The 288358-nt window shown below is 43.9% G+C and overlaps 2 protein-coding genes and 1 long non-coding RNA gene across 7 annotated transcripts in view; 2 read left to right on the plus strand and 1 right to left on the minus strand.

Annotated features, from left to right (window-relative positions):
• Window positions 1–52760: 52760 nt before the first annotated feature.
• Window positions 52761–168887, minus strand: TANGO6 (transport and golgi organization 6 homolog). Of its 3 annotated transcripts, XM_073563439.1 has the most exons (19): window positions 168741–168887; window positions 162128–162789; window positions 148647–148763; window positions 148159–148309; window positions 146864–147000; window positions 140579–140741; window positions 134837–134910; window positions 133851–133963; window positions 107174–107218; window positions 98473–98649; window positions 97567–97693; window positions 97245–97430; window positions 97029–97160; window positions 91574–91927; window positions 91432–91489; window positions 75467–75619; window positions 56474–56625; window positions 55970–56083; window positions 52761–54626 (listed from the first exon to the last, which is right to left on the minus strand). In XM_073563439.1, exons 1-19 carry the CDS (start codon window positions 168802–168804, stop codon window positions 54450–54452), a joined length of 3156 nt encoding a protein of 1051 aa, XP_073419540.1. In that variant the 5' UTR covers window positions 168805–168887; the 3' UTR covers window positions 52761–54449. The 3 variants fall into 3 exon arrangements, with proteins under 3 accessions (XP_073419540.1, XP_073419547.1, XP_073419554.1); XM_073563446.1 differs by lacking the exon at window positions 107174–107218; XM_073563453.1 differs by lacking the exons at window positions 52761–54626; window positions 55970–56083; window positions 56474–56625; window positions 75467–75619 and adding an exon at window positions 86027–86311.
• An 81-nt stretch (window positions 168888–168968) lies between these two features.
• Window positions 168969–240287, plus strand: LOC141076139 (uncharacterized). Of its 2 annotated transcripts, none has more exons than XM_073563465.1 (6): window positions 168969–169100; window positions 171489–171616; window positions 214926–215038; window positions 224573–224781; window positions 237033–237080; window positions 238254–240287. In XM_073563465.1, the coding sequence occupies exons 1-6, from the start codon at window positions 168976–168978 to the stop codon at window positions 239185–239187; spliced, it is 1557 nt and encodes a 518-aa protein (XP_073419566.1). In that variant the 5' UTR covers window positions 168969–168975; the 3' UTR covers window positions 239188–240287. The 2 variants fall into 2 exon arrangements, with proteins under 2 accessions (XP_073419566.1, XP_073419574.1); XM_073563473.1 differs by lacking the exon at window positions 168969–169100 and adding an exon at window positions 169211–169380.
• A 45126-nt stretch (window positions 240288–285413) lies between these two features.
• Window positions 285414–288358, plus strand: part of LOC141074790 (uncharacterized) — a 13150-nt gene continuing 10205 nt past the window's right edge. Inside the window, exons 1-2 of one of the 2 annotated variants that reach the window (XR_012227208.1) lie at window positions 285414–285711; window positions 285784–285881. This is a non-coding gene — a long non-coding RNA (uncharacterized lncRNA). The remainder of the gene's footprint in view (window positions 285712–285783; window positions 285882–288358) is intronic. The other variant, XR_012227209.1, reaches the window with a different exon arrangement.

The raw sequence follows: 288358 nt of genomic DNA on the forward strand, positions 1-288358 counted from the left end.
CAGGTCCAGACCTGAACGTTTATTGCCACTCGTTTGTTTGTCACCACTTGGAGAACTCTTTCTGGGATTGACAACAGAGGCGTCCCCCTGTGTCACCACACTCACACCCCCGCACCTCACCAAGGGGTACACCACCCTCCAACCCCTTCCACCATGAGGTCTGCACCTCCCAGGGTTGGCCAATGGCGAAGGTTAAGACTTGCCCCTACTCTCCTGCAGCACATCTGCTGCCCTTACCGGAGAGGAAGGGGTCCGTTGAAGAGAGACGGCAGAGACAGTAGTTCCTCACACGAGTGCCCCCAGCTGACCACTTCCCTCGCCCGCCAATCTATTACCGGGTTGTGTCTCTTCAGCCAAGGGAGGCCCAAAACAATAGGTACTGGCATTCCCTCCAAGGCGTAGCATGACAAGGACTCCTCATGATGTCCTATACGCAGATGGATATTCTCTACGACCTTGGTCAAGCTCCCCTGGCTCAGTGGAGCAGAGTTTACGGCTCGGACGATTATAGGCTGGGCTAGCGTCCTACACCTCAGACCATGAGTCTGGACAAAGCGAGCATCCACCAGACTGACTCCTGCTCCGCTGTCCACAAACACTGGTATCACCTCCGGTACCCCGCCAGCCAAGACCTCAGCTGACATGGTACTTTGGGAGGGCAAAATGGAGGAAATGTATACTCCCTGGGTGCCTGCCTCCAAGCGACCAGGGGAATGTGGCTTCTCAGATGGCACAGATAATTTGGCGCGCAATGGGCAAGCCTTCAGGACATGACCAGTCTGCCCACAGTACAAACATGCTGACACCACTCCCGAACCGTAGGCAGCTCCAAAAACAAACTAGCTTCTCCTACTTCCATAAGTTTGACAGGAGACTTGGCATGAACTGGGCAGGCTCTCATAAAATGGCCAGGCTTCCCACAGGAAAAGCATACCCCCCCACCACGACGAGCCACAGACACCCCTTTTTTTGTATCAACAACACCGGGCTGTCTGGCTTCCTCCATCCGCACTGGTGGGTCCTCCTCCCTAGCGAGTACATCAGGGGGCACTTTTTGTATATGGGTTTCCCTAAGGCGTCTATCCACCCGGATGGCAAGGGACATGGTGGCCTCCAGGGACCTGGGGGCAGCGTACTGCACCAGAGTATCCTGCAACTTTGGAGACAAACCCTGCACAAATTGACTCCTAAGTGCAGGGTCATTCCACTGAGTATTAGTGGCCCATCTCCTAAACTCTGAGCAGTACTCCTCAGCGACCCGGGCTCCCTGTTTACACCTACGGATTCGAGATTCCGCCAGGGCGACGCCATCAGGATTCCCATACACAAGCGCCAAAGCCGCAAAGAACTCGTCTACGGACTCTAAAGATGGAGAATCGTCCGGTATGGAGAAGGCCCAGGATTGGGGATCCCCTTTAAGAAGGGACATAATGATTCCCACCCGTTGCTCTTCACTCCCTGATGAACGAGGGCGCAGCCTGAAATACAATTTACAGGCTTGTTGAAACACCAAGAATTGATCTCTCCCTCCAGAAAATCTGTCAGGGAGGGATATCATGGGTTCTGGCTGAGCCTGTTCCTGGACCTAGCCCCCAGAGCCCACCAACAGCCGCAGCTGCCGCACCAACCCTCCACGCAGCCCCCTAATCTCATTAGTAAGGGTCTGCAGCAATTGGGCAAAGGGCTGAACTGGGTCCATGGCTCAGCAGAAAAAAAAGTTGGGTTGGTGATAATGTCACGTGGACCCGTCCTGTGTGACGCGACCAGCAGGCCGGTAACTAGAATAACAGGATGCGGCACGTGATACTGTCCTGTGTGACACGGCTCGCAGGCCGGTAACTAAAACAACAAGACAAAGGGAAGGGAAACAGTTACAACGGTGGGCCCTGCGATAGGGAAAGGGGACGTGGAGACCTCCTGCACTCCCCTGAGTCAGTGTCCCTAATGCTCCTAACGTTCCCTATGCCGGTTCCGCACCGGGCGCCAATCAGGAACCTGTCGCCCTAGCACACCCTACACCTATCCCTTGCTAGGGAGCTGGGTGGCGCAGGCACTGGCCCCACCGCTGTACTAATACACACTAAGGAAAACACAAACATGGAAACACCACTTAGCTTTACTCTGTTGTACTTGCTCCTGGCAGCAGAGTCCACCACCAGCATGCAGCTCTCCTCTGAATCGCTGCCACCAAGCTCTGTCAGAGCTACAAGGAAATCCCTTATGACTCCTTTCACACCAGGGCTAAGACAGTGCTGCAAGGAACGCTCTCCCGCTCCTTCCTCCACCAAGGATGGTTGAAATGAACACTATCACCAACACTGATTGCAACATCTGTGACTCTTTTATAGTAGAGCCAGCAATCACACCTGCATTATAATCAAGTGCACTTAACTAAAGAAACTAGAGTGCAATGACGCTCACCACCACCGGGGGCAAACTTAGAACAAACGACACCACAGTGCAATAATCCTAATGGCCACCAGGGGCAAAAACCAACCTTAAGCACAGCTTAGAAAAAAACCTGTGCTTTTATGAGTCCTGATCCAGCATGGATCATGACACCTACAATCTACAGGATAGGTGGCTCACACGTGGTTCCACGCACAAATACAAATACAGTGTTCCATTCCCTCCCTTCTCCGTTTTTGTAGACTTTATACACGAACAAGTGACAATCAGAAATGATCCCAGCTTTGACTTTGCAATGTCATATGCCACACCACCACCAGCTGCAAACCCACGTAGAACATCTGTGGCAGTGCACAAGACTTATGTTTCTTCTCCAAGTTCCAATTACAGGTCTGGTGGCCGCTCTCAATTAGAGATAAAGGTACAGGACCCTGACAAGCAGTGCCCACTCCATCAGAAGCCTCATCCTCTCTTGAAATGCAGAGCCTTCAGAGGAAAATCTATGCTGGATCGCAGAAGCTTCCTGAAAGAGAACGGTATCTGCTACAAGTGCTGCTCATCCAACACTCATCTCGCCAAGGATTGTAAGGTTAGTGTAAAATGCACAGAATGTGGCACCACAGATCATAACACTGCCCTACACCCTGGCCCAGCTCCACGGAGTGCACAAAACACGCCAGTTGACAGTGAGCATGGCGGGGAGGAAAGGAACACTGATGCAGCTACGCCAGAGATCACTTCACAATGTACTGAAGTCTGTAAAGGGACAATAGACAGTAGGTCTTGTTCTAAAATATGCCTCGTCAGAGTGTACCCAAAGGGTCATAGAGACAAAGCTGTAAGACTGTATGCTATCTTGGATGATCAAAGTAATCAATCCCTGGCTAGATCAACATTCTTTGACCTATTCAACATCAAAGGACCAAGCACTCCTTACTCATTAAAGACATGTGCAGGTACTGTGACAACAGCGGGCAGGAAACCCACTGACTACCAAATTGAGTCCTTAGACTGACAATTCTGCCTACCACTACCTACAATCATCGAGTGTAATCAGATCCCACACAACAGATCTGAAATCCCTACACCAGATGTGGCAATCCATCATACTCACTTGAAGTGCATAGCACACCTTATACTGGAACTCGACCCTCAGGCACAGATAATACTGCTGTTGGGAAGAGATATCCTACAGGTCCATAAAGTGAGAAGTCATATCAGTGGACTCCACAATGCTCCCTATGCCCAAAAGCTAGACCTAGGATGGGTCATAATAGGAAATGTATGCTTGGGACATATGCACGCCCCATCTTCTGTGACAAGTATGCTAACAAATACATTGGAGAAAGGACGCCCATCTCTGTTTCAACTTTGCAACAACGAGTTCCATGTCAAGGAACTGCCACACAGCATCCAACTACCCAATCATTTCATAGACTTTACTCATGACAGCAGTATAGCGTCAGGAAGCTATGGTGATCAGTTGGGGTGCACAGTCTTCCAGAGTACTAAGCAAGACAACCAAGTAGCAATGTCGGTAGAGGACAAGTTGTTCTTAGAGGTAATGGACAAGGGACTCGTAAAAGATGAGACCAACAGCTGGGTCGCATCTCTCCCCTTCAGAACCCACAGACCACATCTACCAAACAACAGAAATCAGGCATTAAAATGTTTCTCCTCTCTTAGGCTGGTTTCACATTTGCGTTTTTTAGCGCTGGAAAAAAACGCATATGTGCGCATGCGTTTTTTCCCCTATATTTAACATGGGTGCGCATACCTGCGCGCTTGTAAGCGCATGTATGCGATTTTCATGCGCTGCGTTTTTTTGGGGTGTGCGTTTGTATTTTCCAGACGCAGCATGTTGCATTTTTTGGCCCTGCAAAAAAGCGCATGCGCACATATGCGCACGTTTTGCGCTAAAAATGGCCATTATAGCCTATGGATGCGCATATGTGCGCACTGGCATGCTCATGTATGCGTTTTTTTGCATATGCGGTTTTTTTTTTTAACCATGGAATTTAGGGGTTTGGGTTAGAGTTAGGGTTAGTTAAGGGGGTTTAGGGTTAGGGTCAGGGTCAGGGTTAGGGTTGGGGTTTGGGTCAGGGTTAGGGTTAAGTATGGTTTGGTTAAGGGTTAGGGTCAGGGTTAGGGTCAGGATTAGGGTTAAGTATGGTTTGGTTAAGGGTTAGGGTCAGGGTTAGGGTTAGGGTTAGGGTCAGGGTTAGGGTTAGGGTTAGGGTCAGGGTTAGGGTCAGGGTTAGGGTTAAGTATGGTTTTGTTAAGGGTTAGGGTCAGGGTTAGGGTCAGGATTAGGGTTAAGTATGGTTTGGTTAAGGGTTAGGGTCAGGGTTAGGGTTAGGGTCAGGGTTAGGGTTAGGGTCAGGGTTAGGGTTAGGGTCAGGGTTAGGGTTAAGTATGGTTTTGTTAAGGGTTAGGGTCAGGGTTAGGGTCAGGATTAGGGTTAAGTATGGTTTGGTTAAGGGTTAGGGTCAGGGTTAGGGTTAGGGTTAGGGTCAGGGTTAGGGTTAGGGTTATGGTCGGTTAGGGTTAGGGTCAGGGTTAGGGTTAAGTATGGTTTTGTTAAGGGTTAGGGTCAGGGTTAGGGTTAGGGTTAGGGTCAGGGTTAGGGTTAGGGTTAGGGTTAGGGTCAGGGTTAGGGTTAGGGTTAGGGTTAGTTAGGGTTTAGGGTTTGGGTTAGGGTTAAGTATGATTTGGTTAAGGGTTAGGGTCAGGGTTAGGGTTAGGGTTAGGGTCAGGGTTAGGGTTAGGGTTAGGGTCAGGGTTAGGGTTAGTAAAGTCATGGTTTGGGTTAGTGTGAGGGGCCACCTAATGTTGGAAAAAAACGCAAACGCGGTAAAAACGCACTAAAAACGCATACAAACGCATAAAAACGCTGCGTTTTTTTCATGCATGCTCATAAAAATGCTTGAAAAAAACGCAGCAGTTGTATGCTTTTGTATGCGTTTTTTCAATGCGTTTTTTTGCGTGAAAAACGCGCTGCAAAAAAAAGCAAGTGTGAAACTAGCCTAAAACATAATCTGCAGAAGAAACCAGAGATGAAAGATCACTTTTTCTCCTTCATGTCAAAGATGTTTGAGAACTGTCATGCAGAACTAGCTCCCACTCTCAAAGACTCTGAAGAATGCTGGTTCCTACCCATGTTTGTAGTATAGCATCCTAAGAAACCGGGCCAGATTAGAGTGGAGTTTTACTTCAGTGCTAAGTTTGATGATGTCTCCCTGAATGATGTTCTACTGACAGGACCAGACCTCAATAACAAATTGCTGGGAGTACTTATGCGCTTCCGTAAGGATTCCATTGCCTTCATCGCTGACATCCAGCAAATGTTCCATTGTTTCCTTGTGAGAGAGAGAGTAACAGGAACTTCCTAAAAGTCTTCTGGTACAGAGACAATGATCCTACTAAAGAGGTCACAGAGTATCGCATGAGAGTGCACATCTTTGGCAATAGTCCTTCACCTGCAGTCGCCATTTATGGACTCAAAAGGTCAGCTCAAGAAGGAGAAACAGAATAAGGATCAGATGTCAGACAATTCATAGAAAAAGACGTTTAAGTTGATGACTGTCTGAAAGCCATGTCTTCAAATGAGACTGCCATCAGTCTTCTCAGGAGAGCCCAAGAGATGCTTGCTTGCTCTAACCTCAGGCTTCACAAAATAGCCTCAAACAGCCAAGAACTCATGAAAGCATTCCCTTCACAAGACTTGTGTAACGGTCTCAGAGACCTGGACCTGGGGTCAGACCCCACACCAATGCAACGCAGCCTCGGGCTTCTCTGGAATCTACATTCAGACTCTTTCACCTTTCAGGCCAGCCAGGAAGAAAAGCCTTTCACACACAGAGGTGTCCTGTCTACCATCAACAGCCTGTATGATCCCTTGGGTTTTGCAGCTCCTGTTACAATACAAGGCAAAGCCATACTAAGAGACTTAACTAAGGAAACATCTGACTGGGATGCACCTCTGCCACCTGATAAGAGAATCCAGTGGGAAGTATGGAAGAACTCTTTAGCAGCCCTCTCCAACCTGAATGTGCCTAGGCCATACACCCCTGTGCCATCTACAGAGACAAAGACTGTATGCATTTCCAGATGCTTCTGTCAAAGCAATTGCTGCTGTTGCCTATCTCAAAACTGTAGACTCCAAATGTCAGAGCCACATTGGATTCGTTATGGGAAAGGCCAAACATGCTTCACAACCAGAGCACACTATACCAAGGTTAGAACTTTGTGCTGAAGTCTTAGCCGTCGAGTTAGCAGAGTTCATCGCATCCGAGATGGATATCGACCTGACACAAGCCAAGTTCTACTCAGACAGCAATGTATGTCAATAACAGAGTACTACGAATTAGGAGTTCATACAAAACAATGGCATTACATCCCCACGGACCAAAACCTTGCAGATCATGTAACTAGAGCAGTTGACGCAAGTCGACTAGAGAGCACAACATGGCTCTCAGGACCAAAACTATTGTACACTGAGGAACATTGTCCAGACACCTTTGAACTAGTAGGAGAGGACTCAGATGCTGAAATCCACCCTAAGGTGTCTACACTTCATACAATTACTTCTGCTGTCCAGCTTGGATCCCACAGATTTGACAAATTTTCAATTTGGAAGTCACTTACTCGAACCATTACCTGCCTGACTCATATAGCTCGTTCATTCAAGATCACCAGAGCTTGTGACACAGAAAAATGTAGAGGCTGGCATCGCTGTAAAAACGCCTATGTTGCCTCCGACTTGGAATCTTCCAGAAACCGCATCATCTCCACAGTTCAGAGAGAAACCTACTCTGTAGAAATCCAATGTCTCATTAACAAAGCTCCAATACCAGCGAGCAGTGCACTGAGAAAACTCGACCCATTCATCGACAACAACGGTCTGCTGAGAGTAGGAGGCCAACTCAAAGAAGCTAAAATGGAGTTTGAGGAGAAATTCCCTCTTATCATTCCCGGAAAATGTCATGTTGCCTACCTAATCGTACAACACTACCACAATCTGAGACACAACAAGAAAACAGATTTGCAAAAATACTCTGCAGTAAAATATATGACAGTAATCAGCAAGTGCTGGATAACAAATACAGGGTATTTAGTCGATACTTTTTTTGCAAAAGAAAATGTATACCAAGCTGCTTCACCGCGTCAAGGTAACCCGTATTGAAGCAGTCCCTAGCTAATGTATTTAAAACCTGAACATCTGAACAGTGTCTAAAATGAACAGGATTCGGACAGGCGCTTCTTAGTATGGGCTTGTGGTGCAAGACAGCTCTTTTGTACATGCCACACAAGAGAGGGGTGGGGTCTCTCAAACCATGCTAGGCAAGGAAAAAACAGATTAAAAACACATGTGACATGCACAAGTGTGAACAAGTCGGTAAGACAACGTTCACACCACCCACTAACTGAGACACAACAAGAAAACAGATTTGCAAAAATACTCTGCAGTAAAATATATGACAGAAATCAGCAAGTGCTGGATAACAAATACAGGGTATTTAGTCGATGCACTGAGAAAACTCGACCCATTCATCGACAACAACGGTCTGCTGAGAGTAGGAGGCCGACTCAAAGAAGCTAAAACGGAGTTTGAGGAGAAATTCCCTCTTACCATTCCCGGAAAATGTCATGTTGCCTACCTAATCGTACAACACTACCACAATCTGGTCAAACACCAAGGAAGACTATTTACAGAAGAAGCCATCAGTACTGCTGGCCTGTGGATTGTCGGTGCAAAGAAACTCATCAGTAGTGTCATCTACAAATGCATTACCTGCCTTAAGCTTCGTGGGTCCACTCAAACCCAAAAGATGGTTGACCTACCAGCAGATAGACTCAGCCCAGACCCTCCTTTCACCAGCATTGGTCTCGATGTGCTTGGGCCTTGGTCAGTTGTTACACGTCATACGAGAGGCAGACAAGCCAATAGTAAACGTTCTGCTGTCATGTTTACCTGTCTGTTAATCAGAGCTGTCCACATAGAGCTCATTGAGTCACCTGACACTTCAAGCTTCATCAATGCTTTGAGACGTTTCATTGCCATCCGTGGTCCTATCAAACATATACGTTCAGACAGAGGTACCAACTTCATTGGTGCAGCAAAGGAATTGGGCATACCTTCAAATCTAGACTATAAGACTCTCAAGAGGTTCCTCAGTGACCAAAGTTGCACATGGTCATTCAACCCACCTCACTCCTCACACATGGGTGGATCGTGGGAACGAATGATTGGTCTAGTACGGAAAATTCATGACTCTGCTCTTCTTCAAGAAGGAACAGCAAGACTTACCCATGAAAGCCTGACCACCTTGATGGGAGAAGTCGCATCTATAATCAACGCAAGACCCTTGGTTCCAGTCCCTAATGACCCCGATGAGCCCTTGTTATTGACTCCAGCTACTCTCCTCACCCAGAAAACAGGACTATCCAATGCCCCTCCAGGAGGATTCGATGCTAAGGACCTCTACAAGCGCCAATGGAAACAGGTACAAAGTCTTGCCAATACATTCTGGGACAGGTGGTGCAAACAGTATTTGTCTACCCTGCAGCCACGGACAAAGTGGAAATCTACCAGGCCTAATCTGAGGATTGGTGACCTCATCCTTGTGAAAGACTGTCAAGTCCACCGAAACCAGTGGCCACTTGGACTAGTGACTGCAACATTCACGAGTAAAGATGGCAATGTCAGCAAAGTCGAACTTAGGATGGCCAAAGGGGATGAACTTAAGACATTCTCCAGACCAGTAACTGAGCTGGTCTTATTGTTGTGTTCGGAGAATAAGAATGGTGGCATCCGTTTGATGCCAGACGGGGAGTGTTCTGTCTCTGACTTAATTCATGATCCTTGACTGTCTATTTGTTTATATATATATATATAATGATTTGCTGAATATCCAGAATATTCAGTTCAGCCATAGCTTTAATGTTTTCTGTATCTTTGGCTCCATCTACTGACCAAAGTCATAACTGCAGTGTTATTGTGTATCTTAGTTTCACTTTCTAATCTTCTCTTTCCCTCCAATCCACAATGTATTCTGGGTAAGTTTGCAAAGCTTTATGGATTAGTCCAGCCCATTTTTCCCTCCAGTTCGCCATTTTCTCTCAAGCCTGCTTTCTGTGAACATCTCATTCCTCTACTCCCCTTGTGTCAGCATCTGTGGTAGGTAATCACACTTCCCACTTCTAATTCCAGTCTTAGATCACCCTGCTTAGTTAGCTCTCCCCTGGTTAGCAATTATGTATGTTATGTATTCCTATGAACCCAGTACTGATCTCTGTATATGTTTTGTATTGTAGTTTCACCGCGCCAATATACCCTCCGTTCAATAAAATACAGATTCAACTACAGTCTCCTTTATTGGTCCCCCAGTATAGCAGTTTAGCTGCCTGTATAAGCTACATGAATACCAGTTCATTAGTGAGGACAGAACAGCCACATATCATGCTTCAAACATAAAGATACCAAATGTAAATTTTTGGTGAAGAATCAACAACAAGTGGGACACAATTGTGAAGTTGAACAAAATTTTTTGGTTATTTTAAATTTTTGTGGAAATACAAAAACTGAAAAGTGTGGCGTGCAATATTATTCGGCCCCTTAACTTTCAGTGCAGCAAACACACTCCAGAAGTTCATTGTGGATCTCTGAATGATCCAATGTTATCCTAAATGACTAATGATGATAAATATAATCCACCTGTGTGTAATTGTGGTAACGGCAAGTACACGGGATGCAGTGACGAGACGCGAGACGGATTAAACTTTAGGTAGTAACTTTTATAGATAGATGCAGGTAGGATCTGGCGTAGTCTTCGGGCGTTCCAACACCCAGACGAAGCAGGGGCACAACAGGTCCTAGAAGAGTTCTTTGGCGGAATGTCCCCCCAGCGGAGGCAGTGGGTTATCGCCTGGGAGTGGGAGAGTGAAGGCCGCAGCCCCCGGACAGGGGAGGGCAGCGGCGGTGCTGAGTGGCGGTTGGTAGGCCACCGATGCAGCTAGCGGCTGCACTAGGGGACCCACGGAGGGTGACGGCCCGGCCCCTACCATGGACTGGAGCGGGGCGGTAGCAGCTGCGGGCGGCAATGGACGAGCCACAGCTGCGGACGGGAGAGGAGAGGCAACGGCCACGGGTGGTTGCGGGCAGGCCACAGCCGCGGACTGTAGTGAGGCGGCAGCGGCCGTGGGTGGCTGCGGGCAGGCCGCAGCCACGAGCTGGAGCGAGGCAGCAACGGCCGTGGGTGGCTTCAGGCAGGCCAAAGCCGCGGACTGGAATGAGGTGGCAATGGCCGCGGGTGGCGGAGAGGCGGCGGTCTTCTGTCGGTCGGCTTGGCGCCGTCTCCCTGCGGTCCACCGAGAGTCTCCCTTCTGTCACTGTCCTCCTCTCTGGTTACTGCTGGAGGCTCTGGCTCCCTGGCATCCCCACGGTCTCCTGCTCCTTCTCTCCCGTTCTGCTGACTCACTCTGACTGGCGTTCTCCGCCCCTTTTATATAGGCTCCTCCCCAACTGTCCTGGAAGTCTCATCAGTCCATCTCTTAACTCTGCTCCCCGGAAACAGACCCCCTAGGAACCTAGATGACAGTCCCCTTGGTTCCGGCCCGGACACTCGGCGGGGGCCCCTCCTCCTACACTATCAAGTCTCCATATAAATGCATCTGCTCTGTGATAGTCTCAGGGTTCTGTTTGAAGCACAGAGAGCATCATGAAGACCAAGGAACACAGCAGGCAGGTTCCGTTATACTGTTGTGGAGAAGATTAAAGCTGGATTTGGATACAAAATGATTTCCAAAACTTTAAACATCCCAAGGAGCACTGTGCAAGCGATCATATTGAAATGGAAGGAGTATCATACCACTGCAAATCTACCAAGACCTGGCCATCCCTATAAACTTTCATCTCAAACAAGGAGAAGACTGATCAGAGATGCAGCCAAGAGGCCCATGATCACTCTGGATGAACTGTAGAGATCTACAGCTGAGGTGGGACAGTCTGTCCATAGGACAACAATCAGTCATACACTGCACAATTCTGGCCTTTATGGAAGAGTGGCAAGAAGAAAGCCATTTCTCAAAGATATCCCTAAAAAGTGTCATTTAAAGTTTGCAACAAGCCACCTGGGAGACACAGCAAATATGTGGAAGAAAGGTGCTTTGGTAGATGAAACCAAAATCGAACTTTTTGGCAACAATGCCAAACAATATGTTTGGCGTAAAGGCAACACAGCTCATCACTCTGAACACTCCATCCCCACTGTCAAACGTGGTGGCAGCATCATGGTTTGGGCCTACTTTTCTTCAGCAGGGACAGGGAAGATGGTTAAAATTGATGGGAAGATGGATGGAGCCAAATACAGGACCATTCTTGACAAAAACCTGTTGGAGTCTGCAAAAGACCTGAGACTGGGACGGAGATTTGGACAATGGAATGGTTCACAAATAAACATATCCAGGTGTTAGAATGACCAAGTCAAAGTCCAGACCTGAATCCAATTGAAAATCTGTGGAAAGAGCTGAAAACTGCTGGTCACAAGCGATCTCCATCCAACCTTACTGAGCTCGAGCTGTTTGCCAAGGAAGAATGAGCAAGAATTTCAGTCTCTCAATGTACAAAACTGATAGAGACATACCCCAAGCGACTTGCAGCTGTAATCGCAGCAAAAGGTGGCGCAGCAAAGTATTAAGTTGAAGGGACTGAATAATATTGCACGCCCCACTTTTCAGTTTTTGTATTTCCACAAAAATTTAAAATAACCAATAAATTTCGTTCAACTTCACAATTATGTCCCACTTGTTGATTCGTCATCGTCACCAAAAATTTACATTTGGTATCTTTATGTTTGAAGCATGATATGTGGTAAAAGGTTGAAAAGTTCCAGGGGGCGAATACTTTCGGATATACAGTACAGACCAAAAGTTTGGACACACCTCAATCAAAGAGTTTTCTTTATTTTCATGACTATGAAAATTGTAGATTCACTCTGAAGGCATCAAAACTGTGAATTAACACATGTGGAATTATAGAATTTACAAAAAAGTGTGAAACAACTGAAAATATGTCTTATATTCTAGCTTCTTCAAAGCAGCCACCTTTTGCTTTGATTACTGCTTTGCACACTCTTGGCATTCTCTTGATGCGCTTCAAGAGGTAGTCACCGGAAATGGTCTTCCAACCATCTTGAAGGAGTTCCCAGAGATGCTTAGCACTTATTGGCCTTTTTGCCTTCACTCTGCGGTCCAGCTCACCCCAAACTGTCATTTTCCCACGCTCAAGAGTTCACCGTGGGTCAGGCTGGGAGGCTGCGCTGACAATGAATTAAGGCTTGCAAGAGAAGTCAAAAGCAATAAAAAAGGATTTTGGGGAAATGTCAAAAGTCAGACTTAGCTAACTTACTAAAATCTTTTAAAAAAGGACTGAGGATGACAGGCTGAGGAGAGACACTCGAAAGGAATTGGGTATCCATAAAGAGGCCAGGCGTTTGAGCTTGTAGGCTACTGAATTAATCAGTTTTAGAACCTCAAAGAGACCGATGTTCTGCGTGTCTTTTTATCTGTTCAGAGAATTTCAATAGGTTGGTCTTGGTGTCCTCCCAGATCATGGGAAAATCTCTTGACAAGGGATTCGGAAGTAGGAATGTCAGAGGTAGTAGAAACCAAAACCGGAATATTAGAATACTGAACGTAGACCACAAAAAACGGAGATGTAGCAGAGGATTCACTAACATGGTTGTTGTATGGGAATTCAGCCCAAATCAGGAGTTCGGCCCTATCACTGTGGTGGGCATTGAGGAAGTGCCACAGAAAGTTAGTCAGGATCTGATTGACTTGCTCTACCTGGTCATTGGATTGAGGATAGTAGGCCGAAGTGAAATCCAAAGTGACATCAAGAAGTTTGCAAGCCACCTCTATCCGATACAATATGGAGCGGTAATCCATGGAGGTGGTACGTGCAAAGGAAGTAGCCAACTGGTTGGTAGCTGTTTTGGAGTTTTGTTCTGGGCACCAGAGGGACAGTCAAAGACTAAATCCGCAGCATCTTTGGGTAGGGTCGGCCACCAGTAATTTCGGGAAATGAGTAGAGCCATTTTCTTCTGTCCGGCATTGCCAGCTAACTTAGAGAAGTGACCCCACAGAAGAACCCACCTACTTTCTGGTTCGGCAACGTAAGCTTTTCTGGATGGGAGCTGCAACAGATCTAATGGTGCAACCGTGATTATGATGTATTGAGGCTTCTCCTGATCAGAAGACATAAAATCCTATATAATGTGTCCGCCTACACGTTCTTATCAGCTGGCCTGAAATGGAGAATAAAATTGAAGCGGGCGAAGAACAGAGACCACTTGGCTTGTCATGGATTCAACTGCTGTGCAGATTGCAGATAAGCTAAATTCTTGTGGTCAGTGTATATGACTACCAGGTGCATTGCTCCTTCCATCAAGAACCACCACTCCTCCAGAGCCAGTTTAATAGCTAACAGATCTCAATCACCTATAGAATAGTTGCGTTCTTGAGTAGAGATTTTAGAAAAAAAATCCACAGGTCACCATACAGCTGAATGGAGACTTCTTGGTTAGAACTAGTGATGAGCGAGTATAATCGTTACTATTCTCTATTCGCACGGATAGTATGGTATTCGGGTTTCTCGTTACATCCCGAGTATTTGTGTACTCGTCTCGCTATATTCAGATGTCCCGCCCAGCAATTTTGGCACCTCCTTTGCAGCCACTAAACATGCTGGGATTCTTAACCAATCACAGTAATGCAGCACACATCTAGGTTGTGGCATTACTGTGATTGGCTGGCCGCCCAGCGTCATAGGGTCTATTTAAGCCCATTGCATTTACAAGCATAGGGAGAGATCGCTCAGCTGCTAGGGAGAGTATTTAGGCCTCTTGATAACATAAAAGCCCTTTTCAGGGCTACCTGCAGTGTATACTAGGTCAGTGTATAGTAAGGAGAGAGAGATACTTGAGCAGGGACAGTTTAAAGGAGCCAGTCACTAGCTCCATAATACCACCAAAAAATAACTCTTTTCAGAGCTGAAGACACACGACAAAATCAGAGTACAGGGACGGAGAGAATGTGTGTTAGGTAGGGAGAGATTAAAGTGGTCTTCCAGTGTCCATCTTACAACAGCTCTTGTTAGAGGCAAAGCAATATTTTTTCAGCACAAAGTACTAGCATTTTGTACTGCCTTTTTTTTAAAAGCACTAGTCTATTTACCCCCCCTGTTTTGGGTTAATGTCCTTTGCAAAGCAGTAGTCCAAACATTTCCTACTGCCTGCTACCAGGCCATTTTCCCCGCTGTTTTTGTGGTCACAGCTTGCCTAACCACAACCTGCTAAAGACCTACCAAACTAATATTAGTCATTGGAGGCCCTTGTAACAGGTTGTCCCACATTGCGACTGAGATAGGGGATACATATTCAATAGAAATCTAGGTTTGGTAGTTTGCTACACTCATCAGGAGAGCTTTAAACTAGAACAATGTGGGAAGGGAAGCAAAAAGCCAGAAAAAGCCATACACCTGACAAATGCTATTGAGAACTCTGCTATTAGAAGTGGTAGGAAAGAACAAAAAATCTAAATAATAAAAATATTGAAGAAAGAGAAACCAGTCACAAACTAAAATGTTTCTATACTAATGCACAAAGCATGGGCAACAAACAAGGAGAATTGGAACTACTAACACAGGAAAAGAAATATGATGTCATTGGAATCACTGAAACTTGGTCGGACAATACACATGATTGGAATACAAGGCTAGAAGGATACAGCTTATTTGCAAGAAACAGATTTGATAAACGAGGAGGAGGTGTCGCATTGTATGTTAGAAACGCATATATTTGCACAGAGATTGAAGCTTCAGAGACTGGGAGTTCTGTGGAAACTGTTTGGGTAAGAACACAAGGACAGAACAATGGAACAATGGAAAGTACACCTGTTATGAATGGGTCACCGAGGAGGAAAAAACCTAAACAAGCCCAGAAAAACCAGAGAGGTTGGTAACTATGCAGATTGCAGATCCCTGATCCTACCACACAACTAGCAGCAGCCGTGGAGCGTGCCTACGATGAACCTAGACGCCTCGTCACGGCCGGAGGACTAAATAAGCCTAAAGCAAGAAAAGGGAAAACTAACTGCCCCAGAGCAGACACCAAAGGAATAGACAGCCCCCACACATGTATTGAGGGTGAGACAAGATGAAAACACAAACACAGGTAGGAAAATAGGCTGAGCAAACGATAGGGCCCAAACTAACTAAAAAGGAGAGGAAAGAAAAGACACTGTCTGCAATCTGCCCAAAACCCTACAAAATAATGTCCAACACTTATGATAACAAAATTAACCCTGAAGTCACTAGACTTCTCCCACTATATCAGCACTCTGAAATATTCTGAGACAGAGCCAATCTAATAAGGGACAAAAAGCAAATTGGCAAATACAGATAAATAAGAGTGGAAATTTAGCACAGCCCAAGCCGCGGCTGGCTGACCACACAAAAAACTGAATAGAACAACAAAATCAAGTGTGAACATTAGAAGAGAAACTTAGCTTGAGCTGACTGGAACAGAGCTGAGAACCAAGACCTGACAAGCAGAAGTAATCACCAGCACCAGAGTAGGGCGTCGACTGTCTTAAATCCAATCTGAGATTCCTGAGGTCCAATCGTCATCCTCATTATCAGGTGGCAGATCTCTACTGATTAAATCAGCCTCACTACCTCCTGTTACCACCAGAGGGAGCCTGACTGGTATACCAGAAAAAGAACTCACAACAGGTCCCCATAATGCCACTGTATATGCCTTACATACCGGGAGCAGCCTGGCTACCGCAGTATTCAGGGGAGTCACATACCCTGAGTGAATTTAAAGAGAGACTGTGCAGTTTGTTTGAGGTGTATCCTCTATCTGAAAGCCAGAAGGTGAACATCCTTATTGGGCAGCTAACTGGTGCAGCACAGAGATAAGTAAAACCCTGGCAGGACACAGACAAAGAGACTGTTAAAAAGATTTTGGCCAAGCTAAGAAGCACCTTTGACACCCGCACTGCAGCTGAAATTAAGATGAGGTTCTTTGGATATAAACAGAAAGTGCAGGACAATATAAGGGACTATGCTCTTAACCTGCAGGAGGCGCTGCGAGCCGTCAAGCAGATTGACCCTGACAGTGTGAAAGATGGAGACGGACTGCTAAAGGAGCAATTTATTGAAGGACTCCTATCCAGTACCCACAGAGTCCAGCTGCGCATCATAGCCCAGCAAAACCCTGACCTAGACTTTGCTGATTTCAAGGACAGGGCTATCCGGGTGCTGCAGGAACCAACTGTAAGCTGTCCAGCGCCCCTTAGGCGCACAGCGATCACCTACCACCAGGAAGCAACATCTTTCCCTTCCATCCCTGTGGAGGCTGATGCACAGACTCTGGATAAAGATCCAACTGAAGAACTGCGTCTTCAGGTCCAGGAGTTGACCAAAGGTATGGCTGAACTTATTAAAACTGTGCAGTCCCTGCAGGTGTCCTCCAAGGAGAAGATCCAGCTTGCTTCCAGTCCAGAGGATGTCCCGTGGCTACGGAAGAAGAGGACCCCGCCACTCCGAGGGAGAAACAACGATCGCTATGACCAGGACGGACGTCCCATCTGTCGTCACTGCCACAAGGCAGGCCACCTTGCAAGATTCTGTTATTTAAACGAGCAACCCCTGGGGCAGAGGGCAGAGGGCCAACCCCCAGGAGTAGGACCACAAGGCCCAAGGAACTGGCGAGTGAAGTATGTCAGAGGGAGACCAATCCTTCCAGTGGTGATTGACGGCATCCCCATGAACGCTTTGCTGGACACTGGCTCCCAGGTGACCACTATGCCCTATATCCTCTACAAATGGTATTGGGCTGACTCTGAACTCACCCGTGGCCCAAGTGATGAACTCACAGTGGTTGCCAGGAATGGTCAGTCATGATGACTCTTGGTACAAATGTAATTGAAAATTGTCTTTCCGAGGTTATTGTCTTGTTGCAACAGGTGGATGACACTGCTGGTTCCAGTGAACAACGAGTCCTGCAGAAGGAGATCAAGGCCCTGATGCAAAGACAGCAGGTAGAACTCTCTGGCGGAGAAATTGGCAGCGTCAGAGTGAGTGATGCTTTCCCCATTGCAATACCCCCCAGATGTGAAATGTTGATTTAGTGTTGGGCAGCCATAGGCCTCAGAGGAAAAGATTACCAGGCATTGGTAGAGCCAGTATACTCTGATAGCAGGCCCACTGTCCTGACAGCCAGAGGGGTAGTTGATGTACGTAAAGGGAGAGTACCTGTATGCCTTTTGAATTGTGGGGAGGAGGAGGCCACAATACCTCGTTATGCCACAGTTGCTAAGCTGCTCACTGTCAGTAACAATGCAAGGCAGGCAGCAGAGCCCTTGGTCTCTTCCGACCAGGTGGAGGACAATGGCTCTGTAAAGCAGCTGGAGGAGTGGTGCCAGCAACTGCAGGTGGGGACTGACTCCACCCCTTCATACCAAAAGAATGGGGTTTACAGAGTGACCCAGGAGTATGAGCGGGTATTCAGTAAACACACTCTAGATTTTGGGAAGGCAAAAGGGGTTCAGCATCATATCCCCACTGGAGATCATCCACCCATAAAAGAAAGGTACAGGCCTATACCTCCCACACAATATCAATGTGCCAAAAGTATGTTGAGAGAAATGAAGGAGGCTGGGGTGATCAGAGACAGTTGTAGCCCCTGGGCAGCTCCAATAGTTTTTGTAAAGAAAAAGGATGGTACCATGAGAATATGTGTTGATTACAGGAAAATTAACAGCTTTACACATAAAGATGCCTACCCATTACCTAGAATTGAGGAGTCATTAGCTGCACTTAAAACTACTAACTACTTTTCCACCTTGGATCTCACTAGTGGGTATTGGCAGGTTCCCGCGGCAGAGGCGGACAAGGAGAAAACAGCATTTACCACCCCAATGGGTCTCTGTGAGTTCAACTATATGCCATTCAGGCTCTGCACCGCCCCAGGAACATTTCAACGGCTGATGGAGTGCTGCCTGGGACAAAAGAACTTCGAGACAGTCTTGTTGTATCTAGATGATGTCATTGTTTTCTCCAAGACTTATGAAGACCATCTGGAGCACCTGGCTGAGGTGTTTGAAGCCTTGTCCAATTTTGGCCTGAAAGTGAAGCCCTCCAAATGCCACCTCCTGAAGCCCAAGGTACAGTACCTCGGTCATGTAGTCAGTGCAGCAGGTGTGACACCAGATCCTGACAAAGTCACAGTCATCCGGGACTGGCCAAAGCCCAGCAACCTCCATGAAGTACGCCAATCCCTCGGGCTGGTAGGCTACTACCGAAGATTCATCAAAGCCTTCACTGAAATAGCCACCCCTATGCAAAATCTTCTGGTGGGGCAGTCCAAGAAAGCCAAACAGAAAAGTTCCACATTTGAATGGAATGAGGAACTGGAGAGGTCCTTCACCCGACTGAAGATGGCTCTCACAGGAGATGAAGTTGTGGCCTACCCAGATATTGATAAACCATTTGTCTTGTATACTGATGCCAGCAACGTGGGACTTGGAGCAGTACTGTCACAGGTACAGAATGGCAAGGAAAGAGTGATCTCCAATGCCAGCAGGAAGCTTCGTCCCACTGAAAGGAACCCAGACAACTACAGTTCCTTCAAACTAGAGTTCCTGGCTATAATCTGGACTGTGACTGAAAGATTCAAGCATTACCTAGCTTCAGCCAAGTTTACCATCTTCATGGACAACAACCCGTTGACTCACTTGGAACCTGCAAAACTAGGTGCACTGGAGCAGCGATGGATGGCTCGGCTATCTAACTATGAATTCACCATCAAGTACCGAGCAGGGCACAAGAATGCCAATGCTGATGCGCTGTCCAGAATGCCCAATCTGCCAAATGCAGAAGACCCCGAGGCTCTTGAAGAGATAGAGTTACCTCCCTTCCACCGGCCAATGGCGGCCCAACGTGCTCAAGGAGTGAGAAACAGAAGGTCTGGCTTGAAAGAGGCCACCCTAAATCCATTGCCCCTTCATGACTGGGCAGAAATCCAGGATAGTGACCCCGCAGTCCGCCTGGTGAAGGAGCTACTGTCACAAGCTGACTCACGCCCAGAGTCAAATGCTCCTGAAGAAACCCAGCAGTTGTGGAAGGAAAGAGGTCTGCTGTTAATCTATGAAGGAAAGCTGTGTCGGAGGAGTATCAATGCTCGCACTCATGAGTTGGTCTGGCAAGTGGTAGTCCCAAAGAGAGAGGCATCAATGGTCTTAGAAGCATATCACAATGAAGCTGGACACTTCGGATGGAAGAAGTTGGAAGCCTTGCTCCGGGAGAGATTCTATTGGGCTGGTATGAGGAAAGCCATTGAAAATTGGTGCCGGGAGTGTGGACAATGCAACCTGCGCAGAAAGGATCGCAACAGCCAGCGAGCTCCTTTGCAGCCGATAATAACCAAACAGCCACTCGAGTTGGTAGCCCTGGACCATGTGAAGCTGGTTCCAAGCCGTTCAGGCTACATTTATGCTCTTACCATCGTTGACCACTACTCGAGATTCCTGGTAGTTGTGCCTGTCAAGGCTCAAACAGCCAGGACAGTAGCCAGAGCATTCCAACAGCACTTCTTTAGACCATATGGATATGCCGAAAGAGAGCTTACAGATCAAGGTCCAGCTTTTGAGGCAGAAGTGTTCCAGGAATTCTGTAACTTGTATGGTTGTAAGAAGTTCCGGACAACACCGTACCATCCACAGACCAATGGCATGTGTGAAAAGATGAACCAGGTGGTGATCGATTTACTGAAGACCTTGCCTTTGGAAGAGAGATATCTGTGGCCAGAGAAGTTGCCAGGTCTGGTAGACCTCTACAATCACATTCCTGTGAATTCCACCGACTGCACTCCAGCCTACCTAATGAGAGCGAGGCCTGGTAAGCTGCCTATTGATTTGGACATGGGAGTCCTTACACCTGATGTAACATCACCAGATGCTGACTGGGATACAGAGCGACAACAACAGTACCGTAGAGTACAGGAGTGTGTGGAGAAGAGTCTAGCTCAGGCAAGACAAAAACAAGAAAGGCACTACAACCAACATGCACCTGCAGTTCCCTTGTCACCAGGAGAACAAGTCCTCAAGAGGAAAAGAAGACTGCATAAATTGGATGACCAATGGGAAGCTGAACCCTACACCATTCTACCCTCAAACTTTGACAATACCAAGGTGTGCCTTATTAGTAAAGATGGAGGAGAAACCTCAGCAGCAATATCAAGGGATCATTTGAAATTATGCCCTGACCAGCTAAAGGAAAGAATGGAAGACCAAAATAACATCCAACCCATAGAAGAAAAGGTCAGCACTATACTTGGAGAATTCCCTGCAAATTGGACTAAAGTAAATAATGCCATAGTGGTGCCAGTGTTAACATTTCCCCAACTGGTAGTACAAGAAGACGTGACTCATGAGAACTCTGAAAATCAGGAAGTTCAAGCAGTGGAAGCCACACCAGTAGTGGAGCCAGAGAATCCTCGCCCTGCCAGTGGTGAATCCGTCATGCCCACAGTGAGTCTAGGAATTCGTAGAAGGATACTACCCAGTTTACCCACACCAGAGTTACGTAGATCTACCCGTACAACACAAGGTATACCGCCCATCAGATATCGTGTATAGATAAGTTCATGTAAATGTTGAAATTGTATGTATATATGCAACTGTTCAAGTTCTGTGCCTACAGATACTCTGTAAGAAATTTCCTTTTTGAGTTTTCCCATTTGTGTTATGGACATTTTGGCCACTGGACTAGGTGTGGTCACTAACTTTGTAAATAGTTCACCATTTGCCCAGGAATAGACCATGGACGTTGATGCATGGACTTACCATCACAGGATTATTTTTGGAGCTTTTGGTTTTTGTAATTTTTCATTTTTCTAAATCTTGTACATTTATATTGTTTATTTGTCTATATGTTGTATATGTTTTTCATCAGCCCAGGAGTGCTGAATTGCACTAGGGGGGAATGTGGAGCCCCAGGGGTATGGTAGCCACAGTGGCATTGCCTTCCTCCAGGGAGGGTGATGTCAAGCTTGGAAGCAATGAAGGGTCTCTCTAGCAGTTAACCATGTCATGCAACATGGTTCCCAATCCAGACCAGCAGAGGGAGCTCTGAACCAATACTATGGGGAGGAGTGCTCTCTGAGGGCCAGGAGGGGAAATTAGTCAGTTAGTGTGAGGAGGCCGAAGTGTGTAGACATGTGAAGAGAAGCTGGAGGTTGAGCTGAGGATAGAGAGCCTCCCAGTGATAGCGCATGATCTGGAGCCTGGTCTCCATGGTTGTATGGATACTGAAGGTCCTGCAACAGAAACCAGAGGAGTAGGAAGCTGTAAATGCTCTATTCCTACCTAAGACTCGGAGGCACAACAGCCACGGGTGAGCCAAGAGAGATAGAGGGCTACAACTGTCTGCCATACGAGGTGGTTCTAAGAGAAGATAAGAAGGAGGAATTTCAGTGTTACACAGTGCTGCATGTACCTCAACTAAGCGCTAGGAAGGAGACTACACAACCTATCTGCATAGAGAGATTCCTGAGTTGCTTCCAGGCTAGCCTGCTCCTGTGCCATCTGTAATCGGGACTCTGGACTGCATTTGCCATGTAAAGGTAAAGAAACTGCACCCTGTTGTGTCCTTTCCTTCTTCCTACAAACTCTCCGGCACTGCTACACCCTTGTGCCATACACTGCACCCTCGTCCCCAATACCTATCTACAATGCCCTGGGACCAACAGCCCTGCCTGTGGAGGGCTATAACATCACTGCTGCACCCCACCATCTGTCCCAGAGGATCTGTCTGCAGCGTCAGCTTAATATCTTCATTGCCGAACACAACAGGTAGCGTCATGAATCATTCATAAACTTTATTCAACCACTCAACCCCTTTACATGGGCGCCCAGGGCCACGGACTGGGTCACCGCTGCTGTGACATTCTCCTCTGAAGGACCGGCCTGGTACCGAGTACCCCACAGCCCTGGGAGGGCGACCCACCAGCCCAGCAAATTTCTTTCCTGGGCATGATTCTGGACACTTCCTGAGGGTTGGTAATTCTCCCTCGGAACAAAGTCTTATCCCTTCAGCAGGGAGACCCGGCGCTTTGTCAAACATCTCGTTCCATCCATTTCGGCATGAGGATCCTTGGGAAGATGGTAGCCGCAATGGAAACAATTCCGTTTGCGTAGCTGCATCTTCGCCCCTACAACATGCACTTTTGAATGCATGGGACAAGAGTTCCTTTTCTCTTCATCGACCGTGTCAAGCATGTGCTCCAGTGGTGGACGCTCCAGTCCTCCCTCCTTCAAGGGATGTCCTTCCTCCCGGTCCATTGGCTGGTAGTCACTACTGACGCCAGCCTACTCGGCTGGGGAGCTGTTTTCCATGGCCACACTGCCCAGGGAAGTCGGTTTCCTCAGGAATCATGTCTGCCCATCAATGTCCTGGAGATCCGAGCGATTCGTCTGTCCCTGTGGCGGTTCCATCGTCTCCTAGCAGGCCGCCCTGTCCGTATCCAGTCGGACAATGCCACAGCAGTGGCTTATATCAATCATCAAGGGGGCACTCGCAGCAAAGCTGCAATGTGGGAGGTGGAACACATCCTTCGCTGGGCCGAAAGGAACCATTCGGTGATCTCGGCCATTCACGTTGCAGTAATAGACAACTGGACTGCAGACTTCCTCAGCCGTCAAGGCCTGGCCTCAGGGGAGTGGTCTCTCCATCAGATTTTCCAGGAAATCTGGCTTCGCTGGGGAACTCTAGACGTGGACCTGATGGCATCCTGGTTCAACGTCAAGGTGCCCAAGTTTGTAGCCCGGTCCCGGGATCCAAGAGCCATTGGGGTGGACGCGCTGGTCCTTCCATGGAGTCACTTCCATCTTCCCTACCTGTTTCCCCCACTCCCCTTGCTTCCAAAGGTCATCAGGAAAATCAAGGCGGAGGGGGAACCGGTGATCCTAGTTGTTCCAGACTGGCCGCATCGAGTGTGGTACTCAGAGCTGATCCAACTGGTCGCAGACATTCCTTGGCGATTTCCAGATCGACCGGTTCTGCTTTCTCAATTTCCAATTTACCACCAGAACTCAGGGGCTCTGTGTTTGACGGCTTGGCCGTTGAATCCTGGGTTTTGACCCAAGCAGGTTTCTCCCGCGAGGTAGTTTCCACCATGATCAATGCTCGAAATCCGGTTTCAGGGCGCATCTACCATCAGATCTGGAAGATCTTTATCGAGTGGTGCAGAAGCAGAGGTCAGCCTCCGCTGGTTTTCAACATTCCCACCATTTTGGAATTCCTTCAAGCTGGTCTGGATCTGGGCATGGCGCCAAGCTGCCTCAAGGGGCAGGTCTCGGCCTTGTCCATCCTGTTCCAGCGTGAGATTGCCTCCAAACCTCAAGTAAGAACATTCTTTAAGGGAGGCTCCCATGTGGCTCCTCCCTCTAGACCGCCCCTAGATGCCTGGGACCTTAATCTGGTTCTACGTGTCTTACAAGAATTTCCCTTTGAGCCATTACAGGACACCTCTCTATCCTATCTCTCATAGAAGGTCGCCTTCCTAGTCGTGATTACTTCAATCAGAAGAGACTCGGAGTTAGCTGCTCTTTCCTGCTGAGCTCCCTTTTTGACTTTTCACCGAAACAAAGTAGTGCTTAGACAGTCTCCGCCTTTCCTTCCAAAGGAGGTGTCTTCATTCCACCTTAACGAAGATATTGTTCTACCCTCGTTTTGTCCAGCTCCAGTGCACAGTGTTGAGAAGACGCTTCACTCTTTGGATCTGGTCAGGGCCCTCAGAAGGTACGTGTCTAGGACAGCACTCTTTCACCAAACGGATGCCCTGTTCCTGCTCCTGGAGGGTCACTGGAAGAGATTGGCCACTTCCAAGTCCAAAATAGCCAGATGGATTTGTTCGGCTCTTCAAGAAGCCTACCGTGTCAGAGGCAAGCCTGTTCCAGCGGGGATCAAGGCACACTCAACTCAGTCGGTAGGTGCTTCGTGGGCCATTCAGCATCAAGCGTCGGCAGGACAGGTTTGCACAGCGGCAACCTGGTCTAGCCTACACACTTTCTCATAGCATTATAATGTCCATACCCAAGCATCAGCAGATGCGGGCCTGGGTAGGTGGATTTTGCAGGCAGCGGGAGCACACCTTAGACAGCAGGTGCTGGGAGTTTACTCTGTTATGTTGTTATTCCCACCCAAGGACTGCTTTTGGATGTCTCACGGTCCTGTGTCCCCCAATGTGGCGAAGGAGAAACAGGGATTTTTGTGTCCTCATCATAAAATCCTTTTCTCTGAGCCACTCATTGGGGGACACAGCACCCACCCTTTTCTGGGCCTATTGCCTATGATGGTTTTATAGTTTGACATGTTGTACCTACTGTTAATACTGTTAATAATGTTCGTCTCCTACTGCTTGGTCACTGAACTGGTTCGATTTGGAGCCAGTGGGTGGTGTCTACTGCAGAGGAGGAGCTAACCCATTTTTGTATTAACTTAGTGGCAGCCTCCTAGTGGCAGCAGCATACACCCACGGTCCTGTATCCCCCAATGAGTGGCTCGGCGAAAAGGATTTTACGGTGAGAACACAAACATCCCTGTTTTTCACATACAAGATTCAATTACATTTTTGTTTTGTTAGCACTTCCATTCTTTACTACACTGCTCAAAAAAAATAAAGGGAACACTTAAACAACAGAATATAACTCCAAGTAAATCAAACTTCTGTGAAATCAAACTGTCCACTTAAGAAGGAACACTGATTGACAATCAATTTCACATGCTGTTCTGCAAATGGAATAGGCAACAGATGGAAACTATTGGCAATTATCAAGACACCCTCAATAAAGGAGTGGTTCTGCAGGTGGGGACCACAGACCACATCTCAGTACTAAAGTTTTCTGGCTGATGTTTTGTTGGCTGTGCTTTCACACTCATGGTAGCATGAGAAGGACTCTACAGCCCACACAAGTGGCTCAGGTAGTGCAGCTCATCCAGGATGGCACATCAATGCGAGTTGTGGCAAGGTTTGCTGTGTCTGTCAGCGTAGTGTCCAGAGGCTGGAGGCGCTGCCAGGAGACAGGCCAGTACACTAGAAGTGGAGGGGGCCGTAGGAGGGCAACAACCCAGTAGCAGGACCGCTACCTCCGCCTTTGTGCAAGGAGGAACAGGAGGAGCACTGCCAGAGCCCTGCAAAATGACCTCCAGCAGGCCACAAAAGTGCATGTGTCTGCACAAACGGTTAGAAACTGACTCCATGAGGATGGTCTTAGTGTCAGACATCCACAGCTGGGGGTTGTGCTCACAGCCCAACACCGTGCAGGACGCTTGACATTTGCCATAGAACACATGGATTGGCAAATTCGCCACTGGCACCCTGTGCTCTTCACAGATGAAAGCAGGTTCACACTGAGCACATGTGACAGACGTGACAGAGTCTGGAGATGCTGTGCAGAGCGATCTGTTGCCTGCAACATCCTTCAGCATGACCGGTTTGGCAGTGGGTCAGTAATGGTGTGAGGTGGCATTTCTTTGGAGGGCCACACAGCCCTCCATGTGCTCGCCAGAGGTAGCCTGACTGCCATTAGTTATCGAGATGAGATCCTCAGACCCCTTGTGAGACCATATGCTGGTGCGGTTGGCCCTGGGTTCCTCCTAATGCAGGACAATGCCAGACCTCATGTGGCTGGAGTGTGTCAGCAGCTCCTGCAAGATGAAGGCATTGAAGTTATGGACTGTCCCACCTGTTCCCCAGACCTGAATCCGATTGAGCACATCTGGGACATCATGTCTCGCTCCATTCACCAATGTCACATTGCACCACAGACTGTCCAGGAGTTGGCAGATGCTTTAGTCCAGGGAAGAGATCCCTCAGGAGACCATCCACCGCCCCATCAGGAGCATGCCCAGGCATTATACAGTAGGGAAGTCATACAGGCATGTGGAGGCCACACACAATACTGAGCATCTTTTCCTTGTCATGACACATTTCCACTGGAGTTGGATCAGCCTGTAATTTGATTTTGCACTTTGATTTTGAGTATGAATCCAAATCCAGACCTCCATGGGATATTCATTTTGATTTACATTGATAATTATGTTTGATTGTTCTGAACACATTCCACTATGCAATGAATACAAATTTGCAACTGGAATATGGAATAATTCATTCAGAGATATCTAGGATGTGGTATTTTAGTGTTCCCTTTATTTTTTTGAGAAGTGTATATAACAACCAAAGCAAACATTCATTCTTGTTACTAACTATTGGGTTATGTATTCATCTCATAGTTCAATGGATTCTTTTCCAACAATCCCATTTTTTCAGTCCGATGCCAATCTATCAAGTTCACTAGTGGTGCACAGCTTTACACCACTATACCTGTGACTTCAGAAACTTGCTGAACACCAGTTTGCATCTCATATAGGAAACTACTGACTTAACTAAATAAAACCATTTATAAATATTTTATTTAATGGCAACAACTTTTCACTCATTTCACATACATTTTTATTCATTCCTTTACGTGACCTCATTTGCATACATTAAATAAAATGTACTTGTGAATTGTTTTTTGTTTTTTTCATTAACTATAGTTTATCTTTGTTTGACGGACTTTTTCATGAACTTTGATAATTCATGTGCTTTTGTTGGGAGGATCTGTGATCCTTCACGGTTGACCAAGTGATTCCCAAATTAACCCATAGGGTGTTGCTAGCAACTGAGAATGACCAGACGGAGATGGGTCTCTGTTTGGGATGATCAAGGCAGATCGCTAACCCCATTTATTATGTCACCTCTTTTATAGTATTCTGCTTAGTTATACAAAGCACACAGCTACCAATAGCATCGTAATATATTTACTTTATAAGCCAATAGTATTGCAAGAAAATCGGAATATGTCCCTAGCTACGTGGCATGGAAAAAAGTTACAGAACTTCATGTGCCAAGGCCACTACACAACAACCCCCTTTGTTCATACTGGTGTGAACTAGTCATAACAGCTAACAAAATTTATCTTGCAAACAACAAGATAGTTACAAGCACAAAAAATGAAGCCTTCAGCTTTGATTTTAGTTTAACTCTTAACAATCCTCCCTAGATAAATTTTGTTAACACATAGCAGACATAGCAGAGGTACTATCCCAAGCTATAAGCTCGAGGAGTACTGGTCTTCACATGGCTGGTGCCGTGTTATCAGTCATGACTTTTGCGGCGCACCCATCCCCCCTGTATGCTGCAATTTACAAATAACAATTTTTGATGACAGTGGTGGAGATCTTTTGAAGGTAGCCATGTGCTTGGCTTCAACATCTTCATCAAGTAACCTTTTGAGATCGGTGTAGAGAAGAGCAGGGGTGACAACGCCTTTGGTATCATCATTAGTTGTCCTAGTGCAGAATTTCCTAATACATACAGAAATACACCAAAGAACAAGTTTTAGTATCACATATACAACAAGGATACAGGCAGCAATATGTAGCAAGCTGTAAGATCCCAGCTATCCAGTCCCAATTCCCTACCCCTTCCTGACCCATGACGCCTACGTAGGCGTCATGCCCAAACCACCCATGACGCCTACGTAGGCGTCATGCTATAAATCTCCCTCCTGCGGGTCGGGTGACCGGGGTCACTGAAAGGTCACCCGAGCCGCACACAAAGGACCCTTTATGCTTCACCACAGGGGGGGTGGCTTAGCCCCCACGTGGCTACGATCGCTCTGATTGGCTGTTGAAAGTGAAACAGCCAATCAGAGCGATAGTAATATTTCATCAATGAAATTTGATATATTTGAAATGTTACAATCCAGCCATGGCCGATGCTACAATCCCTGCCACGGACTGACAGCAGCGATGGGCCGCTGCTGTCACGATCTACCCCCCCCCTCCCCTTCCCTCCGATCCCCCCCGCAGTTCGATCCCCCCTCTCACCCTCCCCGGTACCTGTCACGTCCTGCTCCGGCTCCCGGTGTCCCGCCGTCCCTCCTGGATGGGTGCCGCCATCTTTGAAAATGGCGGGCGCATGCGCAGTACGATTGTAATATTTCAACAATTAAATTTGTCGTCCGACTGACGACAGTGATCGTAGTAGAAGCAACAAGGCACTCTCACAAATAGGAGCATGTGCACAAGTAGGGTTTCCAGCCCACGTAGTAGAATAAAAAAACTTGGCACTCAGATGGCAAATGAAGTAAATCTTTTGTTTTATTTGCATCCAGATTATGCGTGTTAAATGTTTTCGATCAGATAAAGGATCTTAATCAGAACTTCTCTGAAGGAACGAACATGTATACAAAAATAGAAATGAATCTGTATTATTGAGTATCATGATATAGAGAAAATATCAAATCTTTCAATGCATAAGAGAGATATATACTTCAAAAAAAGTTAAACTATGTCAAGCAGTATAAAACTTGTCAAATAGTATCTTGAGGATGGATTTCAAGTGCCAGTGATCCGTGAGACGAGATATATAGGTCAATATTACGGAAATATCCGCCTTTAAATTCCTATAAAACAATCATGAGAAGTGAAATCATGATACAAGGATATTGTGGACTTCCGGTATCTAGGTGCCAACCAAAAAGTGAAGAGTGCTAATTATGCCTGGTGCGTGAATTATATCTTTCCTATAAGAGAGCAAAGAAACAGACATAAATTGCAGGTCCCTTAGAATAATAACATATACAGACAATATTGTCTTGTGCTCATTGATAGTGGTGTAGATGAGACGGTGCAGGATCACACTTAGAGTCAATAATAGCAAGTGCCTGTATTTTGGTATATGTAAAGGGGCAGTAATGCGCTTAGTATAGCGACCTAAGTCGCTTATTTTGTGCTGCTGGAATAAAGAAATAAACAGGATTGTTTAATATTTTTCAATATGAATCACCACAGCGATCGGACGCCGCAGTCATCATCAGGTCCCCTCCCCCTTCCCTCCGCTTCCCCCAGCCTTCCAATCCCCCCCACCGGCCCCGGTACCTCCTGTCCCTCTGGCCGTCCCGGTGTCCTGCGTCATGGGCGCCGCCATCTTGGAAAATGGCGGGCGCATGCGCAGTGCGCCGGCTGCAGATTCATTCATTTATTTTGATCACTGTGAGAAACTCTCACAGTGATCAAAATTTAAAAAAAGTAAATAAACCCCCCCTTTATCACCCCCATCAGTAGGGACATATAATAAAATAAAGAAAATATTTTTATTTTTCCATTAGGGTTAGAATTGGGGTTGGAATTAGGGTTAGGGTTGGAATTAGGGTTGTGATTAGGGTTAGGGTTGGAATTAGGGTTAAGATTAGGGTTAGGGGTGGGTTGGGGTTGGGATTAAGGTTAGGCTTCAGGGGGTCTCCAAACGCGACATGGCGCCACCATTTATTCCAGCCAATTTTGCGCTTAAAAAGTCAAGCAGTGGTCCCTCCATTCCGAGCCCCGACGTGTGCCCAAACAGTGGTTTACCCCCAGACATGGGGTATCAGCGTACTCTGGAAAAATTGTACAACTACTTTTGGGGTCTAACTTTTCCTGTTACCCTTGGGAAAATAAAAAATTGGGGGTTAAAATAATTATTTTTGTGGCTCTGCGTTATGAACTTCTGTGAAGCACTTGGGGGTTTGAAGTGCTCACCAAACATCTAGATAAGTTCCTTGGGGGGTCTAGTTTCCAAAATGGGGTCACTTGTGGGGGGTTTCTACTGTTTAGGCACATCAGGGGCTCTGCAAGCGTAACATGACGCCTGCAGACCATTCTATGAAGTCGGCATTTTAAAACGACATTACTTCCCTTCCGAGCCCCGACGTGTGCCCAAACAGTGATTCCCCCCCACATATGGGGTACCAGCGTACTCAGGACAAACTAGACAACAACTTTTGTGGTCCAATCTCTCCTGTTACCCTTGTGAAATCAAAAATTGTGGGCTAAAAAATCATTTTTTGAGGAAAAAAAATGTTTTTTATTTTCATGCCTTTGCGTTATAAACTTCTGTGAAGAACTTGGGGGTTCAAATTGCTCACCACACATCTAGATTAGCTCCTTGGGTGGTCTAGTTTCCAAAATGGGGTCACTTGTCAGGGGTTTCCACTGTTTAGGCGCATCAGGGGCTCTGCAAATGTAACATAACGCCCGTAGACCATTCCATCAAGTCGACATTTCAAAACGTCACTACTTCCCTTCCGAGCCCCAACGTGTGCCCAAACAGTGGTTCCCCCCCACATATGGGGTACCAGCGTACTCAGGAGAAACTGGACAACAACTTTAGGGGTCCAATTTCTCCTGTTACCATTGTGAAAATAAAAATTAGTGGGCTAAAAAATCATTTTTTGAGGAGAAAATATTTTTATTTTCACGGCTCTGCGTTATAAACTTCTGTGAAGCACCTGAGGGTTCAAAGTGCTCACTATGCATCTAGATAAGTTCCTTGGGGGGTCTAGTTTCCAAAATGGGGGCATTTGTGGGGGAGCTCCAAAGTTTAGGCACACAGGGGCTCTCCAAACACGACATGGTGTCCTCTAACGATTGGAGCTAATTTTTCATTCAAAAAGTCAAATGGCGCTCCTTCCCTTCTGAGCCCTGCCGTGCGCCCAAACAGTGGTTTACCCCCACATATGGGGTACCAGCATACTCAGGACAAACTGGATAACTTTTGGGGTCCAATTTCTCCTGTTAGCCTTGTGAATATAAAAAAATAGCGGGCTAAAAAATCATTTTTGAGGAAAAAAAATATTTTCGGTGTACTCAGGAGAAATTTCGCAACAAATTTTAGGATCCATTTTACCCTGTTGCCCATGTGAAAATGAAAAACCTGAGGCTAAAACAAAATTTTTGTGAAAAAAAGTACTTTTTTTTCTACGGATCAATTTGTGAAGCACCTGGGGGTTCAAAGTGTTCACTATGCATCTAGATAAGTTCCTTGGGGGGTCTAGTTTCCAAAATGGGGTCACTTGTGGGGGAGCTCCAATGTTTAGGCACACAGGGACTTTCCAAACGCAACATGGCAACCGATAAATATTCCAGCATATTTTCCATTCAAAAAGTCAAATGGCGCTCCTTCCCTTCAGAGCCCTGCCGTGTGCCCAAACAATGGTTTATGACCACATATGAGGTATCGGTGTACTCCGAAGAAATTGCCCAACAAATTTTAGGATCCATTTTATCCTGTTGCCCATGTGAAAATGAAAAAAATGATGCTAAAAGAAAATTTTTGTTGGAAAAATTAAAATGTCCATTTTTTCCTTCCATGTTGCTTTAGTCCCTGTGAAGTACCTGAAGGGTTAATAATCTTCTTGAATGTAGTTTTGAGTAGCTTGAGGGGTGCAGTTTTTAGAATGGTGTCACTTTTGGGTATTTTCTGCCATATAGACCCCTCAAAGTGACTTCAAATGTGAGGTGGTCCCTAAAAAAAATGGTTTTGTAAATTTTGTTGTAAAAATGAGAAATCGCTGGTCAACTTTTAACCCTTATAACTTCCTAACAAAAAAAAATTTTGTCTCCAAAATTGTGCTGATGTAAAGTAGACATGAGGGAAATGTTATTTAGTAACTATTTTGTGTCACATAACTCTCTGGTTTAACAGAATAAAAATTCAAAATATGAAAATTGTGAAATTTTCAAAATTTTCGCCATATTTCCATTTTTTTCACAAATAAACGCAAAAATTATCGACCTCAATTTATCACTAACATGAAGCCCAATATGTCACGAAAAAACAATCTCAGAATCGCTAGAATGCGTTGAAGCGTTCCTGGGTTATTACCTCTTAAAGGGACACTGGTCAGAAATGCAAAAAATGGCCAGGTCATTAAGGTCAAAATAGGCTGGGTCATGAAGGGGTTAATCCAATTGGCTGGATTGAGAAAGGAGAAGGTGTCTGACCACCAACTGTCCTAATTATGATCATTGTCTTTATCATATTGATCTCTGAGTCTTTGAATTTCTTCTAACTTTTACTTCATAGTACTGTTAGGATCTATATAATGACAGCAAGCGAGTCCAATAACCTGACACATACCACCTTGTGCTGCTAAGTAGTCCAGCACTATAGTATGTTGATTAGTGTAGTGACTATGATAAGTTGATTTTGGACAGCAACAATAGTATTAAGTATGTCCAGTATATCCCAAATTTGATCATCTAGATAGTCTGTGGCCCTAACCAATTTATCCCACATTTGTGTAATCATAGGGTAAATGAAAATAGAACTGACAATTTTATTGGCCACACTCATCTGCACTATATGTGGTCTCCCTGAAGGGCGGGGTGAATTGTCCGCAGCTCTTTTATATAATGTATGTTTGGGTACAGCCTGTGTATCCAACTGTTTGTTTGGAATAACAAAAGTGGCCGGGGTCAAGCGACCAAGAGTACAAGTACCTCTTACCCCTACTGGCAACCATTTATAAGCATTGTCTCCACATACCCAGAACATGTCATTAGGTAAATCCCATAGGGCTGAATGTTGCAGTACCAATCTATGAACTAAGTTTATGAATGCAGATGCATTCTGAAGCATGCACTAAGTTGGAGATTGTCCTAAAAGACTACAATAACCTACATCAGGATTTCCACAAGTGGGGGTTCCCGACACATATTCAGAGGACTCATTACAAGATATATTGCCAGGAATAATGGCACAGGTTTCATTAGAAACCTGTGGAAACAAATTCGAAAATTTCCATGACATATTATGTAACCTTCCAACAACGTTGGTTTGAAGGCATCAGTAGAGTGTGAAGTTACATTGAAACTGACTTGTAAACCATACGTTGGAACTTGCATTAGATTGGTTAGACTAGTCCTATTCTTAGGTACCCAAGCCCCTCCTTTATAGGCCAAATATTGAACGTGTACTGCTTCCTGAAAGGTTACCTTGCCACCAGGGGTATCCAACCCATCCCACAATAGGTATACCAACAGTAATATTCCATAACTTAGCATTATCTGTGGCATTATTAGCGAATGTGTCAGAACAGTTAGTCCAAGCAAATAACTCCACAAGTGGAACAGGGATAGCCAAAAAGGGGATGCTCGTGACTGACACTGGTGAATACGTCCAGATCCAACAGTCTGCCAGAGACTGGGAATTGTCCAACAAATCTCTCAGTAATTTTTCATGATGTTGTATAAACTTATTATTCAAGGACGTTGGGGAATTTAGGCTGTCCCATGCGGTTACCAATAATAATATGGAAAATGCGAAAAACCAAAACATTATGCCCCCTTATTTGCTATTGGCTTGTTTAACCAGCTTGCAGTGCGATGCGTGGATCCAAGTCGGTCTTCCTTCTAGTTTCACTGATGTAGGGGTGATGAGGAGGACTTGATAGGGACCGTCATACAAGGGTTCTAAGTCCGTGCTTTCTAACATGCCTTTTCACGACTACAAAATCACCAGGCTTCAGGTTATGATAAGTTTTGGTTTCTGCTGAATCTGGAAGAGAAGAAGAAACTAGAGCATGGGTGTTAGCAAGATTTCTACTAAGCTGAATAACATATTGAACAGCACGGTCAGTTTCTTCTGATAACTGCTGAGGCTGGAAATTTGCAACTGGGGGCCTGGCACCAAACAGTATCTCATATGGGGACAGGCCATGTTTTGCAATTGGGGTAGTACGAATGTGGTATAGTACAATGGGTAGGAGCTCTGGCCATGGAGCTGTAGTCTCCTGCATCATTTTGGTCAATTGTCTCTTCAGTGTGCCGTTCAGCCTCTCAACTTTCCCACTGGATTGTGGATGGTATGGAGTATGGAGGGCTACAGTGGATCCAAACATTGTCAGAACTTCTTGGTACACATGAGAAGAAAAGGCCGGACCTTGATCACTTTCAACAACTTCTGGAACCCCATATCTGCATATGACTTCCATCACCAGTTTCTTCGCTGTGGTTTTTGCAGTCATGTTGGCAACAGGGAATGCTTCCGGCCAACTGGAGAACATGTCAACAACAACCAAACAGTATTCATAGCTTCCAGACTTAGGTAACGTAATATGGTCCACCTGAAGCCTTTGGAAAGGATAGTCGGGCTTAGCAAGGTGCTTCGAGGGTACACATTGAAGTTGACCAGGATTGCAGGCCTGACAGATATTACAGGCACGATTGAGCGCTGTCAAAACTGTGGAAATTCCCGAGGCCCAGTAGAATTTTTGCACCAGTGCGAGGGCCTGATTCTATCCTCGATGTGTAGGCCCATGTGCCCATAGCAGGGTACATCCGCTTAGGGAGACACACGAGTTGGTCCTTTTTCCAGCGACCATTATCCATTCGTGCCCCATCAGTCTTCCATTTCTTCACCTCTTCCTTTGGAGACATTCTCTGCATCATCATTAAGCGGTCTTGCGGGGTCCGACAGAAAACTTCAGTCTGTCGTAGATCATCAGGTTCTTGTAGAGTCAGTACTTCTTGTAAATGTTTACGCTGAGAGCGTGTGGTCACCATAGTTGGTATGGTTGGTTTAACGGGTAAAAGAGCAGCAGCTTTTGCTTGCATATCCGCAAATGCGTTACCAACAGTCTGTCGACTGTTCCTAGGACTATGTGCCTTAACTTTGATAATGGCCACCTAAGTAGGTAATTTGATCGAATCCATGAGGGTTTTAACAGCTTCAGCATTTTTCACTGGGGTTCCGGCAGTAGTAATAAACCCTCGATTGGCCCATAGAGCCCCAAAATCGTGAGCAATACCAAATGCATACCGTGCGTCTGTGTATATATTAGCCCGCCTGTTCTTGGCCAAAGTACATGCAGTAGACAGAGCCTGAAGTTCTGCTTCTTGTGCTGACTGTGAGGGCAGGAGCGCAGCTGCGTGCACTACAGTGTCCTCTGTAGTAACAGCATATCCCGTGTGGAATCTACCCGACTCATCAGCATATCTTGAACCATCCGTATATAACGCCAGATCGGGATTCGGAAGTGGATTCTCACTGACATTTGGCGGAGTAGCTGTTTCTTCAGTCAGAAGTTGGGAACAATCATGTTGGAGATAATCCTCATCACTGCCATCTTTCTTGGGGACCGGCAGTAAAGTAGCGGGGTTGATTGTAGTACAGCGATGTAACTTGACTTAGGCAAAAGGAGTGAACACTGCAGCCATAAGTGTTTCTGCACAGTCAAATGTCTTGGTTGCTGAAGTGTTAGTATTGCTGCAATATCATGCGGGGCAAAAATGTGCATTTCATGTCCAAGTATTAGGTCTGCAGTCTTGTCAAGCAACGAGTGAGTGGCGTGAACTGTCCTCATGCAACTTGGTGATGCTCGGGCCACGGGGTCGAGGCGGGCCGAATAATAGCCCACTGGTCTTTGCCTATTGCCATGTGATTGTGTAAGTACTCCTGCTGTGTGTCCTTCATTCTCAGACACATGACCATTCCATTTGTGAGTATAGTCCGGGATGCCCAAAGCAGGGGCGGAAGCAATTTAAGCCGCTTTAATTCAGGGAAGACACGATAAAGGCTTTCCATACAAACCGGTGATCTTTCCTTATAGCTCATTAAGCCGTCTTTCAAGGCATTGTAAAGGGGTTGCATTTTGCGGGATGCATCCAGTATCCACTGACAACAATAAGTACATAGTCCAAGAAAACGCTGGAGTTCAGTTTCATTTTTTGGGAAAGGGGAAAGGAAGGGAGCTTACAGCTATTTTTCTTTCTTCTGTGAGGTGTCTGACACCCTGAAGGAGACAGTGGCCCAAGAATATCACTTGACCAAGGCAGAACTGAAGTTTTGAGGTCGAAATCCAACAGTTCAGATCTGCCAGATACTTGAGGAGACTAACATTGGCAGCAATGGCTTCCTGCTCCGTCCGTGCACACAACAAAAGGTCATCCACATACTGAAGCAGCGTGACCAGGGGGTGATCTAACTGCCAGGGCAAAAGACACTCGCTCATGTTTTTTGCAAACTGGTTGGGACTGTTTTGGGCCCCTTGTGGCATAACTGTCCATGTTAACTGTCGTTCCTGATAAGTAAATGCAGACGGAAACTGGCAATCTGGGTGTAATGGAATGCTAAAAAAGGCATTGGCAAGGTCGATGACTGTAAACCAAGCAGCATCTTGGGGTATTTGGGACAAAAGACTATGTGGATTAGGCACCACTGGAGTCTCCAGAACAGTAGCTGCATTAACTGCCCGTAGATCTTGTACCAGCCGGTAAACAGGGGGCTGGCCAGGCGGGGTCTTTTTCTTAACGGGAAACAAGGGCGTATTACATGGAGAAACACAGGGTACCAGAACACCATTATCAAGTAACGTTTGTATTTGTCCCTAGAGGCCCCGCTCCTGATCATGTTTCAAAGGGTATTGATGGACTTTGGGAAAAGGGGCACCAGGTTTGAGAAACACTTTTACTGGTTCTACAGGCATTTTCCCTATATCATTTGGCCCTTTTGACCAAAGTTTAGATGGTATCTCTGAGAGGTATGGGGTAAGTCGTTGATCCTCAGGCAATATTGGGGGTGGATCTGGGCCTATCAGGGCCATCATAACTGTGGGAGGGGCATGCAGAATACAAATTTCCTCACTGTCTTCATCTGCATAGGGATTATGTATTGTAAGGACCATCTGGCCATCATCTTGGAATTGTATTCTGGAACGAAACTGTGATAATAAATCTGCCCCTAGTAAATTTACTGGACACGTGGGAGAGATCATGAACTGAGCAGTAACCTCGGGGAAGGGTCCCACAGGGATGGGTTTTGTAAGAGTATGTTTATTGGGTCTGCCATCTACTCCTTTTAAAACAAGCTCTTGATCTGAGAATTGAATAGGGATATTTGTAGGTACATCTGATGACTTGATTATAGAATTGGCTGCCCCAGTGTCTACCATGAACTTAACAAGGGTGTCCCCTACAGGGAGCGTGACAGATGAGCATGCCCCAGGTTTGGTGGAGGACATTGTGATGACCCTGGTTGGCCACCCCTTCAGTATGGACAATTATCAGGATTTTGGGGCTGTCCGTAACTGAGGTATCCTGTAGGGTTCCCAGTATTTAGGTTATGATTGGAAGGGGGAACTTGAGGGTAGCATCTATCAGCGGGGGTGTGACAATCTCTCTGGAAGTGACCGAGTTGGCCACAGCGCCAGCACTGCAGGCGAGAATTGGCGAGGCGAATCTGGGGAGTAAGGTTCCCAGTCATAGGATTGGAAGAGATATTGGAGTAGGGAGCTGAATTTGTGTAAGGTTGGAGGGTAGAAGCTGGAGTCTGCTGTGTGGGCCACTGATAAGGAACTGTCATGATCCATGCTGGATCATGACAGATAAAAGCACTAGTAACCTTTTTTTTTCCTCATTGTGTGGTTTCAGTTCTAGTTTTGCCCCCGGTGGCCGTTAGGGTTATTGCACTTGATGTTTTTTTTGCTTTGCCTTTTGCCCCCGGTGGTCACTGGGGTTATAGCAGTTTTTGGCCCCTGATCATTTGACGATTTCCTATATAGGGTCACATGGTCTACGAGCAGGTGTTAGTGATAGCGTCTTTTTGGGATTACAACCACGGTGAAGGGAGCAGCTGGCTGAGGTGTGAAGCCACTGCAGAAACCTGGTGAAGTTAGCAGCTGGCTTGAAGGTTGGAGCCACTGCTGAAACTGGTGTTGAACTCTGGCTGCCCGGTGTCCGCAGCAGAGTAAGATGGTGAAGATGGCAGCTGGCTCTGAGGTGTCGAGCCACTGCGAAAAGTTATTCCGGTGATGCACTCTGCTGCCTGGTGCTGCAGCAGAGCAAGATAAGTCTTTTTGGTGTTTCCCCTGTTTGTATTTTTCCCTGGTGTGTATTAGTACAGCGGTGGGGCCAGTGCCTGCACCACCCAGCTCCCTAGCAAGGGATAGGTGTAGGGTGTGCTAGGGTGACAGGTATCCTGATCGGCGCCCGGTGCGGAACCGGCCTAGGGATCGTTAGGAGTGGAGGGACACTGACTCAGGGGAGTGCAGGAGGTCTCCACATCCCCGTTCCCTATCGCAGGTCCCACCGTTGTAACTGTTGCCCCTTTCCCCGTGTCTTGCTGTTTCAGTTACCGGCCTGCGGGTCGTGTCACACAGGACAGTTTACACGTGCCTTGTCTTGTTGTTTCAGTTACTGACCTGCGGGTCGTGTCACACAAGATGGGTTCACGTGACAGGAATGAGCTGTGTGCTTGCAGCTGGGGTGGGGGCTGTGGTGGGGGCTGAAACTGCTGCAGCTGCTAGTTTTTTTTTCCTGTTGATGCAGAGCGGGCTAAATTCTTCTGAAAACTTTTTATTACTTTTAATGCATCGTCCGGAGTGGAATTCTCGATGTCAGGTCTAACTGACATTATCGTCTCTTTCAATTCGGGTTTAAGGCTGGACATCAAAGCTGCCACAAAAAGGTGTATATGGGCTTTATCATACAATGAGAATCCCAGATCTTTAAATACCACCATAAGAACTTCTCAGCAGTCTCCCCTTTGTCCTGTGTGACATCTGTGAGAGGGGTAGCTTGATCCGCTAGTCTATCTTGTGCCCAAACCTTTAAAGCATTGAAGAAATCAACACCACTCTCATGGGTTTCCCGATCCAGGTTCACATTATATATTATGCCACCCTCAATAATTAGAAAATACCCCTCCCCAGCTTTTACTCGAAGTATGTGTAATAGATCTCTTCGGGGAGTGGAATAAATCTCTCGATTTGCTGCCATTTGCCTGTAGAAGGCCATGGGGGAAGTCTCTAGATCGGGTAATTGATTGCAATGGGTGTCTATTTGGGATGGGGTACAGGGGAGTATACTTTGGCCTGTCATGAGTATTTTCCACATCATCCTCTTCAAATTTGGATATTACTGACTCGGGGGCGGGAGGAGGTGGTGGTAGTACGGGCACAAGAGGCATCTGCTGAGGAAGTGGGACAGGAGGCTCTGTTACAGATATTGTATTGCCTGATGGGCCATTAGGTGGCTGTCGAGGACAAATCGGACCTCCTCCAATTTTATGGGGTTTTCCTGTATACACCGCTCTTGCTGATACTATGACCATGGCGGCATCCTTCCTGGGATATTGAGAGATACCAGCAGAGATTAATGGTATGGCCACTGTATGTTGAGGCATTGTACCGGGGGGGACAGAGGAGGCATACAGGATTGCGTTCTAGACAGCCTCAGTAAGCAATTGTTGGGACCTAGGAATGTTGGTAGGATTGTATCGTGGTCCCACTGCATGTATTACATATGTTATGGAAATATATATGTATATGTATTTCATATAGATCTCACTTGCCTGCTATAGGCTATATACTCCATATACTGCTATATACTTATGAACTCATATATTCTTATATGCACACAGATACATATTTACAGTTTGAACCTTATAACTAGTTGGTGGAAATAACCTGCTACCCAGTCATCTCATTGTCTTGTGACTTGAGAAATATCTAGCAGACATAGGGAATGAGGAACTCAGGCCAGGTGGTCCGGCCGATATTGGAGACTTGCTGACAAGTGCAAGACTCTGGACAGTAAATCACGTGGTGTCTAATTAACCCCAGGTCGGACACCCATATATGTTCATGCATTTAAACTGACCAATTAGCTAAGAAGTAAAGCCTTTATGTTAATGAGTAACCACTCCTTTATACGAACTGATAAAAGACCATGAATATGAATAAACTTCCAGAGTTCTGCTGGAATTAGTTGCTGCTAACTAAGTGTAGCTTCCTCTTTTCCTTTGAGCGCTCAATAAGACTCTGTCTAATCTGGACAGGTCACAGTATGCACAGGGGTAAAGTCACCCAACCAAAAAATCCACGTCAATTGACGCCCAACTCGAGGCCGTGGACGAAAACGCACGGGGATCCTGCTGACCGGAGAGGACAGAGGTGGCGGCCAAGGTCTTGGCTCATGGGAACGGAGATTTGCGCAACTCCATAAGTAAGGTAAGAAAATCTAGTTATCTTACCTGAATGTTCCCTGTGCCCAGTCCGGGTCAGCAACTCTAGCCGGTCAGTGTGGTCACCAAACCCAGGTAGTGTTAAAAAGTCCACGCGCAAATCCAAACCCTGGGATAAGCTAAGTGTCTACTCCCTTCCTGTGTGTCTGAGATCCGGGTGAGAGAGTTGGTGGAGACTGTGACTTGATTTGTGGCTGCTGAGACACCGATAACAAGACTGAGTATCTCTGACTGTCAAATCACGTCCACGCACCATGCGGAGGTTTTGACTTAGACGGGATATCACAGGTGAATTCCTCTGAAAAAGCTGTCACGGTCCCCGCACACATACACGGAGGTGTCAGCTTAAGGGAGGTATCACAGGTGAATCCCTTGGCTGTCACAGTCCCCGCACACTCGCGGATGCGGCAGACTGGGGGGATATCACAGACTCATCACGGGAGAAATTACGACGGTTCCCGGGTGCACACGGAGGGGTGATAATCTAGTGGGATATCACGGCTCCCGTCTCCCAGCAGACGCAGGGTGATACATCCCGGTGCTAACCAAAGCGCCATGGGTGATTGGCAGTTACCGGTTGTCAGCAGCTGTTGGACGTGTCACAGAAGGGCTTTCGATCTCTCTCCCCTGACATCTATATGTGAATTCATTGCAGGTTTCCGCAAAGATCTGAAGCAGAAAGAGTTTTGCCTTTTTGATTGTAAACTTCCTCTTTTGCCTGCAGGGTGTGCCCCTGATATATATATATTTTTCATATTGTTATATTTTGTACTCTGCTTTTCCCTATTTTATGTTTTATTTTGCATTTTTGGTAGTGGTTTTTGTTACTGTAGTATGAGAATTTTCGGGAAAGCTGGGTCATTTTGAGTATACTACCATAATCACAGTCTGTTTTTTTTTTTGGTTTTCCATTGTTCTCAGATTTTAGAGACGCAGGCATAAAAAGAGGAAGTTGGGTGCCTGCATTCTGCATTAACCCTTTTATTATTGGAAGTGTACTTGTATTTGTTTTTATTATTTTTCTAAGGCTAGTTTCACACTAGCGTTCAAACAACGCGCGCACGGCGCCGCTAAGCCACACCCCCTGCCGGCTCCCTGCCCGCCCCTTCCTGTCAGCGCCTCCTCCGAGCGCACAGGGCTGCATGCGTTATGCGCACCCTATCTTTAGCATAGGGTGCGCAGGCCGTGCGCAACTATGAATGTAGCATGCGCTGCGCATTTTTGAATGTGTGCCGTGCGCGCCAAAATGCAACATGCTGCGCATGGCGCACCTCCAAAAATGCGCAGCGCACGCTACATTAATAGTTGCGCACGGCCTGCGCACCCTATGCTAAAGATAGGGTGCGCATAACGCATGCAGCCCTGTGCGCTCGGAGGAGGCGCTGACAGGAAGGGGCGGGCAGGGAGCCGGCAGGGGGCGTGGCTTAGCGGCGCCGTGCGCGCGTCGTTTAAACGCTAGTGTGAAACTAGCCTAAGTGGTTTTTTTTTTAAAAAAAAAAGTTTATATACTTTTTCATTTTATCAATTGTTTGGGTTTCACCCTTTAAAAATCTTTTTAAGGAAAAAAAGAAAGAAAAATCATTTTTCCCCTTTTTATCTTTTTAGTTTTCTTCCACTTTTTGTGACATTTTATCAGTTTTTTAGGTTTAGTTTTCACTTCTTTCTTTGTTTTGTTAAAAAGAGAATTTTTACCTGCGTTGGGTTATTCACTAAATATTCTTGTTTTGTTCCCTTTTAAGCAGGTTAAAGGAGGTTGCAAAGTGTTTAAAGGTTTAATCACTCACTTTTTAAAGTTTTTGGAACAGACACAGTAGGTGTTATTCAGAAAGTTAAGCATGTCATTTTCTACGGGCAGCTCCGTATGCTGCAGCATGGTATGGAAATTCTTATCCTCTCTTGCTGACAACTTTATCTTCCAAAAGGTAGGGGAGAAAACAAGGGGAACAGCTACCTTGGATCTAATCCTTATAAACAGGGAGGAAATGGTTGAGGAGGTAAAAGTGGCTGGGACCTTAGGAGGTAGCGACCATGCTATTTTAGAATTTTGGATAACTAGAGGCGGAAGACCTGTGAAGACTCAGACGTCAAGGTTAGATTTCAGAAAGGCAGATTTTAAGGGATTCAGAAAGAGAATTGGAGGGATCCAATGGCTGGATATCCTTAAAGACAAAAATGTCCAGGAAGGATGGGGAATCTTGAAAAATGAAATTCTCAAAGCACAGTTGTTAACCATTCCGAAAAGAGGGAAGAATAGGAAGCATTTAAGGAAACCAGGATGGATGAACACAGAACTTAAGCACATGCTAAAAAGGAAGAAAGAAATGTTTATAAAATGGAAAGAGGGAGGCATATCTAAAGAAGAATATAATGCTGTCTGCAGAACCTGCAGGGCACAAATCAGATTATCTAAAGCTGAAAATGAATTGAGGCTTGCAAGAGATGTCAAAAGCAATAATAAAGGATTTTGGGGATATGTCAAAAGTAAAAGAAAAGTCAAAGATGCTATAGGATTTTTACAGGATGAAAATGATGAAATGGTAAGACAGGATGTTGAGAAGGCTGAACTTTTAAATTCCTATTTTGCATCTGTTTTCTCTCAGAAAGGAAATGTAACATCAACTGTTCTTCACTGTCCTATTAAGGGAATAGAAGAATCCAGGATATCTATAAACAGAAAGATAGTGAGGAAACACTTAGCTAACCTAAATGAATTCAAGTCTCCAGGTCGAGATGAATTACACCCCAGAGTACTGAAGGAGATAGCAGAAGAAATTTTTGAACCCCTCTCCATAATCTTTGAAAATTCTTGGAGAACAGGAGAAGTGCCAGAAGACTGGAGAAGAGCAAATGTTGTTCCTATCTTCAAAAAGGGGAAGAAGGTGGACCCAGGCAACTATAGGCCGGTGAGTGACTTCTATACCAGGAAAGATCTTTGAACAAATTATTAAACAACATGTATGTCAATACCTGGATAAGAATGAAGTGATTAAACAGAGTCAGCATGGGTTTGTAACTAATAAGTCTTGTCAGACTAACTTAATTTCCTTCTACGACGGTATCACTGATTGGGTGGATCAAGGAAATGCTGTAGATATAGTATATCTTGACTTCAGCAAAGCATTTGACAAAGTCTCTCATACAATCCTTATTGAAAAAATGACTAAGTATGGAATGGACAAGGCAACTGTTAGGTGGATTCATAACTGGCTTAGTGATCGGACCCAAAGAGTGGTCGTAAATGGCTGCACATCCAGTTGGAAGAATGTCTCAAGTGGGGTACCACAGGGCTCTGTCCTGGGCCCTGTATTGTTCAACATCTTTATCAACGATTTAGATGAAGGAATTGAGGGTAAACTGATTAAATTTGCTGATGACACTAAGCTAGGAGGGATAGCTAATACTAGAGAAGAGAGAGAGTGGATTCAAAAAGATTTAAATAAACTGGAGAAGTGGGCAGCAACTAACAGAATGGTTTTTAACAGGGAGAAATGCAAAGTACTACATCTGGGCAATAAAAATGAAAAAAGCATATACAGAATGGGAGGAATAGGGCTAAGTGACAGCACATGTGAAAAAGACTTGGGTATACTAATAGATCACAGACTGAATATGAGTCAACAGTGTGATGCAGCAGCAAAAAAGGCAAATGCAATTCTAGGATGTATTAACAGAAGCATACAGTCTAGATCACGTGAAGTCATTATTTCCCTCTACTCCTCTTTGGTCAGACCTCATCTGGAATATTGTGTCCAGTTTTGGGCACCACATTTTAAAAAAGACATCAACAAACTGGAGCAAGTTCAGAAAAGAGCGACCAGAATGGTGACCGGTCTGCAAACCCTGTCTTATGAGGAAAGGTTGCAGGATTTGGGAATGTTTAGTTTGCAAAAGAGAAGACTGAGAGGAGACTTAATAGCTGTCTACAAATATCTAAAGGGCTGTCACATTGTAGAAGGATCAACTTTATTCTCATTTGCACAAGGAAAGACTAGAAGCAATGGGATGAAACTGAATGGGAGGAGACACAGATTAGATATTAGAAAAAACTTTTTGACAGTTAGAGTGATCAATGAGTGGAACAGGCTGCCACGAGAAGTGGTGAGTTCTCCTTCAATGGAAGTCTTCAAACAGAGGCTGGACAGACATCTGACTGGGATGATTTAGCGAATCCTGCTTTGAGCAGGGGGTTGGACCAGATGGCCCAGGAGGTCCCTTCCAACTCTACGATTCTATGATTCTATGATGTACTGAAAGGAAAAAGGGAAGTAGCTAGTAATTGCCATCTGCATTTCTTAAAGTGACAGAGGATTTTAACATCGCAGAAGGTGATAGCAGATAGTGTGAACAAGAAAGGATTGTTTTTTTTACGTGTAGAAAAAGTGTTTTCAGCGGCATATTAATCTGTGCCGTCTGAGAAGGACCACAGGTCTAAGAATGCCTTCCATGATGGCGGGGGGGGGAAGCAGTCCGCCCCCCATCTCCTCTCTCCCCTCCTCCCATCTCTCTCCTCCCCTCTCTCATCTATCTCTCCTCCTATCCCTTCCCCTCCTCCTCCTTTTCTCTCTCCTATCTCTCCTCCCTCTCCATCACCAACGCCCACCTCTCATCCCTCTCCTCTTCCCTCCTCCTCCTCTTCACCATCTCCTCCCTTTTTGTCTCCTCCCCACTCTATCTCCGCTATTCTCACTTCTCCTATTTCAAATCTCTCCTCCACCCTTCCCTCTCTTTCTTTTTCTCACCCACCTCTCAGTTCATCGCCACCCGCTGGCCCAGTGCCAGATCCAGACAGTGAAGTGTCCCTAGTTCCACAGGGCACTCTCTCTAGAGACAGTTATAACACCGGGAGAAGAGAGTGAATCACTCCCCACACATGACAACACAGGTGCCCTCCCGATACAACAGATAGCAGAAGGGAGGTGTGGGCCATCAGACACTGCACTTGCTGAGACTGAAGATCCTATGTGCCACATGGAGCTCCAGTCTCGGGGGGGGGGGGGGGACTATGCACACACAGAAAGACAATCACACAGTGGCACAGTTCCTCCTCTGATGAACATGAAGAGGAGATTATGCTGCATAGTACTAGGGGCAGATAGAGCCAGAACTCTTACACTATGTGCCTTTCACCCCTAGTCAGGTGTTCAGTATTCTAAAATCATGAAGGAACACTTCAAGCTTCCATCAGAATTAGATGTGAATTCCTGGGAATCAGGATCAAAGCTAATTGAACAGCTTAGAGAGTGGGCCAACGCCAGACAAGCACTCAGCCTGCATAACATGACAAGCCGAGACAGAGTCTGTAGACAAGATTCATAGCAGAGTGAGGCAAGTATTCCAAATTTTAGGCTTCACTATTCATGATCAGATACACGGACAGATGTTGGCACAAGCCTTTGTGCATGGACTAAGAGAACCAATCAAGAAACTGCTGATAGTGGCCAGGTCTGAGTACAGGACAATAGCAGTAGATGTCCTGCTTACAGTACCCAGAAGAATTGAGTCCCTCCCAGGAGTACGGAGGACAGGCCCTCCCGTGATGGCCACTGACGTGGAGGAGCAACCACCCTGCAGAGATAGAAGACCTGTCAGGTGTTTCAACTGTGGCAACCTTGGCCATTTCCGGAACCGGTGCACAGCACCCCAGCAACCCAGGTCATCACGCAGAGGAGTAGGCCAAGAAATAAACACAGAAGACAATGAAGAGCCCTGTCCATAGGACAGAGGCAAACCAGGTCTGCCAGACGTCACGCCCCTGACATGTGACACCCCATCAGCGGACCCAATACCTCAAAGCACGGGGGGCTGTCATATCTTTCCTTGTGGACACTGGTGCAGTCTGAAGTAAAATTCCCCGACACCACCAGTCTATCAGAACACTCTGTGTCTTGTATGGGGATTAAAGGTCAAGACAGACGCTCCCCAGCTCGCAAGCCCCTGAGCATGTGGACACAGCCAGGACACGCCATCCTGTTCCAGTTTATGGTGGAGACCTGCCCACCCCACCTGATGAGCGCAGACCTACTGCAGGAACTGAAGGTGACCAAAGTGTCCCATGAAGATGTGACCTTGACCTCTTCTCAACCTCAGACCCAAGAAGAATCAATCATGCTGGAGGCCCTACAAGAGCCTCGCTCGAATAACCGGTGCAAGCCTACCCAAGGAGGTGCTGGACTTAGCACCCAGAAGCCTATGGCCCAAGGGAGACTTCAAGTTGCGCCAGTGCGGGTGTCACTCGAGTCTACAACCCCGGACGCTCCGAAGGCCCAGCATCCGCAGCTCATCACCCAGAGCTAAACTGCCTCTGACCAACTGGAGGTCTAAGTGGATCTGCTGTTCAAGAAACGGCCTAAGAACTTTGGCATGGGCCAGGAAAACTCTCAACCCAGAGGGACCACACTCGCTTCGTGAAATGGCTGCACTGCTTCCGGCTCCTGCGCCAGAGGATCATCTCGGACAAGATTCTGAAGGTGCTCCCTGAAGTTAATCCAGGCCCTGGACCAGAAGACAGCCACTCAGCTCCTCAAATTGGTTAACAAGATGCTGACCTGAAATCAAGCTAGGTGAAAGGAACTGCTGCTGGCTGGTAAAGAAGACGCCCCAGCAAAAAGACCCCCTGTGAGAGCAAGAAAGCTCAGCTGGACGTCATCTCTGACGAAGAGGACCCCAGCAAACGGCTGGTTTTCCTGCCAGCCCTGTGCCAGAAGATGGGAGTCACTCACGGCACTGTGAAGAGCAAGGCCAGTTTGAGCCGCCTCACCCACGGGAATCATCATGCGGTCTCAGCTTCTCTCGATCAAGAGGAAGACTGTGATAGGAGAACCAGACCAGATTGAATAGTGCATAACCTGAGGACTGTGAGCGAAGCAACCGTGTTTGAAACCCCAGTTGTGTTAGATCTGCACACTCTGCTGACAAACGTGCCAGCCACAGCAATGGTGCTCACGGCAATGGATCTGCCTGAAGCTCCCCTCAATGTTCCCCCTCACCTGCAAGACCAGTTCCTGAAAACGCAAAAGGGGGGTGCGGAACAAATGGACAGTGAGGCCCAAGAGGGCCCCGAACAGCCTTTCACAGCTCGCCAGAGCATTGTCCTCCATCCCCGACAACTGGATTGCGGAGCATGCAGAAGCCATCGACATCGCTACCTGCCCACGCTTTCCATGTCTCCTCTACTCTGCCTGGCGGAGCAGCAACGTAAGTTCTGCAAAACAGAGTCCAGTGGTGTCAAAAGCAAGTTCCTGAAGACACCGTATCGCCCACTGGACAAAACACTTGACAGATAATCGGAAGACCGCGGAGGAGAAAAAGGCTCCCTCAACAACTCCGAAGATGCAGGCCTTCCTTAGTCTAGTCTCATACTGCAGAACTTGGATTCCTGGTGCTCCAGACTTAATGCAGCCTCTGTAAAATTGCATCAACGCATTGAAACCTTCATCTGGTACAGGAAACTGAAAGACTTCATAGTCTCTGCGCCAACTCTAGGCCTCCCTGACTACGAGAAGCCATCCCGTCCTGACCAAAATGGAAAAAGAAGGACCAAGATGGAGAAGGTCATGCTACTGGCCAGGCTTAAAACAGACCCATAGAGGAAAACCAGAGGCCTCTAGACTACCTCTCAGCCGGCCTGGATCCAGTTGCAAGGGGGGGCCCTTCTGCATGAAAGCAATACCCGCAGCACACACCCTCCTGATAAGGCTGCTCTCCACCACTCTTCAGTGCTCTCAGTCGTTACCTGTCTCTACTCCCACTCCCAAGGGGGATGCGGATACCGACCCTCAGATGGAAAATCTGCAAGATACCGTAGATGGCTGCGGTTTTGCAGATGATGAAGGAAGATTCCACACGGGATGTGCAGTGACCAGCAATCAAGACATTCTATGGTCCAGAAGGTCGTCAGCCCAAGAGCCCAAGAAGCTGAGCTGATAGAGCTGACGAAAGACCTGCCAGATTGCGAAGAACAAAAACTTCCAGGTACTCGCATTACATGGCACCCGAATTCGGACCCATCTAGGCTGCAAGAAACTTCATCACAGCAAGCGGATCGACCGTGAAGCACCATGGAGCCATCAGAGACCTGCTGGACGCTCTTCAACTACTAAAAGTGGTGGAAGTGCTGAAGGCCAAGGCATACGGAAAACTGAACACAGTAGAGACACGGGGCATCAACAGCAGACGTGGCAGCCAAAGAAGCAGCCAGAGGAAGACAATATGGAAAATAGGAGAGGTCGCAGAGCCGGATGGCTATTACATGACGACTGAAGACGAGAAAACCTGGCAAACAGAAGTCAATGGGAAAACCGTTGAAGAGCCATCTCTGAATTGGACAGAAGTGCTGCCTCCTCTTCAACCAGCCAACAAGCTGAATCACTTTCAGGATGAAGACTCTGACGTGGATATAAATTCTGGGGCAGAAGAATGGTGCCCACCTTTACCAGAAAGGACGTATTTGATGGAGAACATTTCAGAAGATTGTCCTCCACCACCCTCTCGTGGGGAAGCTTCTTCTCCAGCACAGTCCTACGATTGGCAGTCCACGGCAACACTCCCCGAGACGAGCTGCATGAGTCCGAAGGCATCCCAAGGCTACAACAGTTTGACCTTCCCCCTCATCCCCGGAGAATGTCGGCTGGATCGGTACCAATGCAAAGAGTCCCAAGTCCTCCTCTGACACAGTCTAACCCGAGTCTTCATACAGAGAGAGGCGCGGACAGAGACGAAACCTCAGCTAAAATCCCACAATCAGCTCAGAGAATGTCAATTACAACAACCCAGTCAACTAAACCTGACAAAATGACTTCCTGAAACCTGTACAAGAAGTAACAGGATCAGACTCAGAAGGAGAAAGAAAGCTGGATGCTGAAGGCTAAAAGCACTGGGCTCCAAGAAACCGTCTACCTCAAGACAGACCCAGTCTATCTCAAAGTGTGTACCCTACAGTGGTTCAATGGGCACATGGCCCCCACACAGAATTGAAGACACAGATGAATGACCTGATTGGACTCAACTCACACCTCAACAGCGAAGATTCCCAGCAGCTGTTCGGCCATCGACAAATTTAACATCGGACTAGTGGGAAAAGTTCCCCCACATCATCTGGCCTGAAGACTTCCCAGTAAGGAACCAGTTGGCGAAGACTACTGCAAAGAAGCTACTCTCAAAAATAGTGTGCAGATATGGGGTTTCCAGAAGCAATAGCAAGTGATCAGGGACCCGCATACACAGCAAACCTAACACAAGAGACCTGATCAGCAGTAGGGTCAGACTTAGGCCTACACACTACTCACCATCCCACACCATAGACTAGGTGGGATACTTAAGAGCAGCATGCTAAAAAATTTGCCCAAGAGACAGACAAACCCTGGCATTAGACACTCCCGTAGGCTCAGAAAAAAACTGTCACCAATATGAGACTTTATTTGGGTAAAAAAAAAACCAGTTTAAGGGTATTCTTTACTTACCAGTTGACTATGCAATATGATACTTTGTCTGCATGTGTAATTGAATTTATCAAGAATCTTGCTAATATCCATTCTCGAGTTTTCTCCTTCATTGCCAGGTCCAGTTTCGGTGCCTGGTATGCACGTCCTGAAGTCAGGAGACTGCTGAGTGTTGGTGAAAAAAAAGAGTCCATAAAGAGAAGCGCTCAATCCCAGATCCGATGGCCCTTCTCCAAGTGCCGACGCCACCGACCTGGAGGGAAAACCCCACCTGGATCCACGCATCGCATTGCAGGAAAAGGCCTTCATACCAGAAGATACACCTGAGCTGGAATGATGCTGTGGATGACCTCCCTGACTGAATAAATTACCTACCTGACGGAGAATACACATGCACTGACTGCATAGACTGCTAAGAGACTTTGATTACATTGCACCACACCCCCTTTAGGGACAGATCTCCTGACTCCCCATTTGCGAAATTCTGTACAGAGGAGGATGTATGCACTAGGCATATGTCAGTCCACTGGCAGCATAAAAGTGTTGCAGCGCTTTGGGCCAGGAGCAGGATTTTAGGGCAAGTGATATTTAAGGGGGGATTGTTATGGAAATGTATATGTATTTCATATAGATCTCAGTTGCCTGCTATAGGCTATATACTCCATATACTGCTATATACTTATGAACTCATTCTTATATGCACACAGATACATATTTACAGTTTGAATCTTATAACTAGTTGGTGGAAATAACCTGCTACCCAGTCATCTCACTGTCTTGTGACTTGAGAAATATCTAGCAGACATAGGGAATGAGGAACTCAGGCCAGGTGGTCCGGCCGATATTGGAGACTTGCTGACAAGTGCAAGACTCCGGACAGTAAATCACGTGGTGTCTAAGTAACCCCAGGTCGGACACCCATATATGTTCATGCATTTAAACTGACCAATTAGCTAAGAAGTAAAGCCTTTATGTTAATGAGAAACTACTCCTTTATACGAACTGATAAAAGACCATGAATATGAATAAACTTCCAGAGTTCTGCTGGAATGAGTTGCTGCTAACTAAGTGTAGCTTCCTCTTTTCCTTTGAGCGCTCAATAAGACTCTGTCTAATCAGGACAGGTCACAGTATGCACAGGGGTAAAGTCACCCAACCAAAAAATCCACGTCACAAACTGACGCGGCAGCTGTCCTGCTCTGGTTGCTGCGACCTGTCCTGTTTCTACCTGGCAATACGTTTGTATATACGACTTAGATTCTTCCTGTATCATGGGTCTGCTTTTCTGTGAAATTATTGTGGCCAGTCCTCCAGCATGGCGGAGTTGATTATTCATGGCATTTACTATGGCCCCAACGTGCTGCTTTGTGAGATCCCCTGTCCCTATCCAAAAGAGCACATCATGATGGTGGGGTCCATGAATAACATTGGAATACATTTCCTGGAAATCTATCTCCTGTGTATCCTGTCTCTGACCGGGTGACTAAAGTAGGAGGGGGTGGATACTCATAACCACTAGCAATACTAGACATAGCAGGGACTGGTGCTGGTGGTGGCTGATAATAGGTACCATCAGCGTTTAGCAAAGGAAAGGCTGGGACTCCGACTCTGGGTCTCCTTGCTCCACAGTTGCAACAGACCTCTCTCCACTGAGGATTAGTAACTCCCCATACGTCACAAATCCACCCGGCAGGATCATAGGGTGGGTGCGCACTGGGTTTTGGCAGCTCAGGATATATTGGTGCCCTGGGGTTGAGGGGCACAGAGCTTACAGTCGGGAGGAGAGGCTTGATTCCTGGGGAGGGACCTTATTATCTAGCAGGGAGACCCCTTGTTCCAGATCATCAAGTTATTTCTCTTTCTGGCACATTACTCTCAATCACTTTCTCAGTTCCTTCTTGCACCACAAAACATTCCGTCCTTGTCATAGTAGTAGACAATTTTCCTTTCTCAACATAGCAATAACAGAAACAATCAGAATTCACTTCCTCCTCGGCTTCCATATAACCTTCATCACACAATTCATGTGCCAAGCCACGGAATTCTTCAGCATCTTTAAGCAATCCATCATCAGTCAACCTCCCTTTTTTCTTCCTAATACCTTCGTCCCATAGCGTAGGCTGTAGCCTCCTGCCATTAGGGAATCCCATAATCGAAAATATTTTTTCTGCATTCCTGACAGATTTCTTTCCCAGTCTTTGAATCATAAGACTAACAGTATCCGATCCATCACACAAATCCAAACTCTTCCTTTTCTTCCACGGAAACATGATTCTCTCCTTTAGAGCTAAATATTCTTACTTCAGTTGTGTACAGTACTGGAGCGGCCGTACAGCCTGTTCCACCGGGTCCATCCCTCTCTGGGATGCCAAAAATTCCAACGCGGTACTCACTGAAAGGAGGAGGGTGTCTCAAACTATCCCTCCGGACACCTCTGGTTACGTATCCTACCCAATCTTCGATCACCTCAGCACGCCTGATTCTAACAGTGATCAGGATTTCAGGATATTTTGACTATAAAGAGTCAAAATCACTGGTCAATCCAGGGTGTCCGTCCCTTATGAGGAACTTTTCGAACACTTGGCCCCCAACAGGACTGCACCTCTATATGATTCCACCCAAGAATCACCCCACCATCGGGGACAAACCTCAGATCCTCTTTGCAGCAACAAGCACAGGAAAACCACACCAAACGGTCAGCCTGAACAGTATGACTGCCAACTTACCATGGTTGTCGTGGGGGATGATCAGTCCCAATTTTCCAGCGCCTGTGTCCGGTCCAAGGGTCCTTTGTCTTGTTGTCCTCCAGGGGCAGAAGCGTCCCTATTTGGGGACCCCACGTTGGGCTGCCAGCTGTTGGGGGAGGATCTGTGACCCTTCACGGCTGACCAAGTGATTTTCAAATTAATCCACAGGGTGTTGCTAGCAACTGAGAATGACCAGACGGAGATGGGTCTCTGTTTGGGAGGATCAAGGCAGATCGCTAACCCCATTTATTATGTCACCTCTTTTATAGTATTCTGCTTAGTTATACAAAGTACACAGCTACCAATAGCATCTCATTACATTTACTTTATAAGCCAATAGTATTGCAAGAAAATCAGAATATGTCCTTAGCTACGTGACATGGAAAAAAGTTACAGAACTTCATGAGCCAAGGCCACTACACAACAACCCCCTTTGTTCATACTGGTGTGAACTAGTCATTACAGCTAACAAAATTTATCTCGTAAACAACAAGATTGTTACAAGCACAAAAAATGAAGCCTTCAGCTTTGATTTTAGTTTAACCCTTCACACTTTGTGTCTGTCATTTTTTTTTTTTTTTTAAAAAGACCGCATATAAAACGTTCCAAGCTTGACATGTTATCCGGCAGGTTTTGTGCTGAGGAAGAGGTCCTGTGTGACTTCGAAATGCATTGACTTTGAAAACTAATCAAGCGTGTTTTATAAACATTACATTTTTATTCTGTGGTGTTGTGACTTTTGACTCAGCCCCATATCATAAATGCCTTTTCTTATCTTATCATACATGCAGCTGTTTGTTATTGTAATATAGTTTGAGGAAAGTACTGGTTAAACGCCGAAACACATAGCGGATGACTGATCAAAGCTTTTACACCAGAAAACTGGCGTAAGATCTTTGAATATTCATACCTTTGTGCAACGGGAAGTTGCACAAATATTTAGCAACTTTTGGTGCTTTCACACCAGTTTGAATCGGTCACTTCATGAATCGGCCCCATAGACTGGTTTTATCCTGAATTAACCTGATATCAGTATTCGGCCTATCTTAAGTCAGCAGCCCCATTGGTTAAATTAAAATCTTGACAGTCCACAATGACTTATTCTTTATTACTGAAGGGGCCATATCAATGAAAATTATTTAAATTTATTTTTCTTCTTATTGCTCAAAAAGAATAGTAGTTTTCCATTACAGACATTTGTACAAAACTGTACCGGATCCAGTGACATTTAAACGGCGAGTGAATCCCAAAATTATTAATTGAAAGGTCTATCATTAGACGCTGCCTGATTACAATCATATGGGGACAGTGAGCAGTGAACATCAATCCTCACCTTCTCGAGAAGTTAAGAGAACAATTGTATTCCTCACTGCAAATTTTCAACATGTACACAGTAGAGTTCTTTGCATCTGAAACATTCATAATTCCCTCCTTATACAGCCATTATAAGCCTTAATGTATGTCAGCTTGCAGTTTTTTGCTTGAATGTCACCTTGCAGTTCTTAGGCTCAGTTCTAAGCTTAAATGTAGGCGACCTTGAGGTGCTTAGGTCCAGTTCCACGTCTGAATGCATGCCACTTTACAGTTCTTATGCTCTATTCATTTATATGTGTATACATCAGAGATTCCATAACATATGTCTCAAGTATAGATCTCTGCATATTATAGCCAAAAGTGGAATTTGTCAGTTATTAGTTACAATGCTAGATAAAGGTGACTCATTTGGCCTCCACTGGGTAATGATGGCCGATGCCTACATTTGCATGATGTGAACACAGCCATAGACATTGTTATGTCATGACATTAAATCATTCTCTAGTAGTGCAATAAGATCAGAGATTGGTTCCTTATAAAGCTCTTTATAGCATTTCCAAGTGCTTGAATGATGTATAAATGTTTTATGGCAAAACCACAATTTTCTTCTCCAGTTTCTGAGGAGGAAAGAGGAAAGCTCTCATGATGCCATCCAATTCCTCCAGTCCCAGCTGGGCATGAAGTACAGAAACTGAGTCCTTCTCACACTGCATTATATATTTCAACAAGCGGTAAAGCTCCAGAAGAACATCATGCAGCACCTGATGGAAAAAACAAGAAAATAAGAGTCACTAATGACAAGTGAACAGCTTTAAGAGAGCAAACGCGCGTTGAGGTGATAGACGCAGCATTCCCCTGCTCACCTACAAGGTAATGATTGCTTTCATGTGTTCCTTATGACTTCTATTGCTAGCCTTTTCTAAAGGTTTTTGATGCACTGAAGCACTTATGCAAAAAGTTACATATAGTGCAAAACCTTTTTATGGATTTGTTGAGGCTTGCTTCCACAGTAACTCTTATTGTGAGTATGATATAGGAATAGATGAAGACATTGGGTATCTACCAATTACTCACAGGCACAGAGACACCTTATGTATTGTGAGTATGATATAGGAATAGATGAGGATATTTGCTATTTACTAATCACGCACAGAGACACCTTATTAATTTTAAGTGAAGTCCTTTGTTAATGGATAAATGATATCTGATAATCAATCATGGTTGAGGGCTTCACTTGGAATATGAATGGAGATTTTCTCTAATGAGAGTAGTGATTATTTAAGGTACAATATTGTGTCTGTGATAGCATTCTCTGTATATGTTAATTGAGCAGTGGTGTGTTTTTAGTCTTTTTTGGACATGAGGCATTTTTGTTGTGTTTTGTAAATTTATGATTAATAAATGTAATTTTGAAATATACACTCCTTTGCTCTTCATTCTATTCGCGAAGGCATGGTAGTCTATTTAGGATACGGAGTGGTACCTCCTTTTGAAGGTGTTTTTCTGACTAATATGTTTGTGTATATATGAAAAAGCAATGATGTGAGATCAGGGCGCACAGATAACAGCAATCCATGACAAGCAGGCAGCTAGTGTCTATGGATTGAATTGATCTTCTTGCAGTGTAATAAGGATTTTATTTGTTGTGCTATTTGATTACTACAACGCACCCAGAATAGACGTGTTAATCCATGTGGAACAGATTATAGTTGCTGTTATGGAACGAAGCAGAAGCTTTAGCCCTGATGCCGCTGCGACCTGCTGTGCTACTATGACAACTGATCAGAAAATGTGGCTGCCAACTTCTATTCCAATGCCCCTACAGATAATGGCAGGAACCCGTCAACACAGACATTCTTGTGCAGGATTCTTTCTTAATGGGACTGCTGAAGAGCAGCAAAACCCTGTGCACCGATACCTTTGACAGTCAGAAAGAATGTGCAAAGCGAAGATCCACGTGATTGATCACCGCTCCATTCACATGGTTCTTGGAGGAAGTGGGGGTCTCAGTGGTCAGGAAATAATCACCTATCCTATGGATAAAGGGTAACTTCCAAACTTGGAACAACCCCTTAAAAACATTAATGTACTGTATGACATTTACCTCTGTTGCCCGCTCGCTGAGACCTCTAAGCAGTAGGACAATCACATGGATAGCTGCTCTTCTTACTTCGGCCTCTGGGTCAGTGTGAACCACAGCTGATAAACAGAAGGTCACCTTATAAGAAAAAAATGAAACAACCATTTGTAGGTGCTGGTGTTTGTTATAGGGCTGTCTAGAACTTAAAACGTTGGATTTGGGTTTTTGTTTTTTTTTAACCCAGAAACACCACCAACCAGGTCAATAGTCTTAGTCTGATACTGTAATTCAACCCCGTTTTAGTGTAAGAAGCTGAACTGCAATTCCAGCCATTCCAAGCAACTTCACACAACTTTTGACATGGCAGAGACATGCTGAGCGTTTCTGCTCTTCATTTTAGCTATCCGTGAGCTTAACCGCATACACCACCCAGATTGCTGTTACGGTATTTTAGACAAGTCTATGATAAGCCAAAAGTGGTAGAAAAGTGCAGTTTCACTTAAATTCTTTTTGAAGAATGTTATTTACTTCATGAATAACAGGACCCAGGGAAAATTGCAGCTGCTTGCACAATTCGCCCAGGTTGGAAAGGCTGCTAGCCCTTATCGATTTGTCTGGGTCCCGGCAACCTCTCAGAAAAGCATGAATCAATGAGTCTTTGTGTTGGAGAACCATGTCGCCTGCAAACAAAAAAAACTAAAGTTACATTCATGGTCAACATAACCAGTACAAATGTAGTATAAACAGACAAGTCTTAAAGGGATTGTCTCATCTTGGATACAGTATAAGCCATAAATGTCTGATTGGTGCAGATCCTACTGAAGACCAAATCTATTAGACATCTTTGCCATATCTTTTGAATATACCATATATGTCAGAGATTGGACAACCCTTTTAACACCTTCACGTCGTGGACAGTTTCCATTTTTTCAGCTTCAGTTTTTCCTCCCCTTATTCCAAGAGCCATAACTATTTTATGTTTCAGTCCACATGGCTGGTCTTGTTTTCCATAGGACATGTTGTACTTTTGAATGACATCACTCAATGTATCATGTGATGCACTAGAAAGCAGGAAAAAAAATCCAAGTCCAAAAAAATAGCTACATAGGTTGAATAAAAGACCCAGGTCCATCAAGTTCAACCTTTCTCCGCCAACTGTTCATTTTGTCACTAATTTAACTATAACCTGCAATGTTATGTGTATTGAGAAAATCATCCAGCCCTTTTTTTAAAAGCGGTTATAGTGTCTGCCATTACTACCTCTTGTGGTCGGGCATTCCATACTCTGACTGATCTAACCGTTAAGAATCCTTTCCTGTTTAGCTGTCAAAGTCGCCTTTTGTTCAACTGTAATGAGTGCCCCCTGGTCCTTAGCATGGTCTTTGGAAGGAATATGCCATGTTCCAGTCCTTTGTACTGACCACACACATATTTATACGTATAAATGTGATCCCCTCTGAGGCATCTCTTTTCTAAGCTAAACAAGCCCAACTTTTCCAACCTCTCATCATATGAGAAGCCTTCCATCCCTTGTAAAAATCTAGTTGCCTGCCTTTGATCTGACACTAATTTCTGATTTTATTTTATTTTTAAATGTGGAGCCCAAAACTGCATTCCACATTCTAGATGTGGCCTCACAAGTAATTTAAAAAGGGGTAACAATACATTTTAAATTTGAATGGCAGGATTTTCACTCTTTTTAAACACCTTAAAATCTTGTTTGCTTTTGCGGCTGCAGCTTGACATTGAGTACTGATGCTCAGCTTACTTGTAACCAGAATACCCAAGTCCTTCTGCTCTGTAATCCCATTATGCTCCCATTTAATGTACATGCAGTAATAGGATTACTCAGTCCTTAGGTTCATTAATTTACATTTATTTACATTAAACCTCATTTGCCAAGTGTTTTTCCATTCAGACATCTTATCCAAATTGTTTTGGAAAATTGTTAGGTCAAGGTCAGATTTTGGTATCTTACAAAGTTGAGAGAGGTAATTGTCCTGAATTGTCATAAGAACTTGCAGCTTTTAGTGCAACCAGAAGATTCTATGTCCCATTGAATGTCTGGTCAGACAGCTGAAAGGAAAAAAGCGCAATAGGGTCTTACCCGAGTAAAGATTGATATAAAGTCAAATCATTATACTCACCTTATGTAGGAGAGTTTCAGACATATAGGAACGGAAGGTCAGGCTGCTGCACATCCAAAGGGCCACTCCGTGACCACGAATCATCAGATTGTAAAGGAGAAAGTTTATGGATTAAACGTGCGCTGCTCGACAGATCACTCCTTCCAGATTATGTTAATTGTACTTTTATTTCCCAACGCGTTTCGAAGTTTACACTACTTCTTCAGGGGATGACAGGTACCTGTCATCCCCTGAAAAAGTGTAAACTTCGAAACGCGTTGGGAAATAAAAGTACAATTAACATAATCTGGAAGGAGTGATCTGTCGAGCAGCGCACGTTTAATCCATAAACTTTCTCCTTTACAATCCATTGAATGTCTGGACAGTTAAAATCCTCAACAAAAAAGACCCAATTATTATTTGCTGCCTTTTTAATTTGCTGCAGCATTTCCTCCTCTACCTGTTCAGCTATATTCGCAGTGTTTTTTTTTTTTTTATGTACCATGTTAACTATTCAATAAAACTAACCTTGGTTAGATACAGTGTTTGATAGCATTTTAATGTAATGTTGCGACGGACAAAAAAATGGAATTCTAGGGTCTTTTTTTATACTCTGTTTACCTATTGGATTACTTTACTTTATATTTTGATAGATAGTACTTTTATGAATGCAGGAATACGAAATGTGTATTTTTTACTGTTATTGCTTTATTTTTAATGGGGCAAAAGGGAGGCGATTTGAATTTGTGGGCTTTTTTTATTTTTAAAAACTTTTTTTTTACTTTTTACTCTATTTAATAGTCGCATTAGGGGACTTGAAGCTGCGATTGTCCGATCGCTTGTCCTATATTTAGAAGTGCTGAAGCCACAGGCACGTTGGTGGGCACATGGACTGGCGCTCCCCTCCTGCCAGTGTGTTACATGCTGTGCCACTCACAGCTGTTAAAGGCACATGATGGCTGATTAAATTAAACATCACCTGACGGGAAAAACGTGGGCTTGGCATGCAAGCCCGCATTAATTGCAAGAACATGTCATATGACGTACATGCAAGTCATATGTCAAGAAGGGGTTAAGTATACTGCAAGGTGGTTAGCCAGAAATAAATTGACCAAACGAGTGGGAGGATATCTTGGAGTCGCCAAGAAAGGTGTCGACTAATGTGACCCAAAGAAGATCTCAACTGTTTCTTCTACATAAGAGTCTATAGATCTTCAAAAGTACTACGCAAGATGGGTCTAAGAACAGAAGATGATTTCCATGGTGCAGGGAACAGGGAGTCGACTTGGTTCATACGTTTTGGTCAAGTTTTCATTTAGCTGGACTATGGGAAAATGTAGCCGGTCTAATTAAAGAGGTTTATAATATTCAAGTTCCCTTAAACTCTAAATCTTGTCTATTAGGTTGTGTAGGGAATATTGGAGGGATCACCCCAGTACAACTAACAATAGCCAAAATCTTTTACCAAAACAAGGAAGACTATTGCTAGACATCGACTGGCACATAGTTCTACCTCGATACAAGAGGTAATTTAATGTCAGAAAAATACTATTCAAATGTAATGGAAAAGAAGGTACCGTATATACTCGTGTATAAGCCAATCCGTGTATAAGCCGACCCCCCTAATTTTGCCACAAAAAAACTGGGAAAACTAATTGACTCGTGTATAAGCCTAGGGTGGAAAATGCAGCAGCTACTGGTAAATTTTAAAACTAAAAATAGATGCCAATAAAACTAAAATTAATTGAGACATCAGTAGGTTAAATGTTTCTGAATATCCATATTGAATCAGGAGCCCCATATAATGCTCCATACAGTTCATGATGGACCTGCACAAAGGTTAATAATGCCCCCATAAGATGCTCCATAGATTATTCCCCCATAATATGCTCCATAGATTATGCCCCCATAAGATGCTCCATAGATTATGCCCCCATAAGATGCTCCATAGATTATGCCCCCATAAGATGCTCCATAGATTATGCCCCATAAAATGCTCCACAGATTATGCCCCATATGCTGCTCCATAGAATATGCCCCGATATGCTGCTCCATAGAATATGCCCCGATATGCTGCTCCATAGAATATGCCCCGATATGCTGCTCCATAGAATATGCCCCGATATGCTGCTCCATAGAATATGCCCCGATATGATGCTCCATAGAATATGCCCCGATATGCTGCTCCATAGATTATGCCCCCATATGCTGCCCCTATATGCTGCCCCATAGAATATGCCCACATATGCTGCTCCATAGAACATGCCCCCATATGCTGCTCCATAGAATATGCCCCCATATGCTGTCCCATAGAGTATGCCCCCATATGCTGTCCCATAGAATATGCCCCCATATGCTGTCCCATAGAATATGCCCCCATATGCTGTCCCATAGAATATGCCCCCACATGCAGCCTCATAGAATATGCCCCCACATGCTGCTCCATAGACTATGCCCCCACATGCTGCTCCATAGACTATGCCCCCATATGATTCTCCATATATTATGCCCCCATAAGATGCTCCATAGATTATCCCCATATGCTGCTCCATAGAAGATGCCCCCATATGCTGCCCCATAGAATATGCCCTCATATGCTGCTCCATAGAATATTTCCCCAAATGCTGCCCCCATAAGATGCTCCATATATTATGCCTCCATATGCTGCTGCAAAAAAAATGCCATACTCACCTCTCCTGCTTAGGACCTGGCACCTGAGATATTCACCTGTCCCCCGGTCCATCGCTGCTCACCGCTGTCTGCCACGTCGTCTGTCAGTGACGTTCAGGCAGCAAAGGGCACGGCGCGCAATAACCACGTCACCGCGCCTTCTGCTGGCTAAACGTCACTGACACAGGACACAGCAGACAGCGGTAAGCAGCGATGGACCGGGGGACAGGTGAATATCGCTATACTTACCCTCTCCTGGCACGGTCTCTGCAGGCCCGCTTCTCCACGGTCTCCCTTCATGCCTTCAGCGGTCACGTGGTACCACTCATTGCACTCATGAATATGTACCACGTGACCACTGAAGGCAGGAAGGGAGACCATGGAGAAGCGGGGGGGCTGCAGAAACCGCGCCGGGGGGGTAAGTATCATCTGTGACACCCCCGTTCCCCCTCCCCAGCCAACCTCCAGGTATATGACTCGTGTATAAGCCGAGAGGGGGACTTTTAGCCCCCCAAAAATGGGCTGAAAATCTCGGCTTATACACGAGTATATACGGTATATAATGAGAGATCCAAATACTACATTTGGAAAACAATGGGGTGACTGGACTAGACGTCCTGTAGTTGTATCTGATGTCTTTATGAGGCATCCCCTACAGATAACAGGTCTACAAAAAAAAATAAGATTTTTTTTTCAGGTGTCAAATTTTTTTTTATGGATTTAGAGCATTTTGCTGGTGCAGAGTTCAAAAATCTCATTACTTTTGTTGAATAGGTTCTAGTTTTTGAGATAATTCATCCATGAATATAAAGCATTCGCAACAAATGCACTAGCTTTTGATCTTTTGACTCTTTAACAGTCTTTTCTAGTAATTCAATGTGCCATAAAATTATTTTGAACTTCAATTTGTAGGCTTACAATGCTATAAAAGTGACTTTCTGAAGCCAGAATTCTACTGTAATGATTAAATATCTCAGAAACTAGAGCCAATCTGGCAAAACTGAAGTCATTCTTAATCAGTACCATAAACTTTAACCCCTTCACGACATGCGCAGTACTAGTACTGCTCTGCGGGAGGTGCGTTCATGCAAACAGCAGTACTAGTACGGTGCACCGGTCGTGCGGCCTCAAGCTGAGTGCCGTGGCGATCGGGTGTCAGCTGTGACAGCTGACACCCCGCAGCAACGCCCACGATCGGTGCTAGCACCTATTACGGGCATTTAACCCCTCTGATGCTACTGTCAGTAGTGACAGCGGCATAGAGGGGCTCCCTGCGCGCTTCCATCAGCTGAATGTGATGCGATCGCATTGATCTGATGTCTCCATGAAGACACCTAGCACCAAGATGGCCACGGGGTCCTTCCGGTCCATCACATAAGGTGGCTTGTGAGCGCCTGCTGAGAGCAGGCACCGGCATGCCTCCTTCCCTGCCTGTCAGATCCTGATCTGATATTCTGCAGTGCAGAGCGTCAGATCAGCAGTCTGATGTTATATAGTAAAAAAGTTTAAAAAAAAAAAAAAAAAAAATTTAAAGTTAAAAAAAAAAATTAGAATATGTAAAAATATTTTTAAAAATCTCTAAAGAAAAAATAAATATTTTTCCAATAAATACATTTATGTAAATAAAAGTACATATATTTGGTGTCGCCGACCAGCTCTATAAAACTATCCCACTAGTTAACCCCTTCACGACCAATGACGCCACATAGGCGTCATGAAACCTGGTACAAATCTGACCAGTGACGCCTATGTGGCGTCATGACTTTAAAGCCTCCCTGCGGGTCAGGTGACCGGGGTCACTGAAAGGTCACCCGACCCGCAGATACAGGGGGCTTTGTAATTCACCACAGGGGGCGTGGCTTCGCCCCCACGTGGCTACGATCGCTCTGATTGGCTGTTAAAAGTGAAACAGCCAATCAGAGCGATAGTAATATTTCATCAATGAAAATTGATGAAATATTACAATCCAGCCATGTCCGACGCTGCTGTAGCATCGGACATGGCTGGAGACACCGATTCCACCCCCCCCTTACCGGCGCTCGCCCCCCCGCAACTGAGTGACAGCGGCGATCTGCCGCCGCTGTCATCATCTGCCCCCCTCCCATTCCCTCTGCTCCCCGCCAGCCTCCGATCCCCCCCTCACCCCCACCGGTACCTCCTGAGTCCCCCCGTCCCTCCCGGTGTCTCTCGGGTCCAGATGATGGGCGCCGCCATCTTGGAAAATAGCGGGCGCATGCGCAGTGCGCCCGCCCGAATCTGCCGGCTGCAGATTCCATTCTTTCAGTTTGATCACTCTCACAGTGATCAAAATGAAAGAAAAAGTAAATAAACCCCCCGATTATCACCCCCCATAGGTAGGCACAACTAATAAAATAAAGAAAATATTTTTATTTTTCCATTAGGGTTAGGGTTGGAAAGAGGGTTAGGGTTGGAAAGAGGGTTAGGGTTAGAATTAGGGTTAGACTTGTGGTTAGGGTTATGGATAGGGTTGGGATTAGGGTTACAGATAGGGTTAGGGGTATGTTGGGGTTAGGGTTATGGTTAGGGTTGGGATTAGGGATGTGTTGGGGTTAGGGCTGTGGTTAAGGGTGTGTTGCGGTTAGGGCTGGAGTTAGAATTGAGGGGTTTCCACTGTTTAGGCACATCAGGGGGTCTCCAAACGCGACATGGTGCAACCATTGATTCCAGCCAATTTTGCGTTCAAAAAGTTAAACGGCGTTTCCTCCCTTCCAAGCCCTGACGTGTGCCCAAACAGTGGTTTACCCCAACATATGGGGTATCAGCGTACTCAGGAAAAATTGCACAACAACTTTGGGGGTCTAATTTCTCCTGGTACCCTTGGGAAAATAAAAAATTGGGGGCTAAAAAAATATTTTTGTGGAAAATTTTTTTATTTTTATTTTCACGTCTCTGCGTTATAAACTTCTGTGAAGCAATTGGGGGTCCAAAGTGCTCACCAGGCATCTAGATAAGTTACTTGGGAGGTCTAGTTTCCAAAATGGGGTCACTTGTGGGGGGTTTCTATTGTTTAGGCACATCAGGGGCTCTGCAAACGTAACGACGACCGCAGACCATTCCATCAAAGTCTGCATTTCAAAACGCCACTACTTCCATTCCGAGCCCTTATGTGTGCCCAAACAATAGTCCCCCCCATATATGGGGCACCAGCGTACTCAGGACAAACTGTACAACAACTTTTGAGGTCCAATTTATCCTGCTACCCTTGTGAAAAAAAAAATTGCTGGCTAAAAATCATTTTTTTTTTGAGGAAAAAAAATATTTTTTATTTTCACGTCTCTGTGTTATAAACTTCTGTGACGCACTTGGGGGTTCAAGGTGCTCACCACATATCTAGATAAGTTCCTTGGGGGTCTAGTTTCCAAAATGGGGTCACTTGTGGGGGGGGTCCACAGTTTAGGTACATCAGGGGTTCTGCAAATGTAACATGATGCCCGCAGACCATTCCATCAAAGTCAGCATTTCATAATGTCACTACTTCCCTTCCGAGCCCCGACGTGTACCCAAACAGTGGTCCCCACCCACATATGAGGTATCAGCGTACTCAGGACAAACAGGACAACAACTTTTGGGGTCCAATTTATCCTGCTGCCCCTGTGAAAAAAAAAATTGCTGGCTAAAAATCATTTTTTTTTTAGGAAAAAAAAATATTTTTTATTTTCACGGCTCTGCGTTTTAAACTTCTGTGAAGCGCTTGGGGGTTCAAGGTGCTCACCACACATCTAGATAAGTTCCTTGGGGGGGGTCTAGTCTCCAAAATGGGGTCACTTGTGGGGGGTTCCACAGTTTAGGTACATCAGGGGCTCTGCAAATGCAACATGATGCCTGCAGACCATTCCATCAAAGTCAGCATTTCAAAATGTCACTACTTCCCTTCTGAGCCCCGACATGTGCCCAAACAGTGGTTCCCCCCCACATGTGGGGTACCAGCGTACTCAGGACAAACTGGACAACAAATTTTGGGGTCTAATTTATCCTGGTACGCTTGTGAAAATAAAAAATTGCGCACTAAAAAAATTTTTTGAGGGAAAAAATTTTTTTTTTTATTTTCACGGCTCTGCGTTACAAACTTTTGTGAAGCACTTGGGGGTTCAAGGTGCTCACTACACATCTAGATAAGTTCCTTAGGGGGTCTAGTTTCCAAAATGGGGTCATTTGTGGGGAGCTCCAATGTTTATGCACAGAGGGGCTCTCCAAACACGATATGGTGTCCGCTAACGATTAGAAGTAATTTGCATTTCAAAAAGTCAAATGGCGCTCCTTCCCTTCTGAGCCCTGCTGTGTGCCCAAACAGTGGTTCCCCCCCACATATGGGGTACCAGCGTACTCAGGACAAACTGGACAACAAGATTTGTGGTCCAATTTCTCCTGTTAGCCTTGTGAAAATTAAAAATAGTGTGCTAAAAATCATTTTTGAGGAAAAAAAATTATTTTTTATTTTCACTGCTCTGTGTTATAAACTTTTGTGAAGCACTTGGGGGTTCAAAGTGCTCACCACACATCTAGATAAATTCCTTAGGGGGTCTAGTTTCCAAAATGGGGTCATTTGTGTGGGAGCTCCAATGTTTAGGTGCACAGGGGTTCTCCAAACGCGACATGGTGTCCGATAGCGATTGGAGCTAATTTTCCATTCAAAAAGTCAAATGGTGCTCCTTGCCTTCCGGGCCCTACCGTGCACCCAAACAGTGGTTTATGACCACATATGAGGTATCTGTGCACTCAGGAGAAATTGCTCAACAAATTTTAGGATCTATTTTATCCTGTTCAAACAAGAAGTATTCAGCTCACCCCTCTTCACTCCTGATCACACCTCCGACGCACGGAAACACCCTGACCCGGGTGTATAGTGCATGCACAACATAAAGAAGGATTTTTCCAGCGTCTCCAGGAGATAAAATAATAATTGCTTTATTGAGAATATAAAATCTTCATACCATCAGGTAAAAAAATGACATAAAGAGGCGTATGGAGGGGAGCAATTTCCTACGCGTTTCACCCTAAGAGGGCTTAATCATTCCGATTAAGCCCTCTTAGGGTGAAACGCGTAGGAAATTGCTCCCCTCCATACGCCTCTTTATGTCATTTTTTTACCTGATGGTATGAAGATTTTATATTCTCAATAAAGCAATTATTATTTTATCTCCTGGAGACGCTGGAAAAATCCTTCTTTATGTTGTGCATTTTATCCTGTTGCCCATGTGAAAATGAAAAAACAGGCTAAAAGAAAATTTGTGAAAAAAAAGTATTTTTTTTACAGATCAATTTGTGAAGTACCTGGGGGTTCAAAGTGATCACTATGCATCTAGATAAGTTCCTTGGGGGGTCTAGTTTCCAAAATGGGGTCACTTGTGGAGGAGCTCCAATGTTTATGCACACAGGGGCTCTCCAAACTCGACATGGCAACCGCTAAATATTCCAGCATATTTTCCATTCAAAAAGTCAAATGGCGCTCCTTCCCTTCTGAGCCCTGCCGTGCGCCCAAACAGTGGTTTATGACCACATATGAGGTATCGTTGAACTCAGGAGAAATAGCCCAACAAATTTTAGGATCCATTTTATCCTGTTGCCCATGTGAAAATGAAAAAATTGATGCTAAAAGAAAATTTTTGTTGGAAAAATTAAAATGTCCATTTTTTCTTTCCACATTTCTTTAGTTCCTGTGAAACACCTGAAGGGTTAATAATCTTCTTGAATGTAGTTTTGAGTAGCTTGAGGGGTGCAGTTTTTAGAATGGTGTAACTTTTGGGTATTTTCTGCCATATAGACCCCTCAAAGTGACTTCAAATGTGAGGTGGTCCCTAAAAAAATGGTTTTGTAAATTTTATTGTAAAAATGAGAAATCGCTGGTCAACTTTTAACCCTTATAACTTCGTAACAAAAAAAATTTTGTTTCCAAAATTGTGCTGATGTAAAGTAGACATGTGGGAAATGTTATTTAGTAACTATTTTGTGTCACATAACTCTCTGGTTTAACAGAATAAAAATTCAAAGTTTGAAAATTGCAAAATTTCCTAAATTTTCGCCAAATTACTGATTTTTTGACAAATAAACGCAAAAATTATCAACCTAAATTTACCACTAACATGAAGCCCAATATGTCAGGAAAAAACAATCTCAGAATCGCTAGGATCCGTTGAAGCGTTCCTGAGTTATTACCTCATAAAGGGACACTGGTCAGAATTGCAAAAAATGGCCTGGTCATTAACGTCAAAATAGGCTTGTCATGAAGGGGTTAACCCCTTAAGTAAACACCATAAAAAAAATTAAAAACGAAGCAAAAAAAATGCTTTATTATCATATCGCCAACAAAAAGTACAATAAAACACGATCAAAAAGACAGATGTAAATAAAAATGGTACCGCTGAAAACGTCATCTTGTCCCGCAAAAAAAAAAAGCTGCCATATAGCTCCATCACCGGAAAAATAAAAAAGTTATAGCTCTCAGAATAAAGTAATGCAAAAATACAGGTGCTTCTCACAAAATTAGAACATAATAAACAAGTTAATTTCAGTTCTTCAATACAAAAAGTGAAACTCGTATATAGAGTCATTACAAACAGTGATCTATTCCAATTGTTTATTTCTGTTAATATTGATGATTATGGCTTACAGCCAATGAAAACCCAAAAGTCATTATCTCAGTAAATTAGAATACTTTATAACACCAGCTTGAAAAATGATTTTAATATAAGAAATGTTGACCTACTGAAATGTATGTTCAGTAAATGCACTCAATACTTGGTTGTGGCTCCTTTTGCATCAATTACTGCATCAATGCGGCCTGGCATGGAGGCGATCAGCCTGTGGCACTGCTGAGGTGTTATGGAAGCCCAGGTTGCTTTGATAGCAGCCTTCAGCTCATCTCAGTGGCGTAGCAACTGTTTGTGGCGCCCGGGGCGGTCGAAAAATTTGCCGCCCCTTTGGTCGTTGATAATTCGGAAGCATCCGAAGAGCCCACACTACACTCAAAGATCTAATTTTTAGTCTGCTACTAACTCTGCTATTATTTCTAAATTTCTAGACTTTCAACTTCTTGCAGTTCTCTATATATATGTATGTATTAGCTTGATGATGCTGGATGAAGACCTAATGGCTTTTTTTAATAATAATTTTTAATAATGTGACAGAAAAAAAACCAGAAAGTACAAATTATTTTGGCGGACAGGGGGCGGACACTGACAGCTTGGGGTCCCTGTGCAAGAAATGTGTCCGGGCCCCCCTCCTTTTATGGCGTCAAAGCTACGTGTGTGTGTGTGTATATATATATATATAGATAGATAGATTATTGATATTATATAGCCACACACACACATACAGGTATATATTACATAGTCTCCTTTATTATGTATATTGCTGTCCCATACACAGTGCCTTCTCTTGTTATGTACAGTTCTGTCCCTTACATATTGGATTATATAGAGCCCTGTTTTTTATTACATACCGTCCTGTCTTGTTAGCTGTATAATGCAATGATGGCTGATGGAGCATGGGAAAGCTTCCTTTCTAATGGAGGAGCTGATGGACTGGTCGTCTGGTCACCGGCTCCTCGATCAGCAGTCATTTTATATCTAACAAGAGAGGGGACCATGTAATAAAAGAGGGCGCTGTGAATAACAAAAATAACAAAAATACACTATGTAAGAGACAGCACTATACATAACAGCAGAGGAAGCTATATAATAAGGGACGGCACCATATATAACTAGAGAGGATGGTAGGTAATAAGGGGCGGTGTTATACATAATAAAAGAGGAAACTATGTAACTAAGGATGGTGTTATACAGAATTAGTGAGTACACTATATACTAAGGGACTGTGTTAGACATAATAAACGATAATGTCTTCCTCCACCTCCCCCTGTTCCTAAGGCCATTATAAGTCCCCCTTCCTCCCATCCCAATCCCCCACACCCCTCATTGTCCTCCTCCCCTCGCATCCCATTATTGTCCTCTCCCCCACCTCCATCATTTTCTTCTCCACCACTATCTTTGCTTTCTCCCCCACCACTCCCATCATTGCCCATTCCACCACCTCCATCATTTCCTCCTCCTCCACCACCCCCATTTATTGCCCTTTCCACCACCACCATCATTGCATTCTCACCCACCACCCCATCATTGCCCTCTCGACCATCACCCCATCATTGTCTTCTCCCCATCACTGCCTTCTCCATCACCCCATCACTGTGCCTTCTCCCCATCACTCCCATCATTGCCTGCTCCATCACCCCATCACTCCCATCATTGTCTGCTCCATCACCCCATCATTGCCTGCTTCATCACCCCCATCATTGCCTGCTCCATCACCCCATCACTGCCTTCTCCATCACCCCATCACTGCCTGCTTCATCACCCCATCACTCCCATCATTGTCTGCTCCATCACCCCATCACTGCCTGCTCCATCACTCCCATAATTGTCTGCTCCATCACCCCCATCATTGCCTGCTCCATCACCCCCATCACTCCCCTCATTGCCTGCTCCATCACCCCATCATTGCCTGCTCCATCACCCCCATCATTGCCTGCTCCATCACCCTATCACTGCCTTCTCCATCACCCCATCACTGCCTGCTCCATCACCCCCATCACTCCCCTCATTGCCTGCTCCATCACCCCATCATTGCCTGCTCCATCACCTCCATCATTGCCTGCTCCATCACCCCCATCACTCCCCTCATTGCCTGCTTCATCACCCCATCATTGCCTGCTCCATCACCCCATCACTGCCTGCTCCATCACCCCCATCACTCCCCTCATTGCCTGCTCCATCACCCCATCACTGCCTGCTCCATCACCCCCATCATTGTCTGCTCCATCACCCCCATCATTGTCTGCTCCATCACCCCATAATTGCCTGCTCCATCACCCCATCATTGTCTGCTCCATCACTCCCCTCATTGCCTGCTCCATCACCCCATCATTGCCTGCTCCATCACCCCATCATTGCCTGCTCCATCACCCCCATCATTGCCTGCTCCATCACCCCATCACTGCCTGCTCCATCACTGCCTGCTCCATCACCCCATCATTGCCAGCTCCATCACCCCATCATTGCCTGCTCCATCACCCCATCATTGCCTGCTCCATCACCCCATCATTGCCTGCTCCATCACCCCATCATTGTCTGCTCCATCACCCCATCATTGCCTTCTAGACCATCACTCCCATCATTGCCTGCTCCATCATACACACAGACACACACACACACACAGACATACATACATACATACACACAAGACACCACCTCTCTCCTCTCACCTGTCCGCAGCATCGCCCGCGCTTCCTCCCTCACACAGCAGCGGCCGCTGAATGATGACGTCACTCAGCGGCGCTCCTCTGTGTGAAACAGGAAGCGCGGCCTCCGGGCAGGAAGCAGGACGGACCATTGCCGCTCCGCTCCTGCTATTCACTCTTGCAGGCAGCGGAGCTGCCGTGATCGCATCGCTCCCTGCCCGCCGCTGCACTGAACTGCAGGGTGGAATTGCTGCTGCCGCGCCGCCCCCACACACATGCCGCCTGGGGCGGACCGCCCCCCCCGCCCCCCCCACGCTACGCCAGTGGCTCATCTGCATTGTTGGGTCTGGTGTCTCATCTTCCTCTTGACAATAACCCATAGATTCTCTATGGGGTTAAGGTCAGGCGAGTTTGCTGGCCAATCAAGTACAATGATACTATTGTTTTTAAACCAGGTATTAGGACCTGTCCACATTGCCAAAAGTACTAAGTCCTGCTGGAGAATGAAATTTCCATCTTCAAAAAGCTTGTCGGCAGAGGGAAGCATGAAGTGCTGTAAAATTTCCTGGTAGACTGCTGCACTGATTTTGGTCTTGATAAAACACAATGGACCTACACTAGCAGACGACATGCCTTGTCAAACCATCACTGATTGTGAAAACTTCACACTAGACCTCAAGCAGCTTGGAATGTGGCCTCTCCACTCTTCATCCAGACTCTGGGACCTTGATTTCCAAATGAAATGCAAAATTTACTTTTATCTAAAAACAATACCTTGGACCATTGAGCACCAGTTCAGTTCTTTTTCTCCTTGGCCCAGGTTAAGACGCTTCTGGCATTGTCTATTGGTCATGAGTGGCTTGACACAAGGGATGCGATACTTGTAGCCCATGTCCTGGATACGTCTATGTGTAGTGGCTCTTGAAGCAATGACTCCAGCAGCAGTCCACTTCTTGTGAATCTCCTCCAAATTTTTGAATGGCCTTTTCTTAAAAATCCTTTCAAGGCTGTGGTTATTCCGGTTGCTTGTGCACCTTTTTCTACCAAATGTTTTCCTTCCACTCAACTTTCCATTAATATGCTTGGATACAGCAGTCTGTGAACAGCCAGCTTCTTTAGCAATGACCTTTTGTAGCTTACCCTCCTTTTGGAGATAAGGACCTTTGGGTTTTCATTGGCTGTAAGCCATAATCATCAACTTTAACAGAAATAAACACTTGAAATAGATCACTCTGTTTGTAATGACGCTATATAATTTGAGTTTCACTTTTTGTATTGAACTGAAATAAATTAACTTATTGATGATATTCTAATTTTGTGAGAAGCACCTGTAATTATTTTTTCTATAAAATAGTTTTTATTGTGTAAAAGCGCCAAAACATAAAAAAACAATATATATGAGGTATCGCTGTAATCGTACTGACCCGAAGAATAAAGCTGCCTTACCAATTTTACCACACGCGGAACGGTATAAAAGAAAAAAAAAAAAAGCAGTTCCTGGATTGCTGGTTTTTGTTCATTCTGTCTCGCAAAAATCAGAACAGAAAGTGAACAAAATATGTCATGTGCCCGAAAATGGAACCAATAGAAACGTCAGTTCGTCCTGCAAAAAAAAAAAAAAAAAAAAGACTTCACATGACTGTCGGTCGAAATATGGAAAAATTATAGCTTTCAAAATATGGTGACGCAAAAACTAGTTTTCACAATAAAAAGTGTCTTTTAGTGTGTGACAGCTGCCAAACATAAAAACTCAATATAAATCTGGTATCGCTGTAATCGCACCGACCAAAAGAATAAAGTCGCCTAATCACTTATACAGCACAAGGAACAGTGTAAAAAATAAATAAAACCAATTCCTCACATGCTATTCATTTTTTGCTCTGCCTCCCAAAGATCTCAGTAAGACTTGGCGCACATTTATCCTGCGCTCTGAGCTGAGCACTCAACACCAGGGTTTCCATGTAAATTTCTGAAATACATGTTTCAGACAGAAACTCTGGTGGAAGATTCCCTATAATGAGGCAGATGGAGGCACTGTGGACACCGTCTCACCGGTGATCCAGCGGGGTTTACCTTTTTAGGATTGCATATTAGTGCCGGCGGCCACAGTTTTGTACACTTCTGAATAGGACACCGCTGAACAGAGGTCAGACGGAGTCCAGAGTAAATCTGCCTCATTATAGTAAATGGATCCCTCGGGGGTTTTATTTTTCACATCACTTGAAGATTTAGATGGAAACCCCAAAGTAAGTGCTCAGCGTAGAGCGCCAGAAAAATGTGATCCCAAACATTATGTAAAATGTTCCCAACAAAAGCTTTAACTCAATCCACAAAAAAAGCAAGTTCCCACTCAGGTCCGTCATCTGTTAACGGAAAAATAGAGGGCTTCCACGTTACTGGTAGCACAAAGGCTCTGGAAAAGCGAAATGGCTTGTAGCTCGCCAAAAGAAATTCAGCAAATTCTCCGCTCCCAAATTCAAATGCCCCTCTCCCTTCTGAGCCCCAGTGTGGTGCCTAAACATTTAGCGCCCACATGTGTGGAATTTCTGTAGTGATGAGAGCCTGCATAATTTACAGGTGTGTGTCTCCAGAAGCATGAGCTGGCCATAATATATTGGTGACTGCAACGTACTGGTCACTACAACGGCAGTTTGCAATTTTCACTTAGCAACATCCACTGCTGCCTGTTTCTGGAAAACACCTATGGAGTCAAAATCGTCACTACATCTGTAGATAAATTCCCAAAGGGTTATAATTTCCAAAATGGGGTCACTTGAGGGGGGATTCTGCTTTTCTAGCACTTATGGGGCTCTTTATATGGAATCCGCAAACTACCGTAATCTAGGAAAATCTGTGCTCCAGGAGGCAAATAGCGCTCCGTCCCTCCCGATTCTCTCCGTATGGCTAAGTAGTACTGTACAGCAACAGATGGGGTATTTCTACATTTAGCAGAAATTGTGGGACAAATTCTGGTGCCATTTTTACCCATTTCCCAGTGTGAAAATGTAAAACTAAATCTTGGTCGTAAAAATGGAAATTATTTTTTCTTCACTGCCAAATGGTATAAAAGTCTGTGACACACCTGTTGTGTCAATATAATCACTTCTCCCCTAGATGATTTCATTCAGAGGTTTAACTGGTAAAATAGAGTCACTTATTGGGGGTTCTGCTGTTCTGGCACCTCAGGGGCTTTGCCAATTTAACATGGCAACCTGAAAGTGCAGCAAAATCAGCACTGCAATATGGTGTTTCTTCCATTCTGAGCTTTGCACTGTCTCTCAAAAGTAGTTTTTGACCACATATGGGGTATCTGTGAACTCAGGAGAAATTGCACAACAAACTTTGGGGTCCAATTTCTCCTTTTGGCCCTTGTGAAAATACAAATTTGTAGCTAAAAAAAGATTTTTGTGGGAAAAATATATATTTTTATTTTCACAGTTTAACATTATAAACTTCTATCGAAGCACCTGGGTGTTCAAGGTGCTCAATACAAATCTAGAGGTCTAGTTTCCAAAATGGTTTCACTTGTGGGGTGTTTACACTGGTTAGGGCACATCAGGGGTTCTCCAAACGCGACCGCTAATTCTGCCAGTAAATTTTACATTCAAAAAGTGAAGTGGCGCTCCTTCCCTTCTGAGCCCTGTTGTGTGCCAAAACAGTAGATTTCCCCCACATATGGGGTATCAGCATGCTCAGGAGAAATTGCACAACAAAATGCATGGTCCATTTTCTCCTGTTACCCTTGTGAAAGTAAAAAAAAAATTTGGTGTAAAGGAAAAATTTTTGTGAAAGAAAAGTAAATGTTTATTTTTGTCTCCACATTCCAAAAATTCCGGTGAAGCACCTGAAGGGTTAATAAACTGCTTGAATGTGATTTTGAGTATCTTGAGGGGTGCAGTTATTAGAATGGTGTCATTTGTGGGTATTTTCTGTCTAAGTCACTTCAAATGTGAGGTGGTCCCTAAACAAAATGGTTTTGCAAATCTTATTGTAAAAATGAAAAATTGCTGGTCAACTTTTTACCTTTATAACTTCCTAACAAAAATGTTGCTTCCAAAATTGTGCTGATGTAAAGTAGACATGTAGGAAATGTTATTTATTAACTATTTTGTGTGATTTGATTCTCTAATTTATGGGCATAAAAATTAAGTTTGAAAATTGCAAAATATTCTAAATTTGTGTCAAATTTCCATTTTTTTTCCACAAATAAATGCAAGTCATAGCAAAGAAATTTTACCACTATCATAAAGTACAATATGTCACGAGAAAACAATGTCAGAATATCACCAGGATCCGTTGAAGCGATCTAGAGTTATTACATCATAAAGGGTAATAACTCTAGAATTGTAAAAATTGGCCTGGTCAGGAAGGTGAAAACAGGCTTTATTATTTTATCTGGACTGAACATTTATTTTAAGAAGGAGTTGTCTTAGTAGTGGAAAACCCCTTTAATGTAAAACTGTTCAAACACTGTTGGTACCAAAATCTCTGGATACCAGTGTAATGTATACCTTTATTGTCCTTGGTTTTAGTCCGACCTGTCTAATTTACACACTAAAAATTTAGGGGGGACAGTTTGGTGGGGGTAGTGGGAGGAGCTTGGGTTAAAATTGAGAATGTCAATTATACTCAAGAACATTGGTTGTATTTATCCTTTATTTATTTGGGTGCAACTCATGATACGGATATTCACACTTGTGCTTTCATATTTTGTTTCATATCTTGTTTCATAAAAATGGTTTAATTAAAAAGAAAGAAGTACAATGAAATATAGCCATGTTTTCTATGTTAGGAAATAAAAAGGTGACCCAGTATTTGGAGATCCACTTAAAATACTAGAGAGTAAGTAAAATGATTAGTTCACGGGACCTGACTTATAAGCAACAAATAAATGGAAAAAGTACACTCAACTATACAGGTATAATGTTTCTACATTCTTACACCCTTTGAATCTCTTGTACAATTATTTGAGGCAATACCAGATATTCAGTCTTTACAATAACTCCAGCACGTTGGCATAGCTAATGATGGCAGAGTGGCAATAAATAAAAAAGACTATAATTCAACATTATTGTGGCTTACAGTAAAACATTATATCCTGATTTTTTTTGCTGATCTCCAGTTTAACTATTATTCATCAATGGTAGTGAAGTGGAAGAAGTCACTTCTGCAATGATTATTTATCCCATTTGTTTCTTAATAAATGAATGGCAATGCAATACATAATATATTGCATTACAAAGTACAGGTCACTACATAAGAGCTGGTCCTCAACAGCCCTACGTATCATGACATTATCAGACACTTTATGCCTGTATTGTTTTCTAAGTACTAGAAACATATATTTTGTAGCAAGGGAAAAAATGATAAGAAGCTAGAGTCTGAATTTTGTGACTGTTTTTTCCAAGTTAGGTGGACAGTGCTTTATTTAAGCAACAGGACTCGCCAACATGAACTGCTCAGAATACTCACCCAGGGTCCGTGTGCACCTCATCAGTGCTTCTCCTACTTTCATCCTAGTCTCAGAAGATGGAGTTTTTCCCGCAAGTGAGACCGTCCTCTCATATTGTGATAGGAGGATAGGCAGGAGGCGCTCAGGGATGTCTCCGGATAATACAGCAATGCCTGGTTTTAAAAAGTAAGAGAAGGTAAGATTTTGCCTGTAGGTTATATGCGCAAAGACAACCGGTACAATATGAATTTTGTGTTAAAATTCGATGTACAATCAAAATGATATTGTGGTACAGGGTTAGTAAAAAAAAAAAAAAAAAAAAAAAAAGTTCAGGTAGGTTTTGTAAACCAGCCTAAAAAAGCGTCAGTGCTCTGAAAGGTATCACTCTGAGAATACTGGTGTAAACACTCAGTTACTCATTAAACTTTTAAATGCCCATGTCAAAAGCCATGTTATTATTAGAATATTTATATTTAATACTTTAGTATTGTATTATGTCATTATGTCATGTTTTTCAATAAATTAAAATCACACAACAAAAAGTAGGGTTGAAACACGGAGAGTTAGGGTCTGAGGCTGAGGTGGTGATAAAATATACTGACCACACAAATACACTATATTAGTATGTGTGTGAAATTGCAACTTCCACGTTGCAATTTCAAAGAAGAAATAGAATAAACAGCATGTGCAGCAATAAAGGAACCCCTAATTAATACTTGGTTGCACACTCTTTGTGGCATTGATGACAGCCTCAAAACATTTCTAATAGCCATCTTTAAGCTTCTTGCACTTCTCAGCAAGTATTTTCTCCCACTCTTCCTTTGCAGTTTTGCCCAAGCTCTTGAATGTTTGCAGGGTTCTTTTCCCAATAGCAGATTTCAGCACACCCCAAAGATTTTCAATGGGATGGAGTTCAGGACTCATTGACTGCCATTTTAAAAACAGTACACTTTTTTCTTTTTCAACCATTCCTGTGTGCTTTTGGATGTGTGCGTTGGGTCACTGTCTTGCTGGAGGACCCATGATCTTCGACTTAAACCAAGTTTTCTTACACTAGGTATCACTCCTGTGATACAGTCAAGGCTCTCCAGTACCAGATACAGCAAAGGAACCCCACAGCATTATGGATCCTCCACCATGCTTAGCTGTTGATAGTGTGTTTTCCTTATAAGCTTCATTGTGCCACCTGTAAACAAACTGTTGTTTCGCATTGCCAAAAAGCTCTATTTTGTTTCATCTGTCCACAGAATATTTCCCCAAAAAGATTGTGGTTTGTCAAGGTGTTCAATGACAAACATCAGTCATTCATTTTATTCAGCAATGGTTTCTTCCTTGGCCTTCGCTCTTAAAGCATATGATACTTCCTGAAACCTTGACCCCAGACTGTTCAAGGTTAGTCTGCCTGCAGGTGTTTTTTCTTCTTCAGTATGTACAGGTTCTCATTATGCAAACTAGGGGACAGGTCAGTGAGGGATCAGTGACCTGTCAGCAGTCTACATTATGAATACCTAATCAGAGCACCACATAAAGAACCTCCCTCCAGGCCCGCCCCGGGGCACGAGCATATAATTAACTAAAAACAGAAAATAAAGATTAAACAACAACCACAAGAAGGATTTCATCAACCAAGGTATCATTTTAATCAGTATAACGGCGCCAACCTGACATTGTGTGTGGGTTACCGTGCACAATCCTTCTGACAGGTTCCCTTTAAAGCATCATGGCTAAAAGTAGAATAGTTAATTTACCTTACAGCATCCCCATTATGTGTCTGCAAGGACAAGCTGCACAAAGAAATCTATACAGCTCCTATTTAGGCCAACTGAACTCTGGACGGATTTTTACACCTTAAAAAAGGTCCAAATTTTTCATGTTGAACTGGACAAAACATATAATAATGGCTGCAAAGTGGAATGAAACATTTTTTTTATTTTACTTCTCTGCTGCAGAGATATTAGCAATCCAAGTATCTGGCACCTAATGAGTTAACTTTTTTAATTCAAGTGGGTACTAGACAGTTTTCACTGTGGGCATGTAATACTTCTCACAGTATGATGCTGATCAATCATTAGCAAACAGCAACACACTAGAGAAAGAATAGAGCAGTGGCGGCGAACCTACGGCAGAGGGGGAGAAAGCAGAGCCCTTCCTGAGGTCATGCGCGCCATCGCCGTTCTGCATCAGAGGACCGGTGCCAGCGGTTGAGGAACCAGCTACGCCAGCCACTACTTCAGCTAGATGTCTGAGGACGCACGCACATTCAGCTGAAGGGTATTGCAAGGTCTGTGCACCACATGTATGTATTATGAGGCTCTGCAGCAGCTGAGGCTACTTTCACACTTGCGTTTTTTGCGCTGTGCACCGTGCGCAGTGCAAACGCACATAAATAACGCATCATGCGTTTGTGTGCGTTTTTTGCGGTTTTGGGTGCTTTTTTTGCACATTTATGCGCACCCATAGACTATAATGGGTGTTTTGCCGGAAAAAAAAACGCATTGCGTGCACATGCGTTTTTTGGGGGGCAAGTCGGACGCACAAAAAATGCAACAGGATGCATTTTGTGAGCCCAAGCACATACTACAAAAAAACGCATGCGCATACAAACGCATGTGTATGCGCACCTATGCGCACCCATGTAAAAGATAGGGGAAGAAACCGCATGCGTTTTTTTGCGCTAAAAAAAGCGCAAAAAACCGCAAGCGTGAAACCAGCCTGAGGTATGTATTATGAGGCTCTGCAGCAGCTGATGCATTATGAGGTTCTGCAGCAGCAGAGGTATGTATTATGAGGCTCTGCAGCAGCTGAGGTATGGATTATGAGGCTCTGCAGCAGCTGAGGTATGGATTATGAGGCTCTGCAGCAGCTGAGGTATGGATTATGAGGCTCTGCAGCACCTGAGGTGTGTGTTATGAGGCTCTGCAGCAGCTGAGGTGTGTGTTATGAGGCTCTGCAGAATCTAAGATGTGTTTTATGAGGTTTTTCACCAGCTGAGGTGTGTATTATGAGGTTCTGAAGAATCTCAGGTGTGTATCATGGGCAGCACAGTGGCTCAGTGGATAGCACTACAGATTAAAGATTATTATTCTTCAGCAGCAGAGGTGTGTATTATGATGTTCTGCAGAAGATCAGGTGTATTATGATGTTCTGCAGAAGATCAGGTGTATTATGATGTTCAGCAGAAGCTCAGGTGTTTATTAAGAGGTTCTGCAGCTGCGGAGGTGTGTATTATGAGGTTCTGCAGCTGTTGCACATTGCATATGTAGCTTGTGTTTTCAAGATGGCCCCTTACCCAGGAATGTGGTGCAGCGCCCCCTCTTCCCTCTCTCTGATGCAGGTTAAAAAGCAGACAGCAAATTTACCACAAAAACAGGGGGAGGAGGGAAGTCATTGCCTCCCCCATCCTAAGCTATGATGGGGCGTGTTCTCTCTCTAGTGTGTGGCTGCCTGCTTATGATTGGTCTGAATTATACTGGGAGAAGTACAAGCCCACAGTAAAAACTAGGATAACACCTAAAGTTAAATCATTAGATGCCAAATGATTGTCTACAGATCTCTTACCTGATCCAACATCATCATTGCTGGTAAAATGATTAGTGATAACAAATAGATTTTTATTTCAGTGTTTAAAGCACTTAAAAAACAGGAGTAGGTCCCGAGATGAATTTGGAGGCAAAACGGCTCAAAAAGTTATATTTTAGCAGCACAGGTACAATTTTTATCTATTCGGGTATGTTTCCACGGTCAGTAAACGCTGCGGATTGGACGCTGCGTACAGCCACAACGTCCAACTCGCAGCGGCCAGATGTTACAGCATAGTGGATGGGATTTTATGAAACCCCATCTCCACTATGCGTGAAGGGACATGACATCTGTCTGGACAGACATCTGACTGGGATGATTTAGCGAATCCTGCTATCAGCAGGGGGTTGGACCAGATGGCCCAGGAGGTCCCTTCCAACTCTACCATTCTATGATTCTATGTGGCGCGTCTTTACCGACCGCAGCATGTCTATTTATCTTGCGTCTCCACAAGATCAAGATCACCGTCCAATGTATTGGACGCAGTGATTCCGCATGGTTTAATGAACACATGCGGAATCACTGCGCGTACAAAAGTCGGCAGAGTTTTGGATGGAGCAGACATGGGCTGCGTCCAAAGCATTGCCAATACTGACCGTGGAAACATACCCTTATATTATTCCTTAGCTTGTATGAAAAAATATTTTTGTGAAAAAAAATACATGCTATCATAATCAGGTAAGAATGGATTCTAAGGATATAAGATTACCTGTTTCATCCAAAGCCACACAGAAAAAGCTGCTAATATTTCACATGGCCACTAGATGGCAACATCGCCCCAAAGTGTAAACTGCTGATGCTTGTAAAGAAAGTCATGAGACTTAAGTTTAAGTACATGGATTAAAGTTTGAGCTTGTTCAGTATGGTTACTATGAAAGGTATTTTCTCATCCACAATAGCTTACATATGACAAAGATTCAAAGTGCACAGGATAGAGCCAAGCATAATGAAGGCAAGTGGTAATGCACCTGTATAGTCAAACACAGGGGTTAAGTGAGAGGGAGCTCCTTCCTCCAGCCCCGAGGCGCTCGTATTGACCAGGTTCCTTGGGGCGGGGGCGCATGTCAAGGCAGAGGGCCTGCTGGTTAAAAAAAAATACCCAGCTCATCCAATGAAAAATACCCATACTGTGACGTCAGCTGTAGTTTTATATTCATATATATTTTTTAAATATAAAGATTACATCAGTTTTACTCCTTTTTAGCTATTGCACCATAACTCTTAATACATTGTCGATTTTGTCACCATCTGAATGGATATCATTTTTATCTTTTGTGATTTCACTTTTTTATTCATTGTTTTGAACCTACTCAATATACATTTCCTTTGATTGTCATTTCACCCATTCCATTCACTTAGACACATGCCCCAGCCTCACTTAAATCATATTGGTTGTAATACATTCATTTCCCCATTCAATGGTCATCCTATAATATGAACTAAGGTCATTTTATAGTCTCTTCATCTCATTTTCCGTGCTGGCCTGGAAGTGGGCATGTGTGGGCTGCCATGCCGACTATATTGTCAGTAATCTTAATGTGAAAGGCATGCCTTTCCCTGCCCCCTTGGGAGGCCGGGGATATCCAGTCATCGCTTGCATGACCCCTGCTTGGGAATCTTCGAGAAGATGTGTGACATAAGCTCGTGCATGCGCCTTACACATTCAGCACCAGCTGACGTCACAGTATGGGTATTTTTCATTGGATGAGCTGGATATTTAAACCAGCATGCCCACCGCCTTGACACGCCCCCCCCCCCCCCCCCCCCGAAGAAGCTGGGCGAAACGCACACATCAGGGCTGGAGGCAGGAGCTCCCACTCACTTTCACACAGCGGTTGACTATATAGGTTCACTACCACTTACCTTCGTTATGCTTAGCTCTATCTCTGCATTTTGATTGCTTGTCATTTATGGAAATATAAGCTATTGTGGATGAGCAAACACCTTTTATAGTAGCCATACTGAACAAGCCCAAACTTTTATCCACGTACTTCAATATACAAGTGCTTCTCACTAAATTAGAATATCAAAAAGTTAATAAACTTCAGTTCTTCACTACAAAATGAGAATCACATTATATAGTCATTACAGAGTGATCTATTTCAAGTGTTTATTTCTGTTAATGTTGATGATTATGGCTTACAGCCAATGAAAACCCAAATGTCATTATCTCAGTAAATTAGAATAATTAACAAAAAACACATGTAAAGGCTTCCTAAGCATTTAAAAAGGTCCCTTAGTCTGTTTCAGTAGGCTCCACAATCATGGGGAAGACTGCTGACTTGTAAGATGTCCAGAAGGCAATCATTCACACATTCCACAAGGAGGGTAAGCCACAAAAGGTCATTGCTAAAGAAGCTGGCTGTTCACAGAGTGCTGTATCCAAGCATATTAATGGAAAGTTGAGTGGAAGGAAAAAGTGTGGTAGAAAAAGGTGAACAAGCAACCGGGATAACCGCAGCCTTGAAAGGATTGTTGAGAAAAGGCCATTCAAAGATTTGGGGGAGATTCACATGAGTGGACTGCTGCTGGAGTCATTGCTTCAAGAGCCACCACACACAGACGTATCAGGACACGGATACAAGTGTCTCATTCCTTGTGTCAAGCCACTTGTGACCAACAGACAATAGACACCAGAAGCTTCTTACCTGAGCCAAAGAGAAAAAGAACTGGACTGTTGCTCAGTGGTCCAAGGTGTTGTTTTCAGATGAAAGTAAATTTTGCATTTCATTTGGAAATCAAGGTCCCAGAGTCTGGAGGAAGAGTGGAGAGACACACAATCCAAGATGTTTGAGGTCTAGTGTGAAGTTTCCACAATCAGTGATGGTTTGGGGAGCCATGTCATCTTCTGGTGTAGGTCCACTGTGTTTTATCAAGACCAAAGTCAGCACAGCCGTCTACCAAGAAATTTTAGAGCACTTCATGCTTTTTGGAGATGGAAATTTCATTCTCCAGCAGGACTTGATAATTTTGGCAGTGTGGACAGGTGCCAATACTTGGTTTAAAACCAACAGTATCACTGTGCTTGATTGGCCAGCAAACTCAGCTGACCTTAACCCCATAGAGAATCTATGGGGCATTGTCAAGAGGAAGATGAGAGACACCAGACTCAACAATGCAGATGAGCTGAAGGCTGCTATCAAAGCAACCTGGGCTTCCATGACCCCTCAGCAGTGCCATAGGCTGATCGCCTCCATACCACACTGCATTGATGCAGTAATTGATGCAAAAGGAGTCCCAACCAAGTATTGAGGGCATTTACTGAACATAGATTTCAGTAGGTCATCATTTCGGATTTTAAAATCATTTTTCAAGCTGGTGTTATAAAGTATTCTAATTTACTGAGATAATGACTTTTGGGTTTTCATTGGCTGTAAGCCATAATCATCAACATTAACAGAAATCAGCACTTAAGGGGGTGTGGCCTAGGCATCCAGCAGGACAGACGCGCACAGTATTCCAGAGAACTAAGCAAGACATCCAAGTAGCATTGTCGGTAGAGAACAAGTGGTTCTTAGAGGTAATGGACAAGGGACTTGTAAAAGATGGGACCAACAGCTGGGTCGCACCTCTTCCCTTCAGAACCCACAGATCACAACTACCGAACAACAGAAACCAAGCATAAAAACGTTTCTCCTCTCTCAAACAAAATCTGCAAAAGAAACCAGAGATGAAAGATCACTTTTTCTCCATGTCAAAGATTTTTGAGAACTGCCATGCAGAACTAGCTCCCACTCTCAAAGACTCTGAAGAATGCTGGTTCTTACCCATGTTTGGAGTATACCACCATAAGAAACCAGGCCAGATTAGAGTGGTGTTTTACTCCAGTGCTAAGTTTGATGATAATGTCTCCCTGAATGATGTTCTACTCACAGGACCAGACCTCAATAACAAACTACTGGGAGTACTTATGCGCTTCCGTAAGGATTCCATTGCTTTCATTGCTGACATCCAGCAAATGTTCCATTGTTTCCTTGTGAGAGAGAAAGACAGGAGCTTCCTAAGATTCTTCTGGTACAGAGACAATGATCCTACTAAAGAGGCCACAGAGTATCACATGAGAGTGCACATCTTTGGCAATAGACCTTCACCTGCAGTCGCCATTTATGGACTCAAAAGGTCGGCTCAAGAAGGAGAAACAGAATATGGATCAGATGTCAGACAATTCATAGAAAAAGACTTTTATGTTGATGACTGTCTAAAAGCCATGCCTTAAAATGAGACTGCCATCAGTCTTCTCAGATTCAAGGAAGGAATTTTTATGGATTAAACGTGCGCTACCAGACCATCACTCCTCACAAGTTGTGTAGTTAATACATTTCCTCTTTCGCGTTTCAAAGTTAAAAACTTCTTCCTCAGGGGATGATATGTACAGACAGGTATAGACAACGCCGGTTTTATACATACACAATTCAAAAATTGGCGCCAAGAGTCACATGTTGCGAGGGAGAAAAAAAAAAAAAAATCAGCGGTCATCAGTGTTACGATATCAAGGGATATTAAAAACTTATTCTTTTCAACAAATTAATTATTTTAATATATTTTCAGATGACTGTATAAAGGAAAAAGAAAGAAAGAAGAAAAAATTATGAACAAAAAAGGAAAAGAACCAGAAATAACGAGGTCCGAAAGAGAGCAAAAGTCAGTGCATAGACCACCACTCTGAATGAGACGATAACGTGTCACAAAGAAGAAAAGGGGGGGATGGATGGACATCTTTCTATAAAATATATAAATATTTATTGATGTTTATAAAATTAATAAAAAGGAATTTATCAAAAACTTTATTGCATGTAAAAAGAATAATTAAAATTATAAAAAGCATGTGTAAAATGTGAAAAAAAGTGTCTATTTGATAAACCCGCAGCAGAAGAAGTTTTGCATAAAAATTAGCACCTTTATGGTGACAAGAGTTAAAAATGCGTGTCTAAATCCAGAATAATTTGATTTTATTCAGGATATCAATAACAATATTTGGGGTTTAAACTTCTCAGCTATATATGATAAGGTAAATATTAATTTTTTGGATTTAACTATCTACATTGAGAATAATAGAATTTTAACGAAAACCTTTTTTAAAAATGTTGATACAAATAGTTATATCCCTTTCAGTAGTGGTCACTTCGGGAAATGGCTGAGTAACATTCCCAAAAACCAATATAGAAGAATAAGGAAAAACTGTACAGATAAGAAGGTTTTTGAAGATCAGGCAATAATACTAAGAAATAGGTTTATTGAGAAAAAATACCCTGATAATTTACTTACAAGCGCTTTCAATAATTGTATTAATTTATCTCAAGAAAGTCTCATCAATGGCACTAAAGTAGTTAAACCTAAAAATAATAAACTCATGACTAATTTTATTACACAATTTTGCTCTGAACATATAGAAATCAGGAAGATTTTGAGTAGTAATTGGTACATTTTATTGAATGATCCCGTATTGCAGAAATTTCTCCCAGGTAATCCTGGTATAACGTTCAGAAGAGCCCCCACCATTAAAAGTGTAGTGGCTCCTAGCCGCTTAAAAAATACAAAAAATAATAATGAATTTTTATCTGCGTATAAGACTCCCCCCAAGGGTATTTTTAAATGTGGCAAGAGGAACTGTCTATGCTGTACTTGTATAGCGCATAAAGATAAGAACTTTAAATCGACTAAAGGGGGTTTTACACTAAGCGATATCGCTAGCAATATCGCTAAAACGTCACTGGTTTTGTGACGTTATAGCGATATTGCTAGCGATATCGCTATGTGTGATACTTACCAACGACCGGCTCCCCCGCTGTCCATCGCTGATCGCGCGAGAATGTCCGGCTCCATTTCTCGTCGGGCGCTTCCTGCTGAGACTTCCTGCTGTGACGACGAGCGACGCTGGAGGCGGGCGGGAGGACGTCAGGATCGCTGTGTGTGAATGGTAAGTATCGTGCGCTGCGTCGCTGCTGCATCGCTGTGAGATCTTTCTGTATGAAAGCTCACTAGCGATCATTTAGCGATGCACCAGCGATCCTGACCGGGTCGGATCGCTGGTTGGATCGCTGGTGCATCGCTAAATGTAAAAGGGCCTTAACACTAACAAAGTTTTTCCTATCAAGGATTTTCTTAGCTGCACCACTGACTTCGTGATTTATCTGATCGAGTGTGAATGCGGTAAACAGTATGTGGGCAGGACAGTCCAACCACTACATCTAAGAATTAACTCCCACAGACACAATATCAAAAAAGGTTTTTTAAAGCATGGTCTGTCCAGACATTGTACAGTTGAACAAAATAAAAATTTCAATAATCTGAAAATCAGCCCCATAGAACATATCCCGGACACTATTACTGATAGAATAGGGTCTCTTAATAGGAAAGAGGTCTTCTGGATTTATAGTCTGAATACCTTAAGACCAGATGGTCTCAACGAAATCACTGAGGTTTTCCTGTGAAAGTAAATTAATACCTTCTTTTCCGTTTTGAATAATTATTTTGAGCTGATATCATGTCTGGTAGAATTGGTTTTCTTTTATCTCTTACCTACAATGTATTTTTATGTGTGCGACTTTATGTCTAATATCGGTCACCGCTGTCTTTATCTTGTTTAAAACTGTTCTGTTATGAGCAGCTTCATTGTTAAAAATACTATTCTCTACTGTATCATTTTATTCTCTCCATGACCAGCGCTGTCTGTTTTACTCTGCTAATATGTGAGATCTTTCCGTTCTTTATCTCTCCCTCCCCCATTTGGATGCGATCCTTCTCCTCTCGGCGTTCTGGGTGTCCGTCCGTCCAAGAATCTTTTCTCTCCTCTGCTGCCACGGACTTTTCTGGCTGCCTATGGAAACATTTTTCTCTAACGTTCTCCTTCCCCTTCACAATCTGTTACCAGACATACTCCATTATTCTGGATTTAGACACGCATTTTTAACTCTTGTCACCATAAAGGTGCCAATTTTTATGCAATACTTCTTCTGCTGCGGGTTTATCAAATAGACACTTTTTTTCACATTTTACACACATGCTTTTTATAATTTTAATTATTCTTTTTACATGCAATAAAGTTTTTGATAAATTCCTTTTTATTAATTTTATAAACTTCAATAAATATTTATATATTTTATAGAAAGATGTCCATCCATCCCCCCCTTTTCTTCTTTGTGACACGTTATCGTCTCATTCAGAGTGGTGGTCTATGCACTGACTTTTGCTCTCTTTCGGACCTCGTTATTTCTGGTTCTTTTCCTTTTTTGTTCATAATTTTTTCCTTTTTTCTTCTTTTTTTTCTTTTTCCTTTATACAGTCATCTGAAAATATATTAAAATAATTAATTTGTTGAAAAGAATAAGTTTTTAATATCCCTTGATATCGTAACACTGATGACCGCTGATTTTTTTTTTTTCTCCCTCGCAACATGTGACTCTTGGTGCCAATTTTTGAATTGTGTATGTATAAAACCGGCGTTGTCTATACCTGTCTGTACATATCATCCCCTGAGGAAGAAGTTTTTAACTTTTAAACGCGTAGGGAAATAAATGTATTAACTACACAACTTGTGAGGAGTGATGGTCTGGTAGCGCACGTTTAATCCATAAAAATTCCTTCCTTGAATCTGAAGATTTATGGCCACGGCGTGGTCATTTGGATGTGCAGCAAGCTGACCTTGTTCCTTTATGCCTGTTACTCTCCTGCAGAGGGTGAGTATAAACCATTGACTTATATCTGTGTTTTCTCGGGTAAGACCCTATTGCGCTCTTTTTCTTTCAGTTTCTACTATCAGTCTTCTCAGGAGAGCCCAAGAGATGCTTGCTTGTTCTAGCCTCAGGCTGCACAAAATAGCTTCAAACAGCCAAGAACTCATGAAAGCATTCCCTTCACAAGTCTTGTGTCATGGTCTCAGAGACCTGGACCTGGGGTCAGACCCCACACCAGTGCAACGCAGCCTCGGGCTTCTCTGGAATCTACATTCAGACTCTTTCACGTTTCAGGTCAGCCAGGAAGAAAAGCCTTTCACACGCAGAGGTGTCCTGTCTACCATCAACAGCCTGTATGCTCCCTAGGGTTTTGCAGTTCCTTTTACTAAACAAGGCAAAGCCATACTAAGATTCTTAACTAAGGAAACATCTGACTGGGATGCACCTCTACCACCTGATAAGAGAGTCCAAAGGGAAGTATGGAAGAACTCTTTAGCAGCCCTCTCCAACCTGAATGTTCCAAGACCATACATCCCTGTGCCGTCTACAGAAATACAAAGCCAAAAACTGTAAATATTTGCAGATGCTTCTGTCAAAGCAATTGCTGCTGTTGCCTATTTCAAAACCGTGGACTCCAATTGTCAGAGCCACACTGGATTCGTTATGGGGAAGGCTAAACCAAGGTTAGAGCTTTGTGCTGCAGTCTTAGCCGTTGAGCTAGCAGAGTTCATCACATCCGAGATGGATATTGACCTGACACAAGCCAAGTTCTACTCAGACAGCAAAGTAGTCCTTGGATACATCCACAATGACGATTCTACGTTTATGTCAACAGAGTGCTACGAATTAGGAGATCAGTTCATCCAAAACAGTAGCATTACATTCCCACGGATTAAAATCCTGCAGAACACGCAACTAGAGCAGTTGACGCAAGTCGACTAGGAAGCACAACATGGCTCTCAGGACCAAAACTATTGTACACTGAAGAACGTTGTCCAGACACCTTTGAACTAGTAGGAGAGGACTCAGATGCTGAAATCTGCCCTCAGGTGTCTACACTTCATACATTAACTCCAGCTACTCTCCTCACCCAGAAAACGTGACTATCCAGTGCCCCTGCAGGAGGATTCAACGTTAAGTACCTCTACAAGCATCAATGGAGACAGGTACAAAGTCTTGCAAACACATTCTGGGACAGGTGTCGCAATCAATATTTGTCTACCCTGCAGCTACGGACAAAGTGGCAATCTATCAGGCCTAATCTGAGGATTGGTGACCTCGTCCTTGTGAAAGACTGTCAAGCCCATCGGAACCAGTGGCCACTTGGTCTAGTGACCGCTACATTCCAGAGTAAGGATGGCAACGTCCGCAAAATCGAACTGAGGATGGCCAAAGGGAATGAACTTAAGACATTCTCCAGACCAGTAACTGAGCTGGACCTATTGTTGCCTTCGGAGAAAAAAAGAATAGTGACATCCGTTTGATGCCAAACGGGGAGTGTTCTGTCGCCGACATTTAATTCATAATCCCTGATTATCTGCTTATTAATCTTTACAGTGTTTTCTGGCTCCATCTAGTGACCAGAGTCATAACCGCAGTGTTAATGTGTGTTTTACTTTCACTTTACTATTTCCCTCCATTTGAAATGCATTCTGGTAAGGTTGCAATGCATCCTGGTGCCCTTTGCAAAGGATTATGGTTAGTTCATCCCCCATTTTCCCTCCAGTCCACCATTTTTCCTTCTGCATGCATTCAGGAAGCATCTCATTTCTCTTCTCCCCTTGTGACAGCATCGCTGGTATGTATTTATGTTTCCTGTATCCAATTCCGGTCTCATACTAGCCTGCTTAGTTAGTTCTCCCCTGGTTAGCTATTAGTGGAGATGATGTATTATCTATATATGAATCCCTGATGAACCCAGAATTGATTGTATGCATATATGGTTTTGTTTGTAGTTTCACCGCGCCAATATACCATCACGTTCAATAAAGCACAGATTCAACTACAGTCTCCTTATTGGACCCCGGAATAGCGGTTTAGCTTACTGTATAAGCTAAATGAATTCTGCTTCATTTAGTGAGGACAGAACAGAGAATAATGCTCTTTGCAATGTTTTTAACACACATATGCACTTTTTTCTCCCCCATGTACCTGTTTCCTTGATGTAAGATTTAAATAATTTTTTTTCAATTTTATATTACATTGGATCTGTTTGATCGCTTCTTCTTGCTCTCTTGAAAATTATAAAACAAGAAAACATGGACTACCACCATTATTTGTCGGCACAGCTAAACATCTGATAGCAGTTCATTGGAAGAAATTCACCCCTCCATTACTTGAAGAATGGATTGATAAAGTTCATTTTATCTATAGACTGGAGGAACTCTCAAGCTGGGAATTGCATGCTCACTTTTTTTTTTTTTTTTTTTAAAGATATGGGAACCATGGATAAGTAAAATTGGTAAAGGTTTAGACATGTAGGGGGGTCTTCAGTCTCTCTCAATATCTCTCTTAATCATCTAGAATCATGCTTAGTGTGTACTGATGCCACCGTGACCGCTCTACAACCTGTGCTGCAAAATCCATCATAGAATCCAAAATTAGGATATATGGAGTCTTTAGATCTGAGAGTCTCATTTGATTCAATTATCACCTGATTTCAACATCTGTTTTTTGTATTGTTTTGATTTGTTTTTGTCTTTAGGTTAAAAGGAATGTATGCTATGTACTAAAACTTTGTAATTTAATTGAAAAATATATTTTCCTGTTTATTATTGAGCACTCATAAATTAAAATAAAGAACTTAAAAAAATCATCAACTTGAACAGAAGTAATCATTTGAAATAGATCACTGTTTGTAATGACTCTATATTATGTATAGTTTCACTTTTTGTATTGAAGAACTGAAATAAATTAATTTTTGATGATATTCTAATTTTGTGAGAAGCACATGTATGTCCCATGACTTTCTTTACAAGCACCAGCACTTTACATTTTTGGGAGATGTTGTCATCTAGTGGCCATGTGAAATATTAGCAGCTTTTTTCAGTGTGGTATTGGATAAACCAGGTGATCATATATCCTTTGAATCCATTCGTTTTCACCTGATTATGATAGCATTTTTTTCATACACGCTAAGGAATAATATAATGGATGAAAATTGTACCTGTGCTGCTAAATTATAATTGAGCTCTTTTGCCTCCAAATTCATCTCAGTACCTACTACTGTTTTTTTATGTTTTTAAACATTGAAATAAAAACATTTTATCACTAATCATTTTAGTCTCTATTTTTTATAACAGCAATGATGTCGTTGGATCTGGTATAAGTTGTGTATGTGTACATCATTTTCTTTGAGAAGTGCAGCCCAAAGATATAGGGCATAATAATATAGTGGATAATTGTTGTATAATAAAGCATAGATTTCAAACTCTGTCACTTCCATACAGACACTGTCTGTGGCAGTTTCCCTTGCGCTATGTTGACACGTTGCATTATTTTTGCTGCTTTTTTATGGAAACTTTAAGCTGCTTTTTACAGTACCAGCAAAAGCTATGAGATTTCAGAAATATCATGCACGCACTTTTTTCCTGACAAATTTATAAAACTGCAGAATATCACTTCTTTAGCAGTGTTTTTCACCCATAAAAAGTAATGGGCAAGTGCAAAAACACAGCAAAAAACAAACAAACGCAGGCATCAGGTTTTACTTCATTTTTGGTACGAAAACTTTAAGGAAGCTGCATCATGATTTTTAAGGGTACTAAACTGTATCAGCATGCGCAAGAGACAACAAAAACACAGCAAAACCTGGTTTTTGTAAGCTGCTTCATTCTTGATAAGAGAGCGGGTTTTGCCTGTGGGAAAAACTGCATCAAAAATGCTAAGTGTGAACATAGCCTTACAGTCACACTCAGCGGTAGTGGATAGCCTCAAACGTCAAATGTGAAAGGTTGAGCAGGAGTCAATAGCATTATCTACGGAGTAAGCCCTGTAGGCAGATAAATTATGATGATTCAGTGCACATTAGAAAAGAATTTAACATTTGATCCATGAACTGCTCCAAGATAACAGATTACTAAAGCCCCCGTCACCCAAAGTTTTGTGATGCAACAGCGATCTCACCAGCGAGATCGCTGTGTGTGACAGCTATCAACGACCTGTCCCCCTACCGGGTATCGCTGATCGTTCATGAAAGGTTAGGACTTTTTTTGGGTCGTTGGTCTCCCGCTGGCCAGCACGCATGACTGCGTGTGACAGGCGGGAGAGCAACGACCAGCTAGCTGGTAACCAAGGTAAACGTCGGGTTTCTAAGCGGCGCGCGGTGCTTAGAAACCCGATGTGTACCTTAGTTACCAGCGCGCTGATGCAGGGAGCTGGTAACCAAGGTACACATCGGGTTTCTCAGTGCCGCGCGCCGCTTAGAAACCCGATGTGTACCTTGGTTACCAGTTCCCTGCATCAGCGCGCTGGTAACTAACGTACACAGCGACGCGCCCGCTTGGCGTCGCTGGTGCTGATCGCTGGACGCTGGTGAAGCTGCCTGTGAAGCTGACAGCTCACCAGCGATCATGTAGCGACACACCAGCGATCCTGACAAGTTCATATCGTTGTCGGGATCGCTGGTGAGTCGCTATGTGTGACGGGGCCCTCAGTTTTGTTAGCAATCACATGGTAGATTAAAAAAATGTCAGTATCTTCTTTCTGAAGGGTGAGTCTGTGTGATAGTTTACCTTGTATAGCTGATAGATACACAAACGGGTCTCCATGCTCTAAATTCCCCAAAAAGAGCTGAAAAAAAGTAAAAAAAAAAGTATTAGAGGAATTTTAATGCAGCGCCACCTAGTGGTTAATAACACATGGCTACCAGCATACCGGCATGACCTGCTCTCTCATTTCTAGCACTTGTGGATGCCTTTGCTCAAGGAGACGAGTGAGGGAGCGCAGGCCTGCTGCCCTGGTGGGCACATCAGAGTCTTGGGCTGAGTTTAGAATCCCCTGGATGTGCTGTAGATCACAATCTCTTTTTGGTCTTGGTTGTTTTGTGTCCCTTTTCTCAGTGTCACAGTCATTAGTTGTTCTGTTTGATAGGGGAACAGAACAATGCGTGGCAATGGTCACTCGCAGGTCACTAGCCAGCTCCTGAATTACAGCCTCTGGGTGGCTCTCCATTACTTTTTCCAGCACTGGAATCAACCTCTTCAAATGCCCAAACGCAGATGAACTCATCTATGTGGGAAACATGGCGGCAATAAATTAGCATAACGCAACATGCATTAGGATGACATGCTTTTAGATGGTAGATTATGGATATGTCAGCTGAATGCCGTAGAGCATTTAGAGTTCACATGTCAAAACTTATTTAAACCACTTGCTCATGAGGTAAAATGTTCCTTGTCTTTAGGGTACTGACTAGATTACATCTGTAGGAAATTATGAATATTACAGTTGTACACGTTGTCAGTTCATTGCACAGTTTCCACAGATTGACCTTTAAGTATCGCAGTGGAGACGCATAATCTTACTGAATTTCGGATTTTGGCACAGGAAGGATCTTCATGATAGGATGGAGCACAACAAAGCGATGTGCTCTTTGTGTTCCTCGTGTCATGCACCGCACCCTCTTCTTTAACCTCCTTACCTCAGAGGGTGGTTTGCATGCTAATGCCCGGGCCAATTTTTACAATTCTGACCACCGTCCCTTTATGAGGTAATAACTCGGGACCGCTTCAACGGATCCCAGTAATTCTGAGATAGTTTTCTCAGGACATATTGTACTTCACGATAGTGGTAAAATTTCTTTGATAGACATGCGTATATTTGTGAAAAAAAAATAGAAATTTGACGAAAATTTTGAAAATTTCACAATTTCCTAACTTTGAATTTTCATGCCTTTAAATCAAAGAAGTGACAGAGGGTCCTGTATGACAGCAAATACATAAACGTGACACCATTCAAAAACTGCCCCCCACAAGGTGCTCAAAACTACATTCAAGATTATTAACACCCTTCAGGTGCTTCACAGGAATTTTTGGAGCATGGAAAAAATTGAACATTTAACCTTTTTTCACAAAAAAATTTACTTCAAATCCAATGTTTATTTTAACAAGGGAAACAGGAAAAAATGGACCCCAAAATTTGTTGTGTAATTTTTCCTGAGCGTGCTGATACCCCATATGAGGGAGAAAACCACTGTTTGGGCGCACGGCAGGGCTCGGAAGGGAAGGAGCACCATTTGACTTTTTGAATGCAAAATTTGTTGAAACAATTGGCGGTCGCCATGTCGCGTTTGGAGAGACGCCCCTGATGTGCCTAAACATTGTAAATCCCCCACAAGTGACACCATTTTGGAGATTAGACCCCTGATCTAGATGTGTGGTGAGGACATTGAACCCTCAGGTGCTTCACAGATGTTTATAACGTTGAGCTGTAAAAATAAAATAAAATTATATTCTCACAAAAATGTCATTTTAGCCCCAAGTTTTTTATTTTCATTAGGGTAACAGGAGAAATCCCTCCATATAATCTGTTGAGCAATTTCTCCTGAGTTTGCCAATACCCCACATGTAGGGGAATACTACCTTTGAGGCACAGTGCAAAGCTCAGAAGGGAAGAGGCGCCATATTGGAGTTCAGATTTTGCTGAATGCATGTCACATTGGTAGAGCCCCTGAGGTGCCATAACAACAGAAACCCACCTATATGTAAACTCATTTTACAAACTACACTCCCCCCCAATGAACTCATCAAGGGGTGCACTGATCATATTGACACCACATGTATTAATCATATAAATGTATCTGCATTTTGCAGTGAGAAATAAGTATTTGATCCCCTACCAACCATTAAGAGTTCTGGCTCCTACAGTTAGATGCTCCTAATGAACTAGTTACCTGCATTAAAGAAGTCAGAATCACCTTTATAAAAGACTACTGTCCACAGACTCACTCAGACACAGTCAATCAATCAATCAGTCAGACTCAGACACAGTCAATCAATCAGTCAGACTCAATCAATCAGTCAGACTCAATCAATCAGTCAGACTCAATCAATCAGTCAGACTCAATCAATCAGTCAGACTCAATCAATCAGTCAGACTCAATCAATCAGTCAGACTCAATCAATCAGTCAGACTCAATCAATCAGTCAGACTCAATCAATCAGTCAGACTCAATCAATCAGTCAGACTCAATCAATCAGTCAGACTCAATCAATCAGTCAGACTCAATCAATCAGTCAGACTCAATCAATCAGTCAGACTCAATCAATCAGTCAGACTCAATCAATCAGTCAGACTCAATCAATCAGTCAGACTCAATCAATCAGTCAGACTCAATCAATCAGTCAGACTCAATCAATCAGTCAGACTCAATCAATCAGTCAGACTCAATTAATCAGTCAGACTAACCATTACAACATGGGCAGGACCAAAGAGCTTTCTAAGGATGTCAAGGACAAGATCATAGAGCTGCACAAAGCTGGAATGGGCTACAAAACCATACGTAAGGTGCTGGGTGAGAAGGAGATAACTGTTGGTGCAATAGTAAGAAAATGGAAGAAATCCAAAATGACTATCAATCAACATCTATCTGGGGTACCATGCAAAATCTCAACTCCTTGAGCATGAGGAAGGTGAGTTGTCAGCCTAAAACTACACGGGGGGAACTTGTTAATGATCTCAAGGCAGCTGGGAACACAGTCACCAAGAAAACCAATGGTAACACATTACGCCGTAAAGGTTTAAAATCCTGCACTGCCCACAAGGTCACCCTGCTCAAGAAGGCATATGTGCAGGCCCGTCTTAAGTTTACCAATGAACACCTGTATGATTCTGTGAGTGATTGGGAGAAAGTGCTGTGGTCAGAGGAGACAAAAATTGAGCTCTTTGGCATTAACTAAACTCGCCGTGTTTGGAGGAAGAGAAATGCTGCCTATGACCCAAAGAACACCATCCCCACTGTCAAGCATGGAGGTGGAAACATTATGGGTTTGGGGTTGTTTCTTTGCTAAAGGCACAGGACTACTTCACCCCATCAAAGGGAGAATGGATGGCACATTGTACTGTAAAATCCTGAGTGACAACCTCCTTGCCTCCGTCTGGACATTAAAAATGAGTCGTGGCTGGGTCTTCCAGCAAGGCAATGACCCAAAACATACAGCCAAGGCAAAAAAGGAGTGGCTCAAAAACAAGCACATTAAGGTCATGGAGTGGCTTAGCCAGTCACCAGACATTAATCCCATAGAAAACTTACAGAGGGAGTTGAAGCTCCGAGTTACCAAGAGACAGCCTCAAAATCTTAATGATTTAGAGATAATCTGCAAAAAGGAGTGGACCAAAATAACACCTGACATGTGCGCAAACCTCATCATCAAGTACAAATAGCCTCTGAATGCTGTGCTTGTCAACAAGGGTTTTGCCACCAAGTATAAAGTCTTGTTTGCCAGGGGATCAAATACTTATTTCTCACTGCAAAATGCGCATATTCATGAGTTTAATGAGCGGTACCACGTGACCGCTGAAGGCAGGAAGGGAGACCTTGGAGAAGCGAGGGGGCTGTAGAGACCGTGCCAGGGGGGTAATATTACCTGTGACACCCCCGCCGACCCCCAGGTATATGACTCGTGTATAAGCCGAGAGGGGACTTTCAGCTCAAAAAAATGGGCTGAAAATCTCGGTTTACGAGTATATACGGTACTTTTTTTTTTCGTTTTTTTTCCATTCAAAAATTTAATTTAGAGATATAATATCTTGATTTTTTTTATATTTTTACAATTTATTTATTTATTTTTTTTTTACTTTTTTCTAACTTTTTTACGTTGTCCCATAACTTTTTGCAGGCTGATTGCTTCTATAGCATGGAGATGACTATTACGGAGTCTGGCTATGGATACAAGTTCAAGAGTGGAAGCACCATAAGCCACCTCCTCCACATGGATGACATCAAGCAGTATGCGAAAAACGAACGAGACATCAATTCATTGATCCACCTGACAAGGATCTACAGTGAAGACATCGGGATGTCCTTCGGACTGGAGAAGTACGGCTGGTCGGTAATAAAGAGAGGCAAGGTAGTCAAGACCAGCAGGCCACGTAGCAGATGTACAGACATGCTGCAAGTACCTCGGCATCCCACAGGGATACGGTAACCATGATGAGGAGGCAAGGAAAGCAGCAACATCCAAATACCATCAAGGTGTAAGACAGGTGCTGAAGAGCCAGCTCAATTGGAAGAATAAAATCCGTGCCATCAATGCATATGCCCTGCCAGTTATCAGATAACCTGCTGGCATAGTGTGCTGGCCAAAAGAAGAGATGGAAGCTGCAGATGTGAACACAAGAAAGCTCCTCACAATGTATGGAGGTCTCCACCCGAAGTGTAGCACCCAAAGATTATATACTACCAACAGAAAGGAGGGTGGTTGCGTTACTGTGCGTGCTACTAAATAGCAATAAATACTCACTGCCCTCCACGCACATAGTCCCAGCATGTGGAGCAATGAGTATTCTGGCAGCTGTGCTGTGCTTGTAAGCAGCGCATCACATCACTGCCATGCGCTGCTTACAAGGATAAATTACCTGCTGGCACCGGAACAAAACGATGCGAGGGAGTGCAGGGATGGTAAAGTAGGGTGGTTTATTCATTTTTTTTTAATGTTGTTCTGATGGGGTCATGTATGCAAGGATATAGATGAGGAGCCATGCATACCATGATGGGGATAAGGAGCCATGCAGACCAGGATAGGGGGATGAGGAGCCATGCATACCAGGATAGGGGGATGAGGAGCCATGCATACCAGGATAGGGGGATGAGGAGCCATGCAGACCAGGATAGGGGGATGATAAGCTATGCAAACAAGGATGGGGCTGAGGAGCTATGCAAACAAGGATGGGGATGAGGAGCTATGCAAACAAGGATGGGGATGATAAGCCATGCAGACCAGCATGGGGATGAGGAGCCTTGCAGAGCAGGATGGGAATGAGGAGCCATACAGACCAGGAAAGGAACGAGGATCCATGCATACCAGAATAGGAACGAGGATCCATGCATACCAGTATAGGAATGAGGAGTCATGCATACCAGGATAGGAATGAGAGGACATTTCATACACGGCTTTGACTTGAGTCAATAAGTTTATACACACACATATAGCAAATCACAGGGGACCCATTTAAATGCTTCACACCTTTTTACTGTTACATGAAATAGATTTTCCTGGAAGTCTTCAGAGTCATGACTATTACAATGGGTCAGATGACCAAAAGTGACTGATATTTTGAGAGGTTATGCCTGTATAACTTGAACTTTCTATGTTTGGATTCCTGCACTTACCTCCACAGCTCCCAACATGGCAGCTATGAGCCCCATAGCCATACTAAGCGTTTGAGATGCCACTGTACCCCATTCCGAGGTGGCAAGGCTTGTACAGGCCCTCTCCAGAGTTATCAAAACAAACTCCACTACCTGTAACACAGACAAAGACACATTACATTTAAATAACAGAAATTTTGCATTTAGAGGAACTGTATCTTCTAAATCATTTCTCACCTGTTTGATGTCAGTAAAAATGGAGTCTGAGATCCTCTCACAGAGCACTGACAAAACCTGAAGAAGCTGAAGTGGTTTCTCATGAGACTGATAGCGGAGTGTAAGCTTATGCTCTATATCTAACAGACTGTCCTCTGGACTAGGACTGAGGTCTGGTTCTTCTCCTGTAGTAATGGTTGTCAGCCTCTAAGAAGGATCAGGAGATAAAGAAGGAAAGCAGGGAAGATTATAGTTGATTGTCACAAATAAAAATCCTATTTATGTCATTTAAGTAGTTTTCTCAAACTTTCCCTTTCTTGGTGGATGTGTTGCATAGAGTTACCTTAAGACAGTAGAGAAAGAAATCTGCTGCTAGCCCGGTGTGAGGATTAATGGAGAGTAAATCTATGAAACACTGCAACTTCCACTGCTCTGCAGTCACCCGCTCATACAGGGCATCATCATCATCACTGGAAAAGGCAGAAAAAAAGAACTGGTCACAAAGTGGCGTCCTACTGCTTGAGACATTTCACTTTTTAGAATGGAAAAGACAGAAACGTTGATACTGTCACAGCCCAAAGACAGATTTCTAAAATGGCACTTTCTGGCAATACTGTCACCTGTTTATGTGGAATTATGACATTGATCATCATGGGTCTGACTCGCTAAGGTCTTAATGAAGGGACCCCTGGAGTAAAATGCACCTGAATCACTGACAAGAGCACCACTTAATGAATGAGATGCATCTTACAAGTAGTGGGCACCTTCACCAAAACCGTTACTCCCAATTAAGCGCTAAAGGACATTTCTGGCGTAATTTACACCACTAAAAGGTGTACATTTTGATAACTCTACCAGGTCATAGCCAGACTTGACCAATCTCCGCTTACTATAGTAAACATATAGTACACATGGCCAAGATTGCATTAAAAATACCAAAAATATCACATTTTTTGTGCAACTTCAAGATTTTGTGATAATTTAAGGTGTTTTACTCTAAAATTCTGGAGTAAACACCTTGAGGCCTTATGCATCATCGTGAGGGTTCCCAAAAGGGTAAACCCCAAGACAATCATTATCTGATACTGAGCTCACCACTGCCATTCTTGCACATAGAAATGAATGTGTAATCTCTAATCTATCAGATTGATGATGTTATTAGCAGGTTATGGATGATTTCTTGACACAGAGCTGCTGATGCTTTAATAGAGTGGTCACCTATAGGAGTAGCAAGAACTACACCTCTCACCTCTTGCCCTCCCGTACAATGATCATTGCTCCTCCTTGACTTCCACACTTGATATGACTATAGTAAGGTAAGGACTGCAAAGACGATTCCATGCCACTCAGTTCTGCCAGTGCAGACACGGCTGCTTCTCTGTCCGACTTCTCTAGAAACCAGAGAAGGATATCCTGGCATGGGGCGCTGTGAAGAATGATGACTGATGGGTTACACGGCATTATCTTATATTTTGCTATACATTTTAAGATCATTACAACTTCACTGCTGGTAAACTTTGATTACTATATATTGGTATATATACTGATTAATATTAAGGGAATGTTTTACATGCATGATCACACCCATAACTTTAAATTACTGTTTCTTGTGACTACTTTCTAATTGTTAGGTGGTGTTACGTATTTTTTTGGATCCTCCTAGGACACTAAGCTCTTTGGGTTTAGTTTTTAGAGACAACTTGAACTCCTTAAGGGCCGGGCCTAATTTTTTCTTAATGTTCATACATTTTTGAAGGTCTTTTCATCGTCGCATCCAGGAGTCATAATTTTTTGCTTTATGTTTGCTTGTATGCTTGTTTTTTTACAGGATGAGTTGTTTTTGCCAGTGACAACATTTGGGGTACATACAACCTAATGCCTAACTTATTAACTTTTTATTGGAAGAAATAGAAAAAAACCCAGGAATTCTGCTGTTGCTCTTTGAAGTTTTAAATTTCACATTTGTCCTTCGTTGCTGAAATAAGGCGATAGCTTTATTCAATGGATCAGCTCGATAATGGCGTTACCAAATTTATATAGTTTTATCACTTTTGTACAATAAAAAAAAAAAAAAAAAAATAGTTTTGTGTTGCTGAATCATACCAAACATGGTGCATTCATGTTCACTGGTCACCTATTCCGGGACTTGACTTTTACATCACTTTTCATTCCAATTTTTTGGTAGAAGAGATAAAATAGAGAACAGCAATTCTGGCAATTTTTCACATTCACAGCGAGAAATAAATATCTTATGTTTTTTTTTATTCCTTTGTACTCAGAAGAAGTAAAAGGCTTTCTTGTGTAAGATTTGAATAGGAGTTGTTTCTTACAAAATGAGCTGTAGTTTTGATTAACATTTTGCAGTTAATACAACATTATGAACATTATCTCTGTGCTGTGATGAGCAAATATGGAAATTCAGGCATAGTTGGTTTTTTTGCTTTCACCGTGCTAGATAAATAATTATAAAGAGAAAGAAAAAATAGGATGGCACTCACCGTTCATGTGAATCAAATCACTTTATTTTACATACACAAGGCATCGGCATAGGCACGGGAGCAAGGTGCTGGAAGACGGACAACAGCCGTTTCGCGCTCAATACGCTTCAACAGGTTAATTCGTTGTAAAAAAAAATGTGTGGGCTCCCACGGTAATTTGTCAATGCGGGAGCCCACACTTTTTTTTACAACGAATTAACCCCTTAAATTAACAGCTACACCTCCCAAATTTTACACATCAACCCTCATCTAATTACTAATGAAAGACATACAAAACATGAAATGAAATGGTTTACTCTATGTAAACTATGTGTCATTTTATGTCGGCTTGGGGAATGATTTCACAAAAGCCGGCAATTGAATTAGCGGCTATTCTGCTATGAAGAACTCTGAAATATAAAATATATATATATATATATATATATATATATATATATATATATATATATATATATATATATATATATATATATATATATATATGTGTGTGTGTGTGTCTCAATGACATGTATGTATTATATGTGTCTATATCCTTTCGTTTGTGTTATTAAACCTGTCGGTGTGATTTTACTTTATCACACACTGAATTGCCGGCTTTTCTAAAGGACACTGTGTGCGTATTTCTCGCAGGTCACACGTGTGGTCCGTGTGTAATGCGTATTTTTAGCGCACCCATAGACTTGCATTGGCGTACTACGGTCGTAGTACGCTGACAATCGCAGCATGCTGCGATTGGCACGGACCGTAGAATACAGACGAGAAATATACGGCTGATGGGAGCTGCCCCATAGAGAATCATTGGTCCGTGTGTAATGCGTGCTTTTAACGCCTCTCACTCATCCGTATTCCTCGCCAGTGTGACCCCGGCCTTAATCTAAAATTCTTTGAACTGGTCACAGAAGAAGAGGTTTCTTCTCACCCTATTATCTGCACCAATGACCTGACCATATTACCTCTCACGTTCTCCAGGCGCTCTCCCCGGCTGTGACTACCTACTTAACATATTTAACCTCTCTCTTTCCCATGGTATCTTTCCCTCCAGCTTCAAACACGACAACATGAACCAGTTACTAAAATAACCAATCCTTGACCAGAACTGGTAACTAAAGTAACCTTTTATCTCTAAACTAGAACAGTTTACTCTTTTCTAATCAGCGGTTTCACACTCTTCTTGGGCCTTTACAATCCAGCTTCCGCTCTGTACACTCTAACGATCTACTAAGGGTAGTTTCTGTAGAGACTTTAATAACAGCAAAATCTAATGCCCACTACTCCCTGCTGATTCTCCTGGATATCTCTGCAGTATGTGACACTGTGAACCATCAGCTCCTCCTCACTATGCTCCGATGTATAGGCTTCAAGGACACCATCCTCTCTTGGTTCTCCTACAACTCTGACCACTCCTTCCTTGAACCTATTGCCAGCTCTTCTTGCTCTCCTCTTCCACTTCCTGTTTGGGTTTCACAGGGTTCAGTACTGCCTCCCCTCCGCTGTTTTGTGTATATAGCCCCTATTGGACACATCATTAGCAGATTGAATTTCAGTACCATTTTTATGCTGATGACACCCAATTATACACATCTTCTTCTAACATCAACCCTGCATTACTACAAAATACCAGTAACTGCCTTTCCGCTGTCTCCAACATCTCCCTCGGAAATTGAATCTGTCAAAAACAGAACTCCTTGAGTTTTCTCTCTCTATTAACCTACCTACACCTGAAATAGTCATTTGTTTGTGTAGTTCTATCATAACTTCCAAGCAGCATGATCAGTGTCTTGGGGTTATGTTTGATTCAGAGCTTTCATTAACTCCTTCACCCACAAGCCAGTTTCACCTTCATGACCAGTCCAAATTTTACAATTCTGACCACTGTCACTTTATAAAGTAATAACTCGGGAAAGCTTCAACGGATCCCACGGATTCTGAGATTGTTTTTCATGACATTGTACTTCATGATAGTGTTAACATATCTTTGATATGACTTGTCCATTTGTAAAAAAAAATTGGACATTTGGCAAAAGTTTTGCAATTTTCAAACTTAACTATTTTGTGGTTTAACAGCATAAAAAATTAACAACTTTTCTCACATGTCTACTTTACATCAGCACAATTTTTGAAAGAATTTTTTTGTTAGGAAGTTAGAAGGATTAAAAGTTGACCAGTAATTTCTAATTTTTACAACAAAATACACAAAACCATTTTATTTATTTTTTCAGGGAAATCACATTTGAAGTGACTTTGAGGAGTCTATATGACAGAAAATACCCAAAAGTGACACCATTCTAAAAACTGCACCCCTCAAGGTGCTCAAAACCACATTCAAGTTTATTAAAATAGACAACAAAATTTGTTGTGCTCTCTTGAGCACACCGATACTCCATATGTGGGGGGAAAACTACTGTTTGGGCTCACAACAGGGCTCAGAATGGAAGGAGTGATGTTTTGGAACACAGATTTTGATGGAATTATCTGCGGGTGTCCTGTTGCGTTTGGAGAGACCACAAGTTACCCCAATTTGGAATTATACCTCTCAAGCAATTTATCTACATGTGTGGTGAACACCTAGAACCTACAGGTGTTTCATAGAATTTTACATAGTTGAAATGTGAAACTGAGAAAAAAAAAAATTTTCCCACAAAAATGTTTTGGCCCCACTTTTTTTTTTTCATTTTCACCAGGGAGTTAACATTTTTGTGTGATGATGCTATGTCCCATTGGCAGAGCACCTGAGGTGACAACAGTAGAACCCCCCCATAAATTACCCCATATTACAAACTACAAATCTCAATGAATTCATTTAGGGGTTCAGGGATCATAATGACACCACAGGTGTATCACAGAATTTTATACCATTGGGCAGTGAAAGAAGAGCAATTACATTTTTACCACCAATAGTTTGTTTTACATTTTCACACTGGGAAATGGGGGAAAAAAAAAGAAACACCAAAATTTGTTCCACAATTCCTGCTGAATGTAGAAGTACACCATACGTGGCTGTACAGTACTGATTAGTCATATGGTGAGACTCAGGTGGGACAGAGTGCTATTTGCCTCCTGGAGTGCAGATTTTCCTAGAATAGTTTGCAGACTCCATATACAAAACCCCTTAGTGCTAAAAGAGCAGAATCTCATCTTAAGTGACCCACATTTTGGAAATTATACCCCTATGGAAATATATCTAGAGATGTAGTGATAATTTTGATTCCATGGGTGTTTTCCACAAACAAGCAGCAGCGGATGTTACGGAGTGGAAATTACTGTTTGTAGTTTCACCAGTACATTGTAGTGACCAGCACGTGGTAGTGCACAGCTCATGCTTCTCAAGACATGCACTCATAAATTAGTTGGGTTCTCATCGCTACAGAAATGCCAAACATGTGGACACTAAATGTGGTTAAGGCCTGTTTCACACTTAAGTTTTTCCTGTCAGTCCAAATCCGCCAAAATAGCGGAAAACGGATCCGCAGGCAGACTGACAGGAACGAGTGGCATCAGATCGGCGGATGTACGGATCAGACGAAGATGAAAAATTAAAGAAACCGCACCTGTGAAAAAAAAAAAATTAAAAATACCGGCGATGTAGCGCAGTCTGGGAGCGGGCATGGTGACGTGGGAGCTGTGGGCACGGCGGGATCATCAGCGGTGAAGTAGCGGGAGGAGCAGCGGAGTTCGTGGCATCAGTAGGTGTGCTGTCGTGGAGAAGGTGCCGTAAAGGGGCGGCGATGTGGAGGAGTATGTCGTGGAGGAGAGAGAGATCTCGCGGGACAGCAGCGGCGATGTGGAGGAGATCAGCAGCGCTGATGTGGAGGGGTATGTCGTGGAGGAGAGAGAGAATTTTATCCAGCAGCCAGATAGAAATGCGGGTTAATTTAGTAAATAGCGGATCCGGATGACAAAATAATGTTACATGCTCCGTCCGGCCCGCTGAGCGGACGCCAAAATCTTGGCGGATCCGTACAAAAGCAGATCGAACGGACGACCATCCGTCAAGATCCGCCGATAATGCAAGTCTATGAGGAAAAAAACGGATCCGCCAACTAAAATGGCGGATCCGTTTTTTTCAAATCGGCGGATCTTGACTGATGGTCACAAACGGAAGTGTGAAACAGGCCTAAGGCACACGGGCTCAAAAGGAAGAGGGGCATTTGGACTAGGGTGCGCAGAATTTGCTGACAGAGCCATATAAAGGCTTATTTTTTGTGGGGCGAGTTGACGTTTTTATTGGTACCGTTTTGGGTCACAAGACATGTTTTAATCACTTTCTATTCCAATTTTTGGGAGGCAGAATGAACAAAAACCAGCAACTCAGGAATTGTTTTCTTTACGCCTTTCCGCATGTGTTAAAATTGTAAAGGCAGCTTTGTTCTTCGGGTCAGTATGATTACAGCGATACAGCATTTTTTTCCTGTTTTGGCACTTTTACACAAACTGTTTTATAGAAAAAATATTTTTACATTGCTTTATTCTGAGAGCTATAACTTTTCTATTTTCCTTTGATGAAGCTGTGCGGTGGCTTATTTTTTGCAGGACAAGTTGAGGTTTTCAACTACACTATTTTTATTTAAATTTGTGTTTTTTGTCGCGTTTTATTCCACTTTGTTAAGTGGTATGATGATAAAGAATAATTTTTTTGCTTAGTTTTTTTAAAATCTTTTTAAGGTGTTCACTGAAAGGGTTAATTAGTGGGACAGTTTTATAGGTCGGGCCATTCTGGATGCGGCGATACCAAATATCTATACTTTTTTCATAAAAATATTCAGTTATATGTACAAGATTATATACACATCTAAATATATAAAACTCAAAATCTGTAGTAACCCGCTATAGGGCTAAGCAACAGCACATGTGAAAAAGACATGGGTATACTAATAGATCACAGACTGAATATGAGTCAACAGTGTGATGCAGCAGCAAAAAAGGCAAATGCAATTCTAGGATGTATTAACAGAAGCATACAGTCTAGATCACGTGAAGTCATTATTTCCCTCTACTCCTCTTTGGTCAGACCTCATCTGGAATATTGTGTCCAGTTTTGGGCACCACATTTTAAAAAAGACAGCAACAAACTGGAGCAAGTTCAGAAAAGAGCAACCAGAATGGTGACCGGTCTGCAAACTCTGTCTTATGAGGAAAGGTTGCAGGATTTGGGATTGTTTAGTTTGCAAAAGAGAAGACTGAGAGGAGACTTAATAGCTGTCTACAAATATCTAAAGGGCTGTCACATTGTAGAAGGATCAACTTTATTCTCATTTGCACAAGGAAAGACTAGAAGCAATGGGATGAAACTGAATGGGAGGAGACACAGATTAGATATTAGAAAAAACTTTTTTGACAGTTAGAGTGATCAATGAGTGGAACAAGCTGCCACGAGAAGTGGTGAGTTCTCCTTCAATGGAAGTCTTCAAACAGAGGCTGGACAGACATCTGACTGGGATGATTTAACGAATCCTGCTTTGAGCAAGGGGTTGGACCAGATGGCCCAGGAGGTCCCTTCCAACTCTACGATTCTATGATTCTATACAAATCCACAGTTCTTGCCCGATTTGGGTGAAATTTGGCACGCCCCCTCTCCACCCACAGGAGCAGAATACTGCGCACATTAAAGCTTGCTAGCAACCCCCCTCATGAGTTTGGGGCATCCGAAGTTAGACCCTATACATATAATGGAGAAGTGTGAAAGTAAAAGTGCTGAGGGAAAAAACAGTTGTGGCTGACAGGGACGGATTATAGCGATGGCGCCAAAGATTCGCTGCTAAAGGGGCTGCACCAACACACACAAACATTTCACAAACATCACACAGACAGCACACATACACCAATCCACAAGCAAAACACCACACAAACTCCAGACCACTCTAGACCCGCACAACACAAACACCACCCCACAAATACCACATGCACACCACACAACACGCACGCACGGACCACACACGCATGCAAACACACTCAGATGGATGCACCCTACGCACACGGACGAACATTACTGGGCAGCAATACTGGTCAGGCGACAAATGCCTCATAGTATGATTGTCATTATTGCTTACTATACAGGGAGCTTTCATCACTGAAGCTGCTGAGGTAAAGTGAAAGCTGAGCTCTGGTTGCTATGGGCAACTAGACAAGTCTGCCCCTTCAGGTCATAGTAATACTGTGTGAGGGCTGCTCTGTATTTAGTATTCATCCTATAATAATAATAATCTTTACTTTATTTTTTTTATTTCAACTGAAATGCCAAAACGACATGCAATAGAAATCGGCCCCCTTTTTGGGGTATAAATTAGATAGAATATAATAGAAGTGGTCACTTATGATGTGTAGAGAAGCCAGCACGCGTTTCTCCGCCTACAGCATCAAGCAGCATCATGGTTTCAGCTATGGACATCAATACTATCGGTTATTCCTCCCGATGAACTGCTGTAGGCAGAGAAACGCGTCAGTGCTTCTCTACACATAAGTGACCACTTCTATTATATTATATCTAATTTATACCCCAAAAAGGGGGCCGATTTCTATTGCATGTTGTTTTGGCATTTCAGTTGGTCATAATACATCATGGTGTGGATGTATCTTAGTTTTTAATATTTGTGTATTGTTTGCCTGGGATCCTGCACTAGTTGTAGGGCACTTTGAATTTTCATTACTGCACTGTTTGGTCATTGTTTTCCCTCCTGTCATATCAGGGACTGGTAGGGGAGTGAGGGACAGTCCTCGTTGAGTGGGGGCGCCAGTTTAGTTCTTCTAGGGTGCCAACCTCCACGGCTAGTAAGGGATCAGATAGCCTTATTATAGGGCTGTGCACTGTGCAGCATCTCAGATTAGGTCTTTATTCATTTGTGGCATTTGCCAGTGATTCACTGGGAAGGTGTGTTTTTAATGTATATTGAATAAATTTGTTTTTAAGGGGATTTGTATGTTCACTCCATTTCTGCTACACACAGGCGATCTGATCATAGCCTGTGTGTAGCAGAAGCGATCGAAATACTGCAGTTTCTAATCTCCCATGAAGACTATTGAAGCATGCTAAAAGTAATGAAAGTTTTTAAAAATATATATAAAAAAAAAGTTCAAATCACCCCCTTTCGCCCCATTCAAAATAAAATAAAATATTGACATATTTGCTACCGCTGCGTTCAGATGCGCCTAATCCATCAATATAAAACAAGAATTAACCCCACCGCTAAACGGCGTAACGAGAAAAAAAAAAATCAGAATTATGTTTTTTGGTAGCAGCTTCAATGCAATAAAATGCAGTACCAGGTGATCAAAAGATGGTATCTGCTGCACCAAAATGGTATCCATAAAAACGTCAGGTCAGCATGCAAAAAAAAAAAAAAAAACCCTCACCCACCCCCAGATCACAAAAAATTGAGACGCTACAAGTCTTGGAAAATAGGGACATTTTTATTTTTTCTCCTTTTTAACAAATTTTGGATTTTTTTCACCACTTACATAAAAATGAACCTACACGTTTGGTGGCTGTGAACTCGTAAAGACCTGAAGAATAACAAAAGCAGATTAGTTTTAGTATTTAGGGAACATGGTTAAAAAAAAAAAAAAACACAAGGGGAGCAAAAAAACTAATTAAAAAACTGAAATACCCCTGGGTCATTAAAGGGTTAATCAGTTCTACTTGCCCATTTAAATTGTAGGCTCATAGCCCAGGAGAGACGTGTTGGTCCATTTAACTGTAGGCTCATAGCCCAAGAGTGACCTGTACAGTAGGATAGGACCCAGAGAGCGGTCACCTTGCCATGGTTGATAGGCATATCTCTTGGCTCATACAGACTGCTGCTGTGTTTCCCTTTTAAATATAATTGCACCTATTCACACTTAAAATATATATACTTATATCTATATACACACATACAGTATATAATACATATATACACATATTGTAAGGTAGCGCTGTTATTCAAGTAGGGGATACTCGCTTAGCCGCCACAAAAACAGATCCGGCACGGGTTTTCCATAAACAATCATAGTCCATGCGGTTTAATTTAGCATCATAAACCCACAGCAGCAACATAAACTTCATAACATTAGCATAGCGTCCATGACAGAGTTCAGCTCTGTAATCCCTGTGGTCACACAGGTTATGCATACACAGGCTCTTCAGCCTCAGTTATCTCACCCACGTCAGGGTTTCCTCATGGTTCCTTCATCATGCTGCAGACGTCCATTCCCTCCAGGGAATTATCAGGCACGTGCAGCCATTCAACACAGCGTTCCTTTGCTGTCAGGCAGGCAGCCCCATCTCTCTCAGACGGGACCTTCCAAAACGAACCAACCGGGTCCCTGCATTCTCCTCATGTGACCTACCCTGGCTACCTTATATGGTCCGTAGCCATGCCCACCGGGTCACATGGCTATGACCTCATCACAGGTCCTTGAACCAGTCATACACTTTATACTAGCGTTCTAAAACACACCCCCTGGGTGGGTTTGTAGGTAACTAGCCCCTGACACATTGAACCAGCACCTCAGCAGTATCACTGCTGACTAACACACACAAACCTCCATCTCAAGGCCACCCACCTTGAGATACATAACGGTCATTCAGTATTTTGTCATTCATCCACTCTTCTGGGACATCCATACAGCGCAACCTGGAGGACACAGTGGTCACTACACCACTAAAATATATATATATATATATATATATATATATATATATATATATATATATATATATATATATATATATATATATATATATACACACACACACAGTATATATATTGTAGGGATTCGACTCGCTTAGGTGCAGTGGGAGACAATCATGAGGCAGGTTCTTCCCAAAGTTCATGGGGTTTATTTGCATCATAAACCCACAAGGGAGCACATTAACAAAATAGCCTCTAGATTAGGCAAAAGAACACAAATGTCCGTGGCTTCAGACTCGGACCGAGAGTCTCAGGACATGCTGGGAGCTGTAGTCCTCCCCATATACAACCTCTGTAGTGTCCCGCCTGGACACATGGAAGTCTGTCCACACTCAGACAGACTCCCTCACAGTCTCTCACATGTGCCAAACACCTCAATTACATAGCCCTGTAACCACACCCAAAGGGGATCACATGGCTATGACATCACTAAAGGTTGTATAGACACACACAGGCTTCCCTGACACAGTGTAACAGAAAGATCAGCAGTACCTCTGCTGATCAATACACCCTGGAGCCTGCATCCCAAGGCCACCCACCTTGAGACCCATAATGGTCATTTAGGACCCTGCTCCTGTTACCACACTGAATGTGCCTGTACACCCGTCCTGGGACACCCACACAGCGCCCCCTAGCTGACATAGTGGTAACTACACCACAATATATATACACATACACACTCATACATACATATATACATACACACACCCACAGCTCTGGCAAAAATTAAGAGACCACTGCAAAATTTTCAGCTAGTCTGATTTTTCTCTTTATAAGTATATTTCTGAGTTAAATGTAAATTGTTCTTTTATTCTATATACTGACATGTCTCCGACTTTCCAAGCAATAAATTATGTATTTTTTTTTTTCTAAGAATGAGAAATCGCAAAAATTAAATAAAAGAACCAGTGCTTTCAGATCTCAAATAAAGCAAAGAGAACAAGTTTATAACACTGCACAACAAATTTCAGGGAAGTTCTTGTACCCTGAAATTTTTTTATTGTATCTTAGATTTTGATATGCTGGACACGAATATGTGCTCCAAAAGTCTATATCACGTAAGGTTTTTAACCCCTTCATGACCAGAGCTTTTTAGATTTTCCGTTTTTTGCGCCTCTTCTTTCCAGGGCCAGAACTTTTTTATTTTTCTGTCAATATGGCCATGTGAGGGCTTATTTTTTGCAGGACGAGTTGTACTTTTGAACGACACCATTGGTTTTACCATTTCTTGAACTCAAAAACAGGAAAAAAAATTCCAAGTGCGGTGAAATTGCAAAAAAAGTGCAATCCCACACTTGTTTTTTGCTTGGCTTTTTTGCTAGGTTCACTAAATGCTAAAACTGACCTACCATTATGATTCTCCAGGTCATTATGAGTTCATAGACACCAAACATGTCTAGGCTCTCTTTTAGCTAAGTGGTGAAAAAAAATTCCAAAGTTTGCTGAAGAAAAAAAATTGCGCACTTTTCCGAGACACTTAGCGTTTTCATTTCTCGTGATCTCGGGTTGAGTATGAGCATATTTTTTGCGTGCCGAGCTGACGTTTTTAATTATACTAATTTTGAGCAGATACATTCTTTTGATTGCCCGTTATTTCATTTTAATGCAATGTTGTGGCGACCAAAAAAAAATGTAATTCTGGTGTTATTTTTTTTTATCGCTACACCGTTTAGCGATCAGGTTAATTATTTTTTTTATTGATAGATTGGGTGATTCTGAACGCAGCAATACCAAGAAAGTATTCCGCCCCCTTGAACTTTTCAACCTTTTCCCACATATCATGCTTCAAACATAAAGAAACCAAATGTACATTTTTGGTGAAGAATCAAAAACAAGTGGGACACAATTGTGAAGTTGAACGAAATTTATTGGTTATTTTTAATTTTTGTGGAAATTCAAAAACTGAAAAGTGTGGCATTCAATGTTATTCGGCCCCTTTACATTCAGTGCAGCAAATTCACTCCATAAGTTCATTGTGAATCTCTGAATGATTCAATGTTGTCCTAAATGACTAAGGATGATAAATATAATCCACCTGTGTGTAATCAAGTCTCCGTATAAATGCACCTGCTCTGTGATAGTCTCAGGGTTCCGTTTGACGCACAGAGAGCATCATGAAGACCAAGGAACACAACAGGCAGGTCTGTGATACTGTTGTGGAGAAGTTTAAAGCCAGATTTGGATACAAAATGATTTCCAAAACTTTAAACATCCCAAGGAGCACTGTGCAAGTGATCATATTGAAATGGAAGGCGTACCATACCACTGCAAATCTACCAAAACCTGGTCATCCCTCTAAACTTTCATCTCAAACAAGGAGAAGACTGATCAGAGATGCAGTCAAGAGGCCCATGATCACTCTGGATGAACTGCAGACATCTACAGCTGAGGTGGGACAGTCTGTCCATAGGACAACAGAATATTTAGAATTGAGAGTCCTCAGTGGTTTGTACCTTTTAATGGCTAACTGAAAAGATGGTAACAAATTTCAAGCTTTCGAGACTACTCAGGTCTCTTCATCAGACAAGACTAATGCAAGAGCCACCAAAATATCTAGGAATTACCTGCTACATTACAAAGCTAAAGAAAATAACCGGGTGCCTCTAGTGGTCACCTACAATCCAAATCTGGTGCTAAGGGGAGCTGCATGGAAATTACAACCTTTAATACAAAAAGCTGCCCGATTAAAATGTAAAACCTGTCCATTTTTAATGACCACGGACAAGATAAAGATCCCCAACTCACATCAGGACTTCAAGATCCCAGGAACTTTCAGCTGCATCACATCTAATGTGGTGTACTCAATTATTTGTACTAAATGTCCAACTGGGGGTCTGTATGTGGGGGAGACAGGGCAAAAACTGAGAACAAGGATGAACTCTTCTCGTCACACAATAAGATAAAAAAAAAGGATGGATCTACCTGTGGCAAAACATTTTTGTATCCCTGGTCATAGCATGATGGACATTAAATTACTTGTATTAAAAGGTAACTTCAAGTCTCAGAGAGAGAGAAGAGTCTCAGTAGGGACTCTGAGTACAAATTCATGAAAACTTTAGACACATTCAGTGCAGGAATGAATGTGTCGCATGGATTTATGTCTTTTTACATCAATTAAGGAATTTGCTCTTCAGACCTTCTGGGGTTATCACAACACAGAACTAGAACCCAATCAGAGGACAATAAAACTTTCAGGCTCCTTATCTGTGAACTGCTCCAATATTTATGTTTAGCCCTATCCCATAATGACAATTCTGCTTCACATCACTTGTCTTATTTTTTGCGTTATTTCTGTGCTGTCTTGTATATAAATGTGATTTTTCAGATGTTGTATTAGTCTAGCTTGATGAAGAGACCCGAGTAGTCTCAAAAGCTTGCAATTTGTTACCATCTTTTCAGTTAGCCATTAAAAGGTATCAACCACTGAGGACTCTCAATTCTAAATATTCTTCTATCTACTCGCTAACACGGTACAAAGATATACATCTTTCCTCTATCATAGGACAACAATCAGTTGTACACTGCACAAATCTGGCCTTTATGGAAGAGTGGAAAGAAGAAAGCCATTTCTCAAAGATATCCATAAAAAGTGTTGTTTAAAGTTTGCAACAAGCCACCTGGGAGACACACCAAACATGTGGAAGAAGGTGCTCTGGTCAGATGAAACCAAAATCGAACTTTTTGACAACAATGCCAAACGATATGTTTGGCGTAAAGGCAACACACCTCATCACCCTGAACACACCATCCCTACTGTCAAACATGGTGGTGGCAGCATCATGGTTTGGGCCTGCTTTTCTTCAGCAGGGACAGGGAAGATGGTTAAAATTGATGATACGATGGATGGAGCCAAATACAGGACCATTCTTGAAAAAAACATATTGGAGTCTGGAAAAGAGCTGAGACTGGGACGGAGATTTGTCTTCCAACAAGACAATGATCCCAAACAAAGCAGAATCTACAATGGAATGTATCACAAATAAATGTATCCAGGTTTTAGAATGGCCAAGTCAAAGTTCAGACCTGAATCCAACGAAGAATCTGTGGAAAGAGGTGAAAACTGCTGTTCACAAACGATCTCCATCAAACCTCACTGAGCTCGAGCTGTTTGCCAAGGAAGAATGGGCAAGAATTTCAGTCTCTTGATGTACAAAACTGATAGAGATATACCCCAAGCGCAAAAGGTGGTGCAACAAAGTTAAGTTAAAGGGACCGAATAATATTGCACGCTACACTTTTCAGTTTTTGAATTTCCACAAAAATTTAAAATAACCAATAAATTTCATTCAACTTCACAATTGTGTTCCACTTGTTGTTGATTCTTCACCAAAAATTTACATTTCGTATCTTTATGTTTGAAGCATGTTATGTGGGAAAAGGTTGAAAAATTCAAGGGGGCCAAATACTTTCGCAAGGCACTATATGTGTAGGTTTGACCAGCACCTCTTATGTTTATGTTTTTGTGATTTTTTGTAACATTTTTACAATTTTTTTTTTTAGTTTCTCTATGGGACCATCACTTTTTTAATTTTGGTTCTTATCGCTTAACCCCTTCATGACCCAGCCTACTTTGACCCTCTCTCTTCTATTTCAATTTTATTTCAACTTTATTTTTCCTTTTCACCTGGTTCTCCTCTCTCAATATTGTGATATTTATTGTGATATATATTTCTCTGTATACAATGCGGATACCACTATATGATTATATCACCTGTGATTTACATCAAGATTATTAATCAATATGTTTGTACAACATTGCATATTATTTTTATGAGGACCCATTATGATTTTCTTCTGTATATATTTTGTACCTTTATATAGCAGACTGAGGAAGGCAGATAATAGGCCGAAACGTTTACAGGACTGCAATAAATTATAAAATAAATCTAATTTGCAAAGGATTATTCAGTTGAGTGCCAAGTTACTTTATTATTTACTTTGACCTTAATGACCTGGCCATTTTTTGCAATTCTGACCAGTGTCCCTTTATGAGGTAATAACTCAGGAACACTTCAACGCATCCTAGAGATTCTGAGACTGTTTTTTCGTGACATATTGGGCTTCATGTTAGTGGTAAATTTAGGTCGATAATTTTTGCGCTTATTTGTGAAAAAAATGGAAATTTGGCGAAAATGCTGAAAATTTCGCAATTTTCAAATTTTGAATTTTTATTCTGTTAAACCAGAGAGATATGTTACACAACCTAGTTAATAAATAGCATTTCCCACATGTCTACTTTACACCAGCACAATTTTGGAAACAAATGTTTTTTTTCATTAGGAAGTTATAGGGGTTAAAAGTTGACCAGCAATTTCTCATTTTTACAACGAAATTTACAAAACCATTTTTTTTTTTTTTTTTTTTTTGTTTTAGGGACCACCTCACATTTGAAGTCACTTTGAGGGGTCTACATGGCAGAAAATACCCAAAAGTGACACCATTCTAAAAACTGCACCCCTCAAGCTACTCAAAACTACATACAAGATTATTAACCCTTCAGGTGCTTCACAGGAACTAAAGAAACATGGAAGGAAAAAAATGGACATTTTAATTTTTCCAACAAAAATTTTCTTTCAGCATCAATTTTTTCATTTTCACATGGGTAACAGGATAAAGTGCATCCTAAAATTTGTTGGCCAATTTCTCCTAAGTACATCGATACCTCATATGAGGTCATAAACCACTGTTTGGGAACACTAATATAATGAGACTAGGAAACAAAAGAGCGCAATAGGGTCTTATCTGGTGATAAATGGAATAGATATGAAAAAAGTCTACTCACCCTTTCCAGGAGAGGTATAAGCATATAGACTCGCCGTCAGCTTGCTGCACGCCCGAAGGTCCACTGCGTGACCTCCAATGCAAATCCTTAAGGATAAAGTTATGCTCGGGCTTACTGTGCGCTGCTTGACCGGAATGAAATCACCACAATGTGAGAAATTTGACCATTTAATTCCCTACGCGTTTCAAAGTGTGAACCACTTCTTCAGGGGTTCAACCCATGGCTCAGAAGGGAATGAGCACCATTTGACTTTTTGAATGGAAAATATGACTGGAATATTTAGCGGTTGCCATGTCGCGTTTGGAGAGTCCCCGTGTGCCTAAAACATTGGAGCTCCCCCACAAGTGACCCCATTTTGGAAACTAGACCCCCTAAGGAACTTATCTAGATGCATAGTAAGCACTTTGAACCCCCAGGTGCCTCACAAATTGATCCGTAAAAAAAAAAAAATACTTTTTTTTTCACAAAAATTTTCTTTTAGCCTCAGTTTTTTCAATTTCACATGGGCCACAGGGTAAAATGGATCATAAAATTTGTTGGGCAATTTCTCCTGAGTACACAGATACCTCATATGTGGTCATAAACCACTGTTTGGGAACAAGGCAGGGCTCAGAATGGAAGGAGCTCCATTTGACTTTTTGAATGGAAAATATGCTGGAATATTTAGCGGACACCATGTCGCGTTTGGAGAGTCCCTGTGTGCCTAAACTTTGGAGCTCCCCCACAAGTGACCCCATTTTGGAAACTAGACCCCCTAAGGAACTTATCTAGATGCATAGTGAGCACTTTGAACCTTCAGGTGCTTCACAGAAGTTTATAACGCAGAGCTTTGAAAATAAAAATAATTTTTTTTTCTCAAAAAATGATTTTTTTAGCCCGCTAATTTTTATTTTCACAATGGTAACAGGGGAAATTGGACCCCAAAAGTTGTTGTCCAGTTTGTCCTGAGTATGCTGGTACCCCATATGTGGGGCTGAACCACTGACTGGACACACGTCGGGGCTCGGAAGGGAGGTAGTGACGTTTTGAAATGCCAACTTGATGGCATGGTCTGCGGGCGGTCATGTTACATTTGCAGAGCCCCTGATGTGCCTAAACCGTAGAAACCCCCAAGTGACCCCATTGTGGAAACTAGACCCCCAAGGAACTTATCTAGATGTGTAATGAGCACTTTGAACCCCCAAGTGCTTCACAGAAGTTTATAACGCAGAGCCATGAAAATAAAAAATCATTTTTTCCTCAAAAAATGATTTTTAGCCCACAATTTTTTATTTTCACAAGGGTAACAGGATAAATTGGACCATAAAAGTTGTTGTCCAGTTTGTCCTGAGTACACTGGTACCCCATATGTGGGGGGAACCACTGTTTGGGCACACGTCGAGGCTTGGAAGGGAAGTAGTGACGTTTTGAAATACCAACTTGATGGAATGGTCTGCGGGCGTCATGTTACGTTTGCAAAGCCCCTGATGAGCCTAAACAGAGGAAGCCCCCTGCAAGTGACCCCATTTTGGAAACTAGACCACCCAAAGAACTAATCTAGATGTGTGGTAAGCACTTTGAACCCCCAAGTTCTTCACAGAAGTTTATAGCGCAGAGCTGTGAAAATAAAAAATATTTTTTCCCCTCAAAAAATGATTTTTATTTTCACAAGGCTAACAGGAGAAATTCAACCCCAAAAGTTGTTGTCCAGTTTGTCCAGAGTACGACGGTACCCCATATGTGGGGGTAAACCACCTTTTGGGCACACGTCAGGGCTCGGAAGGGAAGTAGTGACGTTTTGAAATGCCGACTTGATGGAATGGTCTGCAGGTATCATGTTACGTTTGCAGAGCCTCTGATGTGCCTAAACAGTGGAAACCCCCACAAGTGACCCCATTTTGGAAACTAGACCAAAATAAAAAAAAAAAAAAAAAAAAAAAATCACTTTTTTTTTTTCTCTTCACAAAAATAATTTTTTGGCTCCCAAATTTTTATTTTCCCAAGGGTAAAAGAAGAAATTAGTCCCCCAAAGTTGTTCTGCAATTTTTCCTGAGTACGCCGATACCCCATATGTGGGGGTAAACCATTGTTTGGGCACACGCCGGGGCTCGGAATGGAGGGAGCACTGTTTGACTTTTTGAATGCAAAATTGGCTGGAATAAATGGTGGCGCCATGTCGCGTTTGGAGACCCCCTGATGTGCCTAAACAGTGGAAACCCCTCAATTCTAACTACAATCCTAACCCCAACACACCCCTAACCACAACCCTAATCATAACCCTAGCCACAACCCTAATCCCAACTCTAACCCCAATCCCAACTCTAACCCTAATCCCAACCCACCCCTAACCCTAATCCTAACTCTATTTCCAACCCTAAGGGTATGTGCACACGTTGCAGAAAATTTCTGCACAAAAACCTGAATCCCTTCCCAGAAACCGCACCTATTTTTCCGCGCTGGTTTTTGTGCGTTTTTTACCGCAGCGGTTTCTAAAAGCATGGGAGAAGCCTAAACCGCGGAAAAAAACGCAATGTGCACACAAAGTGCAAAATGCATAGAAATGACTGTGCAGCTTATTTTTAGCGGTTTTATAGTGAAAACTGCGGTAAAAACCGCTAAAAAAAACGCTGTGTGTGAACACAGCCTTACCCTAGTTAAAACCCTAACCCCAACCCTAATTCCAACCCTAACCCTAATTCTAACCCTAGCCCTAAATGGAAAAATAAAAATATTTTCTTTATTTTATTATATGTGCCTGCCTATGGGGGTGATAAGGGGGCGGTGATTTACTTTTTTCTATTTTGATCACTGTGACAGTTTATCATGCAGGAGGGAAGTCTGGACACCGGGAGCCAGAGCGGGACATAGCAGGTACCGGGGAGGGTGAGGGGGGATCAAACTGCAGGGGTGGAGCGAAGGGAAGGAGGGGGGCAGATCGTGACAGCAACGTCCGATCAATGCCGTCAGTCCGTGGCGGGGGCAATCGGTAGTGTCTCCAGCCATGTCCGATGCTACTGCAGCATCAGCCATGGCTGGATTGTAATATTTCACCATATTTCATTGATAAAATATTACAATCATACTGCGCATGCGTCCGCCATTTTCAAGATGGCGGCGCCCATGCAGGAGGGACGGCAGGCCCCGGGACAGCCAGAGGGACATAGCAAGTTCCAGGGAGGGTGAAGGGGAGGATCGGACTGCGGGGGGAGCGGAGGGAAGGGGGGAAGCAGATCATGATGGCAGTGTCCGATCGCTGCCTTCAGTCCGTGGCGGGGCCGATCGCCCCCGCCAGCCAGTGTGTGGGGGGGGGGGGGGGTCGGGTTAGGGTCTCCAGCCATGTCCGATGCTACTGCAGCATCAGCCATAGTTGGATTGTAATATTTCATCAAACTTCATTGATGAAATATTACTATCGCTCTGATTGGCAGTTTCACTTTTAACAGCCAATCAGAGCGATCATAGCCATGTGGGGGATAAGCCACGCCCCCTGTGGTGAAGCACAAAGCCTTCTGTGTTTGCGGGTCAGGTGACCTTTCAGTGACCCCGGTCACCCGACCAGCAGGAGGGTGATTTATACCATGACGCCTACGTAGGCGTCATGGGTCGTTTAGGCACGGCTTTTCATAACGCCTACGTAGGCGTCATGGGTCGGGAAGGGGTTAAAAAGCATAGCAATGGAACAGAATTGCTATGCTTTATAAACAGTCAGTGCTGCACTGACACACACTCTTGATATACCATACTTGGAGCATGGTGTAACAAAGTTTGCTAGTTCTGGTGTCTCATATGTCGATATCGGGTCACTATGGCAACGATCGGCCCCTCACGATGACGTCGTGGGGCCCTGATTGGGGAGGGTTTCCTCCCTCTGCCTGCTTTCTAAATGTTTCAATCGGTATCGACCAACCCGCTATGCGCTGCAAACTGAAGGGAGTGATGTGGGCACCGCTCCTGGCAGTGAGTGCCAGGCATCAGCTGGAATAGATACAATAAGCAATTGCCTCCAATTAGAAATTATGTATAGTTCCTTGGATTCGCCAAGTCGCTTTCCCCATGCAGGGCATTGCAGTAGCTTAGGTATCCATGGTTGCAACAACTCAGTGGCAGTTACCGTATTTTTTGGACTATAAGACGCACTTTTCTCCTCCCAAATTTTGGAGGAAAGTGGTGAGTGCGTCTTATAGTCAGAATGCACCTTATCTTATAGTCAGGCTGTGGATGGGTGGGTGGGGTCTCAGGAGGTAGGTGCTAAAAAAAAAAAAAAAGCAGCAAAAGAAAAATTAATATAAACTGCTCCCTACGCCCATAGTCCCTTCCAACTCTGTGCACTGAAGCAGCTTCCAAGAGAATTAATGTTATGAATGGGTCACCGAGGAGGAGAGCAAGATCAAGCTAAGCCACAGAAAACCAGAGAGGTTGGACACTAAGCAGATTGCAGACTCCTGATCCTATCCACACAACTAGCAGTAGCCGTGGAGCATACCTACGATGATCCTAGACACCTCGACACAGCAGCCGGAGAACTAAATAAGCCTAAAGCAAGAAAGGGGAAATCTAAAATGCCCCAGAGCAGACCCCAAAGGAATAGATAGCCCCCAAACATATTGTCGGTGAGACAAGATGAAAACACAAACGCAGGTAGGAAAATAGACTGAGCAAACGATGGGGCCCACGCTAACTAGACAGGACAGGAAAGACGCTGTCTGCAATCACGCAAAAAACCCTGCAAAATATGTCCAACACGTCTGATAGAAAAATACTGAAGTCACACGACTTCGCCCACTATATTAACACTCTGGTATATTCTGAAAGCAGAGCAAAAAGAGGCCAATCTGATAAGGGACAAAAACAAACTAGCACAAGCAGTAACATAAGGATGGAAATTCAGCACAGCCCAGCCGGAGCTGGCTGACCACACAAAACTGAAATAGACAAAACCAGATCAAATGTGAACAATAGCAAAAAAACACTTAGCTGAGCATGCAGGGACTGAGCTGGAAACTAAGACCTCAGGAGGCAGGAAAAAAATCACCAGCAGGGATAGAGGGAGTCGGCTGTCTTAAATCCAGTCAGAAACTCCAGATCTCCAATCGTCCTCCTCATTATCAGGTGGCAGGCCTCTGTTAGATTAGCTCCATTACCTCCAGTAACCACCAGAGGGAGCCCAGAAAGAGAACTTGCGACCCCTCTGTCAATATAACCAGCTCCACTACCTTCACTAGTAACCAGAGGTAGGCCAGAAAGCAAATTCACAACAGTTTAAGCTACTGTGGGCATGTGGAACAACGAATATTCATTTTGTTTAATAGCGGGCACACTGTTAGCCACATCCGCTTCCTGCAGCGGCTGGGAGATTTCGTATGCCCATTGTTAGAGAATGAATATTCACTGCTCTCCACACTCATGGGAAGCCGACGGCTGCGGCTAACAGTATTCCCGCTATTAAAATGAATATTCACTGCTCCCCAGTCCCATAGTTCTGGGCATGGGGAGCAGTAAATATTCCAGCAACTGATCTTGGCATTTGAAGGCGCATGGCAGATTGCCAAAACGCGCATTGGGGAGGGTGCTTGTCCAGGAGATCAGGAGCCATTATCTTGTAAGTCACGTCATTACAATTGGGATATATATCATTCTAACTACTATGTTTACTTACTCATTGGTCATATATTACATGATGTGGATATACTGACACCTGTTGGTGTCTCATGCACATAGCACTTTGATTTCTATTTAATCAGTATATCACTGTATGTTGCACATTGCACTTTGATTCAATCACTTTTTGTTGATCAGAACACATATACTGATCTTAGTTATCTTTTTTTGCACTATTTGCACACTAATTGGCATACTTTGCATTTTGCCCATATGCACAATTTTGTGGACACGTTTTTAAATTTTTTTTTTTTTTAGTGAAGGCTTGTTGTGATATCCACATTAATATTTCCATGTATAATTGGACAATTGCATCCTTTTATTAAGTATACTGCCATAATGGATAATATATCGGACATTGATTTAAAAAAAATTTTTTAACTTGTGATACCGATAAAACAATATCATATGGACTGTATATCTGGGTTTTTTTCTTGGTTTATCTGATATTTTGTTTCCTATTGTCCAATAGTTCACACTGTCCTTTGGTTCAGAGCACATTCTCACCTATTGAGAAATATATTGTTTCTACTATTCACTACATTATTATAATTATATCTGTGCACTGTTACTGGGTCCACTTCTCTCAGTTTTGTTCTCCTTCATACAGTCATGGCCAAAAGTTTTGAGAATGACACAAATATTAAATTTTCACATGATCTGCTGCCCTCTGGTTTTTATGTGTGTTTGTCAGATGTTTTTATCACATACAGAAATGTAATTGCAATCATATTATGAGTAACAAAAGGTTATATTGACAGAATGAGTTAATGCAACAAGTCAATATTTGCAGTGTTGACCCTTCTTCAGGACCTCAGCAATTCTCCCTGGCATGCTCTCAATCAACTTCTGGATCAAATCCTGACTGATAGCAGTCCATTCTTGCAAAATCAATGCTTTTATTTTGTCTGAATTTGAAGGTTTTTGTTTGTCCACCCGTCTCTTGATGATTGACCACAAGTTCTCAATGGGATTAAGATCTGGGGAGTTTCCAAGCCATGGTCCCAAAATCTCTATGTTTTGTTCCCTGAGCCATTTAGTTATCACCTTTGCTTTATGGCAAGGTGCTCCATCATGTTGAAAAAGGCATTGTTGATCGCCAAACTGCTCTTGGACGGTTGGGAGAAGTTGCTCTCGGAGGACATTCTGGTACCATTCTTTATTCATGGCTGTGTTTTTAAGCAAGACAGAGAGAGAGCCCATTCCCTTAGCTGAGAAACAACCCCACACATGAATGGTTTCAGGATGCTTGACAGTTGGCATGAGACAAGACTGGTGGTAGCGCTCACCTGGTCTTCTTCGAATAAGCAGTTTTCCCAAACAATCGAAAAGGGGATTCATCAGAGAAAATGACTTTACCCCAGTTCTCAGCAGTCCACTCCCTGTACCTCTTGCAGAATATCAGTCTGTCCATGATGTTTTTTCTGGAGAGAAGTGGCTTCTTTGCTGCCCTCCTTGAGACCAGGCCTTGCTCCAAGAGTCTCCGCCTCACAGTGCGTGCAGATGCACTCACACCTACTTGCTGCCATTCCTGAGCAAGCTCTGCACTGCTGGTAGCCCGATCCCGCAGCTGAAACACTTTTAAGAGATGGTCCTGGCGCTTGCTGGTCTTTCTTGGGCGCCCTGGAGCCTTTTTGGCAACAAGGGAACCTCTCTCCTTGAAGTTCTTGATGATACGATAGATTGTTGACTGAGGTGCAATCTTTCTAGCTGCGATACTCTTCCCTGTTAGGCCATTTTTGTGCAGTGCAATGATGACTGCACGTGCTTCTTTAGAGATAACCATGGTTGACAGAAGAGAAACAATGATGCCAAGCACCAGCCTCCTTTTAAAGCGTCCAGTGGTGTCATTCTTACTTAATCATGACAGATTGATCTCCAGCCCTGTCCTCATCAACACCCACACCTGTGTTAATGGAGCAATCACTGAAACGATGTTAGCTGGTCCTTTTAAGGCAGGGCTGCAATGATGTTGAAATGTCTTTTGGGGGATAAAGTTAATTTTCTAGGCAAATATTGGCTTTGCAAGTAATTGCTGTTAAGCTGATCACTCTTTATAACATTCTGGAGTATATGCAAATTGCCATTAGAAAAAATGAAGCAGTAGACTTGGTAAAAAATTAATATTTGTGTCACTCTCAAAACTTTTGGCCATGACTGTAGATGACCTCAAATCTGACCTAATTATTTTAAGGCTAGAGAACAACCTCTTTTCACCACATGGGCAACATCTCTAAGAATTTCAGGGTATAAAGAAATTGCCTCATGCACAGTCAGTTTTGATGAATGATTGAACTCTTCTACTTGAGAGCAAGTGCAACATTTTGCTGAAATATGGTCAGTTTTCTATGGGGGTGGAATCTTTTTCCCTGCGGCAACACTTTGCCTGCTCAGTGTCGTCAAAACACTTGTCGAAATCAAACTCTTCATCTGATGAGTCTGAGGAAACGGCAGAAGCAGGACTGGCAGGACCCAAGTCCTCTTGCTCTTGGCCATCCTGTAGCCCACTCATCCTAGCTGCTACCTCAATCAGAGCTTCTTTTCCTTTAGTAAGCGGTTGATCATCCAGCAATATACGATGACTCTGGTCCACAGAAACAGCTGCCAGAAGAGTTTTATTTTCTAATAGCAGTGTCTCTCTGTTTCTTTGAAGCAGCAATGCAATCTGCGATTAAACCCTCCTCTTTTGGACAGGCAAAACAATATTCTTCCACTCCTTTATAAAAATGCCAGGCGTTAAATCCTCAAGTTGTAACATTTTAGTCACTGTAAATGGGTGATGAAGCAATTCCTTCAATTCAGCCACCTGTGTCAATTGATCATCATGAGGGTTGGCTATATCTACAAAGGAAGAGTTTCAGCTCAAGCAATCACTTAATCATTAAATAGGTGCTGCCCCACCGAGTGGCTTGATTCACAATTGCCCCTTTTCCAGCACGTCTCTTCAAGTGGAATCAATTTTAGGGGTTCTGGCAGCAATAGCCAATTTCCTCACTTTGCTAATCAGAGTTCCAGCATATCCCTCTTGCAGACTATATCTTACTGCCAGCTGCAGCGTGTGCACAACACAGCACATGTGATGAATAGGAAAGAAGCGTGAAGCAGCTTCAATAAGATTATCCAATTGTAAAAAATCATTTTGCTTTTCTTTTGTAGTAAAATCTGTTTGTTCCTCGGTGATGGGAACAAGGACTGTGGCCTTTCATCTCCAACATACTGAATATGAAATGTTCTTCTAGCAGCTGTTCACCTTCATTATTCTCATTCATCAGTTTAATTGTACTTCTGTTTGAAGCATCATCAGTTACAATAGCAAGAATCTGTTCTTTTATTTAGTTCATAATCTTGCAGAACTTTTTCCACTAAGGTCTGGAGAAACTGGCTGCTGCAATGAGCTTTAGTATCTTTTACTACCAGCGTCTAAGTAACAATTTTTTTGTTGTCACAAACATATCAAACGTTGATAGCAAAATTCACTCTGTGAAGGGTGCAGGCATCCATTTTAAGAAACACAATGCGTCTCTTGAGTCTTTTTAAGATCTTCCTTTTGGTTAAGGGCTTCTTCAATCACTAATTTTCTAATAATTTCTCTTTCCAGAGAAACACCAAGTTTGCGGGCCATTTCTTCATTAAGAGCAGTAAAAGCTGGTCGTGCAAATAATAATGGTACACTGTCCTTCACAACAAGCTCGATGAGCTGTCTTTCAAACACATCTGCTGTCATTGTTACAGTAACTTTGTCACTTACAAAATATCTTGTAACTTTTGTTTGAGATGCTCTTTCCTCCTCCTTTGCCTGGCGAGAAGTGCTGGTCTCTGGTTTCTTGGTGGTGCTGTGATCTTTTTCAGTCACAGCTTTGTAAACTTCTGGGTGGCAGCGTTGTAAATATCTTTTTAGATCGGAAGCTCTTGAAGGAGCATTTTTTTTTTATTACTGCCTGAATATGCACCGATTTTGGCATCACAACATTTCTTTTAATCTGGGTCATTTATACACTGACACAAAATGTTTTTTTTATCTTGAGTCACTGTGAAATGCTGAAATACAGCTGACTTCATAACATGCTTCTTAGACATTGTAATTATGTAAATTTCCTCTCAAAACAATTTTGTCCTGTAAATAAAAAAAAAAGGGTATATTGTAATCCTTGCAAGAATAGGGAATCTGTATAATTTAGGATAGAAATAAAACATTTTTTGCATAAGTCAATAGGACAGATAAGTATAAAGTTTATAAAACATGTTGTTAGATCGCTATGTGTGACGGCGCCCTAAAGCTATCTCGCTAGCGAGATCGCTGCTGAGTCACAAGTTTTGTGACACAACTGCGATCTCACCAGCGAGATCGCTGTGTGTGACAGCAATCACCGATACCGGCCCCCCCTGCCGGTATCGCTGATCGCAGTAGGAAAGCCCAGGACTTTTCTTTGGTCGCTGGTCTCCCGCTGGCCAGCACGCATTGCTGCGTGTGACAGGCGGGAGACCAGCGATCAACTGGTGTACGTTAGTTACCAGCTCCCTGCATCAGCGCGCTGGTAACTAACGAACACAGCGACGCCGCGCGCTTGGCGTCGCTGTGCTGATTGCTGGTGAAGCTGTCTGTTTGACAGCTCACCAGCGATCACGTAGCGACTTACCAGCGATCCTGACACGTTGATATCGTTGTCGGGATCGCTGGCGAGTCGTTATGTGTGACGGGGCCCTTACTCTGAACTTTCAATGTCAGGTACAGCTCACATGTAATGATACGACGAATATGCTCACATTCAAGGTACCTTTCTAGAACTTTTCACACACTGAGCTCTGCTACATCCATAGCATCCATAGCTGCAGAGATACAAGCTTCCCCTTCCCCCTGTCACGGCTGCAGCTCTATCTCCCCCTCCTCTCTCCCTCTGCCTGCGTGTGCGCGCGCGCGCGTGTGTAATACAAAACCCCTCCTACCTCTCCTTCAGGAATGTGGCAATTAGCAGAAACCAGTCCTTTGGCTGAAACATGTGCTCTAGGAGTTGATTTAAGATCCAAATATTAGGGCATGTCTTGATCCCAGTTGGTTTTATAGATATGAAAATTACATATTTGGGATGTGCTTTGATAGAGCTACCCACTCTGTAGTTTTCCAGACTCCAGCTTCAGCAGAATCCAAGAAATGGATTCATACATCAGCGGGTCATCCAGGCACCTCGAGTTTGAGCTTAAATGAACCCCAACGTCATGCTGAGTAAGATGATACTTTGTTTGCTGCTACACGAGGTTCCCTCTCTGAGCTATGTAATCAAGAAGTTTTCAACTCTAAGAAAAGAGGAGGTTTCCATAACTCAGCTCCTTCAGTGATGTCACGACCAGGGGGTATAAGGTAGTGTCAGCCCAGTCTGCGGTAGCTTTTGCCTGGGAAACCTGAAGACAGGGAGGATCTGTGATGCACTGTGATGTATCACCCTTCCCCCAGCCCACATGGTCTGCCTGAAATGACTTACGCAAATGTAAGTGCTTCTCTTCCTTTAATCCCTTTTATTTTGTAATTGTCTGTACATATTTTCGATTGTCTTCCTTTGTAATATCTTTTATACCTCTTGTAAACTCTGCCTACCTTTTGGAGTAAAATATATAAAATTGCTAGTTATGTTTCTCCTTGCTCTATAAAGTATCTGCATGTCCTCTGAAGTGAATTACGCTACTAAATTGGGTCAGCTCCGGACCCGTTATAAATTTAGAATTGAAGCTGGTGGCAGCGAAGTGTGTTCTGGGCTTGTTGGGTAAAGCTGGCAGTGACAGAATGGGTTTTATAAGTGTAATTGGCTGGGGCTGGGAGTAGTTATATCTCCCTCACTGCAGCTTGCCTAAAAGCCAATACACGTCCAGGCGGCCGTCTGGTTATTACTTATCCAAGGTGCAGTTCCCTGACTGACCTGAGGGAAGGAGGCGCCGGAGAGCTGCGAGTTCCAACCCGGAAATGGAAAGCGGGATATACATAAATCCCTGCAGTTGGTGACATAGTGGTGGCAGAGGTGGGATAACTAAAATAAGCCCCCCCTGCGATAGATATAGAGTAATAGAGTATATGCTGGTTTTCGTCACATCACTAAATGCTTCATATCATATTTCTTCACAGTCTATGAAGAGGGGAGGAAGGAGGGAGCATGTTTGTGCTGAATCATATTCCAGAACACTCAAAAATATATATGTCCTCATTGATCTTGTTACTTTCCGAATTTGAGATGTTAGAAAACAGTTTTTCCCCTAAGAGGAAAAACAAACTAAAACATCAAGCATACAGAGACAACATACAATTAAAGTATTCAGACTCCTTTAAATTTTTCACTCTGTTTCATTGCAGCCATATGGTAAATTCAAAAAAAGTTCATTTTTTTCATTAATGTATACTGAGCACCACATCTTGACAGAAAAAAACAAATCTAGAAATCTATACAAATTTATGAAAAAACAAAAAACGAAATATCACATGGTCAAAAGTATTCAGACCCTTTGCTCAGACACTCATATTTAAGTCACATGCTGTCCATTTCCTTGTGATCCTCCTTGATATGGTTTTACTCCTTCATTGGAGTCCAGTTGTGTTTAATTAAACTGATAGGACTTGATTTGTAAAGGCACACACCTGTCTATATAAGACCTCACAGCTCAAAGTGCATGTCAGACCAAATGAGAATCATGAGGTCAAAGGAACTGGCCAAGGAGCTCAAAGACAGAATTGTGGCAAGGCACAGATCTGGCCAAGGTTACAAAAGAATTTCTGCAGTACTCAAGGTTCCTAAGAGCACAGTGACATCCATAATCCTTATATGGAAGATTGGGACCTCCAGAAGTCTTCGTAGACCTGGCCGTCCAGCCAAACTGAGCAATCGTGGGAGAAGAGCCATGGTGAGAGAGGTAAAGAACCCAAGATCACTGTGGCTGAGCTCTACAGATGCAGTAGGGAGATGGGAGAAAGTTCCACAAAGTCAACTATCACTGCAGCCCTCCACCAGTTGGGGCTTTATGGCAGAGTGGCCCGATGGAAGCCTCTCCTCAGTGCAAGACATGTGAAAGCCTTTTTGCTATAAAAAACATGAAGGACACTCAGACTATGTGAACTAAGATTCGACGAAGATAGTCCTTTTTGGTGAGAATTCTAAGCGGTATGTGTGGAGAAAACCAGGCACTGCTCATCAGCTGCCCAATACAATCCCAAGGGTGAAACATGGTGGTGGCAGCATCATGCTATGGGGGTGTTTTGCAGGGACAGGATGTCTGGTTGCCATTGAAGCAAACATGAATACGGCCAAGTACAGAGATATCCTGGATGAAAACCTCTTCCAGAGTGCTCTGGACCTCAACACTTGGCCAAAGGCTCACCTTACAACAAGACAATGACCCCAAGCACACAGATAAAATAACAAAGGAGTGGCTTTGGAACAACTTTGCAACCATTCTTGACTGGCCCAGCCAAAGCCCTGACCTAAACCCAATTCAGCATCTCTGGAGAGACCTGAAAATGGCTGTCCACCAACCTGATGGAACTGGAGAAGATCTGCAAGGAAGAATAGCAGAGGATCCCCAAATCCAGGTGTGAAAAACTTGTTGCATCATTCCAAAGACGACTCACGGCTGTACTAGCTTAAAAGTGTGCTTCTACTCAATACTGAGCAAAGGGTCTGAATACTTATGACCATGTGATATTTCAGATTTTCTTTTCTAATAAATTTGCAAAAATTTCTACATTTGTTTTTTTTCCGTCAAAATGGGCGGCAGAATGTACATTAAAGAGAAAAAATGAACTTTTTTGACTTTACCAAATGGCTGCAATGAAATAAAGAGTAAAAAATTTAAGGGTCATTCCATATCAAGTGATCCAAATATGAATTTTTTTTTACCTGACGTCTTTAGATTTTATTTTTTTTATGAAGTACAACTTTAATTACTAAGTTTTGAATTTTTTCTTCATCAGTTAATTTTTTACAGACTTATAAAGTTTTGAAAAAGCGTGAATTTTGGCCTGGTATGGCTTTACATTTTTTATCATATCTCAGGCTAGAATTAAGATAAAGAGGTGGGAGAGGCATCATTTTTCTTGTTCTTGTTTATATTTGTACAGGGATTCAACTTGGAACCTATCAAATTTATATATTTTTTTTAAGCCTTGAATCATCTGATTTTATGTTTGTGAGTTTCTTCCTTTTTTCTTTTCAAATTACACCTTATTGAATTCAACATTTATATGCAATAATGAAACACAAAAAACAAATACAGTAAGTGCCAGAATAAATACATCTTAATCACACAAATTGCTCAGCATTTTCAACTTGAATGCATTGAACAAAACAAAAGGAAAAAGGTGATCATATCCTCAAGTGTGATTTTCTAAATAGTCTCACCCTAAAAAACAAGATTAACAGAACCAATATTTTTACCACCTATTTATACATGTAACATTTTTTTTTCAATTACATCACTAAACATGTCATTTATGAAACGTTTAAGAAGATTAGTTCAGTAGTTAAATCCTCGTTCTATAAAATATGAACTAATCAAACAATTAAAAGTACGTTTTTAAACAGGCCTTCTATCATCAATTTGTCCCTTCTACACGGTGTTCCAAATTATTATGCAAATGATATTTTTCTATGATTTTCCTAAATAGTCGGTACAAATGACAGTCAGTCTAATAAAAGTCATCACCTGTTAGAGTATACATCAAATTTTTTTGAAGAAACCTCCCAATGATAACATTATAATCTCGAAAATGAATAAAAACTCAAATTGCACTGTTCCAAATTATTATGCACAGTAGAATTTCTAAGCATTTGATATGTTTTAAAGAACTGAAAATGTTCATTTGTGGAATTTGCAGCATTAGGAGGTCACATTCACTGAACAAAAAAAGATATTTAACTCCAAAACATCCTAACAGGTCAAGTTATATGTTAACATAGGAACCCTTCTTTGATATCACCTTCACAATTCTTGCATCCATTGAACTTGTGAGTTTTTGGAGAGTTTCTGCTTGTATTTCTTTGCATGAAGTCAGAATAGCCTCCCAGAGCTTCTGTTTTGATGCGAACTGCCTCCCACCCTCATAGATCTTTTGCTTGATGATACTCCAAAGGTTCTCTATAGGGTTGAGGTCAGGGGAAAGATGGTGGCCACACCATGAGTTTATCTCCTTTTATGCCCATAGCAGTCAATGACTCAGAGGTATTCTTTGCAGCATGAGATGGTGCATTGTCATGCATGAAAATGATTTTGCTCCTGAAGGCACATTTCTGCTTTATATACCATGGAAGACAGCTGTCAGTCAGAAACTCGATATACTTTGCAGAGGTCATTTTGACACCTTCAGGAACCTTAAAGAGCCCTACCAGCTGTTTCCCCATGATTCCGGCACAAAACATGACTCTTCCACCACCTTGCTGATGTCGCAGCCTTGTTGGGACATAGTGGCCATCCACCAACCATCCACTACTCCATCCATCTGGACCATCCAGGGTTGCTCGACACTCATCAGTAAACAAGACTGTATGAAAATTAGTCTTCATGTGTGTCTGGGCTCTCTGCTACCATTTCTGCTTGTGAACACTGTTTAGGGGTGGCTGAATAGTAGGTTTATGCACCACAGCAAGCCTTTGAAGGATCCTACACCCTGAGGGTCAAGGGACTCCAGAGGCACCAGCAGCTTTAAATATCTGTTTGCTGGTTTGTAATGGCTTTTTAGCAGCCGCTCTCTTAATCCGATGAACTTGCCTGGCAGAAACCTTCCTCATTCTGCCTTTATCAGCACAAACATGTCTGTGCTCAGAATCAACCACAAATCTCTTAACAGTACAATGATCACGTTTAAATTTTGGGGAAATATCTAATGTTTTCATCTCTTGACCAAGGCATTGCACTATTTGATGCTTTTCAGCAGCAGAGAGATCCTTTTTCTTTCCTAAATTCCTTGAAACCTGTGCCCTGCTTAATAATGTGGAACATCATTCTTAGGCCTGTTTCACACTTCCGTTTTTGTGTCCGCCAAACGGATCCGTTTCCGTTTTTTTGACGGAAACTGATGCAAACGGATCCGTTTTTTTAAAAACGGATCCGTTTTTTTGACGGATCCGCGGTAACCGTAATTGAAGTCTATGGGACAAAAAAAACGGATCCTGCAAAAAATGGCGGATCCGTTTTTTTACGGAAAACAACGGATTTTGACGGATTTGAAAAAACGGAAGTGTGAAACAGGCCTTAAGTACTTTTCCTTTAATTGGGCTCACCTGGTAAACTAATTATCACAGGCATTTGAGATTGATTTCAGTGATCCAAAGAGCCCTGATACACAATACCATCTATGAGTTTATTTGAAAAACAAAAAATTACATCTTTATGACACTTAAATCCAATTTGCATAATAATTTGGAACACAGTGAAGTGGGTGAAATGTACCGCATTTTCCGGCGTATAAGACGACTTTTTAACCCCTGAAAATCTGCTTAAAAGTCGGGGGTCGTCTTATACGCGAGTGCATATGGGGAAGTGGTCCCGATGAACATGGGAGGGTGTAAATGGTGTTATCATCCCCCTTTTACCTCATTGGTGGGAGCGGTGCGGCGGCTCCTCCTTCAGCAGTGTGGCAGCTCTGTGCTGGGGGTCGTCGGCGGCTCCTCTTTGTTCAGCGTGGGGGCGCTGTGCTAGGGGGCGGCTGCGGAGGCTCTCTGTCCAGCATCGGGGCTCCTCCAGCATTTCCCCAAAGCCGCCCAAAGGAAAATGGCCGCCGGAGCCCATGCATGCTCAGATTCAGATCTCGTCCAGAGATCTCGGGAGACGAGATCTGAATCTGAGCAACAAAGAAATAGTTCTCTGAAAAGTCTAAGCTTATTACTGCCTCATATTGTTTGATGCTTTCTTTGAGGTGATTGTAGTAGTCTGTAGACTGTTGGTGAGCTATAAATGAGTGTTTCTTAAGGACTATCAGCTGTTCACAAAAACATTCTACAAAAAGTTCTGCACTTTTACAGTGTCAAAAGTAATCTGTCAACAGATATCCACTGTTTATAAGTTATATTATTCTACCATAGCCTCTTCAAAATAATTTAATATTTTTTCTTTGAGAGCCAATACTGAAGGACATTTTTTGCAAATATTGAGGTAACAACTCCAACTCTTTTCTAGACAAAATATTTGAGACAGACATACTTTGTAATCGCCAAGGTTGGACTCGCCAATCTGAATATCTTTCAGCTTACCCCCCTTCAATCATGAGCTTAGTGTTCTGGTGTATTGTACATACGCATACGGAGTGTGTACCACTACCACCAGCCAGGAGCGTGTACCACTACCACCAGCCAGGACACAATTCTTCGGTCGCAGGTCAGCAAATTTTGAAAATCCTATTTTGGCAGAAGTGGAATTTTTTTCTTTAAAAATTTCATAGGTTTCTTTCAAATTGGTAAGAACCAGCCTCTTCTGGACATGAGTGTTCTTACCATTCAATTTCATAGACACACAATCTTTCCTGCCAGGCATAATTTGGCTCACTTCATCACCATTGCAAAAATCTTTCACTTTACCCACTATAGCGTCATCTAATGTTTTCCCTGGTTTAGGATCAGGACAAGACATGAAACCTTTTTGTTCAACTAGAGATTTGGCTTTTCTAGCCATTCTATTGCCAACATAAATTCATTTTTTATTCTTTTGCATGTCCAACTCTTCAGTAGTGTAGTCAGTATCATGAACTGTTCACTTCTGCTGTGGGTGGATTTAAATTTATCTCTAAGCTGCAGAATGATCTCTGAATCAGTGTCATTTTTTCCTTCACCTTCTACTGTTTCACCTACCAGCTCAAGGGTCAATTTTTTTTGTGAGTTTTTCTAATTTTTTTGGCAATAACCTGGATAATGGATTCTTTTTTTGCAATGGGCGATTCTTCGATGTTAGAAAGTGATTTATTCAAATACTCTATTGTTAAATCAGGATTTATAAAATCCTCTGTGTTGGAAGTTACAGGTTCTTCAAAATTTTCTGCCTGCAGAGTATATTTCTCTATTGCAAGTTGCTTTCTACAATGGTCACAAATTTTCATGCCTGCATTGATTGATGGATTTATATAAACATCCAATCTTGTACCAGCCTAAGATTTTTTTCTTGTCTGTCCAGTTTTTTCAAAAAGATTGCAACTGCATATATTATAAAATTCTGTTCCTTGATAAGTAACAGCCATTGCTGTGTGAGAAAAATACAGTTCATATTAAGGAAGATGGGTAATAAAAATAAAGATTTACAGTACACTTTAGATATAACTGTTACTATAAAGTGAGTATTAGGGCTAGGGCCTGCGGATAAACGATGCAGTTTTGGCAGCATTTTTCTACCGAATTTTCACTATCTGCATTACTTTTTTTAATCGCTAGTGAAAACAATGGCAGCTTTTTTTATATAAATAGTGATAAATGCTGCGTTCATTGCAACGATCAAAAAGTAGTGCAAGCTGTGATTTACTCAAAAACACTACATGTGTTTAACCCCATTGAATTCAATGGGGGGGCGTTTTTCTGAATGATGATCACTCAGAATAGAGCTGTGTGTGTATTAGCCCTTAAGAAAAGCATTAACTATTAATATAAATTTACTCAAACTTTAAACACACTCACCAATATTGGAGCACACCGATTCCCTTGATGCCTATTTACACACTATTGGTTGTTCAAGAGTGAACATGTCCAGGCATGTCAGGACATGAAAGCTCGGAAGCTCTGTCTTACTTCCTGACTCTGCGGTGGGCAGATACTTAACATGACTGACAGAGCTGCTGGCCTATCATCTGCTCTACATTCAGTGTCTACCCCTGTTCATTCTCAGGTTGAGCTCTAACAAAGCTTTCTCCTCTGTCCTCTCCTACTTCTAAGCTGTAAAATAATACAGTAATATCTAAAAATCATGGATTATTTGGTAAATATAGACCCCACACTTTTAGACCACAGGCTGAACAGATCTGAATCCGAAGATTTTCGAATTGACACTGAAATAGATATATTTTTAAATATGATCCCATTGTGATCCCAACTTGAATTTAGGTACAGATGTGGCCAGGAGCATAGCAGGCACATGTGCATTTTTTTACATTTTTAAATTAAACGTTTTTTCGAAAATGCGTTTTAAAATTTTGCATGTGCATTGGTAAAATATTAACAAAGATACTCTTGTGACATATCTGGTGAAAGCCTGTAGAGTTCTGAGTAGAATGGTGTTTATTTTGTTTATCTATTTTCTATCCTGAGTTATGAAGAGAAATGTAAAGGCAGGCCACACCGAAATTCGCACTTTTTCCGAACTTTGAAATTCAATTAAAAAATAAAAATCTAGAATTTTTTTTCTTCACATTTTGCATTCTCTGACACACTATTACCAAATAACAAAATCTCAAAAGAATTAAAAATAGAGGTAAAAATCATTGGTTCACTTGACATGGAATGATCCTTAAAGGGGTCTGAATACTTTCCGTATCCACTGTATACTGGACTACTGATTTATACACAGTTTATTGAAAGTTTAGATGTGCTTTAAGAAGAACTTACCATCCTTAATCCTGCTTTCCTGTTCACTCCAGAAGTTCTGAGATGAATGCAGGCTTTCCTTCCCTTTGTGTGTTATTTTTTCCCCTTTTCTGTAGAGGAGGAGCTTTACTACTTTTGAACATAAACTGCAGCACAGATTCATCTCAGCTAAAAGTATAGACCTTAAATCAGGAATAGGACAGACATTTATACATTTCATAACTTTCCCAAATTCTTATGAAACAAATATTCCCCACAAACTGCATTACACTACTGTACCCAATTTATTATATATCTTGGGAGTCGGTTCATTTTATACCGACTCCACCAAAATGGGCTCCGCCTCTGACTCCACGACTCCAACTCCACAGCCCTGAAATGAATGTCGTCAAACTCTGTTGAATCATATCTATGCACAACATAAAATACCAACACAGATAATTTTCAATATATTTTTATTACAGCTTGCAAACATCTGGACAGTTCAATATATTGTGCCTTTTGTGTCTTACCGTACATGGGATGCATTCTGTCTGGCAAAACAGTATAAGGAGAAGATGACCAAGAGAATTTGTTTGCTGTAATTCAATATGGCAGCTGTGGGATCATTACCCACTACAAAAACCTGCAGACCATACCAAAGACATTTAAAAACTTGCATTTAGTATACTGTACACTAAAGCAATAAATACGTTCGAAGGGCTTATGTGTTAGTTAGGCTAGTTTCACACTAGAGCGCAGCGCCGGCCTGCGCACGGCCGCCGCTAAGCCCCGCCTCCGCCGGTAGCTCCGCCTACCGGCGCATGACGCTGCATGCGTCCTGCGTCCCCTATCTTTATCACTGGGGGCGCAGGCCGTGCGCAAAATGCGTTTGGCGGCGCATGCGCTTTTTTGACGGTGCGCCGAGCGCAACCAAACTGCAGCAGGTTGCGTTTGGCGCAGGTCGGCGCACCGTCAAAAGGACGCATGCGCTGCCAAACGCATATTGCGCACGGCCTGCGCCCCCAGTGATAAAGATAGGGGACGCATGCAGCGTCATGCGCCGGTAGGCGGAGCTACCGCCGGAGGCGTGGCAGGGGCGGGGCTTAGCAGCGGCTGTGCGCAGGCCGTCGCTGCGCTCAAAAGCACTAGTGTGAAACTAGCCTTAAATGTGCTTTTCTGCAATATTCATAGAGCCTTCACCCTCACCCCAGGTCTTATTTATTTGTTGGGTCATCAGTGCCTGATACTGTAAATTAATACATGGATCACATTCGCTTTTAAGTCTCCTGCCCTGATCTACCAAAATCACCATTTACTTTAACATATATATACTAACTAAAGAACAAAATTCATGTTAGACAGAGATGGCATATCAAACACACTTAAAGTGTGACAATATTCACAGAAACGATAGACTAAATTAAAATCATTTAAAGAGAATCTGCCACCGCTACTCCATTTGATAGCAGCAGGATGAGCAGCAGACTAAAAGTATATAATAATGGCTACTGCTCACCTTAACAATGTCCTCAATACACTGTGACAGAACAGATTCAGACAGCAGGATCCCTCCAGGGACTGGACACGTCTCTGAAATTAGATTAAAAGGCAAGGGAAATCACAACAAAGTCCAATTCTCACTTAAACCATTCATCTGCTTTAGCCAACCCCATTCCACATGATAAATTAGTGCACATGCGCCAAATAGAGACACACAGATTGGGACCACTGTACATTATCAAGAATACAGAGATGAAAAGCTCTCCATGTATACAAGAAAATCTGTCACTCACTCATTTTGGTCATAGGAGTCAAGATAGAAATACATTTTTACTGTTACTCTAAGACTAGCAAATGATATTTTGTTAGTCTTGAGGATCAGTATGGACTATGGGTGTTATATAGAAAATGTGCAATGGAGAGGTCCTCAATAATGAAAAAAAATTAAAAGTTGCTCATTAATGTGTCCAGCATGTTAAGATATGAAAGCTTGCAATTCACTTCATTTGGCAATTTGGCTCTTTTCCCATTTAAAAATCTGATCAAAGTGGCCTCCAATCGCAAGGCTTTCTCAAGGCTTCGGCATCTTCATAATTGCTATACAGTCTGTCTGCAGAGGTGGAGAGATGCCACAAGAGAGGAGCGCTGTACAAACCGGAGTTGAGCTCCCCTCTTGTTATGCTAGCATCTCTCACTCATAATGCAATGCCAAAAGGCAGATCACAGCTAACAGCAAAGTGCTGAGATGAGAACATAAGTTAGAGCATTACCTTGCTTGGGAGCAAGACCCCTCTACTCTTGAGATGCTGCCTGTCACGTACCCCCTTCTCAGCACGTGACTTGGGGTTTTGCCTGCAAGGGTAAATTTATCTCCCCTCACTCAATCCAGCATTCAACCTCTGTCCTATGCTGCACTGGCAGCATAAATCACACCCCGACACAAACCACGCACCCCGCTTCACACACGCTGCCACCACTCACCAAACATATGGGCGATGAGTCACGGAAATAGAGTACCTGCTTCTTGGCTCGTGGGGTGGGCCAGGCTGTAATGGCATCTATCTTCCCTGGTTCAGGTATTAGCAGCCCTCCCCCCACCCGATGTCCAAGGTATTGTACTTCCCGCATGGCTACCTGACACTTCCCAGGCTTAACAGTAAGATCTGCAGTGTTAAACCTCTGCAACACCAGAGAAAGATGTACAAGGTGTTCCTCCCAAGAATTACTAACAATGGCATTGTCATCGAGGTAAGCAACGGCAAAACCATCAAATCCTTACAATAACTGATTAACCTACCTCTGGTAGGTGGCAGGGGCATTTTTCATACCAAATGGCATCAAAAGAAACAGAAACAGATAAAGGCAGACCTCTACTGAGCTTGTTTGGTCATGGGTATTGTCATGACCCAGCTCGCGGTAGGACTCCTATTTGCCCTTTTTCCCAGTCTGGTCATGTAGGGGTTAACCTTTCTCAGCCTCAGTCTGGGATCATGTTTGTTGTTTTATTGTTGCAGCTTTCTGCAGGCTATTTTGGTTATAGTTTTGCCTAGGGCTGCTGTAGCTGACCCTGATTGCTGATTTGTCCTCCTGCATTTGCTGTCTGAACCTGTGTCTGTTTTTCCCCTTTCCCGTTTCAACTCCGTGTTCCCCTTTAGTGTACTGACCTCCCGGTTCTGACTTGGCTTGTATCCTGACCTGCTTCTGTCTTTTGGCTTATCCGCTCCTGAGTGCTAATGACCTTCTCGGCTTGCCTCTGACCCCGAATTTGTTTTTTCCGCTTTGTACCGTGCTACAGTGTGTTGCTTGACTCTGCCTGTCTGACTAATCTGCTGCCACCTGTGGTAGCATGGCTGCTGCACTGCAAGCCTGCTCTGTTTGGGTGCAGTTCTGTGTCCACTCTACTGTCATCTAGTGGAGTCTGCACCCATCTGAACTGCAGCAGCCCTGACAGGTATCTGCCAATCTCCCCTACTTAAGTCCATAATGGTGAGGTGCGATGCATTAGCTAGCTGCTCTAACAGCTCTTCTATACTCGGCATGGGGTAGACCTCAAATAATCTTTATATAGCGCTAACATATTCCGCAACACTTTACAGTTTGCACACATTATCATCACTGTCCCAGATGGGGCTCACAATCTAAATTCCCTATTAGTATGTCTTTACAATGTAGTAAATTAGATTTAATTTCCTATAGTCTACACAGAACCTGGTGGTATGGGCCCTTTTTGGGACAAGAACCACAGGAGAGGCCCAGGCATTCTGCGATTTTTGCATTACCTCGAGGTTTAGCATCTCCTCTACCTGTTCCTTCATGTGTGCCTTCACCTCTGCTGACACCCGATATGCAGACTACCTTCCCCCGTGATTAGTATCAGTGTCCACATGGTGAGTTGCTAAGTGAGTCCTCCCAGGTTTCCCTGTTAAGACTTCTGTGAACTCGCTGAGCACCCCCATCAGCTCAGACCTCTGACTGTGGGATAGCTTAGAGTTAAACTCCACTGACTCCAGGGACTCCATATACTGAGCCCCAACCCCCCCCCCCCCCCCATCTACTAACAAATCTGCCTCTACCTCGTCAGGGAGGCTACAGACAGGTAATACACACGCCTCCCTGTCACGATGAGCCTTCAACACAATACTTTCAGATGCTTTGCATACTCATCTAGGGTCACCACATAGTTAACATCATTTAGCCGATTGTGTACAGTGTACGGTCCCCCTCCCATGCGGCCTGTAATTTATTCTGTGAAAAATGAGGATGAATGAACTCATGGAGATCAACATCCAACACTGCGGAGACACCATCACATGTTTCTCAACGCAGTGATTCTAGAGCAATGCCCCCATCCCTTATGGGAAATATGTAAAACATGCAAAACACAAGCCGCGGAGACACCATCACGTTTCTCAACGCAAGCAATGACTAGACAGGTCTTTCCCCGGGAAGGAACAACCACGGGAAGGGCAGTCTCCAATGAAGGAAAACACCTATGCCAAAACATGGTATCCATCCACAGACAGCATTTCCTTGGGGAAACCCACACAAGAGAAAACAGTCAGTAAAGCAGCCGCCACTTTGTCTGCTCAGATGGAGGACAGTGCCACAGTTTCCGGATATAGTGTAGCATGAGGATGAACTTTTTGCCAGAGCTGCTAGGAATTGCAAGAGGCCCTATTATATCCACAGCCCCTCGTTGGAAAGGCTCATCAATGTGGCAGTGGTATCAATTGGGTTTTCTGTATATTCCCAGACTTTCCGACTCTCTGACAAACTACGCAGGATAAACAGTAATTGGCTATATCTGTCCCCATCTTGGGCCAATAAAAGTGAAGTGTCAGGCGAACTTTAGTCTTTGATACGCCAAGGTGTCCAGCCGGAGGAAGTTCATGAGCAATTCAAAGGAACGACTAGCCGCTTTTCGCAGTCCAAATGCTCTGTAGCATCAGTGGGGAGAGTCTCTTTATACAGTCTGCCCTGGTCCCAGTATATTATCTCTTTGTCAGAAGAAGTAGGAGGTTGTTCTGCAAGACATCTGAGTTTCTCCAGAATGACATCTGTCAGCAGGTCCTCCTGGAAGCTCTGTCAGTCTGCAGGCCCAGGCCTAGTGTGAATGCCAGTCTCTGGTCTGAAACTGAGTCTTCAGAGTCAGTTATCAGGGACCTCGATGGGTCTGCTTGGCCCTCTTGTTCTGGCAGTTTTATCTGAGATTCATCCTTTACTCTCTGGGGTTGAGTCTGAGCCGCAGCCTGACTCCGGGTCACAGGTGCCACATACGTACATTCCGGTGCATTGTTACATTCTCCCTCCTCATACACGATCTCAGGTGGGTCACTTGCTTCCACCTTCTCTGTAGCATTTACTTGCAAGGGAGGGACATAGTGGGACACCATCCTCCCCAAGTCTGTGCCTAGCAAAACATTGGTGGGGATAGACTCTGATACTCCCACTCAGTCCTTTCCCTGCTCCCCAGTCCAGGTACACATGGGCCATGGGCACAGCAGGGCTGTCCTCTCCAACCCCCGTTATAGACATAGTCTTTCCTGGTATATCAGAAGGGTTTACCATTTCTGGACGCACCAGATTTACCTCTCTGCACCAGTGTCTCTGAGACCAATGGTAACTTTATTGCCAACAGTGACAGATTGACAGTTCTCATTGGTCCTCAAATCAGAGCTAGCCACAAAGAGGACAGAAGGTGGGGGCCCAGACGGCTTTGTGGTTGTAGCAACAGCCTCTCTCTCAGTCTGCCAGTACTGTAAAATAAGCTGCAGGCGCAGATTGGAATCACTTGTTCCCAGCTGTGTTAAGGCCATTTGTAAAGTAACGTCCATAGGCTCTTCAGAACTGGCATTACTGACAGCTCCAGAAGGTATCTCTGGTCCAAAAACTGGCATTGCTGGGTTGCTCTGAGGTGGACTCTCTCTCTTCGGCCAGATGTTTCAATATTTTGCTCTATGTGCTGCTTGACCAAGGCTCGCATCAGCAGCTCCTTGATTTGTCGGCTGTTTCTATTCCTCTCTGCTCACAGAGGGCGATCAAAGCCTCCTTGCTCTGCTTCTTGTACAGGGCTGCCACATCAATGAACAGCCTTTTGCAAAATAAGAGATAGAAAAGAAAAATGGGGGAGGGAAAATGTTTGCAAGTATGTCTAAGTAAGCACTGAGTTGAACCTTGTAGAACTGGCGCACTCCTCGCAAGGATACTATTTCTATAGTACAGGGAATAATTGCTTAGACCATGCAATAATGCTCTAATAGAAATAAATTGTATCCCACCGATTGCCACCAATTTGTCACGTACCCGCTTCTCAGCACGTGACTTAGGGTTGAGCCTGCAAGGGTTAATTTATCTCCCCTCACTCAATCCAGCAACCTCTTTCCTATGCTGCACTGGGAGCATAAATCACACCTCGACAAACCACGCACCCTGTTTCACACACAATGCCACCACTCACCGAACATATGGGCAAGCAGTCCCGGAAATACTACAACTACTACTGTCTGCCAATCACCAGGATCACACACTCTAAGGTTATGGGTTCTTTTAGAGTATACAAGGTTCAAACTTATTAAAGTTTTAAGCTTTAATAGAAAGGTACAGTGCTTACAATAAAAGGATATAAATATATGGAAATAAAAAGTGACATACAAATATGCAAAACAGTTATAAAATAAAAGACAGAAACTTACAAAAATACCTAAACCTTGCAGTTTGTTATTCTGCTTCCTTAGGGAGGAAATATGAAAATGGATCACATCAGCTTGGCTGCTCTCAATCTGTGAACAACATTCTTTGTGGAGGGCCCACTTTATAGGCCTATCCTGGAGACTAGATCACTAAACCAGCCTTTCATGTTAATATTCTAAATCCTGGTTTGTGACTGGACCATGGCTACTTTACCAATGAATATATTATTTTTTCTAAATGCTCTTTGTCTTGAACTTTCTTTCCCATATTAAATAGAAAGTATCAAGCTGCAACTAGGTCCCATTTGGTGTCTCCCTTCAAAGGCATCAGAGGTGTGAAATGGTTCTAATTCTGCTTCTCAGGAAGGCACCCTGGGGTCTGAGATCCTGCGACCAGAAAAGCTGCCTTTGCTCAGGATAACATAGGTTATGACCTTTGTGAAGAGCTGCAGCCTAAGAAACCATGCTAATTTACTGCCGGTGGTTGTCACTTCATTTTTCTGCATGCTAAATTGAATAAGGCTAGATTGGGATACAGCACTCATCCCGTGTGACTGAATGGCTCTCACCTTCTGTCGAGGTACAATACAGTAAAGGTTTCAGCATGGGTAGAATTAAATATGTCTCTGCCAGTTGAGGTTGATTCCGACAAATCTTCAGAAAAGTTTCAGTGGCGACTCTTTGGAACTGTCGTGCTGTCAAAGAGTTTTGGATATGAAGCAAATCTAGAATCTAAAGAAAGGTGAAAACTATCATTGTTAATATATTACTTAACAATAAGTAATGTAGTACATCATAGTGTGGCATACGTTTTCTTCTGGAAAAAAAAAAAAAAAAGGATTGCAATTTTTTTGTTAGAAACATCAAAGAAACAATTTGTTATATGGATATTCCTTTCATGCATAAGGTTGTCCACCACTTGCACAATCCATTTATTAAATAAAGTAGTCCTCCTTATAAAATACAAATAACCTCTAACCACCTACCATACTGGCCATCGGTCTCTCAGGGATCGCGTGACACTTTTATGTCACGCAAGTCCTGCAGCCACTCACTGCCAGTACAGGGGGCTTGTACAGTCACCGCCCACTACACAGCAAGCTGCAATCACTCCTGGCACTTTGATAGCCTGCTCTGCAGTGTGTCAAGTGTAAAGAGCAGGCTTTAAGTCAATGTGTAGGGGAGCGATTACAGCAATGCTCACTGTGTGATAAGCACTGATTTTAAAGGCTCCATGCACGGCCCCAATAACTAGAAGAGAACGGCTGCAGGAAGACTAAACCTTTATTTTATCGCCATAGCAGCCACAAATGATCTATACACCATTTAGCTGCAGATTACCAATATATCTAAATAGCAAATACATAAACTGTTCTACAAACATTCCTTGTGTAGACGGATCCTGCAGTCATACTCCCTTCTTATCCTAAAAATATAGCAAGAAGTATGGCTACAACGAAAGGTATCATGAAAGCGAGTGCACTCTCTCACAGTAATCTGGAACCATGGAGACATTATGCACAAATGTTAATTTTTATTTCAAAAGCATCAACATATTCTGCAGCACTTTACAACACAACTGTCACGTCTGTCTGAGACCACAGGCTCAAAAAGCCTACCTCAGACGGACTTGGCACAAGCCACTACTTCAGGCAGAATCCAGAGAAACCTCAATACACTTTAACCCCTGTACAGGGAGTTTTACATCAGGACCCAGTGGATTGCTACCACAAAAGGGGCTGCCATGCAGAAGGGAGACACAGAGTCCTGTCAGACATGTTAAAGATGTGTCTGACAGGATATCAGGACTCTTCAGACCTACAGATGACTACCCATTCCTGCTACTACATGTGGGGACAAATGGCACTGCAAGAAATGACCTGGAAACCATCTGCAGAGACTTTGAAAACTTAGGCAAGAAAGTGAAAGAACTGGGAGCGCAGGTGGTCTTCTCTTCCATCCTCCCAGTGGATGGCCATGGAACAAGGAGGTGGAATAAGATTCTGCAGGTGAAAAACTGGCTACGTCGATGGTGCCGTCAGCAACGATTTGGATTTCTGGATCACAGAGTGAATTACCTTTACGATGGACTACTTGCTAGAGATGGGGTGCACCTTACGAAGACTGGAAAACATGTATTTGGAAGTCGCCTTGTTACACTTGTAAGGAGAGCTTTAAACTAGAACATGGGAAGGGAAGCAAAAGACCAGAAAAAGCCATACACCTGACAAAAGTTATTGAGAACTCTGCTATTAGAAGTGGAAAGGAAGAACAAAGACAAAAGAATCTAATTAATAAAAATATTGGAGAAAGAGAAACCAATCACAAACTAAAATGTTTCTATACTAATGCACAAAGCATGGGCAACAAACAAGGAGAATTGGAACTACTAACGCAGGAAAAGAAATATGATGTCATTAGAATCACTGAAACTTGGTGGGACAATACACATGATTGGAATACAAGACTAGAAGGATACAACTTATTTGCAAGAAACAGACTTGATAAACGAGGAGGAGGTGTCGCATTGTATGTTAGAAACGCGTATATCTGCACAGAGATTGAAGCTTCAGAGACTGGGAGTTCTGTGGAAACTGTTTGGGTAAGAATACAAGGACCGAACAATGGAAAGGACACCATTGTAGGCATTTACTACAGGCCGCCAGTGCAAGCTGAAGATATGGATGAACTCTTTATGCATCAAATGGCCAAGTTCTCCAAAAAATATGACATAGTTGAAATGGGAGATTTCAACTATCCAGACATTTGTTGGGAATCTCTCTCAGGCAAAATTAACAGGTCAAGGAAATTCTTATCCTCTCTTGCTGACAACTTTATCTTCCAAAAGGTAGGGGAGAAAACAAGGGGAACTGCTACCTTGGATCTAATCCATATAAACAGGGAGGAAATGGTTGAGGAGGTAAAAGTGGCTGGGACCCTAGGAGGTAGCGACCATGCTATTTTAGAATTTTGGATAACTAGAGGCGGAAGACCTGTGAAGACTCAGACGTCAAGGTTAGATTTCAGAAAGGCAGATTTTAAGGGATTCAGAAAGAGAATTGGAGGGATCCAATGGCTGGATATCCTTAAAGACAAAAATGTCCAGGAAGGATGGGAAATCTTGAAAAATGAAATTCTCAAAGCACAATTGTTAACAATTCTGAAAAGAGGGAAGAATAGGAAGCATTTAAGGAAACCAGGATGGATGAACACAGAACTTAAGCACATGCTTAAAAGGAAGAAAAAAATATTTATAAAATGGAAAGAGGGAGGCATATCTAAAGAAGAATATAATGCTGTTTGCAGAACCTGCAGGGCACAAATCAGATTAGCTAAAGCTGACAATGAATTGAGGCTTGCAAGAGTTGTCAAAAGCAATAATAAAGGATTTTCGGGATATGTCAAAAGTAAAAGAAAAGTCAAAGATGCTATAGGATTTTTACAGGATGAAAATGATGAAATGGTAAGACAGGATGTTGAGAAGGCCGAACTTTTAAATTCCTATTTTGCATATGTTTTCTCTCAGAAAGGAAATGTAACATCAACTGTTCTTCACTGTCCTATTAAGGGAATAGAAGAATCCAGGATATCTATAAAAAGAAAGATAGTGAGGAAACACTTAGCTAACCTAAATGAATTCAAGTCTCCAGGTCCAGATGAATTACACCCCAGAGTACTGAAGGAGATAGCAGAAGAAATTTTTGAACCCCTCTCCATAATCTTTGAAAATTCTTGGAGAACAGGAGAAGTCCCAGAAGACTGGAGAAGAGCAAATGTCGTTCCTATCTTCAAAAAGGGGAAGAAGGTGGACCCAGGCAACTATAGGCCGGTGAGTCTGACTTCTATACCAGGAAAGATCTTTGAACAAAGATATTAAACAACATGTATGTCAGTACCTGGATAAGAATGAAGTGATTAAACAGAGTCAGCATGGGTTTGTAACTAATAAGTCATGTCAGACTAACTTAATTTCCTCATATGACGGAATCACTGATTGGGTGGATCACGGAAATGCTGTAGATATAGTATATCTTGACTTCAGCAAAGCATTTAACAAAGCATCTCATACAATCCTTATTGAAAAAATGACTAAGTATGGAATGGATAAGGAAACTGTTAGGTGGATTCATAACTGGCTTAGTGATCGGACCCAAAGAGTGGTCATAAATGGCTGCACATCCAGTTGGAAGAATGTCTCAAGTGGGGTACCACAGGGCTCTGTTCTGGGCCCTGTATTGTTCAACATCTTTATCAACGATTTAGATGAAGGAATTGAGGGTAAACTGATTAAATTTGCTGATGACACAAAGCTAGGAGGGATAGCTAATACTATAGAAGAGAGAGAGAGGATTCAAAAAGATATAAATAAACTGGAGCAGTGGGCAGCAACTAACAATGATTTTTAACAGGGAGAAATGCAAAGTACTACATCTGGGCAATAAAAATGAAAAAAGCATATACAGAATGGGAGGAATAGGGCTAAGCAACAGCACATGTGAAAAAGACTTGGGTATACTAATAGATCACAGACTGAATATGAGTCAACAGTGAGATGCAGCAGCAAAAAAGGCAAATGCAATTCTAGGATGTATTAACAGAAGCATACAGTCTAGATCATGTGAAGTCATTATTTCCCTCTACTCCTCTTTGGTCAGACCTCATCTGGAATATTGTGTCCAGTTTTGGGCACCACATTTTAAAAAAGACAGCAACAAACTGGAGCAAGTTCAGAAAAGAGCAACCAGAATGGTGACCGGTCTGCAAACCCTGTCTTATGAGGAAAGGTTGCAGGATTTGGGAATGTTTAGTTTGCAAAAGAGAAGACTGAGAGGAGACTTAATAGCTGTCTACAACTATCTCAAGGGCTGTCACATTGTAGAAGGATCATCTTTATTCTCATTTTCACAAGGAAAGACTAGAAGCAATGGGATGAAACTGAATGGGAGGAGACAGATTAGATATTAGAAAAAACTTTTTGACAGTTAGAGTGATCAATGAGTGGAACAGGCTGCCACGAGAAGTGGCGAGTTCTCCTTCAATGGAAGTCTTCAAAACAGAGGCTGGACAGACATCTGACTGGGATGATTTTGCGAATCCTGCTTTGAGCAGGGGGTGGGACCAGATGGCCCAGGAGGTCCCTTCCAACTCTACGATTCTATGATTCTATGAATGGTCGTCAAGCAGGGTCACATCCAAGAGGTCAGGTCAAGGACAAAATCGTAAAGCTAATGGGTAGTCATAAGTCAAGCCCAGATTAGAAGACACACCAAATGCACAGCACACAGGTAAAGGCAGGTAGCAGAAACATTAATCCCTTAACGAACGCTGACACGCCTTTTAAAGGCGGCAGTTAAGGGGTCTTATTCCTCAACGCCGCTTTTTAACAGCGCTGAGAAATAAGTGTATAGCGCACCCCCAGCCTTGGAAAATCTCTGGTGTCTCAGCTTTTCACTGAATAATGGCGATCACAAGAAAAATAAGAGAGTCCGGTTTTCCATTCATTTCTCTCGCCACCGAATATGATTTAGCATACCAGAGGAGAGAGAAATGGGGTCCCCCGAGCACACCCGGTACCTCCGCCATCACCGGATTTTCCTGATCCATCCCCCAGCCCTCTAGGTCATCTTCCCACAAGTGGTTAGGGGTGTGTTAGGGGTTGGAGTTAGAATTGAGGGGTTTTCCACTGTTTAGGTACCTCAGAGAGTCTCCAAACATGACACGGTGCCCGTCATCGATTCCAGCCAAGTTGGCATTCAAAAAGTCAAACAGTGCTCCCACCCTTCTGAGCCCTACCATGCACCCAAACAGTGGCTTTGCCCCATACACGGGGTATCGGCGCACTCAGGAGATATTGCACAACAAATGTTGTGGTCCATTTCCTCCTGATACCCTTGTGAAAATAAAAAAAGTTTGGGGATAAATTAAATTTTTCGTGAAAAAAGTTAAATGTTAATTTTTTCCTTCCACATTGATTTAGCTTTCATGAAGCACTTGAAGGGTTAATAAACTACATGAATGTGATTGAGTACCTTGAGGGGTGCACTTTTTAGAATGGTGTCACTTTTGGGTATTTTCTGCCATATAGGCCCCTCAAGGTCACTTCAAATGTGTGGTGGTCCCTAAAAAAATGGTTTTGGAAATTTTGTGGGAAAAATGAGAAATCGCTGGTCAACTTTTAACCCTTATAACTTCCTAACAAAAAAAAAATAACGTTTCCAAAATTGTGCTGATGTAAAGTAGACATGTGGGAAATGTTATTTAATGAGTATTTTGTGTGACACCACTCTCTGATTCAAGGGCACAAAAATTAAAATTTAAATTGTAACATTTTCAAAATGTTTGCCAAATTTCATTTTTTGTCAGAAATAAACGCAAGTCATATCGAAAAAATTTCACCACTAACATGAAGTAAAATATGTCATGAAAAAACAGTGTCAGAATCAGTGGGATCCGTTGAAGCGTTTCAGAGTTATAACCTCAAAGGGACAGGGGTCAGAATTGTAAAAATTGGCTTGGTCAAAATTGCCTCGGTCACTAAGGGGTTAACCGACAGTGGGAACTGGTACTCAGGGGTTTATACAGTAACAGCCCCAGCAGTGGTGACAGCTGATAGAAAACAAATTAACATGATTAACCCCTTAGCTTCTAGACTGGCCAAAGACAAGTCCCAGAAACTATATAGGATTGATGCTGGCAAGCATCACCAGCAACAACGTCGCAGTGCCACCTAGCAGCCGAAGCAGAAACCGGCGTAGATGTTAGTTATATTATACAAATATGCCAAGTCCAAAACAAAATGCTTGGCATCTCTGATTTACTATTTTTTTTTTTTGCTTCATGAAATATATTCTTACCTGTGGACATACTTTACGGTAATATTCCTCTAGAGTAATTGACTGCTGAGGGCATGATGCCAAGATTCTTGCTATCGCATCACACTTCTTCCAGTTGCTGGCAGCAGCTTCAGCCTCTCTTCCCCCCACTACACCAGCTGTAAAATGAGAAATCAGAAGTCCTGTTATGTACTAAACAAAAAAACACTACATTAAAAATTACTATATTTTATATACAGTCATGGCCAAAAAGTGTTGGCACCCTTGAAATTGTGCAAGAAAATAAAGCATTTTTCCCAGAAAATTATTGTAATAACACAAGTTTATTTCCATTTTGTGTATTGGAAAAACACACAAACCCAAAGAAAAGAAAAAAAAAAGAAAAAACATTTTGGTGGTTTGATTTTATTCTTTCCCTTACGGCGTTTACCGATCGGATTAATTATTTTTATATTTGGATAGATTGGGAGTTTCTGAACGTAGCAATACTAAATAGGTGTATTTTTTATTTTGAATGGGGCAAGAGAGGGGTGATTTAAACTTTTATTAATTTATTTTTTAACACCTTTTTACTTGCTTCAATAGTCTCCTTAAGAGACGTGAAGCTGTGATCTTCTGATCGCTTGTGCTACACACAAAAGGGCTTCAGCCTTATTATGTGTGGCAGAAATGCTCATCTGCTATGAACGCCAGCCTCTGGGCGCCACTCATAGTAGATCGGCAATGACAAGCACGGGAGTTTCCTGCAGACCCCGAGTTGTCATGCCAACTCATCGGCCCCCTGCGATCATGTGACAGGAGCGCCCATGGGAGTGGCTTGTGACTCACTCATGTTAAATGCCGATGTCAGAGATTGACAGTGGCAATTAAAATGTTAGCGGCGGGTGAATCGCAATTCAACCCACAGATGTTAGGGGCACATGACATCTGATCAGATCAGCTGTCATGTACCTGAAAAAATACAGGCTAAGCGCCGTATCAGAGAGAGAGGCAACCTATGAAGTATCTACACGTGCCAGGTCGTAAAGAGGTTAAAAATAAAACTTGGAGGTTATATGGAGCCATACTATAGTTGTTTGAATTGGATCTAAGGTCTTAATAAGATTAAGAAAAGAAAACTTACCACCTATTAAAGGAAAATTAGCTTACTGTGTGATGAAATATCTAGGGTGGAAATACAATGCATATTAAATGAGAAGTACACAGCGTTACAGTACTTAGCAGAACTTTTACCCTATAGCCTTAGCCAATGTATAATTTTGAGCAACAGGTCGTAAAGATCATATACAATATGTTGGCTCTCAGCCTCAACAAACCTCCTGCATCTTCCAGGATCCCACGTACCACAGCTTGCACCCCATTATGTCTCATCAATCTTTCCGACAGCAACTGTCCAATAAGGCGCCGCAACCAGGAGGGTGCTGGAGCTCTCTGCAGGGAGGCTGAAGCACCAGAAGGATGAAGACCCTGGAAAATTGGTTAACTACATGTAAATCAAAAGGATTTTCTGTTTTCAGATTCTAGCAGTGAATCTCGTCGCTGCTTCCGATGTATGTTACTCTCTACAATGAGGACATCCTCTCAACAGCGCTGCAGCCAATCAGGGAGCTCAGTGGCTCGTGCCGTTAACTTGAGCAGAGCTGCTAAGCTCACTTATTTGACCCAGTGTTGACAATGTGAAGTCAGCATAGCAGACAAAAACAGACACCAGGAGAAGCAGTGGAGACTCACTGCTGGACCCGGGGAGTGTGATTAAACCAGTTAGTTTGTTAAGTCTTAATGTAATGTGTAATAACAAACGTACCTGTCTAGGACCGCCCTGCAAGATGAGGAGCTCTCGAATAACAAGAGGCTGGTACAAGTGATCCATCAGTCTTCTGAAAGCCTCCTTGCACTTGCCTCTCTCACACGCTGTCAGGATCTACAGAAAACAAAGTGAAAAGAAATTATGGGAATGCCAGGAGACCGCTGATAGGAGCAGTTCATGTAGTCTTGTGTAAGGTCACTCTTACTTCTAGTGCTATTTTAGCGATAGACCAAACATCTAGCTGGCTGCCATGGTTAAAACTTCAGCTTTTGGATACTTACTTCTACAAACAGCATCACATACAAAACAAGAAAAACATACTTCTAGCCAAAAGCTGACACCATGACTATCACCCATGCTCCTTCACCTCTTGTGCACACTACGCTGAATTTATAGGCATCCGAATCTGGAAGCGTTGACCTGGCCTCTACCATTCTCCGCTATATTATTATGCATTTATATAGCACCATTTATTCCGTGTGAAAAGGGGAAATATAGACAGGTACAACAAACATGTGTAAGACAAGGGACACGCAAGTACAGAAGGAGAGAGGACCCTGCCCGCGAGGGCTCACAGTCTACAGGGATGGGTGAGGATACACTAGGAGAGGGTAGCTATATTAGCTTTTAATATACATTCACATCCTCCATCCATATTTGACACCTGAAAAATCCACTGTATATTACAGTTTTAGCACAGTGCATAAAAAAAATTAAATCAATTTTTGGAAAATCTGAAGCGTAAATTGATAGGCGATAGCAATTGAAGCTTGCCCATTTATGCTGTGAATACAAAGAATGAAACCTGCATTAATCACAAAATGGTTACCAATAGACAAATACATGGTAACCAAAGGTACTTCTTAATAAAATATCATTTTTATTGATATACTAATATTAAAATGATAAATAAGAAAAGTGCTAGGTCACATTAAAAGAGGGACAAAGACACCACGGAGTACCACATAGCACAAGATATTTCAAATAGCACTGCCCAATACAGTGAAATACAAGTACAAAATACTTGTAAATGAGGACCAAAAAATATAAAGTGCGGGTAGGTAAACACTAGACTCAAATGGCTTAAAAATAGTATAATCACAAAAACGTGACAGTGATGCAGCCAGCATAATACGAAGTGAAATAGCAATCTCACAGACACAGGACTTGTGCCACCCCAGACAGTAATAAAAGTGTATGACTGAAGTATATTGCACTATAGTCAATGGGGGGGACTGGTCTAGATGCTAAGAGATCAAGCTAGCTGCTTTGAGAAGCATATAAACCTCACGCTGTAAAATAAAATGATATAGGAAGTAGAATTATAAGGGCATACTTTACCAAGTGATGTGAACGTGGCAATCCCAGGCATTCCTCTGCCCCGACGCATGTTTTCAACAACATTGAGATCAGGGCTTTGTGAAGGATACTCCAAAATACTGACTTTGTTATCCTTAAGCCACTTTGTTACTATTTTGGCAGTATGCTTCAAGTCATCGTCCATTTGGAAAAACCTGTTCCACCAAAGCTTTAACTTCCTGGCTGATGTCTTCAGATATTGCCACATAATTTTCTTTTTTCATGATGGCATCTATTTTGGGAAGTGCACCAGCAAAACAACCCCACAACATGATGCTGACACCCCTGTGTTTCACAGTTGGGATGGTGTTCTTAAGCTTCTCCCTTTTTCCTCCAAACATAACGATGGTGTCATGGTTGTGGACAGGGTTGATTTTGTATGGCCTCCTTTTGGTTTGGGGAGGGCTATATTTACCCATCTTCATCTGGGGATCCTTGTCAGTGATACATTCATTCATTCCTGGATGTGTGTCTGACCCCCTGGTGTGCTTGCATACTGTTTTGTCCGTTTGCCTCTTAGTGTATGACTCGGTCTGTTTCCTCGTTATGTGCTTTGCCTTGTGACTCTGTGCTTATTGTCTGTCTCCGGCTTTGACCTTTGTCTTGATTACTCTTACTTCCCACCCCATTTGTACTGCACCGCTATCTTCGGCTTCCTAACCTTTTGCATCTCACCCTTCTGCACTATACTGACCTCCCAGTTTGACATCGGCACATTCTGACTACTCTCCGGCATCGCTGGTCACCGCCGCTACTCGGTGTCTGGCTCCGCCTCCGGCCAAACCCCCGGTGGTCACGTGCTTCAGGTCCTGCGCTCCAGCCAGTGAGCTCACCGCAGCTCTCCCAATACACTCTCTGACACTTGGAATTCTTGCGCAGACTCCTGCTGTAAGTCTGCAGCAAGGTTCTTGATAGATGGTCAATATGCCCTAAAAGCTCAATTTTAGTTTCATCAGACCATGGGACATGTCTCCAAAAACTAAGCTCTTTGACCCTGTGTGCATTTGCAAACATTAATCTGGCTTTTTTATGTTTCTTTTGGGAGTAATGGCTTCTTCCTGGCAGAGTGGCCTTTCAACCCATGTTAATACAGTATTCGTTTCACTGTGAATATTGACACAATCTTACTAGCTTCCGCCATCATCTTCACATGGTCTTTTGCCCTTGGGTTGAAATGCACATGTCAGATCAAAGTGCGTTCATCTCTGGGACATAGAACCAGGCTCCTTTCTAAGCGGTATGATAGCTGAATGTTCCCTTCTTGCTTGTACTTCCGTATAATTGTTTGTACAGATGAACAAGGCACCTTCAGGTATCTTGGAATTGTACCCAAGGATGGGCCAGACTTGTGCAAGTCCACAATTCTCTTCCAGATATCTTGGCTGATTTCTTTAGACTTTTCACATGATGCTACACAAAGAAGCAGTGTGTTTCAGGTGTGCATTAAAATACATCCACAGGTGTGTTTATAACTCAGATGTTGCAAAAAAAAAAAAAAAAGAAGTTTCCAAACACATGACATCATCATATGGGCAGTCCAGAATCGTTTAACTCCTTAATGACCAGAGATTTTTTGGTTTTACGGTTTTCGCTTCCCTTCTTCCCAGAGCCATAACTTTTTATTTTTCCATCAATATGGCCATGTGAGGGCTTATTTTTTGCGGGACGAGTTGTACTTTTGAACAATATCATTGGTTTTAACATGTCGTGTACTCGAAAACGGGAACAAAAAATTCCAAGTGCGGTGAAATTGGAAAAAAAAGTGCAATCCAACACTTGTTTTTTGTTTGGCTTTTTTGCTAGGTTCACTAAATGCTAAAACTGACCTGCCATTATGATTCTCCAGGTCATTACGAGTACATACACAAAACATGTCTAGGTTCTTTTTTATCTAAGTGGTGAAAAAAAATTCCAAAGTTTGCTAAAAAAAAAAAAAAAAAAAAAAAAAAAATTGCGCAATTTTCCGAGACCCATAGCGTGTCCATTTTTCGTGATCTCAGGTTGGTATTTTTTGCATGCCGAGCTGACGTTTTTAATGACACCACTTTTGTGCAGATATGTTCTTTTGATCGCCCGTTGCTGCATTTTAATGCAATATTGCGGCGACCAAGAAAACGTAATTCTGACGATTCGATTTTTTTCTCACTACGCCGTTTAGCGATCAGGTTAAACCTTTTTTATTCAGTTGCCATGACAGCACCATGAGAGAGGGGATCCGCCCTTCGGGGACAGGGAACCTACAGACATAAAAAGGCGGCCCTCTCTCCCGCTCCAGTTGGTTTCCTGTCCCTGACAGGGGACCCTGCAGACATACCTGAAGAGGAGTAGATGGATGCCCGGGCTTGGCGGCCGATTCAGGCAGCGGGGGTCCCCTGCCTCGGCCTGACCAGGACCATGGAGGCACCGCACAGCAGGGGAACTGTCGGTGCAGGCGACGTAGCTGTATGTGGCCTCCAGGGGAGGGTCCACTACAGGTAGGCCCGTGCCGGTGCCGTCGCCGGTTCCCCTTCCTCCCTCTCCCCGCCGAGACCGGGGTGGGCGCTCTCCTCTGCCGGGGCGTGCGGGCCCGGGGAGTGTCCGCGCCATTGCCGCCGCCTACTTCCCCTTTGGGGGGCGGCTGTCGCTGTGCGGGCACGGTCTAATGACGCGGCCGGTCGCGCCGGAAGTGACGCGCGGGCGAGCGCTGCGGCTGCAGCCCAGGCATCGCGGGCGCGCCTCTGGGGGTCAGACGGTGGCGGGGGGTGTGCGTGTGGCGTCCCGGGGGGGGGGGGGCGGCCGTGCGCCGGCTGGGGGAGGGGGGCGTCTCGCCGCGGGTTCGGTCGGGGGAGGGGGGCGGAGGAGGTGGGGAAGGTGAAGGGGACCAGGCGCTGATGGAAGGCACCTGTGAGCCCCAGAGGGGGCGGTGCCACGTCTACTTAAGGGCTCAGGTGACCAGGAGAGCTGCTTCTGGCCCTGTAGTAGCCCATAATGGCGTCTCAGGAGCAGCCAGAGCCTTGGGAAGAGACGCAGCTTAAAGCCTCAGAGAAGCCGGAGCAGCGTTCTACCAGCAGCAGCAGCCGTTTTGAGAAACACAAGTCCACTCAGAAGGCGAGACCTGAGAAGTCCACGAGCCGGAGTATGGCGGCTCCGATGGACCCCCCGCAGAACCCGGTATTGCGCGGTCACATGCCAGAAGGCGTGGAGGGGGTAAGTGAGCTTCGAGAAAGTTCATTGGGTGATGATCTGTTCCCCTTATGTTCCCTCTTTCCCATTCTGCCAGGAGAAAGAGTTCGGGAAAAAGCAAGCACAGACAGTGTGCCGAGTGCGGAGTCCCCCTCCCGGACGGTCAGGGAAGGAATCTCTGTAGACCCTGTATTAACCACTTGGTCTCGGAAGAGACGGCCGACTTTTCCTCCAGTATAAGGGAGATAGTCAGGCAGGAACTTAGGAGTTCGGCTGGATCTCGGTCTCCAGCAAAACTTAGAGACAAGTCCCCTAGACCATTACTCTTAGTCTCCGACAGTGATTCGCAGGAGCTAGGATCAGATTCATCATCATCTTCGTCCTCGTCATCTGAGACGAGATCAGGACGTTCCTGTTTCCCGCTGGAGCGGGTCAATCGTTTAATAAAGGCGGTAAATACTACAATGGGGATTGAGGTAACCCCAGCAGAGAAGTCGGTACAGGATTGTATGTTTCGGGGTTTGGACCGGAAAAATCGAAGGTCATTCCCTCTAATAGTCAAGGTCAGGGCTCTTATCACTAGAGAATGGAAAAAACCTGAAAGGAAGGGCTCCCCTACCTCCAGCCTTTAAAAGAAGGTATCCCTTCGAGGAAACAGATTCGGCATCTTGGGATAAAGCCCCAAGATTGGATGCAGCCATAGCAAAAGCTTGCAAAAAGACTTCCCTTCCCTTTGAGGATCTGGGTAGCTTAAAAGACCCGTTGGATAGGAAAGGCCGATGCTTTCCTCAAAGGATCCTGGGAAACATCAGCTGGAGCTCTTCGACCAGCGATTGCAGCCACATGCACTGCCAGATCCCTAACAGTTTGGTTAGACCAGCTAGAAAGACAGATTAGGGATAAAACCCCAAAACAGGACATTCTCTCCTGCCTCTCGACAGCTCAGGGAGCAGCAGCCTTCCTCTCGGATGCATCGGCGGACTCAGTGAAATTGGCAGCCAGATGCGCGGCCCTCTCCAATGTAGCCCGCAGAGCCTTATGGCTTAAATGCTGGCCGAGTGATTTGCAGGCCAGATCGAAATTATGCGGTGTCCCGTGTGAGGGAACTTACTTGTTTGGCAAAGTTCTGGACGAACTGTTGAAGAAAGCAGGAGATAGCAAAAAACGCTTCCCATATTTGGGTAGACCACCTTTCAGAAGGGGATCTTATAGAAGGTGGTTAGATCGTAGGCGACCTTGCAGAAAAAGACCCAGATACGATACCAGAAGGAGAGGTAGGGGGTATATGCTAAACACCCCTCGTGACCGTAATGATCCCAAATGACTGTCGGGCCCGGTGGGAGGAAGGTTACTGGCCTTCTACCCAGCCTGGTTGCGTATCTCAAATAGTCCTTGGATACGGAGCATCATCAAAGCGGGACTAAGATTCGAGTTCCAGCAGTCTCCAGGCGACAAGTTTATCCTAACTCCCATCCATTCTTCACCCACAGAACAGAAGGCGTTGGAGGCAGAGATCTACGATCTTCTCCGAAAAGGTATACTGATTAAAGTTCCTGAGCCGCAAAGAGGTAAGGGGTTTTTTACTCCCCTCTCTTTCTAGTCAAGAAACCGGATGGCTCTTATCGCACCATAATTAATCTCAAATGCCTTAATAAATTCATCAGAATTTTCTCTTTTAAAATGGAGTCTGTAAAATCGGCGATTAAATTACTGTTCCGGGGGTGCTTTATGGTGGTCCTAGACCTTAAAGACGCCTATTATCATGTTCCGATACATGTAGAATATCAGCAATTCTTAAGGGTAGCTGTCTCACTGGAGGGAAAAATAGGCCATTTTCAGTATACAGCACTTCCCTTTGGGGTGGCGGTGGCACCCCGGGTCTTTACAAAATTAATGGCGGAGGTTATGGCCCATCTGCACGAACAAAACATTCTTGTAGTTCCCTATCTAGACGATCTCCTGATTGTGGGGAACTCGGAGACTCATTGTGCCACCCAATTAGGGAAGGTAATAGCCAGCCTCCAGGATCTGGGGTGGATCATTAACTTTAAAAAATCATGACTACAACCCACAAAAGTACAATTCCTGGGCCTTACTATAGACTCTGATTTGCAGGAATCTCGTTTACCAGAGTCTAAGGTTCTGAAAACTCAACATCACATATGTAGGGTAATAGATAATCCGTCAATGACCCTTAGAAGGGCTATGTCACTCTTAGGCTCTCTTACGGCATGCATTCCGGCAGTACTCTGGGCACAACTCCACACAAGAACCCTACAGTGGGACATCCTACACAACACCCATCGGCTGGAGGGTTGCCTCGATGCCAGAGTCACCTTATCTGATGTTACGGTTCAGTCCCTTCACTGGTGGTCCCTGGGCTCGAATCTATGTAAGGGGGTTCCTTGGATAAACCGAATCTCACGAATTCTAAAAACAGACGCTAGCCCCAGAGGTTGGGGGGGCTCATATGGGGGACAACTGGGTCCAGGGAATATGGTCCCCGCCAGAACAAAGTTTCTCCTCTAACCTTAAAGAGTTGCTAGCAGTACAGCGGGCGGTGAATGCTTTTCTTGTGTCCCTACAGGGAGAACACGTCAGAGTATTCTCAGACAACCAGATAACTGTAGCCTATATTAACCACCAGGGGGGAACCCGGTCCAGGCCCTTAATGGATGAAGCAGATCATAATTTCCAGATCGCCGAACGACACCTCCTATCCCTCACAGCTCTACACATAAAGGGAAAACAAAACCTGACAGCAGACTTTTTGAGTCGCAACAGGCTCAAACAGGGAGAATGGACACTTAAAAAAGCCATCTTCGGACAGATCGTGCACAGGTGGGGGCTTCCAGAGATAGACTTGTTTGCCAGAAGAAAGAACAGTCAACTCCCTCTATTCTGCTCTCTGGACCCCAGAGAAAACCCGTACGCGGTGGACGCTTTCCTGGTTCAGTGGAGCTTCGGACTGGCGTACGCCTTCCCCCCTCTGAATCTGATTCCGATGGTGCTAAGGAAGATCCGAGAGGACAGAGCCAGGGTTATCTTGATAGCCCCATTCTGGCCCAGGCGGACAAGATTTCCTTGGCTAAGAGAGATGTCTGTATCCCAGCCATGGATTCTCCCCGAGCTCCCGGACCTTCTATCTCAGGGTCCGGTATATCACCCACGGGTCTCCAATTTACATCTAGCGGCATGGAACTTGAGGGGGAACTTTTAAGGGGAAGAGGGTTTTCCCCAGAGGCTAGTCAATACCCTCCTAAAAAGTAGGAAGGCCTCCACAACAGATATCTACGCTAGAATCTGGAAAAGGTTTCTAGCAGTGTCAGGAGCAGAAGTCGGTCAAAGAATCCGAATTAGTCAGGTTTTGGAATTTCTTCAAAAGGGGTTGGAGATGGGTCTAGCCACAAATACACTTAGAGTCCAGGTTTCGGCATTAGGGGCTTTTTATAACTGCAACTTAGCGAGCAATTACTGGGTGGCAAGGTTCATTAAAGCAGCAGCAAGATCCAGACCCATCGTTAAAGACAGACTGGTCCCATGGGACCTCAATCTTGTTCTATCAGCTCTGACAGAGCCCCCCCTTTGAGCCTATTGGTTCCATTCCCATAAAGATCCTGTCATTTAAAACTGCTCTGTTGGTGGCCCTCACCTCAGCTAGGAGGGTTAGTGACTTGCAGGCCCTCTCTAGGATACCTCCATACCCTCAGTTCACAGATGATAGGGTCACCTTATAACGCGACCCCTTATATCTACCCAAAGTCACCTCAAAATTACACAGGCTTCAGGAAATAGTCCTCCCATCCTTCTACCCAAACCCCTCTAACCCGACCGAGCAGAAGCTCCATTTCCTCGATGTGAGACGGTGTCTCCATAGTTACATTTTAGCCACGGAGCCATGGAAAAAAGACAATGCCCTATTTGTGTCGTTCCAGGGAGCTAGGAAAGGCCTTAGAGTGTCCAAAAAAACACCATAGCTAGGTGGATTAGGGAGGCTCTCTCTTTTTCTTATACTGCAGGTGGACTAGAGATCCCGGAAGGCATAAGAGTGCACTCTACTAGGGCCATGGCAACATCCTGGGCAGAAAGGTTGGAAATATCCATCGAGGACATATGTAAGGCGGCCACATGGTCCTCTCCAACTTTTTTAAACCACTATAGACTAGATTTAGGCGGGTCCGCCGACCTCACGTTCGGGAGAAAGGTGCTTGAAGCAGCTATCCCTCCCTAGAGCTTTCCTCATCTCTGTAAGTCTCTCGTGGTGCTGTCATGGCGACTGAATAAATGCTCAACTACTTACCGGTAGCGGAGTTTTTCAGGAGCCCATGACAGCACCTTCACATTCCCTCCCTCTGCTCTCACGTACTGGGTCAGCACCTTTTTACTTGGGAAAAAAAAAAAAAATAGTCACAGTAGTAGAGACATGTAATTAACTGTACATATTTAAGTTGCCACTAACCAGGGAGGTCCTCTCATGCTCTGAAATCCAACTGGAGCAGGAGAGAGGGCCGCCCTTTTTATGTCTGTAGGTTTCCTGTCCCCGAAGGGCGGATCCCCTCGCTCGTGGTGCTGTCATGGGCTCCTGAAAAACACCGCTACCGGTAAGTAGCTGAGCATTTTAATGATAGATCGGGCGATTCTGAACCCGGCGATAGCTAATATGTGTGATTTTTTTATTGTTTTATTTTGAATGGGGCGAAAGGGGGGTGATTTAAACTTTTATTTTTATATTTTTAAAACTATCTTTCTTTAAGTTTTGACATGCTTCAATAACCTCCATGGGAGGCTAGAAGCTGCCACAACTTGATCGGCTCTGCTACATAGAGGCGATGCTCAGATCGCCTTTATGTAGCAGAATTACAGCATTATTATAAGCACCGACCACAGGGAGGTGCTCATAGCAATATGGTATCAACAACCATAGAGGTCTCCAGGAGACCTCTGGTTGTTATGCCGACAAACCGTTGACCCCCGATGACGTGACCGGGGTCAGCGGTGAGCGCATTTCCGGACGGATGGCCGGGAGCGCTTGTTAAATGCCGCTGTCAGAGTTTGACAACGGCATTTAACTACTTAATAGGCGTGGGTGGATCACGAATCCACCCGTGCATTTGGCAAAAAATGAATAATTATGGTAATCCTAATTAATCTAATACGGGAAAGGTTTATTTTGATTTCATGTCACATATTGAGAAAAACATGCATCTTTTCATATAGTGTATGTAAACTTCTGGTTTCAACTGTACAGTATGGTAAGAATAAATAGAAAGAAATGGCTTCTCGAGTTGGTTTGAATTAATTTGCAGCCTGACCCGCTACCACGTAGAAGACTTCTTTTCTTGTGTGTTGCACCAATTCTTTGGAATGCACTACCCAGTGTCAGGAACACCGCACTGCACTTGCTCACTGAGCCAGTGCGCATGTCCTGAGTACAAAAACTGTGCACAAAGATACCTGCGGAGCGGGACAGCAGTGGTGACGATGCATGCTCCAGGCTCACAGGACCTGAAGCACGTGACTGCTGGGGGCATGGCCTAAGCGCCACAGATCTAGGAGCTGCAGGGAAACTCCTAGTAAGGTAACTACAGGACAATGTTACCAAGGGGCACAGACAGAAACCAGATTAAGCTGAGGTCAAAGCACGAGATCGCATGACAGTACCAAAGGGTTAGACAGAATGGATAGTCGGGACGTAGCAATAGATCAGAAAACCAGAACAGGCAATAGACGGTACAATAGGGACAAACTGTAACGGAGTAACGATAGCCAAGCCAAGAGGTCAGAAACGGAAAAGACAATAGTACCAAAACGAGAGATGGAGTACAGAGTGAGGGGACGGACCGGGTCATACACGGGAAGCAAACAAGCAATGCAATATACAGGCACACCAGGGGCGTCAGACACACAGCCAGAATAACAGTATAGCTGACAGAGAGCCCAGGTAAAGAGTGAGTATAAATACCGTGCCCAGATCCAGAAAGAGGCCACGTACACTTAACCCTGTGAGTGCAGGGCAAGAACCCTGATCAAACCATGACACTCAGGACAGTTTGATTAATCCCCAATACCCCCCAGTTTTAAACGTGCTTTAAAAACAAATTTCTTCAGAATGACCAATCGCCTGAACATACTTATTCAACTATCCCAGTTTTTCACATACAAATTTTTTTCAAAACCAGGACCCTCATATCATCTGTTCTCACGCCCATCATTTAATAATAGCTTTCTGTGTCTGTACTTGTTACACATACCCGTTGGTTACCAGTTCATGCAGCATTACATGATCACCCTAATTATATTGATGGCTGGACCGTACAATGCAAGCAATTGTAACTATCCACCTTTCTCATCTCCCCAAGTTCCTCCATACACTGAGCTTGTGAAAAGGCCCTCACGCCTCTTGTTATCTGTTGATTTATGTGATTATTGTTATTCTGTAATGTCTTCATAGTCCATACAAGTCCCATCTTAAGTGTAAAACGCTGCAGAATAGGTTGGCTTTATAGAAACAAAATTATTATGATTGGCCACATCAGTTGTGTGTGGCTGTTGGACAGGAGCCCTAAGAACAAACTTTCCTCAACGAAGAGGTAAAAAAAAATCCCTTTTCGATCAGAATAAATCGCTGGATGAATGACCCATCTTTAGTAAGACAATAGTCTCCATATCTCACTGTACTTACGTACAGTGAAGAGTTTATTTCTATGCTGCAACAAATATATTCATTTTGTAGCAATACAAATGTATGGGTCACTACAGAAAAAAAAATGGTTCTCGACACTTCAATTTGTTCCACAGCTTTAAACCCTCCCCAGGCCTGCTATCTTCCTCTCTCATCCAATGAACCTATTGACTTTGGCAACAGCCGCCTGGTACTGGTTACTGAAGTTTAATTACTATGCACGTTATTTTCCAGGTCAGCTTTATTATAAGAATATGATTAAACTGGTTTCCCCTTCTTTATGCATTTTGTACATCTACATATTTAATTGCCAGTTGGCCGCTGTCACAGAATCCCATAAGGCGCCTGCGCAAGTGAGATACGGTATATAGTCGAGTATAAGCCAGCGGGGGAGGGGGAGCCGCAGGAGAGAGCAGCTGTGACAGCATACTCACCCACTCCTGGCACGGTGGCTGCAACATTCCTGCATCTCTCTCTGCTTTCACGGCTTCCAGCAGCACTTCCTCTATTCAGTGGTCACATGGTACAGCTCATTAAAGTCATGAATATGGACGCGTAGGTGTGGAGCGCACACTCATTACTTGTGCTGTATCACCTGACCGCTGAATACAGGAAGTGCTGCTGGAAGCCGGGAAAACAGAGAGAGATGCAGGAATGTTGCAGCCACCTCGCCAGGAGGACCGTGGGAGCCGAGCCAAGGGAAGCCATGCATACAGGATGGGACCAGGGAGCCACGCATACCACGACAGGGATGGGACCAGGGAGCCACGCATACCACGACAGGGATGGGACCAGGGAGCCACGCATACCACGACAGGGATGGGACCAGGGAGCCACGCATACCACGACAGGGATGGGACCAGGGAGCCACGCATACCACGACAGGGATGGGACCAGGGAGCCACACATACCACGACAGGGATGGGACCAGGGAGCCACACATACCACGACAGGGATGGGACCAGGGAGCCACACATACCACGACAGGGATGGGACCAGGGAGCCACACATACCACGACAGGGATGGGACCAGGGAGCCACACATACCACGACAGGGATGGGACCAGGGAGCCACACATACCACGACAGGGATGGGACCAGGGAGCCACACATACCACGACAGGGATGGGACCAGGGAGCCACACATACCACGACAGGGATGGGACCAGGGAGCCACACATACCACGACAGGGATGGGACCAGGGAGCCACACATACCACGACAGGGATGGGACCAGGGAGCCACACATACCACGACAGGGATGGGACCAGGGAGCCACACATACCACGACAGGGATGGGGGGGAGCCACACATACCACGACAGGGACGGGGAGAGGCACACATAGCAGGACAGGGACGGGAGGACAATGCATACCCGGCTTATACTCGAGTCAAAAAGCTTACCCAGTTTTCCGTGACAAAATTAGGTGCCTCGGTTTATACTTGAGTGTATACGGTACACGTCTCCACTACTCCCACGCAGGCGCAGTAACAGCCGCGTTGTTACTATGCATGCGCGGGAATAGCAGTGACGTGTATGTCACTTGCGCAGGGGCAGTTGGTGGCCGCAATTCCCGCGCATGCACAGTAACAGCCACAACTGCGTGCTCTACCTGCGCTGCTCCTGTCAGCACCACGAAGCATACATAGATGTTAATTTCACCACACTACTGATGCGATAGCACCGGGCCTAGTTCTAGTTGTGTTATATTTGCCACTTATATGCCCTCTAAAATCATTTACATGCATGTAAATGTTATCAGCAGATTTCTAGATTTTGCACCTTAAAATACCAATCCAGATATTTTTTTTCTATTACAGCACTGGAGTAGTGCTACTAATCTAAGTTCAATGCCCCTAGCATAATAATTACCAGCCACCATTTTCATCCGTTATCAACTCTGTTCCCGTCGGTCTCCAGTAGTTTGTTATCTGCAGATCGCTCCACTGTTTGATGGGTGATCTGAAAGTGACAACTCAATGTAAGTCTACGACAGCCAGAACGAAGCTATCATTGACTTACAGTGAGAGCTTGTGACCGTTGCCTCTGACTTATGGTCAGAGCTGCAGTGGGGCTTTAGGTTTAGCAGCGAACTTTAAAAATGGGAAAAATTGTGTGTGTGCCTGGAATCAGAAGCAATGCTTTCTATATTGGCATTATGAGGTGCCCATTACATTTAGCACATAACAGATGAGGGCAGACTTTCATATTTTACAGTGCAGACAATTCTGTATGTTCAACTTAAGAAGAAATGGAAAACAGTTGATATTATACCTTCAGACTCTCTTTTGAGCCCTCATCAGAGTTCCCTTTGGTTGGGCAATATCCAAGCTGACATAGCCCGGCCATCAGGTCTCCCAGATGCTGTGTAAAGAACAGGTTTCCTAAAGAAGAATGACGAGACACCTCCACCAAGCACATACATGTAACGTACAGCCTACGTGTACGGACATGTGGCAAATCACATGACACCATCGAGCATACAAGGACTCCAAATTCTGACCGATGCTGTAAAGGAAGGCCAATCCCTGGAAGAAGATATGGGCAAATTCCCATAGACACCACAAACTGCAGTACTGATTGGACAGTCCTCTGCTGAGCTATGCTAAGAGTATCTGGACTCAGAGGAGGGGCTGCCTCAGGGGTCCTCAGGTTGGGTTTGGAGGGTTGAAAAGACTTTGCCAATTTGATCATAGTCTCCTTAAGACAAAGCAGTAGCAGCAGGGCTTGTGAAGTGAACTTCCATGATGGATCAGCTTGAGATTGCAGAATTTCATTCAACCATGGGGAATTCGTGGAGACCCTTTCTCGTAAAGTCACTAGGGGCTCCCACTTTGAGCCTTGCTTTAGTTCTTCCTCTAGGGTAGACACATTAAACTGTAAGGTGTTGAGTAAGGCAGCTCGTTTATCAGTATTCTGGCCACTAGATCCAGATTCTGGAATAAAATAATAGAGACAGAATTAATAGTAGCGTCAGACAACAGCTAGTAGCATGCGAGCATAAATAAGTTAGCGACAACCTTCCTTTATGAGGCAGAGAGGTTACCCATTGAGAAAAGATTTAGGAAAAACTAGCATAACAGAGAAGAGATGCAGTTGCCCATAGCAACCCATCAGGCTTTCACTTTCATTTTCCATAGCACCTCTGAGGAATACAGGATTTTGTGGGGTTTTTTTTCTTTTCATAAACAATTGCTCCATGTTTTCCTTGCACTTAGTTCAGAGATAGAGACAGCTACATTTATGTGAAATAAAACTGCCCTTACCCATAGGACATGGTCAGAAAAGGTTTAATGTCACGCATGGCTTTAAGGAGGACATGTATAGCAAGTATTCTTGCTCCAAAATAAATAGCTATATTTTCTCTTCCACTGCTAATCCTCCTTGATACGTAGAAATACATTCAGTCTAACCAGTGGAGGATTGTCCCTATTTGCTGACAATATCCAGCAATATCAGACTGTGGAAGACCATGCCTCTTCCACAAAGGAATGGTGACACCCAGCTGTTCATTTATTCCAATATTTCTTGGAGGAATAAAGGTGCAGTGAAGACTGAGTTCTTACTAAGCTAGCTTCTTTAAATCACACACATTCACACATAATTGACTATAATGATACCAATTTTTCAGTCCACTTAAAGGGTTACTCAAAAATAACAAGCCTTTAATAGTATTCCCAATCTCCAGGAATCCAAACAGGGGTCAGGAACTGCAGAGTCCCTCATGAATGGAGGGGTGCATGTTTGGACTCAGGGCCAGTCATTGAGACTTTTGGAGAAAGAAGAGTGCAGGACTTGGCTATATTACCAGCAGTCCCATAGAAAATGAATGGAGCTGAGGCCGAGAATTAGCACTTCTGCAACATTCAAGATGGACTCTGCAGTCCCTGACCAAGCTCTCACAATCACTGGTGGTCCCTTTAGGCAGATCCCCCTACAATAATAATCTTTACATACCGCCAACATATATTTCGCAGCATTTTACGATTCAGAAGGGACATGTCTGATATTGCCTATACATTTCTGACACATAATTCAACAACTAACAAGAGGAATGAGGGTCGTGTTCTCAAGCCTACAATATGTGAGGATTTCTGTCATGAAAAAGGATAAGAGCTTCTTGTCATATAAGGTCCAGACATCATAATAAAAAAGGGTATTCAAACAACACTGCATGAACCGGTCACCATCCAGTATCTATAGAAGTACAGATACAAAGTGCTACTGAGGGCGTAGAGGGTGTAGAAACAGATGATAGACAGGACCAGATTGAGACAGTAGGGAGAAGAGGAAATACTTCCACGAGTGAGCTGAGGCGATACGCCAGGCTAAAGAAATGAGTGTTTAAAGCACAGTTGAAACTGAAGACTGGAAATTTATGCTCCACTCCAGATAATGGTGTTAAAGAGCACTGGTGTGGCTCAAGACAAGTCTTTGAGGCAGAAGTGTAAGGGTACCGTTACACGTAGCGATGCAGCAGCAATTCCGACAACGATATGGATCACTGGTGCATCGCTAAGTGGTCGCTAGTGAGCTGCCACACAGGCAGATCTCACCAGCGACATAGCAGGGGTCGGGGATCGCTACTTACCTGTCAGACGCGGCGATCCTGACGTCCTCCCGCCCGCGTCCACGCGTCGCTCGTCATCACAGCAGGAAGCGCCGCAGTAAGCACCCAACGAGAAATGGTCCAGGACGTTCTCGCGCGACCAGCAATGAGCAGCGGGGGGAGCCGGTCGGAGTTAAGTATCACATGTAGCGATATCGCTGCTATGTCACAAAATCAGTGACGTTACAGCGATATTGCTAGCGATATCGCTATGTGTATCGGGCCCTTAAGTGTGTGAATTCTAGACAATGTTAGTATTAGGTCACTAGCATAACGGAGAGCACAGAACAGTGAAGAGTTTTGTGGGTGAGAATGATCAGATTAGATTGGACTCTATCGCCTATGGGCGACGACTGCAATGGCTGTCACAGGGTAGAGGCATCTGTGTAGAGGTTGGAGGACAGAAATACAACCCTGGCTGCTGTATGCAGGATGGATTGAAGAGGGGAGAGTTTAGTAAGAAGGAGACTGATTGGTAGAAAGTTGCAATAGTTCAGAAATGAATGAATAAGAGCAACAGTAAGAGTTTTTGCAGTCAAAAGATAATAAAAGGTCAAATTCTAGAGATATTTTTGAGATGCAGGTATCATGAGCGAGCAAGCGATTGGATGTAGGGAGTGAAGGAAAGATCTGAATCAAGAGTGACCCCAAGACAGCGGGCATGATGCTGGGGAGTAATGGTGGTGCAACATATAGAAATGGCAATATCGGGCTACTGACCATGTGCATAAAGTGCAGCAATAGCACTACCTCACTACTGAGCATGCACATTAACTGCAGCAATAGCACTGCCTCACTACTGAGCATGTACATAAAGTGCAGGACCAGCACTGTCTTACTACTGAGCATATGCTTAAGGTGCAGTACCAGCCCTGCCTCACTACTGAGCATGTGCATAAGGTGCAGCACCAGCACTGCCTCACTACTGAGCATGTGCATAAGGTGCAGCACCAGCACTGCCTCACTACTGAGCATGTGCATAAGGTGCAGCACCAGCACTGCCTCACTACTGAGCATGTGCATAAGGTGCAGCACCAGCACTGCCTCACTACTGAGCATGTGCATAAGGTGCAGCACCAGCACTGCCTCACTACTGAGCATGTACATAAGGTGCAGCACCAGCCCTGCCTCACTACTGAGCATGTACATAAGGTGCAGGACCAGCACTGTCTTACTACTGAGCATGTGCATAAGGTGCAGCACCAGCCCTGCCTCACTACTGAGCATGTACATAAGGTGCAGCACCAGCCCTGCCTCACTACTGAGCATGTACATAAGGTGCAGCACCAGCCCTGCCTCACTACTGAGCATGTACATAAGGTGCAGCACCAGCCCTGCCTCACTACTAAGCATGTACATAAGGTGCAGGACAAGCACTGTCTTACTACTGAGCATATGCTTAAGGTGCAGCACCGGCCCTGCCTCACTACTGAGCATGTACATAAGGTGCAGCACCGGCCCTGCCTCACTACTGAGCATGTACATGAAGTGCAGCACAGATTCAGCTCAACTAAAAGCCGATACTTACGAGGCTGAAGTTGGTTTCTTATTCGGCAAATTTTTTTCTGTTTTATATAGGCTTACCAACAAAAAAATATGCATCACAATAATAAAGCATAATGCAGTGAGGTTCCCTGATGTGAATACACTTAAAAACCATCTACAAAAACCATCAAACTGGCACAAAAATGGGCATCAAAGTGGGCACCAAAGAGCGTTAACCCTTTCTTTAAGTGACTTTGGGCCACTGATCTCACACTGCAGACATAGAACAGGGAGCCCCACATCAAAACCAGGCTTCTCCTGCCTGGCCCAAATGGGTTCTGGCCATCAGAACTGGCATCCAAGTGGGTAGAAAGTCGATTTTGGCCATTTGAAAAATTAACTGATGTTTTTGAGGGGGTTAAATGACTCTGCACCACTGATCTCACACTAAGAATACACAGATAGTGATGCCTGGTATCAAACACAGGTCCCTCTAGCCTGGCCCAATGGGTTCTGGGCATCAGAATTGGCATCAAAGTGGGCAAACAGCCGATTTTCACATATTTGTATAAGTAGCTGATGTTTTTAAGGAGTTAAATGACTTTGGGCCACTGATCTTACACTAAGAATACACAGATAGTGATGCCCCGCATCAAACCCAGGTCCCTCCAAGTGGCCTAAATTCATTTAACCCCTTAAAAACATCAGTTACTTATTCAAATCTGTGAAAATTGACTGTGTCCACTTTGAAGCCAGTTCTGATGCCCAGAACTCATTTGGGCCAGGCTGGACGGACCTGGGTTTGATGTGTTGCTCCCTGTTCTATACGTCTGCAGCATGATATCAGTGGCCCAACGTCATTTAACTCTTTCTTTAACGCTCTGTTGTACCCACTTTGAAGCCCTTTTTTTGTGCCAGTTTTACAGCTTTTGTAGCTGTTTTTAAGTGTATTCACATCAGGGCACCTCGCTGCATTGTACTTTATTACTGTGATGCTTAAAAAGTAAAAATAAGAAGAAACTGGATGAATAAGAAACCAAATTCAGCCTCATGAGATCCTTAAATCAGGAAGAGAACAGACATTTATAGGACATTTTATAACGTTCCTGAATTCTTATGAAACCGTTGACAGCACATCCTGCATCACACTACTGTACCCAAGTTATATGTACTTAGGAGTCAGAGTCACTCCATTTTATACCGACTTCACCAAAATAGACACTCACTCCACAGCCTGGCTGTATGGAAGCACTGCTGGTGGACACTCACTCCACAGCCTGGCTGTATGGAAGCACTGCTGGTGGACACTCACTCCACAGCCTGGCTGTATGGAAGCACTGCTGGTGGACACTCACTCCACAGCCTGGCTGTATGGAAGCACTGCTGGTGGACACTCACTCCACAGCCTGGCTGTATGGAAGCACTGCTGGTGGACACTCACTCCATAGCCTGGCTGTATGGAAGCACTGTTGGTGGACACTCACTCCACAGCCTGGCTGTATGGAAGCACTGTTGGTGGACACTCACTCCACAGCCTGGCTGTATGGAAGCACTGTTGGTGGACACTCACTCCACAGCCTGGCTGTATGGAAGCACTGCTGGTGGACACTCACTCCACAGCCTGGCTGTATGGAAGCACTGCTGGTGGACACTCACTCCACAGCCTGGCTGTATGGAAGCACTGCTGGTGGACACTCACTCCACAGCCTGGCTGTATGGAAGCACTGCTGGTGCACACTCACTCCACAGCCTGGCTGTATGGAAGCACTGCTGGTGCACACTCACTCCACAGCCTGGCTGTATGGAAGCACTGCTGGTGCACACTCACTCCACAGCCTGGCTGTACGGAAGCACTGCTGGTGGACACTCACTCCACAGCCTGGCTGTACGGAAGCACTGCTGGTGGACACTCACTCCACAGCCTGGCTGTACGGAAGCACTGTTGGTGGACACTCACTCCACAGCCTGGCTGTACGGAAGCACTGTTGGTGGACACTCACTCCACAGCCTGGCTGTACGGAAGCACTGCTGGTGGACACTCACTCCACAGCCTGGCTGTATGGAAGCACTGCTGGTGGACACTCACTCCACAGCCTGGCTGTATGGAAGCACTGCTGGTGGACACTCACTCCACAGCCTGGCTGTATGGAAGCACTGCTGGTGGACACTCACTCCACAGCCTGGCTGTATGGAAGCACTGCTGGTGGACACTCACTCCACAGCCTGGCTGTATGGAAGCACTGTTGGTGGACACTCACTCCGCAGCCTGGCTGTATGGAAGCACTGCTGGTGGACACTCACTCCGCAGCCTGGCTGTATGGAAGCACTGCTGGTGGACACTCACTCCACAGCCTGGCTGTACGGAAGCACTGTTGGTGGACACTCACTCCACAGCCTGGCTGTACGGAAGCACTGTTGGTGGACACTCACTCCACAGCCTGGCTGTACGGAAGCACTGTTGGTGGACACTCACTCCACAGCCTGGCTGTATGGAAGCACTGTTGGTGGACACTCACTCCGCAGCCTGGCTGTATGGAAGCACTGTTGGTGGACACTCACTCCGCAGCCTGGCTGTATGGAAGCACTGTTGGTGGGGTGACGCGAGGCAGTATTACACAGATAATACAGAGGTGCTACACACTGACCCTACAGAAAACAACCTCAGCTACTTCAATGACAGTTCTGAGACTCGACAAGTTCGGAAATCTGTTTTTGGTTACAATGGCCGAGCACAGCTGCTGTGGCACTACGAGTCCCAGCACGCTGCCGCATGCAGGGTGATATAGTCCTTACCTCTCGGTGTTATCAGTACTTTCAGCGCGTCCACCACAGTACCCACGCTCAGGGAGGCAGCCATGTTTCAGTCGCGCCTCCTCCGGACGTACGTCATCACGCTGCACCTGCATTCCACGCACCGGACAAAGATCCCGCCTGTCGCTGCCACTTCCGGACCTGCGCAGTGCCAATTCTCTGTCGGGTAATGATTGAGTGACTGGGTGACAGCTGTGACGCGGGATCTAGCGCCGGGATGTCGCGGTCATCGGCACTGCCGAGGATCTACATAGGTCGGCTCAGTCACCGCACTCGGGAGAGCGATGTGGAACGTTTCTTCAAGGGCTTCGGGAGGATTGTGGGGGTGGACCTGAAGAACGGGTGAGTGAGCAGTGCGCGGCCGCGCTCTGATTGGTCCGCCTGCACTGCCATACTGCCTGTGTTGTGAATGCGGGGTGGCTGGGCCAGTCCGTGTGCGTGAGGCCTGCCATTATCCTCTGTGAGCCGAGTCCCATCCCCGTCCTAGAGCGGCCATGTACAGACCGATGATCCAGCGTTACCGCAGTCAGTGCTGAGTCCGGCCTCATCCGGAGGTGCAGAGCGCCTACACCCTCAATTCAGGAAGAACCTTAACAATGAATTCCTTACTTCAGGAGCCCAGGCAATTTTTTATTAATATTTGTCAGGAAAATTCTTTAAGCGGTCTCTGGTTTAAAACTGTATGTGGCCCTAACTGTGGTTAGTTATAACAAATTATCCTCCATCCCATAGTCCCGTGCCCATATACCCATCACACATATCCTCCATCCCATACTCAAGTGTCCATATACCCATCACACATCCTCCATCCCATAGTCAAGTGTCCATATACCCATCATACATATCTTCCATCCCATAGTTCCATGCCCATATACCCATCACACATCCTCCATCCCATAGTCAAGTGTCCATATACCCATCATACATATCTTCCATCCCATAGTTCCATGCCCATATACCCATCACACATCCTCCATCCCATAGTCAAGTGCCCATATACCCATCATACATATCCTCCATCCCATAGTTCCATGCCCATATACCCATCATATATATTCTCCATCCCATAGTCCCGTGCCCATGTACCCATCACACATCCTCCATCCCATAGGCCTGTGCCCATATACCCATCACACATCCTCCATCCCATAGTCCCGTGCCCATATACCCATCATATATATTCTCCATCCCATAGTCCCGTGCCCATGTACCCATCACACATCCTCCATCCCATAGGCCTGTGCCCATATACCCATCACACATCCTCCATCCCATAGGCCTGTGCCCATATACCCATCATACATCCTCCATCCCATAGGCCTGTGCCCATATACCCATCATACATATCCACCATCCCATAGGCCCATGCCCATATACCCGTCATACATATCCTCCATCCCATAGTCCAGTGCCCATATACCCATCATACATATCCTCCATCCCATAGTCCCATGCCCATATACCCATCATACATATCCGCCATCCCATAGTCCCGTGCCTATATACCCATCATACATATCCTCCATCCCATAGTTCCATGCCCATATACCCGTCATACATATCCTCCATCCCATAGTCCCGTGCCTATATACCCATCATACATATCCTCCATCCCATAGTTCCATGCCCATATACCCATCATATATATTCTCCATCCCATAGTCCCGTGCCCATGTACCCATCACACATCCTCCATCCCATAGGCCTGTGCCCATATACCCATCACACATCCTCCATCCCATAGGCCTGTGCCCATATACCCATCATACATCCTCCATCCCATAGGCCCGTGCCCATATACCCATCATACATATCCACCATCCCATAGTCCCATGCCCATATACCCATCATATATATTCTCCATCCCATAGGCCCGTGCCCATATACCCATCATACATATCCTCCATCCCATAGGCCCATGCCCATATACCCATCACACATCCTCTATCCCATAGTCCCGTGCCCATATACCCATCATACATATCCGCCATCCCATAGTCCCGTGCTCATATACCCATCATACATATCCTCCATCCCATAGTCCAGTGCCCATAAACCCATCACACATCCTCCATCCCATAGTCCCGTGCCCATATACCCATCATTCATATCCTCCATCCCATAGTCCCGTGCCCATATACCCATCATTCATATCCTCCATCCCATAGTCCAGTGCCCATATACCCATCACACATCCTCCATCCCATAGTCCCGTGCCCATATACCCATCATACATATCCGCCATCCCATAGTCCCGTGCTCATATACCCATCATACATATCCTCCATCCCATAGTCCAGTGCCCATAAACCCATCACACATCCTCCATCCCATAGTCCCGTGCCCATATACCCATCATTCATATCCTCCATCCCATAGTCCAGTGCCCATATACCCATCACACATCCTCCATCCCATAGTCCTGCCAATAAAGCTTCTTTGAATCTAGTCACGTGCCCATATACCCATTATACATATTCTACATCCCATAGTCCAGTGCCCATATACCCATTATACATATTCTCCATCCCATAGTCCAGTGCCCATATACCTATTATACATATTCTCCATCCCATAGTCCCGTGCCCATATACCCATCATACATATCCTCCATCCCAAGGGAAAGTAGTGGAAACCCCTTAAGAATCTTTTTGCCAGACACCCAGCCAATATTGGCTCTTGACACTTTTTCTAGGTGATTTGAAATGTATAATCTTGTTTGTATTCAAGGTATGGGTTTGTGGAGTTTGAAGATGTTCGTGATGCCGATGACGCCGTGTATGAAATGAATGGGAGAGACCTGTGCGGTGAGCGTGTCATTGTGGAGCACACACGTGCACCGAGGAGGGGTCAGCACAGTAAGTACATGTGTGAAATATTTATATTCTGTAGTTAGATTTATTGGTTTATGAAGCCTCTGTCTCAGGTAGCCTAGTTGTCTGCATGGCCATCTTGTTTTTTCAGCTGAGTTTTTTGTGAAATAGGGGCAATTTAAACTTTATTATGAGGATTTAAAAAAAAAATATATATATATATATTTTTTAAAAATTCCTATTTGTTTTTAACATTTTTACATCTTTTTAGGGACAAAAACTTACAATAATTTTCTTTCTAGAACAGTACACTGCATTACTGCTATGGAATAGCCCAATGCAGTGTCTTACAGCTCAGCACCTATTACCGCCGCATATAGAAGGTCAAACTGCTGCCACTTTGATCTAGCCAGTTGCAACTAGATGACAACTGTGTAATACCGCCACTACATAGAGCCATACACCCACTATGTATGGAATGGGCTCAGCATAACGCCCAACGTGTCATGTACATATCACCTGCCGGAAGTAGTGAATAAAACTCTTATTTCAAGAAAAATACATGTTAAAGGAACCTGTCATCTGATTCATGCTGCCCGAATGCCAGTCGAGGACAATGCGTCTTAGATGACTAGTCCAAGAGGCTTCCCTGGCTTCTTACAACCTCAGTCTCTTTAACAGGTCTCTCTGTATGCATGTACTGAGAGATCTATCAATTTAGGGAAGCAGGGTCAGATGAGCCACTGAGATTGGCCTTGGACAGTCTCTCCTTATAGTTCGCAGATGGCTTTTCATCTGCCGATATACTGACAGTGACACATAGCTGATGATTTACTGTGACCATCACTAATCCGTCAGAGCAGAGGGCGCGTGACATTTTTTCTGACAGTATATTGGCAGGGGACAAGGATTGAGATGTGGGGGGTGGGTATAACTGTGAGGATCCGGGAAACAATTATACCTGCACTGTGGGGCTACAGGACAACCTCTTTAAAAGTAGCATTCTGGTGCTGCTCATTTCTGTATGTGATGTGAAGGGTGCAGATTACATTAAGACCTCGCATACCTGCCAAGACATCTGTATGATGCCTGGTGATCTCGCATGCATCTCGACAGGTATGTGGTGTAATAATGTCATAGTCATCGCTTTATGTGGAAGTTAACGTCACTGGGATAACCATTTTTCAGGCAAAAAAGGATGGGAAGAGGTCACAGGATTCATAAATATAATTTGCACCTACAAGCACATGAGAACTGGAGAAGATCTCCTGGATTTGTCATCTGATAAATGCTGTATTCGGTGAATAACGGTGATCACATGACAAGGGACCATAAAAACCGCCCCTGATCATGTTTTCCAGAGTCTCTGCTTCCCTCAGTAGCCGAGACCCCGGGGATTTTCCTACCTTAAAAAGCTGCGCTGAGGAATAAGTACCCTAAACCTTAAAAGGCTTATCAGTCGTTAAGGGGTTAAATGAGACAATCGGCGAACAAGGGATCAGAAGAGTGCTCTTCCCTGATTACTGGCTTACGTAAACCTGCCTGCGATCACCCGATGAACGAGCAGAAAGCTCATTCAGTGGGTGATTGGATCGTTTGTGTCTGCATAAAAATCATCTTTGTCGAAAGCACATCACCCCCTGTAAACGGGCAATGTGCTAGCCAGCCCGATGCCTGTTCGGTTGTCTCTCCGCGGCTCGTTTCAACCGGCGCGCTTCTCCGGCAGGCATTAAAAATATATCTGCCGGCTTCTGATCGGACTAGGCAGCAATTTACATGGCTCCGCCCATTGAGAACCACCACCCACACTTCTGGCGCTTCTCGTCCTGAACGTGAAACGCCCTTCTGTTCTCGGGGGGCTATGTTTATTCTTCTGTTTGCTGAGGTGAACGCTGAACTGCTGCAGGAGGGGGCCGTTTGCCATCGCTGACAGTACCGCTGCGTGGAACACCGCTTCTCCCCTGGGGACATAACAGGACCTGGATTAAGCTGCATTAAGCCTCTGAAGGAGAGCTTAACCCCTTCTCTGCATGTCCTATACAGTCCTTTCCCTGCATCTGTGTCACGATGACCCGTCCTGTGTGACGCGACCCGCAGGCCGGTAACTAAAACAACAAGACACCGCACGTGATACTTTCCTGTGTGACACGGCCCGCAGGCCGGTAACTAAAATAACAAGACACGGGGAAAGGGGAAACAGTTACAACGGTGGGCCCTGCGATCGGGAAAGGGGACGTGGAGACCTCCTGCACTCCCTTGAGTCAGTGTCCCTAACGTTCCCTATGCCGGTTCCGTACCGGGCACCGATCAGGAACCTGTCGCTTAGCACACCCTACATCTATCCCTTCCTAGGGAGCTGGGTGGTGCAGGCACTGGCCCCACCGCTGTACTAATACACACTAAGGAAAAACACAAACAGGGAAACACCACTTAGCTTTACTCTGTTGCACTTGCTCCTGGTAACAGAGTCCACCACCAGAATGCAGCTCTCCTCCTGAATCGCTGCCACAAAGCTCTGTCAGAGCTAAGGAAATCCCCTATGACTCCTTCCACAGCAGGGCTAAGACAGTGCTGCAAGGAACGCTCTCCAGGTCCTTCCTCCACCAAGGATGGTTGAAATGAACACGATCACCAACACTGATTGCAACACCTGTGACTCTTTTATAGCAGAGCCAGAGCAATCCCACCGGCAAATATCATGTGCCCTTAACTAAAGAAACAGAGTGCAATGACGCTCATCACCACCGGGGGCAAACTTAGAACAAACGACACCACAGTGCAATAATCCTAATGGCCACTGGGGGCAAAAAACAAACTTAAGCAAAGCTTAAGGAAAAAAAAAGGTTACCTGTGCTTTTTATCAGTCCTGATCCAGCATGGATCATGACAATCTGCAGCCCATACACTCTCTCTTTACAATTTCCAAGACACACTATGTCTCAATCTAAGGAGTCCAAAAAAGCTAATAAAACAGTGTTTTTTATCTCATGTTCCACTTGCAACACTGCCTTGCCCCGCACTCACGGTACCCCATTCTGCACGGCTTGTGACCCAGAATGCGCCCAGAGGCCACCCGCCGCTGCCACAGACCCCAACGAACCTAGTCCCCCTGAGTGGGCTGCGTCCCTGTCACGGTTTATGGCTTCCCTGGCTAAGGCAAAAGACTCCCTCCGGGGCCCTTCCTTAGGCCAGGCCAGCAGTTTGCCGGCTGTGGAGGTCCCTTGCGATGGTCATGGACCGTCCACTAGCAGGGGTGGTGCTCTGTCAAAGGATGCCCAGGTGGCTAGGAAAAGGACCATGGCACGTCCCCCAAACATGCTCGCGCTTCAGCGTCCGTGAGTTCACCTTCTCGCTCCCCCTCTCCTGAGGTTTGCAGCGAACATGATTCTGAATACAAGTCTGAAGCGTCCTTAGTCCAGGACTCGCAGAGTTATCAGGAGACGCTTGATTCCCTCATGAGTCTGTTAACAGGACTCTGAGGGTGGACGAGGATTCTATATCCGCTCCAGAGCATGTGGTGCCTTTTAAAAAGGCTAAGCTTTCTCACAGAGTGTTTGGCAATCATCCTGAGTTTAAGAACATTGTCCAGAGGCATAGGAACCGGCCAGCTAAATGGTTCACAGGACAAAAACCTATTGAGTCAAGATATCCCTTAGCTCCAGATTGAATGAAGGATTGGCTACAGTCTCCTTCGGTGAACCCTCCTATTTCACGTCTTGCGTCCAATACGCTCCTATCCTTGTTTGATAGTTCCTCAGTCAAATACCCCACTGACCGTCAAATTGACTATCTTGCCCGGTCAGCCTTTGAAGCTGCTCTTTCCATCCTTTGCTGTGACCTGGGTGGCTAAGGCTATGGTTGATTGGGCAGAAACTTTATCCGCAGCCATTCAAAACGGTAATCTTCCGCCGGAGGCAGCATGCCTCGCTAGTCAGATATTCCAAGCCGGAGATTTCGTAGTAAACGCTTCTTTAGATGCGGCCAATTGCACCGCACAGGCAGCAGCTAATGCTATCTCCATCAGAAGGGCGCTATGGCTCAGAGATTGGTGAGCGGATTCTGCTTCCAAGAGGTCTTTAACCTCTCTGCCCTTCTCTGCCCTATCAGAGTGGTCGTCTATTTGGAGAAAAACTGGACCAACTCATCTCTGATGCTACCGGAGGGAAGAGTAAGTTCCTCCCCCAGCAAAGGCCCACTCGGCCGTTTCGGAATCAACAGCAGTTTCAGTCCCGGCCTTTTCGCAGCCATACCAACTGGTCCTCTGCAACTGTATCCTCTGGATCAGGGCGGTCCCCGCAGAGGGACAGAAGTTCCCAGGTCTCATACAGACCTAGTCGTACCTGGAAGAGCAGGCCAAAACGGTCTGGATCTAAGGGAGCCAGATCCCTTAGATTCTCTACACAATGACTCGTTGCGGCACTCGGTGGGCACCGACAAAGTAGGCGGCCGTTTAGTTTCGCCAGGCCTGGCTCTCTGTCGTCCATGACCAGTGGGTCAGAGAGCTGGTGTCCTCCGAGTACAAAATAGTTTTCTTCCTCTTCCCCCGACACGTTTTTCCCTGTCTTCCCTCACAAGACAAAGGCAACAGCCTTTCCGAGCCATACATGCGCTCCTAAGGGACTGGGTCATTATTCCGGTCCCTCAGGAAGAACGGTTCAAGGGTTTTTACTCAAACCTCTTTGTTGTACCGAAGAAGGACGGAACAGTGTGGCCCATACTGGACCTAAAGCTGTTAAACACCTTTGTCAAAGTACGATGGTTCAGAATGGAGTCTCTCCGCTCAGTCATCGCTTCAATGGAGAAAGGGGAGTTCTTAGCATCCATCGACATCCAGGATGCTTACCTTCACATCCCGATTTCCCCCCCCCCCCTTACCAAAAGTTCTTACGCTTCGCCATTCGCGTGGAACACTTCCAGTTCGTAGCCTTGCCCTTTGGCCTCGCTACTGCTCCCAGGGTCTTCAAAGGTCATGGCGGCTGTCATAGCCATCCTTCATGCCGAGGGAGTGGTGGTACTTCCATATCTGGACGATTTACTGATCTTAGGACCGTCTCTTCGAGCCTGTGAGGAATGTATGGGTGTCACGGTGGATACACTTTCTCGTCTGGGCCGGAAGAAACTTCGAAAAGTCTTGTCCAGTACTGGCTCAGCAAATTTCCTTTTTAGGAATGATCCTGAACACTTCCCGCAGGTTAGTAATTCTCCCTCCAGAAAAGGTCCTGGCCTTACAACAGGAGGCACAGTTTTTTTTTTTCCCCCGCTTTTGTTCTCACTCCATACGTTTCAGCATGGGGATTCTCGGCAAGATGGTAGCAGCGATAGAGGCGGTTCCATCCGCACAGCTACACCTCCGCCCTTTGCAACATGTGCTTCTGACGGCTTGGGACAGGAATCCATTCTCTCTCGACCATCAGTTCCGTCTGTCTCAGCGCTGATGTCTTCCTTTGAACCAAGGGAAGTCCTTTCTTCCAGTGCATTGGTTAGTGGTGACCGACGCCAGCCTTCTTGGCTGGGGTGTGCTTTTCTGCCACCACACGGCACAAGGCCGTTGGTCCACTTGACAGTCGCGTCTCCCATCAACATCTTGGAGATGCAAGCAATCAGATTAGCCCTTCGGCGCTTTCATCATCTTCTGACAGGTCGCCCCATCAGGATCTAATCCGACAACGCCACGGCTGTGGCGTACATCAACCGTCAGGGGGGCATCCGCAGCAAGACTGCCATGCATGAAGTGGGTCGCGTCCTTCGATGGGCCGAGAGGAACCATTCGGTTGTTTCAGCGGTCCACATCCCTGGTGTAGAGAATTGGGTGGCAGACTTTCTCAGTCGGCAGAGCCTCGCTTCGGAAGAGTGGTTTCTTCACCCGGAGGTCTTTCAGCAGATTTGTCATCCCTGGGGGACTCCGGATGTAGATCTGATGGCTTCAAGGCTAAACAGCAAGGTTCCTCAGTTCATAGCTCGGTCACACGACCCAGTCGCCATCGGAGCAGATGCACTGGTTCTTCCGTGGCATCAGTTTCGGCTTCCGTATGTATTTCCCCCGCTCCCCTTCCGAGGGTCATCAAAAAGATCAGAGCGGAGGGGGTGCCAGTGATTCTGGTTGCGCCGGACACGGTACGTGGAACTGGTGCAACTAGTCGCTGGCGTTCCCTGGCGACTGCCAGATCGCACAGATGTACTTTCACAGGGCCCGATTCACCACCAGAACTCCGGGACTCTGTGTTTAACAGCATGGCCATTGAATCCTGGGTTCTAGCTCAAGCAGGATTCTCTCGTCAGGTGATCTCCACCGTGATTAGTGCTAGGAAGCCCGCGTCTATGTGAATTTATCATCGCACCTGGAGAACCTTCTTCTCATGGTGTAAAGACCGTGGACGTTCTCCTCTCGTATTTTCCATTCCTTCCATTTTGGAATTTCTGGAAACCGGATTGGAGTCAGGTCTCGCGCTTAGCTCACTCAAGGAACAGATTTCAGCCTTATCAGTTCTGTTCCAACGCAGGATTACTACCAGATTAGAGGTGAAAACATTCATTTAAGGAGTTTCCCACGTGGCGCCTCCCTATAAAATTCCATTGGAACCATGGGACCTTTTAATTTTATTCTCGGAGTTCTTCAGGACGTTCCTTTTGAACCACTACATGACGTATCGCTGACTTTTCTTTCTTGGAAGGTGGCTTGCCTAGTCGCGATCACGTCAATCAGGCGAGTCTCGGAATTGGCGGCCCTGTCCTGCCAACCTCCATTCCTGATTATTTTTTTTTTTTTTTTTTCCCATCAAGACAAGGTAGTCTTGAGGACGTCACCATCTTTTCTACTGAAAGTTGTTTCCTCTTTTCATCTGAATGAAGATATTGTTTTGCCCTCATTCTGTCCGGCACCAGTCCATCGTATCGAGAAAGCTCTTCACACTCTGGATGTGGTTAGAGCTCTTAGAAGGTACGTCTTGCGCACGGCATTTTTCTGCAAGATAGATACCCTGCTCGTGCTTCCAGAGGGGCATAGGAAGGGTCTAACTGGTTCAAAAGCCACAATAGCCAAGTGGATTTGCTCTGGTATTCAGGAGTCCTAGCGTGTCAGGGGCAAACCTTTTCCAGCAGGGATTAAGGCGCACTGCACTCGTTTAGTGGGCGCCTCTTGGGCCATTCGGCGCCAGGCATCAGCAGAACAGGTCTGCAAAGCTGTGACTTGGTCCAGCTTGCATACTTTTACCAAACACTACAACATTCATTCTCCGGCCTCTGCAGATGCAGCACTTGGCAGGCAAATTCTGCAGTCGGCAGTACCACATCTTTAATTTGGTGGTACATCATGGGGTATTAGCAGTTGTGTTGCTCCCAACCCATCAACTGCTTTAGGACGTCCCATGGTCCTGTGTCCCCCAGTGAAGCGTAGGAGAAGGATATTACGGTGAATACACACAAATCCCTATTTTCTGGATGAATGAGAATATCCAGAAATGACATTTGACTATCACAAGTTGAAAGACATTTTTCTTTTTGATCGAGACATGACTAAATTTTTATCTAATTCAGCATTCATGTAGCTAAAGTTGCAAACCCATTTTAGGATTCTTCTCAACATAAACATCATATGGAGTGAAGTGAGACAGTGTTCTAAAAAAAATCCTGGGAAACTTCTGCAACATTACTTAATACAAATGGAAAATACATTTTTTTTTTTTTTTATCAGATAGATATTTCTTTGGTTAGGCAGACTAGAAGAATATTTAAAGATAAGTGCACCAAGAGAAGACATTCTATCTTCTCTGAAACTTCTCCCAAAATTCACAGGATTCCTATTAGATGCTCCAGCAAAATCTTGTTGAGTAGCAGGTGGATCGTCTGTGCTTTCCAACACAACTACAATAGCTTTATGGTTGAAAATCCGTATTGGAAATATTTTTTCCAAATATTAGCTCTGCTTCATTCCCTTTTATTTGTAGTTTTTGTTAAGCTCCCAGTAGTTAATTCATGGTCTGAGACCACCATCTTTTTTTACCAATACAAAAAGAAGCCTACGCCTACTGGTGACCTGGACAGTTTGACAAAGCCTTTTTATAGCCTGTCGGCTATATAATCTTTCATGGGCATGCGGCTCTTAATGACTTAGAACCAGCGGACAAAAGTAACATGTGCCTGTGTATGTCTTGCCACAAAACCCACTCCAATCATGGAATGGAGTAAGAATTGTGGCGTCAGGTATGCTGCTACTCTTCATGAATTTCATGAGCAGGAGGTGCCATGCCCTCAACACGCACCAGCTCAACTCACTTTGTCAGAGCTTTGCAAGCTTCAGGAAATCTGGCTAACAGCTGCCATTTTGCAGAATTTTTGTGGAAGCAAATTACAAATCTGCATTTCCTGCAAATGAAGATTTTTTTTTTTTTTTTGAAGTTCGTCAATGACCATCTAGATGATCCAGAGAAGATCATGTGGTCAGATGAGACCAAAATAGAACTTGTTGGTATCAACTCCACTCTCACTGTCTGGAGAAAGAAGGATGAGTGCAACTCCAAGAACACTGTCCCAACTGTGAAGCATGGTGGTGTAAACATTATACTTTGGAGGGGCTTTTCTGCAAAGGGGACAGGACGTCTGCACTGTATTGAATGGAAGATGGCTGTTGTCATGTATTGCAAGATTTTGACCAACAACCTCCATCCCTCAGTAAGAGCATTGAAGATGGGTTGTGGGCTGGGTCATTTGACTTATGAATTCATTCTCTAGCGCAGCATCATTTTAGGTCATTCTTTAAATATTTTTGTTTGACAGATCGGGCACTTTTACGGTCTTGATTCCAGCAACTGAAGATTTGTGTTTTTGGGGCCTGAGCGCCATTGTGTCTTTTATAGGTCTGTGTATTTATACTAAGTTTCTTCTATGACTTTGTTTAATCCATCTGGATACAAACGTTGCAGTTTGTATATCTAATAGGATTCTTTTAGAGTTTTAAAGTTTTCCTGCTATTCAGTGATTGGCTGGGGATCTGTTCAAATGTAACTCTAACCAAATAAAAATTCTTAAGTTAGATGACATGAAGACTTTTCTCAAAGAAACATTCTTTGTATTGTCTGTCTACTCATGCATGACCATAATGTTTGTATAGTACGGGCAACATATTGTTAAAATACCTCTGTTTGAAGTGACATCGCTTTGCCACTCCTATTTTTTAATTATCACCTTTTGTGGTGGAAGCACCACATTCCTCTGGTCTTCCTTTGCTGCTTTTCCCTAATATTTGGGAGTTAGCAAAGGCAAACAGCTTCTAAGAGCACACCTTGCCACCTGGATTAAAAATAAAAATCCATCTCTGAGGCCTCTAAGGGCTCATGCAGACAAGCATATAAATCGGACGTGTGTCTTTTTTATTGTTAGGCTACTTTCACATTAGCGTTTTTTAGCGCAGTGCTTCGTGCGCAATATAAACGCATGCAAAAATGCATCATGCGTTTTGCATGCGTTTGCGTTTTTTAGGTGTAAGCGTTTTAACCAGTTTCAAGCCATGTTAACTCTTAAAGCGCATGCGTTTTTTAATGCAGGCGTGCGCATGTACATGCGAACGCCTGCATTCCCATAGACTGTAATGCGTTGTTTTGTCACATTACGTGCGCAAGTGTGCTCATGCGGTTTTTTTTACGCCGTTGAACGGACTCAAAAATGCAACAGGTTGCGCCTGGCGCACACCTTAAAGGCATGCGCACAAAAACGCATATGAACATGTGCAAACGCTAGACCATGCGCCGCCCATGTTAAACATAGGTGTGCATGATGCATGGACGCGCACGATGCGCTGCGCAAAAAACGCTAATGTGAAACCAGCCTAAATCTGGCAGCACACTGACCAATGTTATTCAACAGGGCTATTCACATGAACAATTTTTTTTTTTTCAGTTCCACCATCTGTGAGAAATGAACTTGTAGCATGCACTAGCTTTCTGTGTATAGTTGATGAGACTCACCCATGTAAGTTAGTTGGTGCGCAAAAAAAAGAAAAACAGTATCCCATTATACAGTCATGGCCAAAAGTATTGACACCCCTGCAATTCTGTCAGATAATATTCAGTTTCTTCCTGAAAATGATTGCAAACACAAATTCTTTGGTATTATTATCTTCATTTAGTTTGTCTTAAATGAAAAAACGCAAAAGAGAATGAAGCAAAAAGCAAACCATTGATCATTTCACACAAAACTCCAAAAATGGGCCGGACAAAAGTATTGGCACCCTCAGCCTAATACTTGGTTGCACAACCTTTAGCCAAAATAACTGCGACCAACCGCTTCCGGTAACCATCAATGAGTTTCTTACAATGCTCTGCTGGAATTTTAGACTATTCTTCTTTGGCAAACTGCTCCAGGTCCCTGATATTTGAAGGGTGCCTTCTCCAAACTGCCATTTTTAGATCTCTCCACAGGTGTTCTATGGGATTCAGGTCTGGACTTATTGCTGGCCACCTTAGAAGTCTCCAGTGCTTTCTCTCAAACCATTTTCTAGTGCTTTTTGAAGTGTGTTTTGGGTTATTGTCCTGCTGGAAGACCCATGACCTCTGAGGTAGACCCAGCTTTCTCACACTGGGCCCTAAATTATGCTGCAAAATTTGTTGGTAGTCTTCTGACTTCATAATGCCATGCACACGGTCAAGCAGTCCAGTGCCAGAGGCAGCAAAGCAACCCCAAAACATCAGGGAACCTCTGCCATGTTTGACTGTAGGGACCATGTACTTTTCTTTGAATGCCTCTTTTTTCTCCTGTAAACTCTATGTTGATGCTTTTGCCCTAAAAGCTCTACTTTTGTCTCATCTGACCAAAGAACATTCTTCCAAAATGTTTTAGGCTTTTTCAGGTAAGTTTTGGCAAACTCCAGCCTGGCTTTTTTATGTCTCTGGGTAAGAAGTGGAGTCTTCCTGGGTCTCCTACCATACAGTCCCTTTTCATTCAGATGCCGACGGATAGTACAGGTTAACACCGTTGTACCCTCGGACTGCAGGGCAGCTTGAACTTGTTTGGATGTTAGTGGAGGTTCTTTATCCAACATCCGCACAATCTTGCGTTGAAATCTCTTGTCAATTTTTCTTTTCCGGCCACATCTAGGGAGGTTAGCCACAGTGCCATGGGCTTTAAACTTCTTGATGACACTGCGCACGGTAGACACAGGAACATTCAGGTCTTTGGAGATGGACTTGCAGCCTTGAGATTGCTCATGCTTCCTCACAATTTGGTTTCTCAAGTCCTCAGACAGTTCTTTGGTCTTCTTTCTTTTCTCCATGCTCAATGTGGTACACACAAGGACACAGGACAGAGGTTGAGTCAACTTTAATCCATGTCAACTGGCTGCAAGTGTGATTTAGTTATTGCCAACACCTGTTAGGTGCCACAGGTAAGTTACAGGTGCTGTTAATTACACAAATTAGAGAAGCATCACATGATTTTTCGAACAGTGCCAATACTTTTGTCCACCCTCTTTGTTATGTTTGGTGTGGAATTATATCCAATTTGGCTTTAGGACAATTCTTTTTGTGTTTTTTTCATTTAAGACAAATTAAATGAAGATAATAATACCAAAGAATTTGTGTTTGCAATCATTTTCAGGAAGAAACTGAGTATTATCTGACAGAATTGCAGGGGTGTCAATACTTTTGGCCATGACTGTATATGGTACATCCGTGTGGTATCTGATCTTTTTATGGATTCAACTTGAAATGACACCGGAAACCTGCAAGTGTTCCAGGGAGTTGGGGGGGAAAAATAAAGTTTGGTGCGCTTCTGGAGCCTGCCAAAGCCACTGGATGTGATGTGGATTTGATTTATTTTGGTCTAGGCGCGTTGTGCCCTATCCTATGGGATATGTGACCCCCTCATGTAGATACAAACACAACATCTATTTGGAATAAAAGGAACAAAAAGGGGGCCCATTACAATGTTTATTGCCATATGTATGCACATTTAAATAACTTACATATTGTTGATTTATGGTTTGAATTACTTGTAGTGTATCCATGGTAGAGGACCTCACTGATATCTGACCAAGCTGCTTCCTTTTCATGCTTGGCCCTGTATTTCATATGCATTGCTTATATATACATCTTCCACAGCACACTATTGATATTACACTGGTACACAGTGATTTTGGTGCCAACGATGTCTGAAATGTTTTATATTAACTTTGACCTTAATGACCAGGCCATTTTTTTCAAATCTGACCAGTGTCCCTTTAAGAGGTAATAACTCGAACGCTTCAACGGATCCTAGCGATTCTGAGATTGTTTTTTTTTTTTTTGTTTTTTTTTCGTGACATATTGGGCTTCATGTTAGTGGTAAATTTAGGTAGATAATTTTTGCGTTTATTTGTGAAAAAATCGGAAACTTGGCGAAAATTTTGAATATTTCTCAATTTTCACAATTTGAATTTTTATTCTATTAAGCCAGAGAGTTATGTGACACAAAATAGTTAATAAATAACATTTCCCACATGTCTACTTTAGCACAATGTTGGAAGCAATTTTTTTTTTTTTTTTTTGTTAGGACGTTATAAGGGTTAAAAGTTGACCAGCGACTTCTCATTTTTACAACAAAATTTACAAAACCATTTTTTTAGGGACCACCTCACATTTGAAGTCACTTTGAAGGGTCTATATGGCAGAAATAACCCAAAAGTGACACCATTCTAAAAACTGCACCCCTCAAGCTACTCAAAACTACGTTAGGTTAGAGATGAGCGACTTTGCCTTTTTTAGGGTCGAGTCGGGTTTCATGCAAAAGTCGGGTTGAACGAAATCAGCCGACTATAGGGAAAAGTCGGAGGCCGACTGAAACACGAAACCCAATGCAAGTCAATGGGGAAGCAAAGTCGGCAGGGAGTGGAGGACAGGAAACACACCTACAGTGCCCATTTCAATGCCAAAAACATCAATTCTTATTACCGAAACTTGTCAACCTTAATTTACTTCATAATAGTAACGCATTGAAAACTGGGGGTTATTTGGCTAAAGTTGTGGGGGGGTAGGGCTGGCTCCAGGTTTTCGTGTTCCCTGGGCCAAAGTGTCAGTGCGCCCCTTTAGCACATACCACAATTCATGATGCTCCGATACGGCACAGAAATATAGGTATAGTACAATGACAAATACTTCACTGCTTACATGACATGACTGATCTATTTTAGATTGTACAATAGCTCAAAAAAAGACAGTATATTACTCCATACAGTATTATGGCCACCACATTGTGCGCCATACAGAATGAGCCCCATATATTTCTTCATACAGAATTGGTCACATATAATGTTCCATACAGTATATGATGAGCTCCATATAATGCTACAGTATATGATGGTCCCCATGGACTATGCTCCAGTGTGTTATGGGCCCAAATAATGCTCCATATATAATGGGCCCCATTTCTAATGCTCCAGTGTATAATGTGCCACATAGATGCTGCCCCAGTGTCTGATCTGCCCCATTTAGAATGCTCCAGTATATGCTGGGCCTCATGGATGATGCTTTAGTGTATGATGGGCCCTAATAATTCTCCATATATAATAGGCTCCATTTCTAATGCTCCAGTATATAATGGGCCCCGTAAATGCTGCTCCAGTGTCTGATGTCCCCCATTTGGAATGCTGCAGTATATGATGGGCCCCATTTTTAATGAACCCAGGCATGGTATGTGAAAAGAGCTCCATGGAGTAATCTGAAGCGTGTGCTGCCGCAGCCATCACTTTTGGTGTGGGTGAAGGACACAAGGAAAGGGGTTGCTCCTGACGAGAAGCCTGCACTGACGACTCCGTACAAGCATTTTTTTGAAACTTCAGAAGAGGAGGCGATAGAGCTGGAGGCTGTTTCAGCAATGTAAGCCAAGAACAGTTCCTGATGCTCCAGCTTTAAAAGCAGTCTACCTACTCCCAGAAAAGGGAGCCTTACAGGCCTTCCGGAGCTACACCATGATGCAGGCTCAACACCTCCTGCCTTAGCTGCTATTGTGTTTTTGGAACTACCAGCAGATGCACCACCACCACCATCAGTACCAGGTGGCCCCCCACGTCCGCGTCCTCTTCCACCATACTGCCTCATGTTTTGGAAAATGGACCCAAAATACCAGCAGATATATGGTACTGTATCAGAAGCGTACAGCTCTATACAGTCTAGGGATAACAGTAAATCTCCGTATATATTTCATGAGTCATACACAGACGCTCACAGGCTCAGTATGGATTACACAAAATAAAAAGTTGAAAAAGGGTACAGTATCACCAGATACAAGGTGTGTGTATATATAGTATAATGTAAACATTATGAATCTCTGTATATATTTCAGGAGGCAGACACAAACGCTCTCAGGCCCAGTATGGATTACACAAGAATATGAAAAGCTGTAAATGGGTAATGTAACACAAGCGTACAGCTGTATACAGTATTGGGGTAATCTTAAAGCTCCAAATATATTACCGAAGTAACAGACAGACGTTCACGGGCTCATTATGGATTACACCAGAATCTAAATAGCAAAAAAGGTTACTGTATCAGAAGCGTACAGCTGTATACAGTGTTGGCCAAATTTGAAATCTCGGTATATATTTCCGGAATCGCCCTCAGACGCTCACTCAGTCTGGGTTTGACCATAATAAAAAATGTGTGTGTGTATATATATACAGTGCCTACAAGTAGTATTCAACCCCCTGCAGATTTAGCAGGTTTGATAAGATGCAAATAAGTTAGAGCCTTCAAACTTCACACAAGAGCAGGATTTATTAACAGATGCATAAATCTTACAAACCAAAAAGTTATGTTGCTCAGTTAAATTTTAATAAATTTTAAACATAAAAGTGTGGGTCAATTATTATTCAACCCCTAGGTTTAATATTTTGTGGAATAACCCTTGTTTGCAATTACAGCTAATAATCGTCTTTTATAAGACCTGATCAGGCCAGCACAGGTCTCTGGAGTTATCTTGGCCCACTCCTCCATGCAGATCTTCTCCAAGTTATCTAGGTTCTTTTGGTGTCTCATGTGGACTTTAATCTTGAGCTCCTTCCACAAGTTTTCAATTGGGTTAAGGTCAGGAGACTGACTAGGCCACTCCAACACCTTGATTTTTTGCCTCTTGAACCAGGCCTTGGTTTTCTTGGCTGTGTGCTTTGGGTCGTTGTCTTGTTGGAAGATGAAATGACGACCCATCTTAAGATCCTTGATGGAGGAGCGGAGGTTCTTGGCCTAAATCTCCAGGTAGGCCGTGCTATCCATCTTCCCATGGATGCGGACCAGATGGCCAGGCCCCTTGGCTGAGAAACAGCCCCACAGCATGATGCTGCCACCACCATGCTTGACTGTAGGGATGGTATTCTTGGGGTCGTATGCAGTGCCATCCAGTCTCCAAACGTCACGTGTGTGGTTGGCACCAAAGATCTCGATCTTGGTCTCATCAGACCAGGGAACCTTGAACCAGTCTGTCTCAGAGTCCTCCAAGTGATCATGAGCAAACTGTAGACGAGCCTTGACATGACGCATTGAAAGTAAAGGTACCTTACGGGCTCGTCTGGAACGAAGACCATTGCGGTGGAGTACGTTACTTATGGTATTGACTGAAACCAATGTCCCCACTGCCATGAGATCTTCCCGGAGCTCCTTCCTTGTTGTCCTTGGGTTAGCCTTGACTCTTCGGACAAGCCTGGCCTCGGCACGGGAGGAAACTTTCAAAGGCGGTCCAGGCCGTGGAAGGCTAACAGTAGTTCCATAAGTCTTCCACTTCCGGATGATGCTCCCAACAGTGGAGACAGGTAGGCCCAACTCCTTGGAAAGGGTTTTGTACCCCTTGCCAGCCTTGTGACCCTCCACGATCTTGTCTCTGATGGCCTTGGAATGCTCCTTTGTCTTTCCCATGTTGACCATGTATGAGTGCTGTTCACAAGTTTGGGGAGGGTCTTAAATAGTCAGAAAAGGCTGGAAAAAGAGATAATTAATCCAAACATGTGAAGCTCATTGTTCTTTGTGCCTGAAATACTTCTTAATACTTTAGGGGAACCAAACAGAATTCTGGTGGTTTGAGGGGTTGAATAATAAATGACCCTCTGAATAAACTTTTCACAATTTTAAAAAAAATTAAACAAAGAAATAACATTCTTTTTTGCTGCAGTGCATTTCACACTTCCAGGCTGATCTACAGTCCAAATGTCACAATGCCAAGTTAATTCCGAATGTGTAAACCTGCTAAATCTGCAGGGGGTTGAATACTACTTGTAGGCACTGTGTATATATATATATATATATATATATATATATATATATATATATATATATATATATATATATATAGCGTAAACCACACCCGCTCGCTCACTCACTATGGATGATACCGTAATAAAAAATTTTGAACAAAGGTACTGTATCAGCACATACCAGGTGTATCTATACTTCCGGAGCCAGACACAGACACTCAGTCTCGCTATGTATTACACCGGAATTTAAAAAGTAGGAAAAGGGAAAGGTATTCGAAGTGTACAACAGTATACAGTGTTGTGGATCTTTTAAATCTTCGTATATATTTCAATCTTAGTATGCCAGTCCAGACTCTCCGCTACTGGAAGCTACATGGATACAAGTACAGACGGAAAGTTGAGTGTTAGCAGAAATTTGGGAATTACTCATCGCAGGAAAACCTCCCGGTACTGTAGATGTTGCAGAGGCGATGCAGACCCTCAATTACTGTGTCTGTGGAGACAGCGAAAGCGGTTTTTTGTGAAGAAAGGATTGCTTGGGCATGTCCTGGCCATGCAGGAGAGAGGAAGCTGAAAACAGAGGCTCCTGCTCTGGGCCACTTTGAGGCCATATAACAAGCTGCCGCTGTGCTGGAGAGAGACCCACATGTCACCTAAGAAGAGGGGAACACAGCCCTCGCAGAACCCGGGCGGTGCAGCAGCTCCTTCTGCTGATATAACACGCTTTCTCTGCAGTGCGGGAAAGCAGGCTTCTGGACTGACACCGGCCAAGATGGCGACCGCAGGCAGCGTGGGGACTGGCACGCACATGAGAGAGGGGACAGAGAGGCCAGCGGAGACTGTGTCAGAACAACTGCAGGGAGCACAGAGGCCCTATCAAAACCTAATTGAGACGGCAGCAGGTACCAACCCTATCCCAAACGCCACTCAGAGGGATGATACAGCACCTCTGCAGGGGGTTACAGCCTCCCAGATAGCTCCGGGTGTAAAGGAGAACGGAGGAAGCCGGAGAGAGCATGGAGGGAAGGAAGATAAGGCAGCACAGCAGGGAGGGGAATCCCCATCAGGAGAGGACAATGAAACTGAAACCCAGAGTGCAGGAACTAAGGACAGAGAGAGATCACCACAAGCTGAGTGGTATATACATAAGCCTGACACTTCTGGGCCTTTTTTGTCCAGCGCCTTTAATCAATAACCAGCCATTAAATGCATATGCAAATTCTTGGACACCCCGTGAGGGAGATGAGGGGTGTGAGGCACATACACTTCCTATGTCTATCAACGTTATGCAGCCTGCTGTTAGTATCCCTTTATCTGTAAGAAGAGATGTGCAAGCTCCCTCACAGAAATATATCCATACCCAACAAGTTCACTCTGGTACAGCAGATAGGGGTGGGCAACCTGAAGGAGTATGGGATGACTTCAAGGCCCGTATTGCCGCTATCCCTTCAAGGGAAGAATTTGAAAGTTTTATTAGTCGGCTGAAAGCCTCCTTTAAAGCTGAGACGGCGGCTATCAGAATTGAGGTCCGCCACCTTAATGACAGGGTTACTGAATCTGAATCTGTCACTGACAACATTTCAAGGCGTAAAGCCGCAGTGGAAAAGCATGTTGCAGACCAGGCGTCTCATGTTGAACTTGCACTAGATCTCATGGAGGATTTGGAGAATAGAGATCGCAGAAATAATTTAAGACTCGGGGTTACCAGAGTCAATTCAGTCAGGAGACCTAGATACGACATTAAGGGGCTTTTTGAACTCCATCCGTAATATGGAAGATGATACTCCTCTTGAGTTTGACCGAGCGCACAGATCCCTGGGCTCTCCACCGCCAGAGGGAGCGAGACCGCGGGATGTTATTTGTCGGATCCACGATTATAAAGCAAAAGACGAAATCTTCTCAAAAGCCAGACTGTGTGAGCCTCTGTCATTCCAGGGACATCCCATACAAATATTGGCAGACCTTTCTCGACGCACACTTCTGAAACGAAGAGCCCTAAGACCTGTCCTCGATACCCTGCGAGCTCACAAACTCTCCTACTCCTGGGGGTACCCCTTTCGTCTGCAGGTGAAGGAGGGCCGTCTCTTTGTGCTGTCTCATCCCAGAGACATCCCTGACTTTCTTGGCCGACTGGGCATCTCGTCTTCGGGGAGCGCCGTCTCGGACTGGCCAAACACCCCAGGAGGCCCTGAGGGAGGATTGCCACCACGGGACCCGAACCGACGGAGGAGACAAAGAAGGGCCCCCCCCCCCCTCTGGAGATGTGGCCCAGAGAGATATGCTAAGGGGTCGTCCGTAGACGGATGAATAATTTATTATATGCATTAGAGGGGTCTCTTCCTGTTCTCACAAGGTTTTATATGTGGGATATTGATATTGAAATTTGGTTAATACGGTTTCAGAAAATCTTTCCCTTTTTGGAATATCTTGCTGGAATTAATCAAAGTTGTGTTGTGTTTCTCACTATATATGCTAAGCGGTTATATATGCTGTGCTTACATCTCATGATCTAGGATGGTACTAGTTACCAATATTCTAATTATAGAATCACAGTTATATGTTAATAATTAGCAGGCCTTGGGGTTCTGGGGTGGCTCTCTGTTGTTTGGAAAGGACACACTCCACTGGGGCATCCGCACGCTGCAGGCAGGTGTGGAAATTAACATAGCCCACCTAAACTTAGAACTGCTTGAGTTCTAATTATTTTGGTTGCATCGGTACAATACATATTTCTACTTTTGCAATCTCTTTCCTCTAATATCTTTGCTCTCGCTTTGACTTCCTCTCTTTATCTTACTAATCTCTTTTCTCTTTACCCTTCTTTCCCACCCCTACCTACCCCATCCGCACCACAGCACCATTGAAAGTATACAGCTTTACAAGAGTGACCTGAGAACCGTCTAATACTCAACTGTATAACAATGAGCTTATTAACAATTTGTACCATGAATGTAAAAGGGTTTAATTTACCCCAATAGAGATCACAGATCCTATATGGATTACATAAACAAAGGGCCCACATAGCCTTAATTCAGGAGACACATTTCAAAACGGGCTCAGTTACTACTTTGGTGAATAGGTATTATCCAACATGGATTCACAGCACCAACCCCAACTCTAGATCAAAAGGGGTATCTATAGGGATCCACAAGAACTTATCTCATGTAACCTTGGATTCCAAGGTCGACCCAGGTGGTAGATACATCTTTTTGAAAGTAAAAATTGGGGCCACAGTCTTAACAATTGTTAATTGGTATCTCCCAAATAGAAACCAGTCTGCCGTTTGCCGAACTCTCCTGCTTCAACTTGCCGATTTTGCAGAAGGAACGGTCATTATAGGTGGCGACTTTAACTTTGTCCTAGACCCCTCTGTGAATTCCTCCTCTGGAAAAGGTACTGTCTCATGTAAAAAATTGTGCTCGGTTGGGAAGCTCCTCCACACTCTCCAGCTTGGGGACGTATGGCGAATATTGCATCCACAGGATAGGGACTACACGTATTTTTCCTCGGTTCATAACTCCTATAGTCGAATTGACTTTTTTTTAGTCAGTCATACGGCATTGGAATGGAGTCCCAGCACTAAAATTGGCGACATTTTCCTGTCAGACCATGCTCCCGTATTTCTTTCTTTAGAGGTACCGGATCTGGCACGCAAAACATGGTCATGGAGGCTTAATGACCAGTTGTTAAGGGTTAACTTCTGTCTCATGGCATTAAAGAGGGATATTGATGATTTTGTGTATACCCACTCAGGCGACACTACACCACAACCAGTTAAATGGGAGGCGTTAAAATGTATATTAAGAGGCACCCTGATAAAGCATGGGTCTCGTATTAAAAAAGATAGGGCAGAACAAATACGGGATCTATATACCCAGATCCATAAATTAGAGACGACACATAAACAGACGCTGTCACAGGTGGTTAAAACGGACCTTGTACAGAAACGAATGGAGCTCAAAAAACTGCTGGACCAAAAATATGCACAACAATTAGAGAAATCTAAGAATTATTTTTATAAGTTCGCCAACAAATGTGGACGCCCCCTTGCTCGCATGCTCCACCCCAGAACAAACTCTACCCATATCCCTAAAATTGGAACGGGGAAGGATCAGATGACTCATAAGCCCTCCGAGATACTTGAAGTATTTAGGAATTATTGCCATAACTTGTACAATATTAAAGGCAAATTTGTAGACATGAAACCAGATGAATTGATTAAGAAAGTTGGGGATTATGTATGGTCCACTGCACTTCCTACTTTATCAGAAGATATGATTATGACCTTAGAGGCGGACTTCACTGAGGAGGAACTAGTGGAGGCTATTAAAACCACGCCACTTTCAAAGTGTCCGGGGCCAGATGTCTTTACGCCAGCCTTTTATAAAACCCTACGGGAGGTACTAACGCCTCACATGCTTAGCACGTTCAATTCTATAGAGGAAGGTGTGCACTTGACACCCCAGTCCCTAGAAGCTCACATTAGCATAATTCCAAAACCGGGAAAAGATCCAACCATGGCCCCCAGTTATCGACCTATTTCCTTATTGAACGTGGACGTTAAGATTTACTCAAAAGTTTTAGCGAACCGGTTGTCGCAGTTCCTTCCTTCTATCATCAATCTTGATCAAGTGGGCTTTGTTAAAAATAGAGAGGCCAGAGACAATACAATCAAAACATTACTTCTGATGCATAAAGCCAAAAACAGGAAATTACCGGTCTGCCTGTTGTCAGTCGATCCCGAAAAGGCATTTGACAGTTCATTGGGGCTTTATGAGGGAGGCGCTGCGACAGATCGGAATGGGTCCGCGATTCATGTCTAAAGTCTTTACTTTGTATTCAAAACCTTCTGCAAGAGTCAGGGTCAATGGGGTGTTATCAGACTCCTTCAGTATTGGTAACGGGACAAGGCAGGGGTGTCCACTATCCCCGCTCTTATATGTCATCGTAATGGAGCATCTAGCAGTGGCCATACGGAATAACAGTGATATACATGGTATTCAAATAGGCAAAACGCGACATAAAATGGCACTATTTGCTGATGACTTATTAATGTATGTGTCCAGACCCCACACTTCCTTTCCAAGTATTTTGAGGGAATTTGAGAAATTTGGTGCCTTAAGCAATTTTAAAGTCAATTATTCAAAGTCAGAGGCCATAAACATATCTCTCTCCTCAGGAGAGGTACACCAGCTTAAAGCTAACTTCCCTTTTCGGTGGAAGGAGGATTTCATTAAATATCTAGGGATTTGTATCCCAACTGATTTGGCGAAGCTTAGCTCCTACAACCACTTTGCGCTACTTTCACAGGTAGAGGAGCAGTTGGCATCCTATAAGTCAATAAAATTGTCATGGTGGGGGAGAATCAATGTAGTGCGTATGGATATCCTTCCACGGTTCCTATACGTATTCCAAACAGCCCCTGTTCATCTTTCTGGGAGCTTCTTTACGAAACTTAACGCAGTTATAACTAGGTTTGTGTGGGGTGGACTGAGACCAAGGATAAAATTGAAGATTTTGATGGCACCAAGGAGAAATGGAGGTGCGGGTTTGCCTGATTTTAAGACCTGCTTCCGGGCTACAGCGTTTGTCCGACTGCTTGATTGGTAGTTCAGATCAAATGTTAAAAAATGGGTGGGGGTCGAGCAGGAAGGCTTGGGGATACCTTTGCATCACCTTCTCTGGATTGATCCAATAACTACTGGAAAGTTGGGACCAGAAGCGGAGATCACTTTAGCTACCTTAAGGACTTGGCATACATTCAGACGCACTTACATACCTAAGGGCACTCTTAGCCCATTAGCGCCTCTTTTTTGTAATCCTGACTTTCCACCGGGCATGAACAGGTGGGCATTCCTCGGCTGGACGAGTGTGGAGGGGATCCGATTGGGACAGATACTATCAGATGGGAATATCCCTACCCTTACCGAGCTTCGTCAGAGGGCGCCTTTCTTACAGGTGAATTGGCTTTAGTTTGCACAACTTAGGTCGTTTCTTTCATCGGCAACTTATCCATGCAGAGTTCGCTCTACTCCTTGCTCGCTTGAAAGGTTGTTCCTTGCTAGCTCGCCGCCGACACACGCAATATCCGTGCTCTATCAGAATATGATTTTAGAAACAAAAAAGGAAAAATTTTCTTACCAACTAGCTTGGGAGAGAGAGTTGGGTAGAGAATATACAGAGGAGGACTGGAAGGGGAGCTTCTTTTGTACTCACTTCATGTCATCCCCATGTGTAGCGCAGGAAAGAAATTATAAAGTCCTAACAAGGTGGTATTATTGTCCAAGCCAGCTTAGCAAAATTTCCTCTTCATATTCTGATAGGTGTTGGTGCTGCGACGCAGAGATAGGAACCATGCTACATATCTGGTGGGATTGCGGGAAAATACGCTGTTTCTGGGATAAAGTTTTCAGAAATTATACGTTGATTACAGGTATAACTATTGTGGGGACCCCTGAAGTGGCGCTACTGTCTATGCTCCCAGGTTCTCCGAACCACATTAAAAAAGACATGTTAAGGTTTTGCGTAGCCGCGGTTCGTGCAATTATCCCGAGGCTCTGGAAAACGACATAACCATCTATACGAGATTGGTATGAGGAACTATCTATGATCTTTCGTATGGAAGAGCTGGCAGCTGAATGCTTTAACACACAAGATAAATTCAATGTGACTTGGTGTGAATGGATTGTATTCCGTAATTCGCCTAACTTCCAGAGGTTGTTCATTTGAAGCCACACAGGTTAAAGGGTGGTGTGGGATATCCCCACCCCCCCCCCCATCCACTCTCTCTTTTCGTCCCCCCTTTCTCTTCCCCCTTCCCTTATTCCTCCAATTTTCTCTTTTCTCCATCTTTCGTCAATTCTAACTTTTCTTATACCAACCTTTTTCTTTTTCCTTCCTATCTTATATATATTGTTTCTATACTATCAAATATAGGTAAGATAGGTATTTCTGGACCCGCTCGTCTAGATTACACGAGAAGTTCAATACTTATTCTATTCTATAAGCTTACTAATAGCAAATATACTAGATATGCTTATCCATTTATGTGGTTCACAAAAACAAAAACAAATATATGGATACTAGTATTAATATTAATAGAAACACAGAAGGGTCATGTCAATATGAAAAAGAGGATCTTGAAGTGGTACGATGTAATGTAATGCTTCTTCTTTATACTTTTACTAGTTGTATATCATATTTCTTTAAATATGAACATTTAATGTTTGGCTTGTCTATACCCTTAAAGGTACTTATAGTGCTAACTGTACTTATTGTATATGATTATTGTACCTTCTGTAATTTAAAATCGGGGTGGATTTGATTTAAATCTAACTGATTTAAATCACGATTTAAATCACTAGTCAGTAAGGCTTGATTTAAATCAGTGATTTAAATCAAAGTTTCTACCTAAACTAGTTCTTGCTACTTTAACATGCAAGTAGATGAAGATTTTTAGAATCACTTTTTATATTACTTTTTTCTCCCCAGTTTAATGGGTTAATCATTCATATTTGGACACCACTGTTCTGTTGTACTTGGGAAGGAGAAAAATAATCCTGACCTTAATAACAATTTAAATAGATTTATTCAACTGAAACAATAACAACATTACAGCATAAGTTATTTGCTTAAACAAACATCCATGTTTGTTAACTAATTTGGCTAAACAAAATATATATATATTTTAAGAAACTTAGACTGTCAGCCCAGCCGACACATGAAAAACTTAAATACTACTGTCCCTGCTGTCCTCTGTAGCTCACTTGTCGTCATCTTCATCATCATCATCTTCTTTGTTCCTATTCATAATCTGGAAAAGAAAAACAAGCTTTCCTGCTTTATTGGGTCCCAACCGATTTCTCAATTTAGAATGAATGAGTCCAAAGGAAGAGAATATTCTTTCAACGCCTGCAGAAGAAGCTACTGCTGTTAAAAGTGAAATCATTACTTGAACAGTCTCTAAATCCAAGCGCTTAAGTGACTTCCACCAGTTTACTGGTGTGACCTTCCTTTAAAATATCTTCAGCAAACATATATTTCTTGAATGGTTCCCCCTTAGCTCTGAAGTTAATTATAGTTGGCATTAAAGATGGATGATTGCTGGATACCCATGTCATAGCTAACTCCTCTTCCTCAGCACTTAGGTTTTGACCCTGATATTGGATATTGACAATATTTGCCAAAAAATGAGCTGGAGTCAGTGCTTGTCCCATTTGTTTGTTTACTGCTTGTAATTTAATTCTGTCCATGTGTAGTTCTGTTTTTAAGTGTTCACTCAGTTCCTTCCAAATTTCAACAGCATCCGCAATAAAACAGCTATTTTTCTGTATTTTGTTTAAAGCTTGAGAGATGGGTTTCAGGAAGCTCAGCATATGTTCAACATTTCTCTTAAGCCCAATGTTGAGGATTTTGGCCGTGACAGTGCCATCTATTTTATCTCGATTTTCTTCACAAAGTGTCATCAGAATAATCCAGTTTTTGATATACTGCTCAAAACAGTCCACCACAGAGTTCCATCTAACATCTTGTGGGAGCGTTAGCTTGGTTCCACCCATCCTTTTTAGAGCTGCTGCAGCAAAATGATTATTACGGAAGTATTTAGCAATTTCAACAACATTAGCCTTTATTTCTGGAACACTTAAGTCTTTGGCTAAGAGGTGCAGCAAATGAGCACTGCAACCATATGTTATTAGCAGCTTTGTATTCCCTCCCTGCTCTTCTAAATCTCTTCTCATCTTGGATACGTTTGCAGCATTGTCAGTGACCAAACTGCGTACTAGACATTTGAATTTTTGTTCACATGTCGTTATAGCTTTTACTGCCACTTCTTGTAAGTATTTTGCTGTGTGTGCATTTCCTGACGTATCAGTTGTTTGTGCAAGGAAGACTTTACCTTCTTCTGTTGTTATACAAGCACATACAATAGGATCATTGTGGACGTTACTCAACCCATCAATACTTAGGTTAACAATTTTACCCTCCAGAGCTGTTGCACATTGCTCCATTTCTCTGTCATACACTTGATCCAGCAGTTTCCCTGCAACATCAGCTCTGCTGGGTGGACTGTATCCTGGTCTCAGTGACTGAACCATATTAATGAAATGTGGGTTCTCAGTCAGACGGAAAGAAGAGTTCGTTGCATAAATAAACTGGGCAATTTTTTCATCAATCAACGCTTTTTCTAATCTGCTAGTTCTTATCACAAACCTATCTATGGTGGTTCCAGGAGGTAAAGGTTTTTTCTTCCTTTTGGGTGATGGTGATATGTGGCTGTGGGTGTCTGATGATGATGCTGCTGCTGCTAATGAAGCACTATCCTGGATGGATAACTCTGAAACTGTAGAACAGGATGATGGTGATCTTGGAGGTGGATAGTTTCCAGAATCCATGAATTCCCCTAAACAAAAAAAGTCAATGCTGTTATTTTATTGTTTATACAATTTCTGCTTATTGTACACAACACATCACTGCCCCTGCCCCAAAAGGAATATTTGTTTTTCTTCATAACTGTACCAAATGACAGTAACATGCAGTAATAATAAGAAATATAATTTTTCTCACACATGACAGTTCAGTCTTTAGAAATAGGATTCAATAAAAATGTTTACCAACCTGAAGATCCTGCCTGTTCAGAAGTGTTTCTTTGGTCATCTTCATCACCGCACTTCTCATGATGTTGCCTCATTCGCGCCACCAGGCCTTGCATCTCTTTGTTGCATCGTTTGCATTTTGCACGCATGCCTGCCTTACCGATAGGCGAAGGAGCTTCATTAAAATATTCCCAAACTGGGTCTCTTTTACGGCCTGCTGCCATTATAAGGAAAGAATGTAATAAACCTCAGATCGTACACACAAACAGATCCAGACTTGTCTGTCTGTGGCTATGCTGCAGTATTGTGCTCAAAATTTCACTTTCATTTTCTTGTCTGCTTGCCCTTCCTCCTCATCACACTTAGATTCACATTCTTCTTGTGTTGTGCAGATCTATTCCACTCCAAACAATCAGAAACATATTGTCTAACTTCTTGGACTTGGCACTGAAGGGGTTGATTCTGTATTCATAGGTTTGTAGAACAATAGGATTAAGGTCTTTTTCTCAACTCTGTTCATGTTGTAACATTTTTGCCGTGAAGAAGAGGCTGGGACCTCTGCGGAGTCAAATTCAGTTTTGAGAACTGCGTAAGTAAAGCGAGCGTCTGTGATAATATAGGAGAGAAACTGCCCACTAATCCTACAGAAACCTCTGGAAGAGCATGGCATTGTGAATGTTACACATATACAGCCTTTATTCTACTGAGTTAAACAACTCCGCTTTATCTAATGATGGAAGAACCTTTGGATGGTAAAATATTTTCCTCAAAAAGCAGTTTATTGAAAAAATCCGGTTTAAATCAAAAAAATCCGATTTTAAATAAAAAAAAATCAGATTTTTTTTTGATTTTTTAAAAAAAAACATTGATTTTTATCCACCCTGTTTAAAATACAAAACTCAATAAATAAAAGATTTAACAAAAGATAGGATTGCTTTATCGCAGTAGCGTGGATCACATCACCGTTACTCGTCTCCATCAAATTATGATCACAGGGAGAGATGTAGACATGGTCCTCACTGCCTATCATGATGTGTCTGGTCATTTTGGAGTGCAAAAGACAGAAGCCACAGGCCATAGGCGATTCTTTTGGATTGGCATGAGAGGAGACACTGAAAAATGGTGACAGGAATGTCACACATCTGTGACTGTCACAACTGTGAAAGTTGATCATAAAGCACCACTGCATCCGCTTGTAAGTTGACATCCATTACAAATGGTAGCCATTGATCATCTGAAGGTAGAGGCTAGCAGGACAGGCCATAGCTACATCTTAACCATCATCGATCAATACACCAAATTTCTAGTGGCCGTTCCTGTGAAGGGTTTAACTGGCCAGACTACACAGCGGTGGAGCAGGGAGAGGTAAGTATTGCAACTTGCAAGTGCTGTGGCCATGACCAAGCAGGGGGGCACAATCGTGGCACAGGGCCCCTCATAGTACGTTGGTGTGTCTGACGGTGAGTGGGCCCCCCCCCACCGTCAGAGACACTGTATTGTACTGTGAGGGGCCCTGTGCCAGTGCCGTCGGCCATCAGTGGGCCCATCCACCTGTTCAGAGCAACGGCACTTGCCCGGGTGCGCCAGGTGTTGAACCCCGGCCCTTGGGGGGGCAACCCGGTTAGGGAGGCTTAAAAAAAAATGGCATATGTTGATGTGCAGGCTGGACATTCAGCGGCTGTGAATGGCGGAATTGGGCAAGTCCGAGGAAGACCAGGACAAAAACGAGGCAGTTTTCTGGCAACCTATGTGTCAGCAGGGGTAGGTGGGACAAAATCCTTTGAAACCCATGCATGGTTCATTTTAATGAATGTTAGATCATCAACATTTTGGGTTGACAGATGGGTCCTTTTTTCTGTCAGGATTGATCCAGCAGCACTGAAGACTCTTTCAGATAACACACTAGTAGCAGGGCAGGCGAGCTCCTGTAAGGAATAGTGTGCCAATTCAGGCCTTGTGTCCAGTTTAGAGGTCCAATAGTCAAAGGGGAATGACCTGTGAGGGAAAACATCGATATGGGAGGAGAATTAGTTTGTAACCATAGTTGACAACTGCTGTCTCCTGTCACTTGTAATCGATGCAGTATTAGGAGTCGTGTGAGCGATACTTGAGAAATCATTCCACAACATGGTCATTAATCCCTTGTCTCCAACGCCTCTTCGGCTGTGTGCACCACGAACACCTCTTCCATTGTGCCCACTACGGCTCGTGGGAGAACCAGCACCGCTGCTGTGCGCTGGGAAAGCCTCAAACGGTTTACCAGAGTTGCTTGTTTGTTAGCCAGTATTATCTCTAGGTTCTCCTGTGGCATGATGTTGTGTAATTTGCCTTTGTAGCGTGGATCGAGGATGCTGGCCAGCCAGTAGTCGTCATCCTTCATCATTTTGGCAATGCGGGGGTCCCTTTTTAGGATCCGCAAGGCATAATCGCACATGTGGCCCAATGTTCCAGGTGTCAATAATGCACTGCCACTGCTGGGTGGAGGAGCACTTTCTGGCAAATCCACATGCCTACAGTCGCCCACAAACACTGTACCTGACCTTGCAACGTCAACATTTTCTCTTGCCCTCTGAGAGGCATCCTCCTGCCCAAAATAATCATCCCCCTCATCCTCCTCCTCTTCCTTTTCTTCCTCCACCTCGTCCAGGACAGTTCCCTGACCAGTCAATGGCTGACTGTCAGCAAGGCTTCCCTCCTCCTCCTCCTCCGCTGCAGACTCCAGATCCTTAATGTGCGTCAAACTTTGCATGAGCAGACGCATAAGTTGGGATGCTCATGCATATGATGGCGTCATCTGCGCTTACCAGCTGTGTGCATTCCTCAAAACACTGAAGGAATTTACAGAGGTCTTTCAGCTTTGACCACTGCACACCCGACAATTCCATGTCTTCCCTCAAACTGCCTGCCCGTGTATCCTCCCACAAATGCATTACAGCCTGCCTCTGTTCGCACAGCCTCTCAACCATGTGCAGGGTGGAGTTCCACCTTGTTGCAACGTCTATGATTAGGCGGTGCTTGGGGAGGTGGAGCAATCGCTGCAGCTTCTGCATACGACTGGAGTGGACATTTGAGCGACGGATGTGCGAGCACAGTCTTCGCACCTTATGGAGCAGGGATGTTAACTCTGGATAATTATTAAGGAAGCACTGCACCACCAGGTTCAAAGTGTAAGCCAGGCAAGGTATGTGTGAGTTTTGCACGGGCTATGGCTGCCACAAAATTACGGCCGTTATCACGGACTACCTTGCCTGGCTCAAGATGTAGACTGCCCAGCCATGACTAGAAGCAATGGGAGGAGACACAGATTAGATATTAGAAAAAACTTTTTGACAGAGTGATCAATGAGTGGAACAAGCTGCCACGAGAAGTGGTGAGTTCTCCTTCAATGGAAGTCTTCAAACAGAGGCTGGACAGACATCTGACTGGGATGATTTAGTGAATCCTGCTTTGAGCAGGGGGTTGGACCAGATGGCCAAGGAGGTCCCTTCCAACTCTACGATTCTGTGATTCTATGACTCAGTTTGTCGCTGCAAGTAGTCGGCCAGTATCTCCGTTGTGTCTGTTGTCGCCCAAAGACATCATCTTTAACACAGCCTGCTGACGCTTACCAATAGCTGTTCGATAGTGGGACACCTCGTGTGCAACACTGCCAGCTGCGGATAGAATGCTCGTGCGACTGCGCTCTGTGGACGAACTTTCGCTTATGGAGGAGGAGGGTCGAAAGACTACAGCCAACTGTTTCCTATACCGTGGGCTAGGCAGCACTGTTCCACCGCCGCTGTCCCCTGTGGAGCCTGCATACACCACATTAACCCAGTGCGTAGTGATGGACACGCAACGGCCCTGGCCATGTCTACTGGACCATGCATCTGTTGTGAGGTGCACCTTTCCACTCACTGATTGCTTGAATGCATGGACAATGCGGTCTTTCACATGCAGGTGGAGTGCTGGGATGGCTTTTCGAGAAAAGTGCCGACTGGGTAGGTCATAGCGTGGGACAGCGTAAGCCATGAGCTCGCGGAAAGCTTCGCTTTCAACCAAACGGTAGGACATCATCTCTAATGAGATTAGTTTGGCAATGTAGGCGTTCAAACACAGTGTATGCGGATGAGAGGATGAGTCCTTTCTTGTCCTACTCAGTGTCTGGTAGGGTGAGCTGGACTGGAGAGCTGCATATGGGGGAAGTAGCTGTGGACCGGACGGCATGAGAGGGGGTTGGTGATGGTATTGGTGGTGATGGCCTAGATTCAGTGTTGTGTTGCAAAACCATTGTGATTCCCTGAGTGCTTTGGCCTTGCGACGACACCTCAACATTTAGTGCTGGTGGTGTGCTTAACGGTGGCGGTGGTCTTACAGTGGGGGAAGCGATGGAGCGCTGCTGGCTACCTTCAGTCGGAGCAGGTGCACATGTGCTACCTGAGGTTTTGTAGTCTGTCCACGCTTGCAAGTGCATGTTGATTAAATGTCTAAGCATGCAACTGGTATTCAAATTTCTGAGTTGTTTACCTCGGCTAAAGGTCCTTCCGCACTTCTTACAGATAACCTTTGCCTCATTAGTAGGATTTTGCACCAAGAAGTGCCACACTGCACTCTTCCTACTATGGTATACATTTTCTGGCCTTGCACGCTGTGCTAAGTTGACCGTCTGGCCAAGCTGTCCTGCAACTCTTTTTAGTTTTTGGTCCACGTTTTTGGACAGCTACGGGCCTGCCAGATAACCGCTGCTGCGATGTCATTGCCTGCTGCGGATCCTTCTCCTCATCTGAACTATTGCCAGTGCCACCCTCCTCCCCCAATGGATGCCAATCCAGGTCAAGAACTGGGTCATCCATCACCTCTTCAAAGTCATCTGCACCTTCCTCTTTACCTTCCTCTGTGTCACCGTGTAAGGTGGTATAGTATGCGGGAAGGGGCACCTGAGTTTCATCAAGATCAGATTCTGGATCAGTAGACTGCGAGGGCAATGTAGTGCTCTGGGTCAATGTACCAGCAGAATCATCTAGCAGTGGCAGTGCATCAGTGCACTCATGTCAGATTCATCTTGAACTGGGGAATTCTGGATTTGACTGGATAACCCAGACATGGTATGTTAAAAGAGCTCCATAGAGTAATCTGAAGTGTGGGCTGCCGCATCCTTAACTTTTGGTGGGGGTGAAGGACACAAGGAAAGGTGTTTTTCCTGACCAGAACACTGCACTGACGACTCCGGGCTTGCAGGTTTCGAATGTTCAGAAGAGGAGGCAATAGAGCTGGTGGCTGTTTCGGCAATGTATGCCAAAACCTGTTCCTGATGCTCCGGCTTTAAAGCCGGTTTTCCTACTCCAACAAAAGGGAACCTTACAGGCATTCTTGGGCCAGATGATGACGCAGGCTCAACACCTCCTGCCTTAGCTGCTTTTGCCAGAACCAGCTGATGCACCACCATCATTACCAGCTGCGCCCACCTGCCTACGTCCGCGGCCTCTTGCACCATACTTCCTCATGTTGTTTGGGAAAATGTACCAAAAATACCAGCAGAGAGATGGTACTGTATGAGGAGCGTCCAGCTGTGTAAGGTGTATTAAAAAAAATTAAATCTGCGTATATATTTTGTAAGTCACAGACGCTGACAGTATGTATTGGACTGTAATCCAACAAGCAGATATACGGAACTGTATTAGAAGTGTACAGCTGTATACATTTTTTGTGTAACTAACAATCTCCGTATATGTATTTACGAAGTGTCACACACACGCTGACTCTGTATAGATGTGACTGTAATGCGAACGGCAGGTATACAATACTGTTTGAGAATCGGACAGCTCTATACGGTGTCTGTATGGAAAATTGTCAATCTCCGTCTATTTTTATACTTAGTGACACACGCTGTTTCTGTATAGTTTTGACCGTTATCAAACAGCAGATATACGAAACTGTTTGAAAAGCGGACAGTTCTATAAGGTGTAGGTCTGGAAAAATGGAAAATCTCCTCGGCTTGTTTTTCCAGAGTCACACACAGCTTGTATTTGTCCGTGATACCAGCCGGTACACGGAGGTGTGTGAGGAGCGTACACCGCTATACGGTGTGTGAAAAAATGAACGCTCGGTAACTCACCAGAAAAAAATGATAAAAGTTGGAGTGCTTTGAAAAAAGCAGTTTGAACAGCAGTGTGCACACAGCAATGCAGCTATCAGGTAGCCTTAAAAGGCAGCCTAATCACCACCAGTGCTGCTGCACACATCAAAAATCCTCCCCTTTCGCTGCACACTAACTGTATAGTGAAAAGTGCTATCAGCAGAAGCAATTTTTTTTTTTTTTTTTTTTTCCTTCTTCCCTGCCTAACGCTCTCCCTTATTCAGAATCAGCAGCAGCACCTCTCCCTATTCTAAGATCGGCAGAAGTAAGATGGCGGTCACTGCCTTTTATAGCCACTGTGACGCCACACAAAGCCAGCCAATGACTTCAATGCCCTTCTCTAAGATGGTGGTGGCTGCTGCCCATGTCATCGCGTTGCCCACAGTGTGCGTCCTCCATCATTGACTGAGAAAAGGCGCTGGAAGCATTATTTGAAACGCGACTTTGGCGCTTGGCGACCTCATGGCCGACCTCACGTTATGGTCGGAAAAAATGGACATTTTAATTTTTCCAACAAAACTTTTGTTTTTAGCTTCAATTTTTTTCACTTTCACATGGGCAACAGGATAAAATGGATCCTAAAATTTCTTGGAAAATTTCTCCTGAGTACATCGATACCTCATGTGGTCATAAACCACTGTTTGGGTGCACAGCAGAGCTCAGAAGGGAATGAGCGTCATTTGACTTTTTGAATGGAAAATTTAGCAGTCGCCATGTCGCGTTTGGAGAGCCCCTGTGTGCCTAAACATTGGAGCTCCCCCACAAGTTACCCCATTTTGGAAACTAGACACCCCCCCCCCCCAGGAACTTATCTAGATGCATAATGAGCACTTTAAACCCTCAGGTGCTTCACAAATTGATCCGTAAAAACAAAGTACTTATTTTTTTACAGGAATTTTCTTTTAGCCTCAATTTTTTCATTTTCACATGGACAACAGGATAAAATGGATCCTAAAATTTGTTGGGCAATTTCTCCTGAGTAGAACAATACCTCATATGTGGTCGTAACCCACTGTTTGGGCGCACGGCAGGGCCCGGAAGTGATGGAGCGCCATTTGACTTTTTGAATGGAAAATTAGCTCCAATCGTTAGCGGTCACCATGTCGTGTATGGAGAGCCCCTGTATGTATGGGAGCTCCCCCACAAGTGACCCCATTTTGGAAACTAGATGCCCCCCAAGAAACTTATCTAGATGTGTGGTGAGCACTTTGAACCCCCAAGTGCTTCACAAAAGTTTATAACGCAGAGCCGTGAAAATAAAAAATAGTTTTTTTCCCTCAAAATGAGTTTTTTTTTTTTTTTTTAGCCCGCAATTTATTTTCACAAGGGTAACAGAAGAAATTGGACCCCAAAAGTTGTTGTCCAGTTTGTCGTGAGTACGCTGTTACCCCATATGTTGGGGCAACCACTGTTTGGGCACACGTCGGGGCTTGGAATGGAAGTAGTGACGTTTTGAAATGCCAACTTTGATGCAATGGTCTGCGGGCGTCATGTTACGTTTGCAGAGCCTTTGATGCGCTTAAACAGTAGAAACCCCCACACAAGTGACCCCATTTTGGAAACTAGAGCCCCCCCCCCCCCCCCAAGGAACTTGTCTAGATGTGTGGTGAGCACTTTGAACCTCCAAGTGTTTCACAGAAGTTTATAACGCAGAGCCGTGAAAATAATCATTTTTTTTCTTCGAAAAATTATATTTTAGCCCTCAAATTTTTATTTTCACAAGGGTAACAGGAGAAATTGGACCCCAAAAGTTGTCGTCCAGTTTGTCCTGAGTACGCTGATACCCCATATGTTGGGGTAAATGACTGTTTGGGCGCAGGGCAGAGCTCAGAAGGGAGAGAGCACTGTTTGACTTTTTGAACGCAAAATTTGCTGGAATCAATGGTGGCGCCATGTCATGTTTGGAGACCCCCTAATGTGCCTAAATAGTGGTATCCCCTCAATTCTAACGCAACCTTAACCCGAACACACCCATAACCAAAACCCTATCCACAACCCTATCTACAACACATCCCTAATCCCAACTCTTTCCATAACCCTAATCTTAACCCTAATTCCAACCCTAACTGTTGTGAATTCTCTCTCTGCCTTCCCTCTGGTGATTACTGAAGATAGTGGAGCTGGTCAGATTGAGAGTTCTCTTTCTGGGCTCCCTCTGGTGGTTACTGGAGGTAGTGGAGCTGATCTGATTGACAGAGGCTTGCCACCTGATAATGAGGAAGACTATTGGAGATCTGGGGTTTCTGATTGGGATTTAGGACAGCTGACTCCCTCTGTCCCTGCTGGTGATTTTCTTCCTGTTCCTGCTGAGGTCTGTCGTCTCCTGCTCTTTCCCTGCATGTTCAGCTAAGTGGTTCATTTGCTATTCTGTTTGCATTTGATCTGGTTTTGTCTATCTGTTTGGTGCGGGTCAGTCAGCTCCGGCTGGGGCTGTGCTGAATCGCCGCCCATATGTTACTGCATGTGCCAGTTTGTTTTGTCCCCTTTTATATTGGTCTCTTTTTGCTTTGCTTTCAGAATATACTAGAGTGCTGATATAGTGGGGGGCGAAGTCATGCGACTTCAGTGTTTTTGTGCTTCAGACGTGTTGGACTTTTTGCAGGGTTTTTTGCGTGATTGCAGACAGTGTCTTTCCTTTCCTGTAATGTCTAGTCAGTGTGGGTCCCATCGTTTGCTCAGTCTATTTTTCTGCCTGTGTTTGCGTTTTCATCTTGTCTCACCGACCATATATGTTTGGGGGCTATCTATTCCTTTGGGGTCTTCTCCGGGGCAGTTTAGATTTCCCCTTTCTTGCTATAGGCTTAGTTAGCTCTCTGGCTGTGCCGAGGCGTCTAGGATCATCGTAGGTACGCGCCACGGCTACTGCTAGTTGTGTGGACAGGATCAGGGGTCTGCAATTCGCTTAGTTACCAACCTCTCTGGTTTTCTGTGGCTTAGCCTGGGCCTGCTATCCTCCTCGGTGACCCATTCATAACACCTAACCCCAATTCCAACCCTAGCCCAAAAATATTTTCTTTAGTTTATTATTTGTCCCTACCTATGGGGGTGATAAGGGTGGGGGGTGATTTTACTTTTCTTTTCTTTTTCTTTTTTTTTTTTTTTTTTGTTCTCTTTGATAGGATCTATCAAAGTGATCAAAATGAATGAATGGAATCTGCAGCCTTGCAGATTTGGCGGGCGCCCGCCATTTTGGAAGATGGCGGCGCTCATGATCCGGGACGGCGGGACACTGGGAATGATACGGGGACTCTGGAGGTACTGGGGGGGATTGGAAGGCGGGGGGGCGGAGGGAAGGGGAGCAGATGGTGACGGCGGCTGCAGATAGCCGCCTTCAGTCGGTGGCGGGGGGCCGATCGCCCCTGTCAGTCGTGGGGGGTCGGATCTCGGTCTCCAGCCATGTCCGATGCTAATGCAGCATTGGCCATGGCCGGATTGTAATATTTCATTGATGAAATATTACTATCGCTCTGATAGGCTGTTAAAAGTGAAACAGCCAATCAGAGCGATCGTAGCCACTGGGGGGCTATGCCACCACCCCTGGGGTGACGTACAAAGCCCCCTGTACCTGGCGGGTCGGGTGACCTTTCATTGACCCCGGTCACCCAACCCGCAGGGGGGCTATAAAGTCATGACACAGCATATGCGTCATTGGTCGGATTGGCACAGACTTTCATGACGCATACGCTATGTCACTGGTCGGGAAGGGCTTAAGCTTATGGAGCTGATTTAAGAATGTGTCTTCAGTTTTGCCAGATTGGCTCTAGTTTCTGAGCTATTTAATAGTTACAGTATAATTCTGCCTTCAAAAAAGTCACTTATTGCATTGTAAACCTGCAAATTGATATACAAAATAATTATATGGTATCTTACATTTCACAAGTCGCATTGGGGGAATGTGTTATTTTCATGGATGAATTATCTCAAAAGCTAGAACCAATTTAGCAAAAGAAATGTGATTTTTGATTTCAGCACCCTCACAATACCCTCAATCCATTTGATAAACCTAGCCACCTGGGAAAAAAAACCTGTGTTATCACTGTCCCCATTGGTTCTCACAGCCTAAATTCCCTATCAGTATGTCTTTGAAGTATGAGCGGAAACCGTAGTACGCTGAGAAAACCCATGCAAACATGGGGAGAACATACAAACTCCTTGCAGATGTTGTTCTTGGGAATTGATCCAACGCTACAAGGCAACAGTGCTAATCGTCGAGCCACCATGGGCCCTTTTTTCCAAATAAATGCTCTGTATCGGCATGATAAAAGTGTTTTTTTTTTTTTTTGTTTTTTTTTTTCTCTAGTCACCTTCCACAACAGCAGCATCGGAGGATATCTCCCTGCCCTAATGGGGGACAGGAAACCTAAAGAGGTTAAATACCCCTCCCCTTCCTACAACCACCAGTGTTTTTCCTGTCCTCTATGGGGCATGAAGTGGTTTCCTGATGGTGCTGGCGATCTGGAGCACCCAGGTCTACTCACTTAAGGCCGGGCAGCTGAGGTTGAGGCCTCTGCTCTCATCCTCCCATGTGCTGCTCCCGTCTCCATGGCCCACATGCGACTTGGGACCTTCCTGCGCCTCTTATGGGAGTAAAGCGGGGTGGTGATGTGCGGCCGGGGTCTTTCTACAGCTCCCCGGCGTCGTCCTCTCTACATTCCGGCAGAATTTGAATGCTGCGCGTACCGGAAGTGATGTTATGCAAAACGTCCAGTTGAATCCTGGTGAGTTCCACAGTGGAATGCGCATGCTCCCGCTGGGGTTTTTACTTTGGGGGCTTCGGAGCTGTTGGCATGTTGGGGTGTTCCCTTCAGGGTTCCCCCCTGACGACTTGGGGGAGGAGCACGAACATGAATGCTGGGACCTCGATTATTTAATCCTGGTCGGGGGATGCCTCCAGGTTGTATGTCTGTGTGACCACTGACGGACTAAACATGGATGGCGACAAACCCTCCCTTTCTGCTTCTGCAGAGCCTAGCGTCCACACTCCTACTGTAAGTAGTGGAGGAAGGTCCCTTGCTATCTGGGTTATGTCCTGTCCTCTGGAAGACTTAGTCCACCTTTCTCTCACTCTTAGGGAGACAGGGTCCCTGCCTCTAAGAAGGATAACGAGCCCAGCCGCAAGTGTGGTGTATGTGCTACCAAACTTCCCTCAGTATGTAAGAAGCTATGCCAGCCCTGCATTAACGATGTGATGCGTGCCGAACAGCCCTCCCTGTTGGACAGCATTAAAACCCTCATCAAACAAGAGATTCAGTCCTCGATGTCTGCCTTTTCCCAGGCTCCAGTACTACAACCCCCTCCTAAGAAAAGGAAGATGGCACCTGTAGAATCTGATTCAGACTCAGGCGAAGTCCGTACCTCTGATTCGGAGGAGGTTTGGGAGAATGAGGGTTCCACTTCCACCCCCAAGTACGGTAATAAAAAACATTATTTTTCCTCCGAAGATATGGAGGAATTGATTTTAATATGGTGAGAAGCACCATGGGGGTTGAGGATGAAGTTAAGCAGTCAGTGCAGGATGAAATGTTTGTAGGGCTGAAACCTAAAAAGCAAAAGGTTTCCCCATACATGAGAATATCCAAAGCCTTATACATCATGAATGGGACCTTCCGAGAAAGGGCTTGGTATCCCGTCAGAATTAAAAAAAAAAAAAAAAAAAATCATTTTCCCCTAGACGGAGATTGTTCTAAATGGGAGATACCCAAAGTAGATGTGCAGGTGTCCAGGGTAGCAAATAAGACAGCTCTTCCCTTTTGAGGACTCGTCTCAGCTCAAAGATCCCATGGATCGCAAGATCGAGAGCTTACTAAGAAAATCCTGGGACCCCTCCAGTAATTTGCTAAAAACAAATGTGGCTTCCACCTGTGTCACTAGATCTGTTTTGCTGGCTTCGTACATTAGAAGACCACCTCATTCGGGGAACTTCTAGGGAGGAGATACTTGACTCCTCTTCCCCTCCTTCAGAAAGCAACAGGGTTCCTTGCCGATTCTTCTGCTGAATCTGAACGCGTAGCAGCGAAGTCCGCAGTCCTCTCCAACTTGGCTAGGAGAGCTCTGTGTCTGAAGTCATGGAGCGGTGACGTCACTGCTAAGCTTTGCGCCATTCCCTTTCAGCGTTTTTTTTTTTTTCCTTCCCTCTCGAGATCAGTCCTCCCAGAGGGAATACAAAGGGAAAGGCATATCAGGCCGTTGGAGCTATTCAAAAGGTGGAAAGGGCAAAAATATCCTTGTCCCCCACCACCAGCAAATTCCTGACAAGCAATGACTGCTCCCCTGATGGGGGTCGACTCGGGCTTCCTCACTCAGTGGCAGTCCATCTCCTCAAGCCGGTGGCTTCTCTGTACCATTCGAGACGGATTGAAACTAGAGTTCGAGAATTTTCCCCAGAATTCCTAAGAGTCACCTCACTACAATCTCTACACCTTCATGACTCCTTACTGTTAGGTCTTCAAGGTCTATTTCAAGCAAAGGTGATCTCTCGGGTACCCCTACAAGATAGGCGGGGGCCACTATTCTCTCCTCTTCCTGGTCGAGAAGCCTTCAGGGAAACACAGAACTATTGTCTATCTGACACCCCTGAATCAAGTGATCACATACAGACTGTTCAAGATGGAATCGACCAAATCAGCAATCCCACTCATTGGACAGGATTGGGTGATGGCTACAATAGATCTGGAGGATTCTTATTACCATGTGCCAATCCATCCAGATCATCGGAGGTTTCTCAGATTCGCAGTTTTCCATGGTCCCCGGGTCAGCCATTACCAATTCAATGTCCTCCTGTTCGGTACTTCATCAGCACAGCAGGTATTCACCAAGATTATGATAGAAGCAGTAATCTTCATTCGTCATCAGGGGATTTGCATCATTCTGTATTTAGACAACTTCCTCATTGTCGCACCATCTTTCCCCTGTCTAAATCTAGATGTGACTAAGCCCTTGGAAATCCTGGAATCCCTGGTCTTGATCCCAAATCTGAAGAAGTCGGATCTTCATCCTTCACCAAGGAAGAAATTCCTGGGAATCCTCCTGGATTCAGAAAAAAGAGCATCCTCCTTGCCCAGGGATAGTCAACTCCATCTTTTTCAAAGGATCTCCAAGATCAGGGACCAGAGGGCCCCTACCCTGCGGCACGCAATGTCTATCCCGGGGTCACTGACATCATACATCCAGGCAGTGTCTTGGGCTCAAGCCCATAAACAAGTCCTCCAGACTAATGTTCTCTTGTCTTGGGACAGGCATCAAAATTCTCTGACCAGTAGAGTTTCCCTTCCCAGCCAAATGAAGTCTTTCCTTGCATGGTGGCTAAATTCCCAGAACCTCTAGCGGGGGGTCAGCTGGGATCAGCTTCCCCTGAAAAACTCACTTTAGTCACCAGTCAGAGGGGCTGGGACGCTGTGTTAGAGAAAACCCACTTCCATGGTGTAAGGTCCCCAGACATCAGATCCAGTTCTTCAAACCTCAGAGAACTGAAAGCAGTAGAGAAGGCATTGAGAGCCGCATCTGCCCTTGTCCAAGGTCATCATGTACACGTTTATTCCAATAATATGACCACAGTTGCCTACCTCCGTCACCAGGGAGGCACAAAGTACGTCAGACTGAAATCGATCGCTGCAAGAATTTTTTTCTTGGGCAGAGAAACATCTTCTGTCCATTACAGCAGTCCATCTGAAGGGGTCCGCCAATGTTCAGGCGGACTTCCTCAGCAGAAAAGACGTCCATCTGGGGGGGAGTGGTGCCTCGATCAAGAAATCTTTCTATCCCTTGTGACAAGATGGGGGATTCAGGATGTGGATGTTTGCCAATGGCCAGAACGCAAAGGTGGAGACTTTCTTCTCCCTGGATCCCGCAGACGGAGCATTGGCAATAGATGCCATTTCTCACCCGTGGAGGTTCAACCTGGCCTATGCCTTCCCACCGATTCCGATTGTAACAAGGACGTTACAGAAGATATGGTCCGATCATGTAACCACAATTCTAATCGATCCTATGTGTCCGGGAAGAAGTTGGTACAGTGCTTTGATAGACATGGCCCTGGAAGGTCCGCTACTGGTATCCCAGAAAGACAATTTCCTTCACCAGGGTCCCCTGTTCCACCCAGACCTTCACAGGTTAAATTTTGCAGCCTGGCTACTGAAGCCAGAATCTCAAGCGCTAAAGGGCTTCCAGATCAAGTGATAGAAACTCTCCAGAAGACACTGAATTACTGGTAATGCGTCAGGTATGGTGTCTCCCCCTGTATCAGCAGTCTGCCAGCCGTCCATCATGCCTCTGTCCTGTGTCTGGGCGCAGCCTTCTCTTGTGTAATATGCCTGTGACAACTCTAGCTGCGGCTTCCCCCATCCCCCTCCTCCTCTTTCTTTCTCCTCTCTCGGCGCACAAGCAGGTCACTGGCAGGTCAGCTCATCAGACGCTGCGGAAGGAAAAAGAAAGAGGAGGTGGATGAGGGAAGCTGCAGCTAGAGTTGTCACAGCACAGGCATACTACACAGGAGGAAGCGGCGCCCAGAGACAGGACAGGCATGATGGATGGATGGTAGGCAGCTGATACAGGGGGATACACCATACCTATGGGACACATTACAGGTATGAGGACCTATTTATAAAAGTCAACATTTCTGCGTTACTAGGGGTCAGAAACAGAAGAGCCACCTTCACAGAATGCAGCCTTAGTGCTGCTGAAGGTGGCTCTTTTACTTAAAAACGCCCTGGGGGGGTGACAGGTTTCCTTTAAAGCGGGAGTCACACATAGCAATCTCGCTAGCGAGATCGCTGCTGAGTCACAACTTTTGTGACACAACAGCGATCTCACCAGCGAGATCGCTGTGTGTGACAGCGATCAGCGACCGGCCCCCCTGCCGGTATCGCTGCAAGAAACCTCTTGACATATTTTTCGTCGCTGGTCTCCTGCTGGCCAGCACGCATCGCTGCGTGTGACAGGCGGGAGACCAGCGATCAGCTGTAAAAAATAATAAAAAAATAAAAAGTATTGTTATTCTCACCTTCCGATGTCCCGCGCAGCCATCCTGCCTCTCTCCACGCTCCCGGTCCCAGTGATCCTTTGCACGAATGACCGCGAGACGTCGCGCTCCCGCGAGACCGTGTTTTTTTCGCGGTCATTCTCGCAAAAGATTACTGGGACCGGAGCATGGAGAGAGGCAGGATGGCTGCGCTGGACGTCGGATGGTGAGAATAACAATATTTTTTTATTAATTCTATTTTTTTACAGGGATATGGCATCAGCGCTAACTAACACAGCGATGCCGGGCGCTCGGCATCGCTGTGCTGATCGCTGGTGAAGCTGTCTGTTTGACAGCTCGCCAGCGATCACATAGCGACATACCAGCGATCCTGACACGTTGATATCGTTGTCGGGATCGCTGGTAAGTCGCGATGTGTGACTCCAGCTTAAGACTACGTACATATGCAGCAATTCTCATATTGTTGGAACCAGGTACCCAACCCAACAATCAAAAAGATTGTTTCTTAACTTTCAAATGTTAGCATTACACATGACACACTGGTTCAACACCATTTTTGCTCTCACCCCCAAGAAGCTACTTCTATCGTGGGCCAAGCCCACCAATGTATGCGCCAAGCTATGATTGGGACCCTTCTTATGTCCAACACCAGGAATCCCCTTTTAAGTCAACCAAATCCAGGTCCCTGTAATACCACCCTTCATCTTGCATATACTCATTAAAGGTCATGGCCCATGTCCATACAGTCTACATATGGTGGGCCTTCTACTTTACAAACACACCAGGCTCCTGAAAGGTCCAGTAGGCCAAACCCAGAGACTGTGGGATGAACCCCAAGCTGTCTCCTGCTTCTGCTCTACCTTGCTTGTCTCCAAACTATTGAGACGCCAGCCGCATCATAAGGGCATAGACAACAGTCATTATGTTGTAATTAGGCATATTCCATCTAAGGGAAAAGCACAATGTTGGAGAAAACACAAATAACACAATGTGAAATGAAGGGTAGCAAGATAATTTGGTGTGTTTGCAGTCAGGTGAGCAATCAGGTGACTTTTTGCATGTTTTGAAAAGCACAATCCCCACTGTCAAATTTGGTGGTGGAAGCATCATGCTACGGGCATGCTTTTCTTGAGAAAAGATAGGGAAGCTGGTCAGAGTTAATGGGAAGATGAATGTTGCTAAAAAACAAAACAATCCTGGATGAAAACCTGTAAGAGGCTGCAAAAGACTTGAGAATGGAGTGTTGTGGAGACAAGGGGTAAATAGTTGCTCTAGTCCGCTAACCGAAATCGCATGAACCAGGAATCAGCCCGCTGAACGCCCGCTCTACTGTCCCCAAAGGGTGAGGGTAAAACTGTATGGAAATACTTTAGTGAGCCACAAAACGGGCAAATAACACACAGAATATTCCCAGCAAATTACCCAAGATGATGCAAAATTAGAGTCTCGCCCTTCTTCTGACTTGCCGTATAAGAGCAGCTGTGATTTCAGCGCTTCCAGGACCAGCTACCCCACCTGTGGCACACACTGAGAGGAGGTAACAACAATAAGCTTATGAAGCTGGCCGTCCATCTAAGCAGTAGGCTACCATTTCAGATTTTAAAATCATTTTTCAAGCTGATGTTATAAACTTAAGTATTCTAATTTACTGAGATAATGACTTTTGAGTTTTCACTGGCTGTAAGCCATAATCATCAACATTAATAGAAATAAACATGTGAAATAGATCACTCTGTAATGTTTCTATAAAATGTTTCACTTTTTGTATTGAAGAACTGAAATAAATGAACTTTTTGATGATCTAATTTTGCGACAAGCACATGTATGTCCCCTAAGAGTTCAATAGCTCTGCTATGCTGAGAAGATGTCCAGAAATCGTGTGATCGCCAGATCAGACACACATGTTAATACAGTGAAATATACACTGACCCCCAAGTGATGACATCACTGCAGATTAGCGACCTGTGCAGCATGCTGTCAAGTGAAGGAGTTGGTTTTTGGCTTTTTTTTTTTTTTTTTTTAACAGTGGCTGTAATTTGAGATGCTTCTCTTTCAATTTTTATTTCGGATCTTTTTAGGCCATAATTTTTAACTGGTGCCCCTAGGATACATACTTAGAGGGGGGACGCTAGGTGGGTAAGTAGTATTGGTTCTGCAACCTGTACCAGTAACTAGCCATTCTTACTGCGAGATGTGGGAAAGATAAGGGTTTATGGAAGAATTTCTGGGTGACAGAGTGGCGTTTTAGTCGACTCTCATGTGACCCTCCAATTCGCCATTTCTTGATCACAATGTATATTGGTCACAGTGTGTAAATGCTTTATGAAGAATAAAAAAAACTTGTTTGCCTAGATTTGCTAAGCTGTTGTATAGACGTTGATTTCATTTTTTTATTTTCTGAAAAATGGAATCAAACAGCCTTGGCATATTGGCTTCTGACCATGTCTTTCTCTTTGTGCCTTTAGATGGCTATGGCTATCGCAAAAATGTCAGCGAGAAGCCTGGACCACCCATTCGCACAATGTATCGCCTGAGGGTGGAAAATCTATCTACACGGTGCACCTGCCAAGACTTAAAGGTATGGGTTTTTTGTGACTGTTAGAGCACTTCTGTACTTATACCTACGTTAAATAATTTTCTCAAATTAAAAGGATTTGGATTAAAGGGGTGATTCAAAGGTCAAATACATTTTAATCTAAATCTCTCTATAGTGCCAGAATCTAAACTAACATGTAATATGCCTGCCTTAAAAATTCCCTCCTGCTCCCTAACGACACTATCTAACTGCTATTGAGTTTTTTCCAAACTTCCTGTGTGATGATGCTTAGTTTCAGTATCGCAGTGCATCCTATGTAGCTATGTGGTCATGTATATCCAACCTACACAAAGATTTCATCCATTATAAGTTTATGCTTAGAACATACAACACTGCCCTTCACCTCTCCAAACAAACCTATTTCAACACCCTCATTACCTCATTGTCCAAGAACCCGAAACGTCTCTGACACTTTTCATTCCCTACTCAACCCAAAAGTGCAGGCGCCAACCACGGATCTTCAAGCTGACGATCTGGCCAATTACTTCAAAGAAAAAATTGACCATATCCAACAGGAAATTATCTCCCAATCACCTCATACCATGCATCTTCCTTCCTCCCCCAGTGCAGCTAGCTCACGCTCTGATTTTGAACCAGTCACAGAAGAAGTAGTTACCAGGCTCCTTGCATCTTCTCGCCCAACCACTTGCACCAGTGACCCAATTCCGTCACATCTCCTCTAGTCCCTTTCCCCTGCTGTCACCACCCACCTAACAAAATTATTTAACCTCTCTCTCTCTTCTGGTATCTTTCCCTCATGTAAGCATGCCCATCATACATCCACTACTTAAAAAACCTTCCCTCGACCAAAACTGTGCCGCTAACTATAGACCTGTCTCTAATCTTCCCTTTATCTCTAAACTCCTAGAACGCCTGGTCCACTCCCGTCTTATCCGCTATCTCTCTAATAATTCCTCGATCCTCTACAATCAGGTTTCCGCTCTTTACAGTCTACTGAAACTGCTCTCACTAAAGTCTCTAATGATCTGCTAACAGCTAAATCTAGTGGTCACTACTCCATGCTAATTCTCCTGGATCTCTCCGCAGCATTCGACACTGTGGGTCATCAGCTCCTCCTCACTATGCTCCTTTCCATTGGCCTCAAGGACACCGTTCTCTCCTGGTTTTCCTCTGATCTCACTGACAGCTCCTTCACTGTATCTTTCGCTGCCTCCTCTCATCTTCCACTTACTGTTGGGGTTCCTCAAGGATCGGTTCTAGGCCCCCTTCTATTCTCTTTGTATACTGCCCTTTGTATATTGTATACTGGTCAAACAATCAGTAGATTTGGTTTCCAGTACCATCTCTATGCTGACGCCACCCAATAATACGCTTCTTCTCATGACATCACGCCTGCCTTTTTAGAAAATACCAGTGATTGTCTAAACGCTGTCTCTAACATCATGTCCTCCCTCTACTTGAAACTGAACCTGTCAAAGACTGAACTCCCTCTACTAATGTACCTATGCCCGACATTGCCATCTCTGTGTATGGTTCCACTATTACTCCCCAGCAATATGCCCGCTGTCTTGGGGTCATACTTGACTCTGAGCTTTCATTCACCCCCCACATCCGATCACTGGCTCGCTCTTGTTATCTGTATCTCAAAGACATTTCCAGAATTCGATCTTTTCTCACTTTTGATTCTGCAAAAACTTACTGTTTCTCTTATTCATTCTCGTCTGGACTATTGTAACTCGGTCTCCCTCTTACCAAACTCTCCCCCCTCCAGTCTGTCTTAAATGCTGCAGCCAGGATCATATTCCTCACCAATCGTTACACCGATGCCTCTACCTTGAGCCAGTCCTTAAACTGGTTACCCATCCACTCCAGAATCCAGTACAAACTTATTACCCTCACCCACATAGCACTCCACGACTCAGCACCAGCCTACATCTCCTCCCTCATCTCAGTCTACCACCCTACCCATGCCCTCCGTCCTACTGATGACCTGAGTTTAGCATCTTCAATAATCAGAACCTCCCACTCCCGTCTCTAAGACTTTTTACACTTTCTGCGCCAGTTCTTTGGAATGCACTACCCAGGTCAATACGATTAGTCCCCAATCCCTACAATTTTAAGCGTGCCATAAAAACGCATTTATTCAGACTAGCCTACCGCCTCAACCAGGGCTGTGGAGTCGGAGTCGGTGCTCATTTTGGTGGAGTTGGTCTAAAATGGACCAACTCCGACTCCTAAAATATATAATAAATTGAGTACAGTAGTTCAATGCAGAATGTGCTGAATATTTTTTCATAGGAATTTGGGAAAGTTATGAAATGTCCTATAAAATGGCTGTCCTATTCCTGATCTAAGGCTACATTCACACAGTGTTTTTCCTGCGTTTTTTGAGGATATGTTTTTCAGTTGCAAACGCAGATCAGCTTTTTAAAAAAACCGCATCACCTGAAAGGTTTTTGATCTCATAGTTAATGTTTTCAATAGAGCAGATTTCTAATCTGCTTTTGCTATCTATATATCCATTTATCCATAGCTGTATCCATATCCTATCTGTACCAAAAAGAATGAAAGCCGGATAGCACACAGACTAACACTCCTTTTTTTTTAGCACCAGTCAGGGACACCTCATAGCTGCCCAAAAGGACGCCCAGGACAGGCATTGCTCGTCTTCAGTAACATCAACTGATAGTTGGAATAAATAGACTACATTCATCACCACATCTTCTTAAGGTGCAGCCTTTATTTTCAAGTGTAGGGGTGTGCAGTATGAGGTTCTGCAGCAGCTGAGGTGTGCAGTATGAAATTCTGCGGAACAGCATGAGGTTCTGCCCCCCCCCCTTGGTTTCATCATGGCTACGCCCATAGTGTGAATGTAGCCTGAGGATCTAGGCTTTGTCTTAGCTGAGATAAGTCGTAGTGTGTGTGTATATGTGTGTGTGTGTGTGTGTGTGTGTATATATATGTGTGTGTGTATATATATATATATATATATATATATATATATATATATATATATTATTATTATAATATATGAGACTGTGGAGGTCAGGTCATCTGGCGTAGCACCCCATCACTCTCCTTCTTGGTCAAATAGCCCTTACACAGCCTGGAGGTGTGTTTGGGTCATTGTCCTGTTGCACAATGAATGATGGTCCAACTAAATGCAAACCGGATGGAATAGCATGCTGCTGCAAGATGCTGTGGTAGCCATGCTGGTTCAGTATGCCTGCAATTTTGAATAAATCCCCAACAGTGTCACCAGCAAAGCACCCCCACACTATCACACCTCCTCCTCCATGCTCCACGGTGGGAACCAGGCACGTAGAGTCCATCCGTTCACCTTTTCTGCGTCGCAGGTTTGGCTTACCGACTCCACAGCTCCGGCCTCAACACATTAACCTAACTATCCCTGGGTGGCCCAGTCAAAAGTTTTACCATAACCAGGTTCCCCGCATCATGTTCCCACATGCTTCATGCATCTATTATCCCTCTGTGTCCGTACTGTTACATACTCAACGCTATAGCTGGTCACACTAATGAAGGCAACTGTTACCCCCCACCTTTCGTGTCTCCCTTTTTTCCTCATAGATTGTAAGCTTGCGAGCAGGGCCCTCATTTCTCTTGGTATCTGTTATGATCTATGTGATTACTGTTATGCTGTTATGTCTATCGTCTGTGCAAGTCCCCTCTAAAATGTAAAGTGCTGCGGAATATGTCGTCGCTATATAAATATTATTTTATTATGTGTATAAATTGTGTTCCCCTAGCTATGTGGTCACGTGTATACACGGTCTACCCCTAGCCATATGGTCTCGTCTATACACGGTCTACCCCTAGCCATGTGGTCTCGTCTATACACGGTCTACCCCTAGCCATGTGGTCTCGTCTATACACGGTCTACCCCTAGCCATGTGGTCACGTCTATACACTGTCTACCCCTAGCCATGTGGTCACGTCTATACACGGTCTACCCCTAGCCATGTGGTCTTGTCTATACACGGTCTACCCCTAGCCATGTGGTCACGTCTATACGCGGTCTACCCCTAGCCATGTGGTCACGTCTATACGCGGTCTACCCCTAGCCATGTGGTCACGTCTATACGCGGTCTACCCCTAGCCATGTGGTCACGTCTATACGCGGTCTACCCCTAGCCATGTGGTCACGTCTATACGCGGTCTACCCCTAGCCATGTGGTCACGTCTATACGCGGTCTACCCCTAGCCATGTGGTCACGTCTATACGCGGTCTACCCCTAGCCATGTGGTCACGTCTATACGCTGTCTTCCAGCTAAAGGCTCACTCGGACGTCCATAGCAATCTGTCCCGCATGGACTGCTAATGCACAGACTGGACTTTCTTATTTGATTTTGATTTAATTTTATAAACAATTACTTACATTAAACATTATAGTACAAACACAAGCTTAACCCCTTTACCACCAAGGGTGGTTTGCATGTTAATGACCAGGCCAATTTTTTTTTTTTTTTCAATTCTTACCACTGTCCCTTTATGGGGTAATAACTCTGGAACGCTTCAAAGGATCTTGGCGATTCTGAGATTTATTTTTTTTTCGTGACATATTGTACTTCACGTTGGTGGTAAAATTTCTTCACTATTTTGCAATTTTCAAACTTTTGCATTTTTATGCCTTTAAAACAGAGAAATATGTCACACAAAATAGTTAATAAATAACATTTCCCACATGTCTACTTTACATCAGCGCAATTTTGGAAACAATTTTTTTTTTTTGTTTAGGAAGTTAAGGGTTAAAAGTTGACCAGCGATTTCTCATTTTTACAACAACATTTACAAAACCATTTTTTTTAGCGACCACCTCACATTTGAAAGCACTATGAGGGGTCTATAGGACAGAAAATACCCAAAAGTGACACCATTCTAAAATCTGCACCCCTCAATCTGATCAAAGCCACATTCAAGAAGATTATTAACCTTTCAGGTGCTTCACAGGAGCAGAAGCAACATGGGAGGAAAAAATGAACATTTTAACTTTTTAGTCACAAATTATCTTTTAGCAACATTTTTTTTATTTTCACAAGGGCAAAAGGAGCAAATGTACAGCTATAGTAGTTGTGCAATTTCTCCTGAGTACGCACATACCCAATATGTGGGGGAAAACCACTGTTTGGGCGCATGGCAGAGCTTGGAAGGGAAGGAACGCCGTTTGACTTTTTCAAACCAAAATTGGCTGGAATTGAGATTGGACGCCATGTCATATTTGGAGAGCCCCTGATGTACCTAAACAGTGGAAACCCCCCACAAGTGACCCCAATTTGGAGATAAGACCCCCCCCCCCCCCCCCCAAGGAACTTTTCTAGATGTGTGGTGAGCACTTTGACCCCCGCAAGTGTTTTCACTAAAGTTTATAACGCCCGGGCGTGAAAATGATCTTTTAGTTCCCAATTTTTTTATTTTCTCAAGGGTAGCAGAAGAAACTGTACCCCAAAAGTTGTTGTCCAATTTGTCCTGAGTACGCTGGTACCCCATATTTGGGAGAAAACTACTGTTTGGGCACACATCGGGGCTCAGAAGGGAAGTAGTGACGTTTTGGAATGCAGACTTTGATGGAATGGTCTGCGGGCATCATATTCCGTTTGCAGAGCCCCTGATGTGCCTAAACAGTAGAAACTATTTTGTGTCACATAACTCTGACTTAACAGAATAAAAATTCAAAATTTGAAAATTGTGAAATTTTCACCAAATTTCCAATTTTTTCACAAACGCAAAAATTATCGACCTAAATTTACCACTAACATGAAGCCCAAAATGTCATGAAAAACAATCTCAGAATCGCTAGGATCTGTTGAAGCGTTCCTGAGTTATTACCACATAAAGAGACACTGGTCATTAAGGTCAAAATAGGCTGGGTCGTGAAGGGGCTAATGTTTAAGTGTACCCGCAATCTGTGATGTAGAGAACCTCCAATAGTCTGATTCCAAAATGGGTTTAATCGCCATATGTTTTTGGTGACCAAGCGCTCCGTGCCCAACCTCAGTTATACCCATTTGGGGGAATGACCCAACACAGTTCTTAAATAGTCAGCCTCCTTTACCAGAGACATCATATTCACATTTTCAGCTGCCAAGTCAATTCTTTATAACGAATGGTAAGACATTGAATAACAAAAGTATTGTTAGATATTGGGGTGCTTAGGTCGCCAAATATCTATCAACTCCAGCTCTGATAGAACTCTGGATAGAGGTCTGTGAGGCTGACTCAGATATGGTTCCTGTATGAAATTTATCTCAGTACAGGTGTAAATATATATTGAAATCCCCCATCATGAGCAAAGGCACATTTGGAAGTGTGGATTAGAGAGTGAGTATATTTTTCAGCACCTCACCGGAATAAGGTAGAGGGATATAAATGGCAACTATAAGGATTGGGGTGTTATGTATACTAAAAATATAGAGACAAAGTGACCCTCTGAGTCTACCATGACTTGCACATGAACGAGATGGCTCTATGGACCAGAAGACTCACTCCTCTTGAGTGCGTGCTATAGACTGAATGATATTCAAATGACATCCATGACCTATGCAATAGATACGTCTTTTCCTTCACCATATGTGTTTCCATTAAAGGGAATCTGTCAGATAAGCCCCTGATGGCGGTGTCGGCAGCTGATACTCAAAAAATGGGGTGATAGATTCCCTTTAAGCATATTACTGCTGGTTGGTAAGAACGCAACAACGAAAATATTGCGCATCTCTTGGATGGGTCACCCAGTCCTCTGACATTCCACCCTATAAAATTTACATTTTTTGGACAAAAAGCAAAGTATCTAGGATGTTATATCACGGTTTCCGCTTGCAGATAGAGCACACTTGCAGGTTGCTGGTTATGCATACAATAGTTTCCTTACCCAACTACATATAAAACTAATAATCCGTATAAACAAGTTAATAGACATTCCTTTCTGAATTCCAGCCACTCTGCTTATCTAAACAGGTATTAAGTGGCTACCTTCCATAGAACCAATTAAAAGCAATAAATCAACAAATATATTAATATAATAGTAAAATAATATAAAAAAATAAATTTTAAATAGTAGATTTACATCCACTTAAAGACTGAATGGCAGACCATCCAGATTAAAAGAAAGAAAAAGATACCACTGGAAATGGAGGGAAGTTAAATGGAAGGGCAGGCACAATGGTGCATAATATAACAATAAAATTAATAAATTCAAAATAAAATTGAAATTAAATGCCTTTATTAAAATATGGCACAAGATAATATACAAGATTAATTGATGGCATCAAATAAATATGTATATATGTCACAAAAAATAAATTGATAAAACCACAAACAAACCACCAACACAACAAATAGAATTAATATAATATATATTGGATAGCACCACCAAGTAAAATAAGCAGAGTAATAAAACTATAAAATATAAAGCATAGCCATGATGGTGCAATAATTAATATAATATAGTGACAAAAAATGAAAAATATATTACACCTGCGCTGGCTGACTGAATCCTGCAATGACCACCTAAGTAGGTCATGAATGAGTAGTGTACTTACTTCCTGTAAACTGTGGGGCTGCAGATGAATCCAGCGTGTGCCATATATGAAAATGGCTGTACCCCGATGGAAACCGGAGACGCAGCACCAAGGAGGCGTCCCTCCTGTAGACGGTGGTGCAGGAGCGTCCCTTCAGCTGACAGCCGCTGGACACGCTGAAAAGATTGTCGGCGCGCTCCGGCCGAGAGGCGCCGCCGGCGTGAAGCGGCAAGGAGGGAGGAGAACCAGGTGACGTCACCGGGGAAAAAGAAGGAAGGGGGCGCGTACAGGCCAAACTAGAAGCCAACGGCCGTACCAAACGCAGACTCTGGAGGGGTGATCTTTCCTCACATGAGTGTCTGCATCATGTTCCCATCTTGTAACTCTTTCCATCCCCAGTTGCAGCTCAGTGCTATTGTGAGCATCCTCCAAGCCAGATTGTGCTTCAAGCTGCAGGGGAGTCACAGAGACTCTTGCAAAACGTTCTAGTCTTGCAGCAGCAACTGCTGCTCTGTCTGGGGCTGGAGTACCTTGTTTAGGAACCATTTTGGAGAATTCATCTTCCCTCAGCTGGGTCTCCTCTCCCACTTTCCTGCTGCGTGTCATGATTTATTTTCTCAGCGATGTCCCTGGAGCACAGACCACAGTTAGAGGAGACCCACTGGTGTGTTCTGGACTACAGGAGTGAGTCTAAAGCCGGATAACCGAGGATTTTTCAGGATGAAAAGCGGGAGCTGTGTAAAACACTTCTTCACATGCTGTCCAGGTCATGCCCACCACATACTGAACTTTTTAGGAAGCTGTCACGGTCTGGTCAGGAGACCGCAGCCTGTCTGTACGTTGCAGCCCAATTTTGGACAACTTTTCATGAAGGTCTGAATGAGCCCTAACTATGTAGTTCTTCAGTTTGCATAACCATGTGTGTAGACCTAGCTTTGTGGTGTTAGCAGTTGGCTCAGCCCCTGAGGCCATTAAACCAGCCTAACTAGAATAGTCACTTATTTGCCTTTTTTTGTTACTATGTTGTTAAAACTAGAAGACTGGAGTCTTCTGCTAATAAGAGAGTGCTGAAAATATTTATAGCTTTACCCTTAAAATATTTAAAATATTTTAATATATTTGTGAATTAAAAGCTTAACAAAATTGTAGCATTTTTTACTCGCCATTAATTCTACAGCACTTTACATACATTATAATGACAGAATAAGCAAAAATCACCTTTTTACTAATTAAAAGTATTCATCATATCCATAAACCTTAAAAGCGATTAATGCTTTTGTACCAAGTAATCCTCCTCTTATCTAAAGCATGAGAGGCTCGTAATGCGTAAACCAGAGCAAGCCATGAAAGGTAGCAGGCAACATACCGTATATTCCCACTCATGAGACGTAGTCCGAAACAGAAGTGGTAAACTGTCTACGGTGCTAGTGTGGTGACATAGTGAGTGTAGATGTCTACGGTGCTAGTGTGATGACATAGTGAGTGTAGATATTTGGTGATCTTACCCTAAAAATACTACTTAATCAGTAGTTTGCTACAATATGGCAGGTCGTTAGGATCCTATTTGGAAAGGACATGTTTCGATTCTTTAAAAACAGCTTGGCTATTTTCTCGTGTTTGTTTTTTTTTAATCAAGTACTTTTTATTAAAGCATATATCCAGATTGTAACATAGTCTGACACAAACTCCAGACAGATACAAAATGTTCAAAGCAGATTAATACATTTTCCTTTAACATAAACTAACACCCTTACCCGGTAAGATGAGATGTATTTGATGTCATTGCTGCAGCCAGGTAAATAGAAGGTCAGTTGGAAGAACTGTGGATTCAGAATGTAGTGTGACGCCGAGACTAAATGGTAAAGATTGGTGGCTATGAGCAAGTTCTTAAATATCTTCTGAAACCTTACCTTACATTTTTTTTGTTTTGTAAATGTTGATTAGCCGTGCAAACAAGTTGCATGTAATTTATATAGTTTTAAGTTTTGTTTTTGTTTTTTTAACACTTAATCTTTTAACAAGGATTTTATGGGGCAAGTGGGAGAGGTTACGTTTTCTGATGCTCACCACCAACGACCAAATGAAGGAGTCATAGAGTTCCGTACTTACTCCGACATGAAGAGAGCACTCGAAAGATTGGATGGCAAAGAGATTAATGGTAAAAAGATCCGTCTTGTGGAGGATAGGGCTGGGTCCTGGATCAAACGCTCTACTTCACGCAGCCGTTCAAGGTAAATGTGTTGAATGATTGTAATGATTCTAAGCTGATCCAAAAAATAATCAGACTGAATTCTGAAGTAAAAATATAGCTTGACATATCATCGCCATGTCAGAATATTTTTGGGGGTCTCATCACCCATATCCTCACTGAACTCTAAAGCAAAGGGTATCCAAATAATCGAGCCTAGAAATTGGCACTTCAAATAAACTACACCATCAAACAAGGTAAACGAAGTTACGCCATAAAATGTTCAGCCTTTATTAATGCATAATAGCAAATAGATTAAAAAACACTTAAAAAGAGATACAAGTCCAATATGTCCTTACAAGGTAAGTATGTACATACACCACGATATGGCAAAAAGTCACCATGAAAAATAACATAAGTGTAACACATATAGCCTAGTGCAACATAAATATGGCTAGCAAAGTAGTACTGTAATATATAGGTGTAACACATATAGCCTAGTGCAACATAAATATGTCTAATAGAGTAGTGATGTAATGCTACTATGCACTAATGGTATGCATATGTGTGGACTATAAAGAGTATAGTACTGAGAAAATAGCCCTCATACACCTGATATAGTATATGATAGACTATATATCAAAGGGCCATGCAGTATATGCAGCTGTAAATTCCATAAATAATCACAAACGGTAGCACCTAGATATATATCTCAGTAGACCAGGTAATAAGCAACTACAATTAAATACATACATAATGCATAGAATTAAAGCTCACAGATGAAAAATATCACATACAAAATGCAGACACACAGTCAAAGCTAATAGGTGTGAATGTCACAGATGGCAAATAGAGGTAGCATCCAGCCAAGAAATACTTGTGCTGACAACGTGAACAACAGCCTATTTAAAATGATATAGCATAGTGGCAAATAACTAGATTAAGGCATTGTCCAGCCAGGTAGTACTTATGTAAACATAACAACATAAGCCTGTGTATAAATACACCACCTATCCCATAACAGCCATGACTGCCGAGTATAACAGAAAAAGTGCAGTCTCACCCCGAGACGAAGCTAGAGAGAAACGCGCGTCGGGGACCTTTGCCTTACAAGGTTGTATGATTCCTACATGCACTCTGCACTTTTTCTGTTATACTCGGCTGTTATGGAATAGGTGGTGTATTTATACACAGGCTTATGTTATGTTTACATAAGTACTACCTGGCTGGACAATGCCTTAATCTAGTTTTTACCCTTCGCCACGACAGCACTCACTGGAGGTATCTGATCCGCCCCATTTGGAACAGGAAACCCTACAGAAAGATAAAAGGGGGCAGGCCGCCTTTCCTCCTCAGTTTTGGTTTCCTGTTCCCAGGGAACCTCAGGATATCCTTCAGGAAGACATACCTAGGCCTTGTGCACGCCGCCTGTGCGGTGTCCGCGGGAACGGCAGGGGCTGCGGTCCGGAGGCAGCGTCGGGGGAGACTCCGTTAGACTGCTCCCCCCTCGTCTGATGGCTAGAAGGTGATGACCGGGTCCGGGAAGGGCCGCCCGGTCTCACCTAGGGAAACGTGCCAGGTGGCACCAAGCGCATAGGAGCCGCTGCTGGGAGCGGTAAGTGCACCGGTGGCGTGAAGAAGGAATAAGGGCAGCGGTGGCGGCAGCGTGGGGAGAAGTGCGGGCCGCATACTAAGGCGGCGCGGTAGCCGGCCGGCGCAGCTGCTCCTAGGCCCCGAAAGTAATGGGTGAACTTTGCGGCATGGTTGCTGAGGAGAGTGACGGCGCATGCGCAGTAAACCCGGGAGGAGGAGCGACTTCCAGAGGAAAAAAAAAAGGAGGGGAAAAAGATCTATTTAAACCATCGCCGCAGCATAGCGGCAAGGAGCCATGTCATCTCCAACGGAAGTACACGCTCCAGCAGGTGACTCTGTGGGGGGCAGCTCCTCCAGGGACCGCGCTACCAGGACAGACACCGCTCGCAGGGGCAAGGTGGGAGAGTCAAGACCTAGGACAGGATCTCAGCCATCTGATCCGGTAATAATAGCTTCACTGGGTGAGTGTGAAATATATATACTCTGCCTATTAAGCTAACCTCTCCCCCCACCCCCATATCTCCCCTCTTCCAGGCGAAGAAAAAGGAGAAATCCAAACATAAAGAATGACTCCTACCCCAAAAAGCTCTAAGCAATGCACCAGAGAGACTAGACAAGGGTCGGCAGTGTCATCAAAGGACATTCAGGCCATAATTAGAGAAGAAATACAGGCTATCACCCGGGCCAGTACTCCCTCAGAAACTAGGAGCAAAAAACAAGTGACCCTCAGCTCAGAATCAGAGGAAGAACAGGGGATAATCTCTGATTCCTCACTCGCATCATTGTCCACATCATCGTCATCATCAGACATTGAGGAACGATCATGTTTTCCCCTGGATAGTGTGGATAACTCAAATCTGTGAGGAACACTATGGTGTGTGAGGAGACAAGGGGCGTCCAAACCGCATAAGAAATAATGTTTGCAGGGTTGGCGGAAAAGAAAAGGAGAGCGTTTCCAGAAATACCGGCAGTTAAAGGGAATCTGTCACCCCTTTTTTGAGATATCATATAATCATATCATTCAATTGTGTGTCACATACTTTTGTTTCCCCCTGACCCCGCACCTTTTATGCATTAATTTTTTTTTTTTTAATATCGGTTCAGATGTATATAAACTGCCGTGGTCCGGTCCGATGGGCGGGGCTTATTCACCTGCTCCCCCCCCTCTCTATCTTGCTCTATGCATTTCTTCTTGCGATATAAAAAAAGGTATTTATGCATGAAAGGTGTGGGGTCAGGGGGAAGCAAAAGTACTAAGAGAATCCTTATGTGACACACAATTGAATGATATCATTATATGATATCTCAAAAAGGGGTGACAGATTCCCTTTAAGGCCCTAATAAAGAGAGAGTGGGAAAAACACGATCAAAGAGGTTTTCTCCCATCGGCCTCAAAGAGGAAGTATCCATTTAGCGATGACGAGCTATTAAAATGGACCAAAGTTCCAAAGGTTGATGCCGTTGTAGCCTCTACCTCGAAGCAGTCCACTCTTCCGGTAGAGGACGCAGGTTTATTGGCGGACCCGCTAGACCGTAAAGTGAAGTCATCATTGAAAAGGTCTTGGGAGTCTACCACAGGCATTTTTAAGCCAGCAGTAGCTAGCACATGCACCGACAGGTCTATGCTTGTATGGTTGGATCAATTGGATCAACAAATCGAGAAGGTGTCTAGAGAAAAACTACGGGCCGCTATTCCGTTAATTAGAGGGGCGGCAGCCTTCATGGCCGATGCATCGGCAGACATTCTGCGGCTAGCAGCTAGGTCAGCTGGTCTGGTAAACAACGCCAGGCGGGCACTATGGATGAAGAGCTGGAAGGGGGACGCGCAATCAAAATCTAAGATTTGCGCAACCCCGTGCGAGGGTGAGTTTCTCTTTGGGAATGACATACTAGATGACATACTCGCAAAAGCGAAAGAAAGGAAGAAGGCCTTCCCTGATTCTTCTATTCCTTTCTACAGGAAAACCTTTAAAAGGTGACCGTTTGGAAGAAGGAGACAAGTGGATAGATCAAATAGATGGCCCAGAAAGGAAGAAAAGCAAAAGGGTAGCATGTTTAGGGGTTCAACATTCTGAAAGGAAAATAAATACTAAAAAATCGGTCCTTCCAGTGGGAGGTAGACTAAAATGTTTTGCTTCAAAATGGGAACAAATAACTTCAAGTCCATGGATTCGAAGTATAATTAAAGAGGGAATGAAAATAGAATTCCTTCAAATCCTTTATGATTTCTTTATCATAACCCGCCTTAACTCTATAGTTCAACAAAAGGCCCTCGAAGTTGAGATTCGGAGCCTACTGTCCAAAGGAGTTTTTGTAGAAGTCCCAGAGGGACAAGAGGGTAGAGGGTTCTACTCTCCTTTATTTTTAATTTCCAAGCCAGATGGTTCGTTTAGGACAATTATAAACTTGAGGAAGCTTAATACATTTATAAAAAATTATAAGTTCAAAATGGAATCAATTAGATCCACTATAAAGCTTCTCTTTCCAAACTGTAATGGCGGGGATTGACTTGAAAGATGCTTACTATCATCTTCCTATTCATGATAGATACCAAAGGTACCTAAGGGTCGCTATGGTATTCGAAGGCAAGATCCGTCATTTTCAGTATGCGGCCATGCCTTTCTGCCTCTCTACGGCGCCAAGAATCTTCACCAAGGTGATGGCAGAGGTAATGGCCTTTCTTCCTCAGAAAGACACCCTAATCGTGCCTTACCTAGATGACTTCCTAATTATCGGGAACTCGTTAACCCAGTGTACCAGACGTGTCGCTGACGCGGTCTCGTCTTTGCAGGATCTAGGCTGGATCATCAACTTCCAGAAGTCCAGACTTGTTCCGCATTCCCTTCAGATGTTCTTAGGGTTACAGTTAGACTCCACAACCCAGAGATGTCTACTCCCTCAGGTAAAGATTGCGCTCATAAAAGAGAAAGTTGAGGCAGCCATAAGTAGACCACGTATGTCTCTGAGAGGGCAATGTCGCTATTAGGGTCGCTCACTTCTTGTGCCCCCGGCAGTCCGGTGGGCCCATGGTCACATCCGCACACTGCAGCATCAGATCCTCCAAGAGGACAGGTGACCTAGTGGTCACCTTGAGAGCAAGATAACCTTAACACAGGAGGTCTTGGCATCTCTAGAGTGGTGGCTAGATGATAACCATCTGTCCACAGGAGTCCCATGGGTTATAGTACCATCTTGTATTGTATCCTAACCACCGACGCTAGCCCCCACGGCTGGGGAGCCCATATGGGGATTAGCTTTTGTCAAGGAAGGTGGAATAGAGATGAACTGGGCTACTCATCTAATTTGAAAGAACTGACGGCTGTATATTATGGTCTACACCATTTTCTTCCACAGCTCCAACAGAAGCATGTCAGGATCTTATCGGACAACACCACTACAGTGGCCTACATAAACAGACAGGGAGGTACTCGATCTGAGACTCTGATGTCTTCTGCGGCAAAAATCTTAAACTTAGCCGAAAATTATTTGTTGTCCCTCTCGGCCCTTCATGTCAGGAGAGAGAACAGACTTCTTAAGCCAACGCACACTTCGGCAAGGGGAATGGTGCCTCAATCACCGAGTCTTCAAGGACATAGTAGCTCTATGGGGGCAACCTCAGGTGGACCTCTTTGCCACAAAAGAGAACAGACAAATAAAAACATTTGCTTCCCTGTCTCCGTCAGATCATTCAGACATACTGGATGCCTTCCAGGCCTCATGGAAATTCGACCTGGAATATGCCTACCCTCCGATAATTCTACCACAGGTCATTCGGAAGATCAGAGAGGACAAGGCGAGAGTAATCTTGATAGCACCATTCTGGCCCAAGAGACCGTGGTTTTCATGGCTACAAATCATGTCGGTGACAGATCCTTGGGTTCTCCCTTCGATTCCCAACCTACTCTCCCAAGGCCCTTTTTTCCACCCCCAAGTGGACAGCTTGCACTTGACGGCGTGGAATTTGAAAGGCAGCTACTAAGATCAAGAGGGTTTTCTGAAACACTAATTGCTATGCTCCTACAGAGCAGGAAGCAGTCCACTACCCAAATTTATACAAGGATATGGAAGAAATTCCTGCAGTTTCATATAGCGCCTCATACCACAGAAGTTCCGATAGCTCCTATCTTGGAATTTCTACAGAAAGGGAAGGACTTGGGCCTGGCGGTAAACACGCTGAAAGTACAAGTGTCCGCATTAGGGGCACTGTATGGCCATAATATAGCAGGAGATAAGTGGATATCACGATTTATTACAGCTTGCGAACGGATAACTCCGGTTCACATACCTGCAGTCCCTGCATGGGACTTAAATCTGGTTTTAGACGCCCTGATGGAGGAACTCTTTGAGCCAATAGACACAATATCCCTGAAATGCTTGTCACTCAAGACGGCTCTCTTAGTGGCACTAACGTCTGCTAGGCGAGTGAGTGATATCCAAGCCCTATCCATAGACCCACCCTTTTTTTCAGATATACCAGGATAGGTTAATATTAAAACCAGACCCCTCATACCTGCCTAAGGTATCAACAAAATTCCATAGATCCTAAGAGATACTTCTCCCGACCTTCTTTGGAGATCCCTCCACAAGGAGGAGGGGAAATTCCACACCTTGGATGTTAGAAGAGCTGTCCTAAAATATATTGAGAGGTCCAGGAGCTGGAGGCAGTGTAGGGCTCTGTTCATATCTGTTCAGGGCTGTAAAACAGGGTACGGAGTCACGAAGAGCACCGTTTCACGATGGATCAGGGATGTCATTTGCTTAGCTTGCTCCGCAAAAGATGAAGATCCTCCGTAGAACATCAGAGCACACTCCACTAGAGCAGTGGTAACCTCCTGGCCCGAGAGGGGAGACGTCCCAATTGAAGCCATATGTAAGGCAGCAATTTGGTCAACTCCTTCTACCTTCTATAATCACTATAGACTTGACCTTTCATCAACTTCTGACCTAAGTTTTGGCAGGACTGTCCTTGGCGCGGTGGTCCCACCCAGGTGATGGTCTCTGGAATCTCTCTAGTGGGTGCTGTCGTGAAGGGTAAAATGCCAGATTACTTACCGGTAATGTTCTTTTAATGAGTCCACGACAGCACCCGCTCACTTCCCTCCCTGCTAAGATATCAATAATAGAATATATCTGCTAAAGATGAATAAGTAAAGTTAGAGATGGAAAGACATTGTCCAACCCTTGGCGGTCCTCCTGGTATTCTGAAATGCAAAACTGAGGAGGAAAGGCAGACCACCCCCTTTTATCTTTCTGTAGGGTTTCCTGTTCCAAATGGGGCGGATCCGATACCTCCAGTGGGTGCTGTCGTGGACTCATTTAACAGAGCATTACCGGTAAGTAATCCGGCTTATTTGCCACTACGCTATATCATTTTAAATAGGCTGTTGTTCACGTTGTCAGCACAAGTATTTCTTGGCTGGATGCTACCTCTATTTGCCATCTGTGATATTCACACCTATTAGCTTTGACTGTGTGTATGCATTTTGTATGTGATATTTTTCATCTGTGAGCTTTAATTCTATGCATTATGTATGTATTTAATTGTAGTTGCTTATTACCTGGTCTACTGAGATGTATATCTAGGTGCTACCGTTTGTGATTATTTATGGAATTTACAGCTACATATGCTGCATGGCCCTTTGATATATAGTCTATCATATACTATATCAGGTGTATGAGGGCTATTTTCTCAGTACTATACTCTTTATAGTCCACACATATGAATACCATTAGTGCATAGCAGCATTACATCACTACTTTGTTAGACATATTTATGTTGCACTAGGCTATATGTGTTACACCTATATATTACATTACTACTTTGCTAGCCATATTTATGTTGCACTAGGCTATATGTGTTACACTTATGTTATTTTTCATGGTGACTTTTTGCCATATGGTGGTGTATGTACATACTTGCCTTGTAAGGACGTATTGGACTTGTATCTCTTTTTAAGTGTTTTTTAATCTATTTGCTATTATGCAGTAATAAAGGCTGAACAGTTTATGGCGTAACTTCGTTTACCTTGTTTGATGGTCTAAAAGCAAAGGGGCAGCACTCAGCTTTTCTTTTCTGAGCTTCTGGAAATACTTTTATGCCAAAAAAATAAAAGTAGCCCAGAAGTGATAATTATCTTTCTACCTGAGAAAGGTATTCACAAGCCTTCAGAGCACAGAGGCCCCTTGTTAGGGCAAATTTACTTTTTAAGCTTCTGTGAACTTTAAAAAAGGCTTCATAAACATTCCATTATCCCTTTCAAGACTTGGTGATTTTTTTTTTTTTGTTTTTTGCCTCCTGTTCTTTCAAGAGCTCTAACTTTTTTTTTGGTTTGTTTTTTTCCGTCAACATAGCCATATGAGTTTCCATTTACTTTTTATTTTTTTGCTGAACAAGTTGTAGTTTTGAATGACATCATTTAATTTACCATATAATGTACTATAAAATGGAAAAAAAATATCCAATAGGATGAAATGCTGAAAAAAATGCAATTCTGTTATTGTCTTCTGGGTTTTGCTTTTCCGCCATTCATTGTATGTTAAAAATGAAATGGCAATATGATTCTCCAGGTCAGTACAATAATGGCGATGCCATCTAAGACCCATATGGTTTTTTGTTTTTTTTCTAATTCTCAATCAACTGAACTGTCAGGGCATGTTATTTTGGTCATACAACATTCTGATCACTTCTTGTTGCCTTTTTTTTATTCTTTTCAGTGTTTAATGTTCAGTTTAAGTCATTTTATATTTCGATAGATCATACTTCCATATATATATATATATATATATATATATATATATATATATATATATATATATATATATATATATATTACGATGGCAGCCATAGGGGACATTCATGTAGGCCCTTTGACTGCCATGATAACCCATAGGTTTTGCCTTAATCTAGTCACGAAGGGCTGATGGGAGGCCAAACGGACATTTTAATGTTGTCGGTGATAGAGAGCTGTGTTAGAATAGTTAAACAAAAGCGGTCAGAATTCACTCCAGTCATTGCTGTTCGTGATAGATGCTGACTGTGTAACAAAGCGAGCATCTATCAGCCATGTATAGAATGGGCCCAGATGAAAATATACATCACAGATAGTTAAGGACTTAAGTCTGACAAAGACAAATGCAGCATTTGGCTTCTATTCCTTTGTTTTAGCAATTGGTGGGATCTCGGGACAATTAAGATATTATTTTTTATTTTTTTTTTACTTAAAGGGGATAAATGTGCTAAACTAAATAATGCACAGTTAAATATTAAACATTGTCCTAAATACCTTTTATATAGCAAAATTTATTTTTCATCTACTGCACTCTGTCAGGATTCCTAGATGGCAGCTACCATCAATGAGAACCCATCCTAGATTTCAGGAAGGGCTGTGTGAGGCAAGAGATGGAGGTCAGGTCAGAGCAGCGCCCTCTCAGGCATCGTGAATACACAATCCTCTGTTCAGTCAACCTGACAGGACACTGAGAAGAATGTACTAAATGAGAAGATAAACACCTTTCTTTAGCTGACTGAGAATGAACGTCCACCTCAGTCAGCCTGACAGGTTTAGTGTAGTTTCACATTTGCGTTTAAGGCCGCAGCGGCGGCCTGCGCACGGCCGCCGCTAAGCCCCGCCCCCTGCCGCGCCTCCGCCGGTAGCTCCGCCTACGGTCGCAAGACGCTGCATGCGTCCTGCGTCCCCTATCTTTAGCACTGGGGACGCTGGCCGTGCGCAGGCATGCGTTTGGCGGCACATGCGTCCTTTTGACGCTGCGCCGAGCGCACCAAATTGCTACAGGTTGCGTTTGGCGCTGGTCGGCGCAGCGTCAAAAGGACGCATGCGCCGCCAAACGCATACCTGCGCACGGCCTGCGTCCCCAGTGCTAAAGGTAGGGGACGCAGGACGCATGCAGCGTCATGCGACCGGAGGCGGAGCTACCGCCGGAGGCGGGGCGTAGCGGCGGCCGTACGCAGGCCACCGCTGCGGCCTTAAACGCAAATGTGAAACTACCCTTAGCGCAGGGCGTAAATCTATCTCGTGCTTCCATCCTACTGCATGTCCTGGCAATTGCCATCTTTAAACTCCTGCCAGAGCGCAGTATATAAAGAATACCTTGCTATATAGAAGTATTTAGAAAAATGTTTAATAATGTGTATCATCAATTTTGTTACATTCCTTGAAATCTTATATTTAGAAAAGTGTTTACATTTATAAGGTTAGCGGTTTCTAAAATAGAATGGATAGTGTCATGGAAATGATACGTGCTCATCAAGGTCTAGACTAGGATACATTAAAGGGAACCTTTCACCATCCAAATGCAGTCCAATCTGCAGGCCCCATGTTATAGAGCAGGGGGAGCTAAGCAGATTGATATATACCGTATACACTGCTCAAAAAAATAACGGGAACAAAAAAATACCACATCCTAGATCTCACTGAATTAAATATTGCATTTGCAAATCTTTATTAATTGCAAAGTGGAATGCATTGAGACCAATAAATGATCAATGTAAATCAAAACTAGTATCCCATGGAGGTCTGGATTTGGAATGTTGCTCACAATCAAAGTGGAAAATCAATTTACAGGCTGATCCAACTTCAGTGGAAATGCCTCAAGACAAGGAAATGATGCTCAGTAATAATATGCATGACCTCCCTATAACACCTGAGCATGGTCCTAATGAGGCGGCGGATGTTCTCCTGAGGGATCTTTTCCCAGACCTGGATTAGAGAATCAGTCAACTCCTGGACAGTCTGTGGTGCAACGTGGCGTTGGTGGATGGGACAACACATGATGTCCCAGATGTGCTCGATTTGGATTCAGGTCTGGGGAACTGGCAGGCCAGTCCATAACATCATTGCTTCCATCGTGCCGGAACTGCTGACACAGTTCAACCACATGTGGCCTAGCATTGTCATGCATCAGAAGGAACCCAGGGCCCACTGCACCTGCATATGGTCTCACAATGGGTCTGAGGATCTCATCCGATACCTAATGGCAGTCAGCGTACCTCTGGCTAGCGCACGGAGGGCTATGCGGCCCTCCGTACAAATGCCTCCCCCCTCCATCACTGGTCCACTGCCAAACCTGTCATGCTGGAGGATGCTGCAGGCAGCAGAACTTTCTCCATGGCGTCTCCAGGCTCTGTCACGTGTGCTCAATGTGAACCTGCTGCAGGGCGCCAATGTCTAATCTGCCAATCTTGATGTTCTCTGGTAAATATCAATCGCCCTACACAGTGTTGGGCTGTAAGCACAACACACACTTAAGGACCACCCTTATGGAGTCTATTTCTAACAGTTTGAGTAGACACATGGTTGTTAGTTGCCTAATGGTAATTTTTGGGGGCTCTGGCACTGCTCCTGATCGTCCTTGCACAAAGGAGGAGATAGTGGTCTTGCTGCTGGGTTGTTTCCCTCCTACAGGGCCCTCCACATTTCCTGGTGTACTGGCCTGTCTCCTGGTATCTGCTCCATGCACTGAACACTATGTTGACAGAGACAGCTACCCTTCTTGCCACAGCTCGCATTGATGTGCCATCCTGGATGAGCTGCACTACGTGAGCAACTTCTGTGGGTTGTATACACTGCCTTATGCTACTGTACAGTACCTCTAGAGATGAGATCAATGATAAAATGCACAAGTGACCAAAAAAGATGAGAACAGAGAAATGGTCTGTGGTCATCCCCTGCAGAACCACTCCTTTCATAGGGGTTGTCTTGCTAATTACCTATAATTTCTACATACATGAAGTTGTTGCTTCATAGCTGGACAGGTTAATTTCACAGAAGTGTGATTGACTTACATTGTGTTTAAGTGTTCCCTTTATGTTTTTGAGCAGTGTAGTTTTGTGAGAATAGACCCTGTATAACTTGTGTATTATTAATCATGTTATTTGCTGCTCATTCTGGGATTTTGGTCCAGTGTGTGGTCCTATCAATGACTGACAGCTTCCTTTGTGTAAGAGTGCATACAGAGATAGCTGTCAGTCACTGATAGGACAACCCAGCAGACAAAAAATCCCAGAAAGAGCAGAGGAAGTAATGACTAAATGACAAGTTACATTAGATCTTTTCTGACAAATCTATATAACCATCTGCTTAACTCCCCCTTCTCTATAACACAGGGCCTGCAGATTGTACTGTATTTCCTTGGTGACGGGTTCTCTTTAACACTAGGTCAGGTCAGCACAAGATAAGTAAAGCAATATATTTTCAAAGTGACACTGTCAGCGTATTTAGCGGTGAAAATATATATGAAATTTTTTTTTTTTTTGTTTATGTAATTTTGGAAATACAACATACAATTCACCATTAAACTTTAGTCTAACTAGAGCGTTTCATTCAGCCATACATAATACATGATCGGCCTATTATTACAGTGAACCTGACAGCTGATACTAGTTTCCCGACCCACGAGCAGCGTGTATCAGACTCTGGCTACTGGCTGTATGATCTCAGGCATGTTTGACTCTGAAACGCTGCAGCACCCATTCTGCCTAGCACAATCACAATGCCACGTCAGCTCCTCACAAAAACGGACCTACCTGTCAAATGAGTGTCCAGATGGTTTTAGAGTGCAGTATTTGGAGCGCCAACCATTTCACCAATACGTTCGATATTGCTTATGACTATAATAGTTTTCCCGTTACAAATATGAAATTTAAAATACTGCATTTACTTCTTGTTTTTTTTTTTTTTTTAGGTCAAATTTCAGATCTCGGTCATTTAAAAGCAGCCACTCTCAATCAAGGTAGGGTTTTATGTTGTATTAGTATGTTGGTACTGCTGCAAGGTTGGATCACCATGATGTTTCACAAGCAAATTGTGTTTGCAAGGGAAACTTAGGGTACCGTTACACTTAGCGATGCACCAGCGATCCCGACAACGATATGACGAGGTCAGGATCGCTGGTGCTTCGCTAAGTGGTCGCTAGTGAGCTGCCAAACAGGCAGATCTCACCAGCGACATAGCAGCGGTCGCTACTTACCTGTCAGACGAGGCGATGAAGACGTCCTCCCGCCCGCGTCCACGTGTCGCTAGTCGCCACAGCAGGAGGCCCAGCAGGTAGCTGACGACGAGAAATGGTCCAGGACGTTCTCGCGCCATCAGCGATAACCAGCGGGTGAGCCGGTCGGAGGCAAGTATCACATGTAGCGATATCGCTAGCAATATCGCTGCTGCGTCACAAAACCAGTGACATTATAGCGATATTGCTAGCGATATCGCAGTGTGTTACGGGCCCTTTAGGCAGATAACTTCAGCAGGGAAAACCTACTGTTTAATATCTCCGAGGAATGCGCTGTAAAGCCAGATGTCTGAAGCTGGTTCTAACACACTGTTACTGTCACTATTAAGCAGAGAGGAGGGTTTGTCCAAAATCCTAACAAACGCTTAAAGGGGTATTCCCATCCCTAAGTCCCAATATGTAGTAGGTGTAATAATAATATTAGCAAATACCTCCAAAATCGAGATGTAGCCTAGTTCTTCTAATAGCTTAACCCATGTGCAGACATTTCTGTAGCTTAGGTATCCATGGTTATTGCCATGTATATAGTCACAGTGGTCGTAACCATGGATATCTAAGCGACTGCAATGCCCTGCACATGGGCTAAGTGATATAGCGAATCAGAAGAACTGTACTACGTTTCTAATTCAAGGGATTTGTTAATATTACTGTTATACCTAACACATATTGATAGAATTTTGGAGCTTGGAATACCCCTTTTGAGTTTTTCTCACTTGCTTTAAGCTCATTCAGTATATCATGAGCTTTATGGTTAGCATAATGTTTTACTAAGTATTGTTACATCTTCATGTCTAACACCTAGATTAATGTTAGTGAGAGCGTTACATTTATTTTGTTGATTTGAGTTGTGATTGTACTAATCTCTACGCTCTCCATTCGTTTCCCCTTAATTTACAGATCGCGTAGTAGAAGCAAGCGACAACCCCGGAGAAGCAGGAGTCGCAGCAGAGACAGGAGACAAAGCAGAAGTGCAAGCAAGGGTAGGAGGGATAGCAGGAGTCAGACTCAAGACCGAAGCATGAGTAGCAGAAGTGTAAGGAAGAGGGAAGAAAGTCACAGCTACAGTGATGATCGAGTCAAAAGGAGTAAAAACAGGAGCAGGAGCCTCAGCCAATCTAGAAAAAATAGAGCTAGCAAAAGCCCTAGTACAGAACAAAAGAAGAGCACAAGTCAAAGCAGGAGTCCCAGTAAGGAAAGGGTCTTCAAAAGTAGTGAACGGAGTGTTAGCAAGGGAGTACAAGATCAAATTAGTGACCAGGAAGAGAATGGTAGTCAAGAAAGCAGCCCAGAAAAGGAACTTGTTAAAAGGGAAAGAAGTATGAGCAATGATCGACAAAGAAGTCACAGTAAGGAAAAAATGGACAGAAATAAAACAAAAGATAGGGACAAAAGCAGAAGCAAGGATAGACGGAATAGAAGTAGCAGCAGGGATATAAAGAGTAGGGACGGAAGCCAGAGCAGAGATAGAAGAGAGAAATATAGCAAAAGAAGCAGAGACAGGAGTCTAAGCAATGAATCAGAGAGAAATGGCAGCGACAAGGATGGCTACATTCAAAGCAAAGAAAGAAGCAAAAGTCACAAAGAGGTAGAAAGAAATGGTAAAAAAAGCCGCAGTCAGAGCATAGAGAGAAATCCGAAACTTAGCCATGAGGATCGGAGCAGCAGCAGTGAAAAGGAAGTTCAGTATGGTGTGACTCTGTGCAGAGAAGATAATGAATATGATGCCCTTGCCGCAGACGTTGTCCCCACAGATGACACGGATGACGAATCCTCATCAGTTAACTCTTCCCCCAAACAACGATCCCGATTGGCCTCCCTTGCAGACCCTTGACATTTTTCTGGTTCTCTTTATTAAACAGAGTTGCTCTCTGCACCTTATGTTAATGTTTTATATTTCAGAAATTCGAACCTCTTCAGTGTGACAAGTTAGTAGAGTAATGTTTTGTGTACTTCTAAGGGTGCTCCTATGATTACCATTCATGGCATATTGCTTTGCGCATTTACTGTCCACTGAATTCTACAGGAGAGGAGAACCAGCCTCCAGCAAATCTGTCCATCTTGAGGTGTCCCATACTGAATTCAGTGGAAAAAGATGGCCAATGCCTCATTGTTTCTACTCATTGGAAAAATGTAACATTGCCTCAATTCTGGCATTGACATCACAGGGTCAAACATGCTCTCTAAAGAGAACTAGATGAGCTGCCACTTTGTTTAGTGATCTTAGCAATATGCCATCAGTATCTGTCTAGGAAACCCCTTTATTGTTAATTACACAACTGTTGAGTATTAAAGTTGATTTCTGGAAAATACTACCCTAAAATATTGTGGAGATTTTAATAAAGAGTCTTTGTTATTTAAAGAACACCTGTTAGCAGACAGACCAGACAGTACCAATGCACTCATTCACTTCCTTTTGCAGGGTATCTTGTTTGATTTTCTTAGTGAAAAAGAGCCGTGTCTGTTAACAGATGACTTTTTTAAAAGAAAAAAAAAACTGTAACTCGCTTATTTAAATTCTTGTGCTTGTGTCAAGTGTTTTTCGCTTAATGCTTTCTCGATTTATTGTTTGGGTTTTTTTTTTTTTTAAATTCATAATTTTTCAGTTTGAATAAAAACAATTTTTTTCTTCAGTGCCATAACGGGGTAGTAACTTCAGGTTCCTATTGTTTAAAGTGCATACGGTCTTTCCTTTTTCCAAATAGAAGTTGCCATTCATACACAATTATCAAAGACGCCACTGCAACACAAAATTAAGATAGGCCTTCATTAAAATGGTTGTCCAGAATACAGAAAGCTTTCACCACTTGCCATTTGTCCTTTGTGACTCCACAGTTTTTCATTTTTACATCTCCTTTTTTGGTGTACGTATAACTTGATTAATTCTTTACCTTTTCTTTGTAGAAAATGGAAATAAACAACAATTTTGCCTTTTTTTTTGTCTAATAAAGAAGCACTCCCATCAAAGTTTTTATCCTCTTAACATATTGCAATAATCATGTATCATCTTACAAAACACTGTGTACTTACAACTGCTCATTTTGCCCTTCTACCCAGTTAATTCTTCTCTTTTCCATTAGGTCTATGCGATCATGTAATTAAAATCTGACTAGCTGAATCTTTCTAAACACTATGTAGAAACGAGATACATTTTACCTGTATGAGTCATAATTCACTTCAACAGTCCCTGGCAGGAGCAGTGGGGATTAGCTGCTTGTTCCTCAGCTGTGGAACAGGAGGCCCTGGGGTCAGAAGTCCTGGAGCTATGGCGCAAGGCGGTCTTGGTGGAGGTTCCTGTGTCAGAAAGAGGAGTAGGGGGTTTTACTCCACATCTTTCTGATTAAAAAAAACGGACGGTTCCTTTCGGACCATTACTAATCTAAACGGTATGACCGCGTTCCTGATAGTGAGCCCCTTTAACATGGAGTCTGTTAGATCGGCAATAAAATTGCTCTTCAAAAACTGCTTTATGGTAGTGTTGGATCTTAAGGACGCATACTACCACTTACCTATACAAATGCAGATCACCATCGGTTCCTTAGAGTGGCAGTGGCACTAGGGGGGCGGGGGGTATGGTTAGACCTTTCCAGTTTAAAGCCCTCCCGTTTGGTCTCGCCATTGCCCCATGGGCCTTCACCAAGGGGTCACAGAGATCATGGCACATCTCCATGAACAGGATGTTGCGATGGTCCCCTTTTTAGATGACTTTTTAATAGTAGGCAGTTTGGTCCTGCACTGTACTACTCAATTGAAAGCTGTTATGTCCATGCTAGAAGGGTTGGGGTGGCTTTTGGATATCAAAAAGTGATGTTTGCAACCCCTGAAGGTGCTGGAATTCCTAGGTCTTGTGCTAGATTCTGAGACGCAGGAGTGTATAGGAGTTTGGTGCCAAATTAGAAGGTATTCAGCATCAAGTTTTGAAGGCAGTGGACAATCCATCTATGTCCCTTAGGAGGGCAGTGTCTCTTTTTGGGTCACTCACTACCTGTATGTTATGAAAGCTGCTGGAGGAAATAGCGCAAAAATAGGGTCTTATCGGAGATACAAGTGCCCAATACAATATGACTGCACTCACCAGACGTAGCTGATATAAAGCATTGAGATTTAATGCAGCAGATCCACGGGTCCAACAAGACCAACCGTTAGATATTGGAGAAAACGTGGTTGTTCTGTGCTACTGAATCATTGCAAGTCCAGACGTATTAATAATTGTGGTTTTATTCAGAATTTATTATGAATAAAACCACAATTATTAATACGTCTGGACTTGCAGTAATTCAGCAGCACAGAACAACCACCATGTTTTCTCCCATTTCTTACTTCCTTTATTCTGGCTGTCCGGTGGGCCCAATTCCATACTAGGGCCTTAGGCTAGGTTCACGTTGCGTTGGAGCAGTCAGTGCAACGCATGCGTTAAACGGACTGCACTAACGCTACTCATTTTGATCGCGTTAGCGCAGATGCTCCATCTGCATTAGCAGTGACGGACTCGAACGCTGCAGACTGCGTCCGCGGGTCCGTCACAGAATGACGGCACATCGCTAGTTCATGACATGCGTTAGCGATGCGCTGCATTATGGCAGCATTAACAAATGCGTTACATCTCGTTAATGCCACTTTGTAACGCAATCCGTTAAATGGACTGCCATAACGCTATGTGTACTAGGCCTTACCGTGGAAAGTATTATGTAACGACCACCGGCTTAGAGGGTGCCTAGAAGGAAAAGTCTCTGTTCCCTTCTTTGATACAGTCCCTTCTTTAGTGGTTAAATTTACCAAACTTGTCCAGAGGGATTCCCTGGATAAACCATATTTCCCGGATTGTCACTACAGATACTAGCCCCACTGGTTGGGGGGGCTCATTTGGAGGAGGTGATTGTCCAGGGGAGATGGACAAGGTGTGAGTGGTGGTTCGTCTAACCTGAAAGTTATTGACAGTGGAGCTAGCAATAAGACGGCTCCCTATGTCCCTACTGGGTTATTTCAGCTGGCCGAAGCTCATCCGCGTTCGTTAACCTCCCTGCACATAAGGCCTCTTTCACACTTCAGTTTTTTGCATCAGTTATAATCCGCCAAAAAGGCGGACAAGCGGATCCGTTCTCAACTGATGTGAACGGATGACACAGGATCCGTTTTGAGACGGATCCTGAAAATGACGAAATTTAAAGGAAACGCTGGCTGGGAAGGAGAGAGAGAGAGAATGTTTTTTTTTCGTCTTCTTCTCCGGCACCCAGACAGAATTTGGGGTTAATTCAGTGTGTGGAGGATCCGCCGGAGAAAAAAAACGTTGCAAGCTCCGTTTTGAAATCTTTGAGGTTGTTGACTGACACTAGCATCGCAGCGGATCCTCAAAAAAACGGATGCAACGGACGGCAATCAGTCAGGATCCGCCAATAATGAAAGTCAATGGGGGAAAAAACGGATCCGCTTTTTTCAAAACTTGGCGGATCTTGACTGATTGTGAAAAACGGAAGTGTGAAAGAGGCCTAAGCGGAAAAGAGAACATCAAGGCGGACTTCCTAATCCGCAACCAACTTGGGCAGGAAAAATGGGTGTTATACACAATCCGGATAAAGACTGTTTTAAGTGTGGATGTCTGGACATAGACCTCTTTGCCACCAGGGAAAACGGGAATGTGCATCGCTTCTGCTCTCTAAACCCTAGAGAATGTCCGTAAGCGGTAGATGTGCTGTTAATTCCATGGGACTTCAATCTGGCATATGCCTTTCCCCAGAAAGCCCTAATTCCATTGGTGTTGAGGAAGATCCGGGAGGACAGGGCACGTGTTATCTTAATCACCCCCTATTGGCCCAAAAGGCCGTGGTTTTCCTGGCTGAGGGGGATGTCCGCCAACCCATGGGTTCTTCTGGAACTCCCTGATCTCTCCCAAGGACCAATCTTCCATCCATGAGTGTCCAGTTTACATCTGACGGTGTAGAATTTGAGAGGGTGCTATTGAAAGGGAAAGGGTTTTCTCATAATCTAGTACCTACAACCCCTGGCAAAAATTATGGAATCACCGGCCTTGGAGGATGTTCATTCAGTTGTTTAGTTTTGTAGAAAAAAAAGCAGATCACAGACATGGCACAAAACTAAAGTCAATTCAAATGGCAACTTTCTAGCTTTAAGAAACACTAAAAGAAATCAAGAGCTAAAAATGTGGTAGTCAGTAATGGTTACTCTTTTAAACCAAGCATAGGGAAAAAATTATGGAATCACTCAATTCTGAGGAAAAAACTATGGAATCACCCTGTAAATTTTCATTCCCAAAACTAACACCTGCATCAAATTAGATCTGCTCGTTAGTCTGCATCTAAAAAGGAATGCGCACACCTTGGAGAGCTGTTGCACCAAGTGGACTGACATGAATCATGGCTCCAACACGAGAGATGTCAATTGAAACAAAGGACAGGATTATGAAACTCATAAGAGGGTAAATCATCCCGCAAAAGATGTTGGTTGGGGGGCGTGGCTATGTAGCCGAGGAGAGAGGATGCACGCTGAGGGAGCTCCTGCATATCCTGTCTTTATCCTGCACCAGATCTTACTGAGACATATCTGGCGGCATTCGGGACCCCCGCGGGAGGACATAGAGCGGCTCTGGTGGCCGGAGACTGGGACGGATGGCGGGGCCTGCATGAGGTGGCGTCCATCTAAGGCCGGTTTCACATTCGCGCTTTTGAGCGCAGCGACGGCCTGCGCACGGCCGCCGCTAAGCCCCGCTCCCTGCCCCGCCTCCACCAGTATCTCCGCCTCCGGGCGCATGACGTTGCATGCGTCATGCGTCCCCTATCTTCATCACAGAGGGCGCAGTCTGCGCACAGTCTGCGTTTGGCGGCGCATGCGTCCTTTTGACGGTGCGCCGAGCACAACCAAAATGCAACAGGTTGCGTTTGGCGCTGCTTGGCGCACCGTCAAAAGGACGCATGCGCCGCCAAACGCAGACTGCGCACGGCCTGCGCCCTCTGTGATGAAGATAGGGGACGCATGACGCATGCAACGTCATGCGCCCGGAGGCGGAGATACTGGTGGAGGCGGGGCGGGGCTTAGCGGCAAACGGGCGCAGGCCGTCGCTGCGCTCAAAAGCGTGAATGTGAAACCGGCCTTAGACGCGTGCTCTGTCAGTGAGAGCTGCGGCGTCCAGCCTTCACCGCTGCAGTGGCCTATATCTGAAAGACTTAGGGGATATGAGGTGAGTGCCCTGGAAAATTGGGCCCATCGTTTCCCCCTCTTACTAATAGACCCACCTGCCTGCTGGAGCCATTACTGTGGGGACCTCTGCTCCCCCCACCGCTGCTGTCTTTGCAGGGGCTGCTTGTCTCTCCCCCTCCCCTGGCCACAAGAAGCCTCATCGATACTGCGCTTATTAATCTATGTGACCCCCCCTGCGTGGAAGCTACCCCTGAGATATAATTACTTAATGCTAGCCCTGCTGTGCTTATAACTGGAGGGGGAAAACCCCTAGAGTATACACCTCTAGTCATCCTGCTGTGTCACATGAATCGGTCTAAAGGATCAGCAGCGGCAGAAAAGTTGAAAGAGTTTGCCAGACCCGACCTCTCTGAAAGTGCACGGTCTCTTAGAAATAATCCTCCACAAGCTCAATGTAAAGGCTGTCCCTCTGGAGGTGAGGAGAATGTGCCGGAAGAACTGACCTTCAAACAGGCATCTGAACAGCTGATGCAGGCCATCTCTGACTAGGACGTCCCTGACCAGTAAAATACACTGTGTTCCAAATTATTATGCAAAAAGTTTAGGAGTGATAAGGTTTGAATTTTTTTGTTTGTCATTTAAACTCAATGATGGTGATGTGTGTCAGGGCTCTTTATATCACTGAAAGCAATTGCAAATACCTGTGCAAATTAGTTTGGCAGGTGTGTCCAAATAAAGGCAAGACTACTAATAAAGGCTGTTCCACATTATTAAGCAGCCTACATTTTTTGCCAAAATGGGAAAGAAAAAGGATGTGTCGGCTGCTGAGAAGCACAAATTGAATATTTAGGTCAAGGCATGACTACAATCAACATTGCCAAGACACTTCATCGTGATCATCACACAATCAAGAAGTATGTAGCTGATTCCCAGCACACACGTGTGCATGCTGATAAGGAAAAATTGAGGACTCTTTCCAACAGGCAATTGCGTCAGGTTAAAAGAGCAGCTGCAAAAATGCCTTGTCATAGCAGCAGACAAGTTTTTGAAGCTGTTGGTGCCTCCAACGTCCCCCGAACAACAAGATGCAGGGTCCTTCAGAGGTTTGCAGCTGTGCGTAAGCCATCCTGTCGACCACCTCTATCCACTGCACACAAGCTGAAACTGCTCCAGTGGGCCAAACGATACATGAAGACTGACTTCCAAACTGTTTTGTTCACTGATGAGTGCCGTGCAACGCTCGATGGTCCAGATGGATGGAGTGGAGGATGGCTGGTTGATGGACACCCCATGAAAACACGGCTAAGGCGCCAACAAGGAGGAGGTGGAGTAATGTTTTGGGCTGGAGTCATGGGGAGAGAGATTGTCGGCCCCTTTAGGATCCCTGAAGGGGTAAAGATGAACTCCATAATCTATGTGGAGCTTCTAAAACAGCACTTCCTGCCATGGTTCAAGAGGAAGAACCGTGCTTTCCACAGCAAGATCATTTTCATGCATGATAATGCACCGTCTCATGCTGCAAATAACACATCTGCATCTCTGGCTGCTATGGGCATAAAAGAGGACAAACTTATGGTGTGGACACCATCTTCCCCTGACCTCAACCCCATTGAGAACCTCTGGAGCATCATCAAAAGGAGTGTCTATGATGGCGGGAGGCAGCTCACATCTAAGCAACAGCTCTGGGAGGGTATTCTGTCCACATGCAAAACAATTGAAGCACAAACCATCCAAAGCTGACAAATTCAATGGACAAGAGAGTTCAGAAGCATCTTTCAATCAAGGGGTCCTATGTGCAAATGTAACATCACCTAGAATAAAGTTTTGACTTGAAAACTGTTTGATTTCATTTTGTAATAAGCTGATAATGCTTATAATTTCACAATTGACCATTTTTTTGTTCAAAATAAAAAGGTTGAAAACTCTGCTGTGCATAATAATTTGGAACATGCATTTTGAGTGTTTATTATTTTAAAAAAAATATACTGTTTTCATAGGCAGTTTGTTCAAAAACATTGCAATTATACTAGAATAGTAGATGACTGGAAAATAACAATGACTGCAATTCATATAGGTAATTTAGAGAAAATATGAGGAAATATTTTTTGCATAATAATTTGGAACACAGTGTAGTGGACGTTAACACTGAGGTGGGGCGACTTCGACAAGATTTGCAAGCCATGAGGGAACGCATCACCGAAGTGGAGACAAGTGTCCCAGGTAGAGGACATCATCATGCCTATGGAGGCCAAATTAACAAAAGTGGCAGGCTATGAATGCCTGGAGGCAGAAGGCGGACAGTCTGGAGAACAGAATGCGCCGGAATAATATCCGTGTCATCGGTCTGCCGGAACGCTCAGAAGATCAGCATCCTGAGCAATTTCTAGAGGGCTGGCTCAAAACCACTTTGGGGGATGAGTTCTCTCCAGTGTTTGCCGTCGAAAGGGCTCACAGGGTTCCTACAAAACCCCTTCCTCCTGGAGCCCCACCGAGACCTTTCCTGGCACGTCTCCTCAACTGTAAAGACAGAGATACCATTCTGCATCTCGCACGGCAAAAAGGTCCCATCAAGTTTGATACTGCTGTGAGCTCGACTTTCCTGGATTTTTCCATGGAACTTCAAAAACAGCAGGCGCAATTCATCGAAATCAAGAAGCGGCTCAGAGAAAGAAAAATGATGTATTCGATGATCTATCCGGCCTGGCTCCGGGATGTCCACGGGGGCTCCTCCGTGTTTTTCATGGATCCGGCGGAGGCGACTGAGTGGCTGTGGACCCGTAAGGGATCCCCTGCAAAGGAATCCTAATGATCTTACTGTTAACCCGTATCCTTCTTTTAAAGGTCTAATTGGGGCATACTCGGTGGGTATCCAGTTACCAACAATACCGGACACTGAGTTCAGTGATGGTATCCCCTTGTTTGATTTTTGATGGGAGCGTGGGACTTTGCTCCTATACTGTTAAGTTTTTATTCTGTTTTCTCTTTTTCTTATTTAGTTTCCTTTTTCTCAAAAGTTTTAGTTTTTATTGTTAATTAGGTAAAAGTCGCAGCTAATGGCAATTCTGTTATCTGTGTGATATCTCTAAATTCTGCCTGGACACCAATAAGCATTATATCCAGATGGGTAGGAATGGGTTCTGAATTAATATGTATAACCTGGAGTGTGAGGGGCATAAAGACCCCCCGGAAGAAAATTAAAGTGTTCTCACAAATTAGGCAAAATCATCCTCACATTGTAGCTTTGGTTGAGACGCACCTGACCAGAGACACAGCTCAGTGTGTTCAAAAGCCGTGGGTACAATGGTTTATTCATACATTTCATACCAGCTATTCAAGAGGGGTTTCATTACTAATACATAAGGATGTTAGGTGGGAAGCCAGGGATGGCCGGAAAAATCCTGAGGGGCGTTTCGTGTTTGTACACGCACTGATCAACTCTAGAAAGTATGTTATTCTATGTATTTATTACCCCCCTCCAGCTAATATGTCAATTCGCCAGAAGGCATTGAGTTTTGCCCTGAATTATCCAGACGCAGATGTCATCTGCATGGGGGATTTTAACCTGGTCATGAATAATTGTCTTGACAAATTGAGACTGGGTGATGGTGTACAGAGTGGGATCCCACCGCCGGCTGCATCCCAATTGTCACAATTTATGGAAGGTAGCGGATGGCGGGATCTATGGAGAATGCGTCAACCCATGAGAATATACGTGTCATTCATCCACTAACCCCTCCTTGTCTCGCATAGATTATATCTTTGGATGCAGCAGTCTAGCAATGTGGGTGGATAGTATTGAGCATGGCAGTAGGGGGATTTCAGATCACAGTCCGGTCATACTTAAATATGGACTGTTATGTAACAAGATAACATGGAAATTGAACCCTTTATGGTTGAAATTGGTGAAATTGCCCGATAGAACGATTGATCAGTTGCATTGCTTCATCTCGTCCCACAACTTATTTTGGGATACCCTTAAGGCATATCTCAGGTGTTTATCCTCTATGATTTCTTACATTAAACGAGTGACATCGAAGGAGGAAGACGAGGTGGCGCAACGTTTGAAAGATGCAGAGGCCATCTACATATCTGATCAGACTAGTGGTAATAGGGTGGAATGGTTGACTGCTCAAAGGTTATACACCCAACACGTTGACACCAAATCCAAATGTAAATTATTTTTTGTCCGACAATCTTTGAGCTGGGGAATCAGGCGAGTAAATTTTTAGCCTATTTGGTGCGTCAACATAATACAACTAATACAATACTACAAATCTGTAACTCGGATGGTGCCTTGGTATCCTCAACTGAAGAAATACTGAGCTGTTTTCATGACTATTATAATTCGTTGTACAATTATGTTGATAGCCGGGGGTGTTTAGATTACTTGTCGGATATAGCATTTCCCACAATAAGTTCTTCCCAGCGGGCCTTTATAGATGCTGAATTCACTCTGGAAGAAATAGAAGATGCCATGAGGGGTATGGCTTCTGGAAAGGCCCCTGGACCGGATGGGTTTCCTATCGAGCGATACAGGAAATATCAGGAGATACTAGCACCATTTTTATTGACACTGTTGCGGGGGATTTGGGAGGGGGATCTATGCCGGAGTCCTTCTACGAAGCTAATATAATAGTACATAAAAAGGAGGGGAAGGACTCTTTAGACTTCGGATCTTATCGGCCCATATCATTAGTAAATGTGAACTATAAGATTTTCACAAAAATTTTGGCTACCAGGTTGAATTCAATTATATTAGAACTTATACACCCTGACCAAATCCGGCAAGAGCACTTCTATTAATATTAGACAAATCCAGTCGGTGGTCCAATTTAGTTTCCTGGTGACGGACAATAAATGGGCATTGGCATCACTGGATGCAGCCAAGGCTTTTGATTCTCTTGAGTGGCCTTTACTCCATGCATGTGTACAGAAATACGGATTCAGTGATAGATTTTTAAAATGGATTAGTATATTATATATGAAACCCAAGGCCCAGGTCATTGTAAATAGTTCCATATCTGAGGCCTTTTCACTACACAGGGGAACCCGTCAAGGGTGTCCCCTGTCCCCGGCCCTTTTTGCTCTTGCGATCGAGGCATTGGCAATACGCATAAGATCCTCCCCCAGTATTGTGGGCATAGAAATAGCGGATAGGATAGATACCATAGGTCTATATGCTGATGATATGGTGATATTTATGGATAGAGCGGAAGAAACTGACAAGAGTGATCACTATAAATAAATTCAGTAAGTATTCTGGCCTGTATATAAATTGGGAGAAATCTGCCCTGATGCCTTTCCCATACCCCAATGCCACGACTTGAGACTCTCTCCCCATTGTACCCAGTTTTAAATATCTAGGTGTCCATATTCCTCAGGGCAATACGCTTGATTTGCAACTTAACATACACCCATTGCTAGAGATGGGCAGATTCACAATTTGGAGTAAACTGCTGTCTGTAGCCGGACGTAATAACCTAATTAAAATGATATTACTCCCTAAGCTCAGCTATTCTCTTCAGCACAGTGCTGTGGTGCCTACTTCCTTTGCGAACCTGAATTCCCAGATTACGTCTTTTATACGGAGGAAAACCAGGCCTAAACTCAAACTATCCACTGCAGAAACCTAAAGGGGGCAGCACTACCAGATTTTTTTCTATATTATCTGGCTGGACAGGCCAGAGCTATAAGTAAGTGGATGCCCGGTGGTCACCTCCCTAATTCTGAAGATCATCTGCTTCATGCTGCACAAGCTGAGTGCCCGCTGGGTTTTTTGGAATCGGGAAAAATAAATGTCCCTTGTTTGTTACCCTTACTTCGCCTGGCATGATCAGTATGGAAACAGATTAAAAGGGTGATTGGATTTAGAGATATTATAGCTGAAATGCCCCTATGGAATAATGGTTACCTCCCGACATTACACCCATCCACCGAATTCTGGACTCAATACAATGTTTTCTCGATAGGTTATCTACATCAGGGTTCCCCAACTCAAGGCCCACCAACAGATCATGTTTTCAGGATTTCCTTAGTAATTGCTCAGGTGATAATTGCTGCACCTGTGCAATACAGAGGAAATCCTGAAAACATGATCTGTTGGTGGACCTTGAGGACTGGAGTTGGGGAACGCTGATCTACATGATCATGGAACTCTGATGTCTTTTGAACATTTACGGGTTAAATGCAATGTTCCAAGATCCCAGTTCTGTTATTTACAATTAAGGTCAGCCTTTCAGTCACACATGAGATGTGTAGGTGGAGACAATGCTATCTCGTCTTTACCCTTGATAGGAATCATTAAATCACAGGGTCCCCAGGGTCTCATCTCCTCTCTGTATACATACATGCTGTCAGTAGGGACAGAATCCACTATAGATTCGGTTAAAGGGAAATGGGAAAGGCTCATCCCTGGTGTACAGGGAGAGGAGTGGGAAGAAATTATGGAGTCTCCAACCAGGGGTATCTCCGTCTGTTAACAACAGGATGATACAACTATATATTATAAACCAAGCATATTTGACTCCAACTCGACTCTTTAAGATGGGCCGATACCAATCATCGGAATGTTTGAAATGGCATTCATTAGGCCTGTTTCACACATCAGTTTTTATCCATCAGTCAAGATCCGCCGTTTTGCAAAAAAAAAATGGATCTGCTATTTTGCTTGGCGGATCCGTTTTTTTTTTCCCATTGAGTTGCATTACCAGCGGATCTTGACGGATGGCCATCCGTTGGATCCGTTTTTTTGCGGATCCGCCAAAATTTTGACATCCGCCGACATGCCCAAACGGTGCAAGTAACGTTTTTTCGGGCGGCAGGATCCGCACTTCTCACTGCGCATGGCTGAAAGACCACTCAGCCTGAAATTTAACCCTAAACTCTGTTCTGGCGCCTGAAAAAAAAATTTCCCCCCCCCCCCCCCCCCCCAGGCAGCGGTTCCTTTAAAATTTTTCCTTTCACGGATCTATTAAAATAATGGTCCGGTGACAAACGTTGTGGTCAGTTCAGAAACGGATCCGCTGTCTGCCATTTTAGCGGATTTTGACTGAACACAAAAACTGATGTGTGAAACAGGCCTTAGATGCAGACTTTATCCATATGATCTGGCAGTGTCCTATCATTGCACAATATTGGAAGGAGGTGACATCATTATTAACATCCCTGGTACAAGTTCCTGTTCCCCTGGAGCCGCTAGTTTGTTTATTTGGGGTATGGGATGAGGAGACATGGGATCAATATGCTGGGAAAGCTACTGGCACTACGGTGGATGGGACGCTCATCTCCCTCTCTTGGAATCTGGATCAATTTAGTGAACTCTATCATCCCATATGAGCGCACGCTGTATAAAAACGGAGGATACCCGGGTAAATTTGAGAAGATTTGGGAGAGGTGGAACTCCTCTCACCTTACTTTGTAGAATGGAGATGTCACATAATAGATGATTAGTTGTGTGGATTTAGACTGCGAAATAGTTGTCGTTCTTGTAGATATAGGTATGGTTTAGAAGTTAGATAGGTTTTATTACTTGAGCAATAACATAAAGACCAGTGTGATTTAATTGACATTATTTTATTCTGTATACAACTGGTATGCACATCTTGTTTTGCATTTAATGTCATATGAACATATATATTTTGTACAGTATTTTACACCATGTACAAGTATGTATAATGTATACCCTGTTTATGGCTTAATAAACGAATTTAAAAAAAAAAGATGTTGGTTGTTCACAGTCAGCTGTGTCTAAAATCAAGACCAAATACAAACAACTTGGGAAGGTTGTTAAAGACAAACATACTGGTAGACCAAGGAAGACATCAAAGCGTCAAGACCGGAAACTTAAAGCAATATGTCTCTAAAACAGGAAATGCACAACAAAACAAATGAGGAACGAATGGGAGGAAACGAGTCAACGTCTGTGACTGAACTGTAAGAAACCGCGTAAAGGAAATAAATAATTTATAAAGATGACTGCCTGAAGAGAACATGCAAAGTTCCACAGTCATTGATGATTTGGGGCTGCATGTCAGGTAAAGGCACTGAGGAGATGGCTGTCATTACATCTTCAATAAATGCACAAGTTTATGTTGATATTTTGGACACTTTTCTTATCCCATCAATTGAAAGGATGTTTGGGGATGATGAAATCATTTTTCAAGATGAAAATGCATCCTGCCACAGAGCAAAAACTGTGAAAACATTCCTTGAAAAAAGACACATAAGGTCAATGTCATAGCCTGCAAATAGTCCGGATCTCAATCCAATTGAAAATCTTTGGTGGAAGTTGAAGAAAATGGTCCATGACAAGGCTCCAACCTGCAAAGCTGATCTGGCAACAGCAATCAGACAAAGTTGGAGCCAGATTGATGAAGAGTACTGTTTGACACATTAAGTCCACACCTCAGAGACTGCAAGCTATTATAAAACCCAGAGGTGGTGAAACAAAATACTAGTGATGTGTTGGTGTGTTTTTTTGTTGGTTTGTTTTTCATGATTTCATAATTTTTTCCTCAGAATTGAGTGATTCCATAATTTTTCCCTATGCTTGGTTTAAAAAAGTAACCATTACTGACTACCACATTTTTTGTTCTTGATTTCTTTTAGTGTTTCTTAAAGCCAGAAAGTTGCCATTTGAGTTGACTTTAGTTTTGTGCCATGTCTGTGATCTGCTTTTTTTCTACAAAATTAAATAACTGAATGAACATCCTCCAAGGCCGATGATTCCATAATTTTTGCCAGGGGTAGTACTTTACTTCAGAGTAGGAAAGTATCCACAAGAAGGATATACGCCAGAACCTAGAATAAGTTTCTGTCAGCCTCAGGTGCGAAGATTGGAGGAAAGGTTCAGATTGGCCAAGTTCTTGAATTCCTACAAAAGGGCCTAGAGATAGGACTATCCACCAACACCTTCAAAATCCAGGTATCAACTCTGGGGGCCCTATATAATTGTGATCTGGTGGGCAATTATTGGGTGGCTAGATTTATTAGAGCATCGGCTAGATCCTTAAAGAGAGGATAATGTCTTGGCATCTGAACCTAGTTCTTACAGCATTGACAGTCTCCCTTTGAGCCCATTGATTCAGCCTCAATAAAAATTATTTCCCTTAAGACGGCCCTTCTCATTGCATTAACATCGGCCCGTAGGGTTAGTGACAGTCAGTCCCTGTCTAGACTTCCACCATGTACCCAGTTTGAGGAGGATAGGGTTATTTTGAAGCCGGATCCATGTTACCTACCGATAGTAGCCTCTACTTTTCACAGACTGCAGGAAATAGTTCTTCCTTCCTTCTGTGCCAACCCCAGGAATCAGAAGGAAGAGAGGTTCCATTTACTAGATGTTAGGAGATGCCTACTTAGATATATTTTGGTAACTGACCCTTGGAAAACGGATAATTCCTTATTTGTGTCCTTTCAGGGGGCTAGAAATGGGCTTAAGGTTTCAAAAAGCACTTTAGCTAGATGGATCAGGGAAGCTACCGTATTTTTCGGACCATAAGACACACTTTTTCCCAAAAAATTTTGGGGGGAAGTGGGGGGTGCATCTTATGGTCGCAATATACTAACCTCCGATCATGGCTGGAGGCTGGTGTGAGTGCCGCGGGGCTCTGTGGTGGTGGCGGCGGGCTGTGCTCCGTGGGGGGCTCCGCTGGCATTTCCTCAAAGCCCAGAGGCCCCCGCAAATCCGTTGCTGGCTGCCGCCATGTTGCGGTGGCCTCCGGGAACATGGCCGCCGGTCCGGGGACGGCGCATGCTCAGGTTCAGATCTCGTTGCCGAGATTTGAATCTCGTCTCCCGAGATCTCGGGACGAGATCTGAACCTGAGAATCTGCCGTCCCCAGACCGGCGGCCATCTTCCCGGCATCCATGTTCCCGGAGGCCACCGCAACATGGAGGCAGCCAGCAATGGATTTGCGGGGGCCTCCAGGCTTTGAAGAAATGCCTGTGGAGTCGCTGCTCCTGCATAAGAGCCGCCGACCCTGCACCGGAGCACAGCCCGTTGCCACCACCACAGTGCCCACCTGCCCCAGCACAGCCCAGCTGCCTCAGCACAGCCCACCAGCCCCAGCACAACCAACCTGCCCCAGCACAACCAACCTGCCCCAGCACAGAGCCGCCGCCACCGCACCAGCCTGGACCACTGAATGACCCCTGTGACTATACCTGTGCCGGATCGCTTCCCTGGTAAGCTGAATTCGGACTGTAAGACGGACCCCCATTTGACACATTATTTTTTTCTCTATTTTCCCTCTGAAAATTTGGAGTGCGTCTTATGGTCCGGTGCATCTTATAGTGCGAAAAATACGGTATTTTGGCCTATACAACAAGTGATAAGGCAGTTCCAGAGGGTCTGAAGGTTAACTCCGCACGAGCCAGGTGACTTCCTGGGTAGAGAGATCGGAGGTGTCGATTGAGCAGATGGCAGCTACATGGACTTCTCCCTTCACGTTTTATAAGCATTATAGGCTCGATATGGGTGCTTCCTTCGATCCCACATTTGGGAGAAAGGTGCTTCAGGCTGTGGTGCCTCCCTAATTTTCTTACCTCTCTAATTCTCTCGTGGGGCTGTCATGGGAGACTGAATAAATGCTTAGTTACTTACTGGTGAAAAGTTGTGTATGGAGTAATGTACAGTCATATGTTAGTTTGGGCACCCCTATTAATGTTAACCTTTTTTCTTTATAACAATTTTGGTTTTTGCAACAGCTATTTCAGTTTCATACATCTAATAACTGATGGACTCAGTTATATTTCTGGATTCAAATGAGGTTTATTGTACTAACAGAAAATGTGCAATCTGCATTTAAACAAAATTTGACCGGTGCAAAAGTATGGGCACCTCAACATAAAAGTGACATTAATATTTCGTAGATCCTCCTTTTACAAAAATAACAGCCTCTAGTCGCTTCCTGTAGCTAATAATGAGTTCCTGGATCCTGGATGAAGGTATTTGTGACCATTCCTGTTTACAAAACAATTCCAGTTCAGTTAAGTTTGATGGTCGCCGAGCATGGACAGCCCGCTTCAAATCATCCCACAGATGTTCAATGATATTCAGGTCTGGGGACTGGGATGGCCATTCCAGAACATTGTAATTGTTCCTCTGCATGAATGCCTGAGTAGATTTGGAGCGGTGTTTTGGATCATTGTCTTGCTGAAATATCCATCCCCTGTGTAACTTCAACTTCGTCACTGATTCTTGCACATTATTGTCAAGAATCTGCTGATACTGAGTTGAATCCATGTGACCCTCAACTTTAACAAGATTCCCGGTGTCGGCATTGGCCACACAGCCCCAAAGCATGGTGGAACCTCCACCAAATTTTACTGTGGGTAGCAAGTGTTTTTCTTGGAATGCTATGGTTTTTATCCTCCATGCATAATGCCTTTTTGTATGACCAAACAACTCAATCTTTGTTTCATCAGTCCACAGGACCTTCTTCCAAAATGTAACTGGCTTGTCCAAATGTGCTTTTGCATACCTCAGGCGACTCTGTTTGTGGCATGCTTGCAGAAACGGCTTCTTTCGCATCACTCCCCCATACAGCTTCTCCTTGTGCAAAGTGCGCTGTATTGTTGACCGATGCACAGTGACACCATCTGCAGCAAGATGCAGGTCTTTGGAGGTGGTCTGTGGATTATCCTTGACTGCTCTCACCATTCTTCTCTGCCTTTCTGATATTTTTCTTGGCCTGCCACTTCTGGGCTTAACAAGAACTGTACCTGTGTTCTTCCATTTCCTTACTATGTTCCTCACAGTGGAAACTGACAGGTTAAATCTCTGAGACAACTTTTTGTATCCTTCCCCTGAAAAGCTATGTTGAATAATCTTTGTTTTCAGATCATTTGAGAGTTGTTTTGAGGAGCCCATGATGCCACTCTTCATAGGAGAATCAAATAGGAGAACTACTTGCAAGTGGCCACCTTAAATACCTTTTCTCATGATTTGATACACCTGGCTATGAAGTTCAAAGCTCAATGAGGTTACAAAACCAATTTAGTGCTTCAGGAAGTCAGTAAATAGTTAGGAGTGTTCAAATCAAGAAAATGATAAGGGTGCCCATACTTTTGCACCGGTCAAATTTTATTTAAATGCAGATTGCACATTTTCTGTTAGTACAATAAACCTCATTTGAATCCAGAAATATAACTGAGTCCATCAGTTATTAGATATATGAAACTGAAATAGCTGTTGCAAAAACCACAATTGTTATAAAGAAAAAAGGTTAACATTAATAGGGGTGCCCAAACTTTAACATATTACTATATAATGCAATCAAACTTGGAGGTCTTCTCATGCTCTGTAATCCAACTAATGCAGGAGAGGTGCCGCCCTTTTATAGAAGAAAAAATTCCAGCTCACTTGTGAATGCATTTCAATAGCCTCAGGAGCACGGACGCGCTGTGTCCAAGCATGAATAGTCCAACAGAAAAGAAGAAATGTCCAGTGTGGTGTAGTGACCACTATGTCCGCTAGTGGGCGCTGTGTGGGTGTCCCAGGACGGGCCTACAGCCATATCCATTGTGGTAATGGGTATAGGATGCTGAATGACCGCTATGTATCCCAAGGTAGGTGGCCTTGAGATGCATGCTCGAGTATTGATCAGCAGAGGTACTGCTGACGTTTCCGTTACAATGTGTCAGGGAATCCTGTGTGTGGATGTGTGTAATAGGACCTTTAGTGAGGTCATAGCCATGTGATCACCTGTGGGTGTGGTTATGGACCATATAAGGTACCTGAGGTATGGTCACATGAGAGAGAGAGCACATGGATCTGATTGGGCCATGTGGCAGGTCCCGGCAGGCCTAGGTGGAGGAAGGAATGCTACCTTCCTGAAGACCACGTGCTGAGGCTGCTGGCCTGGTGAGGCCTGTGGATATTGACTGTATGTGAGGACGGATAAGCCTCCTGTGTTTGCTGAGGCTCCAGGACTGAGCTTGAATAATGGACACTTATGCTTGTTTTCGCCTAAAGGCTATTCCTTATGTGCTGGTTTATGGGTTATGGAGCAATAAACCCTATGAACTTTTAAAGGAACGTGCCTCATGTGTGTCTCCCACTGCACCTAAGCGAGTTGAAATCCTACAATTGGTGGAGAATGCGGGCAGCGGTTCCAAGAAGCACATGTTGCCGTGCTGGCGGCTCTGAGCCAGGAGAGCAGACAGTCTGGAAAGTCTGTGAGTAATACTGACCGAGGTCAGAGAAAGAAACTTTTGAGATTTGTGGGATACCTCTGAAGAGAAGAGGCGTCCAGGAACCTGTGTGGCTGACACCAGCAGGTAACGGACAGGAATCCGTCTGGTACTGACCAGGGTCAGTGATAAAGACTATGTTCCTGGAGGGTTCAGTGAGCAAGGACCTGGTGAGGCATGAGTGTTGGGCAGTCTCAGCCGGAGACGGATGTCCTGAATAGCACCCGCCGAGCCCTTGGCCCTGGTGAGGCCGGTGTGTTCGGAAACCCTGGGAGGAGGGTCCGCTCCCTGAATAGCACCCGGTGCGCCCTGTGTGTTGAACGGTCTCCGGTGGAGACGGTACGTTCTGAGTGGCACACAGTCAAGACACGTGAGTTTTTTGTGGTGTGTTTTTTTTTCTTTGTCCTCTTTTTCTCTGCAAAACCTGAAGGTGATTGCTGTGGCTCAGAGAGGTCACGAAGGATTTTTTTTGCAAGGCAGCTTGCTGTGGTTCAGTGGGGTCACGAAGGTGACAAGCGGCTTCCGGTAACTTCGAGGGGGTTATGAAGGGGGACAAGCGACTTCCGGTGGATCGGCGGCTCCACGAAGACGGCGCAGCAGGAGCTGCAGTGACACCAGCCGCTGTGTGTGTCTGAACAGCAGCCAGTGCTGCCGTTGATTTGTGACAGCAGGAGCTGTGGCAGTACCAGAAGGAACTGGTGTGGTGTTGTGCTTAAAGGGCCAGTACCAGCCCAAAAAGACAAACTGTACTGTGTGAACTGTGGCATAAGAAGTTCTGCAGAACGGACATGGGGAAATCCTGAAAGGGGGCGGTGGCCCAAATCGTGGTGGTAGCCCAAAAGGGGATGGAGTCCCAAAAGGGAGCGGTGACCCAAATTGGGGTGGAGTCCCAAAAGGGGGCGGTGGCCCAAATTGGGGTGGTTCAGGAATTGACAGCACTGGTTGACTCAGTGGGCATGTCTGGAGACCCACAGTGTGTCTGTATGAGTTTTGAGGAGCGCAGCATGGATTTTCTGGATGACGGGCTACAGGTGTGTACTGTGGTGCTGCAGCGGGAAGGAGCCTCTGGTCGGCTGGACTCAGAGAGTCAGGTGACTTTGACAGGAACTCCTCTCGTTTTCTCTCTGACTGAGAAAAACGTCAGGATTCGCTGTAAACATGGGGTCACGGTAAACTATGGAGTAGACAGAGTAATGCTCGAGGGGACCAAAGATGGTGCGTGCCAAGGGGGCGGGATACCACGGGACTTAGTCTATGCCTTGGAGAGGGGACGGGACTTTGTTTTGTTTGATGACATATGGTTGGACGATGGAGACGTTTCGACTGTGGGGCAAGCAGACACTGAGACAGTGACGGCTCCTGACGTGGATAGGTCAGAGGTAGAACCGACCGGAAGAAAAGGTACATCTGCCCAACTTACGGACCTGACGTCTCGTGACATGATGGATGGTGGACTGGGAGATGAGACTGATGTGACTGACCCAGTGGTACCCTTTGACGATATAATTAAAGAGGTAGTGGTGAGACACGTGCTGGCCAAAAGAGAGCAGGATTACACAATAGAGAAGCTTAAAGAGACTGTAATAGAACATGTTGAACAAGAAAGGGTCCTAAGGCAAGCAGCTGAGCACAGAGTGGATGAGCTGGAGAAGGAAGTCTCTGAGCTCAGAGGTCACCTGTCAGCGTGTCAAACTATGAACAAAGCTATAGTGAAGGATATGGAGGTGCTCAGAGAGGCCCAAGAGAAGCATCAACAGGAGATTCTCCGAAGAGAGGATGAGCGTCGCTACCTGGCAGAGGAGCGGGATAAAGTTCTCCAAGAACTCAGAGGAGTAGTAAAAGGTCTTCTGCGAGAGAAGAGCTTGGACGAAAATGTACAGCAGCCGGGCCCGAGTGATAACAAGGCAGAACTGCCAAAGCCCATCTTAGAAAAGGGTCCTGAAGACTGTAAATCTCAGGAAGATGGTGAGCCAAGAGCTGCACAAGACAGTCACCCGGTCGTGGCAGATATCTTGAGGGAAGTGTGCGTGGTAAACCCAAAGCCGTCTGTCCAGGATGAGAGCAAGTCCACGACCTTCAAGTGCGTGATGGAGGTACCCGAAGACGTGCAAGAAGCATGTGCCAGCGAGGGTGTGCATGAGACCTTTAAAAAGGCAGTAAAGGCCTATAGTGTGAACTGGGCACCAGAGACATACCAGTTGGTGATACTGGCAGAAACGGAAGACACAGAGAAGGGTGGCTGTCCTGAAGGAGATGCACCTACAATGTCTCCGCACGAAACAGATGCTCATGGTGCGTAATAGGAAAGCCGCTCGACGTCTGGATCTTGCGAGGGAGGCTCAAAGTCGGCTGGGCTTTGTGGAAGACATAATTCCGTTACCCAGAAATCTGGTGGGGAAAGTCGTTGGCAGACGTGGAAAGGTGATGCAGGAGATGGTGCATGGATCCGGTGTGAAGAGAGTGAGGATCCCACCTGCTGGTGAAATCCAAGTCGCTGTTGAAGATGACATGGTTCCTGTCATTGTGGTTGGTTCGGTGGAAAGCATTGGGAACCTCCGCATGCTCCTGGAATATCGGGTGGCGTACCTGAGGGAGATAGAGCAGCTAAGACAGGACCGACTGCAAATGAATAAGCAGATACAGAATGTCAGGTGGCATCCACCTCCAACCCAAGGTGTAAGGGCCCGAAGGGATCCTCCAAAGAATGAAAGGACAGGTAGTCGAAGGCAAGAACGTCGAGAGTCTGCAACTGGCAGTTCTAATCTTAGTAACATAGGCACAAGACCCGGTGGTGGACGTAGCGACAGAAGGTCAGACTCGGACCAGCTAGTTAGCCCAACTGGACATGGGACTCATGACCGTACGAACCGGGAGAGCTGGCCAGTGAGACAAAGGTCGGGTGACGGAGTGCACCGCAGACAGGTGGAGACTAAAGAGTATCTGGTCACCCTAACGGACGTTGACGGGAAGGCCAAAGCCCAAGGCCGAGATACTGACCGCTGGGGGCGGGGGAGGCCTAACGTAAATATGATGCAGCGTGACTACCGAAACAGATGGAGATGGTCCTCTCGACTTGTAGGGCAAGGTGACATGGGTGCCCGGTCTCGAGATCCCTGGGTGATGTCATGTATTCAACCCCACAAGTTTGAACAGAGGGGGGAGGTATGTGGTGTAGTTACCACTATGTCCGCTAGGGAGCGCTGTGTGGGTGTCCCAGGAAGGGCCTACAGGCATATCCATTGTGGTAATTGGTATAGGATGCTGAATGACCGCTATGTATCCCAAGGTAGGTGGCCTTGAGATGCAGGCTCGACTATTGATCAGCAGAGGTACTGCTGACGTTTCCGTTACAATGTGTCAGGGAATCCTGTGTGTGGATGTGTGTAATAGGACCTTTAGTGAGGTCATAGCCATGTGAACACCTGTGGGTGGGGTTATGGACCATATAAGGTACCTGAGGTCTGGTCACATGAGAGAGAGCACATGGATCTGATTGGGCCATGTGGCAGGTCCCGGCAGGCCTAGGTGGAGGAAGGAATGCTACCTTCCTGAAGACCACGTGCTGAGGCTGCTGGCCTGGTGAGGCCTGTGGATATTGGCTGTATGTGAGGACAGATAAGCCTCCTGTGTTTGCTGAGGCTCCAGGACTGAGCTTGAATAATGGACACTTATGCTTGTTTTCGCCTGAGCTAAAGGCTATTCCTTATGTGCTGGTTTATGGGTTATGGAGCAATAAACCCTATGAACTTTTAAAGGAACGTGCCTCATGTGTGTCTCCCTCTGCACCTAAGCGAGTTGAATCCCTACACCAGCTATACTGATTCCGTGAACATTAAATTTTTATTCACAAAATTCATTACATGGAGGATAAAATCTTCAGCACAATACCCAATAGGTGTGGATATCGACACGTTTCTGGAGACTCAACTCCCTTAATTATGACATCCCAAATAATCACTATGCACCGCTTTAATACTCTAAACCGGTGTGCACACCAGTAGAATAAGCAAATGACAGTTATTCTAAGGTGTGGGCATAAAACATGTATATACAAATAGACAAATACAAAAAACACATGAAACAATGGAAAACTGTATGACAATGAAACAACATGATTACAATAAAAAGCCTCATAAGGCTTGAAGCAATCAATATCATAAATTGCTATTATGCAATAATGAAAAATCAAAATGACCGTCGGTGGAAACTGGAGATAAATGCCCATAATGAAATGGATAGAAAATAACTGGAAATCCAGAAAACGCAAGCAGTGGCAATATAAAGAACAGGACCGCGTCATCTGCCTAATGCTGACAATTAGTTTAACCCTTTAGTGACAGCCATTTTGCAGCTTAATGACCAGGCCAATTTTTACAATTCTCACCACTGTCCCTTTATGAGGTTATAACTCTGGAACGGATCATGCTGATTCTGAGATTGTTTTTTTCGTGACATATTTACTTCATGTTAGTGGTACAATTTCTTCTATATGACTTGTGTTTAGCTATGAAAAAAAGGAAATATGGCAAACATTTTGCAATTTTCAAACTTTAAATTTGTATGCCTTAAGTCAGAGAGATATGTCACACAAATTTCTTAATAAATAACATTTCCCACATATCTACTTTACATCAGCACAATTTTGGAACAATTTTTCTTATGTTAGGAAGATATAAGGGTTAAAAGTTGACAGCGATTTCTCATTTTTACAACAAAATTTACAAAACCATTTTTTTAGGGACCACATCACATTTAAAGTCATTTTGAGGGGTGTACATGACAGAAAATACCCAAAAGTGACACCATTCTAAAAACCGGACCCCTCAAGGTGCTCAAAACCACATTCAGAAAGTTTATTAACCCTTTACGTGCTTCACAGGAACTGAAGCAATGTGGAAGGAAAAAATTAACATTTAACTTTTTTGCAAAAAAATTACTACAGAACCAATTTTTTTATTTTCACAAGTGTTAAAAGAGAAAATTTGGCTGGAATTGAGATCAGACGCCATGTTGAGTTTGTAGAGCCCCTGATGTGCCTAAACAGTGGAAACCCCAACAAGTGGCACCATTTTGGAAACTAGACCCTTTAAGGAACTTATCTAGATGTGTGGTGAGCACTTTGAATGTCCAAGTGCTTCACAGAAGTTTATAACGTAGAGCCGTGAAAATAAAAAATAATTTGTTTTCCACAAAAATGATTTTTTCGCCCCCAAATTTTTATTTCTACAAGGGTAACAGGAGAAATTAGACCCCCAAAGTTGTTGTGCAATTTGTCCTGAGTACGCCCATACCCCATATGTGGGGGTTAACAACTGTTTGGGCGCACACCAGAGCTCAGAAGGGAAGGAGCAGCGTTTGACTTTTTCAATGCAGAATTGGCTAGAATTGAGATTGGACACCATGTCGCGTTTGGAGAGCCCCTGATGTGCCTAAACAGTGAAAAAAACCCACAAGTGACACCATTTTGTAAACTAGACGCCTTAAGGAACTTATCTAGATGTGTGGTTAGCACTTTGAACCCCCAAGTGCTTCACAGAAGTTTATAACGCAGAGCAGTGAAAATAAAAAATCATTTTTTTCCTCAAAAATGATTTTTTAGCCCGCTATTTTTTATTTTTCACAAGGCTAACAGGAGAAATTGGACCATAAAAGTTGTTGTGCAATTTGTCCTGAGTACATCGATACCCCATATGTGGGGGGAACCACTGTTTGGGCGCATGGAAGAGCTCGGAAGGGAAGGAGCGCCATTTTGGAATGCAGACTGATGGAAGGTTCTGCAGGCGTCATGTTGCGTTTGCAAAGCCCCTGATGTGCATAAACAGTAGAAACCCCCCACAAGTGACCCCATTTTGGAAACTAGACCCCCCAAGAAGCTTATCTAGATGTGTGGTGAGCACTTTGAACCCCCAAGTGCTTCACAGAAGTTTATAAACGCAGAGCCGTGAAAATAATAAATAATTTTTTTTCCTCAAAAATGATTTTTTTTTAGCCTGCTATTTTTTTATTTTCCCAAGGTTAACAGGAGAAATTGGACCACAAAAGCCTTTGTGTTGAGCCAACCTGCATTATTTGGTTGAGGAGATTTTAAACAACTACGTGAGAGTATTTGACCCAACGAAGGCGCTCTCCTGGATACAATTCTATATTCATCATTCAAGATTTTCGCTATATCGGGGTCCTCTTTAAGAATGCACAAATTGTTTTGAATAATTCTTCTAATTAAAGAAAACTGGTTGTTATACTGGTGGACTAATGTAACCGGACCAATATTTTTGCGCTTTGTTTTTTGTGTTGAATGAAATCGTGATCTCCTCCCAACTATTTTCTCAGCTTGATTTAGGCTCCAATTGATATAACCCCTCTTACTCAGTCTTTCTTTAATTTGGTTGACCTCAATTTTGTAATCTGATTGCAGGCTACAATTACGTTTTGCCCTGATCATCTCATCTACAGGGATACTTCTTATGGTGTGTTTAGGATGGTGACTATTGGCATGTAGAATAGTGTTCCCTGCAGTACCTTTCCTATATGTGGATGTAGTTACCAATTCTCCGGGTGTGACTTTTAGTGTTAGATCAAGGAAATTGATATTGGTGTAATTTTGGCACACAGTGAACTTCAAATTGAAAGGATTACAATTAAGATAAGAATTGAAATTTTGTACAGTAGAATTATCAGACCCCCATATTATGATGACATCATCTATATATCTACCGTACCACAATATGGGGTCTTTGAACGGATTCTCAATGGTATATATATGTTATACCTGGTTCTGGAGCTGCTCCCAGTTCTGCTCCCTCACCTGGTCCTGCTTTCCACCCTGCCCCTGTACCTCAGCGAGGTCACTGCTTGCATCCTCGTGCTCTGCCTGTCTCTCAGCGTCCTGTTGTGGTTTCTCCCTACCCCACTCCCTGGAGTGCTGTCAGCAGGCCTTCAGGGAGAGTGTATAGGACGCGGGCGCGCTTCCCTATGGTCTCTTAAAGGGACAGCACACATTTTTTGAAAATAGCAATTATCCAATGGCAGTGCACTGATTACTATTTCTGGCCTCTCCTCCATAGGGAGAGTGCCAGAGCAACGAGTATCTACAGTGCTGTGCAAATTAATTGGGACATAGCATTTTTTTAAGTAAAATCGTAAGTTGGTTACCAGTCAGTGATTCAAACCAGTTTTAACTGCTTTGAACAGGTGTGAGTGCCTGCTCAAAGCAGTTAAAACTGGTTTGAATCACTGACTGGTAGCCAACTTACGATTTTACTTAAAAAAAATGCTTTGTCCCAATTAATTTGCACAGCACTGTACTTTTGCTACATCCGGTTCAGTCTCAGTTCTGTCTGTGCTGGGTTAGCAATCTGTTTGCACTTGCTCATACTGTTTGTCTCCACAGAGTATCAGTAACTAGCTTTCAGCAATCTCTGGCAACATCAGTATTCAGTTATTCAAGTGCCTTCCAGTTCCGCCAATTGCTATCCGAACCCGAGGACTACGTCAAGGTTACTGGAGCCAGCTTCTTATCATATACCCAGAACCTGGCCTTCCTCACCAGTGCCAGCTTCACCACGGATACCCAGTGTCTGTCACTCTGCACCATAAGATCTGTTATACCTGTTACCCGTTTGTCCTGCTGGGACAGCTGCCACGTGTCCAGGATCTAACTGGAGGTAGCACCTGTGTCCCCCAGGTATTCCATTCTGGTCCTGTTCGAGGGACTTTACTACGGATACCTGGGGCTCACTAGTCATGCCCCCATCGGAGCCCCCCGGACTGTGGTCCCGAGGTTCCACTATAAAAATAAAAAGCAAATGTGAGCTTCACCATCTGTACCTCTGCTTCCATTGGTTACAAGATATAATTCTTCCCACCAGCTCATAACAAGCTTGGCGAGAGAGGGGGAACATTTTGCCCCTATAGACACGCCGTTGGTTTGTCTATAGAAGATGTCATTAAAGCTAAAATAATTGTTGGAAGTAATAAAAATTACAACTTCACAAATAAAGTCCTGAAAATCTGATGGAAGATTACTATATTTATGTAGATGAAATTTCAATGCATGTAGGGCCACTTTGTGAGGAATAGACATATAAAGGGAGACTACGTCTGATGTAATCCACGAAAACCCAGAACACCAAACAAAATCCTGTAAAGCATTTAGTACATCTGAACTATCCTTAAGATAGCCAGGAATCCTTTGAATGAGGGGCTGGAGAAGTAGGTCCAGCCATTCACCCAATTTTTACTGAGGGAACCAATACCCGAGACTATGTGTCTCATCGGAGGGGGATTGGTGCCCTTATGCGTTTTGGGTAGGGCATATAGAATGGGAATTACAGGGTTTGCTACTTTCAAATATTCCATTTTGTTTCTACTGAAAAAACCCAAATGAAAACCTTCATCAATGATTTTATGAGTGCGCACTTTAATTATTTTTGTGAGATTGCTCGTCAAACGCTCATAGGTAGCATTATCTTGTAGCATGTCATCAACTCAATTAATATAATCTGTTTTATCCATTACAACTACAGAACCACCCTTGTCAGAATTTTTGATAACAACGTTGTCATTTGTTCTTAGTTGTTCATAAGCAACTTTTAGATTGGGTGTTAAATTAGAGCTACAAGAAAAACCCTCAGAGACAGATTTCAATTCCATTTCAATAACATTTTGGAATTTATCCATGGCAGGTCTTCTAGACTGCACAGGATAATAACTAGAATTGCATATGCACAAATGTGTGTTAGTCACATCACAATCATGGCCCTCATTACCTAAATCATATAGACATGTAAGCGATAGTTCTGCAAAATTAAGTGATTTGAACATGTTAGCTTGTATTTCACTATCTCCATCAATTTTATCTGTCTGTTCATCAAAGTGTAATCTAAGAGTAACATTTCTTATGAATTTATTAATATCACAAATAGTGGCAAACAAATCAAAATTACAACTTTGGACAAAGTTAAGTCCATATGATAGCAGATTCTGTTGATAGGAAGTAAGATCAAATGAGGACAAATTAATAACGGCAAAGTTACCTAATGGAGATTTCTCAGATGGTATCGCGATGTACCTTTGTTTTAATTGATGCTTCCTTCCTTTTCTTCGTATCTTTTTTTTTTTTTACGTAAGGTGGATGTTTGTTCTTCTTAAAATATGAGTTTTTTTACGTTTGCGCTATTTCCGAGTCTGAGTCCTCTATGGCTCCTGCTGATATGTCAAGCTCCGACGAGCTAAAAGTCACCTGTTTTGGTGATTGAGTGAGGGTGGGGTGGTATTTCGAGCATCTCAGTATACGGAGACTATATTCACATTCTCCCATCTACCCCACTCATACACCTGGTCCATAGAGTAATCATTAAGGTCCAGTTCTAATTTGCGTTTTTTCATGTCCATTATTTTAATTTCAGCTTTGCTAATTTTTTCTTCGCTTTTAGCAAAAAAGTTGTCGTGATGTTCCTTAGGTAATTTGCTGGTGATTTCTTTTTTAGCAGCTTAATTATTATTTTGCAATTCTGACAAGGCAATTTCCTCTTTACATAATAAAACTCAGCCAGTTGGTTTATCTAAAAATTGGTTGCAAATAAGAAGTTAACCTTGAAACTTGTTAGTATTAAAAATCTTTATACTGCATTTCTTTCTGCGTTTTTTTCCAGGTTACAAATTAGAACTTGGCTTCTAAATATATTTCAAAGCCTTTTCACTGCCTGCAAAACACTGATACTGGGCAATGACACAAGCTTTTTGGTTGAAAACTTTTTACAAACTTATCACTAGTGCCAGGCAGATGTTATGATTCTGCACCACGTATTGCTATTGCTTGCATTTTTTCTTTCGGGTCTCCAGTCACTTTACGTCTGATTGTTCCTGTATCAATTAAATCTATACACAAAAATCTAGTTAGTTGGTCTATTTAAAAATTGTTTGCTAACAACCAGTCAAGGTTCCTGATGAAGCTGCTTTTGGCGAAACGCGCATCGAGGCTGCTGAATAGGACTCCTGTAGGGGCACCTACCTTCACCTGCTAACACCATAGCTTCAGGTATACCTTCTCCCCTTTTCTAAAGGGTTTTTTTGCATTATAGCATAGGTTACCACTTTTTAAATGAGAATAGGCTAATTGCTTCACCTGACTATCCGATATGCTGTATATTTTTGGCATTATAAAATCCTTTTAGGATAGCATTGGTGTCTGGGGTTTTTTTTATTCATTGATCTGGTTGTTTTACTATATTGAATTGTGTATTGGCAAACCAGTCATATTGCACTGTCTTTCTATTGAACCCCAGTAGGTTTATGCTCCTATTTTGTAGTCCTAGTTGTTCCTGTTATGTTGTCTCATATTATGTATCAGCTCTCACAATTATTGTAATGATCTATTGTTAAATATATTGTATTCTTCTAATAAATGTTGTACTATTGATTAACATCTTTTTATGGTGACCTTATTTCTATGTAGTTAACTTAAGGCCCCGCCAGACACAGCGATATCGCCAGCAAGATCGCTGATTTTGTGACGCCACAGCAATCTCGCCAGCGACATCGCTGTGTGTGACGGGGATCAGTGACCGGCCCCCCTGCCGGATATCGCTGATCGCGCTTGATCGTCCTCGGCCACTTTTTGATCGTTGGTGTCCCGCTGGCCAGCTCACATCGCTGCGTGTGGCTGCGAGAGACCAGTGATCAGCGACACTGGACGCTGGTTTCCAATGTAAACAGCGGGTATCTAAGAGCCGCACGGCTCTTGGATACCCGCTGTTTACCTTGGAAACCAGCGTGCACGCTGGTTTCCAGGGTAAACAGCGGGTATCCAAGAGCCGTGCGGCTCTTGGATACCCACTGTTTACCTTGGAAACCAGCGTGCATGCTGGTTTCCAAGGTAAACAGCAGGTATCCAAGAACCGCGTGGCTCTTAGATACCCACTGTTTACATTGGATACCAGCTTGCTCGCTGGTCCTGATCGCTGGAGGGGCTGTCTATGTGACAGCTCACCAGCGATCAGCCTAACGATGTCCCAGCGATCCCATCCGTGTCGGATCATTGGTGGGATCGCTGGGACATCGCTATGCTAATGGGGCCTTTACTCTTTAGATTAAGTGTTCACATCTTGGTTGTTTGATTAAAACTCCTGTAGTGTCCTTGAAGCTATAGCTTCAGATTTAGAGGATTAGCTTTGTTGGCGTATTATAATAACAAGTCAAGGTTGCAATCTGACAGCATTATAAATCTCTATACCGCATTTTCTTATGCGGTTTCTTTAGGTCTTAGTTACAAATTAGAACTTGGCTCCTATATATTGGAAAGCTTTTTTATTGTCTGCAAAACACTAATATTGGGCAATGTCACCAGTTATCTTGTTAAAAACCTTTTTAACCCCTTCACCCCCAAGGGTGGTTTGCACGTTCATGACCGGGCCAATTTTTACAATTCTGACCACTGTCCCTTTATGAGGTAATAACTCTGAAACGCTACCAAGGATCCCAGCGATTCTGACATTGTTTTCTCGTGACATATTGTACTTCATATTAGTGGTAACATTTCATTCATATAACTTACGTTTATTTGTGAAAAAAACGGAAATTTGGCAAAAATTTCGCAATTTTCCAACTTTGAATTTTTATGCCCTTAAATCACAGAGATACGGCACACAAAAACCTTAATAAGTAACATTTCCCACATGTTTACTTTATATCAGCACAATTTTGGAACCAAAATTTTTTTTTGTTAGGAAGTTATAAGGGTTAAAAGTTGACCAGCGATTTCTAATTTTTACAACACCATTTTATTTTTACGGACCACATCACATTTGAAGCCACTTTGAGGGGTCTATATGATAGAAAATACCCAAAAGTGACACCATTCTAAAAACTGCACCCCTCAAGGTGCTCAAAACCACATTCAAGAAGTTTATTAACCCTTCAGGTGCTTCACAGGAATTTTTTGAATATTTAAAAAAAATGAACATTTAACTTTTTTTCACAAAAAAAAAATATTCAGGTTCAATTTTTTTTATTTTACCAAGGGTAAAAGGAGAAATTGGACTGGAAAAGTTATTGTGCAATTTGTCCTGAGTACGCTGATACCTGATATGTGGGGGGGAACCATTGTTTCGGCGCATGGCAGAGCTCAGAAGGGAAGGAGCGCCGTTTGACTTTTTCAGTGCAAAATTGGCTGGAATTCTGATCGGACGCTATGCAACAGGACCCTAAAAGTTATTGTGCAATTTGTCGTGAGTACGCTGATACCTCATATGTGGGTGTAAACGACTATTTGGGCGCATGGCAGAGCTAGGAAGGGAAGCAGCGTCATTTGACTTTTCTGGCTGGAATAGAGATCGGACACCATGTCGCGATTGGAAAGCCCCTGATGTACCAAAACAGTGGAAAACCCCCACAAATGACACCATTTTGGAAACTAGACCCCCCAAGGAACTTATCTAGATGTTTGGTGAGAACTTTGAACCCCCAAGGGCTTCACAGAAGTTTATAACGTACAGCCGCACAATTATAAAATCATATTTTTTCCACAAAAATGATCATTTCACCCTCAATTTTTACTTTCCCAAGGGTAACAGGACCCTAAAAGTCATTGTGCAATTTGTCCTGAGTACGCTGTTACCCCATATGTGGGGGTAAACCACTATTTGGGTGCATGGCAGAGCTCGGAAGGGAAGCAGCGCCATTTGACTTTTTTGGCTGGAATTGAGATCAGACACCATGTCGCGTTTGGAAACCGCTGATGTACCTAAACAGTGGAATCCCCCCACAAGTGACCCCATTTTGGAAACTAGACCCCCTAAGGAACTTATCTAGATGTGTGGTGAGCACTTTGAACTCCCCCAGTGCTTCACAGAAGTATATAACGCCCGGGCGTGAAAATAAAAAAATCGTATTTTTTCCACAAACATGATCATTTAGTCCCCATTTTTTTTATTTTCCCAAGGGTACCAGGAGAAAATGGACCCCAAAAGTTGTTGTCCAACTTGTCCTGAGTACCCTGATACCCCTTATGTGGGAGAAAACTACTGTATTGGCCCAGGTCGGGGTTCGGAAGGGAAGTAGAGACGTTTTGGAATGCAGACTTTGATGGAATGGTCTGCGTGTGTCATGTTGCCTTTGGAGAGCCCCTGATTTACCTAAACAGTGGAAACCCCCCACAAATGACACCATTTTGGAAACTAGACCCCCTAAGGAACTTATCTAGGTGTGTGGTGAGCACTTTGAACTCCCCCAGTGCTTCACAGAAGTATATAACGCCCGGGCGTGAAAATAAAAAAATCGTATTTTTTCCACAAACATGATCATTTAGTCCCCATTTTTTTTATTTTCCCAAGGGTACCAGGAGAAAATGGACCCCAAAAGTTGTTGTCCAACTTGTCCTGAGTACCCTGATACCCCTTATGTGGGAGAAAACTACTGTATTGGCCCACGTCGGGGTTCGGAAGGGAAGTAGAGACGTTTTGGAATGCAGACTTTGATGGAATGGTCTGCGTGTGTCATGTTGCCTTTGGAGAGCCCCTGATTTACCTAAACAGTGGAAACCCCCCCACAAATGACACCATTTTGGAAACTAGACCCCCTAAGGAACTTATCTAGGTGTGTGGTGAGCACTTTGAACTCCCCCAGTGTTTCACAGAAGTTTATAACGCCCGGACGTGAAAATAAAAAAATCGTATTTTTTCCACAAGCATGATCATTTAGTCCCCATTTTTTTTATTTTCCCAAGGGTACCAGGAGAAAATGGACCCCAAATGTTGTTGTGCAATTTGTCCTTAGTACACTGATACCCCATATGTGGGAGAAAACTACTGTATGGGCCCACGTCGGGGCTCGGAAGGGAAGTAGTGACGTTTTGAAATGCAGACTTTGATGGAATGGTCTGCGGGTGTCATGTTGCCTTTGGAGAGCCCCTGATGTACCTAAACAGTGGAAACCCCCCACAAATTACACCATTTTGGAAACTAGACCCCCTAAGGAACTTATCTAGATGTGTGGTCAGCACTTTGAAACCCCAAGGGCTTCACAGAAGTTTATATTGCCCGGCTGTGGAAAAAAAAAATCGTATTTTTTCCACAAACATGATCATTTAGTCCCCAATTTTTTTATTTTCCCAAGGGTACCAGGAGAAAATGGACCCCAAAAGTTGTTGTCCAATTTTTCCTGAGTACCCTGATACTCCATATGTGGGAGAAAACTAACGTATGGGCCCACGTCGGGGCTCGGAAGGGAAGTAGTGACGTTTCGGAATGCAGACTTTGATGGAATGGTCTGCGGGTGTCATGTTGCCTTTGGAGAGCCCCTGATGTACCTAAACAGTGGAAACCCCCACAAATTACACCATTTTGGAAACTAGACCCCCTAAGGAACTTATCTAGATGTGTGGTCAGCACTTTGAAACCCCAAGGGCTTCACAGAAGTTTATATTGCCCGGCTGTGGAAATAAAAAAATCGTATTTTTTCCACAAGCATGATCATTTAGTCCCCATTTTTTTTATTTTCCCTAGGGTACCAGGAGAAAATGGACCCCAAAAGTTGTTGTCCAACTTGTCCTGAGTACCCTGATACCCCTTATGTGGGAGAAAACTACTGTATTGGCCCACGTCGGGGTTCGGAAGGGAAGTAGAGACGTTTTGGAATGCAGACTTTGATGGAATGGTCTGCGTGTGTCATGTTGCCTTTGGAGAGCCCCTGATTTACCTAAACAGTGGAAACCCCCCACAAATGACACCATTTTGGAAACTAGACCCCCTAAGGAACTTATCTAGGTGTGTGGTGAGCACTTTGAACTCCCCCAGTGCTTCACAGAAGTTTATAACGCCCGGACGTGAAAATAAAAAAATCGTATTTTTTCCACAAGCATGATCATTTAGTCCCCATTTTTTTTTATTTTCCCAAGGGTACCAGGAGAAAATGGACCCCAAATGTTGTTGTGCAATTTGTCCTGAGTACACTGATACCCCATATGTGGGAGAAAACTACTGTATGGGCCCACGTCGGGGCTCGGAAGGGAAGTAGTGACGTTTTGGAATGCAGACTTTGATGGAATGGTCTGCGGGTGTCATGTTGCCTTTGGAGAGCCCCTGATGTACCTAAACAGTGGAAACCCCCCACAAATTACACCATTTTGGAAACTAGACCCCCTAAGGAACTTATCTAGATGTGTGGTCAGCACTTTGAAACCCCAAGGGCTTCACAGAAGTTTATATTGCCCGGCTGTGGAAATAAAAAAATCGTATTTTTTCCACAAACATGATCATTTAGTCCCCAATTTTTTTATTTTCCCAAGGGTACCAGGAGAAAATGGACCCCAAAAGTTGTTGTCCAATTTTTCCTGAGTACCCTCATACTCCATATGTGGGAGAAAACTAACGTATGGGCCCACGTCAGGGCTCGGAAGGGAAGTAGTGACGTTTTGGAATGCAGACTTTGATGGAATGGTCTGCGGGTGTCATGTTGCCTTTGGAGAGCCCCTGATGTACCTAAACAGTGGAAACCCCCCACAAATGACACCATTTTGGAAACTAGACCCCCTAAGGAACTTATCTAGATGTGTGGTGAGCACTTTGAACCTCCAAGGGCTTCACAGAAGTTTATAACGCCCGGGCGTGAAAATAAAAAAAATCATATTTTTTCCCACAAAAATGATATTTTTGCCCCCAATTTTTTATTTTCCTAAGGGCAACAGGAGAAATAGGACCCCAAAAGTTGTTTTGCAATTTGTCCTGAGTAGGCTGATACCCCATATATGGGGGTAAAACACTGTTTGGGTGCATGGCAGAGCTTGGAAGGGAAGGAGCACCATTTGACTTTTTCAACGCAGAATTGGCTGGAATTGAGATCAGACGCCATGTTGCATTTGGAGAGCACCTGATGTGCCCAAACAGTGGAAACCCCCCAAATTCTAACTCCAACCCTAACCCCAACACACCCCTAACCCTAATCTCAGCCCTAACCCTAGCCCTAACCCTAGCCCTAGACCTAACCCTAGCCCTAGCCCTAACCCTAATGGGAAAATGGAAATAAATACATTTTTTTAGTTTTAATATTTTTCCCTAACTAAGGGGGTGATAACGGGGGGTTTGATTTACTATTTATGGCGGTTTTTATTTTTGGCAGCTGTCACATGCTAAAAGACGCTTTTTATTGTAAAAATAGTTTTTGCATCACCACATATTGAGAGCTATAATTTTTCCGTATTTTGACCCACTGAGTCATGTGAGGTCTTATTTTTTGCGGGACGAGTTGATGTTTTTATTGGTGTCATGTTCGGGCACATGACATTTTTTGATCGCTTTTTATTCTGATTTTTGGGACGCAGAATGAACAAAAACCAGCGTTTCATGAATTTCTTTTGGGGGGTGTGTTTACACCGTTCCGCGTGCGGTAAAATTGATAAAGCGGTTTTATTCTTCGGGTCAGTACGGTTACAGCGATACCTCATTTAGGTCGTTTTTTTATGTTTTGGCGCTTTTATGCAATAAAAACAATTTTATATAAAAAATAATTATTTTTGCATCACTTTATTCTGCGAGCAATAACTTTTTTATTTTTTCTCTGATGATGCTGTGTGGCAGCTTGTTTTTTGCGGGACAAGATGACATTTTCAGCGGTATCATGGATTTTTATATGCGTCTTTTTGATTGCGCGTTATTACACTTTTTGTTCGGCGGTGTGATAATAAATCATTATTTTTTGCTTCGTTTTTTTATTTTTATTTTTTAAGGCGTTCGCTAAAGGGGTTAACTAATGGGACAGTTTTATAGGGCAGGTCGTTACGGATGCGGCGATACCAAATATGTGTACTTTTATTGTTTTGTTTTTTTTATTTCCAAAAAATGAATTTATTAGGGAATATTTTTTTATTTATTTATTTAGCGATTTATTTAAAATTACTTTTACACTTTTTTTTCTTTTTTTTAACTTTATTAGGTTGTCCCAGGGGGACATCACTGTCCTGTGACAGATCGCTGATCTGTCACATCACAGATCTCTGTGACAGATCAGCAATCTGTCACAGGCAGTGCACAGGCTTTCCTCATTCCTGCGCTTTGCAGGCACTGAGGAAGCCAGCTCCCTGCAGGCCCCCGAAGGTCCCCGTCGCCGTCTTGGATCCGGGGACCTGCAGGGAAAGAGCCCCCCGCAGCAGCACTGCACATTGCGCTGCTGTGGGGGGCTCAGGGAAGCACGGAGGGAGCCCCCTCTCTGCCAATGCTTCCCTTTAGTACACCGCGATCGTGTTTGATCGCGGTGTGCAAAGGGTTAACGTGTCGGGCCGGTCCGTGACCGCCCCTGACACATAGTGCCGGGTGTCAGCTATGATAATCAGCTGACACCCGGCCGCCATCAGCGGCGCTCACCACGTGGGCGCCACTGATCGCGCTAGACGTACTATCCCGTCCATGGGCATAGGGGCCCGGGTCCCATGGACGGAATAGTACGTCTGATGTCAGAAAGGGGTTAAACTAATTGTCAGCGTTAGGCAAATGATACAGTCCTGTACTTTATATTGCCACTGCTTGCGTTTTCTGGATTTCCAGTTATTTTATGTCCATTTATCCAGTCAAATTTCATTATGGGCATTTATCTCCAGTTTCCACAGACTTTGTCATTTTGATTTTTCATTATTGCATAATAACAATTTATGATATTGATTGTTTCAAGCCCTATGAGGCTTTTTATTGTAATCATGTTGTTTCATTGTCTGGTATAAGTTTTCCACTTTTTCATGTGTTTTTTGAATTTGTCTATTTGTATATACATGTTTTACGCTCACACCTTAGAATAATTCTGTCAATTGCTTATTCTATGGATGTGCACACTGGTTTAGAGGATTAAAGTGGGGCAAAGTGATTATTTGGGATGTCATGATTAAGGGAGCTTAGTCTCCAGAAACGCGTCGATATCCACACCTATTGGGTATTGTGCTGAAGATTTTATCCTCCATGTAATGACTTTTGTGAATACAAATTTCATCTTCATGGAATCGGTAGAGCTGGACATTTCTTCTTTTCTGCCACCCTTTTATGTCTGTAGGTTTCCTGTCCTTGAAGGGCAGATCCCCTCTCTCGTGGTGCTGTCATGGGCTCCAAAAAACGCCATTACCGGTAAGTAACTAAGTATTTTCCACTCCAATCAGAGCAAAGACCTGTCACGGAGTGATTGGCCCTGTGTGACATGACCCAGCAATCGGTCGGTCACCAAACGACAAACAAACAAGGGGACACCGGGGACACAATTACAATGGTGGACCCTGCGATAGGGACCAGGAAAATAGACACCTCCTGCACTCTCCTGAGGCTATGCCCTGGTCTATCCTGACGTCCCTATACGGTTTCTTTCAAACCGTCGACGAGCAGGATACCTTAGCCCTCACTTCCCCTACACCTATCCCTCAATAGGGAATTGGTAAGTACGGACACTGGTCCCACCGCTGCACTAACACAACACCATGGGAAAATAACAGACAAGGTAAGACAAACAACACTTAGCTTTCTCTGCTGCAATGCACCGAACAGCAGTTAGGCACCAGATCACAGCATTCAGCTGAAGCACCACTGCACTCAGCCAGCTCCTGACTCCAGCTTGGTTGGTCTCCAAAGAGGAAGTGTATTACCAACCGCTAGCTGAAGCATCAGGTGACCTTTTAAAGGAAGGTGGGAGTGGTCACCACCTGCATCAGCAAAATGACCAGACATGTAATTACACCAGCAGCCACCGGGGGGGAAAAACTGATATTAACCCCTGATGGCCTGAAAGGAAAAAAGTTTATATATGAGAATCCTAGATCTTATACAGATCCAAAAAAGGATCGTGACAGTACTCCTCCTTCAATGAGGGGCCTCTGGACCCTCAACACCGCACTTCACCAGAAAACAACCTACAATGAGGACACCTCGATCCACCAGAGTTCACCTCGGTAGTCATCTGACTCTCAGGTTCATGGCAAACGTGGACTGATGGAGGTGACAACGTATTCTCCGTAGGTGCCACAAATATCCAGAACGCCGACCTGGGGAATGAGTTGTGTAGGGCATTACTGGAGGTAACTCCAGCTGGTAAGTCCCCGGGCCGAGAATGGCCGACACCCGATATGACCCGATCACCCGAGATCTCCAGACCCCAGCAGCACATGTTTTTGGTGGACACCCATACGTACGCATTCACACACAGGTCCGGACCTGAACGTTTATTGCCACGCACACGTTTGCTACAAGATGGTGAACTCTTCCCAGAACCGACAACAGAGGCGCCCCCCTGTGTTGTCACCCTCACACCCCCACCATGCTCAGAAGGAACCACCACCTTCCTCTGACCCTTCGTCCTACGAGGACTCCAACACTCAGGGTTAGCTTGTGGTGAGGGTTGAGACTTGCCCATACTCCCTGGCAGCACCTCTGCTGCCCCACACTGGAAAAGAAGGGGATGGTTGTAGAATGACGGCAGAGACAGTAGCCCTTGGGCAGCAGCCCTCATATGACTGATCCCAGCTGACCACTTCCCTAGACCGCCAATCATAACTGGGTTGTGTCTTTTCAACCAATGGAGGCCTAAAACGATAGGTGATGGCATTCCCCCAAGATGTAGCATGACAGGGACTCATGATGAGTCACTATATGCAGATGTATATTATCCACGACTTGGGTCAACCTCCCCTGGCTCAGTGGGACAGAGTCAATGGCCTGGACGCTTAGGGGTTTTGCTAGCATCCTACACCTCAGGCCATGGGTCTGGACAAAGTGAGCATCCACCAGATTGACTCCTGCTCCACTGTCCACAAGCAGCGGTATACCCTCAGTTACCTGGCAAACCACCACTTCTGCTGACAAGGTACACAGAGGGGAAAAAATGGAAGAAATATACACTCTCTGGTCGCCTCCCTCCACATGACCAGGGGGACGCGGCTTCTTAGGTGGTACAGATGTTTTGGCGCGAGCTGGGCAGACACTGATAAAATGACCAGTCTGCCCACAGTAAAAACATGCCCCCACACCACGACGAACTGCAAGCGACACCGTTTTGGAACTAGCTCCTCCCACCTGCATGGGTTTGTCCATCAGCACTGGTGTGTCCTCCTCCCTAACAAGGACTACAGGGGGCACATTTGGTGTATGCCTCTCCCTGAGGCGTCTATCCACCTGGATGGCAAGGGACATGGCGGCCTCCAACGACCTGGGGGCAGCGTACTGCACCAGAGTATCCTGCAACCTTGGGGACAGACCCTGCACAAAATGACTCCTAAGGGTAGGGTCATTCCACTGTGTGTCAGTGGCCCACCTTCTAAACTCTGAGCAGTACTCCTCAGCCGGCCGCCCCCCTGCTTGATTTTACAGAGTCGGGTATCCGCCACGGAGACGCCATAAGAATCTCCATACATCAGCGTGAGAGGTGCTGATGTTAACCCCCAATGGCCTGAAAGGAAAAAAGTTTATATATGAGAATCCTAGAACTGACACAGATCCAATAATGGATTATGACAAGACCAGTGTGATAGTAATAATTAAAGCTGCAGGGAAAAATGTAGTAATATACTTACTAGTGATGAGCGCAAGTGCTCGTAACTTGTGTTTGCCTTGGTTGCTTAGGTATTCAACAAGTTTTACAGGAGCTCCAGTGACATGGTTGAGTCCCCATGGCCGCAAGTTTCGCAGGTGTTAGACAGCCCATGATAGTCAGACAATCCCATCATGTTTTCTGGCTGTCTAACAGCTTCAAAACATACGTCTGCGGGGACACGAAAATGTCACTCAAGCACCCTAAACAAAGCCAAGTAACGAGCACTTGCGCTCATCACTAATGCTTACCATTGGTAGAGTGGTGGTGAGTGGTCTACCAATATAGTGCAGCAATGTACCTTGGAGTCGCACGTTTAATACCACATTCCTGTCTCTCTCTTCACTAAGCAGAATATACCCTCTTTTTAAGCTTAGATGCTGAAAAGGCATTTAATTGCCTCAGTTAGCCATTTTGCTTAAAACTCTTGAAGCATACTACATAAAAGGCACCTTTCTAAGGGTTATTGAAAGTCTGTACTCAAAACCCAGTCACACCCAATATACAGAGCGGCGCTGTAACTGCGCCCCCGGCCCTGACTGACACTGGCTCTACATTGTGGACGGCTGTCAGTCATTATACTCTGTATACTCAGAGCGTGACTAAACCAGCGCTGGTGCCACCGCCCATGACCGAATAAAGAATGCTGGAGGAAAGAAAAAAGATAATTTTCTCCCGGCTGTATTCGGCTGCATGCAGGAGCCAGACAGCATAATAATGCTCTTAGCCTGCAGATTAACCCCATATCTGCAGGTTAACAGCGTTATTCCTGGTGACAGGTTCCCTTTAAAGCTGCTGCAGACCCACAAGGAGATAAAATGATAGAACTAGAGAAAGAAATGGGTTATTCTGCGCTGCCGTGGAGAAAAAAAATGAAAGACGCCCATCCAAATTTGTGGTTTATGAACGTTGCAGTTTGTCCTTATGAAGAAGTTATACTTGTATACTTAGAAACATGTTGACGAATAAAACCACCTAAAATTGGATTGGCATCCTTAATTTTTTTCTCCACGGCAGCACACTTTATGGAGGAATATGGGCTCTGCATTATACTTTATAGAGGACTATAGGTTATGCATTATACTTTATGAAGGACCATAGATATAGACTGTGCATTATACTTTGTAGATGACTATGAGATGCATTATACTATATGGATGACTATGGGTTGTGCATTATACTTTATGGAGGACTATGGGCTGTGCATTATACTATATGGATGACTATGAGATGAATTATACTTTATGGAGGACTGTGGGCTATGCATTATATCTTGTGGAGGTGCACAGCCCCTAATGCACCATATAGTCATCCATAAAGTACAATACACAGCCCATAGTCATCCATAAAGTATAATGCCCAGCATACAGTCATCCATAAAGTACAATGCACAGCCCATAGTCATCCATGTGGTAGTATGGCCATCGTGTACTCACTGATTTAAACTATAAATATTCACCTCCCATTTGCTCCCCCACCAATGCTTCCTATTGTGAAGCTTGTAGCTGACTTCAGTGTGAAAGTGACAAGTGCATGATGTCACTTCCATGCTCCCCCAGTTACGTACACAATGACGTCAGCTGCTGGCCTCGGACTGGCAGGCAGCAAGTGTTGCCGTACAGAGACCTGATGGGCCGAGGACACACATTCAGTTGAATGTTTCTGCTTTCATCTACAGGCCCCCACCCAGACAGGCCCAGTTGCGACCTCTGCAATCTTGATCATTATGCCCCCTGTTCTTCTGCCATTGGATTTTTCTGTAATGACCAACCCTCAAAGTTACCTGATGACCCCAGTCAATCACAGGCTGCAGCTGTCCTGTGAAAGCAGAACAAAAATGCAGTCACTTTTAATGCCAGAATAGACCAGAGTGTCCTGCGCTGGGGAAATTAATTGTTGCTGTGGTTTTGTGCTGGTGTGGCGGAGCGGTCTGGAGTCATGGGGACGCAGTCTTGCAACATGGGGGCTGTGAGACACCATGCCGTCTGCCCTACTGCTGCATTGCCGCTGTGGCGGTGGTCGGCGCACGGCTCTGCTCCTTGGGGCGATGGAGACTCCTTTCATTTGATGTTGGTGCTGTGTGGCGGCCATTGTTGCTGTGGTTTTGTGCTGGTGGAGCAGCGCGGTCAGGAGACTTCGGGCCATCTTCTCTGCTGGTGCGTGGCCGCTGTGGCGGTGGTCGGGGCATGGCTCCACTCCATTAGGGCGATAGGATCCACGACGAGGTTTGCCGTGACGTGGCAGTGGGCTTCATATAGTCTGCTCAGAATGTTAAACTTAGAACTTCATGTTCAGTTATATATATTTTTGCCGAGATGCATTAGATCATTGTATGATTTTTGGAGGTGCTGTCCTCTCTCTTTTCAGCATATTTCATTTACTTCACTTAGTTTCTTTTTCCTTTTGATGTTTATTTCCGGATTATCCAGTTTCTTCACTTTTCTCTAATTCGAGAACTCGCAAGGTGCTTGCGTAGACTTTTTTACATACAGTACAGACCAAAAGTTTGGACACACCTCATTCAAAGAGTTTTCTTTATTTTCATGACTATGAAAATTGTAGATTCACTCTGAAGGCATCAAAACTATGAATTACCACATGTGGAATTATATAATTAACAAAAAAGTGTGAAACAACTGAAAATATGTCTTATATGCTAGGTTCTTCAGAGTAGCCACCTTTTGCTTTGATTACTGCTTGCACACTTGGCATTCTCTTGATGAGCTTCAAGAGGTAGTCACCAGAAATGGTTTTCACTTCACAGGTGTGCCCTGTTAGGTTTAATAAGTGGGAGTTCTTGCCTGGCAAATGGGGTTGGGACCATCAGTTGTGTTGTGCAGAAGTCTGGTGGATACACAGCTGATAGTGCTACTGAATAGACTGTTAGAATTTATATTATGGCAAGAAAAAAGCAGCTAAGCAAAGAAAAACGAGTGGCCATCATTACTTTATAAGAAATGAAGGTCAGTCAGTCTGAAAAATTGGGTAAACTTTGAAAGTGTCCCCAAGTACAGTGGCAAAAACCATCAAGCGCTACAAAGAAACTGGCTCACATGAGGACCGCCCCAGGAAAGGAAGACCAAGAGTCACCTCTGCTGCGGAGAATAAGTTCATCCGAGTCACAAGTCTCAGAAATCACAGGTTAACAACAGCTCAGATTAGAGACCAGGTCAATGCCACACAGAGTTCTAGCAGCAGACACATCTCTACAACAACTGTTACGAGGACACTTTGTGCAGCAGGCCTTCATGGTAAAATAGCTGCTAGTAAATCACTGCTAAGGACAGGCAACAAGCAGAAGAGACTTGTTTGGGCTAAAGAACACAAGGAATGGACATTAGACCAGTGGAAATCTGTGCTTTGGTCTGATGAGTCCAAATTTGAGATCTTTGGTTCCAACGACAGTGTCTTTGTGAGACGCAGAAAAGGTGAACGGATGGACTCTGCATGCCTGGTTCCCACCGTGAAGCATGGAGGAGGAGGTGTGATGGTGTGGGGGTGCTTTGCTGGTGACACTGTTGGGGATTTATTCAAAATTGCAGGCATACTGAACCAGCATGGCTACCACAGCATCTTGCAGCGGCATGCTATTCCATCCGGTTTGCGTTTAGTTGGACCATCTTTTATTTTTCAACAGGACAATGACCCCAAACACACCTCCAGGCTGTGTAAGGGCTATTTGACCAAGAAGGAGAGTGAAGGGGTGCTACGCCAGATGATCTGGCCTCCACAGTCACCAGACCTGAACCCAATTGAGATGGTTTGGGGTGAGCTGGACCACAGAGTGAAGGCAAAAGGGCCAACAAGTGCTAAGCATCTCTGGGAACTGCTTCAAGACTGTTGGAAGACCATTTCCGGTGACTACCTCTTGAAGCTCATCAAGAGAATGCCAAGAGTGTGCAAAGCAGTAATCAAAAGGTGGCTACTTTGAAGAACCTAGAATATAAGACATATTTTCAGTTGTTTCACACTTTTTTGTTAATTATATAATTCCACATGTGTTACTTCATTGTTTTGATGCCTTCAGAGTGAATCTACAATTTTAATAGTCATGAAAATAAAGAAAACTCTTTGAATGAGAAGGTGTGTCCAAACTTTGGTCTGTACCGTATGTATTTCCATGCACCCCTGACCTATCTCCCTCCTTTGGAATGTATGATCTCCTGCACTAAGAGGAATATGATGATAATTAAAAAATGTTTTTGTTCGAAGCCCTAGTTTTGGTCTGACATCCTGTTCAAACTGTATGACAATACCATTATAACTCATTATACTGTTGTTTTTTCCTATGATGGAACATCCTCTGTGAAGACTATTCACGCAAGCATTGTGGACAACATTAAGAATATCAAACAAGCTGATCTACAGTATGATTATTACGATTGTTCTGTGTACCTTTATTATTAAATAAAGGATAGAATCTCCAGCGCTGGACTTCAGTTAAAAATTCATCATTTATTATAAATTCTTAAAATCGGACAGAAAAAAGTATGAATAAGGACATACAGGCAGATGGGGTCTCTGGTGGTCTCCAACCAACGCGTTTCGACCTAGAGGGTCTTACTCATGGTTCACACTAGACCAGTACTGACAACTACAAATAATACAAAGACTGGTAAATCACAGGTGTTGGACAAAAGAATTAATGAAAATAGGGAGTATCCCTACCAGTTAACTCTTGCACTCAGCCTAATGTGGAGCTGAAATATACATTAACCCTTTTACCATTAGTAAATGAAATAATGTAAACAAAAACTTATCGGAAAAAATAAAAACTAATGAAAAGATATCATAAGAATATAATGAATAGCAAAAAAAACCTTCATCAATTAATATAATGTTAATAAACAAAGTAACAATCACAAAAATTATCAGAATAGCCAGAATTAAATAGGACTAAGTAAAATGTACAGAAGAAAATATCAATCTAATTGCAATATTAAATCAAGTCGTTTGTTCAGACCTAATGGTACTCTTGTATTTAATTCTATATAGACTTTCTCTATTGCTATAATTTTGAGACTATCAGTTTTACCTCCATGAACAGTTTTACAATGATAAGAAACTGCTGAGATATTATAATTGTTGCTAGTAGCTTCTGACAAATGTTTCCTAATTCTCTTTTTAAGGGGTCCTATTGTGCAGCCTACATATTGTAGGTTACAAAAAACGCATTCAATAACATATATTACTCCTTCTGAATTACAATTTATGTGAGACTGAATAGGGTATGATATGCCAGTAACACTGGAAGTAAATCTGCTGGTTTTAACCACATAGTTGCAGACTTTACAGGGATGATGTCCACATTTGGAAAAGCCTTTATATGACAACCAAGTATTTTTAGTTCTCCTATTGCTGATAAAAAGACTGGGGGATAAGATATCGCTCAAAGCAGGAGCTGGGTTGACCACTATCTACAACCTTTGGTTATTGATCTTCCAGGATATATCAGAGATACCAAAATGTTAATCTCTGCCCTGGATGATTATCATTGGTCACCAGAATATTCATGGATTACTTGTGATGTGGTGGGTTTATACCCGTCCATACCACACAATGTGATTATCTCTAGTCTCACATTCTTTTTGGACAAATACAGCACATATGTGATAGAAATTCAATCTTTCATTGTGGATGCAGTCTCTTTTCTTCTCTCACATAATTATTTTTCATTTGATGGAATTTTTTTCTTACAAAAACAAGGAGTAAGTATGGGGGGTAAATGTTCCCCAGCTTTAGCTAATATTACAGTAGCTGTTTGGGAAGAGAAATATATCTTATGTAACAATAATCCCTTTTCACAAAATATACAACTATATGGTCGCTTTATAGATGACCTGATTTTGATCTGGAAGGGAGACATCTCAGGGATTAGTGATTTCATTAGCTATATTAATATGAACGAGTTTAATCTTTCATTTACATTTACAGTGTCGGATTTTTCTATCAATTATCTGGATGTGACTTTGTCTGTGAACCCTGACAGCCAAAAGGTCTGCGTTTTTCCTTTCAGAAAACCCACAGATACAAACTCAATTTTACAAGCTTATTCTTGTCACCCCAAGCACGTGGTTAAAAACATTCCAGTGGGAGAATTAATTAGGTTAAAAAGAAATTGCAGCTCACCTATAACATTTGCCAAAGAATCAAACAAAACCCTCTCTACACTTAAGGACAGAGGATATGCTAATTGGATGCTAAGGAAAGCTGATAATATTGTCAGCAGGATCGATAGACACACCCTGCTGAATGAATCTCCTTTGAGCCTTGTACACACTGGAGTTACTGCTAGTAAGAAAAAGAATCGCACACGGGCCTCCTGCAATAATCATGACCGTCCTATAGTTAGTTTTTCTACCATGTACAGTCCACAATTCAATAAGATAACGGACATTGTCAAAAAATATTTACCTATTTTACACAATGATAATAAACTTGGTCAAATTCTGGACAATACCCAGATACGATACATAGCCAGGAAAGCTCCTGCTTTGAGCGATATCTTATCCCCCAGTCTTTTTATCAGCAATAGGAGAACTAAAAATACTTGGTTGTCATATAAAGGCTTTTCCAAATGTGGACATCATCCCTGTAAAGTCTGCAACTATGTGGTTAAAACCAGCAGATTCACTTCTAGTGTTACTGGCATATCATACCCTATTCAGTCTCACATAAATTGTAATTCAGAAGGAGTAATATATGTTATTGAATGCGTTTTTTGTAACCTACAATATGTAGGCTGCACAATAGGACCCCTTAAAAAGAGAATTAGGAAACATTTGTCAGAAGCTACTAGTAGTAATTATAATATCTCAGCAGTTTCTTATCATTGTAAAACTGTTCATGGAGGTAAAACTGATAGTCTCAAAATTATAGCAATAGAGAAAGTCTATAGATCTACTAGGGGAGGTGATTTCAGGAGAAAATTATTAAATCGTGAATCCTTCTGGATTTTTAAATTAAATACAAGAGTACCATTAGGTCTGAACAAACGACTTGTTTTAATATTGCAATTAGATTGATATTTTCTTCTGTACATTTTACTTGGTCCTATTTAATTCTGGCTATTCTGATAATTTTTGTGATTGTTACTTTGTTTATTAACATTATATTAATTGATGAAGGTTTTTTTTTTTTTTTTTTGCTATTCATTTTATTCTTATGATATCTTTTCATTAGTTTTTATTTTTTCCTGTTTTTCCGATAAGTTTTTGTTTACATTATTTCATTTACTAATGGTAAAAGGGTTAATGTATATTTCAGCTCCACATTAGGCTGAGTGTTTTGCAAGAGTTAACTGGTAGGGATACTCCCTATTTTCATTAATTCTTTTGTCCAACACCTGTGATTTACCAGTCTTTGTATTATTTGTAGTTGTCAGTACTGGTCTAGTGTGAACCATGAGTAAGACCCTCTAGGTCGAAACGCGTTGGTTGGAGACCACCAGAGACCCCATCTGCCTGTATGTCCTTATTCATACTTTTTTCTGTCCGATTTTAAGAATTTATAATAAATGATGAATTTTTAACTGAAGTCCAGCGCTGGAGATTCTATCCTTTATTTTGCTTCAGTCAACGCCCCTGATCAAGGTGACGCCGTGCGCAGGAGGATTATGGATCGCAACTGAGACTGGTGAGCTGACCTCCCTTCATTTTCCCTATCCTTCTATAACTTTATTATTAAATGATGTGATTCCTTATTATTATTAATAATTTTTATTTTTCCTCAGTATTATTGCTATTACATGGTCATTTTGTTATACCAGTTTCTCCTACTTTATTGTTGTTCGATATATGAATATATCCTTGAAAAGGTTTATATGCCAAAACGTTTGAGTTATATTTCTGTTTTCCATATGTTGGCTGTGAATTAAAATGTTCACTTTACTCAACTTTACAGGAATTGTCACATTTTGAATGCTGAGGTTATTTTTTGAGAACCTGCTGTTACCATTTCTTCAGCGCACCCACATCTGTATGCAAAAATCTCTGATTGTTTGCATTACAATTTAGGAACTGGCTGATGGAAAAATTCTCTTCCCTGCTGATGGATGAGAACTGCTTACAACCATGTATGACTATTTTGCAACATAAACATTTTGGTCCCCCCACCAACAGGTTCCCATTGGTTTTAGGGGAGGGATAATATCCCCTTACTGACCGCTGACGGGATAGTACGTCAGCGACCAATATCCCCCGCTTTGAGGTGTGCTCCGAGGGTGAGCCCACCTCAAAGCCGCGACATGTCAGCTTTTTTAAACAGCTGACATGTGCCCGCAATAGGCGAGTGCGGAATCGCGATCTGCCTACTCCTATTAACTTGTTAAATCCCGCTGTCAAACGCTGACAGTGGGCATTTAACTAGAGCTTCCGGCGCAGCCGGATATGAGCACATCAAAGACCTGCGTCACGTGATCGGGGGTCAGCGACGCGTTGCCATAACAACCTGAGATCTCCTCAAGACCTCTATGGTTGTCGATGGCAGATTGCTATTGGCGCCACCCTATGGTCAGCTCTCATAGCAATGCTGTAATTCTACTACATAGAGGTGATCTATGCATCACCTATATGTAGCAGAGGCGATCGAGGCTATTGAAGCATGACAAAAGTAGAAAAAACAAAAACATATTTTTTATATTTTTAAACAAAAATACAAAAGTTTAAATCACCCCTTTTTCACCCCAATCAAAATTAAACAATAAAAAAAATCAAACCTACACATATTTGGTATCGCCGTGTTCAGAATAGCCTGATCTATCAATAAAAAAAAAAGGATTAACCTGATCGCTAAACGGCATAGCGAGAAAAAAATCAAAACGCCAGAATTACGTTTTTTTGGTCGCTGCGACATTGCATCAAAATACAATAACGGGCGATCAAAAGAACGTATTTGCACAAAAGTAGTATCATTAAAAGCATCAGCTTGACAAGCAAAAAAAATAAGCACTCACCCGACCCGAGATCACGAAAAATGGAGACGCTACGGGTCTCGGGGAAAATGACGCATTTTTTTTTTGCAAACTTTGGAATTTTTTTTCACCACTTAGATAAAAGAGAATCTAGACATGTTTGGTGTGTATGAACTTGTAATGACCTGAAGAATCCTAATGGCAGGTCAGTTTTAGCATTTACTGAACCTAGCGAAAATGCCAAACAAAAAGCGAGTGTGGGATTGCACTTTTTTATGCAATTTAACCGCAATTGGAATTTTTTCCCGTCTTCGAGTACACGACATGTTAAAACCAATGATATCAAAAGTACAACTCGTCCCGCCAGAAATAAGCCATCACATGGCCATATTGATGGAAAAATAAAAAAGTTATTGCTCTGGAAAGAAGGGGAGCGAAAAACGAAAAATTGAAAAAAGCTCTGGTCATTAAGGGGATATACAGCTCTGGCAAAAATTAAGAGACCACTGCACAGTTTAAAAAAAAAAAAATCAGCTTCTCTACATGTCTGACAGCCATTCCATTCCAGTGTAAGTTGAATTCCAACCAGAATGCACCGCATTCTACTTAATGTGCTTCTGATTAGGTGATCACCTGAGCCAAATCTTATTTAACGAAGAAAAGTATAAAAAAAACCTGCTGTGGTGTTCACAATCCTCTTGCAATAGGACAAGCTGGATGGGAAAACAAGTGCTAGTAAGATCCCTAAAGTAATAGGAATGAAAAAATAACTTTTAACCATGCCAAAGGAGTTAAAAAGAAAAGTCTAGTGTGGAAAAGAAGGACTCAATTCTGGCTTTACTAGCAGAGGGATACAGTGGGCATCATATTGCCGCTATCCTTTAAAATTTCTAATACGGCAGTCCATTACAACAAGGTCAAGCAGCAGACATTGGGGACAAGAAAGCTATAGATTGGCAGAAGGCGGAAACGACTCTCCACTGACCGGGATGACCGTCAACTTATTCAAATGTCACTCAGCTACTGCAGGATGACATCAAGTGACCTACAAAAGGAATGGCAAATAGCAGCTGGGGTGAAGTACACGGCACGAACAGTTCATCACATGCTCCTAGGGGCAGGGCTCAAGTCATGTAAAGCTAGAAAAAAGCCTTTCATCAACGAGAAGCAAAGGAGAGCCAGGCTCAAGTTTGCCAAAGAC

This window comes from Dendrobates tinctorius, unplaced genomic scaffold (assembly GCF_039654945.1).
Source record: "Dendrobates tinctorius isolate UK_male_01 unplaced genomic scaffold, ASM3965494v1 ptg000015l, whole genome shotgun sequence".
In the NCBI taxonomy this organism is placed as follows: Eukaryota; Metazoa; Chordata; class Amphibia; order Anura; family Dendrobatidae; genus Dendrobates; species Dendrobates tinctorius.

Bases quoted from the DNA above. Each gene is read 5' to 3' on its own strand.
- LOC141076139 (XM_073563465.1), top strand. From the start codon at position 168,976: ATGTCGCGGTCATCGGCACTGCCGAGGATCTACATAGGTCGGCTCAGT. The intron at 171,617-214,925 runs GTAAGTACATGT...TTGTGCCTTTAG, and splicing joins ACCGAGGAGGGGTCAGCACA to ATGGCTATGGCTATCGCAAA. The intron at 237,081-238,253 runs GTAGGGTTTTAT...CTTAATTTACAG, and splicing joins AGCAGCCACTCTCAATCAAG to ATCGCGTAGTAGAAGCAAGC.
- TANGO6 (XM_073563439.1), bottom strand. From the start codon at position 168,804: ATGGCTGCCTCCCTGAGCGTGGGTACTGTGGTGGACGCGCTGAAAGTA. The intron at 97,161-97,244 runs GTGAGAAATGAT...TCTGTGTTACAG, and splicing joins TTTTTACTGACATCAAACAG to GTAGTGGAGTTTGTTTTGAT. The intron at 75,620-91,431 runs GTAAACTATCAC...TTTTAAAACCAG, and splicing joins GTATCTATCAGCTATACAAG to GCATTGCTGTATTATCCGGA.